Source organism: Bufo gargarizans, chromosome 5 (assembly GCF_014858855.1).
Source record: "Bufo gargarizans isolate SCDJY-AF-19 chromosome 5, ASM1485885v1, whole genome shotgun sequence".
NCBI classification, from domain to species: Eukaryota; Metazoa; Chordata; class Amphibia; order Anura; family Bufonidae; genus Bufo; species Bufo gargarizans.
In genome coordinates, this window is record NC_058084.1 from 244,019,080 (window position 1) to 244,307,437 (window position 288,358).

Genomic DNA, 288,358 nt, shown 5'->3' on the forward strand with positions numbered 1-288,358 from the left:
AGGGTGTTGATGTCATTAGACCACACCCCTTCTCATTACAGAGATGCACATCACCTAATATGCTTAATTGGTAGTAGGCTTTCGAGCCTATACAGCTTGGAGTAAGACAACATGCATAAAGAGGATGATGTGGTCAAAATACTCATTTGCCTAATAATTCTGCACTCCCTGTATGTGGTCAACGGACAGGGACAATGTTCTTGTACTGTGGATCTCTTAGCACATGTCACTTTATGCACATGCACTTTGTTTATTTTTTGTATATGTACCAGATGTATTCAATTTAGGCTACTTTCACACTTGCGTTCAGAGCGGATCCGTCCTGAGACGGATCCGCTCATATAATGCAGACGGTGGATCCGTACAGAACTTATCCGTCTGCATTATATTGTAAAAAAAATTCTAAGTGTCAAAGTAGCCTCAGACGGATCCGTCCAGACTTTACATTGAAAGTCAATGGGGGACGGATCCGTTTGAAAATTGAGCCATAGTGTGTCATATACAAACGGATCCGTCCCCATTGACTTACATTGTAAGTCTGGACGGATCCGTTTGCCTCCGCACGGCCAGGCGGACACCCGAACGCTGCAAGCAGCGTTCAGGTGTCTGCCTGCTGAGCGGAGCGGAGGCTGAACGCTGCCATACTGATGCATTCTGAGCGGATCCGCGTCCACTCAGAATGCATTAGGGCTGGACGGAATCGTTTGGGGCCGCTTGTGAGAGCCTTTGAACGGAACTCACAAGCGGAGCCCCGAACGCTAGTGTGAAAGTAGCTTTAATCATGATTGTAATCACACTGTGATTGGTTAGTCACTTGAGATATGCGATATGCCTTTATATGTCCTCATTCTCACAGTTTCTATGCTGGAAGAAGGCTCTTGTGAGCCGAAACGTCGCAAGGTTGCCATATTATGGGTGAATAAAAGCTCACAATTTTCACTTTTATTCTGGAGTGCAGTCCTATTTTCTTTAAACTGTACTATTGGGGTATTGCCGCTACCCTTGTGGACATTGCACCCGTTCCTTGGTTGGTGCTCCCGCTGGACTTTTTTACTATATATATATATATATATATATATATATCTACACACACAGTACAGATCAAAAGATTGGACACACCTTCTCATTCAAAGAGTTTTCTTTATTTTCATGACTATGAAAATTGTAGATTCACACTGAAGGCATCAAAACTATGAATTAACACATGTGGAATTATATACATAACAAAAAAGTGTGAAACAACTGAAAATATGTCATATTCTAGGTTCTTCAAAGTAGCCACCTTTTGATTTGATTACTGCTTTGCACACTCTTGGCATTCTCTTGATGAGCTTTAAAGGGTTTCTACCACTTGCAGATCACATATTTGGTGATCAGACACTAGCGATCCGCTAGTGTCTGATGTAGCTTACAAGCTAATTATTACCTTAATCCGTTCGGCCCATACCTCAAAAAAAGCACTTATATATTTATGCAAATGAGCCTCTAGGTGCTATGCAGGCGTTTTTCCAGCACCTAGAGGCTCCGTCTACCTTGCAGTTTGCCGCCCAGCGCCTCGCTCCAGCACGCCCATCTTCAACTCTATTCGATCCTCCCCCTGCTTCTGCCTTCCGAAATCTTGCGCCTGCGCCGTTCGTCGCGGCATTCGGCGCAGGCGCAGTCAATGTCTGACCGCTCCGTGCTCAGACATTTCCACTGCGCCTGCGCCGATGACATCGGCGCAGGCGCAGTGGAAATGTCTGAGCACGGAGCGGTCAGACATTGACTGCGCCTGCGCCGAATGCCTCCGAATGCCGCGACGAACGGCGCAGGCGCGGGATTTCTGAAGGCTGAAGCAGGGGGAGGATCGAATACGGTAAGAGATGGGCGTGCTGGAGCGAGGCGATGGGCGGCAAACTGCAAGGTAGACGGAGCCTCTAGGTGCTGGAAAAACGCCTGCATAGCACCTAGAGGCTCATTTGCATAAAGATATAAGTGCTTTTTTTGAGGTATGGGCCGAACGGATTAAGGTAATAATTAGCTTGTAAGCTACATCAGACACTAGCGGATCGCTAGTGTCTGATCACCAAATATGTGATATGCAAGTGGTTGAAACCCTTTAAGAGGTAGTCACCTGAAATGGTTTTCACTTCACAGGTGTGCCCTGTCAGGTTTAATAAGTGGGATTTCTTGCCTTATAAATGGGGTTGGGACCATCAGTTGAGTTGTGGAGAAGTCAGGTGGATACACAGCTGATAGTCCTACTGAATAGACTGTTAGAATTTGTATTATGGCAAGAAAAAAGCAGCTAAGTAAAGAAAAACGAGTGGCCATCATTACTTTAATAAATGAAGGTCAGTCAGTCCGAAAAATTGGGAAAACTTTGAAAGTGTCCCCAAGTGCAGTCACAAAAACCATCAAGCGCTACAAAGAAACTGGCTCACAAGCGGACCGCCCCAGGAATGGAAGACCAAGAGTCACCTCTGCTGTGGAGGATAAGTTCATCCGAGTCACCAGCCTCAGAAATCGCAGGTTAACAGCAGCTCAGATTAGAGACCAGGTCAATGCCCCACAGAGTTCTAGCAGCAGACACATCTCTAGAACAACTGTTAAGAGGAGACTGTGTGAATCAGGCCTTCATGGTAGAATATCTGCTAGGAAACCACTGCTAAGGACAGGCAAAAGCAGAAGAGACTTGTTTGGGCTAAAGAACACAAGGAATGGACATTAGACCAGTGGAAATCTGTGCTTTGGTCTGATGAGTCCAAATTTGAGATCTTTGGTTCCAACCACTGTGTCTTTGTGCGACGCAGAAAAGGTGAACATGCCTGGTTCCCACCGTGAAGCATGGAGGAGGAGGTGTGATGGTGTGGGGGTGCTTTGCTGGTCACACTGTTGGGGATTTATTCAAAATTGAAGGCATACTGAACCAGCATGGCTACCACAGCATCTTGCAGTGGCATGCTATTCCATCCGGTTAGCGTTTAGTTGGACCATCATTTATTTTTCAACAGGACAATGACACCTCCAAGCTGTGTAAGGGCTATTTGACCATGAAGGAGAGTGATGGGGTGCTGCGCCAGATGACCTGGCCTCCACAGTCACCGGACCTGAACCCAATTGAGATGGTTTGGGGTGAACTGGGCCGCAGAGTGAAGGCAAAAGGGCCAACAAGTGCTAAGCATCTCTGGGAACTCCTTCAAGACTGTTGGAAGACCATTTCAGGTGACTACCTCTTGAAGCTTATCAAGCGAATGCCAATAGTGTGCAAAGCAGTAATCAAAGCAAAAGGTGGCTACTTTAAAGAAACTAGAATATGACATATTTTCAGTTGTTTCACACTTTTTTGTTATGTATATAATTCCACATGTGTTAATTCATAGTTTTGATGCCTTCAGTGTGAATCTACAATTTTTCATAGTCATAAAAATAAAGAAAACTCTTTGAATGAGAAGGTGTGTCCAAACTTTTGGTCTGTACTGTATATATATATATATATATATATATATATATATATATATATAGAAGAAAAAATCCTGAGGGAGCACCACCCTCAATGTGGTTGCAAAATCCACAAGGGCAGCAGCAAAGCCCCAATATTATAGTTGAAGAAAGATTGGACTGCACTCCGGATAAAAGTGAAAATATGTGAAGCTTTATTCACCCATGGTATGGCAACTCTGCGACGTTTCGGCTCACAAGAGCCTTCTTCCAGAGGCTGGAAGAAGGCTCTTGTGAGCCGAAACGTCGCAGAGTTGCCATACCATGGGTGAATAAAGCTTCACATATTTTCACTTTTATCCGGAGTGCAGTCCAATCTTTCTTCAACTATATATATATATATATATATATATATATCTTCCAAAGAAGAGGCAGCACTCCCAGAGAAAAAGGTGAAAAACGACCCGCTTTATTCCCTATGCAACGTTTCAACTGCTCATTGCAGTCTTTCTCAAGCATAACAAGTGGTGTCAAGGTATCTACATTTATACCCACAATCCCTTGTGGGTCAATTAATTAAATAGGTGACAATTACATAATCAATTATGTGAAAAGCAAAAAGTACATAAAAAATACATAATTCAATATGAATTCATTTTAAACAGCATATGTCAAATCATCAGTGCACATACATAGTGAAATTAGATCAATGAAATTCCAAAGATCGCAAACATAAACAGTCATGTTCATAAAATGCCTTGTGCCTTAATTGGAGTGATCACCTGTAAGTGATAAGTGGCCGCATATATTATAAAAATTAAACTTACACAGCGGAGCAAGTGATGACGTATGTCTCGGCGTCCCTGGTCCTCTACTGCGCATGCTCTGTAGCCAGGCAACCCGTGCACACAATCCATGACACTCCCCCGGATGTGACGTCTGTCAAGTTGCGCGCACTATTTATCAGAAAAGTGGTGCGGCAATGTGGTTGTGCCACGTGAGTGACCATTCCCACATACCATTTATGACTCTAGGGTACAGTGTGTTGTCAAACACCCTATATCCCTTTAGTCAACATCACCCTTTATTTCATCTGTAACGTCTTCCATTCATGGCTCATCCACTGTCTCCTTCACAGTAAAAAATCATAATACCAACCCCATTCACCTAAGCGGGACCAAACCGCCATAAACAATAGCCATCATATTCAACCACTGTGATGGTAGACTTGAAAGATGAAGAAGGTTCCTTTCAGATCCTCAAGTTCTGAAAGTAAAAAAAGGCTGAGTTGTTATAAATCTTAGACACCATAGGTGTTCACTATACCAAATTGGCACAAGAAGAGAACCATAAGGTTGTATAGAGGATCCCTACACAGAACTATATAATATTTCATTTAAAGTCCACATTTAGGCCCTGTGGTTTAAGTGACTGTAAACGGTGTATCCACCGCAGTTCCCTTTGTTTAAGGGTCACTGTACGGTCACCGCCCCGTCTACCTCTTTGGACTTGATCTATAATCATACATTTCAGATCTCTCTCAGTATGACCATAATCAACAAAATGCTATGGAACCGGCAGATCTAGTCTTTTGCGCCTTATGGAAAAATGGTGATTATTCAATCGTGTTTTCATGTCACATGTGGTCTCCCCCACATAGAGGAGACCACATGGGCATTTAAGTACATAGATGACAAATGTACTGTCACATGTCAGGTGATAACTAGGGATGAGCGAACTCGAACTGTATAGTTCGGGTTCGTACCGAATTTTGGGGTGTCCGTGACACGGACCCGAACCCGGACATTTTCGTAAAAGTCCGGGTTCGGGTTCGGTGTTCGTCGCTTTCTTGGCGCTTTTGTGACGCTTTCTTGGCGCTTTTTGAAAGGCTGCAAAGCAGCCAATCAACAAGCGTCATACTACTTGCCCCAAGAGGCCATCACAGCCATGCCTACTATTGGCATGGCTGTGATTGGCCAGAGCACCATGTGACCCAGCCTCTATTTAAGCTGGAGTCACATAGCGCCGCCCGTCACTCTGCTCTGATTAGCGTAGGGAGAGGTTGCGGCTGCGACAGTAGGGCGAGATTAGGCAGATTAACTCCTCCAAAGGACTTGATTAACTGATCGATCTGCAGCTGTGGATCATTGAGCTGCTGATCCTCAATTGCTCACTGTTTTTAGGCTGCACAGACCGTTTGTCAGTCTCATTTTTCTGGGGTGATCGGCGGCCATTTTGTGTCTTGTGGTGCGCCAGCACAAGCTGCGACCAAGTGCATTTAACCCTCAATGGTGTGGTTGTTTTTTGGCTAAAGCCTACATCAGGGTGAAGCTGTCACACCAAGTGCATTTAACCAGCAATAGTCTGTTCATTTTTTGGCCATATACAAAATCAGGGGCAAGCTGCGCCTGTCACCAAGTGCATTTAACCCTCAATGGTGTGGTTGTTTTTTGGCTAAAGCCTACATCAGGGTGAAGCTGTGACACCAAGTGCATTTAACCAGCAATAGTCTGTTCATTTTTTGGCCATATACAAAATCAGGGGCAAGCTGCGCCTGTCACCAAGTGCATTTAACCCTCAATGGTGTGGTTGTTTTTTGGCTAAAGCCTACATCAGGGTGAAGCTGTCACACCAAGTGCATTTAACCAGCAATAGTCTGTTCATTTTTTGGCCATATACAAAATCAGGGGCAAGCTGCGCCTGTCACCAAGTGCATTTAACCCTCAATGGTGTGGTTGTTTTTTGGCTAAAGCCTACATCAGGGTGAAGCTGTCACACCAAGTGCATTTAACCAGCAATAGTCTGTTTATTTTTTGGCCATATCCCAGTCTAATTCTGTCACTAAATCCATACCGGTCACCCAGCGCCTAAATACTAGGCCTCAAATTTATATCCAGCTAAATCTGTCCCTAGTGCTGTAGCTGGGCGAGTTATTTAGTGTCCGTTCAAGCACATTTCTTGTTCTGGGTTGAAATACAATTCCCAATTTAGCAATTTCATAATTTAGTGGTTCCTGCTATATCAGAGCTATTTGAAATCTATCCCAAAAAGGGTATATAATATTGAAGGTGCACATTGGGTCATTCAGAATAACTTCACACACACCCGCTACTGTGTATTTCCAAGTCTAATTCTGTCACTAAACCCATACCTGTCACCCAGCGCCTAAATACTAGGCCTCAAATTTAAATCCCTCTAAATCTCTCGTTACCGCTGTACTGTTGTTGCTGGGCAAGATATTTAGTGTCCGTCAAAGCACATTTTTTGTTCTGGGTTGAAGTACAATTCCCAATTTAGCAATTTCATAATTTAGTGGTTCCTGCTATATCAGAGCTATTTGGAATCTATCCCTAAAAGGGTATATAATATTGAAGGTGCACATTGGGTCATTCAGAATAACTTCACACACACCCGCTACTGTGTATTTCCAAGTCTAATTCTGTCACTAAACCCATACCTGTCACCCAGCGCCTAAATACTAGGCCTCAAATTTAAATCCCTCTAAATCTCTCGTTACCGCTGTACTGTTGTTGCTGGGCAAGATATTTAGTGTCCGTCAAAGCACATTTTTTGTTCTGGGTTGAAGTACAATTCCCAATTTAGCAATTTCATAATTTAGTGGTTCCTGCTATATCAGAGCTATTTGGAATCTATCCCTAAAAGGGTATATAATATTGAAGGTGCACATTGGGTCATTCAGAATAACTTCACACACACCCGCTACTGTGTATTTCCAAGTCTAATTCTGTCACTAAACCCATACCTGTCACCCAGCGCCTAAATACTAGGCCTCAAATTTAAATCCCTCTAAATCTCTCGTTACCGCTGTACTGTTGTTGCTGGGCAAGATATTTAGTGTCCGTCAAAGCACATTTTTTGTTCTGGGTTGAAGTACAATTCCCAATTTAGCAATTTCATAATTTAGTGGTTTCTGCTATATCAGAGCTATTTGAAATCTATCCCTAAAAGGGTATATAATATTGAAGGTGCACATAGGGTCATTCAGAATAACTTCACACACACGCTTCTGTGCATTTCCAAGTCTAATTCTGTCACTAAATCCATACCGGTGACCCAGCGCCTAAATACTAGGCCTCAAATTTAAATCCCTCTAAATCTCTCGTTACCCACCGCTGTACTGTTGTTGCTGGGCAAGATATTTAGTGTCCGTCAAAGCACATTTTTTGTTCTGGGTTGAAGTACAATTCCCAATTTAGCAATTTCATAATTTAGTGGTTTCTGCTATATCAGAGCTATTTGAAATCTATCCCTAAAAGGGTATATAATATTGAAGGTGCACATAGGGTCATTCAGAATAACTTCACACACACGCTTCTGTGCATTTCCAAGTCTAATTCTGTCACTAAATCCATACCGGTGACCCAGCGCCTAAATACTAGGCCTCAAATTTAAATCCCTCTAAATCTCTCGTTACCCACCGCTGTACTGTTGTTGCTGGGCAAGATATTTAGTGTCCGTCAAAGCACATTTTTTGTTCTGGGTTGAAGTACAATTCCCAATTTAGCAATTTCATAATTTAGTGGTTTCTGCTATATCAGAGCTATTTGAAATCTATCCCTAAAAGGGTATATAATATTGAAGGTGCACATAGGGTCATTCAGAATAACTTCACACACACGCTTCTGTGCATTTCCAAGTCTAATTCTGTCACTAAATCCATACCGGTGACCCAGCGCCTAAATACTAGGCCTCAAATTTAAATCCCTCTAAATCTCTCGTTACCCACCGCTGTACTGTTGTTGCTGGGCAAGATATTTAGTGTCCGTCAAAGCACATTTTTTGTTCTGGGTTGAAGTACAATTCCCAATTTAGCAATTTCATAATTTAGTGGTTTCTGCTATATCAGAGCTATTTGAAATCTATCCCTAAAAGGGTATATAATATTGAAGGTGCACATAGGGTCATTCAGAATAACTTCACACACACGCTTCTGTGCATTTCCAAGTCTAATTCTGTCACTAAATCCATACCGGTGACCCAGCGCCTAAATACTAGGCCTCAAATTTAAATCCCTCTAAATCTCTCGTTACCCACCGCTGTACTGTTGTTGCTGGGCAAGATATTTAGTGTCCGTCAAAGCACATTTTTTGTTCTGGGTTGAAGTACAATTCCCAATTTAGCAATTTCATAATTTAGTGGTTTCTGCTATATCAGAGCTATTTGAAATCTATCCCTAAAAGGGTATATAATATTGAAGGTGCACATAGGGTCATTCAGAATAACTTCACACACACGCTTCTGTGCATTTCCAAGTCTAATTCTGTCACTAAATCCATACCGGTGACCCAGCGCCTAAATACTAGGCCTCAAATTTAAATCCCTCTAAATCTCTCGTTACCCACCGCTGTACTGTTGTTGCTGGGCAAGATATTTAGTGTCCGTCAAAGCACATTTTTTGTTCTGGGTTGAAGTACAATTCCCAATTTAGCAATTTCATAATTTAGTGGTTTCTGCTATATCAGAGCTATTTGAAATCTATCCCTAAAAGGGTATATAATATTGAAGGTGCACATAGGGTCATTCAGAATAACTTCACACACACGCTTCTGTGCATTTCCAAGTCTAATTCTGTCACTAAATCCATACCGGTGACCCAGCGCCTAAATACTAGGCCTCAAATTTATATCCCGCTAAATCTCTCGTTACCGCTGTACTGTTGTTGCTGGGCAAGATATTTAGTGTCCGTCAAAGCACATTTTTTGTTCTGGGTTGAAGTACAATTCCCAATTTAGCAATTTCATAATTTAGTGGTTCCTGCTATATCAGAGCTATTTGAAATCTATCCCAAAAAGGGTATATAATATTGAAGGTGCACATTGGGTCATTCAGAATAACTTCACACACACCCGCTACTGTGTATTTCCAAGTCTAATTCTGTCACTAAACCCATACCTGTCACCCAGCGCCTAAATACTAGGCCTCAAATTTAAATCCCTCTAAATCTCTCGTTACCGCTGTCCTGTTGTAGCTGGGAAAGTTATTTAGTGCCCGTCAAAGCACATTTTTTGTTCTGGGTTGAAGTACAATTCCCAATTTAGCAATTTCATAATTTAGTGGTTCCTGCTATATCAGAGCTATTTGAAATCTATCCCAAAAAGGGTATATAATATTCAAGGTGCACATTGGGTCATTCAGAATAACTTCACACACACGCTTCTGTGCATTTCCAAGTCTAATTCTGTCACTAAATCCATACCGGTCACCCAGCGCCTAAATACTAGGCCTCAAATTTATATCCCGCTGAATTTGAATACAATACATTGGGCCAAATAATATATTTGTTGTTGTGGTGAACCATAACAATGAGAAAAACATCTAGTAAGGGACGCGGACGTGGACATGGTCGTGGTGGTGTTAGTGGACCCTCTGGTGCTGGGAGAGGACGTGGCCGTTCTGCCACATCCACACGTCCTAGTGTACCAACTACCTCAGGTCCCAGTAGCCGCCAGAATTTACAGCGATATATGGTGGGGCCCAATGCCGTTCTAAGGATGGTAAGGCCTGAGCAGGTACAGGCATTAGTCAATTGGGTGGCCGACAGTGGATCCAGCACGTTCACATTATCTCCCACCCAGTCTTCTGCAGAAAGCGCACAGATGGCGCCTGAAAACCAACCCCATCAGTCTGTCACATCACCCCCATGCATACCAGGGAAACTGTCTCAGCCTCAAGTTATGCAGCAGTCTCTTATGCTGTTTGAAGACTCCGCTGGCAGGGTTTCCCAAGGGCATCCACCTAGCCCTTCCCCAGCGGTGAAAGACATAGAATGCACTGACGCACAACCACTTATGTTTCCTGATGATGAGGACATGGGAATACCACCTCAGCATGTCTCTGATGATGACGAAACACAGGTGCCAACTGCTGCGTCTTTCTGCAGTGTGCAGACTGAACAGGAGGTCAGGGATCAAGACTGGGTGGAAGACGATGCAGGGGACGATGAGGTCCTAGACCCCACATGGAATGAAGGTCGTGCCACTGACTTTCACAGTTCGGAGGAAGAGGCAGTGGTGAGACCGAGCCAACAGCGTAGCAAAAGAGGGAGCAGTGGGCAAAAGCAGAACACCCGCCGCCAAGAGACTCCGCCTGCTACTGACCGCCGCCATCTGGGACCGAGCACCCCAAAGGCAGCTTCAAGGAGTTCCCTGGCATGGCACTTCTTCAAACAATGTGCTGACGACAAGACCCGAGTGGTTTGCACGCTGTGCCATCAGAGCCTGAAGCGAGGCATTAACGTTCTGAACCTGAGCACAACCTGCATGACCAGGCACCTGCATGCAAAGCATGAACTGCAGTGGAGTAAACACCTTAAAACCAAGGAAGTCACTCAGGCTCCCCCTGCTACCTCTTCTGCTGCTGCCGCCTCGGCCTATTCTGCTGCTGCCGCCTCGGCCTCTTCCTCCGCCTCTGGAGGAACGTTGGCACCTGCCGCCCAGCAAACAGGGGATGTACCACCAACACCACCACCACCACCTCCGTCACCAAGCGTCTCAACCATGTCACACGCCAGCGTTCAGCTCTCCATCTCACAAACATTTGATAGAAAGCGTAAATTCCCACCTAGCCACCCTCGATCCCTGGCCCTGAATGCCAGCATTTCTAAACTACTGGCCTATGAAATGCTGTCATTTAGGCTGGTGGACACAGACAGCTTCAAACAGCTCATGTCGCTTGCTGTCCCACAGTATGTTGTTCCCAGCCGGCACTACTTCTCCAAGAGAGCCGTGCCTTCCCTGCACAACCAAGTATCCGATAAAATCAAGTGTGCACTGCGCAACGCCATCTGTAGCAAGGTCCACCTAACCACAGATACGTGGACCAGTAAGCACGGCCAGGGACGCTATATCTCCCTAACTGCACACTGGGTAAATGTAGTGGCAGCTGGGCCCCAGGCGGAGAGCTGTTTGGCGCACGTCCTGCCGCCGCCAAGGATCGCAGGGCAACATTCTTTGCCTCCTGTTGCCACCTCCTCCTTCTCGGCTTCCTCCTCCTCTTCTTCCACCTGCTCATCCAGTCAGCCACACACCTTCACCACCAACTTCAGCACAGCCCGGGGTAAACGTCAGCAGGCCATTCTGAAACTCATATGTTTGGGGGACAGGCCCCACACCGCACAGGAGTTGTGGCGGGGTATTGAACAACAGACCGACGAGTGGTTGCTGCCGGTGAGCCTCAAGCCCGGCCTGGTGGTGTGTGATAATGGGCGAAATCTCGTTGCAGCTCTGGGACTAGCCAATTTGACGCACATCCCTTGCTTGGCGCATGTGCTGAATTTGGTGGTGCAGAAGTTCATTCACAACTACCCCGACATGTCAGAGCTGCTGCATAAAGTGCGGGCCGTCTGTTCGCGCTTCCGGCGTTCACATCCTGCCGCTGCTCGCCTGTCTGCGCTACAGCGTAACTTCGGCCTTCCCGCTCACCGCCTCATATGCGACGTGCCCACCAGGTGGAACTCCACCTTGCACATGCTGGACAGACTGTGCGAGCAGCAGCAGGCCATAGTGGAGTTTCAGCTGCAGCACGCACGGGTCAGTCGCACTACAGAACAGCACCACTTCACCACCAATGACTGGGCCTCCATGCGAGACCTGTGTGCCCTGTTGCGCTGTTTCGAGTACTCCACCAACATGGCCAGTGGCGATGACACCGTTATCAGCGTTACAATACCACTTCTATGTCTCCTTGAGAAAACACTTAGGGCGATGATGGAACAGGAGGTGGCCCAGGAGGAGGAGGAGGAGGATGAGGAAGAGGGGTCATTTTTAGCACTTTCAGGCCAGTCTCTTCGAAGTGACTCAGAGGGAGGTTTTTTGCAACAGCAGAGGCCAGGTACAAATGTGGCCAGCCAGGGCCCACTACTGGAGGACGAGGAGGACGAGGATGAGGAGGAGGTGGAGGAGGATGAGGATGAAGCATGGTCACAGCGGGGTGGCACCCAACGCAGCTCGGGTCCATCACTGGTGCGTGGCTGGGGGGAAAGGCAGGACGATGACGATACGCCTCCCACAGAGGACAGCTTGTCCTTACCCCTGGGCAGCCTGGCACACATGAGCGACTACATGCTGCAGTGCCTGCGCAACGACAGCAGAGTTGCCCACATTTTAACCTGTGCGGACTACTGGGTTGCCACCCTGCTGGATCCACGCTACAAAGACAATGTGCCCACCTTACTTCCTGCACTGGAGCGTGATAGGAAGATGCGCGAGTACAAGCGCACGTTGGTAGACGCGCTACTGAGAGCATTCCCAAATGTCACAGGGGAACAAGTGGAAGCCCAAGGCCAAGGCAGAGGAGGAGCAAGAGGTCGCCAAGGCAGCTGTGTCACGGCCAGCTCCTCTGAGGGCAGGGTTAGCATGGCAGAGATGTGGAAAACTTTTGTCAACACGCCACAGCTAACTGCACCACCACCTGATACGCAACGTGTTAGCAGGAGGCAACATTTCACTAACATGGTGGAACAGTACGTGTGCACACCCCTCCACGTACTGACTGATGGTTCGGCCCCATTCAACTTCTGGGTCTCTAAATTGTCCACGTGGCCAGAGCTAGCCTTTTATGCCTTGGAGGTGCTGGCCTGCCCGGCAGCCAGCGTTTTGTCTGAACGTGTATTCAGCACGGCAGGGGGCGTCATTACAGACAAACGCAGCCGCCTGTCTACAGCCAATGTGGACAAGCTGACGTTCATAAAAATGAACCAGGCATGGATCCCACAGGACCTGTCCGTCCCTTGTCCAGATTAGACATTAACTACCTCCCCATAACCATATATTATTGGACTCCAGGGCACTTCCTCATTCAATCCTATTTTTATTTTCATTTTACCATTATATTGCGATGCTACCCAAAGTTGAATGAACCTCTCCTCTGCCTGTGTGCTAGGCCTAAATATATGCCAATGGACTGTTGCAGTGGTGGCTGACATGAAGCCTGATTCTCTGCTATGACATGCAGACTAATTCTCTGCTGACATGAAGCCAGATTGTCTGTTACGGGACCTCTCTCCTCTGCCTGGGTGCTGGGCCTAAATTTATGACAATGGACTGTTGCAGTGGTGGCTGACGTGAAGCCTGATTCTCTGCTATGACATGCAGACTGATTCTCTGCTGACATGAAGCCAGATCCTCTGTTACGGGACCTCTCTCCTCTGCCTGGGTGCTGGGCCTAAATTTATGACAATGGACTGTTGCAGTGGTGGCTGACGTGAAGCCTGATTCTCTGCTATGACATGCAGACTGATTCTCTGCTGACATGAAGCCAGATCCTCTTTTACGGGACCTCTCTCCTCTGCCTGGGTGCTGGGCCTAAATTTATGACAATGGACTGTTGCAGTGGTGGCTGACGTGAAGCCTGATTCTCTGCTATGACATGCAGACTGATTCTCTGCTGTCATGAAGCCAGATTGTCTGTTACGGGACCTTTCTCCTCTACCTGGGTTCTGGGCCTAAATTTATGAAAATTGACTCTTACAGTGGTGGGTGACGTGAAGCCTGATTCTCTGCTATGATATGAAGACTGATTCTCTGCTGACATGAAGCCAGATTGTCTGTTACGGGACCTTTCTCCTCTGCCTGGGTTCTGGGCCTAAATTTATGAAAATTGACTCTTACAGTGGTGGGTGACGTGAAGCCTGATTCTCTGCTATGATATGAAGACTGATTCTCTGCTGACATGAAGCCAGATTGTCTGTTACGGGACCTTTCTCCTCTGCCTGGGTTCTGGGCCTAAATTTATGAAAATTGACTTTTACAGTGGTGGGTGACGTGAAGCCTGATTCTCTGCTATGATATGAAGACTGATTCTCTGCTGACATGAAGCCAGATTGTCTGTTACGGGACCTTTCTCCTCTGCCTGGGTTCTGGGCCTAAATTTATGAAAATTGACTCTTACAGTGGTGGGTGACGTGAAGCCTGATTCTCTGCTATGATATGAAGACTGATTCTCTGCTGACATGAAGCCAGATTGTCTGTTACGGGACCTTTCTCCTCTGCCTGGGTTCTGGGCCTAAATTTATGAAAATTGACTCTTACAGTGGTGGGTGACGTGAAGCCTGATTCTCTGCTATGATATGAAGACTGATTCTCTGCTGACATGAAGCCAGATTGTCTGTTACGGGACCTTTCTCCTCTGCCTGGGTTCTGGGCCTAAATTTATGAAAATTGACTTTTACAGTGGTGGGTGACGTGAAGCCTGATTCTCTGCTATGATATGAAGACTGATTCTCTGCTGACATGAAGCCAGATTGTCTGTTACGGGACCTTTCTCCTCTGCCTGGGTTCTGGGCCTAAATTTATGAAAATTGACTCTTACAGTGGTGGGTGACGTGAAGCCTGATTCTCTGCTATGATATGAAGACTGATTCTCTGCTGACATGAAGCCAGATTCTCTGTTACGGGACCTCTCTCCTCTGCCTGGGTGCTGGGCCTAAATTTATGACAATGGACTGTTGCAGTGGTGGCTGACGTGAAGCCTGATTCTCTGCTATGACATGCAGACTGATTCTCTGCTGACATGAAGCCAGATTCTCTGTTACGGGACCTCTCTCCTCTGCCTGTGTGTGTGCTGGGCCTAAATATATGCCAATGGACTGTTGCAGTGGTGGCTGACGTGAAGCCTCATTCTCTGCTATGACATGCAGACTAATTCTCTGCTGACATGAAGACAGATTCTCTGTTACGGGACCTCTCTCCTCTGCCTGGGTGCCGGGGCCTAAATATCTGAGAATGGACTGTTCCAGTGGTGGGTGACGGGAAGCCAGATTCTCTGCTATGGAACCTCTCTCCAATTGATTTTGGTTAATTTTTATTTATTTAATTTTTATTTTAATTCATTTCCCTATCCACATTTGTTTGCAGGGGATTTACCTACATGTTGCTGCCTTTTGCAGCCCTCTAGCTCTTTCCTGGGCTGTTTTACAGCCTTTTTAGTGCCGAAAAGTTCGGGTCCCCATTGACTTCAATGGGGTTCGGGTTCGGGACGAAGTTCGGATCGGGTTCGGATCCCGAACCCGAACATTTCCGGGATGTTTGGCCGAACTTCTCGAACCCGAACATCCAGGTGTTCGCTCAACTCTAGTGATAACGGATATCATCCAGTTCCCGGGTGTGTGAACACACTACCCTTCATCATATACGGGCAGTTCACGCATGTAAGGCTCGGGAAACATCCTGTCTCTTTTATGCCAAGAAATGTTTGAACCTTCTTTTTAATAGTGACATCCGCCCTAACCAATCTTTCACGCAGGTTGGTGGGTCGCCTATATGACAAAAGTGGAGGCGATGCAAGGGACTCAATTTTAGGAAAATTGATCTTTAAGATGGGCCAGTGTTTTCTCAAAATACCCGCCACATCCCTACTCTGTTCTGAGTATGTAGTCACAAATGGAATCTGTCTGGGTTTTGGCTTCTTTTCTCTCTCATCCTCATCCTGCGATTGCTGTATTCTCCTCAGATGTTTTTCTAAATTCCTCCGTGGATACCCTCTGTTTAAATTTGTTAACCATTTGTTCATATCTGATGGGTAAATTTTCTGGATCCTGTCCAACTGGGGATAAACTTTGGACTGACAAAGCTCAGGGTTACCCTTTGAACTTTGGCGGGAGATCAGTTTGTGTGTTTGCAGTGTGGGCTGGTGAAGGGTTTGGTAGTTAGTATTTAAGTTAAGTTTCTGTATATTTCATTTGTGTGTTTTATCTTTTATTTTTTGCAAATATTTTGTATATATGGTTTTAATGTAGGCATGTAAATATGTAAATATTGTGGTAAGTATGAACAAGTTAATGTGTGAATGTTGATGGGGGTTTAGGGTGGGAGACTGGTCAGGATGGGGTTCTAGTAAGTTGAAAAGTTCTTTGTAAATAATTTTGTGATTTATTTGTTTTATTAACCACTTGCCATCTGGGCCATTTGCCCCCTTCCTGACCAGGCCTAATTTTGCAAAACTGACATATCTCACTTTATGTGGTAATAACTTTGGAACGCCTTTACTTAGTCATTCAGAAATTGTTTTCTCGTGACACATTGTACTTCATGATCGTCATAAATTTGAGTCAATATATTTCACCTTTATTTATGAAAAAATCCCAATTTTACCAAAAATTTTGAAAAATTCACAATTTTCTAAATTTCAATTTCTCTGCTTTTAAAACAGAAAGTGATACCTCATAAAATATTTATTACTTAACATACCCCATATGTCTACTTTATGTTGGCATCATTTTGGAAATGTCATTTTATTTTTTTAGGACGTTAGAAGGCTTAGAAGTTTAGAAGCAATTCTTAAAAGTTTTAAGAAAATTGCCAAAACCCACTTTTTAAGGTCTGAAGTCACTTTGTGGGGCTTACATAGTAGTTACCCCCATAAATGACCCCATTGTAGAAACTACACCCCTCAAGTTACTTAAAACCGATTTTACAAACTTTGTTAACCCTTTAGGCGTTCCATAAGAATTAAAGGAAAATGGAGATCAAATTTTTTAATTTCACTTTTTGGGCAGATTTTCCATTTTAATCCAATTTTTTCTTTAACACATTGATGGTTAACAGCCAAACAAAACTCAATATTTATTACCCAGATTCTGCGGTTTACAGAAACACCCCACATGTGGTCATAAACTGCTGTATGGGCACACGGCAGGGCGCAGAAGAAAAGGAACTCCACGTGGTTTTTAGATGCCATGTCCCATTTGAAGCCCCCTGATGCACCCTTACAGTAGAAACTCCCAAGAAGTGATCCCATTTTGGAAACTAGGTGATAAGGTGCCAGTTTAATTGCTACTATTTTTGGGTACATATGATTTTTTGATTATTCATTATAACACTTTATGGGGCAAGGTGACCAAAAAATGGGTTGTTTTAGCACAGTTTCCATTTATTTATTTTTACAGCGTTCACCTGAGGGGTTCAGTCAAGTGACATTTTTATAGAGCAGATTGTTACGGACGTGGCAATACCTAATATGTATACTTTTTCTGATTTATTAAAGTTTTACACAATAATAGCATTTTTTAAACCAAAAAAATTATGTTTTAATGTGTCCATGTTCCGAGAGCTATATATTTTTAATTTTTTTAGAGATTTTCTTATGTAGGGGCTCATTTTTTGCGGGATGAGGTGATGGTTTTATTGGTACCATTTAGTGGGACATACGCATTTTTGATCACTTGGTGATGCACTTTTTGTGATGTAAAGTGACAAAAATTGCTTGTTTTGACACAGTTTTTTTTTTTTTTACGGTGTTCACCCGAGGGTTTAGGTCATGTGATATTTTTATAGAGCTGGTTTTTACGGACACGGCAATACCAGATATGTCTATTTTATTTTATTTGTTTCACTTTAACACAATAATAGCATTTTTAAAGCCATAAAAATGATATTTTAGTGTCTCCATGTTCTAAGAGCTATATTTTTTTTTATTTTTTGAGAGATTTTCTTATGTAGGGGCTCATTTTTTGCGGGATGAGGTGACGGTTTTAATGGTACCATTTAGTGGGACATACGCATTTTTGATCACTTGGTGTTACACTTTTTGTGATGTAAGGTGACAAAAATTGCTTGTTTTGACACAGCGGCAATACCAAATATGTCTATTTTATTTTATTTTTTCTATTTTTAACATTTTTTCCTTACTTGGGGAATGTGAAACCTTTTTTTTATTGTATTTTTTCAACACTTAATTTTTTTATTTTACACTTTTCGTCCCCCATAAGGTCATACAAGACCTCTGGGGGACATTTACTTAACTTTTTCTTTTTTTTTTTACTGTCGATTTCTCCTGTAACTGGGGCTGACATAGTAGCCCCAGTTACAGGAGAAATGCACCCCCCCCCCCCCCGAGAGGCTGTACAGCGTAATACAACGCTGTACAGCCTCAGTGCAGGGCTGATCGAGGTCTCTGAAAGACCTCACACAGCTCCTGCACTCTTCCTGTTCCGGCACTGCACTCTGTGTATGCAGCGATCTAGAAGGCAGGGACACCTGGGAACTGTCCCTGCCTTCTCTCTGGGTTGCCCTGCTGTCACTGACAGCGGGTAACCCGATCAGCAGCTGCACGATTAGCGTGCAGCTGCAGTTTCTGAACGGACGTTCAGAAACGTCCGTTCAGAAATAGAGATCCGCCCATAGGACGTTTATATCCTATGGGCGGACTGGAGGAGGTTAAAAAGTCCAATCCTTAAGCCTGTCAGTGTCTGCCAAAGGCAGCGCTGACGTGTGGAGCTGTAACTATGGTTAGAGACAATACATGTCCTTTATGACCCATTGGTCAATGTGTTTCCTGCTGAGCCACTCCAGCAACTTGGCCTTGTGACGCCTCGACATTGCCATACAGTTGGTACAGTGACAATGTCCACCTCTGCCTCCTCATCCTCCATTGTATCCTCAGCCTCCACTGTAGGGACAATTCACAGTGCTTCTCTAGCATACCACATGTGCAGGGCAAAAGTTCTGCACCTTGTTTGCCTGGGCGAATGGAGTCACAAAGGGGAGGAACTGCTCCATGGCTGCAGCCCCTGAAGAAGCGAACAGCAAAACCCGGGTCAGGCTTTTTTATGTGCAAGTTTGTAACTTATCAATTGTAAGTACAATAAATTCCCTACCTTTGAAGATACCGAGGGTATTGCACCATCTGTCTTATTCCTTTTGAAGGTTCGGTGTTTGGATTCAGAGGTTGGATACTCAGCAATCGAGACCTGTGGACCAGCAGGAGGTGTTTGTGATTCCTCTTTCGCATAACTAACACGTTCCAGCGGTATTCACCTCTTCTATTTGGGTTCGGAACTTAGTCATAGTTATGTGAGACTCAGTATACTACCTATGGACCAGTAGCAGGAGAACTGTGCTATTTACACATGAACATTCTGGTTCAGTGAATTCCATCTTTGATAACTGGACGAGTTTCCCAATTTTCTGTATTTGCAGGAGTTAGTTACTGACACTTATTGTTTATTTAGAGCGCCGTTCCCGCACCTTTTAATTTCAGATATTTAGGAGATCGAACCTACTCCCTTAAGGGCGCCGCTGCTGTTGTCCATTATTTCCATACCAGATAACATTATATATTTAGCTTTCTTCACCCGTCTAGTGAAGAAACTATATACCAGCAACTAGACGTATAGCAGAACCTGAACCAGCAGGTGGTGGCATACTTGGAGTGCACCCTGCCAACCGTCATTGATCCACTGGACTACTGAGCAACCAAACTGGATTTGTAGTCGCAACTGGCCAACTTTGCCATGGAGAAGCTGTCCTGCCCGGCCAGTAGTGTGGCATCAGAGCGGGTGTTTAGTGTGGAGGGGGTTATAGTCACCCCAAGAAGAACGCAACTGTCCACTCCTCTAAAATATGGAGAGACTGACCTTTGTCAGGATGAATCAGGTGTGGATCAGCCATAATTTCCACCCACCAATTCCTGATGCATCAGACTAGATAATCCATGGTGCCACACCAACACTTTGCCAAAAGAGAACAGTTTCTTCTGGCTACCTGCCTCAGCTACTATTCTGATGCTGCCACCTCCCTGATACCACACATCATATGCCAAGTGTTCCTTTTTTCACCCACCATCTTCAGCGGGTACTGGTATTGCCACCCACCTCCACACTATGTCACATTGTCACTCTGTGGCCTCCTGATGCTGCTGCCACCTCCACACTATGTCACCTTGCCATTCCGTGGTCTTCTCATGCTGCTGCCACCTCCACATTATGTCACCTTGTCATTCTGTGGCCTCCTGATGCTCCCGCCACCTTCACACTATGCCACCTTGCCACTCTGTGCTGATGCTGCCGCCACCTCCACACTATGTCACCTTGCCACTCTGTGGCCTTCTCCTGATGCTGCTTCCACCTCCAGACTCTGTCATTGGGCCACTCTGTGGTCTCCTCATGCTGCTTCCACCTCACCACTATGTCACCTTGCTGGGGTCTCTTGATGGCTGCCGCCACCTCCACACTCTGTCATTGTGCCACTCTGTGGCCTCCTGATGCTGTGGCCGCCTACAGACTCTGTCATTGGGCCTCTCTGTGGTCTCTTTATGCCGCTTTCACCTCACCACTATGTCACCTTGCCACTCTGTGGTCTTCTAATGCCGCCACCTCCACAATCTGTCATTGTGCCACTCTGTGGCTGTCTGATGCTGCTGCCACCTATAAACTCTGTCATTGAGCCAATGTGGTCTCCTCATGCCGCTTTCCACTATGTCATAGGGCCACTCAGTGGACTTCTCATGCTGTTTCCACCCTCCCCACTTCATGACTGGGCCACTATTTAGCCTTTTTGGCTTGGCTAACATCATCATTTATTTGACCCTTTCTTTGATCTGTCAGAAGGAAGGTAAAATGGGATGCACAATGGATCCCCTCTTGTAGCAGCTGTAAGGCCTGTATGGTCCCATCAGAATTGGCTTATGGTTTGGAAGCCAAAAGCAGGAGTGGGTACAAAACACAGAAGAATTGCAAACATTCAGTTCACGTGTCATCTCTGTTTTGGTTCCACTCCTGTTTTTTTTTTTTTTTTGCATTAACAATACTGATAGATTACTGACCAAATGCTGACGAGTAAAGGCAGATGCTCCACATACAGAATCCGTTTTTTGGTGGTTATTGTTCTGACGGATCAGAGTAAGGGCAAAATAATCAGTGACATTAACACAAACTTACTGCTGACTCTCTCTCCACTCTGTTGGGGGGGGGGGGGGGCTCTACTTGTATAAGCAAATAAGCAAATAGTAGAACAGGTCCTGTTAAAATCTATGTAATATCAGCTGATCAAGGTGTATAAGAAGTGTGCTTTTTTATTGGCGCTAACATTGACCTGTTAGTTCATATGGTACTTGAGTTATTTGGTCAGTTTTCTCCCTGTGACTGCCCAAATAAGTGAAGTGTGCAGTGATTCTAAGTATGACGCCTGTCATCTGCATGTTATACGGACTTACAGTATTATTTCACTACCAAAGCAGACTTCCTATGTGTGTTACTGCAAGGCACAGTGTTCTACACCACTCTAAAGGCTCTCTGCAGCCAGGAAATAGCCGCTTTTAACATAATTAGACGCAAGTGTATTCAGATCAAACCAAATTTTTCCCCAAAAGTTTTGTCGAACCAGAGAATCGTATTTTTGAAACATTCGCTCCTCTCTAATGGTCACAATATCATGTGATGTCAAAAGGTTCTTTCTGATAAGTGATTTTAACCCCTTTAGGACACAGCCTTATTTCACCTTAAGGACCAGGGCATTTTTTGCAAATCTGACCAGTGTCACTTTAAGTGGTGATAACTTTAAAACGCTTTGACTTATCCAGGACATTCTGAGATTGTTTTTTCGTCACATATTGTACTTAGTGACACTGGTAAAATGAAGTAAAAAAAAAAAACATTTTTATTTATAATAAAATACAAAATTCAGCAATTTTTTTTTTTAATTACACATTTTCAAGTTTCAATTTCTCTACTTTTCTCTATAATACATAGTAATACCTCCAAAAATATTTATTAATAGTTATTAATTTACATTCCCCATATGTCTACTTCATGTTTGGATCATTTTGGGAATGATATTTTATTTTTTGGGGATGTTACAAGGCTTAGAAGTTTAGAAGCAAATCTTTAAATTGAAACCACCCAAAAATGACCCTATTCTAGAAACTACACCCCTAGAGGTATTATAAACTTATTTTACACACTTTGCAAACCCTTTAAGTGTTCCACAAGAATTAATGGAAAATGGAGATACAATTTCAAAATTTCACTTTTTTGGCAGATTTTTCATTTTAATATTTTTTTTTTCTAGTTACAAAGCAAGGTATAACAGTCAAACCAAACTCAATATTTATGGCTCTGATTCTGTAGTTTACAGAAACACCCCATATGTGGTTGTAAACCGCTGTACGGGCACATGGCAGGGCGCAGAAGGAAAGGAATGCCATATGTTTTTTTTTTTACTGTTTTTTTTTACACCATGTCCCATTTGAAGCCCCCTGATGCACCCCTAGAGTAGAAACTCCAAAAAATTGATCCCATTTTAGAAACTACGGGGTAGGGTGGAGGTTTTGTTGGTATAAGTTAGGGTACATATGATTTTTGGTTGCTCTATATTACACTCTTTGTGAGGCAAGGTAACAAGAAATGTATTTATATATACGGACGCGGCGATACCTAATATGTATACTTTTTTTTATTTATGTAAGTTTTACACAATAATATCATTTTTGAAACAAAAAAAAAATAATCATCTGTGTCTCCATATTTTTTCAGTTTTCGGGCGATTATCTTAGGTAGAGTCTCATTTTTTGTGGGATGAGATGACGGTTTGATTGGCACAATTTTGGGGTGCATATGACTTTTTTATCGCTTGCTATTACACTTTTTGTGATGTAAGGTGACAAAAAATGGTTTATTTAGCACAGTTTTTATTTTTTACGGTGTTTTTAGGGGTTAGGTCATACGGACGCGGCGATACCTAATATGTATTTTTATTTATTTATGTGAGTGTTACACAATAACCGCTTTTTTAAAACAAAAAAAATTATGTTTTAGTGTCTCCATATTCTAAGCCTTATTTTTTTATTTTTTTGGCGATTGTCTCAGGTAGGGGCTTATTTTTTGCGGGATGAGGTGACAGTTAGATTGGTACAATTTTGGTGGGCAAACGCTTTTTTGATTGCTTGGTTGTACTTTTTGTGATGTAAGGTGACAAAAAAATAGTTTATTTAGCACAGTTTTAATTTTTTATTTTTTACAGTGTTCATCAGAGGGGTTAGGTAATGTGATATTTTTATAGAGCCGGTCGATACGGACGTGGCGATACCTAATATGTATACTTTTTCCCACTATATTTTACCAATTTTCTTTAACTTTATTTGGGGAAAATTATGTTTTTGTTTATTTGTACTTGAAACTTAAAATTTTTTGGGGGAAAACTTTATTTTTTCAACTATTTTTTTTGTCCCACTTTGGGACATTAACTTTTGGGGGTCTAATCCTTTAAGAATGCATTTTAATACTTCTGTATTGGAATGCATTGGCTGTATGAGTAATACAGTGGGTATTACTCATACAGCTTCCAGCCTGTGAGAGCCAGGGGGCTGGATCTCACAGGCACGTCACGGGAAGGCAGCGCAATGCCTCAGGAAGGCATCGCACTGCCTTCCATGCCATCGGGTCCCCCCCCTAAAGCCCCATGGAGACCCGATGGCACCGCCGCCAGCCGTCGCAACCGCAGTTAACCACTTTAACCCCGCTAGCTGAAACCCCCTTAATGACCAGGCCACTTTTTACACTTCTGCACTACACTACTTTCACCGTTTATTGCTCGGTCATGCAACTTACCACCCAAATGAATTTTACCTCCTTTTCTTCTCACTAATAGAGCTTTCATTTGGTGGTATTTCATTGCTGCTGACATTTTTACTTTTTTTGTTATTAATCGAAATGTAACGATTTTTTTGCCAAAAAATGACATTTTTAACTTTCAGCTGTAAAATTTTGCAAAAAATAAAAATATTTCAGCCCAAAAAAATGGTTTGGGTAAAAGTTATAGCGTTTACAAACTATGGTACAAAAATGTGAATTTTCCTTTTTGAAGCAGCTCTGACTTGCACCTGTCATGTTTCCTGAGGTTCTACAATGCCCAGAAAGTACAAACACCCCACAAATTACCCCATTTCGGAAAGTAGACACCCTAAGGTATTCACTGATGGGCATAGTGAGTTCATAGAACTTTTTTTTTTTTGTCACAAGTTAGCGGAAAATGATGATTTTTTTTTTTTTCTTACAAAGTCTCATATTCCACTAACTTGTGACAAAAAATAAAAACTTCCATGAACTCACTATGCCCATCACAAAATACATTGGGGTGTCTTCTTTCCAAAATGGGGTCACTTGTGGGGTAGTTATACTGCCCTGGCATTCTAGGGGCCCTAATGTGTGGTAAGTAGTTTGCAATCAAAATGTGTAAAAAAATTACCTGCGAAATCCTAAGGCCTCGTTCACACTTCAGTGTTTGGTCAGTGATTTCCATCAGTGATTTGTGAGCCAAAAACAGAAGTGGAGCCTCCACAGACATGAGGTAGAAGGGAAAGATCTGCTCCTGTTCTGTGTTTAGAGTTGCACCTGGTTTTGGCTCACAAATCACTGATGGAAATCACTGACTAAACACTGAAGTGTGAACGAGGCCTAAAGGTGCTCTTTGGAATGTGTGCCCCTTTGCCCACCTAGGCGGCAAAAAAGTGTCACACATCTGGTATCGCCGTACTCAGGAGAAGTTGGGGAATGTGTTTTGGGGTATCATTTTACATATACCCATGCTGGAAATATCTTGGCAAAAGACAACTTTTCCCATTTTTTTATACAAAGTTGGCATTTGACCAAGATATTATCTCACCCAGCATGGGTATATGTAAAATGACACCCCAAAACACATTCCCCAACTTCTCCTGAGTACGGCGATATCAGATGTGTGACACTTTTTTGCAGCCTAGATGCGCAAAGCGGCCCAAATTCCTTTTAGGAGGGCATTTTTAGAGATTTGGATCCCAGACTTCTTCTCACGCTTTCGGGCCCCTAAAAAGCCAGGGCAGTATAAATACCCCACATGTGATCCAATTTTGGAAAGAAGACACCCCAAGGTATTCAATGAGGGGCATGGCGAGTTCCTTGAATTTTTTTTTTTGGCACAAGTTAGCGGAAATTGATTTTTTTTTGTATTTTCTCACAAAGTCTCCCTTTCCGCTAACTTGGGACAAAAATTTCAACCTTTCATGGACTCAATATGCCCCTCACGGAATACCTTGGGGTGTCTTCCTTCCGAAATACGGTCACATGTGGGGTATTTATACTGCCCTGGCATTTTAGGGGCCCTAAAGCGTGAGAAGAAGTCTGGAATATAAATGTCTAAAAAAATTTACGCATTTGGATTCCGTGAGGGGTATGGTGAGTTCATGTGAGATATTTTTTTTTTTACACAAGTTAGTGGAATATGAGACTTTGAAAGAAAAAAAAAAAAAAAAAGAAACAATTTCCGCTAACTTGGGCCAAAAAAATGTCTGAATGGAGCCTTACAGGGGGTGATCAATGACAGGGGGGTGATCAGGGAGTCTATATGGGGTGATCACCCCCTGTCATTGATCACCCTCCTGTAAGGCTCCATTCAGACGTCTGTATGATTTTTACGGATCCACGGATACATGGATTGGATCCGCAAAACGCATACGGACGTCTGAATGGAGCCTTACAGGGGGGTGATCAATGACGGGGGGTGATCAATGACAGGGGGTGATTAGGGAGTGTATATGAGGTGATCACATGTGTTTTGCGGATCCGATCCATGTATCCGTGGATCTGTAAAAATCATACGGACATCTGAATGGAGCCTTACAGGGGGGTGATCAATGACAGGGGGGTGATCAGGGAGTCTATATGGCGTTATCAGGGGTTCATAAGGGGTTAATAAGTGACGGGGGGTGTAGTGTAGTGTTTTGTGGTACTTTACACAGCTACCTGTGTCCTCTGGTGGTCGATCCAAACAAAAGGGACCACCAGAGGACCAGGGAGCAGGTATATTAGACGCTGTTATCAAAACAGCATCTAATATACCTGTTAGGGGTTAAAAAAAAAAATCGCATCTCCAGCCTGCCAGTGAACGCTCGCCGCTGGCAGGCTGGAGATCCTGTCTCTTACCTTCAGTTCCTGTGAACGCGCGCGCCTGCGTTCACAGGAAGTCTCGGCTCTCGCGAGATGACGCGTATATGCGTCACTCTGCGCAGAGCTGCCGCCTCCGGACCGCAGATCTGCGTTAGGCGGTCCGGAGGCGGTTAAAAGCCGCAGACAGAAGGTCTGAATTGACCTGTGGTTTGCGGCGATTGCTGACACGGGGGGTCACAGGACCCCCCCTCCCGCGCATTTAGCCAAGGTGCCTGCTCAATGATTTGAGCAAGCACCGTGTTCCGATCACCGCCCGCCGGACGGTGGTCATCGGAAATACACATGACGTACCGATACATCATGTGTCCTAAAGTACCAGGACAACATGCTGTACCGGTACGTCATGTGTCCTGGAGAGGTTAAGAATTCTATGCTGGAGTAGAGAAGGAGGAGGTGGGGGCTCTAGTGGGAGGAAAGAAGAGCTGCTGAGGGGTGGAGATACAGCAGATTATGATCTTCCTTTACTCTCTGCTTGTAGTTTTAGGCTAGGTCTACACAACGACATTTCGCACGACAGATAGGGCACAACTACACGGCAACATTTGTAGTGCAACATTTGCAGTGCGACACCATAGACCAATGAAATCGGCCTTAAATCTTGTGGTCGGGGCTACCCCTGTACCGGGACCCTAACTGGTAGGTAACTAAACGGTTTGATTTGTGCCGTAACCGCAACGTTGTAGGGATGACTGAAGGAGGCCAAAAGAGCAAGCCACCAGAAACTTTATTTACGAACCGCATTTATAGTACAAGATTCTGACAGGTGTGAGACATTTCAATGTTCGGGTGAGGTATGTATCTGGAATAACAGGAGGAATGCCAGCGCCCTAATTTCCCGATGACGTGAGCAGGAACGCTGTTCTTGGAAACGGCAGAAGCGGCGCCAATCCGGAAGGAGCGGCCGGAGACAGATTCCGGGTCTAAGCCTAGGTTATCCATCAGGGAGCGAACATGTGAAACAAATTGGGAGCTCGTGAGGTGTGCGGCATTTAAAGGCAATAGTGGCCTCTGAGGTGACGAACTGTCAATACTACTTAAAAACTGATGAAATACTTGAACGGGGCACCAGCGGTGAGTGGTTGGGTAGTGCGTGACCTGGGTAGGAGGGCCTGTCTGTGAAGTTTTGGTGCATATGAGCGAGAGAATGAAATTATCTGTGTCAGTCTTCATTTGTCCGACAGTCAGATACCTGCAGCTGCTACGGGCTGAGGTAAACTCTCCTGGTCTCAGGAAGCCGTAGAAAGCCAGGTATATGGCTGCTTTTATCACTAGACTTTGCTGGGCTCCGAAAGGGCTATGGTCTAACATGTCGGACAACTGACAAAATATTTGCCCGGTGATGGCCTGGCGGCCTGGCCGCGTGTTAGGATTACATTTCTCAAGTCCCCTGAGTGTAGCCTTGACTAAGTAAATGGAGAACAGTGAGGGAGCTTGCGGTTGACTAGAGGCTCGGAAATGCTGTACACCGGCTAAGTAAGACTTGACTGTGGAGTGCGACAAATTCAACTCAGAGTGACAAAAAACCAATGAATGCCAGGATGTAGTTGGTAAAATCTAGGACGCCTTGGGGAAATTTGTCTTGAAATTTAAGAAATGCCCTCCATCCTGTTTGATAAGCCCTGGCAGTGTTGGGTGACAGGGACTTGGCCAGTAGAGAACGAGCTGTAGCTAAGTGAGAGTTTATGTCCAAACCAGAGAAGGAAACGGAGGGACTGTGGCTCCGCTGGAGTCTGCGTCGGGAAATACCTGCGAGAAAAGGCCAAAATTAGCTCTAGACAGCGCATCAGCTGCGACATTCTTCTGTCCTGATATATGTGAGCATGTGTAGCGAAACTGGTATTGTAATGAAAGAAGCACTAGCCATCTGAGGAATGGCAACACCTGCAGGGATTTAGATGACCCTTTATTTAGGATATCCATAACTGCTGCATTGTCGGAAATGAACAACACTGTGTGACCGGTCCACTCGCGACCCCACACATGAGCGGCTGCGACTAAGGGGTAAATCTCACAGGAAGCTGAAGACTGAAGAAACCCTGGCAGTATTTTGACTTCGTCAGGCCATACGTCCGCTAGCCAATGTGTGCCAAAAATGGCTGCGAATCCAGAACTGGGAGCTGCATCAGAAAAGACTATAGGGGAACTATTGGACACCACCGGGATGAGGATAGAAATACCATTCCAGTTATTAAGAAAATAATCCCACATGGCTAAGTCGGCAACTATTTGGTCGTCAAGGCATACGAGGCTGTCTTGGGAGGGAGCTGAAGGAAGGAGAGCTAGCAGTCGTGACACGAACGGCCTACCTTGGGGCATGACTCGCATGGCAAAATTTAACATGCCTAAAAGAGACTGTAATTCAATTTTTCAACGGTTCTGGTCTGCGTGAAATTGTGGAGGGTGAACCTAATCTGTCCAGTTTGTTTTCCGGTAATTTAGCGACCATGTTTACTGTGTCCAGAATGATACCTAAGAAAGTAATAACTGGGGACGGACCTTCCACCTTTTTAGGGGAAACGGGAATGTCAAGTTGGTGAAAACAGTTCAGCAGCGACTGCAGTGCTATTGGATTGGACTCGGGGCGTTCCAACAACAGAAAGTCGTCTAGGTAATGAATAACAAAACTACAATGGAACTCGTTGACCAGTATCCAGTGGAGAGCCTGGGCCAGATTGTCAAACAACCACGGACTGCTTTTTGAACCGAAAGTGAGCTTAGAGGCAAAATAATAAAGATCTCTCCACTTTATACCATTCCACTGCCACAGGGACGGACTGATGGGGAGTAGCTTAACGGCGTCAGATATGTCAGCTTTTGACAGGATAGAGTTACGGCCTAACTGCAGTATGATGGCGATGGCCTGATCTATATCGGCGTATTTAATGCTGACTTCTTCGGAGGGTATGAGAGAGTTAATACTGGGGGTAGGGTGACCATGTGGGGCTGACAAGTCAATGATCAACCTTTGTTTGTTACTAAATTTGCCTGTGACTACGCCTATAGGGCTAACTCTCCACCGTGCAAAAGGAGGAGAAGAAAAGGGGCCTATAAGGAACCCATTAGTCAATTCAATAGAAATCCGTTCATCCGCTGCCTGAGGGTGGAGCTCTGCTGACAATAAATTCCTGCACTCATAAGACAATTCAGGCAAGGCAACTAGGCCAGTGTGGAAACCTGATCTAAACCCTGACATGAGGAACTGAACGAAGCTAGGGTCATGGTGGTTGCGTAGGAAGTGCAGCAGACAATCAACGTTAGGGACACTGAGGTACGACTTATCCGCTTTTAATGTAGACTAACTTGGGATGGGCTCTAAAACAATTCACACACACATGTAACAGCCTACACTGGCTATAATTGTAGGAGGAAAAGTTGAAATTATTGCAGATCTGTGATCTGCCGAGATATTGAATGGGCCTTCCCAACTTGTAGACTATACCAGGGGCATGCAGGGGATAAGGGTGCCTAGACGGCTGTGCGGGAGAGCTAATATCGGCACTAGAGGCGGCTTTGTGACACCATTCTGCTGTGTGGTAGATGGATTGACACAGAGAACAAGCAGGAGCCCTAAGACCAGCAAAGTATCTGCAAAATATCTCAGTGTCGATATTAGCCCAGTTTGTGAGAAACTGAAATTGACTGAGGGCCGCCGCGGCTTTAGCTGAAAAGGAGCAGTGATAATCGTAAAATGAACTACCACCATATTTGTACCCCAATTCGGTCACCCTAAACAAATAAAGATATAGCTCTTCCCTGCGATCAGGCTGTACGGAACAAATTACGTCTCTATACAGGCTGAAAGCTAAAAGGAACTCCGGGATGGTAAGCTTCCTGTTTAGCCTGAGATCTCGGCCCCTGAGTACTACTGAGACATCGCCGCACGAGATGACTTTGCTGTCAGAGAAATTCCGAGTAGCAATCAATAGGGAAGCCAGGTTGACGTCCCTGCCTTCCAGAATATCTTTCCTGATGTTGGCCGGTATGAAATGAGCGGGGGTGATATTAGGAACAGAGACTGTCGTACCGGTACACCCCGCAGCTGATGTGGACGGGATGGCCAGCTCTGTACCCGGAGGAGTGAGAACGGCACCCCGGGACTCGACTGTGTCCAGTCTGGATTGGATATCCGTGACAGATGACGTAAGATTATTTAGCATGAGGTGAATCTGAGCGAGCGAGGTCTGGACTGTGGCCATCGAGACTTCCTCCTGACGTTGAGGACTCGCAGAAGACATGAGTAGGCGGTATAATTCCACTTTTCTGGCCGATGCTGTAAACGGGATACCCCTCTTGGACAGCTCTACCATCAACCTTGGTACGGTCCAACTCCGTAGTGACGGGATGCTACCTGCTTCGGACAACCTGGCGGTATTTTCGTTGAACGATGCCTCCATGATGTCAGAGGCATGAGACATGATCCTGTAGATACAGTACATGAGAATGAGGCACAAGCACGGGACCCGGGACTGGACACCAGTGACAACCCTACCACCGAACGATGTGGTGTGCATGCGCATGCCATCGTGGTTAACGTCACCTCGTGATCAATGATTACTGCCACCTGAGCTGACTTACCCACAGCACAGAAGAAGCAAATAGCGGGAATGAGGAGAATATCTAAATAAAACCGTGAGATTTTTTTAGACGACAAAATGAGAAGGTGAAACTAGTACTGAAAAGTTCCCTATACTACCTGTTGTATATGATACTGGGTCACTGAGAAACAATGGTAGACCTGAAAAGAAGTAACGTTCCTGGTGAGAAATGGAGAAAAAACATAAACAGACAAGGAACGGCTATAGACGACTGGAGATGTGGACGAGATTGACGAACAAATACGCGTATGATGCGTAAACTACGGAGGTTTGAAAATGAACTGACGTATTGAATGCGTACTTGAGGCAACTGAACATGACCTAAAAAATGTGCAGGGCATTTCTTTCCCTTTTTTTTTTTTTTTTGTGACACACGCATATATATTATATATATGTATATATATGTATATATATATATATATATATATATATATATATACACACACACACACATACCCCATCGTGTTAATACAACCTTCTTTCCCCCCCTTTTTTTTTTTTGTGTGCCTAAGTAAAACAATGGCATAGGTGTGTTTTTTATTTTTTATTTTTTTTTCTTAACTGCAGTAGCAGGAGTGCTCATTCTGAAAACCTGCTACACACTGTATAGTGAGCTCCCCGTCCTGCATTCTCAGATGTGGCCACCGGGGGCGAATGGAACCAGACAGGAAGGAGCCTGGGACACCGAGTGAAGTGAAGCAAGAGGCCGCCAGCAGCAGGAGAGGACACCAGACGGAGAGGACACAGAGGTAAGTACAGCAAATACAGGTCCTTCTCAAAAAATTAGCATATTGTGATAAAGTTCATTATTTTCTGTAATGTACTGATAAACATTAGACTTTCATATATTTTAGATTCATTACACACAACTGAAGTAGTTCAAGCCTTTTATTGTTTTAATATTGATGATTTTGGCATACAGCTCATGAAAACCCAAAATTCCTATCTCAAAAAATTAGCATATCATGAAAAGGTTCTCTAAACGAGCTATTAACCTAATCATCTGAATCAACTAATTAACTCTAAACACCTGCAAAAGATTCCTGAGGCTTTTAAAAACTCCCAGCCTGGTTCATTACTCAAAACTGCAATCATGGGTAAGACTGCCGACCTGACTGCTGTCCAGAAGGCCATCATTGACACCCTCAAGCAAGAGGGTAAGACACAGAAAGAAATTTCTGAACGAATAGGCTGTTCCCAGAGTGCTGTATCAAGGCACCTCAGTGGGAAGTCTGTGGGAAGGAAAACGTGTGGCAGAAAACGCTGCACAACGAGAAGAGGTGACCAGACCCTGAGGAAGATTGTGGAGAAGGACCGATTCCAGACCTTGGGGACTGAGTCTGGAGTAGAAACATCCAGAGCCACCGTGTACAGGCGTGTGCAGGAAATGGGCTACAGGTGCCGCATTCCCCAGGTCAAGCCACTTTTGAACCAGAAACAGCGGCAGAAGCGCCTGACCTTGGCTACAGAGAAGCAGCACTGGACTGTTGCATGTCATTCGGAGATCAAGGTGCCAGAATCTGGAGGAAGACTGGGGAAATGCCAAACTGCCTGAAGTCCAGTGTCAAGTACCCACAGTCAGTGATGGTCTGGGGTGCCATGTCAGCTGCTGGTGTTGGTCCACTGTGTTTTATCAAGGGCAGGGACAATGCAGCTGGCTATCAGGAGATTTTGGAGCACTTCATGCTTCAATCTGCTGAAAAGCTTTATGGAGATGAAGATTTCATTTTTCAGCATGACCTGGCACCTGCTCACAGTGCCAAAACCACTGGTAAATGGTTTACTGACCATGGTATTACTGTGCTCAATTGGCCTGCCAACTCTCCTGACCTGAACCCCATAGAGAATCTGTGGGATATTGGGAAGAGAAAGTTGAGAGATGCAAGACCCAACACTCTGGATGAGCTTAAGGCCGCTATCGAAGCATCCTGGGCCTCCATAACACCTCAGCAGTGCCACAGGCTGCTTGCCTCCATGCCACGCCGCATTGAAGCAGTGATTTCTGCAAAAGGATTCCCGACCATGTATTGAGTGCATAACTGAACATAATTATTTGAAGGTTGACTTTTTTTGTATTAAAAACACTTTTCTTTTATTGGTCGGATGAAATATGCTAATTTTCTGAGATAGGAAATTTGGGTTTTCATGAGCTGTATGCCAAAATCATCAATATTAAAACAATAGAAGGCTTGAACTACTTCAGTTGGTGTGTAATGAATCTAAAATATATGAAAGTCTAATGTTTATCAGTACGTTACAGAAAATAATGAACTTTATCACAATATGCTAATTTTTTGAGAAGGACCTGTATAACCAAATAAACCTGCCTCACTAATGGCACGACGGCCCATGCCAGACATTTGCGAACGATTTCAGGACCACGCTGACCCCTGCACCCTGCCTATACTGCCGCGTGGGAGCCGATGCATCCAGGCAGTTTGCTCCGGTGCAGCGTGACTCCCCCTTACCTGGGGAGCCAGCGCTGCCAACCAGACTATAAGCAACGCCGCTGACTGAGGCGGCAACTTACCTGGGAAGGCAGGCGAATGAGTTTGGACGTGGAAACGGTGGGCACAGCGCACAGTGCGAATAAGGAGCAGTAAAGCAACTGACCAGACGCACACGGATATGGCCACAATCTGTGTTGAGCAGACGTAGGATGTAGGGGAGGGGGAATGGAACCTAAATAGCGTGGCAGAGCCCCTCCCACAAATACAGGACAATGAATCGGCCTTAAAACACTGCTATTGATGCACTAAAATACACCTATTTGTGCACTTATAAACAGTATTTAATTTGCAAAAAAAATTGGGGAAACAAAATGCATGCCAAATTGTGCATAGTTTGGCCAGTCTGAGTGCAACTAAGCTATACTCTATGAAGCTGCCTGCACACTATGCGGATTACGTGCATTTTTCCGCACAGATTTTTGTGTGGAAAAAACATAGGGGGTAATTTATTAAAAGCAATGTTTTAGGCATATTTCACTATAATAAATGACCCCCATAGTGTAATACAGTACCAGCAAAGTGTATGAGATTAGACAATTATCATGTACACTTAGCTTTTTGTTAAGTGGAGTAATTAACCTCCCATGCGGATATTTGAAATCTGCAGCATGTCAATTGTTATTGTGTTTTTCTTATGCAGATTTCACCCATTTCAATGAAAGGGTGAGATCTGTATCAATTCTGCACCAAAAACCACATAAAAAACACACAAAAAATGCAATAAATAGTGCACATTTATGCAAGTTTTTTTGTTCGATTTTGGTGCGCATTTCATGTACAGTGTGGAGCCGCCCTTAGGCCTCATGCACACGACCGTTGTTTCGTCCCGTGTCCGTTGTTCAGTTTTTCGTGATTTTCAGCGGACCCATTGACTTTCAATGGTTCCGTTGAAAAATCGGCTAAGGCACCATTTGGCATCCGCGTCCATGATCCGTGGTTCCAGTCCGTCAAAAAAATATGTCCTATTTTTTTCGCGGACAACGGTTCGCGGACCCATTCAAATCAATGGGTCCGTGAAAATCGCGGATGCACAACCGTTTTATTAATCTTTTTCATGGCAAAACTGTCTGCCAGATTTGAGCCCAATAAAAAAATAATAATAATTTCAATACAGGAAGGAAGCTTCAGGTCATAGGTTATCACATTGCAGTTTACTACTGACCTGTGGTGATTGTGGTTCTGTGTAGTTTGCTGTTGATTTGCTTGAAAAATTGTGACCATGCCAAAGTGGAACGTAGAGAAGCTCATAACTTTGGTACAGGAGAGGCCTGAGTTATGGGACAGCAGGCTCAACGTCTATCAAGACAGAGTCCGCAAAGAGGTTTCGTGGGAGAAAGTGGCCTGTTCCATGAGGCGAGTGGAATTGCAAAAAGCCGATGCCAGAGGCCCGGGCAGATTTAGGTAAGTGCCAGCAATGTCATTGCACTGTCCTGGTCCCTGTCTTGTCACTATTGAACTTGCTATTAATTACATGATGTTTAAATAACTGCATACGAGCGTGGAACACAGAGGTGAGCGTGGAACACGGAGGTGAGCGTTCCGCGGTATCCCAGCCTGGCATCCTCTTTTGTTGCTATGATGCGGTGTGCTTTTTGTCGACCCTGAAGTACAGTCAGACACTGGTATAGTTCATACGAGTTTATTACGGTACTGCAGTGGCGGCACTAGGTGCACGGCGTCCTAGGAAACCAATAATAACATGAACTCCTGTTCTCACCAGGATGCTAGGCCGTGATACTGCGGAACGCTTAGCTCCATGTTCCTAAACTGTTTTTTTTTATTCACCTCCCTTATATTATATATGCCTATATATGGATTTTACATTTTAATTCTATAAAATATACCCTACTCCTACTATTGGGTGTTTTTAAAATGCCTGGCCCTAGCTATGATACAGTAAACTGTAGTAATGGATACTATGCATGTGCACCTGCTAGTTGGTGGCACTTGTTCTAATTTAAATTGCGTATGCAATAGTTGATATTTAACGCATATTGTGCATTAATTTACATACCAATGCCTAGCACGATTATTCCTTGGCTTCATGAACGTTTTTAATTAGTATATCCAAACTGGCAGTACTGTAGCATGTGTTGTATTTTTATTCATTTTGGATGAATTATCCTCAGGTTGTGGCTTTTTTTTTTGATAATTTTTTTTAAAGAAATTTAAAAAGGTCAATTTTAAACATGACAAATTCTAAACTTGAAATTTTTTATTTTCAAAATAGTGAAGCAAACCAAGACCCGGTGGAACAGCTGCCCGGATCAGTTTCGCCAGGAACTTAATGAACGGGGACGAAGTGGCGATAGGGGTGCCCGAAAAAGGCCATACATCTACACCGTGCAATTAGAGTTTCTCAAACCGGTGATGGATTTGAGGCCGTAAAAATATTTTTTTATATGTTATTTGACTATTGATCACCTCTCACCTCGGTGTAGGTGCATTTTTTGGAACCAAAATAAAAATAAAAAAACAACCACACTCTTCAGCAGTATGACGAGACAAAACAAGCACATCGCACATGCCCTGCCCTCTGCCGTCTCTCTTCATCCTGTGTGCCACTTTATGTTTAATATATAGTCACAGTTATGTGATGGGATAGAGTGCTATCAGTGCTGGAAATTAGAAGGGAGGTGACACTTGTGCATTGCATGTTTTTTCTCATCATACAGCTGATTGACATATATTTTGCCCGTTGTTTGTCGATCGTCAATATGAGAATGTGTACCTTTACATTGGATATGTTCGAAATATGATAACGATTGGCCCAGGCCTTACCAGTCATAGGTGCGTGAATAGTGTTCCCATTTTTGGTTTATTCTCTGTATTCCTTTGTTTTTGATTAAAAATGTTTTTTTTTTTACCTTTAATCTTTTAAACAGGACCTGGTCTATATGAAAATTTCCTTTTACCTTATTCTCTAGTTGTATTTCAATTTAAAAAAATGTTCGGCATGAGTTATTATTAAAAATGCTCAATACTTTGTACTATTATACATTGACACTAATGATGCACCAACTGCGTTCCTGGTGCAGATTTTTATGATAAACTTCCACCCTGACCTTATGAAGCATTCAAAATGTTCAGGAAGTGGTATTTTGGAAGCTTTAATAAACCAAAACGAGTGTGACACTGTACAAACTCGCCCACAATGCAGATGTTCTGAATTTCAGCACTTGATTAGCTCCTAGAATGTGTTCACCAATTTTTGCACAGGACATACTATCTATCCCCAAACTACTATCATTGTTCAGATTTTTTTTTTGTAAAAAAAGAGTACTTGTTCACAATAGGATTCATCAGTGATTTAGTGTTTATATGGATATATTTATTTTAGTTCGGACTTGCACAAACGACTATACAACTTTACATTTTTTTTTAATAAAAACCTAATGAAAAACCAGAATGTTGTACTACATAAATTTAATATATGATTATCTATAATGTTTCCATACAGTACTGTCGACAGCTTGGAAGAAGATCGGGAGGATTCGGATGCTGGTGGGAGTGAAACTCCGGCAGTTTTCTCACCGGAAAGTAGCCCCACACATCCCCAGGCTGAGGAGACCCGACAACCACCTCTTGAGCCGCCAACCCTTTCACAGGGGTCCCTGGATATGACCCAGCAGCCTCAGCCAAGGCGTCGACGCAATGTCCCTCAGGCTTCCTCAGCTCCAGATACTAGGGAACAAATAGACTCTAGAGTAATTGAATTCCTGGCCAAGAGGAGGAGTGAGGGACCGGAAGAAGCAGTGGTGAGGGGGCTGGGTCCTTTACTCAGGGGCATCCCTGCCCACCAATTGAGCCCTTGCGTGGCGGGTATTGCCATGGTTATAGAGTTGTTCTCCTCCCCCTACGAGGAAGCTATTGTGGCGGAGATCTTCAACATGAGACGTAGGATACTTTCTGCACGCTCTCAACAGGTTTCCGGCCAAAGCCAACCCCAACCCCATGGCCCACCTGTACCTGGCCCATCTTACCAGGTGGCCCCGGGAAACCAGCCGGCCAGCTTCCCAATATTATCAACAGGCTGCCACCTATGCCACTGCCACAGCAACAGCAGAGGCCTGGCAGTTCTTTCTAGCCTGGTCCCTTTACCAGGGATTTGTTCAACCTTTAATTTGGTATTCAAGTGCATTTTTTTGTTATTTATTGAATATTTTCTTTGGCTAATTTGTGCCAGCATACTTTTTGTTAAATGTTTTTTGAGACCTTTGGTTTCGTTCATTTAAAAAATAGTCCAAAACAATGTGTCTTGAATTTATTTTTAAAGCCTAACAAAATGTGACGGTAACCAAAACCTACATAACTATGGGATGTAGATTTACAAACCACTCAACCATTTTTGGATGAAGAAGTAGCAATACAAATTAGATAGGGCAGTGATGGCTAACCTTTGCACTCCAGCTGTGAACGAATTTCAACTCCCAGCATGCTCCATTTATTTCTATCGTGTTTGTAAATCATCGAAGCAAGGGGGGCATCTTGGGAGTTGTAGTTTTAACCCAGCTGGAGTGCCAAGGTTAGCCATCACTGATCTAGACCTTTTTACTAGGTGTTGGTACCAACATCTGTTTGTACGGGGAGCAATGGAAAAAAATAATAGATGAGAGTAGAATGCACAAATGGCCAAACATACCTTTTCTAAAAATTTTGGTTGGTGAGAAATATAAGATTATCCTAATGTTTGAACTGAAAACCTATTGGCTATGTGCATTTTCAACCAACAACACTTACTATTGTTTCTTTGGGTTGCAAAAAAGCATATCATGTTTGAGGAATACATGTAGAATGTGATGGTGTAAATTGCTAAATTTCAGCTATAACATAAAATATATAACATTCAAATTTCAAAAGACACTTCCAAAAGACACAAACAATACTTGTAGTAGTAAACCAAGTTTATTTTACATGGTGACGGCCACTTATTAAAAAACATTTTTAGAGTTATTAGAAGGTTTTTAGAAACATATAGCAAATCCATTAATGATGTTTCTAAAATTTAAAAACAAAACATCTTGTTTTGGTAAAAAAAAAGATTGATTAGCTTTTAGTTCCAAAAAACCTCAGCCCGCAAGCCCACGTCAAGGGTCCTCATTGTCTTGCGAGTCCCTACACTCAACTATGTCTGAAATTACATAAGCTATCTGGAAAACAAAAAACAAACTAACAAGCACAGAAGAAAGCAAACACTGCCACGAATTCCGTCCCTCTGCCATGGCAAGGACCCCTCTGGGCTTAAAAAGTAGTCTGCATACAGTTCTCGAACTGCGATGCCTGCAGTCCCAGGTCGTCTATGCAGGGTCCGATCCAAGCCCAAACCTGCTGACGCGGGCAAATCTTCCATGTCAACAGAAGAGGAAGCCTTGTGAATCCTGGTGAAGTTGTGTAGAACAACACAAGCTTGAATCACCAGGGTAGCATTCTCCGGATCCATCTGTATGGATGACAAAAACACCCTCCATTTGCTAGAGAGTATTCCGAAAGCGCACTCAACATACCGACGGGCACGAGTCAACCGGTAGTTGAAAATACGCCTCCTGACATCCAAACCACGCTTTGGAAAGGGCCGCAAAACATGGTGAGTTAATGCAAACCCTTCATCCTCCACGATGACAAATGGAGCCGGCGGACCAGCAGATCCGGGCAGTCTTCTGGACTCGGGCAGGGCAAGCTGGTTGGCACGAAGCTGATCACCCATTCTAGAAGAACTAAAGATGCGCGCATCAGCAGTGCTTCCATAGGCCCCGATATCAACCATTATAAACCGGTAGTTACTGTCAGCAACAGCCATCAGCACTACCGAAAAATATTGTTTAAAAATTGAAGAATCGGGACCCTGAGTGTGGCGGCTTCTTCACACGGATGTGCTTGTTATCCATTGCCCCGATGCAGTTTGGAAACTGCACAGAATTTTGGAAGCCCTCAGCGATACGAAGCCAATCGTCCACCTTGGGCTGCCGCATCACCGTCTCTTGGAGTTGCTGCCAGATGACCTGGCAAGTGTGACGGACAATCCGAGAGATCGTCGAGGTTCCTAAAAGAAATTTAAAATGCAGGGATGCAAATGAGTTCCCCGTTGCAAGGAATCTGTTGAAAAATGGAAAGAAAAAAAATCTGACAGCAGCAAATCAAAGGGAACATCAGATACATGAATGACATATAATGTTGCACACCAGATAAGATTTTAAAGACCCTATGTCCATTGTGGACAAAACAAAAAAGTTAAGCAAAACATTAGGGGGCTACGAGCAAAACACTACCAGCTATTGGGGTGTGGGCAGTACGACCAGAACTAAGTTACAACTACTGTCTTTAGCCCCTTTGAAATGTTGTAAGTTATTGGCAACTTAAAACTTATGTGAACATTATGCATGATGAGGACGAAAGATGAAAATCACAGGGTTTTGCCACAACCTCAAACACACAAAATAGGGTACAGACTGGCATATAGGCTTCAAGCAGGGTGCTGCACGCAGCTAGGGATCCTGACTGAGGGTCCAAAAGCTTAAAGACACTACAATAATCTGATGCAGTCCCCAATATAGTTTGTTAAAAAATGGTGATTTAGTCACTCACACACCCAGGATACAGGCTGCTGTAACCTTGCTGCCTGACTGAGCCAAAAATCCATTTTGTCACAAACTATACAGGCGAGTGCTGAGGATTATTGTAGTGTCTTGAGGACGTTAGCGGAACCAAAGTTTGAAACTTGCACATACGAATAGACAACCCTCAATATTTGGGTGTTATGTGTCAGGGATTAACGGTTATTACAACCAAAAACTAAACAATAAAATACCACAAAACATTATGGCAAAAGAAAGGTTACTTCAGCAAACAGAAGCACATGTCTAACAGCAGCCATTTTAAAACACATGTTCCTCCTGACAGAAGCACGGCACATTACTGTTGAAGCTTGATAAATTATACATTGCTTACCTCAACGTGACAATGAGCCTTTCCTCAGGAGAAATGCTGCGCCTCATATTGGTGTCCATGAAGGTAAGGACAGTACGTAGAGATGACAGCAAGCGATCAAATGTATTGACTGACATCCTGCAGAAGGAGAAAAACTTCTCTGGATTCAGTCGCAGATCTTTGTAGAGGGAATGAAAGTGTCCTTTCCGGTAACGTTGTGAAACAATCGGATGGACCCAAAATCGACTCCTTTAACCTCAGGCAACAAAGGAGTGTGCGGTCCCCATCGCCGAGAAACAAGCCAATGCATTAAGACCTCATCCTCAGATGCATCATCCATAGTGAAATTGCAAAGAAAAGCAACCAAAATCACCTCTGTACTCTGTGAAGACTACAGAAAATGGCCACAAAACCAAACTCAGGACACTTCATTTATACCAGTATCCTGGGTGGAGTTATTAAAATTTCATTTTTTTAACCATTCCTTCTTTAATGACGGTCCGCAAAAAAAACCTGAAACACGGACACACGGAAACACGACGGAAGAAAAAACGGACACGGATCACGGAACAACGGAACCCCGTTTTGCGGACCGAGAAAAAATACTGTCGTGTGCATGAGGCCTTATTGACACACTAAAATGCGCTCTTTTGCACATTTATAAATACACTGTACTTGCCACCGTCAAAGAGATATATAATAGTTATTCAGCCGGTTCATTTTTGGAAAGAAAAAGGTGCAATTTTATAGCACATGCAGCAAATATGACAATTCACCGTTTTATGTAAAAAAAATATGTATATATACAGTGGGATGCAAAAGTTTGGGCAAACTTGTTAATCGTCATGATTTTCCTGTATAAATCGTTTGTTGTTACGATAAAAAATGTCAGTTAAATATATCATATAGGAGACACCAACAGTGATATTTGAGAAGTGAAATGAAGTTTATTGAATTTAGAGAAAGTGTGCTATAATTGTTTAAACAAAATTAGGCAGGTGCATAAATTTGGGCACCACAAAAAAGAAATTAAATCAATATTTAGTAGATCCTCCTTTTGCAGAAATTACAGCCTCTAAACGCTTCCTGTAGGTTCCAATGAGAGTCTGGATTCTGGTTGAAGGTATTTTGGACCATTCCTCCTTACAAAAAATCTTTAGTTCATTCAGGTTTGATGGCTTCCAAGCATGGACAGCTCTCTTTAGGTCAAACCACAGATTTTCAATTATATTCAGGTCTGGGGACTGAGATGGCCATTCCAGAACGTTGTACTTGATCCTCTGCATAAATGCCTTAGTGGATTTTGAGCAGTGTTTAGGGTCGTTGTCTTGTTGAAAGATCCAGCCCTGGCGCAGCTTCAGCTTTGTCACTGATTCCTGGACATTGGTCTCCAGAATCTGCTGATACTGAGTGAAATCAATGCGTCCCTCAACTTTCACAAGATTCCCAGTCCCTGCACTGGCCACACAGCCCCACAGCATGATGGAACCACCACCATATTTTACTGTAGGTAGCAGGTGTTTTTCTTGGAATGCTGTGTTCTTTTTCCTCCATGCATAACTCCCCTTGTTATGGCCAAATAACGAAATTTTAGTTTCATCAGTCCACAGCACCTTATTCCAAAATGAAGCTGGCTTTTCCAAATGTGCTTTAGCCCACCTCAAGCGGCACTTTTTCTGCTGTGGGTGGAGAAAAGGCTTCCTCTGCATCACTCTCGCATACAGCATCTCCTTGTGTAAAGTGCGCCGAATGGTTGAACGATGCACAGTGACTCCATCTGCAGCAAGATGATGTTGTAGCTCTTTGGTGCTGGTCTGTGGGTTGACTCTGACTGTTCTCACCATTTGTCGCTTCTGTCTATCCAAGATTTTTCTTGGTCTGCCACTTCGAGCCTTAACTTGAACTGAGCCTGTGGTCTTCCATTTCCTCAATATGTTCCTAACTGTGCAAACAGACAGCTGAAATCTCTGAGACAGCTTTCTGTATTCTTCCCCTAAACCATGATGGTGAACAATCTTTGTCTTCAGGTCATTTGAGAGTTGTTTTGAGACCCCCGTGTTGCTACTCTTCAGAGAAAATGAAAAGAGGAGGGAAACTTACAATTGACCCCCTTAAATACTCTTTCTCATAATTGGATTCACCTGTGTATGTAGGTCAGGTGTCACTGAGCTTACCAAGCCAATTTGAGTTCCAATAATTAGTTCTAAAGGTTTTGGAATCAATAAAATGACAACAGTGCCCAAATTTATGCACCTGCCCAATTTTGTTTAAACAATTATACCACACGTTCTGTAAATCCAATAAACTTAATTTCACTTCTCAAATATCCCTGTGTGTGTCTCCTATATGATATATTTAACTGACTTTTTTTATTATAACAACCAACGATTTATACAGGAAAATCATGACGATTAACAAGGTTGCCCAAGCTTTCGCATTCCACTGTATGTCTCAATCAATCACTTAAAAAAAAAAAAAAAAAAATAATTACCTATATCATAATGGAGATATTTTTCTAGGGTGCTCTGGAGGAAAGGCAGAAATGTCAGAGTAATTTCTTTTAATCAGTGTTTCACTTTGTTTATTAATACAATGCATGACCATTTTACAAAGACTTCACATTTATGAAATTATATAATTGCTTCAATCAGTGGTTATCTATTCTCTTCACAAAGGGTTGTAAAGGTTAAATTAAACATGTTTTATTAATCATTTTCTCTTTATAATTGAATTTACATCCTGCACTACCATACTTGGAGTTAATGACATAAAGTGAATAGTAAGGTGATGAAATATGCATTGTGCCAAAACAGCATTTAGCCAGTTTGACAAAAAGGCACCTACCATCAGCATCCTTCTAAAATTGTACTGATATGGCAGTACTGTACTTAATTTGTCAGTGGTGAGTTTATGTTGGCATTAACTTTAATAGGATGTCAATGAGATATGCCTTAAAGGGGTTGTGCAACAAGGTTGGGGATGGGGTTTGGCAAATCCTCCCACCTGACTTGTAAAAGAAAGATTACTTACCTACTTCCCAATACTGGCTCCCCATTCCTTCTCCTCCAGACCTGCTATGCTCTGCTGGGCTCCCTTGCTATCAACATCTGGTTTGACATTGCCGCAAGTGGAGACCAGATCCCCTTACATCATGTGACCATTTATCATGATATAAGGGGAGACAGTCATCTCTATGGCCAATGATTTGCTGCTGCAATGTGAAACTGGATGTTGAAAACGAGGGAGCCAAGTGGAGCATCACACGACAGAAGGATTAACCAGCGCCAGGAAGCATGAAGTTCGCAAAAAAAAGCCATTCTTGTAGAACCCTTTTAAGTGTCATCAGTGGAGTTCTAGGACTGCCAGTGAAGTGAGGTGTTTACAACAGGGAATCAGAAAAGGAAGTCCGGAGAAGACTGGAGATTAAAGAAGGGAAGGTATCAGGATATTAGGCAAAGATATATGGTTGTGACAGGTGGTGGACAGTCTTGCAATTTTGAAATACATTCTCATCATAGATGGCCAGTGAAGAGATTGTTTAAGGGGAAATGTAGTGGAGAAACAAAGGGAAATGTTAAGTCGTAGCCAAAAGTTTTGAGAATTACATAAATATTGTAAATTGGAAAAGTTGCTGCTTAAGTTTTTATAATATCAATTTGCATATACTCCAGAATGTTATGAAGAGTGATCAGATGAATTGCATAGTCCTTCTTTGCCATGAAAATTAACTTAATCCCCAAAAAACTTTCAACTGCATTTCATTGCTGTCATTAAAGGACCTGCTGAGATCATTTCAGTAATCGTCTTGTTAACTCAGGTAAGAATATTGACCAACACAAGGCTGGAGATCATTATGTCAGGCTGATTGGGTTAAAATGGCAGACTTGACCTGTTAAAAGGAGGGTGATGCTGGAAAACATTATTCTTCCATCGTTAACCATGGTGACCTGCAAAGAAACGCATGCAGCCATAATTGCGTTGCATAAAAACGGCTTCACAGGCAAGGATATTGTGGCTACTAAGATTGCACCTCAATCAACAATTTATAGGATCATCAAGAACTTCAAGGAAAGAGGTTCAATTCTTGTTAAGAAGGCTTCAGGGCGTCCAAGAAAATCCAGCAAGCGCCAGGATCGTCTGTAGGATCGGAGTGCCACCAGTGCAGAGCTTGCTTAGGAATGGCAGCAGGCAGGTGTGAGTGCATCTGCACGCACAGTGAGGCGAAGACTTTTGGAAGATGGCCTGGTGTTAAGAAGGGCAGCAAAGAAGCCACATCTCTCCAAAAAAAACATCAGAGACAGATTGATCTTCTGCAGAAAATATGGTGAATGGACTGCTGAGGACTGGGGCAAAGTCATATTCTCCAATGAAGCCTCTTTCCGATTGTTTGGGGCATCAGGAAAAAGGCTTGTCCGGAGAAGAAAAGGTGAGCGCTACCATAAGTCTTGTGTCATGCCAACAGTAAAGCATCCTGAGACTATTCATGTGTGGGGTTGCTTCTCATCCAAGGGAGTGGGTTCACTCACAATTTTGCCCAAAAACACTGCCATGAATAAAGAATGGTACCAAAACACCCTCCAACAGCAACTTCTTCCAACAATCCAACAACAGTTTGGTGAAGAACAATGCATTTTCCAGCACGATGGAACACCGTGCCATAAGGCAAAAGTGATAACTAAGTGGCTCTGGGACCAAAAAGTTGACATTTTGGGTCCATGGCCTGGAAACTCCCCAGATCTTGATCCCATTGAGAACTTGTGGTCAATCCTCAAGAGGCGGGTGGACAAACAAAATCCCACTAATTCTGACAAACTCCAAGAAGTGATTATGAAAGAATGGGTTGCTATCAGTCAGGAATTGGCCCAGAAGTTGATTGAGAGCATGCCTAGTCGAATTGCAGAGGTCCTGAAAAAGAAGAGCCAACACTGCAAATACTGACTCTTTGCATAAATGTCATGTAATTGTCGATAAAAGCCTTTGAAATGTATGAAGTGCGTGTAATTATATTTCACTACATCACAGAAACAACTGAAACAAAGATCTAAAAGCAGTTTAGCAGCAAACTTTGTGAAAACTAATATTTGTGTCATTCTCAAAACTTATGGCCACAACTGTAGATTTACTGGGGAATAGAGTTTGGGTGGCTTGAAGGGATGTGAGAGGAGACAGTGGCAGTGGACTAGGAAAAGTATGGCGTCATTACCAATTATTGATTATTTTGGTAAAACAGTTGAGTCAGATAGAGTAAACTGAATCCCTAAAGCTGGTCATACACTTGAGATAATGTATGAAAGATCCCACTAACTAAACTGGCCGACCAGGGAGTCAGGGGGCAAATAATCAGCTGAATTTAGAAAGCAGGAGAAAAAGATGATGGATATAGCTTGTAGACACACTGTATACCGGAATGTCTTCTGGGACATTGAAGAACAAACAGTTTTAGGTTGATTAGGTTAAAGAGTGTCTATCATATCAGTATCTATTTCACCTAGAAAAGTACTACCAAAGCTTTGTATGGGAATTAAATAGCATTTGAAGTATACCTATTATTTCATGGATGAAGATTTGTTTACATACTGTAGATAAAAGCAGTTTGCTGTGATATGCAACTGACTAGTTTTATGGCCAGTGCTCAGGCACTCCTTGTACTATTTAGCCCGACTCTTCCACTGACTCATGATTTACATTTTTATCAGTCCTATATGTTTGTCACCACCAGACATCTGAGAACCTCCTTGAGGTTCCTTTTGCTTTGCTTTCATTTTCTCATCTCGTTAGCCTCTCTCAGCTGTCATGTAGTTGCACTGATTGCATCTCTTTAAATCCCTTCCCATACTGCATCACTTTGCGGTTTATACAACTTCCTGGAGTGTATGCATGCTGGATGCTACTACTGAGTCTTCTACAGATACGTTTTGTTCATTAATTTGTATTTTCCTGTTTGCTGGATCCCAGGTGACCCTGACTCCCTCCGTATCAAGTGTAGGGAGCCGGTGGTCGTGTCCCCTCACTATTATAGGGTGTTTAGGTGTAATACAGTCGAGGTACGAGGATATGCGATCATCTACCATTGAGATTTTTGCATAGGCTGAGCAGTTAGGGAGAGAACCAGGTCTGTTGCAGGGCTCTCCCTTTAGTTCATTAGTTTTGGATCCAGTCAGTCGGATCTTCATTTTGTGTCTTCTAGTTTTCTATACACCTTCCGTGACATTATAAACCGCCAAAACCGTCTCAAGCATGGATCCGGTTTCACTTTTGACTGAACACATGCAGGGTCTTTCATTGGAGGTAGCAGATCTCCGTAAGACTGTTTCTCAGTTTCAGGTGACTGGTTCAGCTTGCGTTCATGGAGTTTGTTCTGAGCCTAAGATCTCGCTCCCGGATACGTTCTCCGGGGGTAGTGAGAATTTTGTTCGTTTTAGAGAGGCTTGCAAACTCCATTTTCGCCTACTTCCCCATTCCTCTGGTGATGAGGAGCAGAGGGCGGGGATCATCATCTCGCTGCTCAGGGATAACGCTCAGTCCTGGGCATTTTCACTGCCGGTGGGGGCACGGCCCCTCTGTCCAGTGGATTAATTTTTTTTAGCCCTGGGTCAGATATATGATGATCAGAATCGTTTTGCTCTGGCTGAGTCTAGACTACGTCTTTTATGCCAGGGTAAACAGTCCGCAGAGATATACTGTTCAAAATTTTGGAGATGGGCAGCTGATACTGGTTGGAATGATGCTGCACTCCGAAGTCAATTTTGCCATGGTCTTTCAGAGGGATTGAAAGATGCATTTGCCTTTCATGAGAGACCTACCTCCTTGGACTCTGCCATGTCTCGGTCCGTTCGTATTGACAGGCGTCTTAGAGAGAGAGGAGAGATCACTCCTTCCTGTCATACTCAGTCCAAGGACAGTGCGGCGGTCTCATTCAGTGCACAGGGGTCTCAGTCGCTCTCAATCCCTTCTGAGCAGGAGCCCATGCAGCTGGGTTTGCTTGCCTCTGGCAATAGAAGATTCAGCTCTCATAGGAAGGTTTGTTTCTGTTGTGGAGGTATAAATCATTTGGCAAATGTTTGTCCCTCTAGGAGATTCAGGCAGTTTTTTTTATAGTAATAAAGAAACAAAAAGAAAAAAAATCCTCTAAAGATGTTCCATCTGTTACTATTGGCAAGGTTGATGCGGAAATTCAAGGTTTTCCGTTTGCTTGTAGTTCCCATTTTGTCCTACCTGCCAGGGTGGCGCTAGAGAGCAAGAACATTTTTTGTGAGATTTTTGTAGATAGTGGAGCAGCTGTCAATCTCATTGATAATCAATTTGCTATAACTCATAGTTTCCAGGTATGCACTGTTTTTGCTATTGATTCCGTTCCACTTTCTCAGAAATCGTTAAAGGGCATAGTTCACAATATGCGTTTGATTGTGAGTGATATTCATGTTGAGGATGTGTCTTGTTTCGTTCTAAGCGGGTTGCCTACTCCTCTAGTGTTGGGGCTACCCTGGCTCACTAAACATAACCCCACCATTGATTGGCAAGCGAGGCAAATAAATGGTTGGAGTGACTTTTGCAGAGAGAATTGCCTCATGACATTTGTTTCAGAGGTTTCTACTAAGACTGTACCATCTTTTCTCTCAGAATTTTCAGATGTGTTTTCTGAGAGTGGTGTTCAGGAATTGCCCCCTCACAGGGAGTACGATTGCCCTATTAATCTCACCCCAGGCACCAAGCTGCCTAAATCTCGTTTATACAATCTCTCCCAACCTGAAAGGGTCGCTATGCGTGCTTTTATCTCAGAGAGTCTGAGAAAGGGACACATACGACCCTCGAAGTCACCTGTTGCCGCTGTTTTTTTCTTTGTTAAGAAAAAAAGATGGTTCTTTAAAACCATGTCTGGATTTCAAGGAGCTGAACAGTATCACAATTCGTGACCCCTATCCGCTTCCTCTGATCCCGGACCTGTTTAACCAGATTGTTGGGGCTAAAGTTTTTTCCAAGTTGGATCTAAGAGAGGCATACAACCTAGTCAGGGTCAGAGAAGGAGACAAATGGAAGACGGCCTTCAATACCCCTGAGGGCCATTTTGAGAATTTGGTTATGCCTTTTGGTTTGATGAATGCTCCAGCCGTCTTTCAGCATTTTGTGAACAGCATTCTTTATCATTTAATGGGGAAATTTGTATTAGTGTATCTAGATGACATTTAGATTTTTTCTCCTGATTTCAAAACTCATAAGGAACACTTACGTCAGGTCTTGCTCATCCTGCGGGAGAATAAATTGTACGCTAAACTGGAAAAATGTGTGTTTGCGGTTCCAGAAATTCTATTTCTGGGGTTTCTTTTCTCCGCTTCTGGTTTTTGCATGGACCCCAAGAAGGTCCGCGCTGTGCTTGAGTGGGGGCTTCCTGAGAATCAGAAGGCGCTAATGTGTTTTTTGGGTTTTGCCAATTATTACAGGAAGTTTATTTTGAATTATTCCTCTGTTGTTAAACCACTCACTGATATGATTAGAAAGGGGGTAGATTTTTCCTCCTGGTCGGTAGAGGCGCGTAAGGCCTTTTCTAATATCAAGGAGGGTTTTGCTTCCGCTCCCATCTTGGTATAACCTGATATTTCTCTACCCTTCATAGTTGAGGTTGATGCTTCTGAGGTGGGTGTGGGTGCGGTCTTGTCTCAGGGTCCCTCTCCTGCCAAATGGCGACCGTGTGCCTTTTTCTCGCAGAAACTCTCCTCCGCAGAGAGAAATTACGATGTGGGCGATAGGGAGTTGTTGGCCATCAAGTTAGCTTTTGAGGAATGGCGCCATTGGCTAGAGGGAGCGAGACACCCTATTACAGTGTTTACTGACCATATGAATTTGGCCTACTTGGAATCAGCCAAGCGTCTGAACCTGATACAGGCCAGATGGTCTTTGTTCTTTTCAAGGTTTAATTTTGTTGTCACGTTCCGCTCTGGGGTTAAGAATGTGAAGACGGATGCCCTGTCACGTTGTTTTCCGGGAGGTGGGAATTTTGAAGACCCGGGTCCCATTTTGGCTGAAGGTGTGGTGGTCTCTGCTCTTTATCCTGAATTGGAGGCAGAGGTTCAGGTAGCCCAGTCAGAGGCTCCTGATCTTTGTCCTCCTGGGAGGTTGTTTGTGCCTCTCGCTTTAAGACACAAGATTTTTAAGGAGCACTGTCCTTGCTGGGCACCCGGGGGCAAGAGCCACAGTGGATCTCATCGCTCGGAGATTCTGGTGGCCGGCGCTTCGTAAGTCGGTTGAGGGTTTTGTGGCAGCCTGCGAGACCTGCGCTCGTGCCAAAGTCCCTCATTCACGGCCATCAGGTCCTCTCCTTCCGTTACCCATTCCTTCCCGTCCTTGGACACATCTGTCCATGGACTTAATTACGGACCTGCCTCGTTCCTCGGGGAAGACTGTGATTCTGGTGGTGGTGGACCGTTTTAGCAAAATGGTGCATTTCATTACTTTTCCTGGCTTGCCCAATGCTAAGACGCTGGCGCAGGCATTTATTGATCACATTGTCAAATTGCATGGTATTCCTTCAGACATAGTCTCTGATAGGGGCACACAGTTTGTTTCCAGATTCTGGAAGGCTTTCTGTTCTCGCTTGGGGGTTCGGTTGTCATTCTCTTCTGCTTTCCACCCGCAGTCGAATGGTCAGACAGAGCGCGTCAATCAGAATCTGGAGACATATCTGCGCTGTTTTGTGGCGGAGAATCAGGAGGATTGGTGTTCTTTTTTGTCCCTTGCTGAGTTTGCTTTAAATAACCGTCGTCAGGAGTCCTCTGATAAGTCACCATTTTTTGGTGCATATGGGTTTCATCCGCAGTTTGGGACATTCTCTGGAGAGGGGTCTTCTGGTTTACCTGATGAGGACAGATTCTCCTCGTCTTTGTCATCTATTTGGCAAAAGATTCAGGATAATCTAAAGAGCATGAGTGAGAGATATAAGCGTGTGTCGGATAAGAGACGTGTGCCTGGTCCGGACCTGAATTTTGGTGATCTGGTGTGGTTGTCTACTAAGAATATTAAATTGAAAGTTTCCTCCTGGAAGTTGGGTCCTAAGTTCATTGGGCCTTACAAAATCTTGTCCGCCATCAATCCTGTTGCCAACCGTCTTGATCTTCCTCAGACTTGGAAGATCCATAATGTTTTTCATAAGTCCTTATTAAAACCTTATGTCCAACCCATTGTACCCTCGTCTTTGCCTCCTCCTCCAATTGTGGTTGATGGTAATCTTGAATTTCAGGTCTCTAGGATTGTGGATTCTCGTGTTGTCCGCGGTTCTCTCCAGTACCTCGTTCATTGGGAGGGTTATGGTCCTGAGGAGAGGATGTGGGTCCCAGTGACGGACATTAAGGCCACTCGTCTCATCAGGGCTTTCCATAGGTCCCATCCTGAGAAGGTGGGCTCTGAGTGTCCGGAGTCCACTCGTAGAAGGAGGGGTACTGTCACCACCAGACATCTGAGAAGCTCTGACAGACGTCCTTCAGAACCTCCTCCTTGAGGTTTCTTTTGTTTTGCTTTCATTTTCTCATCTCGTTAGCCTCTCTCAGCTGTCATGTAGTTGCACTGATTGCATCCCTTTAAATCCCTTCCCATACTGCATCACTTTGCGGTTTATACAACTTCCTGGAGTGTATGCATGCTGGATGCTACTACTGAGTCTTCTACAGATAAGTTTTGTTCATTCATTTGTATTTTCCTGTTTTGCTGGATCCCAGGTGACCCTGGCTCCCTCCGTATCAAGCGTAGGGAGCCGGTGGTCGTGTCCCCTCACTATTATAGGGTGTTCAGGTGTTATATAGTCGAGGTACGAGGATATGCGATCATCTACCATTGAGATTTTTGCATAGGCTGAGCACTTAGGGAGAGAGCCAGGTCTGTTGCAGGGCTCTCCCTTTTGTTCCTTAGTTTTGGATCCAGTCAGTCAGATCTTCATTTTGTGTCTTCTAGTTTTCTATACACCTTCCGTGACAATGTTGCACAAAGAGCGCCATTGGGCTCCATTGATGGTTAAATTAAAAATTTATGGGCATCAAAATATGGTGACAAAAAAAGTTTTAATTATGAAAAAGTAGCAAAACCAAACAAATGTATAAATTCACTATTGTTAAAGAATTACACTGACCCACCTATTACTTATGCTAAAGTTAATGACACAACATTTTAAAATGAAAAAAAAAAAAAAAACAGTGGAATCACTATTTTGTATTTTCCCTCAGAAAGGGTTAATCAAAATTAAAGTCAATTTGTTACCATAAAAATGCAGTGCAGTCACTCGGGAACATGTTATAGAGCAGGAGGAGGAGCATAGTAACATAGTTTTTAAGGCAAAAAAACTAACAAAAAAACATACATACCATCCAGTTCAGTTTATTATCCAATGCAATGTTGACCCAAAGGAAGACAGAAAAACTCATGAGGTATAAGTCAACTTTCCTCATGTTAGGGCAGTGATGGCTAACCTTGGCTCTCCAGCTGTGGTAAAACTACAACTCCCAAGATGCCCCCCTTGCTTGGTTGCTCTCAGAACTCTATAGAAATAAATGGAGCATGCTGGGAGCCGTAGTTTCACCACAGCTGGAGTACCAAGGTTATCCATCACTGTGTTAGGGGGTTAGAAGTGGTGGGGGGGGGGGGGGATTTTTTACTGTCACCAATCTAGCAATAAGAATAAATTCCCAGATCAACAACTCCTGTCCAGACATCTAACATCAATAACCTGTAATATTACAATGAGGAAAAACATCCAAATAGTTCCATAGTCTCACTGCTCTTACCGTAAAGAATCTTCTTCTATGTTTGTGTACAAACCTTCTTTCCTCCAGACGCAGAGGTGGACCCTCGTCACCAGGGGTGCACCACCAATGAGGCCAGGTGATGCGATCGCAGCACCAGGTAGGGGCAAGAGAGAGGCAGCCAAAGGGGCTGAAGGGAAGGGGTTAAGAAACTGGTATTGGGGAGGGAAGGGTGCAATTTCAGTTTTTGTCTCAGACAGCAGAAAGGCTAGATGCACCCCTGTTCATCACAGTCACATTCCTGGGAATAAATAGATCATGGAAGAGATCTCTGTACTGACCCCTGATATATTTATACGGTTATTAGATCTCCCCTCAGTCGTCTTTTTTCTAAATTTTCTGAATAACCCTAATTTTGATAATCTTTCTGGGTATCTTAGTCCACCCATTCCAGTTATTACTTTAGTTGCCCTTCTCTGAACACTCTCCAGCTCTGCTATGCTTGTCTTTACACAGAAGCCCAGGAATGTACACAATACTCCATGTGTGGTCTGACTAGTGATTTGTAAAGTGGTAGAATTATGACTCTTTTGATTCACTCCATAAATCTTATTAAGGGTCCATTCACACGTCCGCAAATGGTCCGCATCCGTTCCGCAATATCGGGAACGGGTGCGGACCCATTCATTCTCAATGGGGCAGGAATGTGGTGTCCCAATAGCGACAAATTTTTGGAAGGCCTCAGACTCCACCAGCTGGTATGGTAAAAGCTGGCGGGCTAAGAGTTCCGTCAAGCCAGCTGTCAGACGCCGGGCAAGGGGGTGACTCTGTGACATTGGCTTCTTACGCTCAAACATTTCCTTTACAGACACCTGACTGTGGGCAGATGAGATAGAACTGCTCAAGGTGAGAGGCGGAGTGGCAGGTGGTTGAGAGATGGCAAGGAGGACAGCAGTGTTTAACGTGACTGAAGATGCTGGACCAGGAGGAGGATGGTGGCTTTGAGCTTGTGTGCTGCTTCTACTTGTAATCATGTGTTGATCCCATAGGCGTTTGTGATGTGCGATCATGTGCCTTTGCAAAGCAGTTGTACCTAGGTGGGTGTTGGATTTCCCACGACTTTTTTTTGGCACAGGTTGCAAATGGCATCGCTGTTGTCAGAGGCAGACACACACAAAAAATGCCACACTGCTGAGCTTTGCAATGACAGCATTCTGGTGGTGGCAACAGCATGCGTTGATTGGCGTGCTGTCTAGCTGACCCCGGGTGCCGTTACATGCTGTCTGACTGTGCCACTAGCTCCTTGCGGCGACCTCCCCCTGCTTCCAACTCGTCTCCTCCTTCTCTCTGTCTCCCCTTCTGAACTCTCCCCCTCTTCTTCTTCTCTTCGAGCAGGCACCCACGTGGCATCCATGGACACATCGTCATCATCAACCACTTCACTTGTATCGGACACCTCAGCAAAGGAAGCAGCAGCGGGTACAACATCATCATCATAATCATCACACTGTACGTCCATGTGTGTAATGCTGCCTGACTGAGACATATCCCTGTTATCTACATTCCCTGGCAATATTGGTTGCGCATCACTAATTTCATCCAACTGCTGTGTAAATAACTCCTCTGAGGGATCAAGTGAAGAGGCTGTGGTGGCTGTGGTAGTAGTGGTGGTGGGGGTGGTGGCGGGCGGGAGAGTGGTAACTTGAGAGCAGGTGACCAAAGCTGAGCTGGAGGAGGATGGTGCATCAAGGTTCCTAGCAGCTGTTGAAGATTGTGTGTCCTGTGTAAGCCAGTCAACTATTTTCTCCAAATTTTTGGGGTTCAGGGTACGTGGCCTTTGAACACTGGGCATTATTCCAGGGCCAGTGGAAATCACAGCACCACGAACATGACGGCCCCTGCGGCGTGGCCTGCCTCTGCCTGTCATTTTTTATTAGATAATTCTTACTATGCGTGCAAGGTACTGTGCCACCCTATATAAGTGGTGGGCAGTGGGCACAGTACAGTCTGTGTGGGCCTGACACACACGGGCTTGCAAATGTGATTAGATCACAGAAAAATGTTGAATAATTTTTTTTTTCCTGCAAGGTATTTGGGTGAATGACACCCTGTAACGGTATGAGTGCAGGCCTAGCCACTAGCCAGTGGGCACAATACAGAATGTGTGGGCCTGACGCACATGGGCTTGCAAATGTGATTCGATCACAGAAAAATTTTAAATAAATTTTTTTTCCTGCAAGGTATTTGGGTGAATGACACCCTGTAACGGTATGAGTGGAGGCCTAGTCACTAGCCAGTAGGCACAATACAGAATGTGTGGGCCTGACACACACGGGCTTGCAAATGTGATTAGAACACAGAACAATTTTAAAGCAATTTTTTTTTCTGCAAGGTATTTGGGTTAATGACACCCTGTAACGGTATGAGTGCAGGCCTAGCCACTAGCCAGTGGGCACAATACAGTATGTGTTGGCCTGACACACATGGGCTTGCAAATGTAATTATATCACAGAAAAATTTTCAATAGAATTTTTTTTATCTGCAAGGTATTTGAGTGAATGACACCCTGTAACGGTATGAGTGTAGGCCTAGCCACTAGCCAGTGGGCACCATACAGTATGTGTGGGCCTGACACACACGGGCTTGCAAATGTGATTAGATCACAGAAAAATGTTAAATAGAATTTTTTTTCCTGCAAGGTATTTGGGTAAATTACACCCTGTAACGGTATGAGTGAAGTCCTAGCCACTAGCCAGTGGGAACAATACAGAATGTGTGGGCCTGACACACACGGGCTTGCAAATGTGATTAGATCACAGAAAAAATGTAAATCAATTTTTTTTTTCTGCAAGGTATTTGGGTGAATGACACCCTGTAACGGTATAAGTGCAGGACGAGACACTAGCCAGTGGGCACAATACAGTATATGTTGGCCTGACGCACACGGGCTTGCAAATGTGATTATATCATAGAAAAAGTTTCAATATAATTTTTTTTATCTGCAAGGTATTTGAGTGAATGACACCCTGTAACGGTATGAGTGCAGGCCTAGGCACTAGCCAGTGGGCGCAATACAGTATGTGTGGGCCTGACGCAAAGGAAGCAGCAGCGGGTACAACATCATCATCATCATCACATTGTACATCCATGTGTTTAATGCTGTCTGACTGAGACATATCCCTGTTATCTACATCCCCTGGCAATATTGGTTGCGAATCACTAATTTCATCCAACTGATGTGTAAATAACTCCTCTGAGGGATCAAGTGAAGCGGCTGTGGTGACTGTGGTGGTAGTGGTGGCGGCGGGCGGGAGAGTGGTAACTTGAGAGCAGGTGACCAAAGCTGAGCTGGAGGAGGATGGTGCGTCAAGGTTCTTAGCGGAAGCTGTTGAAGATTGGGTGTCCTGTGTAAGCCAGTCAACTATTTTCTCAGAATTTTTTGGGTTCAGGGTACGTGGCCTCTGAACACTGGGCATTATTCCAGGGCCAGTGGAAATCACAGCACCACGAACATGACAGCCCCTGCGGCGTGGCCTGCATCTGCCTGTCATTTTTTATTAGATAAGTGTTACTATGCGTGCAAGGTACTGTGCCACCCTATATAAGTGGTGGGCAGTGGGCACAGTACAGTCTGTGTGGGCCTGACACACACAGGCTTGCAAATGAAATTATATCACAGAAATTTTTTAACAAATGGTGTTAAGTGAGCATGCTCAGCCGTACTGCTGTTCGTCTCGAGCATTGCTATGCTCAGCACATGGCGGAACTCAGCCGAGTACCGCATGTGCTCGAGCAATATGCTCAAGTCTCCATCCCGCGCGTTTCATGGCTGCAATGCAGCCAAGAAACGTGCAGCTAAGTACTGCTATTACTATAATGCCGTTGCCTTGTTGGTTACTGGCATTACAGTGATTGGCTGGCCGGAACATGTGATCGGGTGCTATATGTTCGGCTCATTATTAGTCAGGGAGAGCTGCGCTTAAGAAGGGACAGATAGTGTAGTGAATGTTGTCGTGGAATTTTTTATTAGCATAGGTTGACTAAAGTGGACTTTCTCTTTAGGTTAGGAATGTTATGTAGGTTTATTTTGTTTATGCCTCCCTGTGTAAGGTCTGACCAGATTACGGTTATAAAGAAGCATGATCGGGTCATGACGTTACACGGGAAATTCTATAGATCAGCACTCGGGTTCCTGTCCCCCCATGTGAAAGCCGCCACCGCTGGTTTGAGGGGATCTAATGGCTGCTAGCGCTAAGAGAAATGTTCTTAGTGAAAGCTGCCAGAGGATCCTCATCAGCAACGGTGGGGTATAGCACACTGATGCCGGTCTCATTGAACCATGGGGGCCCCAACATGACAAAATATTGGTTGGTGGGACTGGTGGCCATATGAATGCTATATCACCTTTCTTGGTCGACCCTGTTTTAAAAGACCTTCCTCAGGGACTGATCCCCCCTTTAGAACAATGTCTAACAGAGGTTCACTTTGGGTCTGTAGGATATCTGCACCAAATTGAACAGATATTGTCCGATTCATTTAGAAGCATTTGCATGTGTCCTGGGTGTGGTAGTGGATGGTCACCCACCGGCACTCTCAGGAAGTGTGCAAATGTGTACCTTTCAGTTCTGAAATGTTTGGTTAAGGCATGAGGTGGATTGTACCTGCCCATCTGTAATATTACTGGGAGGCCATGTGCCATGGAGGGCGGGGTTAGCCCAGTAAAAAGGTCTAACAAATGTTAACAGACACAGAATTTCTTGGACACGAAGCAGACTGTACACAAGTTTTATTTCATCGGTGCTGGTTGCTTACACTTGTAAGTCTCCATATATCTAAAAGAGCTAATAGTACTTCACAAGGATCAGGATCCGACGGTATCAGGTTTCAAAACTACCACTACAATGTGATCGCAATCTATTCAGTTGAAAAAGATTTCAAAGACCTAAAAGCCATTACTTGATTTGGCCCTTTCGCCAAGCACGCTTGAAGAGGGACATGAGATCTTGTGTCCTGATTCCCAACCTCTTGAGCATCCACAGTCACAAGAACATGACGGTGGGGAACGGCATTTAGTGTTTAATGAGGTGGATGATGATGAGACACAGTTGCCAATGAGTCAACCGCAATTACTGTCTCAAGAGGTTGATGAAGAGGATGAGACACAGTTGTCAATCACTGATGTTGTGGTTAGGTCAACAAATCAAGAGGATGATCAGAGTGAGGCAGTGGAAGAGGAGATGGTGGACGATGAGGTCACTGATGCAACCTGGGAAGGTGGAAAGCCGAGCGAGGAAAGAAGTACAGAGAGGGAAGGATCTGCAGAACCGCAACAGGCTGGAAGAGACAGTGGGGTGGCAAAAAGGAGAAGGCGGGCCACACCAAACAGGCCCGCAACTGTTCCATGGAGCACTCCCTTGCGTAAATCTCCCTTGCCATTGGGTAGGTGTTCCACAGTATGGCGCTTTTTTGTGGAAAGTGCGGACGACATAAGAATAGTAGTTTGTAACCTGTGCCACACCAAAATGAGTTAGGGTGTAAACACTAGCAACCTCACCACCACCAGCATGATCGGCCACATGGCATTCAAGCACTGTAATAAGTGAGAAGAATGCCTGGGTCCACAATCTGTGTCTGCGAGACACAACAATACCTCCTCTTCCACTATGGTATGTGCTGGCCAATAGCCTGTCGAAGGTGCAGGCAAGGATGCCTCCTGTCCTGCATATACCTTTGAAAGCACCATCAGCGACCATATCCATTTCTCTGTCCCAGTGCAGCATCCAAATATCATTACCCCAGGCATTTGAACGCAAGCACAAATACCCAGCCACCCACCCACAGGCCATAGCACTAAATGCGCATCTTTCAAAATTTTGCCATTTAGGCTTGTGGACACTTCTGCAGCCTGATGTCGGCAGCCATCCTACAGTACTCTGTCCCCAGCCACCACTATTTTTCAAGGTGTGCCATGCCCGCCTTACACCAACATGTGTCCCAAAATGTCACACGCACCCTGACCAGCTCAGTTACTGGGAAGGTACACTTAACCACGGACACATGGACAAGTGCATTTGGCCAGGGACGCTACATTTCCCTGATGGCACACTTGGTGAACGTTGTGGAGGCCGGAATCAAGTCGTTCCCTGGGATGGCACATGTGACACCAATGCCGAGTATTGCGGGCCTTACATCTATCAGGGTTTTCCGCCAGCACCTACGTTAGTGGCTCCAACCCCCACTTCTCCTCCTTCGCCTCCTCCTCCACTTCCATCTCCGAAGTATCCACGTGCAGAACCAATCAGCCATCAGCCGGTAGCTGGAAGCAGTGTACCACTACAGTGAGGAAGTTTCAACAGGCCGTGCTGAAGCTGATATGCTTAGGGGACAAACAGCACTCGGCCGCAGAGCTGTTGCAGGGTATAAGAGACCAGACTGAGCTGTGGCTCTTGCTACTCAACTTACAACTAGGCATGGTTGTGTGTGATAATGGCGGTGGAGGCTTTGGAGCTCTGCAAGCTCACACACATCCACTGCCTAGCCCACTTCTTAAACCTAGTGGTTCAGCAGTTTCTCAAAACCTACACCAATTTTCGTGAGCTACTGGTGAAGGTGTGCCGCCTGTGTGCACATTTCCGCAAGTGATCGACAGCTTCAACTGGTCTGTCAACGCTACAGCAGTGCTATAATTTTCCAGCTTACTGGCTGTTGTGCAACGTGCGCACGCATTGGAACTCCACGTTTCACATGCTGGCCAGGCTTTGTGAGCAGCAGAGGGCAGTAGTGGAATACCAGCTGCAACATGGTTGTTGCCTTTACAATCAGTTTCCACTATTCACAAGCGAGGAGTGGGCATTTATGTCTGACCTCTGTGAGGTTTTAAGAAACTTTGAGGAGTCAACACAGATGGTGAGTGGCGATAACACTATTATCAGCATAACCATCCCACTTCTGTGTCTACTCAAACGCTCGCTGCTCACAATTAAGGAAGACGCTTTGCATGTGGAAGAGGTGGAAATTGGGAAAGAAGACATGATAGCCGGACCACCCTTCGTCTGTCTTTTCAGCAAGAATTGGACAATGAAGAGGAGGAGAAGGAGTAGGAGACAATTGCCTCGGCTACAGAGAGTAGTACCCATGGAAGTTTAATTCCATCTGTTCAGCGTGGGTGGGCAGAAGAGGAGGAAGAAGAGATTGAGAGTGATCCTCCTGATGACGACAGCGAAGTCTCGCCTGTTGGAACTCTGGCACACATGGCTGACTTCATGTTAGGCTGCCTTTCCTGTGACCCGCGCGTTATATACGCATTTTAGACAACACGGAATACTGGGTGTTCACCTTTCTTGACTCACGCTACAAAGAGAACGTATAATCTCTCATTCCTCAGGTGGAGAGGATGAGCAAAACGGTGGAATACCAGAAGGTCTGTGTTGAAAAAATTGCTCCAAAACGTTCCATCTGACAATGCTGGTGGCAGAGTCCGTACTTCTTTGGCCAACTGAGGAGGGGAGACAAGTGGAACACACAGCAGTTCCAACAGAGGCAGGGCAACATGCTCCAAGGCCTGGGATAGTTTCATGACACCCCGCCAGCACCCTCACCCTGATGGCCTAGTGTCACAAGGAGGGAAACATTTTTGGAAGATGGTGAATGAGTACGTAGCAGACCGTGCCAGCGTCCTCAGTGATCCCTCAGTGCCTATTATAGTGCTGATCACGAATATTCAAATTAAAAAATGTTATTGCGAATATAGGTACTTCGAAAATTCACGAATATTCCGAATATAGTTATATATATTCGTAATTTCGAATATTCAAATTTATTTTTTATTTTTAATCAGTACACATGATCCCTCCCTGCTTCTAGCTTGTGGGCCAAAAAGAAGGCTGCAATATACTTGACTTTAGGAGTAGTAGTGTTTGCGAATTTTACTCTATCTTAGTTTTTTCGAATATTCGCTATATTGCTATATATTCTTGTTTTAGAATATTACGAATATTAGAAAAAACAAAGTTATAGCAATATAGCGAATATTCAAAAAAAAAGAATATAGAGAAATTTAGCTAAAATAGTGCTATAATCTTTTTTTTTTATAGTTGTAATTTTTTTCCAATCTGAACTTCAGATGAGAAAAAAAATTACAACTATTAGACAAAGAAGATTATAGCACTATATTAGCTAAATTGCTCTCTATTGTTTTTTTTTCGAATATTCGCTATATTGCTATATATTCTTGTTTTCGAAAATTAAGAATGTTCGAAAAAACAAAGTATAGCAATATAGCAAATATTCGAAAAAAAAACTAATATAGAGCAATTGAGCTAATATAGTGCTATAATCTTTTGTCTAATAGTTGTAAGTTGAAAAGTTCGCAATAAAAATTCGAATCCGAAAATTCGAATTACGAAAAATCGCATATTACACAATCATTACCTTGCTGATTTTTCAAGTAAAAAAAATCGTGAATTTTAGAATTTTCGACGAATATTCAAAAAAATATTCGCGAAATATTGCAAATTCGAATATGACCCCTGCCGCTCATCACTAGTGCCTAACAACTACTGGGTGTCCAAGCTGGACACATGGCACGAACTGACGCTCTACGCCTTGGAGGTGCTGGCCTGCCTTGCCGTCAGCGTTTTGTCTGAGTGGGTATTTAGTGCTGCTGGTGGCATAATAACAGATAAAAGTACCCGCCTGTCAACTAAAAAATGCTGACAGGTTGACTCTTACAAAAATGAACACGGCCTGGATTGCCCAAGACATCTCGACTCCACCAGAGGAAAGCAGGTGAACAAAGGCACTTTAAATTTGTTGTTTAATGTACTCAATAAACTGTATTTCCATGCAGCCCTTCCACCACAATAAAGGGTATATGTTCAAATCTTCCTTTTCTCATTCTCCTTCTCCTCTTCCATCATATCAACATGCTTATTTGTTGCATATAATGCCCTCACATATCGTTTTTTACAGGGTCAGCTCACCTGCAGGCCCTCGTATATAATGTTTTACAGGGTCAGCTCAACTGCAGGCCCTCGCATTTAATGTTTTACAGGGTCACCTAAACTGCAGGCCCTCGCATATAATGTTTTATAGGGTCAGCTCACCTGCAGGCCCTCGCATATAATTTTTTACAGGGTCAGCTCACCTACAGCAACTAACATTGTCACGAGGGTGTCAAGAGCCACGTCTGACTCCGTTATACCCGGGGTCAGGAAGTCGCAGCGGGTGGCTGCGCGCTCTATGTCTAAAGATCATGCTGTTTCTTAATGATAGCTTTCTGTGTTTGCCTTGCAATCCTTTTTGTCTCACTCAGGGATCTGTAGCTTCTTCTCCTCAGCTGTTTCTTGTCTGTCACTCCCAACCTCCTTATAGTCTCCTCTCCCACTTCTCTGGTTGCCAGATATAGAGCTTTCTGCCTGGACTTCTATACTGACCCACTGGAGCTGTGTAGCTGTGATTCCTGGTTGTTGTTCCAGAGCCTTACCCTCTGTATCCCTGTTGGGCTTTTGTTGTCCACTGTTGTCGCCTAGAGGTGGGAGTGGGGGCTTTACTGTCTCAGGGTCCGTCTCCTGGCAAATGGCGTCCATGCACTTTCTTTTCTAAAAACTATCAGCAGCGGAGAAGAACTATGGATATTGACAATAGGGAACTATTAGCTATTAAACTAGCGTTTGAAGAATGGCGTCACTTCTTAGAGGGGGCAATCCACCCCGTCACGGTGATTACGGACCACAAAAACTTTCTGAACCTCGAATCGGCTAAGAGTCTCACCCCTAGACAAGCTAGGTGGTCGCAATTTTTTACGAGGTTTAACTTTTTCATCACCTATCGTCCTGGGGAAAAAAATACCAAGGCAGACGCATTATCTCGTAGTTTCCCTGGAGGGGGTAATGTTGGTGATCCGGTACCCATTTTACAAAGAGGAGTGGTTGTCTCTGCTGTACACTCTGTTCTGGAGGGAAAGGTGTTAGAGGCCCAGGGGGAGCCCCGGTCTCTTGCCCCTCAGAGAAATAGTTTGTACCGTTAAACCTGCGTCTCGAATTATTAAAGGAACATCATAATTCTGCACTTGCTGGGCACCCGGTTAGTAAAGCAACCTTGGAGCTATTGTAATGGATTTTATGTCTACTTGTTCTACTTGTGCACGCGCGAAAGTCTCTCATACACGTCCAGCAGGGTCTTTATTGCCACTTGTCATTCCCAATAGGCCATGGACACATCTATCAATGGATTTCAACACTGACTTACCTTTGTCTGCGGATAAAACAGTTATCTCGGTAGTAGTAGACAGGTTTAGCAAAATTGTACACTTTATTGCGTTACCCACACTACCTAATGCTAAGACTCTTGCTCAGGTGTTCATCAGTGAAATCGTGAAGCTTCACGGGGTCCCTTCCGATGTTGTTTCGGATCGGGAAACCCAGTTTATTTCAAAGTTTTGGAAAGCTTTTTGTTCCCGTTTGGGGGTACACTTGTCCTTTTCCTCAGCTTTCCATCCTCAGTCAAATGAACAGACTTAGCGTACTAACCAAAACCTTGAGACATACCTAAGGTGTTTTGTGTCTGAAAACCAAGAGGGGTGGTCATCATATTTACCGTTAGCTGAGTTTGCTATAAATAATCCCCATCAGGAATCCACTGGCAAGTCACCATTTCTCGGTGCATATGGTTTTCATCCCCAATTCTGTACTTTTAAAGAAGGGGGGTCATCAGGGGTTCCCGAAGAGGAACGGTTTTCGTCATCTCTTTCATCTGTATGGCAGAAGGTGCAAGCTAACTTGAGAAATATGGGAGGTAAATATAAATGCATGGATGATAAGAAACGGTCGCCAGGTCCGGACCTAGGAGTGAATGACTATGTGTGGTTATCTACTAGGAATATTTAGTTAAAGGTTCCCTCTTGGAAACTGGGTCCTAGGTTCATTACTCCTTACAAAATAGTAGCCATCATTAACCCTGTGTCCTTCGCCTGGAGCTACCTCAGACTTTTAAAATCCATAACGTCTTCCATAAGTCGTTACTCAAAAAGTATGTTCCACCTCTAGAACCGTCACCGCTGCCACCCCCTCCTGTTATTGTTGATGGTAATCTGGAGTTTCAAATATCAAAAATTGTTGATTCTAGTCAGGTCCGCCGCTCTCTTCAATATCTGGTGCATTGGAAGGGTTATGGTCCCGAGGAAAGAATGTGGGTTCCAGCATCAGAGGTAAACGCCAACAGGTTAGTTCAGGCTTTCCATGCCTCTCATCCTGAGAGACCTGGTCCTGAGTGTCCGGAGGCCCCTTGTGGAAAGGGGGGTACTGTCACGAGGGTGTCAAGAGCCACGTCTGACTCTATTATACCCGTGGTCAGGAAGTCACAGCGGGTGGCTGCGCGCTCTATGTCTAAAGATCATGCTGCTTCTTAATCATAGCTTTCTGTGTTTGCCTTGCAATCCTTTTTGTCTCACTCAGGGATCCGTAGCTTCTTCACCTCAGCTGTTTCTTGTCTGTCAATCCCAACCTCCTTATATTCTCCTCTTCCACTTCTCTGGTTGCCAGATATAGAGCTTCCTGCCTGGACTTCTATACTGACCCACTGGAGCTGTTTAGCTGTGATTCCTGGTTGTTGTTCCAGAGTGTTACCCTCCGGATCCCTGTTGGGCTTTTGTTGTCTACTATTGTCGCCCAACTGGGATTATATGTATTGTCTGTCCTCTCCTTGGTGTTTTCCTTTAGTGTTAGTGGTGCGGACTAGTGTTCCCACCGCCCTATTCATTACCTAGGGCTCATCTTAGGGAAAGCCAGGGTTTAGGCACGTGATCGGCGTACGGGTGAGGAACCCGTCTAGGGACATCAGGGCAGTCAGGTGCCAGCCTCAAGGTGAGTTAGGGGTCACCACCTTTCCCTCTCCCTTGGACAGGGCCATCCCTTTTTTCCTCCCTTTGCGTCACGTATGTGATCGGTACGCTGGTCGTGATAAACATATAATGTTTTACAGGGTCAGCTCACCTGCAGGCCCACCCATATAATGTTTTACAGGGTCAGCTCACCTGTAGGCCTTCACCTACAATCTTTTACAGTATCAGCTCACCTTCTGATGACTACAGCAAAATCTTGCCTGTTGGTACTCTGGCACACATGTCTGACTTCATGCTAGGCTGCCTTTCCCGCGCGTTATATGCATTTTAGACAACACACATTACTGGTTGTTCACCCTTCTCAACCACCGCTACAAAGAGAACTTCTCATCTCTCATTCCTCTAGTGGAGAGGACAAAACTGTGCTATAAGGTCCTTGCTAAAAAATGGCTCCAAAGTTGATAGGGCAGACATACAAATGGATTGTCGCCGTCACGTACACGTGCGATCGCCTAGAAGATATTTAGAGTCAGCAAAGCGGCAGCAGGCCCTCACCTACAAGTCCAGTCTCAGTAGCAAAGAGTCTGGTCAACACAATCCTCACCATGATGGCACACTGGGTGAACATTGTGGAGGCCGGGAGCAAGTTGACTGCTGGCACCGGACTTGCCCTCCAATAGATCCTCGTTAACGGAAAGTGTACTCATTCCAATAACAGGGCCTCTTAAGAGTGCTGTATTGTTATTTAATGTCACTACCTCCCCAAGTCGGGAGTAGGTAATTGCTGCACGCCTGCTGCCTTCCTTGGACGCTTTTGCTTTAATAACTTGTCCCACCCTCTCTGTGTGGTTCACAATTAGGAAAATAAAGGGGCAAGGCAACAACAGCCAATCAGATTTCTGCCATTGACCTCCCTTGGATGTGGTAGCCCTTTCTCAGGCTCCCTCTCCGGCATTGAACCCTGGTCACCTGTGAATCACAGTAGTAGGTGCAGAAAAGAACATCAAAAGGGCAAACATCCAAATGGATCATTGCAGTCATAGGGACGTGCAATCACCCAGAGGTTATCTAAAGTCACCAATGCGGCAGCAGGCCCTCGCCCCTAATGTTTTAGATGGTCAGATCAGCAGGCCCTTGCTCCAAATGTTTTTGAGGGTCACTAGCAGGCCATCAATCATGATTTTTCAAGGGTGTGTATGAGGCCCTCCTTTATGTTTAACAAAGGGTGTATTGGAGTGCCGGTTCCTTGTAATTTTTGGCAGCCCTTTCACTTAGTGCATAGGCTTTATGAGTATAGGAGTATCACTACCTGAACAATTGTACCACAATGTGAATGAGGCCCTCCATTATGTGATATACAGGTTTCATCTGAGTTCCTCTTCCTTGTAATGTTTGGCAGCATTTTTCCTCAAATATTTTTTTTTTTTTTGGGTTTTGTGAGTATTATTGTCAGTCTGTAAAAGTAGCGTTCTACTCAGACAACATGGTTTCCAGCAGCGACCTTGGAGTCAAAGATGCATTAAGACATCCTCCCTGTGCTGTTTCCAAACCATTTTGGTGGTGTTTCCATTAATTTCTGACCTTTTACTATGGACCAGGCACCCTCCCCTCTTCAGAGCAGGGGGTGCCTGGTTTAATGCTTGGGTTCTCCCATTGACTTCCATTATACTCAGGTGCTCGGTAGAGCACCCAAGCATCCCAATGTGTTCTGCCCGAGCATCCGATTACTTTGGTGCTCGATCAACACTATTGGGAAATAGTAATAATAATAATTTTGAGCCTGGAGGCGGAGGTCCCAGTGGAGGAGCAGGCAGACGTGGTGGTGCAGGCTGAAGAGGCAGACATGATGGTGCAGACGGAGGAGATGGACATACCAAATGGTGATGCTGTATATTGTGGCATGCAGACAAAGCTTTCCACATTTTGGCCATGCTAATCCTCTCTTCTGAGGTGCTAACTGTGCCCCTGCTGCTTTTGCGACTTCCTCCTTCTCCGTCTCCGCATCGTGCTTACACTGAGCCCCTGCTGTCAGATGGGAACACCATCAGTAGAGCCTCTAACAACGTTTGCTTGTACATGCGTATCTTCCGTTTACGCTCCAGTGACAGAAGTAAGGACGGCACATTGTCCTTGTAGCGGGGATACAGCAGGATGGCCACCCAGTAATCAGCACCAGTTAGAATGTGGGCAACTCAGTGGTCATTGCGCAAGCACTGCAGCATGTAGTCGCTTATGTGTGCCATGCTGCCCAGGGGAAATGACCCACTGTCTTGAGGTGTATCATATGTGTTCTCTGTATACCCCCATCCACGCTCCAGTGATGCCCGTGAGTTGATTTGTGTGCCACCCTGCTGTGAACACGAAAACCTTCTCATCCTCCAAAACTGTTCCCTGGCAGGACAGTTTTGTACCTAGCTGCTGTTTTGTGCAGGAATCTACCCTCTGAGACACCTGTGGACAAATGGCCTGATAACTGTGGGAATCATCCCTGTTCATCCTCCTCTTCTTCCTGTGCCACATCCTCATGCATCAGCGCCTGAAGCATTTTTTCAAGGAGACATAGAAGTGGGATAGTAAGGCTGATGACGGCGTCATCACCTCTGGCCAAGTTGGTGGAGTACTAGAAGCAGCGCAACATGGTACACAAGTCCCGCATACAGGCCCACTTGGTGGTGAATTGGTGCTGTTCCGCAGAATGACTCACCAGTGCATGCTGCACCTCAAACTCCACTATGGCTTGCTGCTGTTCGCACAGTCAGTCCAGTATGTAAATTCACACCAACCTATACTGGCTCCAATGGGTAACCACTGTGCACATTACTATAGAATCTACACACCAAATTTACCAGTGCAGAGTGTGAGGGATACCACCCCTTGTGCCTGCTTGACGGCAACTGCGTCCAGCTCACGAGCCGCGTTATGGTCACTGGTTACCAAGATGTTACCAAGATAACGTTACGCTCTCTCAAAGGAGCATGTAAGGTCAGCTTGGTACAGTTTACACCGACGACTCCTATCCACACGGGCATAGAGCGGAAACAAGCTGAGGAAGCCTGGTCACTGCCCCAGTGAAACAGCACTTCTTCAGCCCGGGAAATCTGCCACCAGCTTCTCGTTTGATATATGACCGGTCCGCTAATTGAATTATATAGGGTGAGAAACCAACCCGCGGTAACTTATAACTAGGCCGAAACACGGACGTGGGGATTCGTCATAGAGATGCAAGACAGCACAAGATTAAATTATATATTTAATCGCCTTAAGGGCACATTAGATAACACACTATACACAAAGTATATACAGTATATAGTAGTCTGAGGTTACTTACAAATACAGGTAAGGCTACTTTCACACTCGCGTTTGGTGTGGATCCGTCTTTTATCTGCACAGACATCTCCGCACCGATAATGCAAACGCTTGTATCCGTTCATAACAGATCCATTTGCATTATTCATAGAAAAAAAGTCTAAGTCTAAACGGATCCATCTTGACTTACATTGAAAGTCAATGAGGGATGGATCCGTTTTCAATTGCACCATATTGTGTCAGTGAAAAACATATCCGTCCCCATTGACTTACATTGTAAGTCAGGATGGATCCGTTGGGCTCCGCATCGTCAGACGGTCACCAAAACGCTGCAAGCTGCGTTTTAGTGATCGTCTAAAAAATGCAACGGCGACCAAACGCAGCCAAATTGATGCATTCTTAACGGATCCTTAACCATTCAGAATGCTTTGGGGCTGAACTAATCCGTTTTGGGCCACTTATGAGAGGCCTGAAACGTATCTCACAAGCGGACCCAGAAAGCCAGTGTGAAAGCAGCCTAATATGGTACAAACAGGATTACACAGAGTACAAGTCAGTTACCGGGTAGATGAATGTTCCTTTGGGATGGTGTAATAGTCCTTGGCTGCGGTCACGTGGAACAGCAGTGATTTCAGCAGTTTCCAGGTCTCTCCAAACACATGGTAGGATGTGACCCCCTTTCGGAGTAAGACCCGCCCGCTTGCTGTCACAAGCCTTTCAACCTGTAGCCAGTCCATCCCCTCCTGAGCTCTGAGAGGGGTCCACCCCACCTCTGCTGGACTGGCAACAAATGACCCACAAAACCCTTCAGGGTTTATAGCTCCAGACCAGAAGGTCACAGGGAAATGGTTCTGGGACCAACTGATCCGCCTGGGTTCCGGCTACCAGTATAGTCCAAGCATGGTACCGTTATTTGGTTTCTGTGGGGAGATATGTATATCTCCCTTCCCTGGCATCCAACCATAATTCATATTTCTCACACACAGCATACAATTAATCAAAATATATATTCTTTATTAATTTCATATCAAACACACTACAAAATCCGCAGCAGTGGCATATACAAAGAAAAGAGTCACACTATATACTGTATGTCACATGTCCATAAGCAAATGCCATTGATGAATTGTATATATAATAGTTCCCAGCCTTAAAGGGTATTAAAGAGTCACATTCATTCCAGCATAGTGCAAATCCATCTATGTATCAGTTGATAAAGAAAAGGGGGGAGGGAGCAAAGTTGATGTTCAAGATGAATGGTATCAAGGTGCCTAGTGCAGTAAATAACATGTAAAAATCATCAGGGAATACATGAAAATATTATTATACAGACCAATGTGGCTCAGACGCTTGTCCAACATGTGCAAAGTTGGAGTTCTACCTTGTGGGTATGTCGCATATAAGGCAGTGAGTGGGAAGGCTGAAGTTATGCTGCACCACCAAGTGCAAAATATGCGCCAGGCCAATAGCTGCTACGAGATTTTGCTCATTGTTGCACTCCACCAGTCCGGTCTTGAGGCATCAGTCTTTTGTTCCATGCCAGCCCACAGCTCCTGCGCAATGTGGGGTCTTTACCACAAACATATGAGTTTCAGAATAGTCTGCTGTTGTTTCCCCTGGCTGTGCTTAATTTGGTGGCACAGGTGTTGTGCTGAAGTGATTAGTGATGTCCCAAACTATTCGCCGGCAAACAGTTCCTGGCGAACATAGCTTGTTCGCCGCGGCGGGCGAACATATGCGATGTTCGGTCTGCCCCTATACATCATCATTGAGCAAACTTTGACCCTGTACCTCACAGTCAGCAGACACATTCCAGCCAATCAGCAGCAGACCCTCCCTCCCAGACCCTCCCACCTCCTGGACAGCATCCATTTTAGCTTCATTCGGAAGCTGCATTCATAGTAAAAGGAGGGACAGTGCTGCTGATCTAATAGGGAAAGCGTTAGCTAGGCCAGTGTTCTGTGTCCACAGACTCATCTGCTGTAAGGACAGCATCCTGACAGCACCCTTTTTATGGCTGGTACATCAGTCTGCTTTTTTTAAAATATATATATATATATATATATATATATTGCAGTTGCCTGCCCATGTGTGAGAGGCTGCAGGCTCAGTCACAGACAGTACTGTGTGCACACCATTCATACAGGGTGTCAAAGACAATAGCTTGCAGATAAAAAAAAGTCAATTTATATAATTTATCTGTGATTAGGGATGAGCGAACTCGAACTGTATAGTTCGGGTTCGTACCGAATTTTGGGGTGTCCGTGACACGGACCCGAACCCGGACATTTTCGTAAAAGTCCGGGTTCGGTGTTCGTCGCTTTCTTGGCGCTTTCGTGACGCTTTCTTGGCGCTTTTTGAAAGGCTGCAAAGCAGCCAATCAACAAGCGTCATACTACTTGCCCCAAGACGCCGTCACAGCCATGCCTACTATTGGCATGGCTGTGATTGGCCAGAGAACCATGTGACCCAGCCTCTATTTAAGCTGGAGTCACATAGCGCCGCCCGTCACTCTGCTCTGATTAGCATAGGGAGAGGTTGCGACGGCGACAGTAGGGCGAGATTAGGCAGATTAACTCCTCCAAAGGACTTGATTAATCGATCGATCTGCAGCTGTGGGTCATTGAGCTGCTGAAATTCAATTGCTCACTGTTTTTAGGCTGCCCAGACCGTTTGTCAGTCACTTTTTTCTGGGGTGATCGGCGGCCATTTTGTGTCTTGTGCGGTGCTGCGACCAAGTGCATCCAAGCTGCGACCAAGTGCATTTAACCCTCAATGGTGTGGCTGTTTTTTGGCTAAAGCCTACATCAGGGTGAAGCTGTCACACCAAGTGCATTTAACCAGCAATAGTCTGTTTATTTTTTGGCCATATACTACATCAGGGGCAAGCTGCGCCTGTCACCAAGTGCATTTAACCCTCAATGGTGTGGTTGTTTTTTGGCTAAAGTCTCCATCAGGGTGAAGCTGTCACACCAAGTGCATTTAACCAGCAATAGTCTGTTAATTTTTTGGCCATATACTAAATCAGGGGCAAGCTGCGCCCGTCACCAAGTGCATTTAACCCTCAGTAGTGTGGTTGGTCAAGCTGTCACACCAAGTGCATTTAACCAGCAATAGTCTGTTCATTTTTTGGCCATATACTACATCAGGGGCAAGCTGCGCCTGTCACCAAGTGCATTTAACCCTCAATGGTGTGGTTGTTTTTTGGCTAAAGCCTACATCAGGGTGAAGCTGTCACACCAAGTGCATTTAACCAGCAATAGTCTGTTCATTTTTTGGCCATATACTACATCAGGGGCAAGCTGCGCCCGTCACCAAGTGCATTTAACCCTCAGTAGTGTGGTTGGTCAAGCTGTCACACCAAGTGCATTTAACCAGCAATAGTGTGGTTATTTTTTGGCCATATCCCAGTCTAATTCTGTCACTAAATCCATACCAGTCACCCAGCGCCAAAATACTAGGCCTCAAATTTATATCCCGCTAAATCTGTCGTTACCGCTGTACTGTTGTGGCTGGGCAAGTTATTTAGTGTCCGTCAAAGCACATTTTTTGTTCTGGGTTGAAATACAATTCCCAATTTAGCAATTTCATAATTTAGTGGTTTCTGCTATATCAGAGCTATTTGAAATCTATCCCTAAAAGGGTATATAATATTTAAGGTGCACATAGGGTCATTCAGAATAACTTCACACACACGCTACTGTGCATTTCCAAGTCTAATTCTGTCAATAAATCCATACCGGTCACCCAGCGCCTAAATACTAGGCCTCAAATTTATATTCAGCTGAATTTGAATACAATACATTGGGACAAATAATATTTTTGTTGTTGTGGTGAACCATAACAATGAGGAAAACATCTAGTAAGGGACGCGGACATGGTCGTGGTGGTGTTAGTGGACCCTCTGGTGCTGGGAGAGGACGTGCCCGTTCTGCCACATCCACACGTCCTAGTGTACCAACTACCTCAGGTCCCAGTAGCCGCCAGAATTTACAGCGATATATGGTGGGGCCCAATGCCGTTCTAAGGATGGTGAGGCCTGAGCAGGTACAGGCATTAGTCAATTGGGTGGCCGACAGTGGATCCAGCACGTTCACATTATCTCCCACCCAGTCTTCTGCAGAAAGCGCACAGATGGCGCCTGAAAACCAACCCCATCAGTCTGTCACATCACCCCCATGCATACCAGGGAAACTGTCTCAGCCTCAAGTTATGCAGCAGTCTCTTATGCTGTTTGAAGACTCTGCTGGCAGGGTTTCCCAAGGGCATCCACCTAGCCCTTCCCCAGCGGTGAAAGACATAGAATGCACTGACGCACAACCACTTATGTTTCCTGATGATGAGGACATGGGAATACCACCTCAGCATGTCTCTGATGATGACGAAACACAGGTGCCAACTGCTGCGTCTTTCTGCAGTGTGCAGACTGAACAGGAGGTCAGGGATCAAGACTGGGTGGAAGACGATGCAGGGGATGATGAGGTCCTAGACCCCACATGGAATGAAGGTCGTGCCACTGACTTTCACAGTTCGGAGGAAGAGGCAGTGGTGAGACCGAGCCAACAGCGTAGCAAAAGAGGGAGCAGTGGGCAAAAGCAGAACACCAGCCGCCAAGAGACTCCGCCTGCTACTGACCGCCGCCATCTGGGACCGAGCACCCCAAAGGCAGCTTCAAGGAGTTCCCTGGCATGGCACTTCTTCAAACAATGTGCTGACGACAAGACCCGAGTGGTTTGCACGCTGTGCCATCAGAGCCTGAAGCGAGGCATTAACGTTCTGAACCTTAGCACAACCTGCATGACCAGGCACCTGCATGCAAAGCATGAACTGCAGTGGAGTAAACACCTTAAAACCAAGGAAGTCACTCAGGCTCCCCCTGCTACTTCTTCTGCTGCTGCCGCCTCGGCCTCTTCTGCTGCTGCCGCCTCGGCCTCTTCCTCCGCCTCTGGAGGAACGTTGGCACCTGCCGCCCAGCAAACAGGGGATGTACCACCAACACCACCACCACCTCCGTCACCAAGCGTCTCAACCATGTCACACGCCAGCGTTCAGCTCTCCATCTCACAAACATTTGAGAGAAAGCGTAAATTCCCACCTAGCCACCCTGGCCCTGAATGCCAGCATTTCTAAACTACTGGCCTATGAAATGCTGTCATTTAGGCTGGTGGACACAGACAGCTTCAAACAGCTCATGTCGCTTGCTGTCCCACAGTATGTTGTTCCCAGCCGCCACTACTTCTCCAAGAGAGCCGTGCCTTCCCTGCACAACCAAGTATCCGATAAAATCAAGTGTGCACTGCGCAACGCCATCTGTAGCAAGGTCCACCTAACCACAGATACGTGGACCAGTAAGCACGGCCAGGGACGCTATATCTCCCTAACTGCACACTGGGTAAATGAAGTGGCAGCTGGGCCCCAGGCGGAGAGCTGTTTGGCGCACGTCCTTCCGCCGCCAAGGATCGCAGGGCAACATTCTTTGCCTCCTGTTGCCACCTCCTCCTTCTCGGCTTCCTCCTCCTCTTCTTCCACCTGCTCATCCAGTCAGCCACACACCTTCACCACCAACTTCAGCACAGCCCGGGGTAAACGTCAGCAGGCCATTCTGAAACTCATATGTTTGGGGGACAGGCCCCACACCGCACAGGAGTTGTGGCGGGGTATAGAACAACAGACCGACGAGTGGTTGCTGCCGGTGAGCCTCAAGCCCGGCCTGGTGGTGTGTGATAATGGGCGAAATCTCGTTGCAGCTCTGGGACTAGCCAATTTGACGCACATCCCTTGCTTGGCGCATGTGCTGAATTTGGTGGTGCAGAAGTTCATTCACAACTACCCCGATATGTCAGAGCTGCTGCATAAAGTGCGGGCCGTCTGTTCGCGCTTCCGGCGTTCACATCCTGCTGCTGCTCGCCTGTCAGCGCTACAGCGTAACTTCGGCCTTCCCGCTCACCGCCTCATATGCGACGTGCCCACCAGGTGGAACTCCACCTTGCACATGCTGGACAGACTGTGCGAGCAGCAGCAGGCCATAGTGGAGTTTCAGCTGCAGCACGCACGGGTCAGTCGCACTACAGAATAGCACCACTTCACCACCAATGACTGGGCCTCCATGCGAGACCTGTGCGCCCTGTTGCGCTGTTTCGAGTACTCCACCAACATGGCCAGTGGCGATGACGCCGTTATCAGCGTTACAATACCACTTCTATGTCTCCTTGAGAAAACACTTAGGGCGATGATGGAAGAGGAGGTGGCCCAGGAGGAGGAGGAGGAGGAGGAGGAAGAGGGGTCATTTTTAGCACTTTCAGGCCAGTCTCTTCGAAGTGACTCAGAGGGAGGTTTTTGGCAACAGCAGAGGCCAGGTACAAATGTGGCCAGCCAGGGCCCACTACTGGAGGACGAGGAGGACGAGGATGAGGAGGAGGTGGAGGAGGATGAGGATGAAGCATGGTCACAGCGGAGTGGCACCCAACGCAGCTCGGGTCCATCACTGGTGCGTGGCTGGGGGGAAAGGCAGGACGATGACGATACGCCTCCCACAGAGGACAGCTTGTCCTTACCCCTGGGCAGCCTGGCACACATGAGCGACTACATGCTGCAGTGCCTGCGCAACGACAGCAGAGTTGCCCACATTTTAACCTGTGCGGACTACTGGGTTGCCACCCTGCTGGATCCACGCTACAAAGACAATGTGCCCACCTTACTTCCTGCACTGGAGCGTGATAGGAAGATGCGCGAGTACAAGCGCACGTTGGTAGACGCGCTACTGAGAGCATTCCCAAATGTCACAGGGGAACAATGGAAGCCCAAGGCCAAGGCAGAGGAGGAGCAAGAGGTCGCCAAGGCAGCTGTGTCACGGCCAGCTCCTCTGAGGGCAGGGTTAGCATGGCAGAGATGTGGAAAACTTTTGTCAACACGCCACAGCTAACTGCACCACCACCTGATACGCAACGTGTTAGCAGGAGGCAACATTTCACTAACATGGTGGAACAGTACGTGTGCACACCCCTCCACGTACTGACTGATGGTTCGGCCCCATTCAACTTCTGGGTCTCTAAATTGTCCACGTGGCCAGAGCTAGCCTTTTATGCCTTGGAGGTGCTGGCCTGCCCGGCGGCCAGCGTTTTGTCTGAACGTGTATTCAGCACGGCAGGGGGCGTCATTACAGACAAACACAGCCGCCTGTCTACAGCCAATGTGGACAAGCTGACGTTCATAAAAATGAACCAGGCATGGATCCCACAGGACCTGTCCATCCCTTGTCCAGATTAGACATTAACTACCTCCCCTTAACCATATATTATTGGACTCCAGGGCACTTCCTTATTCAATCCTATTTTTATTTTCATTTTACCATTACGGGACCTCTCTCCTCTGCCTGGGTGCTGGGCCTAAATATCTGACAATGGACTGTTGCATTGGTGGCTGACGTGAAGCCTGATTCTCTGCTATGACATGCAGACTAATTCTCTGCTGACATGAAGCCAGATTGTCTGTTACGGGACCTCTCTCCTCTGCCTGGGTGCTGGGCCTAAATTTATGAAAATGGACTCTTACAGTGGTGGGTGATGTGAAGCCTGATTCTCTGCTATGACATGAAGACTGATTCTCTGCTGACATGAAGCCAGATTGTCTGTTACGGGACCTCTCTCCTCTGCCTGGGTGCTGGGCCTAAATTTATGAAAATGGACGGTTGCAGTGGTGGGTGACGTGAAGCCTGATTCTCTGCTATGATATGAAGACTGATTCTCTGCTGACATGAAGCCAGATTCTCTGTTACGGGACCTCTCTCCTCTGCCTGGGTGCCGGGGCCTAAATATCTGAGAATGGACTGTTCCAGTGGTGGGTGACGGGAAGCCAGATTCTCTGCTATGGGACCTCTCTCCAATTGATTTTGGTTAATTTTTATTTATTTAATTTTTATTTTAATTCATTTCCCTATCCACATTTGTTTGCAGGGGATTTACCTACATGTTGCTGCCTTTTGCAGCCCTCTAGCCCTTTCCTGGGCCGTTTTACAGCCTTTTTAGTGCCGAAAAGTTCGGGTCCCCATTGACTTCAATGGGGTTCGGGTTCGGGACGAAGTTCGGATCGGGTTCGGATCCTGAACCCGAACATTTTCGGGAAGTTCGGCCGAACTTCTCGAACCCGAACATCCAGGTGTTCGCTCAACTCTATCTGTGATATAATCACAGTTGCAAGCCAGTGGCCCAGAGACAGTACTGCGTGCACACAATTCATACAGGGTGTCACAATACCTTGCAGATAAAAAAAGATTCAATTTATTAATTTTCCTGTGATATAATCCTAGTTGAAAGCCAGTGTGTGTCTGGCCCACAGACTGTACTGTGGCCACTTGCTAGGCCACCACTCATACCGTTACAGGGTGTCACTCAGAAAAACCTTGCAGATAAAAAAAAAAAAACAATTTATTATTTTTCTGTGATATAATCCCAGTTGCAAGCCAGTGTGCGTCTGGCCCACAGACTGTACTCTGGCCACTGGCTAGGCCACCACTCATACCGTTACAGGGTGTCACTCACAAATACCTGGCAGATAAAAAAATTAAATATATTATTTTTCTGTGATATAATCCAAGTTGCAAGCCAGTGTGTGTCTGGCCCACAGACTGTACTCTGGCCACTGGCTAGGCCACCACTCATACCGTTACAGGGTGTCACTCACAAATACCTTGCAGATAAAAAAAAATCCATTTATTATTTTTCTGTGATATAATCCCAGTTGCAAGCCAGTGTCTGTCTGGCCCACAGACAGTACTGTGCCCACTGCCCACCACTTATATAGGGTGGCACAGTACCTTGCACACATAGTACTACTTATCTAAAAAAAAAAATGACAGGCAGAGGCAGGCCACCCCTCAGGGGCGGTCATGGTCGTGGTGCTGTGATTTCAACTGGCCCTGGAATAATGCCCAGTGTTCAGAGGTCACGTACCCTGAACCCCAAAAAATTTGGAGAAAATAGTTGACTGGTTTACACAGGACGCCCAATCTTCAACAGCTTCCGCTAAGAACCTTGGCGCACCATCCTCCTCCAGCTCAGCTTTGGTCACCTGCTCTCAAGTTATCACTCTCCCGCCCGCCGCCACCACCAACACTACCACCACAGCCACCACAGCCGCTTCACTCGATCCCTCAGAGGAGTTATTTACACAATCAGTTGGATGAAATTAGTGATGCGCAACCATTATTGCCAGAGGATGTAGATAACAGTGATATGTCTCAGTCAGGCAGCATTACACACATGGACGTACAGTGTGATGATGATGTTGTACCCGCTGCTGCTTCCTTTGCTGAGGTGTCAGATACAAGTGAAGTGGTTGATGATGACGATGTGTCCGTGGATGCCATGTGGGTGCCTGCTCGAAGAGAAGAAGAAGAGGGGAAAAGTTCAGAAGGAGAGACAGGAGGAGACGAGTTGGAAGCAGGGGGAGGTCGTCGCAAGGAGCTAGTGGCAGTCAGACAGCATGTATCGGCACCTGGGGTCAGCACACCAATCAACGCATACTGTTGCCACCACCAGAATGCCGTCATTGCAAAGCTCAGCAGTGTGGCATTTTTTTTGTGTGTCTGCCTCTGATAACAGCAATGCCATTTGCAACGTGTGCCAAAAGAAACTGAGTTGTGGGAAGTCCAACACCCACCTCGGTACAACTGCTTTGCGAAGGCACATCATCTCACATCACAAACACCAATGGGATTAACACATGAGTACAAGCAGCACACAAACTCAAAGCCACCATCCTCCTCCTGGTCCAGCATCTTCAGCCACGTCAACCACTGCTGTCCTCTTTGCCCCCTCTTAACCACCCGCCACTCCGCCTCTCTCCGTCAGCAGTTCCATCTCATATGCCCACAGTCAGGTGTCTGTAAAGTAAATGTTTGAGCGTAAGAAGCCAATGTCAGAGTCACCCCCTTGCCCGGCGTCTGACAGCTGGCTTGACGGAACTCTTAGCCTGCAAGCTTTTATCATACCAGCTGGTGGAGTCTGAGGCCTTCAAAAAATTTGTCACTATTGGGACAACACAGTGGAAGGTACCCGAATATATATATTTTTTTTTTAAAAAGGCAATCCCAAACCTCTACTCAGTGATTGAAAAGGAAGTCATGGCATCTCTGGCATACAGTGTTGGGGCAAGGGTCCATCTGACCACTGATACCTGGTCTGCAAAGCACGGTCAGGGCAGGTATATCACGTACACTGCGCATTGGGTCAACCTGCTGACGGCTGGCAAGCATGGAATGCGTGGCTCTGCAGCGGAGTTGGTGACACCGCCAGGACTTGCAGGCAGGCCTACTGCCACCTCCTCTACTCCTCCTACTCTATCCTCTTCGATAACCTCCTCGGCTGAGTCCTCTTCTGCTGCGGCTTCTGGCTGCACATCAACAGAATACCCCCAGTTCCCCAGGGGCTATTTCACATCCCAGTGTCACACTGTCTTGGGGTTAACTTGCCTGGAAGCAGAGAGCCACACCGAACCAGCACTCCTGTCCACCCTGAACGCACAGGTGGATCAGTGGCTGACCCCGCACCTACTGGAGATCGGCAAAGTGGTGTGTGACAATGAAAGCAGTTTGTTGGCGGCATTGAATTTGGGCAAATTGTCACATGTGCCTTGAATGGCACATGTGTTGAATCTCATCGTACCACGCTTTGTGTCTAAGTACCCAGGCTTACAGGACGTCCTCAAGCAGGCCAGGAAGGTGTGTGGCCATTTCAGGCATTCCTACACGGCCATGGCACACTTTTCAGACATTCAGCGCCGAAACAACATGCCAGTGAGGCGCTTGATTTGCGACAGCCCGACATGTTGGAATTCAACACTCCTAATGTGCGATCGCCTGCTTCAACAAGAAAAAGCCGTCAACGAGTATGTGTATGACCGGGGTGCTAGGACAGCCTCTGCGGAGCTGGGAATTTTTTTGCCATGTTACTGGACGCTTATGCGCAATGCTTGTAGGCTCATGCATCCTTTTGAGGAGGTGACAAACCTAGTCAGTCGCACCGAAGGCACCATCAGTGACCTCATCCCATTTGTTTTCTTCCTGGAGCGTGCCTTGCGAAGAGTGCTGGATCAGACTGTAGATGAGAGTGAAGAGGAAGAGGAAGAGTTGTGGTCACCATCACCACCAGAAACAGCCTTGTCATCATCGCTTGCCGGACCTGCGCAACGCTGCAAGAGGAGTATGAGGAAGAGGAGTCAGAGGAGGAATGTGGCTTTGAGGAGGAGGAAGACCAACCACAGCAGGCATCCCAGGGTGCTCGTTGTTGTCACCTATCTGGGACCCGTGGTGTTGTACGTAGCTGGGGGGAAGACAGACCGTCAATGACATCAGTGAGGACGAGGAACTGGAAATGAGTAGCTCGGCATCCAACCTTGTGCAAATGGGGTCTTTTATGCTGTCATGTCTGATGAGGGACCCTCGTATAAAAAGGATGAAGGAGAACGACCTGTACTGGGTGGCCACGCTACTAGACCCCCGGTATAAGCAGAAAGTGGTGGAAATGTTATCAAATTACCGAAAGTCCAAAAGCATGCAGCAGTTCAAAACCAATTAAAAAAATATGCTTTACACAGCTTATAAGGGGGATCTCACAGCACAACAGGAATATAACTGGGAAAGAGGTGAAAGTAATCCTCCACCTACCACGACCACGGCGGCAAGGACAGGATGCTTTACAGATGTGTTGTTGATGGAGGACATGCAGAGCTTTTTCAGTCCTACACATCGCCACAGCCCTTCGGGATCCAGCCTTAGAGAATGACTCGACCGACAGGTAGCAGACTACCTCGTCTTAACTGCAAATATCGACACTCTGAGGAGCGATGAACCCCTTGACTACTGGGTGTTCAGGATTGACCTGTGGCCTGAGCTATCCCAGTTTGCGATAGAACTTCTGGCCTGCCCCACTTCAACTGTCCTGTCAGAAAGGACCTTCAGTGCAGTAGGAGGCATTTTCACTGACAAAATTAGTCGCCTCGGTCAAAAAAGTGTTGATTACCTCACCTTCATTAAGATGAATGAGGCATGGATCCCGAAAGGGACTGATAGTGGGGGATACGTTTGACTAACAAAAGGCCTGATGACATGCCTTGGCCTCAAAATGGTCCCCACGCTGCTGTATTTAATGTCTGCATACCGGATGACTTTAGTTAATTCTCCGCCACCAACTAGGGTTCAAGCCGCAATGTTTTAGTCACCTTTCTGCCTGGAAAACATCAATTTTTCCGTCCGCTGCTACAACAGCGGCTGCAACAATAACATTATTTTTCAGGCATGTGTACATGCCTAATTTTTCTGGCCTCTGGTGCTGCACTGTAGCTGCAAAATCACCTCTATGAGTGTGTTGGCAATGTTGCCACACCCCAGATGATAAGGCCATTGCTTCATTATGATCAGACCAAAAGCGGTCGGCTTGATCATTTTTCATAGAAAAAACATAAAAAAAATTTTTTGTATTGGTTTTTAATACATAAAATAAAAAAATAATAATAAAGTCTCTTAATAGTTTATTAGAAATAATGCAGACAATTTAAAAAATCCCCATCAATTCCAATACAAAGCAAGTACAAACCACTAAGAACTAAATTATTGCAGGATGTCGTAATGGTTCGTTAATTCGACAATGGTTAATCAATTTGACCCACGTCCCCGGATAGGGGACATAACAGGAATTAAACTGATAGGAATAGTACTAGTTAAGACACCATTCATATAGGGTGTCACAGCACATTGCTCAGTGCACGCGAAGTGCCCCTACTTGGGAGTAAGAGGACCAACCAAGCTGCTTTTTCCATCTCCCGGTTCCTAAAATCTATTCAGTTTGGTGTATCAGAGTTTGGTCTGTCACTGTGCAGGCAGTAGAATGTACCCGGCCTAAATTTTTTCACTAAAGGCAATCCCTGATATGGGACGTAACAGGGATTAAACTGATGAGAATAGTACTACAGATAATACCAATTATATTGGGCGCAGACGCAGTGACCGTGCATTCAAACAAAGGGGAGGGAGACAGCGTTTTTTTAATCATCTCCCCGTTCAAAAAATCAATTCAATTCACCTTTCGGAGACCCTTGGTGTTGTACGTGGCTGGGTGGAGGAAGAAACCTTCAATGACATCAACTAGACATGGCTAGCTTGGTATCCAACCTTGTGCAAATGGGAAGTTTGTGGTTGGGCAAATAGACTGTTTGCGGTTGTTTGCGGTGCATTAAAAGGGGAGTTTGGTCTGTCAATATCTGTGAAGCAGGCGTAACCCTTACACTACCTGATCGATACAACATCATACCTGATCGTATACACACAATGGATGTTTTAAACCACGTTGTTCAAAATATTTTAGGATTGTTATGTGATTTATGTCCTTTATGGATTAAAATCCAACTCTGCGTCAACTATGTAATTTTCAAAGGGAGTTTTGCCATGGATCCCCCTCCGGCATGCCACAGTCCAGGTGTTAGTCCCTTGAAACAACTTTTCCATCAATACTATGGCTAGAAAGAGTCCCTGTGGGTTTTAAAATTGAAGTAAATGGCGGTTCGCCCGTTCGCGAACATTTGCAGAAATCCGCGTTCGCCGTTCGTGAACGGAAAATTTTATGTTTGCGACATGTCTACTCCTGTTTTTTGCTACCAAATCACAAGGCAATGTTTTTTTTTTTTTTATATTAACGGGGGAGAAAAAAAAATGTTTATTTAACAAACAGGACATTAATTTAACACACATAAAATACAAAACAGAATGGGCAAAACCAGAAGCTTTAAAAGAGAAACTGGAAAAAAAAAAGTGCTTTATCAACAAGAATGGAACAATGACCAGTGTCGGGGTGACCACGATGGTAACGCATATTGATCATGAAATGTATGGGGTTATGGCTGATAACTGGAGGACAGTCCAGCAAGCACGCCGACCCCAGCTAATTTCTACAGTGCAGGGTATACAATCACAGATGGAAAGTAACTGGTCGGTACAGGGAACACCAGAACATTTTCATAAATAAGCCTTAGTATGTGCAGGTCTCACAGCTGCTGTAACAGAATGGTAAGAAGCAGCATAACATGTATTAAGCACTGAATGGATCATGTCTAAGACATGTAAGATGTACGGAAGGTCCTGAACATTGTCGACAAGGTCAGAGGTCCGTGGATTCTAAAGTGTCTGAAGAACTGCGAGTAAATATATTGGAATAAATTGTCCACTTCCTAAAATGTGACCTCGTCCTTTGATTTATGAATATAATGGAGACCCGAACTTTTCGGCACTAAAAAGGCTGTAAAACAGCCCAGGAAGATGGAGGGCTGCAAAAGGCATCAACATGTAGATAAATCCCCTGCAAACAAATGTGGATAGGGAAATGAATTAAAATAAAAATAAAATAAATAAAAATTAAGCAATATCAATTGGAGAGAGGTCCCATAGCAGAGAATCTGGCTTCACGTCACCCACCACTGGAACAGTCCATTCTCAGATATTTAGGCCCCGGCACCCAGGAAGAGGAGAGAGGTCCCGTAACAGAGAATCTGTCTTCATGTTAGCAGAGAATCAGTCTGCATGTCATAGCAGAGAATCAGGCTTCATGTCAGCCACCACTGCAACAGTCCATTGTCATATATTTAGGCCCAGCACCCAGGCAGAGGAGAGAGGTCCCGTAACAGAGAATCTGGCTTCATGTCAGCAGAGAATCAGTCTGCATGTCATAGCAGAGAATCAGGCTTCACATCACCCAACATTGGAACAGTCCATTGGCATATATTTAGGCCCAGGCAACCAGGCAGAGGAGAGAGGTCCCGTAACAGAGAATCTGTCTTCATGTCAGCAGAGAATCAGTCTGCATGTCATAGCAGAGAATCAGGCTTCACGTCAGCCACCACTGCAACAGTCCATTGTCATATATTTAGGCCCAGCACCCAGGCAAAGGAGAGAGGTCCTGTAACAGAGAATCTGTCTTCATGTCAGCAGAGAATCAGTCTGCATGTCATAGCAGAGAATCAGGCTTCACGTCAGCCACCACTGCAACAGTCCATTGTCATATATTTAGGCCCAGCACCCAGGCAGAGGAGAGAGGTCCCGTAACAGAGAATCTGGCTTCATGTCAGCAGAGAATCAGTCTGCATGTCATAGCAGAGAATCAAGCTTCACGTCACCCAACATTGGAACAGTCCATTGGCATATATTTAGGCCCAGGCACCCAGACAGAGGAGAGAGGTCCCGTAACAGAGAATCTGTCTTCATGTCAGCAGAGAATCAGTCTGCATGTCATAGCAGAGAATCAGGCTTCACGTCAGCCACCACAGCAACAGTCCATTGTCATATATTTAGGCCCAGCACCCAGGCAGAGGAGAGAGGTCCCGTAACAGAGAATCTGTCTTCATGTCAGCAGAGAATCAGTCTGCATGTCATAGCAGAGAATCAGGCTTCACGTCAGCCACCACTGCAACAGTCCATTGTCATATATTTAGGCCCAGCACCCAGGCAGAGGAGAGAGGTCCCGTAACAGACAATCTGGCTTCATGTCAGCAGAGAATCAGTCTGCATGTCATAGCAGAGAATCAGGCTTCACGTCACCCAACATTGGAACAGTCCATTGGCATATATTTAGGCCCCAGCACCCAGACAGAGGAGATGTTCATTCAACTTTGGGTTGCCCCGCAATATAATGGTAAAATGAAAATAAATAGAGGATTGAATGAGGAAGTGCCCTGGAGTACAATAATATATGGTTAAGGGGAGGTAGTTAATATCTAATCTGCACAAGGGATGGACAGGTCCTGTGGGATCCATGCCTGGTTCATTTTTATGAATGTCAGCTTGTCCACATTGGCTGTAGACAGGCGGCTGCGTTTGTCTGTAATGACGCCTCCTGCCGTGCTGAATACACGTTCAGACAAAACGCCGGCCGCCGGGCAGGCCAGCACCTCCAAGGCATAAAAGGCTAGCTCTGGCCACGTGGACAATTTAGAGACCCAGAAGTTGAATGGGGCCGTACCATCAGTCAGTACGTGGAGGGGTGTGCACACGTACTGTTCCACCATGTTAGTGAAATGTTGCCTCCTGCTAACACGTTGCGTATCAGGTGGTGGTGCAGTTAGCTGTGGCGTGTTGACAAAACTTTTCCACATCTCTGCCATGCTAACCCTGCCCTCAGAGGAGCTGGCCGTGACACAGCTGCCTTGGCGACCTCTTGCTCCTCCTCTGCCTTGGCCTTGGGCTTTCACTTGTTCCCCTGTGACATTTGGGAATGCTCTCAGTAGCGCGTCTACCAACGTGCGCTTGTACTCGCGCATCTTCCTATCACGCTCCAGTGAAGGAAGTAAGGTGGGCACATTGTCTTTGTAGCGTGGATCCAGCAGGGTGGCAACCCAGTAGTCCGCACACGTTAAAATGTGGGCAACTCTGCTGTCGTTGCGCAGGCACTGCAGCATGTAGTCGCTCATGTGTGCCAGGCTGCCCAGAGGTAAGGACAAGCTGTCCTCTGTGGGAGGCGTATCGCCATCATCCTGCCTTTCCCCCCAGCCATGCACCAATGATGGGCCCGAGCTGCGTTGTGTGCCACCCCGCTGTGACCATGCTTCATCCTCCTCCACCTCCTCCTCATCCTCGTCCTGCTCATCCTCCAGTAGTGGGCCCTGGCTGCAAAAAACCTCCCTCTGAGTCACTTCGAAGAGACTGGCCTGAAAGTGCTAAAAATGACCCCTCTTCGTCCTTCTCCTCCTCCTGGGCCACCTCCTCTTCCATCACCGCCCTAAGTGTTTTCTCAAGGAGACATAGAAGTGGTATTGTAACGCTGATAACGGCGTCATCGCCACTGGCCATGTTGGTGGAGTACTCGAGACAGCGCAACAGGGCACACAGGTCTCGCATGGAGGCCCAGTCATTGGTGGTGAAGTGGTGCTGTTCCGTAGTGCGACTGACCCGTGCATGCTGCAGCTTAAACGCCACTATGGCCTGCTGCTGCTCGCACAGTCTGTCCAGCATGTGCAAGGTGGAGTTCCACCTGGTGGGCACGTCGCATATGAGGCGGTGAGCGGGAAGGCCGAAGTTACGCTGTAGCGCAGACAGGCGAGCAGCGGCAGGATGTGAATGCCGGAAGCGCGAACAGACAGCCCGCACTTTATGCAGCAGCTCTGACATGTCGGGGTAGTTGTGAATGAACTTCTGCACCACCAAATTCAGCACATGCGCCAAGCAAGGGATGTGCGTCAAACCGGCTAGTCCCAGAGCTGCAACGAGATTTCGCCCATTATCGCACACCACCAGGCCGCGCTTGAGGCTCACCGGCAGCAACCACTCGTCGGTCTGTTGTTCTATACCACGCCACAACTCCTGTGCGGTGTGGGGCCTGTCCTCCAAACATATGAGTTTCAGAATGGCCTGCTGACGTTTACCCCGGGCTGTGCTGAAGTTGGTGGTGAAGGTGTGTGGCTGACTGGATGAGCAGGTGGAAGAAGAGGAGGTGGAAGCCGAGAAGGAGGAGGTGTGAACAGGAGGGAAAGAATGTTGCCCTGCGATCCTTGGCGGCGGAAGGACGTGCGGCAAACAGCTCTCCGTCTGGGGCCCAGCTGCCACTACATTTACCCAGTGTGCAGTTAGGGAGATATAGCATCCTTGGCCGTGCTTACTGGTCCACGTATCTGTGGTTAGGTGGACCTTGCCACAGATGGCGTTGCGCAGTGCACACTTGATTTTATCGGATACTTGGTTGTGCAGGGAAGGCACGGCTCTCTTGGAGAAGTAGTGGCGGCTGGGAACAACATACTGTGGGACAGCAAGCGACATGAGCTGTTTGAAGCTGTCTGTGTCCACCAGCCTAAATGACAGCATTTCATAGGCCAGTAGTTTAGAAATGCTGGCATTCAGGGCCAGGGATCGAGGGTGGCTAGGTGGGAATTTACGCTTTCTCTCAAATGTTTGTGAGATGGAGAGCTGAACGCTGCCGTTTGACATGGTTGAGATGCTTGGTGACGGAGGTGGTGGTGGTGTTGGTGGTACATCCCCTGTTTGCTGGGCGGCAGGTGCCAACGTTCCTCCAGAGGCGGAGGAAGAGGCCGAGGCGGCAGCAGCAGAAGAGGCCGAGGCGGCAGCAGCAGAAGAGGTAGCAGGGGGAGCCTGAGTGACTTCCTTGTTTTTAAGGTGTTTACTCCACTGCAGTTCATGCTTTGCATGCAGGTGCCTGGTCATGCAGGTTGTGCTAAGGTTCAGAACGTTAATGCCTCGCTTCAAGCTCTGATGGCACAGCGTGCAAACCACTCGGGTCTTGTTGTCAGCACATTGTTTGAAGAAGTGCCATGCCAGGGAACTCCTTGAAGCTGCCTTTGGGGTGCTCGGTCCCAGATGGCGGCGGTCAGTAGCAGGCGGAGTCTCTTGGCGGCGGGTGTTCTGCTTTTGCCCACTGCTCCCTCTTTTGCTACGCTGTTGGCTCGGTCTCACCACTGCCTCTTCCTCCGAACTGTGAAAGTCAGTGGCACGACCTTCATTCCATGTGGGGTCTAGGACCTCATCGTCCCCTGTATCGTCTTCCACCCAGTCTTGATCCCTGACCTCCTGTACAGTCTGCACACTGCAGAAAGACGCAGCAGTTGGCACCTGTGTTTCGTCATCATCAGAGACATGCTGAGGTGGTTTTTCCATTTCCTCATCATCAGGAAATATTAGTGGTTGTGCGTCAGTGCATTCTATGTCTTCCACCGCTGGGGAAGGGCTGGGTGGATGCCCTTGGGAAACCCTGCCAGCGGAGTCTTCAAACAGCATAAGAGACTGCTGCATAACTTGAGGCTCAGACAGTTTCCCTGGTATGCATGGGGGTGATGTGACAGACTGATGGGCTTGGTTTTCAGGCGCCATCTGTGCGCTTTCTGCAGAAGACTGGGTGGGAGATAATGTGAACGCGCTTGATCCAATGTCGGCCACCCAATTGACTAATGCCTGTACCTGCTCAGGCCTTACCATCCTTAGAACGGCGTTGGGCCCCACCAAATATCGCTGCAAATTCTGGCGGCTACTGGGACCTGAGGTAGTTGGTACACTAGGACGTGTGGCTGTGGCAGAACGGCCACGTCCTCTCCCAGCACCAGAGGGTCCACTAACACCACCACGACCATGTCCGCGTCCCTTACTAGATGTTTTCCTCAATGTTACCGTTCACCACAATAACAAAAATATTATTTGGCCCAATGCATTGAATTCAAATTCAGGCCTTTTTTTACAGACACCTAACACTATCTGGCTATCTATTTAGGTACCGTATTACACTAATACAGGCACAGCAGTAACAACAGATTTAGCTGAATATAAATTGTAGGACTATTATTTAGGCACTGGATGACAGGTTTACGTTTATGGACAGTATTAGACTTGGAAATGCACGGTAGCGTGTAAAGTTATTGTGGATGACCCTATCAGCACCTTGAATCTAATATACCCTTTTATGGATAGATTTAAAGTAGGCCTGATACGGCAGAAACCACTAATTTAGGGAATTGCTAAGTTAGGAATTGTATTTCAACCCAGAACAAAAACTGTGCTTTGGCGGACACAAAATAACTTGTCCAGCTACAGCAATAACCACAGATTTAGCTGAATATAAATTTGAGGCCTATTATTTAGGCGCTGGGTGACAGGTATACGATTACGGACAGAATTAGACTTGGAAATGCATGGTATTGTGTGAAGTTATTGTGGATGACCCTATCAGCATCTTGAATCTAATATACCCTTTTATGGATAGATTTAAAGTAGGCCTGATACAGCAGAAACCACTAATTTAGAGAATTGCTAAGTTGGGAATTGTATTTCAACCCAGAACAAAAATATATCCTTTGCCAGACAGCAGACAGTATTACAATTGGCTGGCCACAGCTGAAACACCAGATTTAGGGTACTGCTATTTTGGCAATTGTATTTTATCCCTCAATAAAATAGCAAGCACAGCCAAATCCCTGATGTAGGATATAGCAAAAAAATAACCACACTGTTGATGGTTAAATGGACTTGTTGGCAGCTTGCCCCTGATGTAGGATATAGCAAAATAATAACCACACTATTGATGGTTAAATGGACTTGGTGGCAGCTTGCCCCTGATGTAGGATATAGCAAAATAATAACCACACTATTGATGGTTAAATGCACTTGGTGGCAGCTTGCCACTGATGTAGGATATAGCAAAAAAATAACCACACTATTGATGGTTAAATGGACTTGGTGGCAGTTTGTGCTGGCGCACCACAAGACACAAGATGGCCACCGATCACCCCAGAAAAAAGTGACTGAAAAACGCTCTGGGCAGCCTAAAAACAGTGAGCAATTGAATAGCAGCAGTTCAATGATCCACAGCTGTAGATCTATCACTGACTTAAGTGTTTTTGAGGAGTTAATCACTGCCTAATCTCGCCCTAACATTCGCAGCTGCAACCTCTCCCTACACTGATCAGAGCAGAGTGACGTGCGGCGCTACGTGACTCCAGCTTAAATAGAGGCTGGGTCACATGCTGCACTGGCCAATCACAGCCATGCCAATAGTAGGCATGGCTGTGACGGCCTCTTGGGGAAAGTAGTATGACGCTTGTTGATTGGCTGCTTTGCAGCCTTTCAAAAAGCGCCAAGAAAGCGACGAACACCGAACCCTAACTCAGACTTTTATGAAAATGTTTGGTTCCCGAACTATACAGTTCGGGTTCGCTCATCCCTAATACTGACGCAACGCAGTGACAGGGAGTTCCCGCATGCGCCCGGACTTCCATTTTTTCTTTGCTCGCGATCAACTTCTCGCGAGATTTTTTGTAAGATTTGCGCCTGCGTGTGAACTTAGATCTTCATTTCTTAACGTAGATGTTCTCGCAATACTTTCCAAGGCCCCGCGCATACGCTTATACTTAGTGTATCTCCGATGCCTAATGCTCCTGCTCTCTGGAGCAAAGGCTGCGCAGGCGCGAGAACTTAAGGATTTTCTCTATCTTCTTCTCATCTAGACCTCTATGGTATTTCGTTCTCATTTATCCCTAGGCCCGCTTGCATTATCTATTTTTCCTGCACCATCTCTTTAAAGGCAATTTTTCTTATATATTTATACGTATATTTTTAAATTATTAATACTATATTGGTGCGTCTTTTTTGGGGGCACTTTCCGATTTCTTTTTTAGTACTTCCTCTCATTGTATTGACACCTAGTTGGCTCTCCCTATGGTAGATTTTCCACCTATTATAGGTATAGATATATATGAGGGCTATCTTGTTAATTTTCTCATCCATATTTGTACCATCTATCCTAGGGGCTATTTTTTACATTATTTTCTATTATATCTGTTATTGCAATACATTTTATTTAAGTTCTTATTATAAGAAATGCATTCTTTATGCTTTCTCTGGAAATCTAAATCCAGTATTTGTCAACAACTTTTTATTTTTTATCTTTTTTTATCAGATGGCATTCTCCCACCTGATTGGCTCACCCCATGGTAGACTCCCCTCCTTTCAGTACAGACGCCTCTTCTACACCATTGGTGAGTATCCATATCTTTTTATTTTACAATAATGTCATTTTTATGTATATTTTCTTTTTTTTAAATTTTTAGGGATGATCTCTCCCCACTTCACTTGTCTATTGTCTACTATTATTTATTCTCTTATCATCATTCTTTTTTATCCTTGTTTCTTTTATTTCTTTTACTTTTTATCTCTCTCCTGTCACATTGTTCTATCGAAATGGTGAGAAGGTGAACCCCTCATTAATTCCAATAGGTGACAGTGTTTTTAATCAATATATCCACCTGGCTACCTCCTGTTGTAGTTTGTTGTCTATATTTCCCTGCCTTGGGTCTACTTTAATCTTCTGTATTCCCCATATTTGAAGATGTCTTGGATCCCATTATGGTATTTATTGATGTGGGGGTATCATCATTGGTATTAGGAGTACTTAGATGCTTTGAAATTCTCCTGTATAGTTTTACCTACATAAATCTTGGGGCATTTATATTGTATTGCATACACAACTCCAGTGGTCTTGCAATTTATATATTCTCTGATGGTGTATTTTTTTTCCATCGTAAGAGTTTATAAATTCTTTTTTTGGAACCATATATTTGCAAAATGCACAACCACCACATGGGTAAGACCCTTGTGTGGATAGCCAATTCTTTTTTGTGCTTATCTTTTTTTGAAAATGGCTGTGTACCATTAGGTCTTTTAAGTTTTTGCCCCTTCTGTAGGTTACTGAGGGACTACTTGGCAATACTTCTCTTAGATCTTTGTCTGATCTTAAAATGTGCCAGTATCTTTTCAGAATCCCATATATCTTTTGATGTTGATAGTCAAATGTGCCTATGCAACATATTGTTTTATCGTTTTTTATTTCCTTCCTTTTGAACAGACTCTCCCTTTCCATCTTCTTAACTCTGTTGTAAGCTTTATACAATACCTTTCTGGGGTCTCCCCTGTTGTGCATTTTCATACGTATACAATATTATCTAATGACATTATAATCAAAATGTATGCTCATCTCATTGCCTTTAAGAATAAAATCAGCCTGAATCAAAGTTCTATTATGTGGCTGAGGAAGCCAAGACGAGTTCATGGCAAGTTCAGTTTATATAAAAATAATTGTCAACATAAACGGACATTGCATTTAAAAGTTATTACTAAAGATATGGGACTATCTAGAGGAGTAAACCAACTTCTTAAGACATGTCTGTCTAGAGGGAACAAGGTTATTTCATAGACTGCAATGACTTCATAAGGACTCATATCCTTGAGGCACACCTGCTGTATGAGGATTCAATTTATATATTCATAATTATATTATATATATATCTCTGCATGGCATATTTAGTTTATAACATATGTTAATCAATAATTCATATAATGTGTTATCTATGTGTAGCAATGTATCAATATATATATATATATATATATATATATATATATGTTATACCATGTATTTATCATTTAGAAGGTATTGTAGAAGGTACAGAAACATTGAAGTAAGTTTATGTTAATTGGATTTCTGAGGAGAGTAAATGTTATTTCAAAACAATAGTCGTTCATGGATTTAGATAAGTGAAATGTACAAGTTCCGATGCCAAGCATCAAAGATATAAAGTCAACCTATTTTCATCAAGTCAACCTATATTTCAAAAAGATAGGAGAAGACAGGCAACTCCAACAAGTCCAGGATATAGGTAATTAAAAGTGTCAGGAAAAGACCTTCCTAAATGATGTATGTTCAAAGGTCAAGGAGGTCATGAGAACATATTATTAGATATTTAATTTTAATGCTTAAAAGTTGGGATGTAGATCCATAGATCCATTCATTCATTCAATCAAAAAGAAAAACTTCACCAGAAGAAACTTGGATTACTTTTTTTTTTTTATTACCAGGAAAGTTCTTCAGAACTGGTCCCATCTAAACTCTGTCTACCTTTGACCCGGTAACGTATATTTTGTTTACTACTCGTGATATTAATAAGATATTTATCTCGGTAAATAGCCAATAGTTCCCATATTGTGGGAATATACAGTGTTAGGTGCCTCCATAATGCTGATTATTCTCTTAGCAAAGATGCATATTGTTAATGGCAGATCTGACATTATTTGAAGGGTCAAGGGATAACAGTTATTTTCCTGTATATCCGTGTTTTATTGCTATAGCCTGTTTGATAAACAGAAGATCCTAAGTTTCTCTTGGTATATGAGTCTGTTTGTTAAAAGTATGACACTGGTCGTCATAAATCACTAAATCATACCGTGCTGATCAGATAGGGGTGTGTTAACATCACCGTGTGGTACATTTTGGGCATTATTTTGTAACTTCATCATTTGTTTTGCAATTGTATTGTTTTTATATTCTTTGTTTTTATAATAAACAATTACATATTTTTGCATATACAATTGTCCCTTTGTTTCACTGCTTGCACAAATCAAATTAAGATACTTGATAAAAAAGAACTTAGAGGCGTGTTTATGTCCGCCTGAAGGATAATATAATTTTTTTTTTTTTTTTTTTTTTTTTTAATCCTCTCTTTTATATGAAGATTTTTTTAATATAGAAGATATATGACACCCCTATCTACAAACCTCTGATATAATACTTTACATTCTTTTTCAAATGCTATCTCACTGGTACTATTTCTTTTTTTTTTTTTTTTTTTTTTTTATCAGATGGCATTCTCCCACCTGATTGGCTCACCCCATGGTAGACTCCCCTCCTTTCAGTATGGACGCCTCTTCTACACCATCAGTGAGTATCCTTATCTTTTTCTTTTACAGTAATGAAATTTTTATGTATATTTTCTTCTTTTAAATTTTTTTGCGATGGTCTCTCCCCACTTCACTTATCTATTGTGATACAGCGAAACATGTCAGGATGCAGAGTGTAGGAGTGTATAAGTTTTAGGCAGTGATACAGCGGTAGTATGCTCAAATATACGGGCATATAGACAGACTAAGATAGCAGGCAGTAGAAATAGAATAATATAGGATAAGACAACAGTTGAGAGGGAGAGGCATATGATGAGTAGTAGCTGAGTAGGAGGAGGTGTACTAGGAGCAGCAGAGGCTGCGATAACAAAATACAAAGTAAAAAACGGAAATAAAGCTAATTCACTACGCACTTGATCGATAAGGTTTAAGACAACACTCCAAAAAGTATAGGAGTGTTCAGTATCTATATTATATAGTTGCATTATCTCCACCTAATCTCTTCACACCCCACAAACCCCCAGTACCCCTTCCCTCACTTCCATATATTTCCTCCCCTGTCCGTCCCCTTGGCTGTTCTGTCCATATACTTAAAAGCCAGCTATAACGGTGGAACATATAATATACAGATAGATTGCAACAAATTGAGCAAGTCTGCATCACTGATAGTTTTAATGTCTATGGTTTAATAAATATTGTTATAAGTGATAATACATCATACGTATATTATAAGTAAAAATACAAGTTTTAATTTATTAAACAGTACATGATCCAAAAACGTAAATAGGTCCGTAGTGACCACCCGTTAGTAATCTTAACTGCAGACTGTCAGCTTTAATTTGAGGGTATTTACATCCAAATTGAAAAAGGTGATTTAATACTTGGTTGCAAATCCTATAATAATGGAACCAAAAGTAATGGGACAGAATAATAATCATAAATCAAACTTTCACTTTTTAATACTTGGTTGCAAATCCTTTGCAGTCAATTAGAGCCCGACGTCTGGAACGCATAGACATCACCAGACGCTGGGTTTCATCCCTGGTGATGCTCTGCCAGGCCTCTACTGCAACTGTCTTCAGTTCCTGCTTGTTCTTGGGGCATTTTCACTTCAGTTTTGTCTTCAGCAAGTGAAATGCATGCTCAATCAGATTCAGGTCAGGTGATTGACTTGGCCATTGCATAACATTCCACTTCTTTCCCTTAAAAAACTCTTTGGTTGCTTTTGCAATATGCTTTGGGTCATTGTCCATCTGCACTGTGAAGCACCGTCCAATGAGTTCTGAAGCATTTGACTGAATATGAGCAGAAAATATTACCCTAAACACTTCAGAATTCATCCTGCTGCTTTTGTCAGCAGTCACATCATCAATGAATACAAGAGAACCAGTTCCATCGGCAGCTATACATGCCCATGCCATGACACTACCACCACCATGCTTCACTGATGAGGTGGTATGCTTAGGATCATGATCAGTTCCTTTCCTTCTCCATACTCTTCGCTTCCCATCACTCTGGTACAAGTTGATCTTGGTCTCATCTGTCCATAGGATGTTGTTCCAGAACTGTGAAGGCTTTTTTAGATGTCGTTTAGCAAACTCTAATCTGGCCTTTCTGTTTTTGAGGCTCACCAATGGTTTATATCTTGTGGTGTACCCTCTGTATTCACTCTGGTGAAGTCTTCTCTTGATTGTTGACTTCGACACACATACACCTACTTTCTGGAGAGTGTTCTTGATCTGGCCAACTGCTGTGAAGGGTGTTTTCTTCACCAGGGAAAGAATTCTTCGGTCATCCACCACAGTCGTTTTCCATGTTCTTCCAGGTCTTTTTGTGTTGCTGAGCTCACCGGTGCATTCCTTCTTTTTAAGAATGTTTCAAACAGTTGTTTTGGCCACGCCTAATATTTTTGCTATCTCTCTGATGTTGTGTTTTTTGTTTTTGTTTTGTTTTTAGCCTAATGATGGCTTGCTTCACTAATAGTGATAGCTCTTTGGATCTCATCTTGAGAGTTGACAGCAACAGATTCCAAATGCAAATAGCACACTTGAAATGAACTCTGGACCTTTTATCTGCTCATTGTAATTAGTATAATGAGGGAATAACACACACCTGGCCATGGAACAGCTAAGAAGCCATTTGTCCCATTACTTTTGGTCCCTTAACAAGTGGGAGGCACATATGCAAACTGTTGTAATTCCTACACTGTTCACCTGATTTGGATGTAAACACCCTTAAATTAAAGCTGGCAGTCTGCAGTTAAAGCACATATTGTTCATTTTATTTCAAATCCATTGTGGTGGTGTATAGAGCCAAAAATTGTACTCTTGTGTCAATGTCCCAATATTTATGGACCTGACTCTGTGTGTGTGTGTGTATGTATGTATATATATATATATATATATATATATATATAAAATATGCCTGTCTGTATAGAAGTCTGTCTGGAAGTTCTTTATGCGCGACTAAACAACTGGACCAATCTTCACCAAATTTGGCACACAGGTACATCATGTGTCTGGAAAGGTTTTAGACCAGGTCTAAGCTCTCTAGGGTATCCTGAGATATTCCCAAAAAATAACCCGCATTAGCCAATACAAGCCTACAAGTCTTTCTCTTCAAATCCCAACTGCCATAAAAACTGTTTTACTCCAGGTTTCCATAACAACCCAGACATTTTTCTTTACTGATTAAAAGGGTGGGCACAGTGGAGGTCACTGTTATTAAAGGGGCGGGCACTGTGGAAGTCTCTGTAAAAAGGGGCAGTCATTGTTAAAGTCACTGTTAAAGGGGCGGGCACTATGAAAGTCGCTGTTAAACGTGCGTTCACTGTAAAAGTCACTGTCAGGGTGCATTCACACGACCAAATAATTTTATCTGCATCCATTCCGCATTTTGTGGAATAGATGCGGATTCATTCATTTCAATGGGTGAATAAAATGTGCGGACAACGATCGTTCGCATCCGTGTTTCCGCATTTCTAGTCCGCATAATTGAGGCTTGTCCTACTCTTGTCCACACAGATCGGTCCGCAGCCCCATTCAAGTCAATAGATCCGCAAATTGCGGATGACTCACAGGGATTAGGGATCTGGAACTGCTGCTGCTGCAAAAAAAATCACTGCAGCAGATGTTCCAGATGCTTTTCTTTTCACGGATAGCTGTGGTGGTGCACCACAAGTCCCAGCAAGCAGATACAGCACAGAGGGGTACCGGTCCACTCTTCATGCAGTCACCAGCTAGAATGGCTGCATACAGAGGGATTCTTCCTGTTTCCTATGCTGCTGTAGCACTGCCATTGAAGGGAACAGGAAGAAGGAGGAACACTGGAGTCCCCTGCCTGACCGGAGTCGATTCGCTCATTCCTAATCCTGTTCATTTGCACTGTATTTGCAAGGTTTTTGTGAAAAGGGTTAATGCATACTGAGACATTTTTGGGACTTTGAATAAGAAGCTAGTACTTTTCCACAGCTGTTAAAGGGTTTAACCCCTTTCCGACTAGTGACTAGTATATTATACCTCATACCTCACATATCAGAACAGTGCTGTATATACTATATACCTGCACATATTGCATCTATAATACTGTGTAATATATGCAGTGTGTTATATATAGTCCAGAAAATGAACGGCACTCCAGTAGATCAAGAACAAATAACTCCTTTATTCACCCGTGCAGTACAACGTTTCGGCTCAATACTAGAGCCTTTTTCAAGCCGCTCATTTTCTGGACTATTCATTGGGGTAAGAAGCCTATTCCCTCAAGAACGTGCACCCAAATTTTCACTTTTTGCCAGTGCCGCCATTTTTTCCGATATATATATATACCACAGAGCAGTGTATTAATGTGAGACATACAAGGTATAATACTGTAGATGCAGTGTTTCCAGAAATATGTGGTCAGTTATATACAAACCAAATTCCCAAAAAGTTGGGACACTATACAAATCGTGAATAAAAACTGAATGCAATGATGTGGAGAGGGCAAATGTCAATATTTTATTTGTACGCAGATGACAGATCAAACGTTTAATCCGAGTAAATGTATCTTTTTAAAGGAAAAATACGTTGATTCAAAATTTCACGGTGTCAACAAATCCCCCAAACGTTGGGACAAGTAGCAATAAGAGGCTGGAAAAAGTAAATTTGAGCATAACGAAGAGCTGAAAGACCAATTAACACTAATTAGGTCAATTGGCAACATGATGTATAAAAAGAGCTTCTCAGAGTGGCAGTGTCTCTCAGAAGCCAAGATGGGTAGAGGATCACCAATTCCCACAATGTTGCGCAGAAAGATAGTGGAGCAATATCAGATAGGTGTTACCCAGCGAAAAATTGCAAAAACTTTGCATCTATCATCATCAACTGTGCATAACATATTCCAAAGATTCAGAGAATCTGGAACAATCTCTGTGCGTAAGGGTCAAGGCCGTAAAACCATACTGGATGCCCGTGAACTCCGGGCCCTTAAACGACACTGCACGACAAACAGGAATGCTACTGTAAAGGAAATCACAGAATGGGCTCAGGAATACTTCCAGAAACCATTGTCAGTGAACACAATCCACCGTGCCATCCGCCGTTGCCAGCTGAAACTCTACAGTGCAAAGAAGAAGCCATTTCTAAGCAAGGTCCACAAGCTCAGGCGTTTTCACTGGGCCAGGGATCATTTAAAATGGAGTGTGGCAAAATGGAAGACTGTTCTGTGGTCAGACAAGTCACGATTCGAGGATCTTTTTGGAAATCTGGGACGCCATGTCATCCGGACCAAAGAGGACAAGGACATCCCAAGTTGTTATCAACGCTCAGTTCAGAAGCCTGCATCTCTGATGGTATGGGGTTGCATGAGTGCGTGAGGAATGGGCAGCTTGCATGTCTGGAAAGGCACCATCAATGCAGAAAAATATATTCAGGTTCTAGAACAACATATGCTCCCATCCAGATGCCATCTCTTTCAGGGAAGACCCTGCATTTTTAAACAAGATAATGCCAGCCCACATATGCCAGCCCACATTCTTCATCAATCACAACATCATGGCTGCGTACGAGAAGGGTCCGGGTACTGAAATGGCCAGTCTGCAGTCCAGATCTTTCACCTATAGAGAACATTTGGTGCATCATAAAGAGGAAGGTGCAACAAAGAAGGCCCAAGACGATTGAACAGTTAGAGGCCTGTATTAGACAAGAAGGGGAGATACCACACATTGATGAAAATGGCCTTGTCCCAACTTTTTGGGGATTTGTTGACACCATGAAATTCTGATTCAACATAATTTCCCCTTAAAATGGTACATTTTCTCAGTTTAAACTTTTGTTCCGTGATTTATTTTCTATTCTGAATAAAATATTAGAAGTTGGCACCTCCACATCATTGCATTCAGTATTTATTCACAATTTGTATAGTGGAATCCGGTTAGTATTATGGTCACTATGTGTGTGAGGTACATGAGGTAGTGGTCACTGTAACTGAAGTATTATACATGAGTAAGCAATGAGTAAAAACAGGGCGTGGGGGGGGGTAAATGACGAGAAGTGGAGGACCTCCTCCTACCACTCCATCCCAGTCCAGTCTGTATGGATCAATGCAGAGCTGATTGTAAACTTCTAATATTTGCTGTTAGGGGTTGAAGAACCTATGATGATGTCATCACAGGTCCTGGCAGATGTACCTTTCAAACCTAGAAACTACACCATTTTTGGTGTAGTTCGTTTGCTAGATTCTACAGGACCTGTGATGTTGAGGATGATGTCATCACAGGTCCTGGCAGATGCACTGTTCTAACCTGGGAACTACACTTTATCAAAGGTCCTTTAGCTTTAGGAACATAGACAGAAGCAACTCCACTTCGGGCCCCATAGCAGCTGCGTGGTCTGCCTATATGATAGGTACTACAGTTGAGCGGACACCTGGATGTTCGGGTTCGAGAAGTTCGGCCGAACTTCCCGGTAATGTTCGGGTTCGGGATCCGAACCCGATCAGAACTTTGTCCCGAACCCGAACCCCATTGAAGTCAATGGGGACCCGAACTTTTCGGCATTAAAAAGGCTGTAAAACAGCCCAGGAAAGGGCTAGAGGGCTGCAAAAGGCAGCAACGTGTAGGTAAATCCCCTGCAAACAAATGTGGATAGGGAAATGAATAAAAATAAAATAAATAAAAATTAACCAATATCAATTGGAGAGAGGTCCCATAGCAGAGAATCTGGCTTTACGTCACCCACCACTGGAACAGTCCATTCTCAGATATTTAGGCCTCAGCAAATAGGCAGAGGAGAGAGGTCCTGTAACAGAGAATCTGGCTTCATGTCAGCAGAGAATCAGTCTGCATGTCATAGTAGAGAATCTGGCTTTACGTCACCCACCACTGGAACAGTCCATTCTCAGATATTTAGGCCTCGGCAAATAGGCAGAGGAGAGAGGTCCTGTAACAGAGAATCTGGCTTCATGTCAGCAGAGAATTAGTCTGCATGTCATAGCAGAGAATCAGGCTTCACGTCAGCCACCACTGCAACAGTCCATTGTCAGATATTTAGGCCCAGCACCCAGGCAGAGGAGAGAGGTCCCGTAACAGAGAATCTGGCTTCATGTCAGCAGAGAATTAGTCTGCATGTCATAGCAGAGAATCAGGCTTCACGTCAGCCACCACTGCAACAGTCCATTGTCAGATATTTAGTCCCAGCACCCAGGCAGAGGAGAGAGGTCCCGTAACAGAAAATCTGGCTTCATATCAGCAGAGAATCAGTCTGCATGTCATAGCAGAGAATCAGGCTTCACGTCAGCCAACATTGGAACAGTCCATTGGCATATATTTAGGCCCAGGCACCCAGGCAGAGGAGAGAGGTCCCGTAACAGAGAATCTGTCTTCATGTCAGCAGAGAATTAGACTGCATGTCATAGCAGAGAATCAGGCTTCACGTCAGCCAACATTGGAACAGTCCATTGGCATATATTTAGGCCCCGGCACCCAGACAGAGGAGAGGTTCATTCAACTTTGGGTAGCCTCGCAATATAATGGTAAAATAAAAATAAAAATAGGATTGAATGAGGAAGTGCCCTGGAGTACAATAATATATGGTTACGAGAAGGTAGTTAATGTCTAATCTGCACAAGGGATGGGCAGGTCCTGTGGGATCCATGCCTGGTTTATTTTTATGAACGTCAGCTTGTCCACATTGGCTGTAGACAGGCGGCTGCGTTTGTCTGTAATGACGCCCCCTGCCGTGCTGAATACACGTTCAGACAAAACGCTAGCCGCCGGGCAGGCCAGCACCTTCAAGGCATAAAAGGCTAGTTCTGGCCACGTGGACAATTTAGAGACCCAGAAGTTGAATGGGGCCGAACCATCGGTCAGTACGTGGAGGGGTGTGCACACGTACTGTTCCACCATGTTAGTGAAATGTTGCCTCCTGCTAACACATTGCGTATCAGGTGGTGGTGCAGTTAGCTGTGGCGTGTTGACAAAACTTTTCCACATCTCTGCCATGCTAACCCTGCCCTCAGAGGAGCTGGCCGTGACACAGCTGCCTTGGCGACCTCTTGCTCCTCCTCTGCCTTGGCCTTGGGCTTCCACTTGTTCCCTTGTGACATTTGGGAATGCTCTCAGTAGCGCGTCTACCAACATGCGCTTGTACTTGCGCATCTTCCTATCATGCTCCAGTGCAGATAGTAAGGTGGGCACATTGTCTTTGTACCGTGGATCCAGCAGGGTGGCAACCCAGTAGTCCGCACACGTTAAAATGTGGGCAACTCTTCTGTCGTTGTGCAGGCACTGCAGCATGTAGTCGCTCATGTGTGCCAGGCTGCCCAGGGGTAAGGACAAGCTGTCCTCTGTGGGAGGCGTATCGTCATCGTCCTGCCTTTCCCCCCAGCCATGCACCAGTGATGGGCCCGAGCTGCATTGGGTGCCACCCCGCTGTGACCATGCTTCATCCTCATCCTCCTCCACCTCCTCCTCATCCTCGTCCTCCTCGTCCTCCAGTAGTGGGCCCTGGCTGGCCACATTTGTACCTGGCCTCTGCTGTTGCAAAAAACCTCCCTCTGAGTCACTTCGAAGAGACTGGCCTGAAAGTGCTAAAAATGACCCCTCTTCCTCCTCCTCCTCCTCCTCCTCCTGGGCCACCTCCTCTTCTATCATCGCCCTAAGTGTTTTCTCAAGGAGACATAGAAGTGGTATTGTAACACTTATAACGGCGTCATCGCCACTGGCCATGTTGGTGGAGTACTCGAAACAGTGCAACAGGGCACACAGGTCTCGCATGGAGGCCCAGTCATTGGTGGTGAAGTGGTGCTGTTCCGCAGTGCGACTGACCCGTGCGTGCTGCAGCTGAAACTCCACTATGGCCTGCTGCTGCTCGCACAGTCTGTCCAGCATGTGCAAGGTGGAGTTCTACCTGGTGGGCACGTCGCATATGAGGCGGTGAGCGGGAAGGCCGAAGTTACGCTGTAGCGCAGACAGGCGAGCAGCGGCAGGATGTGAACGCCGGAAGCGCGAACAGACGGCCCGCACTTTATGCAGCAGCTCTGACATGTCGGGGTAGTTGTGACTAAACTTCTGCACCACCAAATTCAGCACATGCGCCAGGCAAGGGATGTGCGTCAAACCGGCTAGTCCCAGAGCTGCAACGAGATTTCGCCCATTATCGCACACCACCAGGCCGGGCTTGAGGCTCACCGGCAGCAACCACTCGTCGGTCTGTTGTTCTATACCACGCCACAACTCCTGTGCGGTGTGGGGCCTGTCCCCCAAACATATGAGTTTCAGAATGGCCTGCTGATGTTTACCCCGGGCTGTGCTGAAGTTGGTGGTGAAGGTGTGTGGCTGACTAGATAAGCAGGTGGAAGAAGAGGAGGAGGAAGCCGAGAAGGAGGAGGTGGCAACAGGAGGCAAAGAATGTTGCCCTGCGATCCTTGGCGGCGGAAGGACGTGCGCCAAACAGCTCTCCGCCTGGGGCCCAGCTGCCACTACATTTACCCAGTGTGCAGTTAGGGAGATATAGCGTCCCTGTCCGTGGTTACTGGTCCACGTATCTGTGGTAAGGTGGACCTTGCTACAGATGGCGTTGCGCAGTGCACACTTGATTTTATCGGATACTTGGTTGTGCAGGGAAGGCACGGCTCTCTTGGAGAAGTAGTGGCGGCTGGGAACAACATACTGTGGGACAGCAAGCGACATGAGCTGTTTGAAGCTGTCTGTGTCCACCAGCCTAAATGACAGCATTTCATAGGCCAGTAGTTTAGAAATGCTGGCATTCAGAGCCAGGGATCGTGGTGGGGATTCACGCTTTCTCTCAAATGTTTGTGAGATGGAGAGCTGAACGCTGCCGTGTGACATGGTTGAGATGCTTGGTGACGGAGGTGGCGGTATTGGTGGTACATCCCCTGTTTGCTGGGGAAGAGGCGGAGGAAGAGGCCGAGGCGGCAGCAGCAGAAGAGGCCGAGGCAGCAGCAGCAGAAGAGGCCGAGGCGGCAGCAGCAGAAGAGGTAGCAGGGGGAGCCTGAGTCACTTCCTTGGTTTTAAGGTGTTTACTCCACTGCAGTTCATGCTTTGCATGCAGGTGCCTGGTCATGCAGGTTGTGCTAAGGTTCAGAACGTTAATGCCTCGCTTCAGGCTCTGATGGCACAGCGTGCAAACCACTCGGGTCTTGTCGTCAGCACATTGTTTGAAGAAGTGCCATGCCAGGGAACTCCTTGAAGCTGCCTTTGATGTGCTCGGTCCCAGATGGCGGCGGTCAGTAGCAGGAGGAGTCTCTTGGCGGCGGGTGTTCTGCTTTTGCCCACTGCTCCCTCTTTTGCTACGCTGTTGGCTCGGTCTCACCACTGCCTCTTCCTCCGAACTGTGAAAGTCAGTGGCACGACCTTCATTCCATGTGGGGTCTAGGACCTCATCGTCCCCTGCATCGTCTTCCACCCAGTCTTCCTCCCTGACCTCCTGTTCAGTCTGCACACTGCAGAAAGACGCAGCAGTTGGCACCTGTGTTTCGTCATCATCAGAGACGTGCTGAGGTGGTATTCCCATGTCCTCATCATCAGGAAACATAAGTGGTTGTGCGTCAGTGCATTCTATGTCTTCCACCGCTGGGGAAGGGCTAGGTGGATGCCCTTGGGAAACCCTGCTAGCGGAGTATTCAAACAGCATAAGAGACTGCTGCATAACTTGAGGCTCAGACAGTTTCCCTGGTATGCATGGGGGTGATGTGACAGACTGATTGGCTTGGTTTTCAGGCGCCATCTGTGCGCTTTCTGCAGAAGACTGGGTGGGAGATAATGTGAACGTGCTGGATCCACTGTCGGCCACCCAATTGACTAATGCCTGTACCTGCTCAGGCCTTACCATCCTTAGAACGGCATTGGGCCCCACCATACATCGCTGTAAATTCTGGCGGCTACTGGGACCTGAGGTAGTTGGTACACTAGGACGTGTGGATGTGGCAGAACGGCCACGTCCTCTCCCAGCACCAGAGGGTCCACTAACACCACCACGACCATGTCCACGTCCGCGTCCCTTACTAGATGTTTTCCTCATTGTTATCTTCACCACAACAACAAAAATATTATTTGGCCCAATGTATTGAATTCAAATTCAGGCCTTTTTTTACAGACACCTAACACTATCTGGCTATTTAGGTACCGTATTACACTAATACAGGCACAGCAGTAACCACAGATTTAGCTGAATATAAATTTGAGGCCTAGTAATTAGGCGCTGGGTGACAGGTATAGGTTTACTGACAGAATTAGACTTGGAAATGCACAGTAGCGTGTGTGTGAAGTTATTCAGAATGACCCTATATGCACCTTGAATCTTATATACCCTTTTAGTGATAGATTTAAAATAGCTCTGATATAGCAGAAACCACTAAATTAGGAAATTGCTAAATTGGGAATTGTATTTCAACCCAGAACAAAAACTGTGCTTTGACGGACACTAAATAACTTGACCAGCCACAACAGTACAGCAGTAACGACAGATTTAGCTGGATATAAATTTGAGGCCTAGTATTTAGGCGCTGGGTGACAGGTATAGGTTTACTGACAGAATTGGACTTGGAAATGCACAGTAGCGTGTGTGTGAAGTTATTCTGAATGACCCTATGTGCACCTTGAATCTGATATAGCCTTTTAGGGATAGATTTAAAATGGCTCTGATACAGCAGAAACCACTAAATTAGGAAATTGCTAAATTGGGAATTGTATTTCAACCCAGAACAAAAACTGTGCTTTGACGGACACTAAATAAATTGACCAGCCACAACAGTACAGCAGTAACGACAGATTTAGCTGACTATAAATTTGAGGCCTAGTATTTAGGCGCTGGGTGACAGGTATAGGTTTACTGACAGAATTAGACTTGGAAATGCACAGTAGCGTGTGTGTGAAGTTATTCAGAATGACCCTATGTGCACCTTGAATCTGATATACCCTTTTAGGGATAAATTTAAAGTAGGCCTGATACAGCAGAAACCACTAAATTAGGAAATTGCTAAATTGGGAATTGTATTTCAACCCAGAACAAAAAATGTGCTTTGACGGACACTAAATAACTTGACCAGCCACACCAGTAACGACAGATTTAGCTGACTATAAATTTGAGGCTTAGTATTTAGGCGCTGGGTGACAGGTATAGGTTTACTGACAGAATTAGACTTGGAAATGCACAGTAGCGTGTGTGTGAAGTTATTCTGAATGACCCTATGTGCACCTTGAATCTGATATACCCTTTTAGGGATAGATTTAAAATAGCTCTGATACAGCAGAAACCACTAAATTAGGAAATTGCTAAATTGGGAATTGTATTTCAACCCAGAACAAAAACTGTGCTTTGACGGACACTAAATAAATTGACCAGCCACAACAGTACAGCAGTAACGACAGATTTAGCTGGATATAAATTTGAGGCCTAGTATTTAGGCGCTGGGTGACAGGTATAGGTTTACTGACAGAATAAGACTTGGAAATGCACAGTAGCGTGTGTGTGAAGTTATTCAGAATTACCCTATGTGCACCTTGAATCTGATATACCCTTTTAGGGATAGATTTAAAATAGCTCTGATACAGCAGAAACCACTAAATTAGGAAATTGCTAAATTGGGAATTGTATTTCAACCCAGAACAAAAACTGTGCTCTGACGAACACTAAATAACTTGACCAGCCACACCAGTAACGACAGATTTAGTTGGATATAAACTTGAGGCGTAGTATTTAGGCGCTGGGTGACAGGTATACGTTTACTGACAGAATTAGACTGGGATATGGCCAAAAAATAACCACACTATTTATGGTTAAGTGCACTTGGTGTGACAGCTTGACTAACCACACTACTGAGGGTTAAATGCACTTGGTGACAGGCGCAGCTTGCCCCTGATGTAGTATATGGCCAAAAAATAAACAGACTATTGCTGGTTAAATGCACTTGGTGTGACAGCTTGACCAACCACACTACTGAGGGTTAAATGCACTTGGTGACAGGCGCAGCTTGCCCCTGATGTAGTATATGGCCAAAAAATAAACAGACTATTGCTGGTTAAATGCACTTGGTGTGACAGCTTCACCCTGATGTAGGATTTAGCCAAAAAACATCCACACCATTGAAGGTTAAATGCACTTGGTGACAGCTTGCCCCTGATGTAGTATATGGCCAACAAATTACCAGACTATTGCTGGTTAAATGCACTTGGTGTGACAGCTTCACCCTGATGTAGGATTTAGCCAAAAAACAACCACACCATTGAGGGTTAAATGGACTTGGTGGAATCTTGTTCTGGCACACCACAAGACACAAAATGGCCGCCGATCACCCCAGAAAAAAGTGACTGAAAAACGCTCTGGGCAGTCTAAAAACAGTGAGCAATTCAATAGCAGCAGTTCAATCATCCACAGCTGCAGATCGATCTCTGAATGAAGTCCTTTGGAGGAGTTAATCACTGCCTAATCTCGCCCTAACGTCGCGGCTGCAACCTCTCCCTATGCTGATCAGAGCAGAGTGACGTGCGTCGCTACGTGACTCCAGCTTAAATAGAGGCTGGGTCACATGGTGCTCTGGCCAATCACAGCCATGCCAATAGTAGGCATGGCTGTGACGGCCTCTTGTGGCAAGTAGTATGACGCTTGTTGATTGGCTGCTTTGCAGCCTTTCAAAAAGCGCCAAGAAAGCGACGAACACCGAACCCGAACCCAGACTTTTACGAAAATGTCCGGGTTCGGGTCTGTGTCATGGACACCCCAAAATTCGGTACGAACCCGAACTATACAGTTCGGGTTCGCTCATCCCTAATAGGTACGCCACTGCCTATCAAGTGAAATAAAGTAAGAAGTTTATAACTTTGCATAGGGGAAAAGGGGGAAATGTCCACACTTCAAAATACCCCTTGCTCCACAGCACTACACATCTATTGCTCCTCATGCTCCTCCTTCTCCTCGTCATTAGTGATGAGCGGGAGGTGCCATATTCGATTTCGCGATATTTCGCGAATATTCGAATGAATATTCATGTTATATTCGTCGAAATCGAATATTCGTAATTATTCTAATTATCGCGAATAATGTACGAATATATTTTTTTCGCGTATTGAGATTATTTATCTTCATAGTATAAGGCAACGTTCCTATGCTAATTGACTATGGCTAGGCTAATATGTGTATTTTACGAAATTTCGTGATTTGCTCTAACTTCGTCTCTTAGAATATTACGAATATTCTAAAAGACGAAGTTAGAGCAATATTACGAAATTTCGTAAAATACACATATAGATTGTAATTTAGCTAATAGTGCTATAATCCCTTTTTTTGCCTCTAATTTTTTTTTGCCTCTTCTGAACTTAAGTTTTGTAAAATATGTACACTATTAAAAAATATTACTATAGCAGTATAATAGCTTAAATACAATCTATGTGTATTTTACGAAATTTCGTAATATTGCTCTAACTTCGTCTTTTAGAATATTCGTAATATTCTAAAAGACGAAGTTAGAGCAATATTAAGAACATTTGCAAAAGCCGAAATTGCGATGCGAGTAATATAATACGAAATAATCGCATGAAGATTTCAACTTAGCACTGCTATATTCCATATTCTAGCCTAATATGAAATATAGCTGTGCTAAGTTAGCACTGCTATATTCCATACTAGGCTAGAATATGGAATATAGCAGTGCTAAGTTGAAATCTTCATGCGATTATTTCGTATTATATTACTCGCATCGCAATTTCGGCTTTTGCAAATGTTCTTAATATTGCTCTAACTTCGTCTTTTAGAATATTACGAATATTCTAAAAGACGAAGTTAGAGCAATAGTATGAAATTTCTAAAAGACGAAGTTAGAGCAATATTACGAAATTTCGTAAAATACACATAGATTGTATTTAAGCTAATATACTGCTATAGTAATATTTTTTAATAGTGTACATATTTTACAAAACTTAAGTTCAGAAGAGGCAAAAAAATTAGAGGAAAAAAAAGGGATTATAGCACTATATTAGCTAAATTACAATCTATATGTGTATTTTACGAAATTTCGTAATATTGCTCTAACTTCGTCTTTTAGAATATTCGTAATATTCTAAAAGACGAAGTTAGAGCAATATTAAGAACATTTGCAAAAGTCGAAATTGCGATGCGAGTAATATAACACGAAATAATCGCATGAAGATTTCAACTTAGCACTGCTATATTCCATATTCTAGCCTAGTATGGAATATAGCAGTGCTAAATTGAAATCTTCATGCGATTATTTCGTGTTATATTACTCGCATCGCAATTTGCGAAATTTCGTAAAATACACATATAGATTAGATTGTAATTTAGCTAATATGGAATATAGCAGTAAGTTGAAAACGCCACTGACTGGAGCAGCCAGGAAGCCAGGAATCCAAAGGACAGGTAAGAACAACTTTAGAGAAGTGGGAAAGAAAAAAATATAATAATAAAAAATAAAAAAAAAGAATATTCGAATTCGCGAATATATAGAACGATATTCTAAATATTCGCGAAATCTCGAAATTGCGATATTCGAGAAAAAAATTCGCAATTCGAATATTCGCGCTCAACACTACTCGTCATTTGTTTTGACAGAAATCAATCACAGAAGCAATTGCAAAAAGGCAACAGTGTTCATGCACTCATCCAATGGCGCAGAAGATGAATGCACACCTGGCAATGTTACTTGTACTACAGTCTTTCCCTTTCCATGTAGTTGACTATCAAAGTAATATGTAGCAGAATATGAAAATATTCCTTTTTTTATTCCCCCGTTAGGTAGGCCAGGTCTTAATGCTGACCATCCACATATTTTTCTGGCTTTTTTTCTTCCAAATCATCCTTCAAAGTCTCCATGTCCTAGAAAATTCAGCATGATGCAGAGAGAGGAGGAGCTGGATTTTCCTGATGACATATCATTAGTATTAGATGATGTGGAAAAAAACGAAAAGCAGATGGCAGAGCAGTTGGGGTCCATGAAGTGAGTTTGCAACTAGGGCGGTGAGTAGGGTGGGGTTTTTTCTTGTTTCACTCTAGGAATGCCCCATGATGATTTTTCTCTCCTCTTTGATCAGTTTGTTGGATCCAATTGCTGGTCACCTGCTCAGCCATTAAGCTACTGTTTATATGTAGTTTCAGGATGCAAGAGTTAAAGGTTAGTATAACTTTAAAGAGGACCTTTCGCTAGAATAAAACATCTAAACTAACTATACAGACATGGAGAGCGGCACCCAGGGGTCTCCCTGCACTTACTGTTATACCTGGGCGCCGCTCCGTTCTCCAGGTATAGCCTCCGGTATCTTCATAGTTAGGCTCCACCCAGGGGAACCTGCCGGTGTCTCATTCTCCCATGCTGTAGCGCTGGCCAATCGCAGCGCTCAGCTCATAGCCTGAGAGAAAAAAAGCCTCTCAGACTGTGAGCTGAGCGCTGTGATTAGCCAGCGCTACAGCATGGGAGAATGAGACGCCGGCAGGTTCCCCTGGGTGGAGCCTAACTATGAAGATACCTGAGGCTATACCGGGAGAACGGAGCGGCGCCCAGGTATAACAGTAAGTGCAGGGAGATCCCTGGGCGCCGCTCTCCATGTCTGTATAGTTAGTTTAGATGTTTTATTCTAGTGAAAGGTCCTCTTCAATTATTAGGTAAAATGTATATGGTGGTCAACTATTGGCCCCTTTATGTAATTTTCATAAGAAAGGGGCATTTTTAGGAGATTTCAGTTCTTGTGCATCAGGTCCCCCTGCTGCTGTGGTGGGGACCCGATGTGTGACAAGGCAGCCCGATGCCGAGCAGAGGCTGCCCAATGCCCTACACAACATGGGGACCTGCCTTCTACAGGTGACCAGGATATCCAGCCTCAGGCTCAGCTTCTAGGAAACCTATTAATGTATTACTCTGTGTAATCCACTAGCAGGCAATGCATTATAATTCAGATGTATTGTAATGCATTGCAGAGGGGATTAGACCCCCAAAAGTTGAAGTCCCAGAGTGGGACAGAAATAAAGTTAAAAAAGAAAGCAAAAAAAGTGTTTAATAAAAAAATTAAGTTTCAAGTTAAAAAAATAAAAAAAATGCCCCTTTGCCCTGATTTAAAAAAAAAAAAAAAAAAATCATATTAGGTATAGCCGCGTCCGTAATGACCGGCTCTAAAAACATATATCACATGATCCACACCATCCGATAGACACTATAAAATTAAATAAATAAAAACTGTCAAAAAAGCCAGTTTTGTCACCTTACATCACTAAAAGGGCAACACAAAGCGATCAAAAAGTCATATGCACCCTAAAATTGTACCAATCAAGCCGTCATCTAATCCCACAAAAATGATTGTCTTAGGTAGGCTATCGCCCCAAAAAATAAAATACTATGGCTCTCAGACTATGAAGACACTAAAACATGATATTTTTTTTGTTTCAAAAATGATATTGGTCTATAAATCTTAAATAAAAAAGTATACATATTAGGTATTGCCGCATCTGTAAAACCTGCTTTTTAAAAAATATCACACGATTTAACCCCTCAGGTGGACATCACAAAACAAATTTAAAGAAAATGGTGTAAAAAAAGCCATTTTGTCACCTTACATCACAAAACGTATAATAGCAAGCGATCACAACAAGATAGTTCCAATCAAATAGTCACCTCATCTCGCTAAAATGATACCCTACTTAAGACAATCGCTCAAATTTTTTTTTTTTAAACTATGGCTCTTAGAGACTATGGAGAAACTAAAACATGATTTTTTTTTGTTTGTTTCAAGATATTATTGTGTAAAACTTAAATAAATAAATAAAGTATACATATTAGGTATTGCCACATCAATAACGACCTTCTCTATAAAAATACCACATGACCTAACCCCTCAGAGGAACACCATAAATAAAAACTGTGTCAAAAAAGCCAGTTTTGTCACCTTACATCACTAAAAGGGCAACACAAAGCGATCAAAAAGTCATATGCACCCTAAAATTGTACCAATCAAGCCGTCATCTAATCCCACAAAAATGATTGTCTTAGGTAGGCTATCGCCCCAAAAAATAAAATACTATGGCTCTCAGACTATGAAGACACTAAAACATGATATTTTTTTTGTTTCAAAAATGATATTGGTCTATAAATCTTAAATAAAAAAGTATACATATTAGGTATTGCCGCATCTGTAAAACCTGCTTTTTAAAAAATATCACACGATTTAACCCCTCAGGTGGACATCACAAAACAAATTTTAAAAAAATGGTGTAAAAAAAGCCATTTTGTCACCTTACATCACAAAACGTATAATAGCAAGCGATCACAACAAGATAGTTCCAATCAAATAGTCACCTCATCTCGCTAAAATGATACCCTACTTAAGACAATCGCTCAAATTTTTTTTTTTTAAACTATGGCTCTTAGAGACTATGGAGAAACTAAAACATGATTTTTTTTTGTTTGTTTCAAGATATTATTGTGTAAAACTTAAATAAATAAATAAAGTATACATATTAGGTATTGCCACATCAATAACGACCTTCTCTATAAAAATACCACATGACCTAACCCCTCAGAGGAACACCATAAATAAAAACTGTGTCAAAAAAGCCAGTTTTGTCACCTTACATCACTAAAAGGGCAACACAAAGCGATCAAAAAGTCATATGCACCCTAAAATTGTACCAATCAAGCCGTCATCTAATCCCACAAAAATGATTGTCTTAGGTAGGCTATCGCCCCAAAAAATAAAATACTATGGCTCTCAGACTATGAAGACACTAAAACATGATATTTTTTTTGTTTCAAAAATGATATTGGTCTATAAATCTTAAATAAAAAAGTATACATATTAGGTATTGCCGCATCTGTAAAACCTGCTTTTTAAAAAATATCACACGATTTAACCCCTCAGGTGGACATCACAAAACAAATTTAAAAAAAATGGTGTAAAAAAAGCCATTTTGTCACCTTACATCACAAAACGTATAATAGCAAGCGATCACAACAAGATAGTTCCAATCAAATAGTCACCTCATCTCGCTAAAATGATACCCTACTTAAGACAATCGCTCAAATTTTTTTTTTTTAAACTATGGCTCTTAGAGACTATGGAGAAACTAAAACATGATTTTTTTTTGTTTGTTTCAAGATATTATTGTGTAAAACTTAAATAAATAAATAAAGTATACATATTAGGTATTGCCACATCAATAACGACCTTCTCTATAAAAATACCACATGACCTAACCCCTCAGAGGAACACCATAAAAAAATTCAAAAATTAAACGGTGTAAAAAAATCTATTTTTCCCTTACTCCCATGAAGCACCCTTGAGAGACTGCGTCCATCCAGGACAGGAAACAGAAACCTTTGTGAAGATCACTTAAGGAGGGATACATCCCCTATACCACCAATTTTCTGTTTCCTGTCCTATGGATAGAATGTTATGTGGAGAGCTGGATGCGGCTGCAGGAGCCCTGTAGGCACTTTATTATGCAGGTTACCTGGTGTGGCATTAGTCTCCTCTAGGAGTCGCCTACTAATTCATCCTTCTGGGTCCTGGATAGTTTATCTGGCTGGTGTTCCTGGGCAGTCTCATCATAACCGAGAGGGGATGCTGACATGCCAGTTCCTCCTGGCGGTGTTCAGGAGGTCCAGGGCCTTTACTTTGCCTTCCTCCCTGTCTCGAAGCTTTAATGACTTTAATCATTTTCTGAAATGCAAAAAATTAAAAATGGAATCTGTACAGTCCACAATAAAGCATCTCTACAAAGACTGCATCATGGCCACCATAGACATAAAAGACGCTTACTATCACATTCCAATTCATATAGATTTCCAGAAATATCTCAGAGTAGCAGTATCCATGGAAGGTCAAATTCATCACTTTTAATACAAAGCAATTCCATTTGGAATATCTCAGGCCCCCAGACTCTTTACAAAAGTAATGGCTGAGGGTTATGGCCCACATAAGAGAAAGAGACTTTCTGGTTATCCCTTATTTAGACAACCTCCTGGTGGTGGCGGAATCCGGAGATCTGCTAACTTCTCATCTTCTGGAAGTAATAGATATCCTGACAAAACTAGGATGGCAAATAAACTGGGGGAAGTCAAATCTGATACTGGGTCTAATCCTGGATTCAGTGAACCAGTGTTGTTTTCTTCCTCAACACAAAGTATCCCAAATAAGAGAATCTAACCATTCAAATCAAAGTATCTAACCATTCTAAAGAATCAAACCATCAGACACAGGATGACAGTATTGGTCAGAATGACCTCCACAATACCTGAGGTCAATTGGGCCCATTTTCACTCCAGGTCTCTTCAGAGGCAGATTCTAAAAGAGTGGCGGGGATCTCTATCCGCATTAGATGCTCCACTTTCCCTGACCCCTCAGGTGATTAAATCTCTAACCTGGTAGCTAGAACCTGCAAATCTGTCTCTATTGGGATCCCCAGGAGCAGATATCCATCACTACGGATGCAAGTCCCCCTGGGTGGGGTGCTTATTGTCAGGGGGAAGTCCATCAGGGGGGTATAAAGCTCAATAGAGAGTCAGGATTTCCAGAATATGGGGGAACTCAGAGCAGTCCTATTAGCACTAAGAGAATTCCTACCCAAAATACAAGGAAAAGGAATACAAATATTTTCAGACAATGCACCGTTATTTATAATTTAAACCTCAAGGAGGAACCAAATCAAAAAACCTTATGTCCTTAACAGCAGACCTTTTCTCCCTGGTCATTCCTTACGTTCCCTTCATCAAAGCTGTACATTTAAAGGGAGAAGAGAACAAGGTGGCAGACTTTCTAAGCAGAAACCAGTTAGATCAAGGAGAATGGTGCTTTAACCAACAAATCTTCAGTCAGATAATGCAACTTTGGGGTCCTCCTCATATAGACCTCTTTTCGACCAGACAGAACAAAAAATGCAACCAATTAATTTCCCTAAATCCAGAAGATTCCCGGACAGGGATAGATGCATTCTCCTTCCGTGGCCGAATCAGCTTCTGTACACCTTTCCTCCTATAAGACTCATTCTGAGAGTATTACAGAAGTTGAGGAAGGAACGGACGAGGCTTATTCTAATTGCCCCCTTTTGGCCAAGGAGGACTTGGTTCACTTGGTTGAGGAAACTTTCCCTGACAGATCCCTGGATTCTTCCTGACAGGCAGGATCTGTTGTTTTAAGGTCCTGTCTTCTATCAAGAAGTGAGAAGCCTTCATCTAACAGCATGGTATTTGAGGGGGAAATCTTAGAACGTAGGGGCCTGTCTAAGGAAGTTATATCTATTCTTTTATCACACAGGAAAGAAGTAACCTCTACCATTTATCTCAGAATATGGAAGACTTTAGTAAACTTCTGTAAAATCCCAGTAGATCCCTTAAGTTCTCTTCCCATGCCAAAAATTATAGATTTTTGGCAAAGGGTCTGGATCAAAACCTAAGACCAAGTACTCTTAAGGTACAGGTCCCTGCCCTTAGTGTCTACTTTGATTCTCCTATTGCCAATCATCCACGGCTAAGGAGATTCTTTAAAGCATTTAGTAGGATTAAGCCTGTGATCAGATCCTCAGACCTTAATCTAGTTTTATCTAGATTGATGGAGCCTCCTTTCGAGCCTTTGCAGGATCTACCTATTAAAATGTTGTCTTTCAAAACAACTTTTTTGGTGGCAATTACCTCTGCCAGGTGTGTTGGTGATATTTCGGCCTTCTCAGACGCTCCCCCTTATACTAACATCCTGGAAGAAAAAGTGCTCATTATGCCAGATCCCTCCTTTTTAGCTAATGTAGTCTCCATGTTTCATAGATATTATTCTTCCATCATTGTGTCAGGACCCAAAGAATGAGAAAGGGGAGGTTCCACTGTCTAGATGTCAAAAGTTGCCTATCTGAATATTTCAGAGTCACTAATCAAAGGAGAAAATCCTCTAGGCTTTTTATACAGTTTAGTGGTAAAAATAGAGGCAATAAAGTTTCTTCCAGAACACTATCTAAATGGATAGTGGGGGCCATCACCTTAGTTTATTCTTGACCGGGGGAATCACCCCTTTCGGATTTGGTGCTCACTCTGCCAGATCCATTTCTACTACTTGGGTAGAAAGGGCTGAAGCATTTCTAGAGGAAATTTGTAGGGCCGCTACCTGGAAATCTCTGTGTACTTTCTTTCGCCACTCCAGATTAGACTTAGACTCTAAGGACCGGCTAGCTTTTGGCAGGAAAGTTCTGCTAGCAGTTGTTCCACCCTGAGCTAGGTACTATTCTAGTCATCTCTCAAGAGTGCTGTCATGGGATCATGGGAAATTGATTATCAGTAAGCAGTCTTAGATTTTTGTCACCTTACATCACAAAAAGTGTAATGCTAAGCTATCAAAAAGTCATATACACCCTAAAAATAGTACCAATCAAACCGTCATCTCATACCAAAAAATTAGCCCCTACATAACAGTCGCCCAAAAAAATAAAATAAAACTGTGGCTTTCAGAATATGGATACACAATAAAATATTTTTTTCAAAAATGCTTTATTATGTAAAACTGAAACAAACAACCCAAAAATAGTAAAATTTGGTATTTTCGCATCCGTAACAACATACTATACTATATGTAAAAATATCTCATGATCTAACCTGTCAGATGAACATTGTAAATAGCAAAAAACAGTGCCAAAACAGCAATTTTTTTTGTTACCTTGCCTCACAAAAAGTGTAATATAGAGCAACCAAAATTCATCTGTACCCTAAAATAGTACAAAACTGCCACTTTATCCCATAGTTTCCAAAATGGGGTTACTTTTTTGGAGTTTCTCGTCTAGGGGTGTGTAACGGAACGCCTAGCACCCCGACCGGGTACCTCCGTCGATAGATGCTCCTAGTGCTTTCCGAGGACTCCAAATACTCCACCTGACACCGTACGCACTGCAGACCCCACGAATCGCTGCAGCTTGGTTGGGGTCTCACCGTCCTCCACCCACGCTGGACCCAAGACCGGGCTTCAGCTTCCAGTGGTGAACCTCTCCTACATCCAGAGAGCAGGAACCATGAACAAGCTCTTACAAGAGCTTATACTCAGGGGAGTATTGTGATATAGCAATCCCCAAGAGTGTAGTTATCGCATTACCCAAACATGAGACAAAACTTCATGAAGGTATAAAAACAGCAACTCTTTATTTTAACACACAAGCATTTTATACACATCTTCCAACAAGGTTAGCACCCACAGGGTTTTGTAAAAATAGCCAATAACCACGTACAATACACTCAGACACTCCCACACAAAATCCTCCCCTCTGCCTGTGATATAATTACCTCACACTGGGTTGATGCAATCATCACAGACAGGCGAATACACAATATCCTCTGTCCTGGAGACAACCGAGAAGTAATTCAATTATCTCTCAGGACAAAGGACATCGCCAATACACACAGAGAGACAATGGAACAGATCTCCCTACTCAACGTATACAATGTCCCACCCTTTTCAATACACATAGACATTTAACATCCCACAATGGCATGAATTAGACCAGGGGTTCAAGTTAGTCCAAGTCCTTTGTGAACAAATGAGGCCTGGCTGATGAGAGGGCCCATAATTCTGGGGCAAGAGGCTGGTAAACAGGCCCCTCCAAAACCCAGTGGCGAGGTTGGTTTCGCCACAGGGTGCATCAGGGGGTCTTCAAATGTGACATGGCAAGTTCAAATTATCCCAATGAAATCTGCCCCCAAAAACCATATGGCGTTTCTTTCCTTCTGCACCCTGCTGTTTGCCCGTACAGCAGTTCACAACCACATATGGGGTGTTTCTGTAAACTACAGAATCAGGGCAATAAATATTGTTTAGTTTGACTGGAAAAAAATGGATTCAAATGGAAAATCTGCCCAAAAAGTGAAATTCTGAAATTTAATCTCCATATTCCATTAATTCTTGGGGAACACCTAAAGGGTTAACAACACTTGTAAAATCAGTTTTTAATACCTTGAGGGTTTTAGTTTCTAAAATGGGGTCATTTTTGGGACTTCAGACCTGAACTGGTCCTTAAAAATAACTATTATATGAGGTATCACTATCTGTTTTAAAAGCAGAGAAATTGAAATTTGGAAAGTTGTGAATGTTTCCAATTTTTTTTCTTTATAAATAAAAATTTTATATTTTGATTAAAATTTACCACTGTCATGAAGTACAATATGTGATGATAAAACAATCTCAGAATGACTTGGATGAGTAAAAGCGTTTTAAAGTTATCACCACATAAAGGGACACATGTCAGATTAGCAAAAATCAGTCTGGTCCTTAACCCCTTAAGGACTCAGCCCTATTTCACCTTAAAGGGGTTCTGCACTTTCATTTAACTGATGATCTATCCTCTGGATAGATCATCAGCTTCTGATCGGCGAGGGTCCGACACCCGGGACCCTCGCCGATCAGCTGTTTGAGAAGGCAGCAGCAGCCGGCCCATTGACGTCACGACTAGTATCAACTAGCGTGGGCGAGGCTAAGCTCTGCTCACTTGAATGGAGTTTAGCCCCGCCCATGCTAGTTGATACTAGTGGTGATGTCAATGGGCCGGCAGTAAACAGTGAGAAGGCTGCGGTGCTGCAGGAGCGCCGCTGCCTTCTCAAACAACTGATCGGCGGGGGGTCCCGGGTGTCGTGGCCACGCCAACCAGAAGCTGATGATCTATCCAGAGGATAGATCATCAGTTACATAAAAGTGCAGAACCCCTTTAAGGACTTGGCCATTTTTTGCAAATCTGACCAGTGTCAATTTAACTGCTGATAACTTTAAAACGCTTTGACTTATCCAGGCCATTCTGAGACTGTTTTTTCATCACATATTGTACTTCATGACACTGGTAAAACAAAGTAAAAAAAATGTATTTGTATTTATAAAAAAAATACCAAATTTACAAAAAATGTGTAAAAGATTGCAAATTTCCCATTTTCAATTTCTCTACTTCTATCATCCATAGTAATACCTCCAAAAATAGTTATTACTTTGCATTCCCCATATGTCTACTTCATGTTTGTATCATTTTGGGAATGATATTTTATTTTTTGGGGTTATAAGCAAATCTTCAAAAACCCAATTTTTAGGGACTAGTTCAGGTCTGAAGTCACTTTGCGAGGCTTACATAATAGAAACCACCCATCTATAAACTACACCCTCAAGATATTCAAAACTGATTTTACAAACTTTGTTAACCCTTTAGGTGTTTCACAAGAATTACTGGAAAATAGAGATACAATTTCAAAATTTCAAATTTTTGGCAGATTTTCGATTTTTATATATTTTTTTCCAGTTACAAAGCAAGGGTTAACACCAAACCAAACTCAATGTTTGTGGACCTGATTCTGTAGTTTACAGAAACACCCCATATGTGGTCGGCACACGGCAGGGCGCAGAAGGAAAGGAATGCCATACGGTTTTTGGAAGGCAGTTTTTGCTGGACTGTTTTTTTTTACACCATGTCCCATTTGAAGCCCCCTGATGCACCCCTAGAGTAGAAACTCCCAAAAATTGACCGCATTTTAGAAACTACAGGATAGGGTGGCAGTTTTGCTGGTACTAGTTTATGGTACATATGATTTTTGGTTGCTCTATATTACACTATTTGTGAGGCAAGGTAACAAGAAATAGCTGTTTTGGCACCGTTTTTATTTTGTTATTTACACGGATGCTGCGATACCTAATATACTTTTTTTTTTAAGTACTTTTTACACAATGATTTCATCATGTTTTAGTGTTTCCATAGTCTGAAAGCCATAAATTTTTTTAGTTTTTGTGCGATTACCTTGGGTAGGGTATAATTTTTGCAGGATGAGATGACGGCTTTATTGGCAAAATTTTGGAGTGCGTGTGACTTTTTGATCACTTGCTATTACACTTTTTGTGATGTAAGTTGACAAAAAATAGTTTATTTAGCACAGTTTTTATTTTTTATTTTTTACGGTGTTCCTCTTAGGGGTTAGGTCATGTGATATTTTTATAGAGCCGGTCGATACGGACGCGGCAAATCCTAATATGTATACTTTTTTTCCCCCCTATTTTTTACCATTTTTTTTTTTACTTTATTTGGGGAAAAGAACGTTTTTGTTTATTTTTACTTGAAACTTTTTTAATTTTTGGGGGGGAAACCTTTAGTTTTTAAACTTTTATTAACCTTATTTTTTTTCCCACTTAGGGACTTGAACTTTTGGGGGTCTAATCCCCTTTACAATGCATTCCAATACTTCTGTATTGGAATGCATTGGCTTCCGGCCTGTGAGATCCAGGGGGCTCCCTTCACTGCCTTCCATGCTATCGGGTCCCCCCTACAGCCGCATGGGTACCCGATGGCACCGCCGCCCGCCGGATAAGGTAAAACCGTAAACCGCAGGTCTGAATTGACCTGCGTTTTGCGGCGATCGCCGAAGCGGGGGGAGTCCAATAATCCCCCCCCTTGGCGTTGTGACAGAATGCCCGCTGAATGATTTCAGCGGACATCCTGTTGCAATTAACCCCCGCCGCGCCACAATGCCGTTTTAAAGTTCGGACGTACCGGTACGTCCTGGGTCCTTAAGGACTCGGCAAACATGGCGTACCGGTAGGTCCTAAGTCCCTAAGGGGTTAAGGTGAAAAATGGCCCGGTCCTTAAATGGTTAAAGCCTGGTGTGCATCACTTCCTGCGCTTTATGGGTTTGATCATGTGACCTCACTAACAAATCCTAGCCCTCCTGCACATATATAAGTGTCTCAGAACTCTTCCCAGATGCCTGAGCATAAAGGTCCTAGTGTTCTGCAAAGGTTGCTGATATCTCTGTTTGTGTTCCTGTTTAACTGACCAAGTACTTGTTTGACTTTGACTCTGCCTCATCCTTCGGTCTTGCACTGTTGCTCCTGTTTACAACTCGCCTTGCTGACTACATCTGTACCTATCGTACCTTGCTCAGGTACCTCCTGGTCCATCTGGACCAGCTTCCTTGTGTGTGCCAATCCTCCTCAAGAGGGAACGACTTAGTGTTCCCCTTGGGAAAGTCTATTCCCACCATTGAGGGTACTGTGAAGAATGAGGGGTTCACTTAGACAACGCCCTTAGAGGAAGTAGGACACGTGGCACAGTGGGCTCACACCTGCTGGTTCATGACAATAGGAATAATCCAGCGGCCATGTTTGATCCATCCACCATGTTCAGCCCATCTTGTATTAACTGAAATACATGTTTAAAGCAAAATACCATCTGGTTCATTGTATATACAGTATTTGTATAGTTTTTCGAATTTACACTTGAAAAACGACTCTAAAAACACATGGCACAGATTTATCTCATGCAATCTGTGACAAACTTAAAATACCTTGAAAGAGTTAGTAACTAGAGTTGAGCGGACACTTGGATGTTCGGGTTCGAAACCTGAACCCCATTGAAGTCAATGGGAACCCGAACTTTTAAGCACTAAAATGGCTGTAAAAATTTCATGGAAAGGGCTAGAGGGCTGCAAATGGTATCACAATGTGGTTAAGAGCATGACAAGTGGATAGGGAAATGACTTTAAATAACATAAAATATGTAAAAAAATAATAATAATCTAGATCTAGGGGGACGCTGTCCATATGGAGTAGGAGGTTGTGGAGGCGGTGGAAGTGGCAGTGTAGGTGGAAGCGGCAGTGGAGGAGGAGGTAGCCTACACTACTTTTTTGTTGTAATTTTTTTTTAATTTTATAAAATTAGGGTACACCCCAAAACATTGGGAAGTATAACCTATGATAACCCCCTCCAGTCATGCTAAACACATGTTCAGACAATACACTAGCTGCAGGGCAGGCCAGCACCTCCAAGTTGTAAAGGGCAAGATCAGGCCATGTGCCCAATTTAGAGACCCATCATTTAGTTCGTGTAGGCGTGTGCACACATACTGCCCCACCATGTCGCACGTCACAGTGACGTCCACAATCCATTTGGATATCTTCTCTATCAACTTTTGATGTTCTTTTATGAGCCTACCATGTTGATCACGTATATTGGCGAGTCAGGGTTCCACGCCAGAGAGGGAGCGTGAGAAAGAGATACTACATCCAAGGGAGATCAATGGAGGAAATTTAATTGTGATCAAGCGGAAATATGGGAAAGGTTATAAAAGCAGAATAATCGAAGGAATGGAGTGGGTGCGTGGCAATTACCCACTCCCGACTTGGGAAGGTAGTGACGATAAATAACAATAAAGGACTCTTAAGATGCCCTGTTATTGGAATGATTAATAAAAAATTATAGGGAATGTCACTGGGGTATTCATGATTTGGAAACGTTAGACAGTAGAGGACCTGCTGCCGCTTTGTTGACTCTAGATAACTTCTGCCTGATCGCACGTCACGTCCACGATCCATTTGGATATCTTCTCTATCAACTTTCGATGTTCTTTTCTGAGCCTACCATGTTGATCAAGGTTATCGGCGAATCAGGATTCCATGCCGGAGATGGAGCGTGAGAAAGAGAACACATCCAAGGGAGGTCAATTTTTTTAAATTAAATGTGATCAAGCGGAAAAGTGGGACAAGTTATTAAAGTTTGAGCATTGAATGAAAGGAGGGGATGCGCATCAATTAAAGAAGAATTTTAGGAATTTTATTCCCTGTCACCTATGCAGAGCAGGGCTTTTGTATACGGCAAAATTGGTAAAATATCACCTTGTAACAGAGCAGGGGTTTAATCACGGCAAAAAATGGTCAAATTTCACCCAAGAATGTAACAGACAAATTAGTGACATTTTGTTACCTGTCTACCATGTATAGCAGTGGTTTATCACACCCAAAAATTGGTGAATTTCACCCGAAAATAAAATTGATTTATGAGTAGAGTTGAGCGAACACCTGGATGTTCGGGTTCGAGAAGTTCGGCCGAACATCCCGGAAATGTTCGGGTTCGGGATCCGAACCCGATCCGAACTTCGTCCCGAACCCGAACCCCATTGAAGTCAATGGGGACCCGAACTTTTCGGCACTAAAAAGGCTGTAAAACAGCCCAGGAAAGAGCTAGAGGGCTGCAAAAGGCAGCAACATGTAGGTAAATCCCCTGCAAACAAATGTGGATAGGGAAATGAATTAAAATAAAAATTAAATAAATAAAAATTAACCAAAATCAATTGGAGAGAGGTCCCATAGCAGAGAATCTGGCTTCACGTCACCCACCACTGGAACAGTCCATTCTCAGATATTTAGGCCCCGGCACCCAGGCAGAGGAGAGAGGTCCCGTAACAGAGAATCTGTCTTCATGTCAGCAAAGAATTAGTCTGCATGTCATAGCAGAGAATGAGGCTTCACGTCAGCCACCACTGCAACAGTCCATTGGCATATATTTAGGCCCAGCACACAGGCAGAGGAGAGAGGTCCCATAACAGACAATCTGGCTTCATGTCAGCAGAGAATCATTCTGCATGTCATAGCAGAGAATCAGGCTTCACGTCACCCAACATTGGAACAGTCCATTGGCATATATTTAGGCCCCGGCACCCAGACAGAGGAGAGGTTCATTCAACTTTATGTAGCCTCGCAATATAATGGTAAAATGAAAATAAAAATAGGATTGAATGAGGAAGTGCCCTGGAGTACAATAATATATGGTTAAGGGGAGGTAGGTAATGTCTAATCTGGACAAGGGACGGACAGATCCTGTGGGATCCATGCCTGGTTCATTTTTATGAACGTCAGCTTGTCCACATTGGCTGTAGACAGGCGGCTGCGTTTGTCTGTAATGACGCCCCCTGCCGTGCTGAATACAAGTTCAGACAAAACGCTGGCCGCCGGGCAGGCCAGCACCTCCAAGGCATAAAAGGCTAGCTCTGGCCACGTGGACAATTTAGAGACCCAGAAGTTGAATGGGGCCGAACCATCAGTCAGTACGTGGAGGGGTGTGCACATGTACTGTTCCACCATGTTAGTGAAATGTTGCCTCCTGCTAACACGTTGCGTATCAGGTGGTGGTGCAGTTAGCTGTGGCGTGTTGACAAAACTTTTCCACATCTCTGCCATGCTAACCCTGCCCTCAAAGGAGCTGGCATTGACACAGCTGCCTTGGCGACCTCTTGCTCCTCCTCTGCCTTGGCCTTGGGCTTCCACTTGTTCCCCTGTGACATTTGGGATGGCTCTCAGTAGCGCGTCTACCAACGTGCGCTTGTACTCGCGCATCTTCCTATCACGCTCCAGTGCAGGAAGTAAGGTGGGCACATTGTCTTTGTAGCGTGAATCCAGCAGGGTGGCAACCCAGTAGTCCGCACACGTTAAAATGTGGGCAACTCTGCTGTCGTTGCGCAGGCACTGCAGCATGTAGTCGCTCATGTGTGCCAGGCTGCCCAGGGGTAAGGACAAGCTGTCCTCTGTGGGAGGCGTATCGTCATCGTCCTGCCTTTCCCCCCAGCCACGCACCAGTGATGGACCCGAGCTGCGTTGGGTGCCACCACGCTGTGACCATGCTTCATCCTCATCCTCCTCCACCTCCTCCTCATCCTCGTCCTCCAGTAGTGGGCCCTGGCTGGCCACATTTGTACCTGGCCTCTGCTGTTGCCAAAAACCTCCCTCTGAGTCACTTCGAAGAGACTGGCCTGAAAGTGCTAAAAATGACCCCTCTTCCTCCTCCTCCTCCTCCTCCTCCTCCTCCTCCTCCTCCTCCTCCTCCTCCTGGGCCACCTCCTCTTGCATCATCGCCCTAAGTGTTTTCTCAAGGAGACATAGAAGTGGTATTGTAACGCTGATAACGGCGTCATCGCCACTGGCCATGTTGGTGGAGTACTCGAAACAGCGCAACAGGGCACACAGGTCTCGCATGGAGGCCCAGTCATTGGTGGTGAAGTGGTGCTGTTCTGTAGTGCGACTGACCCGTGCGTGCTGCAGCTGAAACTCCACTATGGCCTGCTGCTGCTCGCACAGTCTGTCCAGCATGTGCAAGGTGGAGTTCTACCTGGTGGGCACGTCGCATATGAGGCGGTGAGCGGGAAGGCCGAAGTTACGCTGTAGCGCAGACAGGCGAGCAGCGGCAGGATGTGAATGCCGGAAGCGCGAACAGACAGCCCGCACTTTATGCAGCAGCTCTGACATGTCGGGGTAGTTGTGAATGAACTTCTGCACCACCAAATTCAGCACATGCGCCAGGCAAGGAATGTGCGTCAAACCGGCTAGTCCCACAGCTGCAACGAGATTTCGCCCATTATCGCACACCACCAGGCCGGGCTTGAGGCTCACCGGCAGCAACCACTCATCGGTCTGTTGCTCTATACCACGCCACAACTCCTGTGCGGTGTGGGGCCTGTCCCCCAAACATATGAGTTTCAGAATGGCCTGCAGACGTTTACCCCGGGCTGTGTTGAAGTTGCTGGTGAAGGTGTGTGGCTGACTGGATGAGCAGGTGGAAGAAGAGGAGGAGGAAGCCGAGAAGGAGGAGGTGGCAACAGGAGGCAAAGAATGTTGCCCTGCGATCCTTGGCGGCGGAAGGACGTGCGCCAAACAGCTCTCCGCCTGGGGCCCAGCTGCCACTACATTTACCCAGTGTGCAGTTAGGGAGATATAGCGTCCCTGGCCGTGCTTACTGGTCCACGTATCTGTGGTTAGGTGGACCTTGCTACAGATGGCGTTGCGCAGTGCACACTTGATTTTATCGGATACTTGGTTGTGCAGGGAAGGCACGGCTCTCTTGGAGAAGTAGTGGCGGCTGGGAACAACATACTGTGGGACAGCAAGCGACATAAGCTGTTTGAAGCTGTCTGTTTCCACCAGCCTAAATGACAGCATTTCATAGGCCAGTAGTTTAGAAATGCTGGCATTCAGGGCCAGGGATCGAGGGTGGCTAGGTGGGAATTTACGCTTTCTATCAAATGTTTGTGAGATGGAGAGCTGAACGCTGGCGTGTGACATGGTTGAGACGCTTGGTGACGGAGGTGGTGGTGGTGGTGTTGGTGGTACATCCCCTGTTTGCTGGGCGGCAGGTGCCAACGTTCCTCCAGAGGCGGAGGAAGAGGCCGAGGCGGCAGCAGCAGAAGAGGTAGCAGGGGGAGCCTGAGTGACTTCCTTGGTTTTAAGGTGTTTACTCCACTGCAGTTCATGCTTTGCATGCAGGTGCCTGGTCATGCAGGTTGTGCTCAGGTTCAGAACGTTAATGCCTCGCTTCAGGCTCTGATGGCACAGCGTGCAAACCACTCGGGTCTTGTCGTCAGCACATTGTTTGAAGAAGTGCCATGCCAGGGAACTCCTTGAAGCTGCCTTTGGGGTGCTCGGTCCCAGATGGCGGCGGTCAGTAGCAGGCGGAGTCTCTTGGCGGCGGGTGTTCTGCTTTTGCCCACTGCTCCCTCTTTTGCTACGCTGTTGGCTCGGTCTCACCACTGCCTCTTCCTCCGAACTGTGAAAGTCAGTGGCACGACCTTCATTCCATGTGGGGTCTAGGACCTCATCGTCCCCTGCATCGTCTTCCACCCAGTCTTGATCCCTGACCTCCTGTTCGGTCTGCACACTGCAGAAAGACGCAGCAGTTGGCACCTGTGTTTCGTCATCATCAGAGACATGCTGAGGTGGTATTCCCATGTCCTCATCATCAGGAAACATAAGTGGTTGTGCGTCAGTGCATTCTATGTCTTTCACCGCTGGGGAAGGGCTAGGTGGATGCCCTTGGGAAACCCTGCCAGCGGAGTCTTCAAACAGCATAAGAGACTGCTGCATAACTTGAGGCTGAGACAGTTTCCCTGGTATGCATGGGGGTGATGTGACAGACTGATGGGGTTGGTTTTCAGGCGCCATCTGTGCGCTTTCTGCAGAAGACTGGGTGGGAGATAATGTGAACGTGCTGGATCCACTGTCGGCCACCCAATTGACTAATGCCTGTACCTGCTCAGGCCTTACCATCCTTAGAACGGCATTGGGCCCCACCATATATCGCTGTAAATTCTGGCGGCTACTGGGACCTGAGGTAGTTGGTACACTAGGACGTGTGGATGTGGCAGAACGGCCACGTCCTCTCCCAGCACCAGAGGGTCCACTAACACCACCACGACCATGTCCGCGTCCCTTACTAGATGTTTTCCTCATTGTTATCGTTCACCACAACAACAAAAATATTATTTGGCCCAATGTATTGTATTCAATTTCAGCTGGATATAAATTTGAGGCCTAGTATTTAGGCGCTGGGTGACAGGTATGGGTTTAGTGACAGAATTAGACTTGGAAATGCACAGTAGCGGGTGTGTGAAGTTATTCTGAATGACCCTATGTGCACCTTCAATATGATCTACCCTTTTAGGGATAGATTTCAAATAGCTCTGATACAGCAGAAACCACTAAATTTTTAAATTGCTAAATTGGGAATTGTATTTCAACCCAGAACAAAAAATGTGCTTTGACGGACACTAAATAACTTTCCCAGCCACAACAGGACAGCGGTAACGAGAGATTTAGCGGGATATAAATTTGAGGCCTAGTATTTAGGCGCTGGGTGACAGGTATGGGTTTAGTGACAGAATTAGACTTGGAAATGCACAGTAGCGGGTGTGTGTGAAGTTATTCTGAATGACCCTATGTGCACCTTGAATATGATCTACCCTTTTAGGGATAGATTTCAAATAGCTCTGATATAGCAGAAACCACTAAATTATGAAATTGCTAAATTGGGAATTGTATTTCAACCCAGAACAAAAAATGTGCTTTGACGGACACTAAATAACTTGCCCAGCAACAACAGTACAGCGGTAACGAGAGATTTAGCGGGATATAAATTTGAGGCCTAGTATTTAGGCGCTGGGTGACCGGTATGGATTTAGTGACAGAATTAGACTGGGATATGCACAGTAGCGTGTGTGTGTGAAGTTATTCTGAATGACCCTATGTGCACCTTGAATATTATATACCCTTTTAGGGATAGATTTCAAATAGCTCTGATATAGCAGAAACCACTAAATTTTTAAATTGCTAAATTGGGAATTGTATTTCAACCCAGAACAAAAAATGTGCTTTGACGGACACTAAACAACTTTCCCAGCCACAACAGGACAGCGGTAACGAGAGATTTAGCGGGATATAAATTTGAGGCCTAGTATTTAGGCGCTGGGTGACAGGTATGGGTTTAGTGACAGAATTAGACTTGGAAATGCACAGTAGCGGGTGTGTGTGAAGTTATTCTGAATGACCCTATGTGCACCTTGAATATGATCTACCCTTTTAGGGATAGATTTCAAATAGCTCTGATATAGCAGAAACCGCTAAATTATGAAATTGCTAAATTGGGAATTGTATTTCAACCCAGAACAAAAAATGTGCTTTGACGGACACTAAATAACTTGCCCAGCAACAACAGTACAGCGATAACGAGAGATTTAGCGGGATATAAATTTGAGGCCTAGTATTTAGGCGCTGGGTGACCGGTATGGATTTAGTGACAAAATTAGACTGGGATATGCACAGTAGCGTGTGTGTGTGAAGTTATTCTGAATGACCCTATGTGCACCTTGAATATGATCTACCCTTTTAGGGATAGATTTCAAATAGCTCTGATATAGCAGAAACCACTAAATTTTTAAATTGCTAAATTGGGAATTGTATTTCAACCCAGAACAAAAAATGTGCTTTGACGGACACTAAATAACTTTCCCAGCCACAACAGGACAGCGGTAACGAGAGATTTAGCGGGATATAAATTTGAGGCCTAGTATTTAGGCGCTGGGTGACCGGTATGGATTTAGTGACAAAATTAGACTGGGATATGCACAGTAGCGTGTGTGTGTGAAGTTTTTCTGAATGACCCTATGTGCACCTTGAATATGATCTACCCTTTTAGGGATAGATTTCAAATAGCTCTGATATAGCAGAAACCACTAAATTTTTAAATTGCTAAATTGGGAATTGTATTTCAACCCAGAACAAAAAATGTGCTTTGACGGACACTAAATAACTTTCCCAGCCACAACAGGACAGCGGTAACGAGAGATTTAGCGGGATATAAATTTGAGGCCTAGTATTTAGGCGCTGGGTGACAGGTATGGGTTTAGTGACAGAATTAGACTTGGAAATGCACAGTAGCGGGTGTGTGAAGTTATTCTGAATGACCCTATGTGCACCTTCAATATGATCTACCCTTTTAGGGATAGATTTCAAATAGCTCTGATACAGCAGAAACCACTAAATTTTTAAATTGCTAAATTGGGAATTGTATTTCAACCCAGAACAAAAAATGTGCTTTGACGGACACTAAATAACTTTCCCAGCCACAACAGGACAGCGGTAACGAGAGATTTAGCGGGATATAAATTTGAGGCCTTGTATTTAGGCGCTGGGTGACAGGTATGGGTTTAGTGACAGAATTAGACTTGGAAATGCACAGTAGCGGGTGTGTGTGAAGTTATTCTGAATGACCCTATGTGCACCTTGAATATGATCTACCCTTTTAGGGATAGATTTCAAATAGCTCTGATATAGCAGAAACCACTAAATTATGAAATTGCTAAATTGGGAATTGTATTTCAACCCAGAACAAAAAATGTGCTTTGACGGACACTAAATAACTTGCCCAGCAACAACAGTACAGCGGTAACGAGAGATTTAGCGGGATATAAATTTGAGGCCTAGTATTTAGGCGCTGGGTGACCGGTATGGATTTAGTGACAGAATTAGACTGGGATATGGCCAAAAAATAACCACACTATTGCTGGTTAAATGCACTTGGTGACGGGCGCAGCTTGCCCCTGATGTAGTATATGGCCAAAAAATGAACAGACTATTGCTGGTTAAATGCACTTGGTGTCACAGCTTGACCAACCACACTACTGAGGGTTAAATGCACTTGGTGACGGGCGCAGCTTGCCCCTGATGTAGTATATGGCCAAAAAATGAACAGACTATTGCTGGTTAAATGCACTTGGTGTGATAGCTTGACCAACCACACTACTGAGGGTTAAATGCACTTGGTGACGGGCACAGCTTGCCCCTTATGTAGTATATGGCCAAAAAATGAACAGACTATTGCTGGTTAAATGCACTTGGTGTCACAGCTTGACCAACCACACTACTGAGGGTTAAATGCACTTGGTGACGGGCGCAGCTTGCCCCTGATGTAATATATGGCCAAAAAATGAACAGACTATTGCTGGTTAAATGCACTTGGTGACGGGCGCAGCTTGCCCCTGATTTAGTATATGGCCAAAAAATGAACAGACTATTGCTGGTTAAATGCACTTGGTGTGATAGCTTGACCAACCACACTACCATAGGTGTGCGCAGCCTATTGCATTAGGGTGTGCACCCTAAAGCACAAACACACGCCGCGCGCGCGTGTGTATGTATATATATATATATACACACACACACAAATACACTAAGGGGTATCAGGGTAGATTATTATACAGGGGTAATATAACTAAGGGCTATCAGAGTAAATTATACAGGAGTAATATAACTGAGGAGGGCTATCAGGGACATTATACAGGGATAATATAACTTATATTATATAAGTTATATTACCCCTTAATCATGTCGCCTGAGATAGCCCTCCTCAGTTATATTACCCCTGTATAATAATGTACCCCTAATACCCCTTAGTTTTACCCCGTGTATAATTTACCCTGATCCTTCAGTTATATTCCCCCCCTTTAATTTACCCTGATACCCCTCAGTTATACGGTATCATATAACTGAGGGGTATCAGGGTACATTATACAGAGGTGTAATTGAGGAGGGGTAGCAAGCAGCAGGGAACATACAGGGCAGAGTTCCAGTGGCGTAGCGTGGGTTGCCAGCACCCGGGGCAAGCCAAGTATTGCCCCCCCGCCAACCTGTGAACACGTCCCTTTTTACTAATAATGCAGTACATGTCACCTACAGTCCTATGAAACACCACAGATAACAAAGTGATAACTGAGTACAGATAATGTAGCAGATGTCACCTGCAGTCCTATGTAATACCACAGATAACACAGTGGTAACTCTGCGAGTACAGATAATGTACTAGATGGGTGTGAGGCCCCAGAATTCAGAACACGTACAGTGTGACCTGAAGTCTGGGGGCAGGCTTCAGCAGTGTGGGCCAAATCCTATAGCCAACCCCCCTTAAACAGATATGTGGATGGGCATTACATATAATGGTACACACTATACAGTAGAGTATAGCAGCACATACCTGTTACCTCCAGTGACATCTCCTGTGATGTAGACCTTCCTCAACGTCTTCATTCGGACATAAGGCCGCCATGATACCTTCTTTCAGCCGCGACTCTGCAGAGTTTCACAGAAAAATGTTTAGATTTCTCACTTTACTATCATCCTCAGATAACAGACCTCCCCTCCACCCGTAGTGCCCAGAAGTATAATGCCCTCTGTGTAATTATAATATATACTGGCCCCTCTGTGTTATTATTATTCTTAAAGGGAACCTGTCACCAGGATTTTGTGCATAGAGCTGGGGACATGGGCTGCTAGATGGCCACTAGCACATCTGCAATACCCAGTCCCCAGAGCTCTCTGCGCTTTTATTGTGTTAAAGAACAGTTTTGATCCATATGCAAATGACCTGATATGAGTCCTGTATCCGGAGATGAGTCAAGCGGAAAGGAGCCCAGCACCGCCCCGCGTCCTCCGAATCTCCTCCTTGCTGGCTGACGTCACAGAGCTGGAGCGCCGAAATCGCGTGATGCGTGAGCTAGCGCATGCGCAGTGTCGGCATCATGTTCATTTCCTGTACTGGCATCAGCACAGGGAATGAACTACGCATGCGCTAGCTCGTGCTTGGCGAGATTTCGGCGCTCCAGCTCTTTGACGTCAGCCAGCAAGGAGGAGATTCGGAGGACGCGGGGCGGTGCTGGGCTCCTTTCCGCTTGACTCATCTCCGGATACAGGACTCATATCACGTCATTTGCATATGGATCAAAACAGTTTTTTAACACAATAAAAGCGCAGAGAGCTATGGGGACTGGGTATTGCGGATGTGCTAGTGGCCATCTAGCAGCCCATGTCCCCAGCTCTATGCACAAAATCCTGGTGACAGGTTCCCTTTAATATTATAATGGCCCCCTCTGTATTAGGCTCCATTCACACGTCCGCAAAATGTGTATGCATCCATTCCGCAATTGTGTGGAATGGGTGCGGGCCCATGCATTCTCTATGGGGACGGAATGGATGCGGAAAGCACACAGTGTGCTCTTCGCATCCGCATTTCCGGAGCGGCCTGCCGAACTTCCGGTCCGTGGCTCTGGAAAAAATAGAACATGTGCTATTCTTGTCCGCAGCTGTGGACAAAAATAGGCTGTTCTATGGGGGTGCCGGCCGGGTGTATTGCGGATCCGCAAAACACTACGGACGTGTGAATGGACCAGAATAGTAATAATTATGGCGCTCTTCAGCCCCTCCAGCATACAGTCCCATGTAAAATACATCACTCCTTGCCTTCAGCCCCTCCAACATACAGTCCCATGTAAATAATATCACCCTTCCTCTCTTCGCTGCCTGCCTTGAGCTCCTTCAGCATACAGTCCCATGTAAAATACATCACGCCCCGCCTTCAGCCCCTCCAAAATACAGTCCCATGTAAAATACAAACCTCCCCCGGCCTTCAGCCCTTCCAGCATACAGTCCCCATGTAAAATAATATCACCCCTCCTGCCTTCAGCCCCTCCAGCATACAGTCCCATGTAAAATACATCACTCTCTCTGCCTTTAGCCTCTCCAGCATACAGTCCCCTTGTAAATAATATCACTTCACCCCCCTCTCTTCAGACCCCTCTAACAGTCTCCAGTGTACAATGATTATTCCTCCTCCCTTCAGCCCCTGCAAAAAGCCCCCCAAGTCCATATAACAGTCACTCTTCTCCTCCACAGACTTACCTATGTTGAATTTCCGGCATATCTTGAGGCCCCGCCCCCTGTATGACGAGACTCCGCCTCTTTCCCGACATCATACCTCCCTAGAGCAAATCCATTCTAGCGCTCTACTGTCTCATAGGCTTCAGACCACTAGTGAAGGATCGCATCAGGAGTTGGCAGATGGCAGTGCAGCACGGAGGTGATGATTAGGGTGTGCCCAGGCACCCCCGGCACACCCCGTGCGCACGCCTATGCACACTACTGAGGGTTAAATGCACTTGGTGACGGGCGCAGCTTGCCCCTGATGTAGTATATGGCCAAAAAATAAACAGACTATTGCTGGTTAAATGCACTTGGTGTGACAGCTTCACCCTGATGTAGGCTTTAGCCAAAAAACAAACGCACCATTGAGGGTTAAATGCACTTGGTGACAGGCGCAGCTTGCCCCTGATGTAGTATATGGCCAAAAAATAAACAGACTATTGGTGGTTAAATGCACTTGGTGTGACAGCTTCACCCTGATGTAGGCTTTAGCCAAAAAACAACCACACCATTGAGGGTTAAATGCACTTGGTCGCAGCTTGTGCTGGCGCACCACAAGACACAAAATGGCCGCCGATCACCCCAGAAAAATGTGACTGACAAACGGTCTGGGCAGCCTAAAAACAGTGAGCAATTGAGGATCAGCAGCTCAATGATCCACAGCTGCAGATCGATCAGTTAATCAAGTCCTTTGGAGGAGTTAATCTGCCTAATCTCGCCCTACTGTCGCAGCCGCAACCTCTCCCTACGCTAATCAGAGCAGAGTGACGGGCGGCGCTATGTGACTCCAGCTTAAATAGAGGCTGGGTCACATGGTGCTCTGGCCAATCACAGCCATGCCAATAGTAGGCATGGCTGTGATGCCCTATTGGGGCAAGTAGTATGACGCTTGTTGATTGGCTGCTTTGCAGCCTTTCAAAAAGCGCCAAGAAAGCGTCACAAAAGCGCCAAGAAAGCGACGAACACCGAACCCGAACCCGGACTTTTACGAAAATGTCCGGGTTCGGGTCCGTGTCACGGACACCCCAAAATTCGGTACGAACCCGAACTATACAGTTCGAGTTCGCTCATCCCTATTTATGAGGTAAAGGTCCGTAGCGGACGTAGTGGACGTAGTGGTGTAGGTGGAGAAGGATGAGGTAGCCAACATTTTTATTTTTATTAGGGTATACTCTAAAGGATTGTGAAATATCCAAAATACAAGAATGAGCAATTGCGCTGTAGTATAACAATGGCTGGTTAAGGCCGGTATACATGTCTATGCTGCACAAGGTACAGACAAGTCCTGTGGGACCCATGCCTGGTTCATTTTAATGAACGTGAGCTTGTCCACATTGGCTACCTTGAGATAGTACACTGCAGCACGCCAGACCTGCAGGGTATTGCAAAGTGAGGTCACGGTTATGGGCAATCGAGGGTTACTCACTATTTGGAAGAGTACCCTGGGCAGGCATGCGGCAGTGAATGAGAGGCTGACACAAGTTCCTCTGGGGCACACTCTGTATGTAGGGACCAGGCCTGATGGTGGATGAGGTGCCCTGGATGTTGCAGGTGTTTTGAGTGCCTGGGGCAAGGTTCCTTTAAGCATTGTGACGCCAGTGCCTGTAACGGTGGTACACCGATTTATAGCAGTAGTAATTGAGGTACACAGATGGTATGGTGAACCAAACGTTGCTTTACTTGGAAACAGTCCAAACTTTGTACATACAGTTGATAATGATGCAGTCCCTTTATAACAATACTCCACAAGCAGGCTTATCTCAATACTGGCAGGTAATAATCTTGCAAGATACTTGGAGGGTAAACAGTTAATGCTTCACAGACCAGGCTGCACTATCTCCACAGCTATTCTGGCTGGCTGTATCCCAAGGCCCGGATGCCTAAATGCTGCCTTTAATCCTTGGTACTTAATCTTCCTCCCGTATTGACCCTTGCTCCTTTTTTGTAGTACCTCTGCCCATCAGCTTACTTATCTGAGCTGGTTGTACTGGCACTGCTGGGTTTGAAGGTGGCTGCAGGTTTCTCCCAGGAGGCACATTCCTACTACTGGGGTTACTTCATCTGTGCTAGCTGGATTTGGGTTTTAAAGGCAGGCTGTATTCCTCCACTAACCTCCTGGTGGCAACTAGAAACCAGGACTGTCTAGCTGCATGTCAGGAGGAGGCCCTCAGCATATCTCTGGCTGGTGCCTTCTCACTTCCGTCTCCACAGACTCCTGACTATGACCTAACCCCTCCCTGTCTGGGCCTCGACATTTATACTAGGGGCTCTCTATCTCCCTCTAGTGCCTAGGATGTCTAACTACACACAAATAGGCCTGCTGAGCATGTGACTGGGGAAAACCACATATGTAAAAACACATAGAAAAATACATTAAATGCATAGATAAATATAATATCACTGTCCCTTGTGAGCAGGAGTAACACGTAACCCAATTGACCCTTGTGTAGTGCCCACTCCTACCTAGAGGGACACTACAACACTGGCTGCAGAAGGCAGGCCAGCACCTCCAAGGCGTAAAGGGCAAGCTCAGGCCATGTGCCCAATTTGGAGACCCAGAAGTTGAAGGGGCAGACCCATCATTCAGTACGTGTAGGCGTGTGGCAGTGTAAACACATACTGCTCCACCATTTTGGTGAAATGCTGCCTCCTGCTAAGATGTTCCATATCAGCTGGTGGTGCTGGTAGTTGTGGCATGCTGACAAAGCTTTTCCACATTTCGGCCAAGCTAACCCTGCCTTCTGAGGTGCTGGTGAAGCCCCAACTGCATTTGCGACCTCTTCCTCCTCCTCTGTTTTCGCCATGTGCTTCCACTGTCCCCCGGTGTCAGGTGGGAATGCCACCAGCAGATCATCTACCAGCGTGCGATTGTACTTGCGCATCTGATCACGATACAGTGAGGGAATTAAGGACAGTATGTTGTCCTTGCAAAGGGGATCCAGCAGCGTGGCCACCCAGTAATCAGCACAAGTTAGAATGTGGACAACTCAGCGGTCGTTGTGGAGACACTTCAGCATGCAATTGCTCATGTGTGCCAGGCTGCCCAGAGGCGACAAAAAGCTGTACTCTGTGGGAGGTGTATCGGCTGTGTCCTCTGTATCCCCCCATCCACGCACCAGTGATTGCCATTAGCTGGTTTGGGTGCCACCCTGCTGTGAACTCTGTTCCTCCTCCTCCATCTCCTCATCCTCTAGAACTGTGCCTTGGCTGGACAATTGTGTACCTGGCGTTTGTGGGTGCAGGAACCCACCCTCGGAGCCACTTGTGAATGACTGGTCAAAAACCCTAAAATGATCCCTTTTCCTCCTCCTCCTGTGCACATCTGTAACATCCCAGAGTATGTCACTAAAACTCTGTTCCCCTGCTACATGATGTTAAGTGTATATGTGTTATCATCTTGTGTAATCTGACATTACATTTTCCATTATCTGGATTTCCTATGACTGTTTTATGTAAATTGCTGTAATTCTCCATGTACACCAGTAGGTGGCGGCAATGTGCAGACAGTCTATAGAATAGTTTAGTATATCTAGACTGGAAAAGTCCATTCCAGTCTAGGCTCCCCTGTATGAGCAGAAGTGGGACGTTCCCATATCCTGTATCATGAGGAGGAGAAGGAAGTCTAGTGAGTGTACCAGCCACCCCTGTTGGGGTAGATTGTGTTGATAGGAGCTCCCAGAATCAGGGATCCCAACCCTGGATCCAACCTCGGCTGAGGCCCGGATCCATCTTCCTCAGCTGGTCGACCAGAGAAGCAGCCATCTCGAGCCTCCAGGAAGAAGCATACCCTGTGAGCCAAGCTGTGAGTACCTTTCCCAAGTCCAGGAGAAGCCAAATTCCTCCTCAGCTAGTCAGGCCCACTACCAAGCAGAATACAGACAGAGCAGAAGACTAATACCTGCCAGACTCTTTAGGCATATGATCAGAAGCAGAATAGATATAAATTCCTGCAACATATTGTCAATACCTGCTGGGACCTAAAGACTGAAGCTGTAACTTGTACGGATTTAAAGCTGCCATTAAGTAAAGACGAGTTGGACGATATCTCCTGTCTGGATCTCGATTATTCCATCCAAACTTCTATTAACAACACTCAATTTATTGCATGTGAGCCAGGATACAGGAGTCCAGCCGTACCAAGGTAGGATACACCGTTGACACTACACAGAGACATTATCCCCCTCTGTCATTCCTCACCTGGTATGAGCTGTAACATCTTAAAGGGCCCTGCTATAGTACCTGCGCAAGCTGCAATTGGCGTCACAAACTTTTACAAATATAAACTCACCCACTGCATAGCAACCCCACTGACCCAGTGTCCCGCTCATTGCACATCCTCTTCCATCATTGCCAGCAGTGTTTTTGCAAGGAGGCATAGAAGTGGGATAGTAATGCTGAGAACTGCGTTATCGGCACTGGCCATGTGGTGGAGTACTCGAAACAGCGCAACTAGGAACACAGGTATCGCATGGAGGCCCAGTAATTGATGGTGAAGTGGTGCTGTTCCGCAGAGCGACACACCCGTGCGTGCTGCAGCTGAAACTCCACTATCGCCTGCTGCTCGCATAGTCTGGCCATGTGCGAGGTGGAGTTTCACCTTATGGGCACGTTGCATATGAGGTGGTGAGCAGGAAGGCCGAAGTTACACTGCAGCACAGAACGCCGAAAGCACGCACAGACGGCCTGCACTTTCTGCAGCAGCTCGGATATATTGGGGTAATTTTTAAGGAACCTCTACACCACCAAATTCAGCACATGAGCCAGGCAAGGGATGTGCGTCAAACCGGCTAGTCCCAGAGCTGCAACAAGATTTCGCCCATTATCGCACACCACCAGGCCGGGCTTAAGGCTCAGTGGCACCAGCCACTCATCAGTCTGTTGTTCAAGGCCCGTCCACAGCTCCTGCGCGGTGTGGGGTTTGTCCCCCAAACAGATGATACGTTTTAAACCTGGCTGTGCTGAATTTGGTGGTGAAGGTGTTACGTTGACCGGATGAGGAGTCGGTAGAGGATGAGGAAGTGGAGTAGGAGGAGGAAGCAACAGGAGGCAAACTGAAGCGCCCTGTAATCTTCGGTGGTGGAAGGACATACGCCAAACTGCTATCCCCCTAAGGCCCAGCCGCCACTGCATTTACCCAGTGTGCTGTTATGGAGATATAACGTCCCTGACCGTGTTTACTAGTCCACGAATCCATAGTTAGGTGGACCTTGCCACAGATGGCGTTGCGCAGTGCACACCTGATTTTGTCCCCCAGTCAGTTGTGCAGGGAAGGGATGGCACGCTTGGAAAAGTAGTGGCGGCTGTGCACGACGTACTGTGGGACAGCCACCGCCATAAAGCTTTTAAAACTCTCCATCTCCACCAGACGAAATTACATAATTTCAAAGGACAGTAATTTTGAAATGCTGGCATTCAGGGCCAGGGATCGCAGGTGGGTAGGGGGGTACTTTCTCTTCCGCCCCAGTGTTTGGGGGATGGAGACCTGAACGCTTCTGTGAGACATTGTGGAGATGCTTGGTGACCCAGGTGGTGGTGTTGCTGGCAGGTGGCACTGTCACTCCAGAGGTGGATGAAAAGGGCGAGACTACAGATGAAGAGGCCAAGACTACAGCAGAAGAGGAAGCAGGAGGAGCCAGAGACCTTTCTTGGTTTTTGAGCTGTTCTCCACTGCAGCTCGTGCTTTGCACTTAGATGCTTGGTCATGCAGGTTGTGCTCAGGTTGAGAATAGAGTTGAGCGAACACCTGGATGTTCGGGTTCGAGAAGTTCGGCCGAACATCCCGGAAATGTTCGGGTTCGGGATCCGAACCCGATCCGAACTTCGTCCCGAACCCGAACCCCATTGAAGTCAATGGGGACCCGAACTTTTCGGCACTAAAAAGGCTGTAAAACAGCCCAGGAAAGAGCTAGAGGGCTGCAAAAGGCAGCAACATGTAGGTAAATCCCCTGCAAACAAATGTGGATAGGGAAATGAATTAAAATAAAAATTAAATAAATAAAAATTAACCAAAATCAATTGGAGAGAGGTTCCATAGCAGAGAATCTGGCTTCCCGTCACCCACCACTGGAACAGTCCATTCTCAGATATTTAGGCCCCGGCACCCAGGCAGAGGAGAGAGGTCCCGTAACAGAGAATCTGTCTTCATGTCAGCAGAGAATTAGTCTGCATGTCATAGCAGAGAATGAGGCTTCACGTCAGCCACCACTGCAACAGTCCATTGGCATATATTTAGGCCCAGCACACACACAGGCAGAGGAGAGAGGTCCCGTAACAGACAATCTGGCTTCATGTCAGCAGAGAATCAGTCTGCATGTCATAGCAGAGAATCAGGCTTCACGTCAGCCACCACTGCAACAGTCCATTGGCATATATTTAGGCCCAGCACACACACAGGCAGAGGAGAGAGGTCCCGTAACAGAGAATCTGGCTTCATGTCAGCAGAGAATCAGTCTGCATGTCATAGCAGAGAATGAGGCTTCACGTCACCCACCACTGCAACAGTCCATTGGCATATATTTAGGCCTAGCACACAGGCAGAGCAGAGAGGTCCCGTAACAGACAATCTGGCTTCATGTCAGCAGAGAATCAGTCTGCATGTCATAGCAGAGAATGAGGCTTCACGTCAGCCACCACTGCAACAGTCCATTGGCATATATTTAGGCCTAGCACACAGGCAGAGCAGAGAGGTCCCGTAACAGACAATCTGGCTTCATGTCAGCAGAGAATCAGTCTGCATGTCATAGCAGAGAATCAGGCTTCACGTAAGCCACCACTGCAACAGTCCATTGTCATAAATTTAGGCCCAGCACCCAGGCAGAGGAGAGAGGTCCCGTAACAGACAATCTGGCTTCATGTCAGCAGAGAATTAGTCTGCATGTCATAGCAGAGAATCAGGCTTCATGTCAGCCACCACTGCAACAGTCCATTGGCATATATTTAGGCCCAGCACCCAGGCAGAGGAGGGAGGTCCCGTAACAGAGAATCTGTCTTCATGTCAGCAGAGAATCAGTCTGCATGTCATAGCAGAGAATGAGGCTTCACGTCACCCACCACTGCAACAGTCCATTGGCATATATTTAGGCCTAGCACACAGGCAGAGCAGAGAGGTCCCGTAACAGACAATCTGGCTTCATGTCAGCAGAGAATCAGTCTGCATGTCATAGCAGAGAATCAGGCTTCACGTCAGCCACCACTGCAACAGTCCATTGGCATATATTTAGGCCTAGCACACAGGCAGAGCAGAGAGGTCCCGTAACAGACAATCTGGCTTCATGTCAGCAGAGAATCAGTCTGCATGTCATAGCAGAGAATGAGGCTTCACGTCAGCCACCACTGCAACAGTCCATTGGCATATATTTAGGCCTAGCACACAGGCAGAGCAGAGAGGTCCCGTAACAGACAATCTGGCTTCATGTCAGCAGAGAATCAGTCTGCATGTCATAGCAGAGAATCAGGCTTCACGTCAGCCACCACTGCAACAGTCCATTGTCATAAATTTAGGCCCAGCACCCAGGCAGAGGAGAGAGGTCCCGTAACAGACAATCTGGCTTCATGTCAGCAGAGAATTAGTCTGCATGTCATAGCAGAGAATCAGGCTTCATGTCAGCCACCACTGCAACAGTCCATTGGCATATATTTAGGCCCAGCACCGAGGCAGAGGAGGGAGGTCCCGTAACAGAGAATCTGTCTTCATGTCAGCAGAGAATCAGTCTGCATGTCATAGCAGAGAATGAGGCTTCACGTCAGCCACCACTGCAACAGTCCATTGGCATATATTTAGGCCTAGCACACAGGCAGAGGAGAGGTTCATTCAACTTTGGGTAGCCTCGCAATATAATGGTAAAATGAAAATAAAAATAGGATTGAATGAGGAAGTGCCCTGGAGTCCAATAATATATGGTTATGGGGAGGTAGTTAATGTCTAATCTGGACAAGGGACGGACAGGTCCTGTGGGATCCATGCCTGGTTCATTTTTATGAACGTCAGCTTGTCCACATTGGCTGTAGACAGGCGGCTGCGTTTGTCTGTAATGACGCCCCCTGCCGTGCTGAATACACGTTCAGACAAAACGCTGGCTGCCGGGCAGGCCAGCACCTCCAAGGCATAAAAGGCTAGCTCTGGCCACGCGGACAATTTAGAGACCCAGAAGTTGAATGGGGCCGAACCATCAGTCAGTACGTGGAGGGGTGTGCACACGTACTGTTCCACCATGTTAGTGAAATGTTGCCTCCTGCTAACACGTTGCGTATCAGGTGGTGGTGCAGTTAGCTGTGGCGTGTTGACAAAAGTTTTCCACATCTCTGCCATGCTAACCCTGCCCTCAGAGGAGCTGGCCGTGACACAGCTGCCTTGGCGACCTCTTGCTCCTCCTCTGCCTTGGCCTTGGGCTTCCACTTGTTCCCCTGTGACATTTGGGAATGCTCTCAGTAGCGCGTCTACCAACGTGCGCTTGTACTCGCGCATCTTCCTATCACGCTCCAGTGCAGGAAGTAAGGTGGGCACATTGTCTTTGTAGCGTGGATCCAGCAGGGTGGCAACCCAGTAGTCCGCACAGGTTAAAATGTGGGCAACTCTGCTGTCGTTGCGCAGGCACTGCAGCATGTAGTCGCTCATGTGTGCCAGGCTGCCCAGGGGTAAGGACAAGCTGTCCTCTGTGGGAGGCGTATCGTCATCGTCCTGCCTTTCCCCCCAGCCACGCACCAGTGATGGACCCGAGCTGCGTTGGGTGCCACCCCGCTGTGACCATGCTTCATCCTCATCCTCCTCCACCTCCTCCTCATCCTCGTCCTCCTCGTCCTCCAGTAGTGGGCCCTGGCTGGCCTCTGCTGTTGCCAAAAACCTCCCTCTGAGTCACTTCGAAGAGACTGGCCTGAAAGTGCTAAAAATGACCCCTCTTCCTCCTCCTCCTCCTCCTCCTGGGCCACCTCCTCTTCCATCATCGCCCTAAGTGTTTTCTCAAGGAGACATAGAAGTGGTATTGTAACGCTGATAACGGTGTCATCGCCACTGGCCATGTTGGTGGAGTACTCGAAACAGCGCAACAGGGCACACAGGTCTCGCATGGAGGCCCAGTCATTGGTGGTGAAGTGGTGCTGTTCTGTAGTGCGACTGACCCGTGCGTGCTGCAGCTGAAACTCCACTATGGCCTGCTGCTGCTCGCACAGTCTGTCCAGCATGTGCAAGGTGGAGTTCCACCTGGTGGGCACGTCGCATATGAGGCGGTGAGCGGGAAGGCCGAAGTTACGCTGTAGCGCAGACAGGCGAGCAGCAGCAGGATGTGAACGCCGGAAGCGCGAACAGACGGCCCGCACTTTATGCAGCAGCTCTGACATGTCGGGGTAGTTGTGAATGAACTTCTGCACCACCAAATTCAGCACATGCGCCAAGCAAGGGATGTGTGTCAAATTGGCTAGTCCCAGAGCTGCAACGAGATTTCGCCCATTATCACACACCACCAGGCCGGGCTTGAGGCTCACCGGCAGCAACCACTCGTCGGTCTGTTATTCTATACCCCGCCACAACTCCTGTGCGGTGTGGGGCCTGTCCCCCAAACATATGAGTTTCAGAATGGCCTGCTGACGTTTACCCCGGGCTGTGCTGAAGTTGGTGGTGAAGGTGTGTGGCTGACTGGATGAGCAGGTGGAAGAAGAGGAGGAGGAAGCCGAGAAGGAGGATGTGGCAACAGGAGGCAAAGAATGTTGCCCTGCGATCCTTGGCGGCGGAAGGACGTGCGCCAAACAGCTCTACGCCTGGGGCCCAGCTGCCACTACATTTACCCAGTGTGCAGTTAGGGAGATATAGCGTCCCTGGCCGTGCTTACTGGTCCACGTATCTGTGGTTAGGTGGACCTTGCCACAGATGGCGTTGCGCAGTGCACACTTGATTTTATCGGATACTTGGTTGTGCAGGGAAGGCACGGCTCTCTTGGAGAAGTAGTGCCGGCTGGGAACAACATACTGTGGGACAGCAAGCGACATGAGCTGTTTGAAGCTGTCTGTGTCCACCAGCCTAAATGACAGCATTTCATAGGCCAGTAGTTTAGAAATGCTGGCATTCAGGGCCAGGGATCGAGGGTGGCTAGGTGGGAATTTACGCTTTCTATCAAATGTTTGTGAGATGGAGAGCTGAACGCTGGCGTGTGACATGGTTGAGACGCTTGGTGACGGAGGTGGTGGTGGTGGTGTTGGTGGTACATCCCCTGTTTGCTGGGCGGCAGGTGCCAACGTTCCTCCAGAGGCGGAGGAAGAGGCCGAGGCGGCAGCAGCAGAATAGGCCGAGGCGGCAGCAGCAGAAGAGGTAGCAGGGGGAGCCTGAGTGACTTCCTTGGTTTTAAGGTGTTTACTCCACTACAGTTCATGCTTTGCATGCAGGTGCCTGGTCATGCAGGTTGTGCTCAGGTTCAGAACGTTAATGCCTCGCTTCAGGCTCTGATGGCACAGCGTGCAAACCACTCGGGTCTTGTCGTCAGCACATTGTTTGAAGAAGTGCCATGCCAGGGAACTCCTTGAAGCTGCCTTTGGGGTGCTCGGTCCCAGATGGCGGCGGTCAGTAGCAGGCGGAGTCTCTTGGCGGCGGGTGTTCTGCTTTTGCCCACTGCTCCCTCTTTTGCTACGCTGTTGGCTCGGTCTCACCACTGCCTCTTCCTCCGAACTGTGAAAGTCAGTGGCACGACCTTCATTCCATGTGGGGTCTAGGACCTCATCGTCCCCTGCATCGTCTTCCACCCAGTCTTGATCCCTGACCTCCTGTTCAGTCTGCACACTGCAGAAAGACGCAGCAGTTGGCACCTGTGTTTCGTCATCATCAGAGACATGCTGAGGTGGTATTCCCATGTCCTCATCATCAGGAAACATAAGTGGTTGTGCGTCAGTGCATTCTATGTCTTTCACCGCTGGGGAAGGGCTAGGTGGATGCCCTTGGGAAACCCTGCCAGCGGAGTCTTCAAACAGCATAAGAGACTGCTGCATAACTTGAGGCTGAGACAGTTTCCCTGGTATGCATGGGGGTGATGTGACAGACTGATGGGGTTGGTTTTCAGGCGCCATCTGTGCGCTTTCTGCAGAAGACTGGGTGGGAGATAATGTGAACGTGCTGGATCCACTGTCGGCCACCCAATTGACTAATGCCTGTACCTGCTCAGGCCTTACCATCCTTAGAACGGCATTGGGCCCCACCATATATCGCTGTAAATTCTGGCGGCTACTGGGACCTGAGGTAGTTGGTACACTAGGACGTGTGGATGTGGCAGAACGGCCACGTCCTCTCCCAGCACCAGAGGGTCCACTAACACCACCACGACCATGTCCACGTCCGCGTCCCTTACTAGATGTTTTTCTCATTGTTATGGTTCACCACAACAACAAATATATTATTTGGCCCAATGTATTGTATTCAAATTCAGCGGGATATAAATTTGAGGCCTAGTATTTAGGCGCTGGGTGACCGGTATGGATTTAGTGACAGAATTAGACTTGGAAATGCACAGAAGCGTGTGTGTGAAGTTATTCTGAATGACCCTATGTGCACCTTCAATATGATCTACCCTTTTAGGGATAGATTTCAAATAGCTCTGATATAGCAGAAACGACTAAATTATGAAATTGCTAAATTGGGAATTGTATTTCAACCCAGAACAAAAAATGTGCTTTGACGGACACTAAATAACTTTCCCAGCCACAACAGGACAGCGGTAACGAGAGATTTAGCGGGATATAAATTTGAGGCCTAGTATTTAGGCGCTGGGTGACAGGTATGGGTTTAGTGACAGAATTAGATTTGGAAATGCACAGTAGCGGGTGTGTGAAGTTATTCTGAATGACCCTATGTGCACCTTGAATATTATATACCCTTTTAGGGATAGATTTCAAATAGCTCTGATATAGCAGAAACCACTAAATTATGAAATTGCTAAATTGGGAATTGTATTTCAACCCAGAACAAGAAATGTGCTTGAACGGACACTAAATAACTCGCCCAGCTACAGCACTAGGGACAGATTTAGCGGGATATAAATTTGAGGCCTAGTATTTAGGCGCTGGGTGACAGGTATGGGTTTAGTGCCAGAATTAGACTTGGAAATACACAGTAGCGGGTGTGTGTGAAGTTATTCTGAATGACCCAATGTGCACCTTGAATATTATATACCCTTTTAGGGATAGATTTCAAATAGCTCTGATATAGCAGAAACCACTAAATTATGAAATTGCTAAATTGGGAATTGTATTTCAACCCAGAACAAGAAATGTGCTTGAACGGACACTAAATAACTCGCCCAGCTACAGCACTAGGGACAGATTTAGCTGGATATAAATTTGAGGCCTAGTATTTAGGCGCTGGGTGACAGGTATGGGTTTAGTGCCAGAATTAGACTTGGAAATACACAGTAGCGGGTGTGTGTGAAGTTATTCTGAATGACCCAATGTGCACCTTGAATATTATATACCCTTTTAGGGATAGATTTCAAATAGCTCTGATATAGCAGAAACCACTAAATTATGAAATTGCTAAATTGGGAATTGTATTTCAACCCAGAACAAGAAATGTGCTTGAACGGACACTAAATAACTCGCCCAGCTACAGCACTAGGGACAGATTTAGCTGGATATAAATTTGAGGCCTAGTATTTAGGCGCTGGGTGACAGGTATGGGTTTAGTGCCAGAATTAGACTTGGAAATACACAGTAGCGGGTGTGTGTGAAGTTATTCTGAATGACCCAATGTGCACCTTGAATATTATATACCCTTTTAGGGATAGATTTCAAATAGCTCTGATATAGCAGAAACCACTAAATTATGAAATTGCTAAATTGGGAATTGTATTTCAACCCAGAACAAGAAATGTGCTTGAACGGACACTAAATAACTCGCCCAGCTACAGCACTAGGGACAGATTTAGCGGGATATAAATTTGAGGCCTAGTATTTAGGCGCTGGGTGACAGGTATGGGTTTAGTGACAGAATTAGACTTGGAAATACACAGTAGCGGGTGTGTGTGAAGTTATTCTGAATGACCCAATGTGCACCTTGAATATTATATACCCTTTTAGGGATAGATTTCAAATAGCTCTGATATAGCAGAAACCACTAAATTATGAAATTGCTAAATTGGGAATTGTATTTCAACCCAGAACAAGAAATGTGCTTGAACGGACACTAAATAACTCGCCCAGCTACAGCACTAGGGACAGATTTAGCTGGATATAAATTTGAGGCCTAGTATTTAGGCGCTGGGTGACAGGTATGGGTTTAGTGCCAGAATTAGACTTGGAAATACACAGTAGCGGGTGTGTGTGAAGTTATTCTGAATGACCCAATGTGCACCTTGAATATTATATACCCTTTTAGGGATAGATTTCAAATAGCTCTGATATAGCAGAAACCACTAAATTATGAAATTGCTAAATTGGGAATTGTATTTCAACCCAGAACAAGAAATGTGCTTGAACGGACACTAAATAACTCGCCCAGCTACAGCACTAGGGACAGATTTAGCGGGATATAAATTTGAGGCCTAGTATTTAGGCGCTGGGTGACAGGTATGGGTTTAGTGACAGAATTAGACTTGGAAATACACAGTAGCGGGTGTGTGTGAAGTTATTCTGAATGACCCAATGTGCACCTTGAATATTATATACCCTTTTAGGGATAGATTTCAAATAGCTCTGATATAGCAGAAACCACTAAATTATGAAATTGCTAAATTGGGAATTGTATTTCAACCCAGAACAAGAAATGTGCTTGAACGGACACTAAATAACTCGCCCAGCTACAGCACTAAGGACAGATTTAGCGGGATATAAATTTGAGGCCTAGTATTTAGGCGCTGGGTGACAGGTATGGGTTTAGTGCCAGAATTAGACTTGGAAATACACAGTAGCGGGTGTGTGTGAAGTTATTCTGAATGACCCAATGTGCACCTTGAATATTATATACCCTTTTAGGGATAGATTTCAAATAGCTCTGATATAGCAGAAACCACTAAATTATGAAATTGCTAAATTGGGAATTGTATTTCAACCCAGAACAAGAAATGTGCTTGAACGGACACTAAATAACTCGCCCAGCTACAGCACTAGGGACAGATTTAGCGGGATATAAATTTGAGGCCTAGTATTTAGGCGCTGGGTGACAGGTATGGGTTTAGTGCCAGAATTAGACTTGGAAATACACAGTAGCGGGTGTGTGTGAAGTTATTCTGAATGACCCAATGTGCACCTTGAATATTATATACCCTTTTAGGGATAGATTTCAAATAGCTCTGATATAGCAGAAACCACTAAATTATGAAATTGCTAAATTGGGAATTGTATTTCAACCCAGAACAAGAAATGTGCTTGAACGGACACTAAATAACTCGCCCAGCTACAGCACTAGGGACAGATTTAGCTGGATATAAATTTGAGGCCTAGTATTTAGGCGCTGGGTGACAGGTATGGGTTTAGTGCCAGAATTAGACTTGGAAATACACAGTAGCGGGTGTGTGTGAAGTTATTCTGAATGACCCAATGTGCACCTTGAATATTATATACCCTTTTAGGGATAGATTTCAAATAGCTCTGATATAGCAGAAACCACTAAATTATGAAATTGCTAAATTGGGAATTGTATTTCAACCCAGAACAAGAAATGTGCTTGAACGGACACTAAATAACTCGCCCAGCTACAGCACTAGGGACAGATTTAGCGGGATATAAATTTGAGGCCTAGTATTTAGGCGCTGGGTGACAGGTATGGGTTTAGTGACAGAATTAGACTTGGAAATACACAGTAGCGGGTGTGTGTGAAGTTATTCTGAATGACCCAATGTGCACCTTGAATATTATATACCCTTTTAGGGATAGATTTCAAATAGCTCTGATATAGCAGAAACCACTAAATTATGAAATTGCTAAATTGGGAATTGTATTTCAACCCAGAACAAGAAATGTGCTTGAACGGACACTAAATAACTCGCCCAGCTACAGCACTAGGGACAGATTTAGCTGGATATAAATTTGAGGCCTAGTATTTAGGCGCTGGGTGACAGGTATGGGTTTAGTGCCAGAATTAGACTTGGAAATACACAGTAGCGGGTGTGTGTGAAGTTATTCTGAATGACCCAATGTGCACCTTGAATATTATATACCCTTTTAGGGATAGATTTCAAATAGCTCTGATATAGCAGAAACCACTAAATTATGAAATTGCTAAATTGGGAATTGTATTTCAACCCAGAACAAGAAATGTGCTTGAACGGACACTAAATAACTCGCCCAGCTACAGCACTAGGGACAGATTTAGCGGGATATAAATTTGAGGCCTAGTATTTAGGCGCTGGGTGACAGGTATGGGTTTAGTGACAGAATTAGACTTGGAAATACACAGTAGCGGGTGTGTGTGAAGTTATTCTGAATGACCCAATGTGCACCTTGAATATTATATACCCTTTTAGGGATAGATTTCAAATAGCTCTGATATAGCAGAAACCACTAAATTATGAAATTGCTAAATTGGGAATTGTATTTCAACCCAGAACAAGAAATGTGCTTGAACGGACACTAAATAACTCGCCCAGCTACAGCACTAAGGACAGATTTAGCGGGATATAAATTTGAGGCCTAGTATTTAGGCGCTGGGTGACAGGTATGGGTTTAGTGCCAGAATTAGACTTGGAAATACACAGTAGCGGGTGTGTGTGAAGTTATTCTGAATGACCCAATGTGCACCTTGAATATTATATACCCTTTTAGGGATAGATTTCAAATAGCTCTGATATAGCAGAAACCACTAAATTATGAAATTGCTAAATTGGGAATTGTATTTCAACCCAGAACAAGAAATGTGCTTGAACGGACACTAAATAACTCGCCCAGCTACAGCACTAAGGACAGATTTAGCGGGATATAAATTTGAGGCCTAGTATTTAGGCGCTGGGTGACCGGTATGGATTTAGTGACAGAATTAGACTGGGATATGGCCAAAAAATAAACAGACTATTGCTGGTTAAATGCACTTGGTGTGACAGCTTCACCCTGATGTAGGCTTTAGCCAAAAAACAACCACACCATTGAGGGTTAAATGCACTTGGTGACAGGCGCAGCTTGCCCCTGATTTAGTGTATGGCCAAAAAATGAACAGACTATTGCTGGTTAAATGCACTTGGTGTGACAGCTTCACCCTGATGTAGGCTTTAGCCAAAAAACAACCACACCATTGAGGGTTAAATGCACTTGGTGACAGGCGCAGCTTGCCCCTGATGTAGTATATGGCCAAAAAATAAACAGACTATTGCTGGTTAAATGCACTTGGTGTGACAGCTTCACCCTGATGTAGGCTTTAGCCAAAAAACAACCCTACCATTGAGGGTTAAATGCACTTGGTCGCAGCTTGTGCTGGCGCACCACAAGACACAAAATGGCCGCCGATCACCCCAGAAAAATGTGACTGACAAACGGTCTGGGCAGCCTAAAAACAGTGAGCAATTGAGGATCAGCAGCTCAATGATCCACAGCTGCAGATCGATCAGTTAATCAAGTCCTTTGGAGGAGTTAATCTGCCTAATCTCGCCCTACTGTCGCAGCCGCAACCTCTCCCTACGCTAATCAGAGCAGAGTGACGGGCGGCGCTATGTGACTCCAGCTTAAATAGAGGCTGGGTCACATGGTGCTCTGGCCAATCACAGCCATGCCAATAGTAGGCATGGCTGTGATGGCCTCTTGGGGCAAGTAGTATGACGCTTGTTGATTGGCTGCTTTGCAGCCTTTCAAAAAGCGCCAAGAAAGCGTCACAAAAGCGCGAAGAAAGCGACGAACACCGAACCCGAACCCGGACTTTTACGAAAATGTCCGGGTTCGGGTCCGTGTCACGGACACCCCAAAATTCGGTACGAACCCGAACTATACAGTTCGAGTTCGCTCATCCCTAGTTGAGAATGTTTATGCCTTGCTTCACGCTCTGATTGTACAGCGTGCAAACCACTTGTGTCTTGTTGTAAGCACATTGTCTGAAAAACTGCCACGCCAGGGAACTCCTTGGAGCTGGCTTTGGTGTGCTCCGTCCCTTGCTGCGGTGGGCAGTAGAAGGCGTACTGTTTAGGGGACTGACTCTTCGCTTTTGCACCCTGCTCCCTCTTCGGCTGTGCTGGTGGCTCTGTGCGAACACCGCCTCTTCCTCCGAACTACACAGGTCACTCGCATGACCTTGATGCCGTGTGGGGTCCTCCACATCATCTTCCACCCAGTTTTCGTCCCTGCCCTCCTTGCCAGTCTGCACACTTTTGAAAGCCACAGCAGTTGGCACCTGTGTTTCGTCATCATTCAAGACATGCTGCGGTGGTCCTCCCATGTACTCATCTTGAAACATAAGTGGTTGGGCATCGGTGCACTCAATCTCTTCCACTTCTGGGGCAGGGCTAGGTGGATGGCCCTGGAAAAGCCTGCTAGCAGAGTTATTAAAAAGAAGAAGAGACTGCTGCATAACTTAGGGCTCAGACTGCTTGGCTGATATGCAAGGGGGTAAGGTGAAAGACTGATGGACACCGGCTGCAGGTGCCAACTCTGATCTTTCAGCAGGAGACTGGGTTGGAGAAAATGTAAAGAAACTGGAGGCACTGTCAGCAACCCAATCTACTATCGCCTATTCGGCATTAGGCCCGACCAAATACCCCTGAAGGTTCTGTCGCCTACTCGCACCTGAAGAAGGTGTTTCACTTGTGCATATAGCTGGCACCGATTGACCATGTCCTCTCCCTGCAACAGGAGCTCCACCAGCAGCATCATGATCGGGGCCACGTCCCTTATTTGAGGTTTTCCTAATAGTTCTCAAATTTGGTATCCTGACAAAAATTGGTGTTTTTTTAATAACAGAATAGAACAACAGTATCTAACATGTGTATCTCACAATGACAAATGCAGACAAGGCCGCAAATTTAGTTTTTTGCCAAAAATGGGTGTTTTTTTAAATAACAGAATAGAACACCAGTATCTAACGCGTGTATCTCACAATGACAAATGCAGCAAGGGCGGAAATATTAAGTACTTTGGCCAAAATGTATATATTTTTTTTTTAAACCCAGAATATTATTGCTGTATTTCAAAATTGTATCTCACACTGACAGATGCAGACAAGGCCACAAATTAAGTATTTTGCCGAAAATGGGTGTTTTTTTTTTAAATGACAGAATAGCACAGCAGTGTCGAAAGTGCATATCTCACAATGACAGATGCTGCAAGGGCTGTAAAATTTATTATTTTGCCCAAAAAGGGCGTTTTAATAACAGAATATGACAGCAGTATATAACGCTTAAATTTCACACTGACAGCTGCAGCAAGGGCTGTAAAATTAAGTATTTTGCCCAAAAAGGGTGTTTTTTAAAACCCAGAATATTATTGCTGTATTTCTAGCTTAAATTGCACACTGACTAATGCGGCAGAGGCCCAAGATGGACGGCATTGCCAAAAATGTTTTTTTTTTCTCCAAAACCCAGAATATAGTTGCAGTGCTGTAGTTCAAGCTTCTATTTGACTGTCACAAATGCACATATGCAGTGCTGTTGCACAGAACTTGCATAAAATGACTGCTGCCGCCCACCTAATTAACAGACGGATAAAAGTAATTTTTATGGGTCACTGGGCTCAGGGCAGGGTAAAAATATTGTGCACTGCACCCACAAAACAGAATCTAGGTAGATCGCCGAGTTAACAAGCTCTTCTGATTAAAGATCTGTCCTATTCTCTCCCTGACAGCAACAGCATCCTATCCCTACACTAATCAGAGCAGAGTGACGTGCAGCGCTACATGATAATAGCTTATATTGAGGCTGGGTCACATGCTGCACTGGCCTATCACAGCCATGCCATTAGTAGGCATGGCTGTGATGGCTTCTAAGGGCACTCAAGTTAAACACTCTGCAGCCTTTCAAAAAGCACAATTAACTTACCGAACACCGGACCTGAACTTTTACTTAAATATTCAGGTTCGGGTCCGGGGTCCAAAAATCCTAAAGTTCGGTACGAACCCAAACTTTACAGTTCGGGTTCGCTCAAGCCTACCCAGAACCATAAGAACAGGCAAATCCTTCAGAACAAAACAAGAAATGGATTCAACATGAGAATCACCCACCCTCAAATGAATATCCTGCACAATATGAGTTAGACATTTTTGCGAGAGAGGAGCGGAATCAATAGCAAACACTGATATCTCTTTGTTAATGTGCTGGTTATAAAACCATGACTCTGAACAAATTGATAATCAATACGTTTAACCCCTGCACCACTGTCAACAAATACTTCTAACTCAATATTTACAGAGTCTAGCACCACCAAGGCAGGCAGGAGAAAAAGGGTACTGCAGGTAGAATGCAAATATACCTGTTCTCATTTTTCCTTTGAAAGAACCCCCCCATTTTTTTTATTACCACTTTGAGGCTTAATAAAAAGGACACACAATAATACATTAATGAAGTGTCCTTCTTTACCACAGAAATAAGTATTTTCTGCCCTCTAGAGTTCCTATAACCAGGGTAGGAAGAGACCTGACCTAACTGCGTAGGCTCATCTCCAGTCCCTGGTTCCAGTGTCACTGTACACCGAGGGACAGGAGGGACAGATTCCCCATACGACAGTGCCTCCTGCCTGAGGGGAACCTTGCTCCTCTCCCTCAGACGTCTATCAACCCTTACAGCTAGGGATATGGCCGTTTCCAATGAATCAGAGTTTTCATGAAACGCAAGGGCGTATTTTAGTCTCTCAGACAGTCCATGACAGAACTGACTACGGAGTGCAGGATCATTCCACTCCGAGTCAGTCGCCCATCTTCTGAATTCAGCACAATATGACTCAGCAGAACGTCTCCCTGACACAAGCTACGCAGCTTAGATTCAGCTAAAGAGACCTGGTCTGGGTCATCATAAGGGCTCTGAAAAATTCATCCACCGATCGGAGGGACTGCGAACCGATCGGCAGAGAAAAAGTCCAGGACTATGCATCACCTTTTAGCAGAGAAATGATAATCCCCGCTCTTTGATTTCCGTCTCCAGATGAAATTGGGCAGAATATATCATTTACAGGACTCCCTGAACCGAACAAAGTTATCAGTTCCCCCGGAAAACCTATCTGCGACAGCGACCTTTGGTTCAAGGCTGACCTGGTTAACACCAGCGGCACCAGACACCAGATATCTCTGACACAGTGCAACTGAATTACGGAGGTTTGCTACCTCCCAAGATAATTCCTGCATGCAATCTACCAGAGTATCAACAGCTTACATTTTGCACAAAGCAAACGGTATGGGCGGTTTATAATGTCACGGAAGGTGAGGGAAGGAAAGCAAACCAACGACTTGTGCATCCTGGGAGCACTAGATGTGACCGCTCATGGTGGATGGCTCATTCCAGATACATTAGCAGTCTGCTTTTTGCCTCCTGTGCACTTTAAGTTCTGCTTGCTTCTCCTCCTTATCTGTTGCTCTGTCTCTCCCTCTGAACTCCCCTTCTCTTTCTCTCTTGTGGGCACCCACGTGACGTCCATCAACACGTCATCATCGGATTTGTCCCCTTCACCACCACTGACATTAGAGATCTCGGAGTAGGAAGCAACAGCGGGGACCACCCTCCTTGGGCTGATCTGGGTACTGTTGTCAGACTGCTGGGTGGTGACCATTGATACCTCCTGTTCCAGATCCGATGCCAATAATAGCTGTGCATTGGTAAGGTCTTGTTATAGATGGGAAAATAATTCCACTGACTCGACCAGAGGGGATATGGTGGTGGAGGTGTCTCTGGGGGTGCACACAGCAGAGAGTGAAGAGGGTGCAGATAGAGAGGGTGAGGAGGGTGCAGAAGCTGAAAGCTGAGTGAGCCACTCAACCAAGTCTGGCGCGTCCTTTGACATAATCGCACGCACCTTCTGTAACTTCCCAATTAGGCTGCGGCCTGGTGTACCTGCCCGACCCCTACCACCCTTGCGGAATGGCCTGCCTCTTCCTTTGCCTGTCATTTTCAAAATGAGCCTGTGACAAAAGTCCCTATAGAAGAGCAATATTTGTGGAAGAAAGTACAGTTGCAAGAAAAAGTATGTGAACCTTTTGGAATTATATAGATTTCTGCACAAATTGGTCATAAAATGTGATCTGATCTTCATCTAAGTCACAGCAATAGACAATCACAGTCTGCTTAAACTAATAACACACAAATAATTAAATGTTAACATATTTTTATTGAACACACCATTTAAACATTCACAGTGCAGGTGTAAAAAGTATGTGAACCATTGGATTTAATAACTGGTTGAACCTCCTTTGGCAGCAATAACTTCAACCAAATGTTTCCTGTAGTTGCAGATCAGACGTGCACAACGGTCAGGAGTAATTCTTGACCATTCCTCTTTACAGAACTGTTTCAGTTCAGCAATATTCTTGGGATGTCTGGTGTGAATCGCTTTCTTGAGGTCATGCCACAGCATCTCAATCGGGTTGAGGTCAGGAATCTGACTGGGCCACTTCAGACGGCGTATTTTCTTCTGTTTAAGCCATTCTGTTGTTGATTTGCTTCTATGCTTTGGGTCGTTGTCCTGTTGCAACACCTATCTTCTGTTGAGCTTCAGCTGGTGGACAGATTAGCTGCAAAATGTCTTGATAAACTTGGGAATTCATTTTTCCTTTAAAGATAGCAATCCGTCCAGGCCCTGACTCAGCAAAGCAGCCCCAAACCATGATGCCCCCACCACCATACTTCACAGTTGGGATGAGGTTTTGATGTTGGTGTGCTGTGCCTCTTTTTCTCCACACATAGTGTTGTGTGTTTCTTCCAAACAACTCAACTTTGGTTTCATCGGTCCACAGAATCTGTTTCCAGTACTGCTGTGGAACATCCAGGTGCTCTTCTGCAAACTGTAAACATGCAGCAATGTTTTTTTTTCGGACAGCTGTGGCTTCCTCTGTGGTATCCTCCCATGAAATCCATTCTTGTTTAGTGTTTTACGTATCGTAGACTAGCTAACAGGAATGTTAGCATATGCCAGAGACTTTTGTAAGTTTTTAGCTGACACTCTAGGCTACTTCTTCACCTCATTGAGCAGTCTGAGCTGTGCTCTTGCAGTCATATTTACAGGACGGCCACTCCTAGGGAGAGTAGTAGCAATGCTGAACTTTCTCCATTTATAGACAATTTATCTTACCGTGGACTGATGAACAGCAAGGCTTTTGGAGATACTTTTATAACCCTTTCCAGCGTTATGCAAGTCAACAATTCTTAATCGTAGCTCTTCTGAGAGCTCTTTTGTGCGAGGCATCATTCACATCAGGCAATGCTTCAAGTTAAAAACAAACCCAGAACTGGTGTGTTTTTTTTTATAGGGCAGGGCATCTGTAACCAACACCTCCAATCTCATCTTATTGATTGGACTCCAGTTGGCTGATACCTCACTCTAATTAGCTCTTGGAGATGGGAATGTTTACATGGTGTGTTCAATAAAAACATGGTAACATTTAATTATTTGTGTTTTATTAGTTTAAGCAGACTGTGATTGTCTATTGTTGTGACTCAGATGAAGATCAGATCACATTTTGGGACCAATTTGTGCAGAAATCCATATCATTCCACAGGGTTCACATACTTTTTCCATGCAACTGTATATTACACCCCTGCCTAAATTAGTTTTTTTTTGGGGGGGCAACTGGTTAATCACACCAGTAGAAATTATTTCTTCAAATAGTGTTTTTCACTCTGTGTAGATGCGTTAAATGCACTATATAGTAATATATTATTGGTAGATAGCACCCCTGCTTCAATCATTTTTTTTTTTGGGGGGGGGGGGCAACTGGTAAATCACACCAGTAGAAATTATTTGTTCCAATAGCGTTTGGCAATCTGTGTGTCTGTAGTTTCACAGCAGAACCGCACACAACTGCTGCACAATACACTATAATATACTTTCTATGTTAGAAAGTATATTATAAGTATATTACACCCCTCAGTATGTCACACCTATCGATAGCACACCTATACCAGTCCTTAAAAGGACTTTTGTGCCCCTATTAGCTAGCTTTTTGTGTCCCTAAGGCCTCTTTCAGACGGGCGTTGCGGGAAAAGGTGCAGGTGCGTTGCAGGAACACGCGCAATTTTTCCATGCGAGTGCAAAACATTGTAATGCGTTTTGAACGCGCGTGAGAAAAATCGCACATGTTTGGTACCCAAACCCGAACTTCTTCATAGAAGTTCGGGCTTGGGATCGGTGTTCTGTAGATTGTATTATTTTCCCTTATAACATGGTTATAAGTGAAAATAATAGCATTCTGAATACAGAATGCATAGTAAAATAGCGCTGGAGGGGTTAAAAAAACAAACAAAAAAAATTAAGTCACCTTAATCCACTTGATCGCGCAGCCCGGCATCTCTTCTGTCTGTCTTCTGTGCTGTGTGCAGTAACAGGTCCTTTGGTGACGTCACTCCGGTCATCACATGGTCCATCACATGATCTTTTACCATGGTGATGGATCATGTGATGACTGGAGTAACGTCACCACAGGTCCTGTTCCTCCACACAGCACAGAAGACAGACAGAAGAGATGCCGGGCTGTGCGATCAAGTGGATTAAGGTGAGTTAAATTTTTTGTTTTTTTTTAATCCCTCCAGCACTATTTTACTATGCATTCTGTATTCAGAATGCTATTATTTTCCCTTATAACCATGTTATAAGGGAAAATAATAATGATCGGGTCTCCATCCCATACGTCTCCTAGCAACCGTACGTGAAAATCGCACCACATCCTCACTTGCTTGCGGATGCTTGAGATTTTCACGCAACCCCATTCATTTCTATGGGGCCTGCGTTACGAGAAAAATGCACAAAATAGAGCATGCTGCAATTTTCACGCAACGCATAACTGATGTGTGAAAATCACCGCTCATGTGTACAGCCCCATAGAAATGAACGGGTCGGGATTCAGTGCAGGTGCAATGCGTTCAACTCGCGCATGGCACCTGCGCGTAATAGTCGCCCGTGTGAAAGGGGCCTTATAGTCTGTCCCTGCTCCACACAGCAACATCTCCCTACACTGGAAAAAGACCGAATGTAAAATGGTGCTCATTCAGTTTTATTTATAAGGTAGGGGGTATGTCCATGTGCTGAAACGTCTCAATTGGCTGTCCTGTACCACCTGATGGATGTGTCATGGGTCAAAGTTCTTCACAGCGTAAAAAATATATGGCGGGCACAAATATCGCCATATGTTCGCCTTTTCGGCGAACAGTGAACGAGCAAAGTTCGCCACAAAATGACCGCTGGGCGAACCGCAAGGCCATCTCTAGTTGCAGGTAACACCCGTTGCATATGAGAAACACACCCAGTACACTCCAGGATAAATCTCTGCTTACTCATCCCATGGAAATAAAAATCTGGAAACAACTTCCAGATAAGTGATGTCATGCAGTTAATTCTGGAAATAACCTCCAGCTCTATAACATACATTTAACTCTGGACACACTTCCAGCACCTCATATGATATATGATACTCTGAAAACCACTTCCAGCTATATAATTAGGGATGAGCGAACTCGAACTGTATAGTTCGGGTTCGTACCGAATTTTGGGGTGTCCGTGACACGGACCCGAACCCGGACATTTTCGTAAAAGTCTGGGTTCGGGTTCGGTGTTCGTCGCTTTCTTGGCGCTTTTTTGAAAGGCTGCACAGCAGCCAATCAACAAGCGTCATACTACTTGCCCACAGAGGCCGTCACAGCCATGCCTACTATTGGCATGGCTGTAATTGGCCAGAGCACCATGTGACCCAGCCTCTATTTAAGCTGGAGTCACATAGCGCCGCCCGTCACTCTGCTCTGATTAGCGTAGGGAGAGGTTGCAGCTGCGACAGTAGGGCGAGATTAGGCTGATTAACTCCTCCAAAAGACTCCATCCATTGATCGATCTGCAGCTGTGGATGATTGAACTGATGCTATTGAATTGCTCACTGTTTTTAGGCTGCCCAGAGCGTTTTTCAGTCACTTTTTTCTGGGGTGATCGGTGGCCATTTTGTGTCTTGTGTTGCGCCAGCACAAGCTGCCACCAAGTGCATTTAACCCTCAATGGTGTGGTTGTTTTTTGGCTAAAGCCTACATCAGGGTGAAGCTGTCACACCAAGTGCATTTAACCAGCAATAGTCTGTTTATTTTTTGGCCATATACTACATCAGGGGCAAGCTGCGCCTGTCACCAAGTGCATTTAACCCTCAATGGTGTGGTTGTTTTTTGGCTAAAGCCTACATCAGGGTGAAGCTGTCACACCAAGTGCATTTAACCAGCAATAGTCTGTTTATTTTTTGGCCATATACTACATCAGGGGCAAGCTGCGCCTGTCACCAAGTGCATTTAACCCTCAATGGTGTGGTTGTTTTTTGGCTAAATCCTACATCAGGGTGAAGCTGTCACACCAAGTGCATTTAAACAGCAATAGTCTGTTTATTTTTTGGCCATATACTACATCAGGGGCAAGCTGCGCCTGTCACCAAGTGCATTTAACCCTCAGTAGTGTGGTTGGTCAAGCTGTCACACCAAGTGCATTTAACAGCGTATATCTGTCACCCAGCGCCTAAATACTAGGCCTCAAGTTTATATCCAGCTAAATCTGTTGTTACTGCTGTACTGTTGTGGCTGGGCAAGTTATTTAGTGTCCGTCAAAGCACATTTTTTGTTCTGGGTTGAAATACAATTCCCAATTTAGCAATTTCCTAATTTAGTGGTTTCTGCTGTATCAGGCCTACTTTAAATACATCCCTAAAAGGGTATATCAGATTCAAGGTGCACATAGGGTCATTCTGAATAACTTCACAGACACGCTACAGTGCATTTCCAAGTCTAATTCTGTCAGTAAACCTATACCTGTCACCCAGCGCCTAAATACTAGGCCTCAAATTGATATCCAGCTAAATCTGTCATTACTGCTGTACTGTTGTGGCTGGTCAAGTTATTTAGTGTCCGTCAAATCACATTTTTTGTTCTGGGTTGAAATACAATTCCCAATTTAGCAATTTCCTAATTTAGTAGTTTCTGCTGTATCAGGCCTACTTTAAATACATCCCTAAAAGGGTATATCAGAATTAAGGTGCTGATAGGGTCATTCTCAATAACTTCACACACACGCTACTGTGCATTTCCAAGTCTAATTCTGTCAGTAAACCTATACCTGTCACCCAGCGCCTAAATACTAGGCCTCAAGTTTATATCAAGCTAAATCTGTCGTTACTGGTGTGGCTGGTCAAGTTATTTAGTGTCCGTCAAAGCACATTTTTTGTTCTGGGTTGAAATACATTTCCCAATTTAGCAATTTCCTAATTTAGTGGTTTCTGCTGTATCAGGCCTACTTTAAATACATCCCTAAAAGGGTATATCAGAATCAAGGTGTTGATAGGGTCATTCTCAATAACTTCACACACACCCGCTACTGTGCATTTCCAAGTCTAATTCTGTCAGTAAACCTATACCTGTCACCCAGCGTCTAAATACTAGGCCTCAAGTTTATATCCAGCTAAATCTGTCGATACTGGTGTGGCTGGACAAGTTATTTAGTGTCCGTCAAAGCACATTTTTTGTTCTGGGTTGAAATACAATTCCCAATTTAGCAATTTCCTAATTTAGTGGTTTCTGCTGTATCAGGCCTACTTTAAATTTATCCCAAAAAAGGTATATAATATTCAAGGTGCACATAGGGTCATTCTGAATAACTTCACACACACGCTACTGTGCATTTCCAAGTCTAATTCTGTCAGTAAACCTATACCTGTCACCCAGCGCCTAAATACTAGGCCTCAAATTTATATCCTGCTAAATCTGTCGTTACTGCTGTACTGTTGTGGCTGGGCAAGTTATTTAGTGTCCGTCAAAGCACATTTTTTGTTCTGGGTTGAAATACAATTCCCAATTTAGCAATTTCCTAATTTAGTGGTTTCTGCTGTATCAGGCCTACTTTAAATACATCCCTAAAGGGGTATATCAGAATCAAGGTGTTGATAGGGTCATTCTCAATAACTTCACACACACGCTACTGTGCATTTCCAAGTCTAATTCTGTCAGTAAACCTATACCTGTCACCCAGCGCCTAAATACTAGGCCTCAAATTTATAGTCAGCTAAATCTGTCGTTACTGCTGTACTGCTGTGGCTGGGCAAGTTATTTAGTGTCCGTCAAAGCACATCTTTTGTTCTGGGTTGAAATACTATTCCCAATTTAGCAATTTCCTAATTTAGTGGTTTCTGCTGTATCAGGCCTACTTTAAATTTATCCCTAAAAGGGTATATAATATTCAAGGTGCACATAGGGTCATTCTGAATAACTTCACACATACGCTACTGTGCATTTCCAAGTCTAATTCTGTCAGTAAACCTATACCTGTCACCCAGCGCCTAAATACTAGGCCTCAAGTTTATATCCAGCTAAATCTGTCGTTACTGTTGTGGCTGGGCAAGTTATTTAGTGTCCGTCAAAGTGCATTTTTTGTTCTGGGTTGAAATACAATTCCCAATTTAGCAATTTCCTAATTTAGTGGTTTCTGCTGTATCAGGCCTACTTTAAATACATCCCTATAAGGGTATATCAGAATCAAGGTGTTGATAGGGTCATTCTCAATAACTTCACACACACGCTACTGTGCATTTCCAAGTCTAATTCTGTCAGTAAACCTATAGCTGTCACCCAGCGCCTAAATACTAGGCCTCAAGTTTATATCCAGCTAAATCTGTCGTTATTGCTGTACTGCTGTGGCTGGGCTGGTTATTTAGTGTCCGTCAAAGCACATTTTTTATTCTATGTTGAAATACAATTCCCAATTTAGCAATTTCCTAATTTAGTGGTTTCTGCTGTATCAGGCCTACTTTAAATTTATCCCTAAAAGGGTATATAATATTCAAGGTGCACATAGGGTCATTCAGAATAACTTCACACACACGCTACTGTGCATTTTCAAGTCTAATTCTGTCAGTAAACCTATACCTGTCACCCAGCGAATAAATACTAGGCCTCAAATTTATATCCTGCTAAATCTGTCGTTACTGCTGTACTGTTGTGGCTGGGCAAGTTATTTAGTGTCCGTCAAAGCACATTTTTTGTTCTGGGTTGAAATATAATTCCCAATTTAGCAATTTCCTAATTTAGTGGTTTCTGCTGTATCAGGCCTACTTTAAATACATCCCTAAAAGGGTATATCAGAATCAAGGTGCTGATAGGGTCATTCTCAATAACTTCACACACACGCTACTGTGCATATCCTAGTTTAATTCTGTCCATAAAAAGTATACCTGTCACCCAGCGCCTAAATACTAGGCCTCAAATTCATAGTCAGCTAAATCTGTGGTTACTGCTGTGCCTGTATTAGTGTAATACGGTACCTAAATAGATAGCCAGATAATGTTAGGTGTCTGTAAAAAAAGGCCTGAATTTGAATTCAATACATTGGGCCAAATAATATTTTTGTTGTTGTGGTGAATGATAACAATGAGGAAAACATCTAGTAAGGGACGCGGACGTGGACATGGTCATGGTGGTGTTAGTGGACCCTCTGGTGCTGGGAGAGTACGTGGCCGTTCTGCCACATCCACACGTCCTAGTGTACCAACTACGTCAGGTCCCAGTAGCCGCCAGAATTTACAGCAATATATGGTGGGGCCCAATGCCGTTCTAAGGATGGTAAGGCCTGAGCAGGTACAGGCATTAGTCAATTGGGTGGCCGACAGTGGATCCAGCACGTTCACATTATCTCCCACCCAGTCTTCTGCAGAAAGCGCACAGATGGCGCCTGAAAACCAACCCCATCAGTCTGTCACATCACCCCCATGCATATCAGGGAAACTGTCTGAGCCTCAAGTTAAGCAGCAGTCTCTTATGCTGTTTGAAGACTCTGCTGGCAGGGTTTCCCAAGGGCATCCACCTAGCCCTTCCCCAGCGGTGGAAGACATAGACTGCACTGACGCACAACCACTTATGTTTCCTGATGATGAGGACATGGGAATACCACCTCAGCAAGTCTCTGATGATGACGATACACAGGTGCCAACTGCTGCGTATTTCTGCAGTGTGCAGACTGAACAGAAGGTCAGGGATCAAGTCTTAGTGAAAGACGATGCAGGGGACGATGAGGTCCTAGACCCCACATGGAATGAAGGTCGTGCCACTGACTTTCACAGTTCGGAGGAAGAGGCAGTGGTGAGACCGAGCCAACAGCGTAGCAAAAGAGGGAGCAGTGGGCAAAAGCAGAACACCCGCCGCCAAGAGACTCCGCCTGCTACTGACCGCCGCCATCTGGGACCGAACACCCCAAAGGCAGCTTCAAGGAGTTCCCTGGCATGGCACTTCTTCAAACAATGTGCTGACGACAAGACCTGAGTGGTTTGCACGCTGTGCCATCAGAGCCTGAAGCGAGGCATTAACGTTCTGAACCTTAGCACAACCTGCATGACCAGGTACCTGCATGCAAAGCATGAACTGCAGTGGAGTAAACACCTTAAAAACAAAGAAGTCACTCAGGCTCCCCCTGCTACCTCTTCTGCTGCTGCCGCCTCGGCCTCTTCTGCTGCTGCCGCCTCGGCCTCTTCTGCTGCTGCCGCCTCGGCCTCTTCTGCTGCTGCAGCCTCGGCCTCTACCTCCGCCTCTGGAGGAACGTTGGCACCTGCCACCCAGCAAACAGGGGATGTACCATCACCACCTCCGTCACCAAGCATCTCAACCATGTCACACGGCAGCGTTCAACTCTCCATCTCACAAACATTTGAGAGAAAGCGTAAATTCCCACCTAGCCACCCTCGATCCCTGGCCCTGAATGCCAGCATTTCTAAACTACTGGCCTATGAAATGCTGTCATTTAGGCTGGTTGACACAGACAGCTTCAAACAGCTCATGTCGCTTGGTGTCCCACAGTATGTTGTTCCCAGCCGCCACTACTTCTCCAAGAGAGCCGTGCCTTCCCTGCACAACCAAGTATCCGATAAAATCAAGTGTGCACTGCGCAACGCCATCTGTAGCAAGGTCCACCTAACCACAGATACGTGGACCAGTAAGCACGGCCAGGGACGCTATATCTCCCTAACTGCACACTGGGTAAATGTAGTGGCAGCTGGGCCCCAGGCGGAGAGCTGTTTGGCGCACGTCCTTCCGCCGCCAAGGATCGCAGGGCAACATTCTTTGCCTCCTGTTGCCACCTCCTCCGTCTCGGCTTCCTCCTCCTCTTCTTCCACCTGCTCATCCAGTCAGCCACACACCTTCACCACCAACTTCAGCACAGCCCGGGGTAAACGTCAGCAGGCCATTCTGAAACTCATATGTTTGGGGGACAGGCCCCACACCGCACAGGAGTTGTGGCGGGGTATAGAACAACAGACCGACGAGTGGTTGCTGCCGGTGAGCCTCAAGCCCGGCCTGGTGGTGTGCGATAATGGGCGAAATCTCATTGCAGCTCTGGGACTAGCCGGTTTGACGCACATCCCTTGCCTGGCGCATGTGCTGAATTTGGTGGTGCAGAAGTTCATTCACAACTACCCCGACATGTCAGAGCTGCTGCATAAAGTGCGGGCCGTCTGTTCGCGCTTCCGGCGTTCACATCCTGCCGCTGCTCGCCTGTCTGCGCTACAGCGTAACTTCGGCCTTCCCGCTCACCGCCTCATATGTGACGTGCCCACCAGGTGGAACTCCACCTTGCGCATGCTGGACAGACTGTGCGAGCAGCAGCAGGCCATAGTGGAGTTTCAGCTGCAGCACGCACGGGTCAGTCGCACTGCGGAACAGCACCACTTCACCACCAATGACTTTGCCTCCATGCGAGACCTGTGTGCCCTGTTGCGCTGTTTCGAGTACTCCACCAACATGGCCAGTGGCGATGACGCCGTTATCAGCGTTACAATACCACTTCTATGTCTCCTTGAGAAAACACTTAGGGCGATGATGGAAGAGGAGGTGGCCCAGGAGGAGGAGGAGGAGGAAGAGGGGTCATTTTTAGCACTTTCAGGCCAGTCTCTTCGAAGTGACTCAGAAGGAGGTTTTTTGCAACAGCAGAGGCCAGGTACAAATGTGGCCAGCCAGGGCCCACTACTGGAGGACGAGGAGGACGAGGATGAGGAGGAGGTGGAGGAGGATGAGGATGAAGCATGGTCACAGCGGGGTGGCACCCAGCGCAGCTCGGGCCCATCACTGGTGCGTGGCTGGGGGGAAAGGCAGGACGATGACGATACGCCTCCCACAGAGGACAGCTTGTCCTTACCCCTGGGCAGCCTGGCACACATGAGCGACTACATGCTGCAGTGCCTGCACAACGACAGCAGTGTTGACCACATTTTAACGTGTGCAGACTACTGGGTTGCCACCCTGCTGGATCCACGGAACAAAGACAATGTGCCCACCTTACTTCCTGCACTGGAGCGTGATAGGAAGATGCGCGAGTACAACCGCACGTTGGTAGACGCGCTACTGAGAGCATTCCCAAATGTCACAGGGGAACAAGTGGAAGGCAGAGGAGGAGCAAGAGGTCGCCAAGGCAGCTGTGTCACGCCCAGCTCCTCTGAGGGCAGGGTTAGCATGGCAGAGATGTGGAAAAGTTTTGTCAATACGCCACAGCTAACTGCACCACCACCTGATACGCAACGTGTTAGCAGGAGGCAACATTTCACTAACATGGTGGAACAGTACGTCTGCACACCTCTCCACGTACTGACTGATGGTTCGGCCCCATTCAACTTCTGGGTCTCTAAATTGTCCACGTGGCCAGAGCTAGCCTTTTATGCCTTGGAGGTGCTGGCCTGCCCGGCGGCCAGCGTTTTGTCTGAACGTGTATTCAGCACGGCAGGGGGCGTCATTACAGACAAACGCAGCCGCCTGTCTACAGCCAGTGTGGACAAGCTGACGTTCATAAAAATGAACCAGGCATGGATCCCACAGGACCTGTCCGTCCCTTGTCCAGATTAGACATTAACTACCTCCCCTTAACCATATATTATTGTACTCCAGGGCACTTCCTCATTCAATCCTATTTTTATTTTCATTTTACCATTATATTGCGAGGCTACCCAAAGTTGAATGAACCTCTCCTCTGTCTGGGTGCTGGGGCCTAAATATATGCCAATGGACTGTTCCAATGTTGGGTGACGTGAAGCCTGATTCTCTGCTATGAAATGCAGACTGATTCTCTGCTGACATGAAGACAGATCCTCTGTTACGGGACCCCTCTCCTCTGCCTGGGTGCTGGGCCTAAATATATGACAATGGACTGTTGCACTGGTGGCTGACGTGAAGCCTGATTCTCTGCTATGACATGCAGACTGATTCTCTGCTGACATGAAGACAGATTCTCTGTTACGGGACCTCTCTCCTCTGCCTGGGTGCTGGGTCTAAATATATGCCAATGGACTGTTGCAGTGGTGGCTGACGTGAAGCCTGATTCTCTGCTATGACATGCAGACTGATTCTCTGCTGACATGAAGACAGATCCTCTGTTACGGGACCTCTCTCCTCTGCCTGGGTGCTGGGCCTACATTTATGACAATGGACTGTTGCACTGGTGGCTGATGTGAAGCCTGATTCTCTGCTATGACATGCAGACTGATTCTCTGCTGACATGAAGCCAGATTCTCTGTTACAGGACCTCTCTCCTCTGCCTGGGTGCCGGGGCCTAAATATCTGAGAATGGACTGTTCCAGTGGTGGGTGACGTGAAGCCAGATTCTCTGCTATGGGACCTCTCTCCAATTGATATTGGTTAATTTTTATTTATTTTATTTTTATTTTTATTCATTTCCCTATCCACATTTGTTTGCATGGGATTTACCTACATGTTGCTGCCTTTTGCAGCCCTCTAGCCCTTTCCTGGGCTGTTTTACAGCCTTTTTAGTGCCGAAAAGTTCGGGTCCCCATTGACTTCAATGGGGTTCGGGTTCGGGACGAAGTTCGGATCGGGTTCGGATCCCGAACCCATACATTTCCGGGAAGTTCGGCCGAACTTCTCGAACCCGAACATCCGGGTGTCCTCTCAACTCTATATATAATATCAAGTTTAGCAACCATAGCAGCCTTCACTGCAGTAGGAGCTTCTGTATGTGTGAGCTTCATTGTCCTAGAATAGGTGTGCACTCCTTTATAGAGGGGTTAATTAGTCTGATTTACTAATGATTTATCTTCGGTCCTAGACGGGAGGAGCAATATATACAGTTGCAAGAAAAAGTATGTGAACCCTTTGGAATGATATGGATTTCTGCACAAATTGGTTATAAACTGTGATCTGATTTTCATCTAAGTCACAACAATAGACAATCACAGTCTGCTTAAACTAATAACACACAAATAATTAAATGTTACCATGTTTTTATTAAACACACTATGCAATCATTCACAGTGCAGGTGGAAAAAGTCTAATCAATGAGATGAGATTGGAGGTGTTGGTTACAGCTGCCCTGCCCTATAAAAAACACACACCAGTTCTGGGTTTGATTTTCACAAGAAGCATTGCCTGATGTAAATGATGCCTCGCACAAAAGATCTCTCAGAAGACCTACGATTAAGAATTGTTGACTTGCATAAATCTGGAAACGATTATAAAAGTATCTCCAAAAGCCTTGCTGTTTGTCAGTCCAAGATAAGACAAATTGTCTATAAATGGAGAAAGTTCAGCACTGCTGCTACTCTCCCTAGGAGTGGCCGTCCTGTAAAGATAACTGCAAGAGCACAGCGCAGACTGCTCAATGAGGTGAAGAAGAATCCTAGAGTGCAAATAAATAAAGTAATTGGAGGGCACTCAAATATCTGACTACATTTAAGGCAGGATTTCAATAATCCTAATTTATTCACATAAAACTAATACGTTGGCATAAAACTCATAAAATCGACATACATATAATATAAAACATAAATGTGTACATATGTCCAGGTAATAATATTCAGTCAGCCCTGTGACAATGTATCATCGCCAAGTCGGCGTCAATCGTAAATGTCCACGCTGAATATATTCGCCTGGTGGCGCTTGAGTCACTTATGATTGTCCGCACTAGATCACCCATTCAGGTGTCTGCATGCAATAGGAATCACTAGTATAATATTTTCAAATAAGCCCCATAGGGCAGAGTACTTTACCCCTCTTCTGTTCCTGTGGGCTCATCAAGCAGCAGCTGCTTAAACTCAGCGGTTAGAAGGTCTCAAACGTGGCGTCCCACGTGACCCAGCTATGTCTCACGTATTACACACTGCTCTGTGAAAGGCTGGTGATGCGTTGGGTCCTGCGCTGGAGTCCGGACCGTATGTTGATCTTTATATCAGATGTCGTTTCACAGGGGGTCTGAGGGGTAGGATGCCCGATGCTGTTGGCACCTCAATATTCCATAGTGGAGTCCTGTGCTGTCATGAACCGTAGGTGTTTCGGGGATCAAGCCCCTTCTTTGCCGCTGAGGAAGGGGCTTGATCCCCGAAACACGTACGGTTCATGACAGCACAGGACTCCACTATGGAATATTGAGGTGCCAACAGCATCGGGCATCCTACCCCTCAGACCCCCTGTGAATCGACATCTGATATAAAGATCAACATACGGTCTGGACTCCAGCGCAGGACCCAGCGCATCACCAGCCTTTCACAGAGCAGTGTGTAATACGTGAGACATAGCTGGGTCACGTGGGACGCCACGTTTGAGACCTGCTAACAGCTGAGTTTAAGCAGCTGCTGCTGGATGAGCCCACAGGAACAGAAGAGGGGTAAAGTACTCTGCCCTATGGGGCTTATTTGAAAATATTATACTAGTGATTCCTATTGCATGCAGACACCTGAACGGGTGATCTAGTGCGGACAATCATAAGTGACTCAAGCGCCACCAGGCAATTATATTCAGCGTGGACATTTACGATTGACGCCGACCTGGTGATGATACATGGCCACAGGGCTGACTGAATATTATTACCTGGACATATGTACACATTTATGTTTTATATTATATGTATGTAGATTTTATGAGTTTTATGCCAACATATTAGTTTTATGTGAATAAATTAGGATTATTGATATCCTGCCTTGAATGTAGTCAGATATTTGAGTGCCCTCTAATAGGGATGAGCGAACTCGAACTGTATAGTTCGGGTTCGTACCGAATTTTGGGGTGTCCGTGACACGGACCCGAACCCGGACATTTTCGTAAAAGTCCGGGTTCGGGTTCGGTGTTCGTCGCTTTCTTGGCGCTTTTGTGACGCTTTCTTGGCGCTTTTTGAAAGGCTGCAAAGCAGCCAATCAACAAGCGTCATACTAGTCGCCCCAAGAGGCCATCACAGCCATGCCTACTATTGGCATGGCTGTGATTGGCCAGAGCACCATGTGACCCAGCCTCTATTTAAGCTGGAGTCACATAGCGCCGCCCGTCACTCTGCTCTGATTAGCGTAGGGAGAGGTTGCGGCTGCGACAGTAGGGCGAGATTAGGCAGATTAACTCCTCCAAAGTACTTGATTATTGATCGATCTGCAGCTGTGGATCATTGAGCTGCTGATACTCAATTGCTCACTGTTTTTAGGCTGCCCAGACCGTTTGTCAGTCACATTTTTCTGGGGTGATCGGCGGCCATTTTGTGTCTTGTGGTGCGCCAGCACAAGCTGCGACCAAGTGCATTTAACCCTCAATGGTGTGGTTGTTTTTTGGCTAAAGCCTACATCAGGGTGAAGCTGTCACACCAAGCGCATTTAACCAGGAATAGTCTGTTTATTTTTTGGCCATATACTACATCAGGGGCAAGCTGCGCCTGTCACCAAGTGCATTTAACCCTCAATGGTGTGGTTGTTTTTTGGCTAAAGCCTACATCAGGGTGAAGCTGTCACACCAAGTGCATTTAACCAGCAATAGTCTGTTTATTTTTTGGCCATATACTACATCAGGGGCAAGCTGCGCCCGTCACCAAGTGCATTTAACCCTCAGTAGTGTGGTTGGTCAAGCTGTGACACCAAGTGCATTTAACCAGCAATAGTCTGTTCATTTTTTGGCCATATACTACATCAGGGGCAACCTGCGCCCGTCACCAAGTGCATTTAACCCTCAGTAGTGTGGTTGGTCAAGCTGTCACACCAAGTGCATTTAACCAGCAATAGTCTGTTCATTTTTTGGCCATATACTACATCAGTGGCAAGCTGCGCCCGTCACCAAGTGCATTTAACCCTCAGTAGTGTGGTTGGTCAAGCTATCACACCAAGTGCATTTAACCAGCAATAGTCTGTTCATTTTTTGGCCATATACTAAATCAGGGGCAAGCTGCGCCCGTCACCAAGTGCATTTAACCAGCAATAGTCTGTTCATTTTTTGGTCATATACTACATCAGGGGCAAGCTGCGCCCGTCACCAAGTGCATTTAACCCTCAGTAGTGTGGTTGGTCAAGCTGTGACACCAAGTGCATTTAACCCTCAGTAGTGTGGTTGGTCAAGCTATCACACCAAGTGCATTTAACCAGCAATAGTCTGTTCATTTTTTGGCCATATACTAAATCAGGGGCAAGCTGCGCCCGTCACCAAGTGCATTTAACCAGCAATAGTCTGTTCATTTTTTGGCCATATACTACATCAGGGGCAAGCTGCGCCCATCACCAAGTGCATTTAACCCTCAGTAGTGTGGTTGGTCAAGCTGTGACACCAAGTGCATTTAACCAGCAATAGTCTGTTCATTTTTTGGCCATATACTACATCAGGGGCAAGCTGCGCCCGTCACCAAGTGCATTTAACCAGCAATAGTGTGGTTATTTTTTGGCCATATCCCAGTCTAATTCTGTCACTAAATCCATACCGGTCACCCAGCGCCTAAATACTAGGCCTCAAATTTATATCCCGCTAAATCTCTCGTTACCGCTGTCCTGTTGTGGCTGGGAAAGTTATTTAGTGTCCGTCAAAGCACATTTTTTGTTCTGGGTTGAAATACAATTCCCAATTTAGCAATTTCATAATTTAGTGGTTTCTGCTATATCAGAGCTATTTGAAATCTATCCCTAAAAGGGTATATAATATTCAAGGTGCACATAGGGTCATTCAGAATAACTTCACACACACGCTACTGTGCATTTCCAAGTCCAATTCTGTTAGTAAATCCATACCGGTCACCCAGCGCCTAAATACTAGGCCTCAAATTTATATCCCGCTGAATTTGAATACAATACATTGGGCCAAATAATATTTTTGTTGTTGTGGTGAACCATAACAATGAGGAAAACATCTAGTAAGGGACGCGGACGTGGACATGGTCGTGGTGGTGTTAGTGGACCCTCTGGTGCTGGGAGAGGACGTGGCCGTTCTGCCACATCCACACGTCCTAGTGTACCAACTACCTCAGGTCCCAGTAGCCGCCAGAATTTACAGCGATATATGGTGGGGCCCAATGCCGTTCTAAGGATGGTAAGGCCTGAGCAGGTACAGGCATTAGTCAATTGGGTGGCCGACAGTGGATCCAGCACGTTCACATTATCTCCCACCCAGTCTTCTGCAGAAAGCGCACAGATGGCGCCTGAAAACCAACCCCATCAGTCTGTCACATCACCCCCATGCATACCAGGGAAACTGTCTCAGCCTCAAGTTATGCAGCAGTCTCTTATGCTGTTTGAAGACTCCATTGGCAGGGTTTCCCAAGGGCATCCACCTAGCCCTTCCCCAGCGGTGAAAGACATAGAATGCACTGACGCACAACCACTTATGTTTCCTGATGATGAGGACATGGGAATACCACCTCAGCATGTCTCTGATGATGACGAAACACAGATGCCAACTGCTGCGTCTTTCTGCAGTGTGCAGACTGAACAGGAGGTCAGGGATCAAGACTGGGTGGAAGACGATGCAGGGGACGATGAGGTCCTAGACCCCACATGGAATGAAGGTCGTGCCACTGACTTTCACAGTTCGGAGGAAGAGGCAGTGGTGAGACCGAGCCAACAGCGTAGCAAAAGAGGGAGCAGTGGGCAAAAGCAGAACACCCGCCGCCAAGAGACTCCGCCTGCTACTGACCGCCGCCATCTGGGACCGAGCACCCCAAAGGCAGCTTCAAGGAGTTCCCTGGCATGGCACTTCTTCAAACAATGTGCTGACGACAAGACCCGAGTGGTTTGCACGCTGTGCCATCAGAGCCTGAAGCGAGGCATTAACGTTTTGAACCTGAGCACAACCTGCATGACCAGGCACCTGCATGCAAAGCATGAACTGCAGTAAAGTAAACACCTTAAAACCAAGGAAGTCACTCAGGCTCCCCCTGCTACCTCTTCTGCTGCTGCCGCCTCGGCCTCTTCTGCTGCTGCCGCCTCGGTCTCTTCCTCCGCCTCTGGAGGAACGTTGGCACCTGCCGCCCAGCAAACAGGGGATGTACCACCAACACCACCACCACCACCTCCGTCACCAAGCGTCTCAACCATGTCACACGGCAGCGTTCAGCTCTCCATCTCACAAACATTTGAGAGAAAGTGTAAATTCCCACCTAGCCACCCTCGATCCCTGGCCCTGAATGCCAGCATTTCTAAACTACTGGCCTATGAAATGCTGTCATTTAGGCTGGTGGACACAGACAGCTTCAAACAGCTCATGTCACTTGCTGTCCCACAGTATGTTGTTCCCAGCCGCCACTACTTCTCCAAGAGAGCCGTGCCTTCCCTGCACAACCAAGTATCCGATAAAATCAAGTGTGCACTGCGCAACGCCATCTGTAGCAAGGTCCACCTAACCACAGATACGTGGACCAGTAAGCACGGCCAGGGACGCTATATCTCCCTAACTGCACACTGGGTAAATGTAGTGGCAGCTGGGCCCCAGGCGGAGAGCTGTTTGGCGCACGTCCTTCCGCCGCCAAGGATCGCAGGGCAACATTCTTTGCCTCCTGTTGCCACCTCCTCCTTCTCGGCTTCCTCCTCCTCTTCTTCCACCTGCTCATCCAGTCAGCCACACACCTTCACCACCAACTTCAGCACAGCCCGGGGTAAACGTCAGCAGGCCATTCTGAAACTCATATGTTTGGGGGACAGGCCCCACACCGCACAGGAGTTGTGGCGGGGTATAGAACAACAGACCGACGAGTGGTTGCTGCCGGTGAGCCTCAAGCCCGGCCTGGTGGTGTGTGATAATGGGCGAAATCTCGTTGCAGCTCTGGGACTAGCCAATTTGACGCACATCCCTTGCTTGGCGCATGTGCTGAATTTGTTGGTGCAGAAGTTCATACACAACTACCCCGACATGTCAGAGCTGCTGCATAAAGTGCGGGTAGTCTGTTCGCGCTTCCGGCGTTCACATCCTGCTGCTGCTCGCCTGTCTGCGCTACAGCGTAACTTCGGCCTTCCCGCTCACCGCCTCATATGCGACGTGCCCACCAGGTGGAACTCCACCTTGCACATGCTGGACAGACTGTGCGAGCAGCAGCAGGCCATAGTGGAGTTTCAGCTGCAGCACGCACGGGTCAGTCGCACTACAGAACAGCACCACTTCACCACCAATGACTGGGCCTCCATGCGAGACCTGTGTGCCCTGTTGCGCTGTTTCGAGTACTCCACCAACATTGCCAGTGGCGATGACGCCATTATCAGCGTTACAATACCACTTCTATGTCTCCTTGAGAAAACACTTAGGGCGATGATGGAAGAGGAGGTGGCCCAGGAGGAGGAGGAGGAGGAGGAGGAGGAAGAGGGGTCATTTTTAGCACTTTCAGGCCAGTCTCTTCGAAGTGACTCAGAGGGAGGTTTTTGGCAACAGCAGAGGCCAGGTACAAATGTGGCCAGCCAGGGCCCACTACTGGAGGACGAGGAGGACGAGGATGAGGAGGAGGTGGAGGAGGATGAGGATGAAGCATGGTCACAGCGGGGTGGCACCCAACGCAGCTCGGGTCCATCACTGGTGCGTGGCTGGGGGGAAAGGCAGGACGATGACGATACGCCTCCCACAGAGGACAGCTTGTCCTTACCCCTGGGCAGCCTGGCACACATGAGCGACTACATGCTGCAGTGCCTGCGCAACGACAGCAGAGTTGCCCACATTTTAACCTGTGCGGACTACTGGGTTGCCACCCTGCTGGATCCACGCTACAAAGACAATGTGCCCACCTTACTTCCTGCACTGGAGCATGATAGGAAGATGCGCGAGTACAAGCGCACGTTGGTAGACGCGCTACTGAGAGCATTCCCAAATGTCACAGGGGAACAAGTGGAAGCCCAAGGCCAAGGCAGAGGAGGAGCAAGAGGTCGCCAAGGCAGCTGTGTCAATGCCAGCTCCTCTGAGGGCAGGGTTAGCATGGCAGAGATGTGGAAAACTTTTGTCAACACGCCACAGCTAACTGCACCACCACCTGATACGCAACGTGTTAGCAGGAGGCAACATTTCACTAACATGGTGGAACAGTACATGTGCACACCCCTCCACGTACTGACTGATGGTTCGGCCCCATTCAACTTCTGGGTCTCTAAATTGTCTACGTGGCCAGAGCTAGCCTTTTATGCCTTGGAGGTGCTGGCCTGCCCGGCGGCCAGCGTTTTGTCTGAACGTGTATTCAGCACGGCAGGGGGCGTCATTACAGACAAACGCAGCCGCCTGTCTACAGCCAATGTGGACAAGCTGACGTTCATAAAAATGAACCAGGCATGGATCCCACAGGATCTGTCCGTCCCTTGTCCAGATTAGACATTAACTACCTCCCCTTAACCATATATTATTGGACTCCAGGGCACTTCCTCATTCAATCCTATTTTTATTTTCATTTTACCATTATATTGCGAGGCTACCCAAAGTTGAATGAACCTCTCCTCTGTCTGGGTGACGGGGCCTAAATATATGCCAATGGACTGTTCCAATGTTGGGTGACGTGAAGCCTGATTCTCTGCTATGACATGCAGACTGATTCTCTGCTGACATGAAGACAGATCCTCTGTTACGGGACCTCTCTCCTCTGCCTGGGTGCTGGGCCTAAATTTATGAAAATAGACTCTTACAGTGGTGGTTGACGTGAAGCCTGATTCTCTGCTATGACATGAAGACTGATTCTCTGCTGACATGAAGCCAGATTGTCTGTTACGGGACCTCGCTCCTCTGCCTGGGTGCTGGGCCTAAATATATGCCAATGGACTGTTGCAGTGGTGGCTGACGTGAAGCCTCATTCTCTGCTATGACATGCAGACTAATTCTCTGCTGACATGAAGCCAGATTGTCTGTTACGAGACCTCTCTCCTCTGCCTGGGTGCTGGGCCTAAATATATGCCAATGGACTGTTGCAGTGGTGGGTGACGTGAAGCCTGATTCTCTGCTATGACATGCAAAATGATTCTCTACTGACATGAAGCCAGATTGTCTGTTACGGGACCTCTCTCCTCTGCCTGGGTGCTTGGCCTAAACTTATGAAAATGGACTGTTGCAGTGGTGGGTGACGTGAAGCCTGATTCTCTGCTATGACATGCAGACTGATTCTCTACTGACATGAAGCCAGATTGTCTGTTACGGGACCTCTCTCCTCTGCCTGTGTGCTGGGCCTAAATATATGCCAATGGACTGTTGCAGTGGTGGCTGACGTGAAGCCTCATTCTCTGCTATGACATGCAGACTAATTCTCTGCTGACATGAAGCCAGATTGTCTGTTACGGGACCTCTCTCCTCTGCCTGGGTGCTTGGCCTAAACTTATGAAAATGGACTGTTGCAGTGGTGGGTGACGTGAAGCCTGATTCTCTGCTATGACATGCAGACTGATTCTCTACTGACATGAAGCCAGATTGTCTGTTACGGGACCTCTCTTTTCTGCCTGTGTGCTGGGCCTAAATATATGCCAATGGACTGTTGCAGTGGTGGCTGACGTGAAGCCTCATTCTCTGCTATGACATGCAGACTAATTCTCTGCTGACATGAAGCCAGATTGTCTGTTACGGGACCTCTCTCCTCTGCCTGGGTGCTTGGCCTAAACTTATGAAAATAGACTGTTGCAGTGGTGGGTGACGTGAAGCCTGATTCTCTGCTATGACATGCAGACTGATTCTCTACTGACATGAAGCCAGATTGTCTGTTACGGGACCTCTCTCCTCTGCCTGGGTGCTTGGCCTAAACTTATGAAAATGGACTGTTGCAGTGGTGGGTGACGTGAAGCCTGATTCTCTGCTATGACATGCAGACTGATTCTCTACTGACATGAAGCCAGATTGTCTGTTACGGGACCTCTCTCCTCTGCCTGTGTGCTGGGCCTAAATATATGCTAATGGACTGTTGCAGTGGTGGCTGACGTGAAGCCTCATTCTCTGCTATGACATGCAGACTAATTCTCTGCTGACATGAAGCCAGATTGTCTGTTACGGGACCTCTCTCCTCTGCCTGTGTGCTGGGCCTAAATATATGCCAATGGACTGTTGCAGTGGTGGCTGACGTGAAGCCTCATTCTCTGCTATGACATGCAGACTAATTCTCTGCTGACATGAAGCCAGATCCTCTGTTACGGGACCTCTCTCCTCTGCCTGGGTGCTGGGCCTAAATTTATGAAAATGGACTCTTACAGTGGTGGGTGACGTGAAGCCTGATTCTCTGCTATGACATGAAGACTGATTCTCTGCTGACATGAAGCCAGATTGTCTGTTACGGGACCTCTCTCCTCTGCCTGGGTGCTGGGCCTAAATTTTTGAAAATGGACTCTTACAGTGGTGGGTGACGTGAAGCCTGATTCTCTGCTATGACATGCAGACTGATTCTCTACTGACATGAAGCCAGATTGTCTGTTACGGGACCTCTCTCCTCTGCCTGGGTGCTTGGCCTAAACTTATGAAAATGGACTGTTGCAGTGGTGGGTGACGTGAAGCCTGATTCTCTGCTATGACATGCAGACTGATTCTCTACTGACATGAAGCCAGATTGTCTGTTACGGGACCTCTCTCCTCTGCCTGTGTGCTGGGCCTAAATATATGACAATGGACTGTTGCAGTGGTGGCTGACGTGAAGCCTCATTCTCTGCTATGACATGCAGACTAATTCTCTGCTGACATGAAGCCAGATTGTCTGTTACGGGACCTCTCTCCTCTGCCTGGGTGCTTGGCCTAAACTTATGAAAATGGACTGTTGCAGTGGTGGGTGACGTGAAGCCTGATTCTCTGCTATGACATGCAGACTGATTCTCTACTGACATGAAGCCAGATTGTCTGTTACGGGACCTCTCTTTTCTGCCTGTGTGCTGGGCCTAAATATATGCCAATGGACTGTTGCAGTGGTGGCTGACGTGAAGCCTCATTCTCTGCAATGACATGCAGACTAATTCTCTGCTGACATGAAGCCAGATTGTCTGTTACGGGACCTCTCTCCTCTGCCTGGGTGCTTGGCCTAAACTTATGAAAATAGACTGTTGCAGTGGTGGGTGACATGAAGCCTGATTCTCTGCTATGACATGCAGACTGATTCTCTACTGACATGAAGCCAGATTGTCTGTTACGGGACCTCTCTCCTCTGCCTGGGTGCTTGGCCTAAACTTATGAAAATGGACTGTTGCAGTGGTGGGTGACGTGAAGCCTGATTCTCTGCTATGACATGCAGACTGATTCTCTACTGACATGAAGCCAGATTGTCTGTTACGGGACCTCTCTCCTCTGCCTGTGTGCTGGGCCTAAATATATGCTAATGGACTGTTGCAGTGGTGGCTGACGTGAAGCCTCATTCTCTGCTATGACATGCAGACTAATTCTCTGCTGACATGAAGCCAGATTGTCTGTTACGGGACCTCTCTCCTCTGCCTGTGTGCTGGGCCTAAATATATGCCAATGGACTGTTGCAGTGGTGGCTGACGTGAAGCCTCATTCTCTGCTATGACATGCAGACTAATTCTCTGCTGACATGAAGCCAGATCCTCTGTTACGGGACCTCTCTCCTCTGCCTGGGTGCTGGGCCTAAATTTATGAAAATGGACTCTTACAGTGGTGGGTGACGTGAAGCCTGATTCTCTGCTATGACATGAAGACTGATTCTCTGCTGACATGAAGCCAGATTGTCTGTTACGGGACCTCTCTCCTCTGCCTGGGTGCTGGGCCTAAATTTTTGAAAATGGACTCTTACAGTGGTGGGTGACGTGAAGCCTGATTCTCTGCTATGATATGAAGACTGATTCTCTGCTGACATGAAGCCAGATTGTCTGTTACGGGACCTCTCTCCTCTGCCTGGGTGCTTGGCCTAAATTTATGACAATGGACTGTTGCAGTGGTGGCTGACGTGAAGCCTGATTCTCTGCTATGACATGCAGACTGATTCTCTGCTGACATGAAGCCAGATTCTCTGTTACGGGACCTTTCTCCTCTGCCTGGGTTCCGGGGCCTAAATATCTGAGAATGGACTGTTCCAGTGGTGGGTGACGGGAAGCCAGATTCTCTGCTATGGGACCTCTCTCCAATTGATTTTGGTTAATTTTTATTTATTTAATTTTTATTTTAATTCATTTCCCTATCCACATTTGTTTGCAGGGGATTTACCTACATGTTGCTGCCTTTTGCAGCCCTCTAGCCCTTTCCTGGGCTGTTTTACAGCCTTTTTAGTGCCGAAAAGTTTGGGTCCCCATTGACTTCAATGGGGTTCGGGACGAAGTTCGGATCGGGTTCGGATCCCGAACCCGAACATTTTCGGGAAGTTCGGCCGAACTTCTCGAACCCGAACATCCAGGTGTTCGCTCAACTCTACCCTCTAATTACTTTATTTATTTGCATTTTTCTTAACGGATTTGGGTGAATCCGCGGAGTGAGCACAGGGTCCTTGAAAGAGGTGGGGTGAGCCGCTGTACACAGGTATATAAGAATCCTAGAGTGTCAGCTAAAGACTTACAAAAGTCTCTGGCATATGCTAATATCCCTTTTAGCGAATCTACGATACTTAAAACACTAAACAAGAATGGATTTCATGGGAGGATACTACAGAAGAAGCCACTGCTGTCCCAAAAAAAATTGCTGCACGTTTACAGTTTGCACACGAGCACCTGGATGTTCCACAGCAGTACTGGAAAAATATTCTGTGGACAGTTGAAATCAAAGTTGAGTTGTTTGGAAGAAACACACAACTCTATGTGTGGAGAAAAAGAGGCATAGCACACCAACATCAAAACCTCATCCCAACTGTGAAGAATGGTGGTGGGTGCATCATGGTTTGGAGCTGCTTTGCTGCGTCAGGGCCTGGACGGATTGCTATCATCGAAGGAAAAATGAATTCCCAAGTTTATCAAGACATTTTTCAGGAGAACTTAGCTCATCTGTCCACCAGCTGAAGCTCAACAGAAGATTGGTGTTGCAACAGGACAACGACCCAAAGCATAGAAGCAAATCAACAACAGAATGGCATAAACAGAAGAAAATACGCCTTCTGGAGTGGCCCAGTCATAGTCCTGACCTCAACCCTATTGAGATGCTGTGGCATGACTTCAAGAAAGCGATTGACACCAGACATCCCAAGAATATTGCTGAACTGAAACAGTTCTGTAAACAGGAATGGTCAAGAATTACTCCTGACCGTTGTGCACATCTGATCTGCAACTCCAGGAAGCGTTTGGTTGAAGTTAATGCTGCCAAAGGAGGTTCAACCAGTTATTAAATCCAAGGGTTCACATACTTTTTCCACCTGCACTGGGAATGTTTACATGGTGTGTTCAATAAAAACATGGTAACATTTAATTCTTTTTGTGTTATTAGTTTAAGCAGACTGTGATTGTCTATTGTTGTGACTTAGAGGAAGATCAAATCACATTTTATGACCAATTTGTGCAGAAATCCATATCCTTCCAAAGGGTTCACATACTTTTTATTGCAACTGTAAACTCTTTGTGTGTGGCTGCCTGAAGGACAATAAGGAAAGAATAGATTTATTTTGGTTGAGTTCAAACCCTGACATAGATCCAAAATAATCAAGTCTTCATAGTTCTGGGGAAGGATTGATTGAGGTCTTTGAAAAACAAAAGAATATTGTCCGCATATAAACTAATCTTATTCATGTTTACCCAAAAGCCTCTAATTCCATGATTATGTATATATACAGTATATATATATATATATATATATATATATATATATAGATATATATAGATATATATATCTATCTATATATATATAGATATATATAGATATATATATATTTTTTTTATCTACTACTTTAACCACTTTCCGTCCGCCCATAGGATATAAACGTCCTATGGGTGGATCTCTATTTCTGAATGGACGTTTTAAAACGTCCGTTCAGAAACTGCAGCTGCACGCTAATTGTGCAGCTGCTGATCGGGTTGCCCGCTGTCAGTGACAGCAGGGCAACCCAGAAAGAAGGCAGGGACAGTGCCCAGGTGTCCCTTCCTTCTAGATCGCTGCATACACAGCGCTCACCGAGCGCTGTGTATGCAGAGCAGGAAGCACTATGCGCTTCCTGTTCTGGGCTGGCGGTCTTTCACAGACCTCGATCAGCCCTGCACTGAGGCTGTACAGCGCTGTATTGCGCTGTACAGCCTCTCTGGGGGGGTGTATTTTTCCTGTAACTGTAAATAAAATAAAATAGAGATATTTGGTATTGCCACGTCCGTAAAAACCAGCTCTATAAAAATATCACATGAGCTAACCCCTCAGGTGAACACCGTAAAAAAAAAAAAAAAAAAAAACTGTGTCAAAACAAGCAATTTTTGTCGCCTTACATCACAAAAGGTGCAACACCAAGTGATCAAAAACGCGTATGTCCCACAAAATGGTACCAATAAAACCGTCACCTCATCCCGCAAAAAATTAGCCCCTACATAAGAAAATCTCTCAAAAAATAAAAAACTATAGCTCTCAGAACATGGACACATTAAAACATATTTTTTTTGTTTCAAAAATGCTATTATTGCGTAAAACTTTAATAAATGAGAAAAAGTATACATATTAGGTAACAATCTGCTCTATACAAATGTCACTTGACAAAACCCCTCAGGTGAACGCTGTAAAAATAAATAAATAGAAAATGTGCTAAAACAACCAATTTTTTTGGTCACCTTGCCCCATAAAGTGTTATAATGAATGATCAAAAAATCATATGTACCCAAAAATAGTACTAATAAAACTGGCACCTTATCCCCTAGTTTCCAAAATGGGGTCACTTCTTGGGATTTTCTACTGTAAGGGTGCATCAGGGGGCTTCAAATGGGACATGGCATCTAAAAACCATGTGGAGTTCCTTTTCTTCTGCTCCCTGCCGTGTGCCCATACAGCAGTTTATGACCACATGTGGGGTGTTTCTGTAAACCGCAGAATCTGGGTAATAAATATTGAGTTTTGTTTGGCTGTTAACCATCGATGTGTTAAAGAAAAAATCTGATTAAAATGGAAAATCTGCCAAAAAAGTGAAATTTAAAAATTTGATCTCTATTTTCCTTTAATTCTTGTGGAACGCCTAAAGGGTTAACAAAGTTTGTAAAATCGGTTTTGAATACCTTGAGGGGTGTAGTTTCTACAATGGGGTCATTTATGGGGGTATCCACTATGTAAGCCCCACAAAGTGACTTCAGACCTGAACTGGTCCTTAATAAGTGGGTTTTGGCAATTTTCTGAAAAATTTGAAGAATTGCTTCTAAACTTCTAAGCCTTCTAACGTCCTAAAAAAGAAAATTTCCAAAGTGATGCCAACATAAAGTAGACATATGGGGAATGTTAAGTAATAAATATTTATGAGGTATCACTTTCTATTTTAAAAGCAGAGAAATTGAAAATTGTGAATTTTTAAAATTTTGGGGTAAATTTGGGATTTTTTCATAAATAAAGGTGAAATATTTTGACTCAAATTTATAACTATCATGAAGTACAATGTGTCACGAGAAAACAATCTCTGAATGACTTGGATAAATAAAGGCGTTCCAAAGTTATTACCACATAAAGTGAGATATGTCAGTTTTGCAAAATTAGGCCTGGTCAGGAAGGGGGCAAATGGCCCAGATGGGAAGTGGTTAAAAAGAAAAAAATCCAAATTTTATATGCATCACCATTACATTTTATTTTGATCCAGTTATATATGCGAATAAACAAAGTGACACATGATAGAGGCAATTTGAAGTAAGTCTCACTATATTTGCTGAAACTGTGGAAAGACCTCTGTGGAGGCAATACATTTTACAGTAGGATGGAGCCGATAGTCTGAACATAATTTTAAAGAGAATTGGCTTTGGATATGACAATCCAAACTAGATTCTCTCAACCCTAGCTTTAATCTCAGAAAATCCTAAATATTTTTCATGCACCAACTAGTGTTGAGCGAGCATTCTCGGCCAAATACCTGTTTGGCTCGAGCATTGCTATGCTCGGCACATGGCTGTACTCAGGCGAGTACCGCATGTGCTCGAGTGACATGCTCGAGTCTCCTTCCCGTATATTTCACGGCTGCTAAGCAGCGAATAAATGTGCAGGTAAATACTGCCATCACTGTAATGCCAGTAGCCGTGTTGCTACTGGCATCACAGTGATTGGCTGGCCGGAACACATTATCGGGTGCTATATAGCACCCAATGACGTGGGTTCAGCTCATTGCGAGTCAGGGAGAGCTGCGCTTAGGAAGGGCAGATAGTGTAGGGAGTTTGTGATCACAATTTATTCAATTTTAAAACGTTTCAAAGACCCCAAAGTCCTTTTAAGGACTATTGTGTCTGGTGGCAGCAATTTAATCTTGCAAAGTAGACTTAGATTTTTTTTCCCATTCTTTTTCAATAGAGGGTGTCTGCACTGACTCGTGACATTTGTTCAGCAATAACCTCTGTGTGTCAGGGGCAGAGAAAGGAAGAATATTATTGAAAACAATAATATGTTTTCAATAATTTATCCACATTTTTCCTATAAACGGTCCCTGCAGTGAATTTTTTACATCTGTGCTGCAGTAGCGTCTGTGTGTTAGGCCCAGATATTGGGAAAAATATTAGTGAAAACAATCCAATTTTTTCCATAATGTATCCACATTTTTCCTATAAACGGTCCCTGCAGTGAATTGCCTGAGCTGCAATAGCGTGTGTGTGTGTGTCAGGGCCAGATATTGGGAAAAATCTTAGTGACAACTAGGGTTGAGCGAACCCGAACTGTAAAGTTCGGGTTCTTACCGAACTTTAGGATTTTTGGACCCCGAACCCGAACTTTTCAGTAAAGTTCAGGTTTGTTGTTCAGAGAGTTAATGGCGCTTTTTGAAAGGCTGCAGAGCAGCCAATCAACAAGCGTTTACTTTTTTGCCCTTAGAAACCATCATAGCCATGCCTACTAATGGCATGGCTGTGATTGGCCAGTGCAGCATGTGACCGAGCCTCTAAATAATTTGGAGTCACGTAGCACTGCCGTCACTCTGCTCTGATTAGTGTAGGGATAGGATGCTGCTGCTGTGAGAGAGAGAATAGGACAGAATCTTTAATCTGAAGTGCTTGATAACTCAGCGTTCTACCTAGATTTTGTTTTGTGGGTGCAGTGCACAATCTTTTTACCCTGCCCTGACCCCAAATACTGCATTAATATTCTGGGTTTAAAAAAAACACAAATTTTTGGCAATATTCTACATCTGGGGCCTATGCTGCATTTGTTAGTGTGACATACAAGCTAGAAATACTGCAATAATATTCTGGGGTTAAAAAAACACCCATTTTGGGCAATCTGCATCTGTCACTGTGAAATACACGCATTCTATTCTGTTATTTAAAAAACATCCATTTTGGGCAAGATCCAAAATTTGAGGCGAATGAGGAGAGCGTCGAATAAGGGATGTGGCCCCGATTGTGGTGCTGCTGGTGGAGCTCCTGTTGCAGGGAGAGGACATGGTCGATCTGTGCCAGCTACACGCACAAGTGAAACACCTTCCTCAGGTGCGAGTAGGCGACAGAACCTACAGCTTTATTTGGGCCTAATGAGGCTCTACGAATGGTGAGGCCTGAACAAGTACAGGCGATAGTAGATCGGGTTGCTGACAGTGCCTCCAGTTCCTTCACATTGTCTCCCACCCAGTCTCCTGCAGAAAGATCTGAGTTAGCACCTGCAGCTGATGTCCATCAGTCTTTCACCTCACCCCCTTGCAAATCAGCCAAGCAGTCTGAGCCTCAAGTCATGCAGCAGTCTCTTCTGCTTTTTATGACTCTGATAGCAGGGTTTCCCAGGGCCATCCACATCCAGAAGTGGAAGAGATAGAGTGCACCGATGCCCAACCACTTATGTGTCAAGATGAGTACATGGGAGGACAATTGCAGCACGTCTCAGATGATGACAAAACACAGGTGCCAACTGCTGTGGCTTTCAAAAGTGTGCAGACCGACAAGGAAGGCAGGGGTGAAGACTGGGTGGAAGATGATGTGGAGGATGATGAGGTTCTTGCCCCCACATGGAATCAAGGTCATGCGAGTAACCTGTGTAGTTCAGAGGAAGAGGGGGTGGTTGCACAGAGCCACCAGCACAGCAGCAGAGGGAGCAGGGTGCAAAAGCGGAGCGGCCGTTCTCTAGACAGTACGCCTGCTACTGCCCACCGCCGCAAGGGACCGAGCACAACAAAGCCAGCCCCAAGGAGTTTCCTGGTGTGGCAGTTCTTCAGACAATGTGCTGACGACAAGTCACGAGTGGTTTGCACGCTGTGCAATCAGAGCCTGAAGCGAGGCATAAACATTCTCAACCTGAGCACAACCTGCATGACCAGGCAATTAAGTGCAAAGCACGAGCTGCAGTGGAGTAGACACCTCAAAAACCAAGAAAGGTCTCTGGCTCCTCCTGCTTTCCCTCCTCTGCAGTCTCGGCCTCTTCATCCACCTCTGGAGTGACAGTGTCACCTGCCACCCCGCAAACAGAGGACCTGCCAGCAACAGCACCACCTGGGTCACCAAGCATCTCCCAAACACTGGAGCAGAAGAGGAAGTACTCCCCTACCCACAGCGATCCCTGGCCCTGAATGCCAGCATTACAAAATGACTGGCCTTTCAAATGCTGTCATTCAGTCTAGTGGAGACAAAGAATTTTAAAATCGTTATGGCGGTGGCTGTCCCACAGTACGTCATGTCCAGCAGCCACTACTTTTTCAGGCAAGCCATTCCTTCCCTGCACAAACAAGTGGGGGACAAAAACAGGTGTCCAACGACATCTGTGGCAAGGTCTACCTCACTATGGATACGTGGACCAGTAAGCATGGTCAGGGATGTTATATCTCCCTAACAGCACACTGGGTAAATGTAGTGGCAGCTGGGCCTGAGGCAGATAGCAGTTTGGTGTATAGAAACATAGAAACATAGAAACATAGAATGTGTCGGCAGATAAGAACCATTTGGCCCATCTAGTCTGCCCAATATATCTGAATCCCATGACTAGTCCCTGGCCCTATCTTATATGAAGGATAGCCTTATGCCTATCCCATGCATGCTTAAACTCCTTCACTGTATTTGCAGCTACCACTTCTGCAGGAAGGCTATTCCATGCATCCACTACTCTCTCAGTAAAGTAATACTTCCTTATATTACTTTTAAACCTTTGCCCCTCTAATTTAAGACAGCAGGGTAAGTCCTTCCACTACCGAGGATTGCAGGGCGCTTCAGTTTGCCTCCTGTTGCTACCTCCTCTTACTCTGCTTCCTCATCCTCTACCGCCTCCTCATCCGGTCAGTGCAACACCTTCACCACCAACTTCATCACAGCCAGGGGTAAACGACAGCAGGCAGTTTTAAAACTTATCATCTGTTTGGGGGACAAACCCCACACCGCGCAGGAGCTGTGGAAGGGCATGGAACAACAGACCGATGACTGGTTGGTGCCGGTGAGCCTCAAGCCCAGCCTGGTGTGCAATAATGGGCGAAATCTCGTAGCAGCTCTGGGACTAGCCGGTTTGATGCACATCCCTTGCCTGGCACATGTGCTGAATTTGGTGGTGCAGAGGTTCCTTAAAATTACCCCAATATGTCAGAGCTGCTGCAGAAAGTGCGGGCCATCTCTGTGTGCTTTCGGCGTTCTTACCCTGCTGCTCGCCTGTCAGCACTGTAGCGTAACTTCGGCGTTTCGGCTGACCGCTTCATATGCGAAGTGCCCACAAGGTGGAACTCTACCTTGAACATGCTGGCCAGACTGTGCGAGCAGAAGCAGGAGATAGTGGAGTTTCAGCTGCAGCACACACAGGTGAGTCACTGAGCTGAACAGCACCACTTCACCACCAATGACTGGGCCTCCATGCAAGACCTGTGTTCATTGTTACGCTGTTTCGAGTACTCCACCAACATGGTCAGTGCCGGTAACGCAGTTCTCAGCATAACTATACCGCTTCTATGCCTCCTTGAAAAAACTCTTCTGGCGATGATGGAAAAGGATATTCCACAGGAGGAGGAGGAGGAGGATGAAGAGGGATCATTTCATAGGGTTTCCGGCCAGTCATTCACAAGTGGCTCATAGGGTGAAGGATGACCAGGTGGAGGATGAGGAGATGGAGAAGGAGGAACCGAGTTCACAGCAGGGTGGCACCCAAACCAGCTCATGGCCATCACTGGTGCATGGCCGGGGGGATACAGAGGACACAGATGATACACCTTCCACAAAGGACAGCTTTTTGTTGCTTCTGAGAAGCCTGGCACACATGAATGATTACATGCTGCAGTATCTCCGCAATGACCGCCGAGTCGGCCACATTTTCACTTGTGCTGATTACTGGGTGGCCACGCTGCTGAATCCCTGTTACAAGGACAACGTACCATTCTTATTTCCGTCACTGGAGCATGATTGCAAGATGCGCGAATACAAACGCATGCTGGTAGATGCACTGCAGGTGGCATTCCCACCTGACAGCGGGTGCACAGACATTTTAATGCTCAAAAGTTCGGGTCCCAATTGACTTCAATGGGGTTTGGGTTTGGGGTCAAGTTTGGGTCCCGAACTCGTACTTTTTTGTGAAGTTCGGCCAAACCCATCGAACCCGAACATCCAGATGTCCACTCAACTCTAGTGATAACAAATATATTTTTTACATATTTTCCATAATTTAATCCATAATTTTCCTATAAATGATCCCTGCAGTGAATTGTCACATCTGCTCTGAAATAGCATCTGTGTGTCAGGGCCAGATATTGGGAAAATAATTAGTGACAACAAATATATTTTTCCCATAATTTTCATATAAACGGTCTCTGCAGTAAATTATTACATTTGTGCTGCAATAGCATCTGTGTGTTAGGCTCAGATATTGGGAAAAATATTAGCAAAAATATTTTTTTTTCCATTATTTATCATCATTTTTCCTATAAACGGTCCTTGCAGTGAATTGTCACATCTATGCTGCGATAGTGTCTGTGTGTCAGGGCCAGATATTGTGAAAAATATTAGTGACAACAAATACTGTATATTTTTTCCATAATTTTCCAAAAAATGGTCCCTGCAGTGAATTGTCACATCTGCGCTGCAATAGCATCTGTGTGTAAGGGCCAGATATTGGGAAAAATATTAGTGATAACAAACATATTTTTTCCATAATTTATCCACATTTTTCCTCTAAATGGTCCATGCAGTGAATTGTCACATCTGTGCTGCAATAGCGTGTGTGTGTCAGGCCCAGATTTGGGGAAAAATATTAGCGAAAACAATTATATTTTTTCCATAATTTATCCACATTTTTTCTATAAACGGTCCCTGCAGTGAATTGTCACATCTGTGCTGCAATATCTTCTGTGTGTCAGGGCCAGATATTGTGAAAAATATTAGCAACAACAAATATATATTTTCCATAATTTAACCATAATTTTCCTATAAATGGTCCCTGCAGTCAATTGTCACATCTGGGTTGCAATAGCGTCTGTGTGTCAGGTACAGATATTGAAAAAAATATTACTGATAACAAATGTATTTTTTCCATAATGTATCCACATTTTTCCTATAAACGGTCCCTGCAGTGAATTTCCACATCTGTGCTGCAATAGCGTCTGTGTGTCAGGGCCACCTATTCGGACAAATATTAGTGACAACAAATATATTTTTTCAATAATTTATCCATAATTTTCCTATAAAAGTCCTCTGCAGTGAATTGTCACATTCGTGCTGCAATATAGTGTGGTTGTGTCAGGTCCGGATATTTGGAAAAATATTAGTGACAGCAAATATATATTTTTTTCATAATTTTCCTATAAATGTTCCCTGCAGTGAATTGTCACATCTGCGCTGCAATAGCGTCTTTGTGTCAGTTCCAGATATTGAGAAACGTATTAGTGATAACAAACGTATTTTTTCCATAATTTATCCACATTTTTCCTATAAACAGTCCCTGCAGTGAATTTTCACATCTGTGCTGCAATAGCATCTGTGTGTCAGGTCCAGATATTGAAAAAAATATTAGTGATAACAAACATATTTTTTCCATAATTTATCCACATTTTTCCTATAAATGGTCCATGCAGTGAATTGTCACATCTGTGCTGCAATAGCGTGTGTGTGTCAGGCCCAGATTTTGGGAAAAATATTAGTGACGACAATTAAATTTCTTCCATAAATTATCCATATTTTTTCTATAAATGGTCCCTGCAATGAATTTTTACATCTGTGCTGCAATAGCATGTGTGTGTCAGGCCCAGATATTGGCAAAAATATTAGCGAAAAGAATTATATTTTTTCCATAAATTTTCCAAATTTTTCCTATAAATGGTCCCTGCAGTGAATTGTCAATTCTGTGCTGCAATAGCATCTGTGTGTCATGGCCAGATATTGGAAAAAATATTAGTGACAGCAAACATATTTTTTCAATAATTTAACCATAATTTTCCTATACATGGTCCCTGCAGTGAATTGTCACATCTGCGCTGCAATAGTGTCTGTGTGTCAGGTCCAGATATTTAGAAAAATATCAGTTATAACAAATGTATTTTTTCATAATTTATCCACATTTTTCCTATAAACGGTCCCTACAGTGAATTGTCTCATCTATGCTGCAATAGTGTCTGTGTATCAGTGCCAGATATTGGGAAAAATATTAGTGACAATGAATATATTTTTTCCATAATTTATCTATAATTTTCCTATAAACGGTCCCTGCAGTGAATTGTCACATCTGCGCTGCAATAGCGTCTCTGTGTCAGGGCCAGATATTCGGACAAATATTAGTGACAACACATATATTTTTTCCATAATTTATCCATAATTTTCCTATAAAAGTCCTCTGCAGTGAATTGTCATATCTGTTTTGCAATAGCGTGTGTGTGTCATGCCCAGATATTGGGGAAAATATTAGCGAAAACAATTATATTTTTTCCATAATTTATCCACATTTTTTCTATAAACGGTCCCTGCAGTGAATTGTCACATCTGTGCTGCAATATCTTCTGTGTGTCAGGGCCAGATATTGTGAAAAATATTAGCAACAACAAATATATATTTTCCATAATTTAACCATAATGTTCCTATAAATGGTCCCTGCAGTGAATTGTCACATCTGGGTTGCAATAGCGTCTGTGTGTCAGGTACAGATATTGAAAAAAATATTACTGATAACAAATGTATTTTTTCCATAATGTATCCACATTTTTCCTATAAACGGTCCCTGCAGTGAATTTCCACATCTGTGCTGCAATAGCGTCTATGTGTCAGGGCCAGCTATTCGGACAAATATTAGTGACAACAAATATATTTGTTCAATAATTTATCCATAATTTTCCTATAAAAGTCCTCTGCAGTGAATTGTCACATCCGTGCTGCAATATAGTGTGGTTGTGTCAGGTCCGGATATTTGGAAAAATATTAGTGACAGCAAATATATTTTTTTTTTCATAATTTTCCTATAAATGTTCCCTGCAGTGAATTGTCACATCTGTGCTGCAATAACGTATTTGTGTCAGTTCCAGATATTGAGAAACGTATTAGTGATAACAAATGTATTTTTTCCATAATTTATCCACATTTTTCCTATAAACAGTCCCTGCAGTGAATTTTCACATGTGTGCTGCAATAGCATCTGTGTGTCAGATCCAGATATTGAAAAAAATATTAGTGATAACAAATATATTTTTTCCATAATTTATCCATATTTTTCCTATAAATGGTCCCTGCAGTAAATTGTCACATCTGCGCTGCAATAGCGTCTGTGTGTCAGGGCCAGCTATTCGGACAAATATTAGTGACAACAAATACATTTTCTCCATAATTTATCCATAATTTTCCTATAAAAGTCCTCTGCAGTGAATTGTCACATCTGTGCTGCAATATAGTGTGGTTGTGTCAGGTCCGGATATTTGGAAAAATATTAGTGACAGCAAACATATTTTTTCCATAATTTTCCTATAAATGTTCCCTGCAGTGAATTGTCACATCTGCGCTGCAATGGCATCTTTGTGTCAGTTCCAGATATTGGGAAAAATATTAGTGACAACATATATATTTTTTCCTTAATTTATCCACACTTTGCTTATAAATGGTGTCTTCTGTGAATTGTCACATCTGTGCTGCAATAGAGTGTGTGTGTCAGGACAAGAGATAGTAAAAATATAAGTGTAATCTATTTTCCTTTTTCCATACTTTTACTTACTTTTTCCATATACGGTGCTTGCGGTGAACTGTGACATCCGTGCCAAATCTTGTGTGTCAAGCTTGCATATAATATTTACTAAGAAGAAGGCGAGCATTTAGGGACGGGGAAGTGGCCGTGGTGCTGATGGCGCATGCAGAGGCCGTGGCCCTGGGCGCGTTGAAACTGTGCCTGCTGCCAGAATACAAGAAAAACAATCATCCAAGAGACCTAGCTTAATGTCCCACTTTGCAGGGCAGCGCAGAATACCACTCTTGAAGTCAGAGCAGTGCGAGCAGGTGGTCGGTTGGATTGCAGCAGATAGTGCTTGCAGTCGGTTAAGTACCATCCTGACTTCCACCAAGTCTAGTCTCAGTAGCCATGAGTCTGGTCCACACAATCCTTACCCTGAACCTCCTTCCTCCCACCATTTACAGTCTGGCCAAAGAAGTGATCCCACACTAGGATATTCCGAGGACCTCTTTTCATCGCCATTGTTGATTTGGCCCTCTCGCCAAGCACACTTAAAGAGGCATCAGAGATCTCTTGCCCTGATTCCCAACCTCTTGAGCAACCAGAGTCACAAGAACATGATGCTGGGGAATCGAAATTAGTGTTTAATGAGGTGGATGATGATAAGACACAGTTGCCAATGACTCAACCGCAATTACTGTCTCAAGAGGTTGAGGAAGAGGATGACACACAGTTGTCAATCACTGAGGTTGTGGTTAGGTCAACAAAGCAGGAGGATGATCAGAGTTAGGAAGTGGAAGAGGAGGTGCTAGACGATGAGGTCACTGACCCAACCTGGAAAGGTAGCAACAAGCCGAACGAGGAGACAAGTACAGAGGGGGATGGATCTGCAGGACTGCAACAGGCTGGAAGAGGCAGTGGGGTGGCAAAAGGTAGTAGGCAGGCACCACCGAACAGGCCCGAAACTGTTCCACGGAGCACCCCCTTGCATAAATCTCCCTTGCCAAGGGGTAGGTGTTCGGCAGTATGGCGCTTTTTTGAGGAGAGTGCGTACAACAAAAGAATAGTAGTTTGCAACCTGTGCCACACCAAAATGAGCGGGGTTGTGAACAGTTGCAACCTTTACCACCACCAGCATGATCCGCCAGATGGCATCAAGGCACCCTAATAGATGGGCCAAACGCCTGGGTCCACAATCTGTTTCTACGGGTCACACCACTGCCTCCTCTTTCCCTGTGTTATGTGCTGGCCAATACCCTGTCCAAGACGCAGGTCCATATGCCTCCCACCCTGCACCCGGACCTTCGCAAGCACCATCAGTGACTACATCCACTCCCCTGTCCCAGCGCAGCATCCAAATGTCATTACCCCAGGCATTTAAACGCAAACGCAAATACCCAGCCACCCACCCACAGGCCATAGCACTAAATGCGCAGCTTTCCAATTTACTAGCCCTGGAAATGTTGCCAATTAGGCTTGTAGACACTGAGGCCTTCCGCAGCCTGATGTTGGCGACCAGCCCTCGTTACGCACTCCCAAGCCGCCACTATTTTTCAAGGTGTGCCATAGCAGCCTTACACCAACATGTGTCCCTTAACATCACACGTGCCCTGAGCAACGCAGTTACTGGGAAGGTCCACTTAACCATGGACACATGGACAAGTGCTTTCGGCCAAGGACATTTCCCTGTTGGCACACTGGGTGAATGTTGTGGAGGCCAGGAGCGACTCGTACCCTGGGATGGCACAGGTGCTACTGACGCCAAGGATTGTGGTCCCCAATTCCATCAGGGTTTCCGCCACCACCTATGTTAGTGGCTCCAACCCCCACTTATCCTCCTCCACTTCCACCTCCGAATTATCCGCGTGCAGCACCAGTCAGTTATCAGTCGGTAGCTGGAAGCACTGTAGCACTGCAGTGGGGAAGCGGCAACAGGCCATGCTAAAGCTGATCTGCCTAGGTGACAAAACGCACACCACCGCAGAGCTATGGCAGGGGATAAGAGACCAGACTGAGCTGTGGTTCTCGCCACTCAACCTAGAACCAGGCATGGTTGTGTCTGATAATGGCCTTAACTTGGTGGTGGCTTTGGAGCTGGGCAACCTTAGACACATCCCATGACTTGCCCACATACTCAACCTTGTGGTTCAGCGGTTTCTAAAAACATACCACAATTTGCCTGAGTTACTGGTGAAGGTGCGTCGCGTGTGTACACATTTCGGCAAGTCACAAACAGCTTCAGCTGGTCTGTCAATGCTGCAGCAGCGCTTGAAATTGCCAGCTCACTGGCTGTTGTTCGACGTGAGCACCCTCTGGAACTCCAAGTTCCACATGTTGGCCAGTCTTTGTGAGTAGCAGAGGGCAGTTGTGGAATACCAGCTGCAACATGGTCGTCGCCTTTCCAGTCAGCTTCTGCTATTCACAAGTTAGGAGTGGGTATGGCTGTCTGACCTCTGTGAGGTTTTACGCAACTTTGAGGAACAACACAGATGGTGAGCGGCAATAACGCTATTATCAGCGTCGTCATCCCACTTCTGCTTTTTCTCAAACGCTTGCTGCTCACAATTAAGGACAACACTTTGCATGTGGAAGAGGTGGAAATGGGGGAAGACATTACACAGGTTGATGATAGCCAGACCACCCTCAGTTTGTCTTCTCAGCGCAAATTTGAGGCTGAAGAGGAGGAGGAGGAGCAGGAGACGGTTGCCTCAGCTACAGAGGGTAGTACCCATGGAAGTTTAATTTCATCTGTTCTGCGTGGGTGGGCAGAAGAGGAGGAAGAGCATGAGGAGATTTGGAGTGATCCTTCTGATTACGACAGAAAAGTCTCGTCTGGTACTCTGGCACACATGGCTGACTTCATGATAGGCTGCCTTTCCCGTGACCAGCGCGTTATACGCATTTTAAACAACATGGATTACTGGTTGTTCACCCTTCTCGACCCCCGCTACAAAGAGAACTTCTCATCTCTCATTCCTCTGGTGGAGAGTACGTGCAAAATGGTGCAATACCAGAAGATCCTTGTTTCAAAATTGCTCCAACATTTTCCATCTGACAACGCTGGCGGCAGAGTCTATACTTCCTTGGCCAACCAATGAGGGGAGAAAAGGGGAACACACAGCACTTCCAACAGAGGCAGGGCAACACTCTCTAAAGCCTGGGACAGTTTCTTGACACCCCACCAGCACCCTCAACCTGATGTGCGGCCTAGTGCCACAAGGAGAGAAATTTTTTGGAAGATTGGTGGAGTACATAGCAGACCGTGTCAGCATCCTCAATGATCCCTCAGGGTCTTACAACTACTGGGTATCCAAGCTGGACACGTGGCACAAACTCTATGCTTTGGAGGTGCTGGCCTGCCCTGCCGCCAGCGTTTTGTCTGAGCGTGTATTTAGTGCTGCTGGTGGCATTATAACAGATAAGCGTATCCGCCTGTCAACTTAAAATGCTGACAGGTTGACTCATATAAAAATTAACATGGCCTGGATTGACCATGACTTCTCAACTCCACCAGAGGAATGCTGATGAACATAAAGGCACTTTAAATGTGTTGTTTTTAATGTAGTTAATAGACTGTATTCCCATGCACCCCTTCCACCACAAACAAGGGTATATGGTTGAATCTTCCTGTTCTCATCCTCCTCCTCCTCTTCCGTCATATCAACATGCATTGCATATTCGTCACATATAATGCCCTTGTACTTTATATACAAGTAAATGTTCAGGAAATAATGTTTTCTATCATGTTTTCATCTAAAATTGATTTTTTTCCCCCATGGTTTTGTGTGTATTATTGTTATTATGTAAAAGTGGCGTACTATTCGTACAACATAGTTCCAAGCAGCAACCAGCGAGTCCAAGATACATCCATACATCCTCCCCATGCTGTTACAGAACCATTTAGGTGGTGTTACCAACAATTCTGACATTTTCTTATGAACCAGGCACCCTCCCGTCTTCAGAGCAGGGGGTACCTGGTTTAATGCTCAGGTTCTCCCATTGACTTCCATTATACACACGTCACAATGTGTTCATCCCGAGCACCCGAGCAACACTAGCACCAACATAAGAAAGAGTTGATCAAGGAAGAATGTGATAAAATGGATAAAATATTTTGTATTCCTAGTTCATGTAAGATGTAATATCCCTTTGATGAAGAGAAGGTGCCTATTTGTGATACAGCTCCTAGAAATTATGCTATATATATATATATATATATATATATATATATATATATAAACATTGAGCATAATATGGGCAAGTTTCTGCACCTGTATTATGGCCATAAATATCATCTGAGTTTGTGTCTGAAATAACCCTAACACTAGTGTTGAGCGATTACCAAAGTGCTTGTGTGCTCGGGCGCTGCTCGGAAGAGAAGAGGGTGTCTGGTTCATAAAAAAGGTTAGAAATTGATGGAAACCCATCAAAATGGTTTGGCAACAGCATTAAGAGGATATCTGGATGTGTCTTAGACTCCTATTATGTACGACATACAATAGACAACCACACAAAGGCTATATGCCAAAAGCCAGGTGCCCAATCTATCCATGAGACAGATAACAGCAAGCATACCTTACAATGGCAGCCTTGTGCACTATGAGATATTCCAAACCAGCTCTCATCTGACTGAGAACCAGTAAACCTCAAGTTATTTTGCTTGGGTGGACCTGCACACCTAGATCAATATCATTAGGGCGACAAAAAGTTTTCTGATTGTCCTAACATAATATTCAATAACCTTTCTATACAGTTTTGTCATGGAAAAACTTATTTATAAACATGGGCATATGGGAAAGACATGCAAATGAGCAGAATCTATCTTGTTTTTCAGCTGTCTGAAGACTATGAAAACCAATAGATGGCGCTATTGAGTTATGAACAGCGCCCTCTATTGATTTCACAGTCCTATGACAAGACTAATAATCTTGTCAGAAGACTATGAAACCAATAGAGGGCGCTGTTTATAACGCAATAGAGCCATCTATTGGTTTCATAGTCTTCTGACAAGAATATTAGATTGAGTCTTATGACAAGCTTATTAGTGTAGACTTTTGCATGGAAAATTCGCAATAATAATTTACGATTAGAATATGACTATAGAGCAACACAGTGAATATGATCTCAGCGAATAGTCTTGTCATAACACTATGCAACTAATAGAGGGCGCTGTTCATGAGAGATTCTGCTAATTTGCATCTCTTACCCATATGCCCATGTTTATGGAAATTAGTTTCTATATGACAAAACTGTATATAAAGGTTATTGAATATTATGTTAGGCCCATCAGAAAACTTTTTGTTGCCCTAATGAAATTGATCTAGGTGTGCAGGTCCATGCAAGCCATCCAACAGATGCAAAATAGCTTTGAGGTTTACTGGTTCTCAGTCAGATGAGACCTGGTTTGGAATATATCATAGTGCATAAGGCTGCCATTGTAAGGTATGGTGGCTGGTTTCTGTCTCATGGATAGTGTTGAGCGGCATGTCCCATACTCGAATTCGCAAAATTTTGCGAATATTCGAAAGAATATTCATAAAATATTAGCGAATATTAAAATTTGTTATTATTTCGCATATGCGATAATTCAAATTTTCGCATTGCATAATACATATTATGCGATACATTTAACACTCTAACCCGACAAGCGTCACTTCACTGTGTTGTTAAAATATACCATCGGATCTTAGTTTTCCGTACGTTTGTGAAAACTCAGTTCCGATGGTATATTTTAACTAACTAGGGTTAATAGCATTTTTCAAAAATTCGCCTATTAGCTGGCTGTTAGATAATTCGCCTATTCGCTATATTCGTTTATTTGCTACATAACCACCTAAAATATGAAGTGTGATGACACTGTTCGCGCGCACGTGCACGCGCATTATAGGCGTGGTTTATCGCGAGTACGTCAGGGTCAATCAATAGCATTTTTCAAATATTCGCCCAACCGCTGCCTGTTAGATAATTTGCCTATTCGATATATTCGCTTATTCTCTCTATTCGTTTATTCGCTACATACACCACCTAAGTCAGTGTGTTGAGATTGTGCGCGCGCATTATAGGCGTGGTTTATCGCGAGTACGTCAACTCCATTTTAAGAGTGAATCTTCAACTCCTGACAAGAGAAAATGGTGGGCACAAGATTCCATGACGAAGAGGATGAACTCCTGCTAACCGTAAGTACAACACTTCATGTCATAACATTTTGACTGCATGTTCGCACCATATCTGTATAGTATAGTAATTATTAAGCAATAGTATGTTTATATATTCGCACATGCGCAGTTATGCGCATATATCTGCGCACTAAATATAACTTTATTTTTAATCATGTCTGATTAGATAATCATCATTGTTGTAATAAGTATTGTTTTGACATCACAGCACTTTGTAAGAAGTATGTATGTATGTATGTATGGACAGCAAAGAAATATCATGCACATTGCATATACATTTTCCTGCCACACACTGCATACCACACACTGCATACCACACACAAACACATATTGCCAGATTTATCATTACTCCGACAGCTCACTCCACTTTCACAAATTTCTAAAGTCAGTTTTAAGCAATTCAGATTTATGATCATCCCTTTTTACGGTAGCAGTTTATCCGTCAGTAAGCAGCTTTACAAAAGTCGCACGTCCTTACGAAAAAGTTGCATGTTCTATTAAAAACTCTCATAAGATAAGCATGGTCCTCACTGGAGTGAACTAGCGCATTTTTTTTTTTGCAATTTTTTAAATAGTCCCAATAGTAAATGTGTCTAGAGATTCATCTACATAAGAAAACACGCCCACTTTCATAAAACTGGCGAGCATAGTGCAGAGCAGGAGAAACTCGCAAATTTGTGCGCAGTTTTAGCGTTTGCTCATTTTCTTGCGACTTTTTCACTCCATTATTCTGACTTGAGCTAATGATAAATCTGGCCCCATGTCTTATTGGTCTGGAGAAAAATTAAAAATTTCTTCCTGCCATTATTTGCTGGTTCATTTAGCGTTACCCAGGGTGCACCCCATATCGTACCGTCGCTTCACTAGACAGGTACATATCAGCTCAGCTGGCCAATATCCGATTGCTCAGACCCCACCCACATACAATCGCAATACAATCCGATCTTATAACGTGAACATTAAATATAATATTTCCACCTTCTAACAAATACTTTTTGCTGTGTTTTGGATGATATTTATTAATAATCCTTGTAGTTCCTAAATTTTGTAATACATGTTTGCATCTTTATCCTGCAGCGCATGTTGAAGAAGGGTTATGACCGGACCCAGAAGCAGGCCGAGAAGAGGGCGATTGTCGTGGGGGTCGTCAAGGCCTTACAAAAAAAATTTGGACGGACCCACGGCGAAATGCAAATTGTTAAAAAATGGTCTGACCTGAAAAGGAGGCACCCGGACTGGGTCAAAGAGCTCAGTCTGAGAGTCTGCCCTGGTACTTTTTTTTTTTTTTATCACCCGTTACAAATTATTACTTATTTTTACCTGTTGTGAAACATAGCAAATCATCCCTTTACCTCATATATCTCTATCTCGCTGTGAGTGTATATATATATATATATATATATATATATATTTATCCACACAGTGCGGTAGTGATGTATGATGTAACCGGCTGATTTTGTACTTTGCACACACACACATAATAATAAATATATGTGTGTGTGTGTGTGTGTATATCTAGATAAACAGCAATCATCAATCTGTATTAGGGCTGTTTCACACGAGCAGATGCCGTGCGTGACATCCGCTACGTGAATGACAGCCAAGACCCGATTCACAAGTGCTCAATTTCATAATTTATTTTTCTGAACTGACTTGAGGACCCATTCATCTCTAAGGGGGCCGCACGATGTGCGTCCCGTCTCCAGAAAAGCGGACCCGCACTTCTGGGTCCACATTTCAGTTCTTAAAAAAAAAAAGAACGAATATATTTTTGCACTAAATATAACTTCGTCTTTTATGATGTCTGATTAGATATTCATCATTGTTGTAATAAGTACCCTACACAGGTACATATCAGCTCAGCTGGCCAATGTCCGATTGATCAGACCCCACACACAATCGCAATACAATCCGATCTTATAACGTGAACATTAAATATAATATTTACACCTTCTAACAAATACTTTTTGCTGTATTTCTGATGATATTTATTAATAATCCTTGTATTATTGTCCTCAATTGAGGCCAAGAATAGTCGTATTATATTATTGACATTGACGTGCGGTCTTCAAAATGCGTCACGCACATTGCCGGTGTCCTTTTTTTTTTTGTGTGGGTGGATATGAAAAAGACATTACGGACGTTTAAACTGAGCCTAAATCCAAATGTTGTGTGATTTCAGGGCTTCCAGCGCCAACGGTCCGCCGCCGTATAACCACGGCGGATTTGGATGTAGTGGAGGTCTCCACAGAGGAGGATGAGCAGGCGGGCCCCTCCCACAGTCCTCGAGGTGCCCCCAACCCACCTGATGTGGGGATTGTTGTGGAGGTGTCTGACGAGCCCGGACCCTCTCAAGGGCCAAAAAAATCTGGCCCAGCTCCTGCTGAGGAGGAGATCGCCACCCCAGCTCCTGAAGAAGAGGATGAGGAGTTGGTTACCACCCCGCACCAGGAGGGTAAATATGTGCACACATCATTGTAATTATGTATACATCACATATTTAGAAACATTAACCCTCAGTACCCCATGTCCATTTCTACTTTAACGCTAATTAAAAAAATTTCTTAAATATTAAACGGTATCTATGTTTGTGCTAATAACTTTAAAACGAGTTTACTGTTCATGGGCATAGTTCTATCTTATCGTTACACATTGTACTTCATGACAGTGGTAAAATTTAGTCAAAATTTTAATGGCATCTTTGTTAAAAAAGTAACTAATCTAAAAAAATATTAGAAATAAAATTATATAATCAAAATAAAAATTTCAATTGATGCTACAATATAGATTAATAGAGATTAAATAAATGTATAAGTTTACAATCGCCATATGCATATATCATGTTTATATAATTTATTAACAGAAATATAATTCAATAACAGTTTGGTTATGCAGTCACTTTTTGAGGCCTACATAGTGTCAGCGACAAATAAATAACCCCATTTCAGAAACCACACACCCTCTATTTAATCCAAATTTATCCTATAAAGTCTGTTAACGATTTAATTGTCCAACGGTAATCTATTAAAATGTTAAAAAAATTAAAATAATTTGAACAAATTATAAATTACGAACTATTTTATTTGAAAACATTGTAGTGTTTAAATCATAAAAAAATCTTAAACGTATTACAAACAATATGTATATTTACAAACAGTTGTGCACAAAACCCTTAACTTTGGTCGCACAGCAGGCTTCAGACTGCAAGGAGCACAATATGGCTTTAGGCTAAAGGATTTAAATTAATGGTAATTGGGAGCTATGTCGCATGTTAAGAGAATACACCCTTATGTGACCCTAGAGTTGAAAACAAAACAAAGTGATTCAATTAGGCAAACTACACCCCTCAATAAATATGCTAAGCAATTAGATCAATCCGCAAATTTACATAATGAGCCAACGATTGTCTTCTAGAAAAAAACGTTCAAATTGACAAAAAAAAAAATGAATTTACACACATTTTTTTTATTAAATAAGTGGTTACAGGACTAAATGCACCCCACATTTAGTTCCACTTTTAGCATATAATTCACCTGAACACCACCACATATGTTAATTTATTTAATTGGCTGTAGAGTTGTAACAGCCAATATCAGCGCTTGCAGGGGAACAAAACACTGGTGTCCCCTGCTTCACCTCTAAGGCAACAGGTGCTGTCGTACAGTCTTTTTTAGCATTTGTCACCTGCACATGACACCTACTTACCCCCCCCCCCCCTTCAGCTACGTAGCAGCAATGCTTATGTCTTTGAAATACATCCAATAGGAGAGATCTAGACAGCAGGTGTTTGACAAATACATGAAAAGGCCTTATTTTATATAATTGGCTAGCTGCTCTGGACTAGTAGATCAGCTATTAGACCACGGTTAATGAGCTATTTTGTCCCCAGGGAAAATATTTTATATTTGGCACAAAAATAGTACGGAGCAATTTTGAAAGTCATGAAACACTGCACCCTACAATTATATAGCAGGTGATGAAGATCATAAAAGTAACAATAATAATGGGACAACAAAAACCACAGTAATATCAAACAACAGACATGCACAATAACTCTTTAATCTACATAAACTAATATTATATAACACAACAAATTTAATTTAAAACTACTAAAATGTCACTAAATAATCTAATATATAACTACATTTATTATGGTATACTTTAAAAATGACACTCAAATTATCTGCACTTAACTACATACTACACAAAATTCAATAAATGACTTATTGTTAATTGATATATTTATCTCTTGTGTTTTCATAACAGTAATCAAAAAAATTTCTGCTAAAATTGCTCTAATGCAAAAGAGGCATGGGAAAATCAGGCAATTAAGAGCCCTCATTCAAAAATCCCAAAGAATGCTGCAGGAATTTGAATGCCAATATGGGGAGGACCTGAAGGAGCTCGCAAGCCTGCAGGAAGAACTGCAAAAGTTCCCTTAATTTTATTCTAATAATTTTGTTATTAAAAAAGTTTTCTTAAGTTATATTGATTCCATACTTTTTTTTCTATAAGGTTATGTTTTTGTATAATTTTAACTGCAGACTTATCAGTAAAGGAGCCTTTAGTCCACGTTGAAAGTCAGCAGGGTTCGGACAGACAACAGCAGTAGGTACATCTTAATAGTGTAGTATAAGGCCTACACATAAATAAGTTTTTTCATGACAGCAGCAGCAGGTAGTGTTGTATTATGAGGCATATACATAACAAATCAACTTGATCAAGACAGCAGCAGCAGCAGCAGGTAGAGCTATAGTATTCTGAGGGCTACAAGTCACCTTTAAATGTACAGCAGCAGGAGAAGCAGGTATTTATAGTGTTTTATTATGAGGTATATACATAACAAATCAACTTGATCAGGACAGCAGCAGCAGTTATAGCTAACGTTATATTCTGAGGCATACAAGTCAGCTTCATCTGGACAGCAGCCGTTGGTAAAGTTAACATTGTAGGTTGATTAGTAAATTGAAAAATCAACTTTATCAGCACAGCTCATGGTGTTGTATAAGGACTTCACATAGCTACAAAGGACAAACAACTGTATGATCATGACAGACAGCATCTGCAGCTGGTAGATATTAACGGTCAAGTATAATCTCATCCTAACTCAGCAGGACAGGCTGCAGCGGGTAATGTGTATTCTCAAAAGGCTGAATGCTAACTCGCCATGATCAGAACAGACAGCAGCAGAATCCACAGTAGCTAGATATTAACAGTGGATTATACGGCCTACACATAACTCTCAATGATCAGGACAATAGAAGAAGTCAATGCTAACGGTGGAGTATAATGACTACACAGAATTCTGAAGTATCAGGCCAAGATCAGCATGCAGTAGGTAAGTTAAAGTAGTATTCTAATTACTACACAAAGTTTGGCATAACTAAGCAGTACTAGAGAGTGTCAAGTTATTATATTTCAGCAGACAACATTTTTTAACCGATGGGGATGTGGAAGACCGATTATAAAAGTATAAAAAAACAGATTGAACCCCCAAGTACAGCATGTGTATTCATCGCTTACATATACAATGTTGTCCTAATAAAATAAACTATCTAGATCAAAAAATTATAACAGTTCATTATTATTATATTTTATTGAAAAGGCCAATATAACATTGTACAATAAATCATTTATCAAAAAAAAAAAAGACAGTTGCCCATCTTGGCTCGTATGATGAAAAGTGGGGTTGCAGCAAGTTGTCAGAACTATTGGGTATGAATAAAGTCCATAATTATAAGGCCTATATAAGAGCATGGACATGAGCCTAAGGGACAACCATTTTTGTCTTATTTTAAAAGGCAGAGTGATTTTTTTTTTACTCTGAAATTGCTAACCTAAGGTTTATGATATGTACCAAAGTGTTTACCTAAGTCTGTTTTTGTGAGAAGGAGATGTCCTAAGTAGGGATGAGCGAACTCGAACTGTATAGTTCGGGTTCGTACCGAATTTTGGGGTGTCCGTGACACGGACCCGAACCCGGACATTTTCGTAAAAGTCCGGGTTCGGGTTCGGTGTTCGTCGCTTTCTTGGCGCTTTTGTGACGCTTTCTTGGCGCTTTTTGAAAGGCTGCAAAGCAGCCAATCAACAAGCGTCATACTACTTGCCCCAAGAGGCCATCACAGCCATGCCTACTATTGGCATGGCTGTGATTGGCCAGAGCACCATGTGACCCAGCCTCTATTTAAGCTGGAGTCACATAGCGCCGCCCGTCACTCTGCTCTGATTAGCGTAGGGAGAGGTTGCGGCTGCGACAGTAGGGCGAGATTAGGCAGATTAACTCCTCCAAAGGACTTGATTAACTGATCGATCTGCAGCTGTGGATCATTGAGCTGCTGATCCTCAATTGCTCACTGTTTTTAGGCTGCACAGACCGTTTGTCAGTCTCATTTTTCTGGGGTGATCGGCGGCCATTTTGTGTCTTGTGGTGCGCCAGCACAAGCTGCGACCAAGTGCATTTAACCCTCAATGGTGTGGTTGTTTTTTGGCTAAAGCCTACATCAGGGTGAAGCTGTCACACCAAGTGCATTTAACCAGCAATAGTCTGTTCATTTTTTGGCCATATACAAAATCAGGGGCAAGCTGCGCCTGTCACCAAGTGCATTTAACCCTCAATGGTGTGGTTGTTTTTTGGCTAAAGCCTACATCAGGGTGAAGCTGTGACACCAAGTGCATCTAACCAGCAAAAGTCTGTTCATTTTTTGGCCATATACAAAATCAGGGGCAAGCTGCGCCTGTCACCAAGTGCATTTAACCCTCAATGGTGTGGTTGTTTTTTGGCTAAAGCCTACATCAGGGTGAAGCTGTCACACCAAGTGCATTTAACCAGCAATAGTCTGTTCATTTTTTGGCCATATACAAAATCAGGGGCAAGCTGCGCCTGTCACCAAGTGCATTTAACCCTCAATGGTGTGGTTGTTTTTTGGCTAAAGCCTACATCAGGGTGAAGCTGTCACACCAAGTGCATTTAACCAGCAATAGTCTGTTTATTTTTTGGCCATATCCCAGTCTAATTCTGTCACTAAATCCATACCGGTCACCCAGCGCCTAAATACTAGGCCTCAAATTTATATCCAGCTAAATCTGTCCCTAGTGCTGTAGCTGGGCGAGTTATTTAGTGTTCGTTCAAGCACATTTCTTGTTCTGGGTTGAAATACAATTCCCAATTTAGCAATTTCATAATTTAGTGGTTCCTGCTATATCAGAGCTATTTGAAATCTATCCCAAAAAGGGTATATAATATTGAAGGTGCACATTGGGTCATTCAGAATAACTTCACACACACCCGCTACTGTGTATTTCCAAGTCTAATTCTGTCACTAAACCCATACCTGTCACCCAGCGCCTAAATACTAGGCCTCAAATTTAAATCCCTCTAAATCTCTCGTTACCGCTGTACTGTTGTTGCTGGGCAAGATATTTAGTGTCCGTCAAAGCACATTTTTTGTTCTGGGTTGAAGTACAATTCCCAATTTAGCAATTTCATAATTTAGTGGTTCCTGCTATATCAGAGCTATTTGGAATCTATCCCTAAAAGGGTATATAATATTGAAGGTGCACATTGGGTCATTCAGAATAACTTCACACACACCCGCTACTGTGTATTTCCAAGTCTAATTCTGTCACTAAACCCATACCTGTCACCCAGCGCCTAAATACTAGGCCTCAAATTTAAATCCCTCTAAATCTCTCGTTACCGCTGTACTGTTGTTGCTGGGCAAGATATTTAGTGTCCGTCAAAGCACATTTTTTGTTCTGGGTTGAAGTACAATTCCCAATTTAGCAATTTCATAATTTAGTGGTTTCTGCTATATCAGAGCTATTTGAAATCTATCCCTAAAAGGGTATATAATATTGAAGGTGCACATTGGGTCATTCAGAATAACTTCACACACACGCTTCTGTGCATTTCCAAGTCTAATTCTGTCACTAAATCCATACCGGTGACCCAGCGCCTAAATACTAGGCCTCAAATTTAAATCCCTCTAAATCTCTCGTTACCCACCGCTGTACTGTTGTTGCTGGGCAAGATATTTAGTGTCCGTCAAAGCACATTTTTTGTTCTGGGTTGAAGTACAATTCCCAATTTAGCAATTTCATAATTTAGTGGTTTCTGCTATATCAGAGCTATTTGAAATCTATCCCTAAAAGGGTATATAATATTGAAGGTGCACATAGGGTCATTCAGAATAACTTCACACACACGCTTCTGTGCATTTCCAAGTCTAATTCTGTCACTAAATCCATACCGGTGACCCAGCGCCTAAATACTAGGCCTCAAATTTAAATCCCTCTAAATCTCTCGTTACCCACCGCTGTACTGTTGTTGCTGGGCAAGATATTTAGTGTCCGTCAAAGCACATTTTTTGTTCTGGGTTGAAGTACAATTCCCAATTTAGCAATTTCATAATTTAGTGGTTTCTGCTATATCAGAGCTATTTGAAATCTATCCCTAAAAGGGTATATAATATTGAAGGTGCACATAGGGTCATTCAGAATAACTTCACACACACGCTTCTGTGCATTTCCAAGTCTAATTCTGTCACTAAATCCATACCGGTGACCCAGCGCCTAAATACTAGGCCTCAAATTTATATCCCGCTAAATCTCTCGTTACCGCTGTACTGTTGTTGCTGGGCAAGATATTTAGTGTCCGTCAAAGCACATTTTTTGTTCTGGGTTGAAGTACAATTCCCAATTTAGCAATTTCATAATTTAGTGGTTCCTGCTATATCAGAGCTATTTGAAATCTATCCCAAAAAGGGTATATAATATTGAAGGTGCACATTGGGTCATTCAGAATAACTTCACACACACCCGCTACTGTGTATTTCCAAGTCTAATTCTGTCACTAAACCCATACCTGTCACCCAGCGCCTAAATACTAGGCCTCAAATTTAAATCCCTCTAAATCTCTCGTTACCGCTGTACTGTTGTTGCTGGGCAAGATATTTAGTGTCCGTCAAAGCACATTTTTTGTTCTGGGTTGAAGTACAATTCCCAATTTAGCAATTTCATAATTTAGTGGTTTCTGCTATATCAGAGCTATTTGAAATCTATCCCTAAAAGGGTATATAATATTGAAGGTGCACATTGGGTCATTCAGAATAACTTCACACACACGCTTCTGTGCATTTCCAAGTCTAATTCTGTCACTAAATCCATACCGGTGACCCAGCGCCTAAATACTAGGCCTCAAATTTAAATCCCTCTAAATCTCTCGTTACCCACCGCTGTACTGTTGTTGCTGGGCAAGATATTTAGTGTCCGTCAAAGCACATTTTTTGTTCTGGGTTGAAGTACAATTCCCAATTTAGCAATTTCATAATTTAGTGGTTTCTGCTATATCAGAGCTATTTGAAATCTATCCCTAAAAGGGTATATAATATTGAAGGTGCACATAGGGTCATTCAGAATAACTTCACACACACGCTTCTGTGCATTTCCAAGTCTAATTCTGTCACTAAATCCATACCGGTGACCCAGCGCCTAAATACTAGGCCTCAAATTTAAATCCCTCTAAATCTCTCGTTACCGCTGTCCTGTTGTAGCTGGGAAAGTTATTTAGTGCCCGTCAAAGCACATTTTTTGTTCTGGGTTGAAGTACAATTCCCAATTTAGCAATTTCATAATTTAGTGGTTTCTGCTATATCAGAGCTATTTGAAATCTATCCCTAAAAGGGTATATAATATTGAAGGTGCACATAGGGTCATTCAGAATAACTTCACACACACGCTTCTGTGCATTTCCAAGTCTAATTCTGTCACTAAATCCATACCGGTGACCCAGCGCCTAAATACTAGGCCTCAAATTTAAATCCCTCTAAATCTCTCGTTACCGCTGTCCTGTTGTAGCTGGGAAAGTTATTTAGTGCCCGTCAAAGCACATTTTTTGTTCTGGGTTGAAGTACAATTCCCAATTTAGCAATTTCATAATTTAGTGGTTCCTGCTATATCAGAGCTATTTGAAATCTATCCCAAAAAGGGTATATAATATTCAAGGTGCACATTGGGTCATTCAGAATAACTTCACACACACGCTTCTGTGCATTTCCAAGTCTAATTCTGTCACTAAATCCATACCGGTCACCCAGCGCCTAAATACTAGGCCTCAAATTTATATCCCGCTGAATTTGAATACAATACATTGGGCCAAATAATATATTTGTTGTTGTGGTGAACCATAACAATGAGAAAAACATCTAGTAAGGGACGCGGACGTGGACATGGTCGTGGTGGTGTTAGTGGACCCTCTGGTGCTGGGAGAGGACGTGGCCGTTCTGCCACATCCACACGTCCTAGTGTACCAACTACCTCAGGTCCCAGTAGCCGCCAGAATTTACAGCGATATATGGTGGGGCCCAATGCCGTTCTAAGGATGGTAAGGCCTGAGCAGGTACAGGCATTAGTCAATTGGGTGGCCGACAGTGGATCCAGCACGTTCACATTATCTCCCACCCAGTCTTCTGCAGAAAGCGCACAGATGGCGCCTGAAAACCAACCCCATCAGTCTGTCACATCACCCCCATGCATACCAGGGAAACTGTCTCAGCCTCAAGTTATGCAGCAGTCTCTTATGCTGTTTGAAGACTCCGCTGGCAGGGTTTCCCAAGGGCATCCACCTAGCCCTTCCCCAGCGGTGAAAGACATAGAATGCACTGACGCACAACCACTTATGTTTCCTGATGATGAGGACATGGGAATACCACCTCAGCATGTCTCTGATGATGACGAAACACAGGTGCCAACTGCTGCGTCTTTCTGCAGTGTGCAGACTGAACAGGAGGTCAGGGATCAAGACTGGGTGGAAGACGATGCAGGGGACGATGAGGTCCTAGACCCCACATGGAATGAAGGTCGTGCCACTGACTTTCACAGTTCGGAGGAAGAGGCAGTGGTGAGACCGAGCCAACAGCGTAGCAAAAGAGGGAGCAGTGGGCAAAAGCAGAACACCCGCCGCCAAGAGACTCCGCCTGCTACTGACCGCCGCCATCTGGGACCGAGCACCCCAAAGGCAGCTTCAAGGAGTTCCCTGGCATGGCACTTCTTCAAACAATGTGCTGACGACAAGACCCGAGTGGTTTGCACGCTGTGCCATCAGAGCCTGAAGCGAGGCATTAACGTTCTGAACCTGAGCACAACCTGCATGACCAGGCACCTGCATGCAAAGCATGAACTGCAGTGGAGTAAACACCTTAAAACCAAGGAAGTCACTCAGGCTCCCCCTGCTACCTCTTCTGCTGCTGCCGCCTCGGCCTATTCTGCTGCTGCCGCCTCGGCCTCTTCCTCCGCCTCTGGAGGAACGTTGGCACCTGCCGCCCAGCAAACAGGGGATGTACCACCAACACCACCACCACCACCTCCGTCACCAAGCGTCTCAACCATGTCACACGCCAGCGTTCAGCTCTCCATCTCACAAACATTTGATAGAAAGCGTAAATTCCCACCTAGCCACCCTCGATCCCTGGCCCTGAATGCCAGCATTTCTAAACTACTGGCCTATGAAATGCTGTCATTTAGGCTGGTGGACACAGACAGCTTCAAACAGCTCATGTCGCTTGCTGTCCCACAGTATGTTGTTCCCAGCCGGCACTACTTCTCCAAGAGAGCCGTGCCTTCCCTGCACAACCAAGTATCCGATAAAATCAAGTGTGCACTGCGCAACGCCATCTGTAGCAAGGTCCACCTAACCACAGATACGTGGACCAGTAAGCACGGCCAGGGACGCTATATCTCCCTAACTGCACACTGGGTAAATGTAGTGGCAGCTGGGCCCCAGGCGGAGAGCTGTTTGGCGCACGTCCTGCCGCCGCCAAGGATCGCAGGGCAACATTCTTTGCCTCCTGTTGCCACCTCCTCCTTCTCGGCTTCCTCCTCCTCTTCTTCCACCTGCTCATCCAGTCAGCCACACACCTTCACCACCAACTTCAGCACAGCCCGGGGTAAACGTCAGCAGGCCATTCTGAAACTCATATGTTTGGGGGACAGGCCCCACACCGCACAGGAGTTGTGGCGGGGTATTGAACAACAGACCGACGAGTGGTTGCTGCCGGTGAGCCTCAAGCCCGGCCTGGTGGTGTGTGATAATGGGCGAAATCTCGTTGCAGCTCTGGGACTAGCCAATTTGACGCACATCCCTTGCTTGGCGCATGTGCTGAATTTGGTGGTGCAGAAGTTCATTCACAACTACCCCGACATGTCAGAGCTGCTGCATAAAGTGCGGGCCGTCTGTTCGCGCTTCCGGCGTTCACATCCTGCCGCTGCTCGCCTGTCTGCGCTACAGCGTAACTTCGGCCTTCCCGCTCACCGCCTCATATGCGACGTGCCCACCAGGTGGAACTCCACCTTGCACATGCTGGACAGACTGTGCGAGCAGCAGCAGGCCATAGTGGAGTTTCAGCTGCAGCACGCACGGGTCAGTCGCACTACAGAACAGCACCACTTCACCACCAATGACTGGGCCTCCATGCGAGACCTGTGTGCCCTGTTGCGCTGTTTCGAGTACTCCACCAACATGGCCAGTGGCGATGACACCGTTATCAGCGTTACAATACCACTTCTATGTCTCCTTGAGAAAACACTTAGGGCGATGATGGAACAGGAGGTGGCCCAGGAGGAGGAGGAGGAGGATGAGGAAGAGGGGTCATTTTTAGCACTTTCAGGCCAGTCTCTTCGAAGTGACTCAGAGGGAGGTTTTTTGCAACAGCAGAGGCCAGGTACAAATGTGGCCAGCCAGGGCCCACTACTGGAGGACGAGGAGGACGAGGATGAGGAGGAGGTGGAGGAGGATGAGGATGAAGCATGGTCACAGCGGGGTGGCACCCAACGCAGCTCGGGTCCATCACTGGTGCGTGGCTGGGGGGAAAGGCAGGACGATGACGATACGCCTCCCACAGAGGACAGCTTGTCCTTACCCCTGGGCAGCCTGGCACACATGAGCGACTACATGCTGCAGTGCCTGCGCAACGACAGCAGAGTTGCCCACATTTTAACCTGTGCGGACTACTGGGTTGCCACCCTGCTGGATCCACGCTACAAAGACAATGTGCCCACCTTACTTCCTGCACTGGAGCGTGATAGGAAGATGCGCGAGTACAAGCGCACGTTGGTAGACGCGCTACTGAGAGCATTCCCAAATGTCACAGGGGAACAAGTGGAAGCCCAAGGCCAAGGCAGAGGAGGAGCAAGAGGTCGCCAAGGCAGCTGTGTCACGGCCAGCTCCTCTGAGGGCAGGGTTAGCATGGCAGAGATGTGGAAAACTTTTGTCAACACGCCACAGCTAACTGCACCACCACCTGATACGCAACGTGTTAGCAGGAGGCAACATTTCACTAACATGGTGGAACAGTACGTGTGCACACCCCTCCACGTACTGACTGATGGTTCGGCCCCATTCAACTTCTGGGTCTCTAAATTGTCCACGTGGCCAGAGCTAGCCTTTTATGCCTTGGAGGTGCTGGCCTGCCCGGCAGCCAGCGTTTTGTCTGAACGTGTATTCAGCACGGCAGGGGGCGTCATTACAGACAAACGCAGCCGCCTGTCTACAGCCAATGTGGACAAGCTGACGTTCATAAAAATGAACCAGGCATGGATCCCACAGGACCTGTCCGTCCCTTGTCCAGATTAGACATTAACTACCTCCCCATAACCATATATTATTGGACTCCAGGGCACTTCCTCATTCAATCCTATTTTTATTTTCATTTTACCATTATATTGCGATGCTACCCAAAGTTGAATGAACCTCTCCTCTGCCTGTGTGCTAGGCCTAAATATATGCCAATGGACTGTTGCAGTGGTGGCTGACATGAAGCCTGATTCTCTGCTATGACATGCAGACTAATTCTCTGCTGACATGAAGCCAGATTGTCTGTTACGGGACCTCTCTCCTCTGCCTGGGTGCTGGGCCTAAATTTATGACAATGGACTGTTGCAGTGGTGGCTGACGTGAAGCCTGATTCTCTGCTATGACATGCAGACTGATTCTCTGCTGACATGAAGCCAGATTCTCTGTTACGGGACCTCTCTCCTCTGCCTGTGTGTGTGCTGGGCCTAAATATATGCCAATGGACTGTTGCAGTGGTGGCTGACGTGAAGCCTCATTCTCTGCTATGACATGCAGACTAATTCTCTGCTGACATGAAGACAGATTCTCTGTTACGGGACCTCTCTCCTCTGCCTGGGTGCCGGGGCCTAAATATCTGAGAATGGACTGTTCCAGTGGTGGGTGACGGGAAGCCAGATTCTCTGCTATGGAACCTCTCTCCAATTGATTTTGGTTAATTTTTATTTATTTAATTTTTATTTTAATTCATTTCCCTATCCACATTTGTTTGCAGGGGATTTACCTACATGTTGCTGCCTTTTGCAGCCCTCTAGCTCTTTCCTGGGCTGTTTTACAGCCTTTTTAGTGCCGAAAAGTTCGGGTCCCCATTGACTTCAATGGGGTTCGGGTTCGGGACGAAGTTCGGATCGGGTTCGGATCCCGAACCCGAACATTTCCGGGATGTTCGGCCGAACTTCTCGAACCCGAACATCCAGGTGTTCGCTCAACTCTAGTCCTAAGGTCTAATGAAATGTAATTGCCTAGATAAGACAATGTATTTGAGTTCTGATGATTTTTAGTGAATAGAAAGACTCTAATCTTTCTTTGTGGTTTTATATGAATCAATGTATGAGTAGATTGATTTTATATTATCAATTTTAATAGGTGTGCTGAATATATAGTATATATATGAGTATGGTCCTTATAGCTATATTCAGTATTAAGAGTAGAAACGAGGTACATATTCCTCTGTCATTTTTAGAATCTCTCTCAGTGTAACACACAAATTAATTATTTCTTTCCTTGAGGTTTTCTTGAATGGAGAAATGTGGACACAGGTGATCATGAACAAACCCTGTCGCTTCCAAGAACAATGAATTGAGATAGCCCTGTTTATCTTGATTTAATTAGGTCTGGTCAAAAGATTTAAGGATAAACCAGGTGGTTGACGAAGTATAAAAGCCATTGTCTATTCAAGATCCTCTTAAGGTTTTGTCTGAAACCTTAGATAACATTTATTGCTAGTATATTAGATAAGAGAAAGAAGTGAGTGGTTCGATTTTTGTATGGAATACTAGTGCCATCTAGTGTTAGGGTAAAATACTAGAGGGAGGTTATATTGATTATAAAGTGAGGTCACTAGTTAATGATAAAACTTGGCCAAGCCCTTTCTAAGATAGGATAAAAAGATGGTATGGGCTGACAGAAAGGATCGATCTCTAGAGCTATCTAGCTCTCTCTCTGAACATCATCAAAAGACCAGATCCAGCCCTGACCACCTTTTCAGTCATTGGAGGCAGCCATCTTAGAACCATTGAAACTGATTTCTGCTAGCTGACATTTTGGTATAGTATAACCTTACCTATATTTTATAGGATAATTAATTAATATAATACATATCTATATATATATTCAATTAACCATACTTTGTGTATAGTATCTGTTTTGGAATAAGATTGGGGTGTACCTGCAGCATCATCCTGAAAATTAATCCAATACAGGGAGATTGAAAATATACTAGTGAAAGCACGGTATTATCTCCAAGGAACTGAATTCAGTTATAGACCAGTATGGTTGATAATATATATATATTTATATAGATAAAAGATAAACCAGATTTGGGTTTAATCGGACATTTGTCGGCTGAGAGAAATCAAGTACTAAATTGATTTTAAATATAATTGAGGGGTATTATTATAAGAAGGCATAGACTGTCAATCGGAGACAGCATAAATATTCCGACAGAGTCAGTTTAAAGATTTTCAGGAACCAGAAGCCATAATTGTTGCTCCTACCAGAGAGCTGATCAATCAGATTTACCTAGATGCTTGGAAATTTGCATACGGAACTGTCGTTTGTCCAGTTGTAATCTATGGAGGAACACAAACGTCTAATTCACTGCGCCAGATATTTCAAGGCTGCAACATCCTTTGTGTGACACCTGGGAGGTTACTGGACGTTATTAACAAGAAGATTGGGTTGAGCCAAGTGAAATACCTTGTTCTGTATGAAGCTGATCGTATGCTGGACATGGGTTTTATGGAAGATGTAAGAAAATTGTTGTCAAGTCAAGGAATGCCAAAAAGAGAAGAAAGGCAAACTTTAATGTTCAGTGCCACGTTCCCTACGCCCATACAAAAACTTGCTAGAGAGATTTTGAAGCCAGATTATCTGTTCGTGGTTGTCGGACCAGTTGGTGGCGCGTGCAGTGATGTCGAACAGCAGATAATTGAAGTGGAAGAGTATGGAAAGAGGGCTATGTCACGGATGATCCGCGAGAATATTGAACCGTCCTCCCAATATTATCAATATTACTCTCCCTTATTGATCAGTAGGTCTATTAAAAATGAATTATTTCCCTAGGCCCCAGAACCTACAATTTGATTACTCAGAGCGTCTCCTTCTGTTTACCCAAAGAACAACATAGCCCATAGGTAAGATAGCTTGATTCAGACAGGCCGGCACCAAGGTTCCTAGATTGACACATGAATCTGAGATATGATTTTTACCTTTTTAAGTGAGACCATGCATCTTACGGACGTAAAAATTACATCATCGTGTCACTCAGAATTCACTGGACATTTACATATGGCAAATATAACTCTAGGAGATGCCCAGATAAAGTTATGGTGTTACCCCATCAGAGAACCAGTTATAATAGTCATATTTGGTATCCCTGGACTCCATATTTTGTGGGGAATGTGAATGTGTGCTTGTTACTTGTGTACAGCGGAGACATCCCGACATATGGCACATACCATATTTCAGGACTGGCATTCATCTCAGAGATGCAGCCTGCCCAGCAGGCGGACTCTCAATTCCCCGCCTTGATTCTTGGACCCTTTATAACAAAGACCTAGAATCTGTTACGGTTTCGTGACGTATTGTGGGCGCGGCGGTCGCAGTTCGTCACAGGCTAAACTGCTGGCACTTTTACAACTCATAGGCCATGAACGCACGATGGTTTTTGTGAAAACCAAAAAGATGGCGGATTTAATTGCAACATTTCTTTGTCAAGAAAAAATCCCCTGCACAAGCATTCACGGGGACAGAGAGCAAAGAGAGCGGGAGAAAGCTCTGGGCGACTTCCGCTCTGGACAGTGTCCTGTGATTGTTGCCACGTCTGTTGCTGCCAGAGGATTAAATATCGAGAACGTCCTTCATGTGATAAATTTTGACATCCCTGGCGATGTTGACGAATATGTTCACAGGATCAGCCGAACCGGACGCTGCGGCAACACTGGAAAAGCAATTTCTTTTTTTAATAAGATTGGTGATGACGAGCAAAAAATTGTCCGTGGACTAGTGAAAGTTTTAACTGATGCTCACCAGGAGGTACCTTGTGCCGGCATACATACATAATTCCTCTGGGTAGCCATCTTATATGCTTCTGGCATATGTAAAAAAACTGTGAACTCTCATCTTCCTGAAGCCTGAAGCCTGGGTCACCTATGATATAGATGGACACTTTTATTACCACTACTCTGTGATGCCGGCTATAAAAGGTCATAAAGGCTATACCAGGCCCAGCTCATCCTGTCCTTTAAGATATACCCCGGTCACGTGAGGTCTCTGTGTGTGCGCAGACTCCGTCACAGACCACTAGGTCACAGCTGTGGGATCCATAGTTCGTGACAGTACCTGCTTGGCTTGAAGAGATGGCGTTCAGTGCCCATGGCATGCCAACCTTTAGTTCACAGCCAAGCAAATTTGCTTCAGTGGATAGCAGGAAGAGAGGTGACTTCCAGGAGGACAACGGTTACAGCAATGCTGGCATTTCACAACCTGCAGCGTGGGCGGCAGCGGAGGAGGACGAAGATTGGTGCTAGTCGGACGTGGTTAAGCAGATGAGACATTCTTACAGATTCAGTTTTACATGAAACAATATGTTGTATGTTTGTAAAAATGAGAATTTTGTTTATCGCACTCCAGTATTTAAGGTAGTAATTTGCCATTAGGAAATTTACTTATTTTGGTTCATTGTAAATGGCTGCTCTGAAAACTTTAGAGCACAAAATTAAAGTTTTCTTTACTTTGAAAAAAAAAAGACCGTAATTTATAATAGAAAATTATTGTTTAACGCAATTACCTTTCAAATGTATTATTGAACAAAACTTTAGATTACAAAATACAAATCTACATTCAAAATGTATAATAAATATATATAGAGTATCAACCAAATTTTAACAAAAAATAAATTTATACTTTTGAAAAAGTATTTTTATATTAGAAAAAGTATCAAATTACCCATACTGTGATCCAAATTTCAACCTCAATAATACAATATTGCATAGTAAAATTGTCTTCAGTTATATTAGTTCGATTAGGGTACTTTCACACTTGCGTTGTTTGATTCCGGCAGGCAGTTCCGTTGCCTGAACTGACTGCCTGATCAGGCAAACTGTATGCAAACGGATGTCATTTTTTCCGACTGATCAGGCATTTTTCTGACTGATCAGGATCCTGATCAGTCAGAAAAATGCCTGATCAGTCAGAAAAATGCATTGCAATACCGGATCCGTTTTTCCGGTGTCATCAGGCAAAACGGATCCGTTTTTTTTTTTTTTTTCGTTTTTAAAGGTCTGCGCATGCGCAGACCGGAAGGACCAATCCGGCATTCCGGTATTTTGAATGCCGGATCCGGCACTAATACATTCCTATGGAAAAAAATGCCGGATCCGGCATTCAGGCAAGTCTTCAGTTTTTTTCGCCGGAGATAAAACCGTAGCATGCTACGGTTTTCTCTTTTGCCTGATCAGTCAAAACGACTGAACTGAAGACATCCTGATGCAAACTGAACGGATTACTCTCCATTCAGAATGCATGGGGATATGCCTGATCAGTTATTTTCCGGTATAGGGCCCCTGTGACGGAACTCTATGCCGGAAAAGAAAAACGCAAGTGTGAAAGTACCCTTATTTTAAAAAATTTGAAACATCAAATGTGTCTGAAAAAAAAACAAAAAACTATTGATGAGTCAGCAAAGAAATAACTAGCATGATTCTGATATAGTGTCCGTTTGTTAAACTGGACATGTTGGAGCATAGCTTCCTCAAAAAAGACATCAACATGTGATGCAATGAGTAGAATCACTCACAAAATGGTGACATGGCTTCAAGATTATTATTCTGTCAGCAGGTAATTTTGAAAGATTAAAGTCTATTATTATATTACACTAGCATGTGAAAAAAATCATTATATAATTGTCAAGAAGTAAGATTACATTTAAATGTATATATCTATATATACATGTGGCAATAACGCTACATTACCAAAACCGGATTACCACACGGATGAGTATAACGCCAGTAACACCCAACCATGTAGAGAGGTCAACACGGAAGCCAGGCATCCTTTCCAGGACAACCGACAACACCATGTTAGAACCTAAGTCCGTATTAAAATAATAAATAAAACAAAAAACTTTCATTAGGTTTATCAATCAGTCTTGTACAATGTTAAGTGCACAAAACCTTTTGAAAATGGAAGCCCACATGCGGTCCCCACCTTGCTAAAGTAAGAACCACAACATGGACGCCAACAACCCAATTAAAGCAAAATTAAAATTTTTAAAATAAAATAAAACAAAATAAATTATTTTGGTGAATGAAGCGTAAAACCGCATGAATGTATTAAACGAAAACATTTTTATTCTATCTATATTCCAATCAAATTCTTGACAATATACGATGAATAGTGCACATTCGCAAATATTAAACATGAACACCATTTTATGAAAATAATAATACTCAATACTTGTCATATTACAAGGGCTAATAAGTGGTCCATGCTGGTTCTCCTTTGCATGATCTTGAAAAAAAAAATTCCACAGTTAGATTTTAATAATGTAGTATATTTCAGACACATTACTTGGCAGCATTAGGCGAGACAGTAGCAGTAAAATAGTAACGCAACAGTAGAAGTTATACAAATCAAAGGGCCAAACAATTAAGGATAACTACTAAAACTACCATTAAAACAGAAAAATCTGTTATCTAAAGGCCACACATAGCTAAACTAAACTCTGCAGGAACAGGGCAGACAAAAGCAGGTAAATGTAAACACCATAGTAAAAGGTCTACACCAAGTTCGCCTAACCCTGCAGGATAGGCAGCATCATAATTTAATGTTAAAATTGGAGAATAAAGAGTAATTAGAAATACATGTTCAGGACAGACAGATGCAGCATGAACTAGATGGAATTTTGAAATGGTTGAGCATAAGGTCTACACATAACTTGCCACAACTCAGTAGGAAATGCACAATCAACATTTAAATATAATGATGTAGTGTAAGGACTAAACAAAAATCAGCCTGATCAGCAAATTCAATAGCAGCATCAACAGGATGGAAGATGGAAAATGTCTAGTAAAAGGCCTAAACATAGCTCCGAATAACATATCAGGACAGTCAGCAGCACGTTCAAAGTTGGCAGCAGCAATGTGTACTGCTGAATGGGAAACCAACAGGCCATGGTAAGCCCATAAATGAAATATGACATGTCAGTCAGCAGCACGTTCAAAGTTGGCAGCAGCAATGTGTAATGCCGAATGGCAAACCAACAGGCCATGGGAAGCCCATAAATGAAATATGACATGTCAGTCAGCAGCACGTTCAAAGTTGGCAGCAGCAATGTGTACTGCTGAATGGGAAACCAACAGGCCATGGTAAGCCCATAACTTAAAAAAAATGCAACTCTGACAGCAGCAGGTATTCAGTGTGCTGAGGAAATTTGATGACATGCATGATAATTAAAAAATTTGGCATTCTAGAATGATTATTTTGATTATATTAAGATTTTGCTTCATAAATAAAAATGTATAATATATAAATAAGTAAATATATAAATAAATATTTAAAAAAACAACGTAGTTTTGGAGGGAGAGACAAGGAGAGGGATGGACAAGGGACCCTTCAACGGCCTGAACCGACAGCGGGGGCCAAGAAGTCACTGCCGATCCAGGACTCGTTCATTTTAATGAATGTAAGTCTGTCCACTGAGTCTGTGGACAGACGGGTCCGCTTGTCCGTGATCACCCCACCTGCCGCGCTAAATGTTCGCTTAGACAGTACGCTGGAGGGGGGGCAAGATAGTAACTCCAGCGCATACTGAGCGAGCTCGCGGCAGGTGTCCAGCCTGGCAACCCAGTACTCCATGGGGTCGTCGGTGCTCATGCTGTCAGAAGCACCAACGGACCCCATTTAGTCTGCCACCATGCGGGCCAGCCGCTGGTGGTGACTGCTGCTGCTGCTGCTGCTACTAGGTCGAGCAGACTGGTAGAACGACCGCATCTCACCCATAAGGTCACCTGCTCGGCTGGTGCTGCTGGGGCCAGCCACCTGCTGGGTGAGATGGGCGGGGAGAACTAGAGCATGAGGCCGAGGGTTGGCCTGCTCCAGACGCTTGATCAGACAGGCCCGCAGTTGATCCATACGGGCCTGTCTACGGCTAGCTGGGATGAACTGCTCCAGTTTCCCCTTGCAGCGAGGGTCTAAAAGGGTGGCCAACCAATAATCTTCCCTCTCCTTGATTCTCTTGATCCGGGGGTCCCTCCGGAGGCATCACAGCATGTGGGCAGCCATAGGGAAGAGGACAGCCCGCTGTGACTGTTCATGGCTGCCCAGGACCATGACTTCTTGGTCCTCCTGCTGCTGTTGCTGCTGCTCCCGGTCGGAGCTGCCCCACCCCGGGACTAACGGTGCCCCCAACACCGTCTCTCCCTCCTGACCAGGCCCAGACTGCTGGACATCTACAAATTCTTCCTCCTCCTCCTCGTCTTGGGCCTGGTCTTGTTGGAGCATTGCTGCCTCCTCTTGCTCCAACAAGGCACTCTCCCCAGCCTCGAGCAGGCGATCTAGTGTCCTGTCCAGCAGGAACACTAAGGGGAGCACGTCGTTGAGGCCGACATGCTCCCCGCTGACCATCTTGGTCGCCTGCTCGAATGGGGCCAACACGTGGCAGACCTGCTGTATCTGCCCCCACTCCGCATTAGTGATGTATGGGAGTGGTTGTGCTGGCCCTGGAGTGCCTTGGTCCAGCAGGTATTCCCTCACCGCCCTTCGCTGCTCCCACAACCTCTCCAGCATGTGGAGGGTGGAGTTCCACCGCGTCACACTGTCCACAATCAGCCTGTGAGGTGGCAGGCTGTTGTCCTGCTGTAGTTTGGACAGGGACGCGGCAGCAGTTGGGGAGCGTCTAAAGTGTCTGGCAATCCTCCGTACCCTTGGCACAATGTCACTCAACCCTTCGTATGTTCGGAGGAATTTCTGCACAACTAGGTTGAGGACATGTGCCATGCAGGGCACGTGTGTCAGACTGCCAGCTTGGAGGGCGGCGAGGAGGTTGCTGCCGTTGTCACAGACAACCATACCTGCCTGGAGCCTTCGGGGTGTCAGCCACTTCTGGACCTGATCCTGTAGTGCGGCCAGAACGTCAGGTCCAGTGTGTCTCCGTTCCCCTAAGCTCACAAGCTGGAGCACGACTTGGCAGCGGACGTGCACCACACTCGCGTAGCTACGGGGACGCTTGCTGGGGGGCTCAGCAGCGGTGGAGACAGTGGCTTGTGGGGGGAGAGCAGCAGTTCTCCCCTGGACACCCCGGGGCGGCACCACAAACTCAGATGCCGCCGTTTCCTCCCCGGCGCCTCGGAGGGAAACCCAATGGGCATTAAAACTGATACATCGTCCCTGCCCATGCCTGCTGGTCCAAGCATCCATTGTCAGATGCACCCTGTCACTGACAGCATGATCCAGCGACAGGGATACCTTCTGCACAATGTGCTGGTGTAGGGCAGGGACGCCAGTCCTGGCAAGGAAATGGCGGCTGGGGACACGCCATCTGGGTTGTGCCTGCTCCAACATCTGCCGGAATGGATTGCTGTCCACAAGATTGAAGGGCAGCAGATGTTGGGCGATAACCCTTGCCAGGAGCCCATTGAGTGAACGCACTTGTCGGTCCCTGGGGGCATAGGGCGCGGTGCGTTCGAAAAGGTCAGCAACCGTGGGCTGGCGCCGGACGGCAGTGGAGGACATAGAAGAGGGTGCGGTGGAGGCAGAGGTCTGGCTGCCGGTACCAGTACCTCTAGGAGAGGGAGCGGGGGAGTGGGAACGCCTTGTTGGAAGTGGTTGGGGTGGCTGCAGAACAGTGGCAGGAGCTGCTGTCCCCTGCACACTGCTGGTGGCGCCACTGCTATGACCACCCCGCATCTGTTCCCACTCCTGCCAGTGGTTGACTCGTAAGTGCTGGGTGAGGGCAGTGGTACCCAGCCGAGCCGCAGACCTCCCTCTCCTCACCCTGGCATGGCACAGATTACAAATGCCAATTGTGGCATCATCTACTGCCAGGGTGAAGTAAGCCCAAACAGGCGACTTACGTACCACCCTCCTGTCAGATGGGGCGGTGCTGACAGGCGCCTGCTCGGGCTCGATGCGGACAGGTGGATCTGGCTGCTGCTGCCTCCTCCTACTGCCATTACCAGTGGAGCCCCTGACGCTGGGCTCACTGGCAACCTGTCGCACCATTTGCCTCTGGTGCCTACCTTCCTCCTCATCAGTGCTGCTGATTCCTGACAAGGGAGGTGGCACCCATTCTCTGTCACCCTCCTCTTCGTCCCCCGATATGTCAGACACAGGGCCAACCAGTGGTGGACTGAGGGGAACAGCAGAAGTGGGGCCCCTGACCTGGCTCCTCTGTCCCCTCGCTGACGCCTGGGTCTGACTAGGTGTGGGGTTTTCGCTGGCTGAAACCGCCCGCACCTGTTGGAAGGGATGTCACTGGGGTACATACAGGTGGTACCCCCTCCATCTCCTCCTCCATCCCTTCCATAAGGTCCTGACCCTCAGGACTGAAGTGCAAATCAGCCTCCTGCATTACCTCCCCCAAGGTGTCCCTCTCACTGTCGCTGTCAAACAGGAGCAGGGACGATTCTTGGGGGCTGGGGGTTGGTCCTACAGGAGACGAAGTGCAGCTGCTGCTCGGAGCCGGGGCAGAGGACTCTGTGGCACTGGCTTGTGCCACAAGAGACACAACTTCCTCGGCATCCTGAGAGGAAATTCTCCTGCTGCCAGTGGCAAAAAAATCACGAATAAGGCGGACGCCCCTGACACCTGTGTCCGCACCTCGTGGGTAGAGGAGCGGCCCCGTGCTGGCAGCTGTCCAGCACTGGGACCAACTACTCTCCTACCCCTGCTGCTCAATCGTGAAGACCTCATTATTTTTTTTTTTTTTTTATACAAAAATTAAATTATATGATTTGATTTAGGGAAAAGTTTATTGGGATGGGGACTGTCGCACAATAAAGAAAACCAAATTTATATATGGTAAATCAACGTAAATATATATTTTATTTTAAACTAACAAAGGACGTAGACATTGACAATACACCGAATAACCAGTAAAAGAAAAAAACTAAAACTAATAAACTTTTTTTTGCCTTTTTTTTTTTTTTAACTAACAAAGGACGTAGACACTGACGCGGACAAAAAACACGGAATAACCAGAAAAAGAAAAACACTAAAACTAATAAACTTTTTTTTGTCTTTTTATCTCACAAAGGACGTAGACACTGACGCGGACAAAAAACACGGAATAACCAGAAAAATAAAAACACTAAAACTAATCAACTTTTTTTTGTCTTTTTTTTTTATCTCACAAAGGACGTAGACACTGACGCGGACAAAAAACACGGAATAACCAGAAAAAGAAAAACACTAAAACTAATAAACTTTTTTTTGTCTTTTTTTTTTATCTAACAAAGGACGTAGACACTGACGCGGACAAAAAACATGGAATAACCAGTAAAAGAAAAACACTAAAACTAATAAACTTTTTTTTGTCTTTTTTTTTTTATCTAACAAAGGACGTAGACACTGACGCGGACAAAAAACACGGAATAACCAGTAAAAGAAAAACACTAAAACGAATGAACTTTTTTTTTGTCTTTTTTTTTTTTTAACTAACAAAGGACGTAGACACTGACACGACACAAACTAAACAGTAATAAACGAAAACTAATAAACTTTTTTTTTTTTTATTACAAACACTATACAAAACTAGAAAACAAAAAAAACAACTAAAGCCTACACTATAACTAACCTACACCCTTCACTAGAAACTATCAGCTAACTAATCTATTCACTAACCTAAATAAATGATTATTTTTCTCCTAACTCTGCACCCTAATCTTTATCCTATCAGCTACACTATTACCTAACCTAAACAAATGATTATTTTTCTGTAACTAGGCCCTACACTGCACCCTGCACTAGAAACTATTGGCTACACTAATCTATATAAATGATTATTTTTCTCCTGACTCTGTACCCTAATCTTTATCCTATCAGCTACACTAACCTACCCTATCTAAAACTATCAGATTAATTCGATTTACAATTTGCTTTTAAAAAAGCAAAGCACTGCACAGTTCCAAGATCCTCTCTCAATCACCACCACATGAAACTGCACAAAATGGCTGCTGTGACAAAATCTTATATAGTAATGGGGTGGGCAACTTTCTGATTGGTTGCTAGGGATGTTGCTAACCTGTTGGACTCCTTCTCATTGGCCCACAATCTAAAATGAGGGAGGGATTAGTGTCCTCACGAAGTGCCGCTATTCGCATGTGCGCTAATAAAATCGCCTTACGAAGATTCACAACTCAATTCAATCACTAATGTAAGAATGCAAAGCCCTTTGCCTCTGTTCTGGGACAAGTGCCAATATTCGCACGTGCGTTAATATAATCGTCTTACGAAGATTCGCGCCTCAATCACTTTCTAGGCAATGTGAGTAAGATCTGAGCTTTTGGACTTTTGGGAATCAATCGAGACACAGTGGGGGGTGATGACAGTAGTTGACAGAGTACAGATCAATGTAATCTGTAAGGTGTAAAGTAAAATAAAAAATACGAATATTCGTAAATCGAATTTTACGAAGTTCTAAGTATTCGCGAATATGGTGCTATACTATATGAATGCACAGGCCTTTGCCTTCTCTGTTCTGGGGACAAGTGTAGATATTCGCATGTGCGCTAATAAAATCGCCTTACGAAGATTCGCAACTCAATTCAATCACTAATGTATGAATGCAAAGCCCTTTGCCTCTGTTCTGGGACAAGTGCTGATATTCGCCTGTGCGCTAATATAATCGCCTTACGAAGATTCGCGCCTCAATCACTTTCTAGGCAATGTGAGTAAGATCTGAGCTTTTGGACCTTTGGGAAATAATCAATAATATGTGTACTGTAATTTTGTGAAAAAAAACCAAAAACGAATATTCGTTTTTACGAATATTTAGCACTATATTCGAAATATTCGCGAAATCGCGAAGTTGCGATATTCGGAAAAAAAATTCGCTTTTCGAATATTCGCGCTCAACACTACTCATGGATAGATTGGGCTTTTGGCATATAGCCTTTGTGTGGTTGTCTATTGTATGTCATACATAATAGGAGTCTAAGACGCATCCAGCTATCCTTATTAATGCTGTTGCCAAACCATTTTGATGGGGTTTCCATCAATTTCTAACCTTTTTTTATGAACCAGACAACCTCTTCTCTTCTATTATATTGTATTCGATCACCTGAATTATTCGGCCGAGGACTCGGATCTGTCGAGCATAGCGATGCTCTAGCCGATCAGTAGTTCGTCCGAGCATTCTCGCTCAACACTACCTAACACCATTATAGATCATTATGTTGCTGATAGTTCAGGTTGTCTGGTCATAATAGTCAAATAGTTAAGAAAAATGTTGGTTTTAAAAGAGGAGCTATTATTGTTTGTTTCTATTATGGAAAAAAATGTGTCACAGAGGAAGAAATGTTATATTCTTTTGTATACTTTGCTATGTTTGTACTGTGCACAGTTGTCTGTGCATATTTATGTTACTAAACATAACCTTGAAAATACATTCTATTTTGCATTCCACTTTTTAGATTCATGACATATGTCATGTTACATTTTCACAGTAGATACATCAATTATTTGAATAATTAGAATTAGTCATTTAAATTATTTTTTACAGCTGCTACAGAAAAGTAAACTATTAAAAGTCCTTCAACAAATTACTCCCTAAAATGATCAAATACTAGTTCCAGTGGGATTTAATTATTAAATGCTGTAATTAAAACTTCATTAGGCAACGGCATAATCAAGTGCCATCATATTTATTTATTTATTTATTTTTTCAGTACAACATGTAGCCCGTAGTGTGTGATTGTAAAGATAAACAGTGTGAGAATGCAAAAAGGACACCATACCCACAGTGAAGCATGGTGGTGGCAGCATCATGCTTTTGGGTTGTTTTTCTTCAGCTGGAACTGGGGCCTTAGTTAAGCTAGAGGGAATTATGAACAGTTCCAAATACCCGTCAATATTGTCACAAAACCTTCAGGATTCTGCTAGAAAGCTGAACTTGAAGAGGAACTTCATCTTTCAGCATGACAACGACCCAAAGCATACATCCAAATCAACAAAGGAATGGCTTCACCAGAAGAAGGTTAAAGTTTTGGAATGGCCCAGCCAGAGCCCAGACCTGAATCTGATTGAAAATCTGAGGTGTGATCTGAAGAGGGCTGTGCACAGGAAATGCCCTCGCAATCTGACAAATTTGGAGTGTTTTTGCAAAGAAGAGTAGGCAAATCTTGCCAAGTCAAAATGTGCCATGCTGACAGACTTATACCCCAAAAGTGATGTAATAAAAAAAAAATACATCACAGAAACCTAACATTTTAACAGGGGTGTGTAGACTTTTATATCCACTGTATATATGAATAACATGCACCAGAAGCTTGGTGTGAACTTGGGTATAAAAAACAAACAAACTGTGATTACAAATATTTTCAGTAATCAATGTGTGAGACTGTTCTCAAGCTTTACACTAAAACAAGATGTAGCTGAACATTCACATTAAAATCTAACCTTAAGGTAACAGAAGAAAAATAAAGAATGCTTACATTAGTGAAACTGGATAAAAAATTACCAAACTGCATCAATATAAAAAGAAAATAAAGTAGATAAAGTATATGTCTAATTAGATTTCAACTATTTAACATTTATTATCTATATACCGTATTTTTGCCCTATGACCCACCTGCTAATAAGAGGCACCTAGGTTTTTGAGGAGGAAAAAAAATATTTTGAACCAAAAGGTGTGCTTTTGGTGGATTTTGAACTAATGGTGGTCTGTGGATGACACTGTCATGAAGGGGATCTGTGGATGACACTGTTATGGGGGGAATCTGTGTATGGCACTGTTATGGGGTCATCTATGGATGACACTAGCATGTGGGGGATCTGTGGATGACACTGCTATATATGTGTCATCCACAGATCCCCACATAACAGTGTCCCCCAATACGCAGGCCCACTCATAGCAGTCTTCATATCTAAACTGTAATTATCCTTACCCTATTGGTAACGTTAGTTAAAGTAGTAGAGTGAGTCGTGTTATGCTGCTGGCCGGCCTGCATGCTACGGGAGTTTGATAGTGAGTACTAGTACATGGGATAGCACAACTTTTTTTATTTTTTTAATTGAAGTTCCAACAGTAACAATTAATTTTTTTATACAAATATATATATATATATATGTATATTTTGTGAGGCAATGACAGGCCTCACGGCTGCTAGGGGAGAGATATAGCAGGAGTTTCCATTTCTTCGCTGTCAATCAGCAGGTCAGAGGCCGCACCAGGTTGAACAATCAGTCTGGGATAAGAGCCCAGTCCAGACTGTTAGGAGGAAAAAGAGTCTGTGTGCAGCAGAGGCCTGGGAAGGCTCTGTACAAGTGGGCTCAGCCAAGCTGGCTGAGGGGCCACGGGGCTAGGTGTTAGCCTGAACTTTAGGGGACTTTGCAAGGTCTTGGAATCGACAGTCGCTAGCCCAGAGGCAGGAGGACTTCTGGGCCACAATCCCCCAAAAGGTATTGGACTTTTGGAAGTGCTGGATTATTAGGCTGGGAAAAGCTGCATGTTCTTCCCATGTGTGAACGGGGCTTTCAGTGAGGTAGGGAGCCCTCATGTTTAGTTAGAGCCCAGCCGTGCAGGTGTTTTATTTGTATGGTTTGTTTTGGTTTTGCTGAGGTGCCAAATAAAAGCAATGTTTGGCCCCTAACCCTGTGGTCGATGAAGATCATTGTCAGAATGACCCCCGAATAAGAGGCGATCCCTTACAATATATATATATTACCTTTGTTTTCAAAATCCATATAACCCAACCCAAACCCCTCCCCATCCCACCCCCTGATGTGTCCTCCTTCGGCATCAGCCCTCCATAACCCGACCAAGGAAAGATGTAGAAGGATAAAGAATAAAGAGCGGAGGAAGATCTATCTATTCCAATCTCTCCAGATTTGACTCCATTTTATCTCAGTATCTCTTTGTTTATATAAGATATGTTCATATCTCTTATTGGTTTCTACCAAATTTAACCATGTATTAATACTTGGAGCCTCTCGCGCAAACCAAGAGCGTGCTATTTGGAGTCTTGCCAGGAACTTTATCTTAAACTGAATTTTTTTTTAATATTGTGTGAGACAGTGACAGGTCTCACGCAGGTTGAAGGCAAGGAAGGGGTGATAGTGCGGTCCACGCCCCTATTCCACCAAAGGTGAGACCAGCTGGAGGTAATAAGGCTGGAATAAAGCACCTCTCAGGGGGTCAGAAGGGGGAAAGTGTGTTACCTGTAAACAGAGGCCTGGAGGCTCTGTCTGTGTGGTCTCAGCTGGGCAAGGCTGAGGGACCACGAGGCTGGGAGAGCCTGGAGTTGGGGGACGCAGCGACGCCAGGGAGGGTCGCACGGCCATAGTCAGGCAGACTATTGAGCCCCAATCCCCCACAATAGATATTGGTCTAGAGACAGTGGGCATACTGTACTCTGTACAGCCAGGAGGTTGTGGGACATTGGCTGACAAAGCTGCACAAGTTCACAGGGTGTGAACTTAGACCTAGGTGAGTCAGGAAACTCTGTGTTAGTTAGAGCCTAGCCGGGCAAGTGTTTATTATTTTATTTGGATGTCACATGTGTTGAAGGTGAAGCTGCGACTTCATGATGACCTGTATTGGTTGGAGTGCAAAATAAAAGCAATGTTTGGACCTGAAACCTGGTGTCCTAAAGTCGTATCTGTGATAATGACCCCCGGAGAAGAGCTAACCCCCCACAATTGATAACAAGACACCACGGCAAGATCCCCATTTCCTATTACCTGTGTCAAATACTAAATATTACCTTTTTGCCAGTATAAATCTGTATTTAATTCGGCTAGATTTTGAAGATGCTTATTATTAGAGTTGAGCAGACACCTGGATGTTCGGGTTTGACGAGTTCGGCTGAACTTGAAAAAAAAGTTTGGGTTCGGGACCCGAACTTGACCCAGAACCCGAACCCCATTGAAGTCAATGGGGACCCGAACTTTTGGGCACTAAAATGGCTCTAAAATAGTCCTGGACAGGGCTAGAGGGCTGCAAAAGGCATCAAAATGTGCTTAAGAGCATGGCAACTGTTCTGCAAACAAATGTGGATAGGGAAATGACTTAAAATAACCTAAAATACAGAAAAATTAAAAATAACAATCTGGATCTAGGAGTAGGAGGTTGAGGAGGCGGTGGATGTGGTGGTGTAGGTTGACGTGGTGGTGTAGGTGGAAGCAGCGGTGAAGTAGGAATAGTTAGCAAACACTGATTTGTGTTATTTTATATTTTTAAATTGGGCTATCACCCAAAATATTGGGACATATAACAAAATAAAACAAAGAATAAGTGTTAAGCAAAAGTATTTTGCTGTATTTGTGAGAGGAGAGGCTGATTACACGGCTACTTACTTGCACCTGTGAGGCCAGGCTGGTTGGGTACTAGGCTATTTATAGGCTCCTGTAGGCCTAGGCTGACGACGATTCAGCTGATTTCACTACCTGTGAGTCAGCTCTAGGATACAGCAGCATGGTGTGGAGGCTCCTTACGGCTGGGCGATGGCAGAATGTCTTAGCAGGACGCTGGTATTCACGGTAGGATCGGAGTGGTTTGCACGGGACCAACGCTGCGGTCCGCGACATGTAGCGCTCTGAGATGTAGCAGAGTCGGGCGCTAAACGGTTGAATGATGGTTGTTAGTTGGTTCAAGTCATGCACGCTGTGTTTTATATCAATGGTAAAAAAAAAATTAAAAAAAATGCTGTGGTATTGCATTTGATGGCATGGTGCCTACAGGGCGGCATGCGATGCGCAGTACTCTGGCTCAAAGCAGAGTGGGGTGCTAACGGTCTAGTGAATGCTCGGCTGTCTAGGGGCTCGTTGGGGGTCATTGCATATAGTTGTTGGCCTAGCAGGCGCCTGGTGTAGGTATGGTCGCAGGTTTCCTCTATTAGGGAAAAAATATAAAAAATAATGTGTGTTTAACATGCAGGGGCACATTCGTAGCTAACGCCAAACATGCAAGGAGTTGGGGTATGTATACCAGGGGTCTGCATGTGGGGATCCATGCAGATCAATCGAGGTGCCCGCATTTGAGTTCTGATGCTCCTGTAGGTTTATCTATAAACTGTATGTTATGGGCACGCATGTGTCAGCGGTTCTGTGCTGGGGTATAGGTGCATTATATGTTGCTTTATTGTCGTTGCTTCAAGGTTCATGTTCATACACGTTTATGTTTCTTGGGTGGTGCTGTGGTGACCATCCCTGAGAAAAGGAAAAAAAAAAAAAAAAAGCCTGCAGCATTATGTGGAGGCGTTACCTTCAAAGCTATGTCCATGTGTCTGCATTTACAATTTATACTCTGTTCACCACTAGAGCTGCGTTCATGCGTTGCTGTTGCATCACATTGATACCCTGTTATCTCAGATTGCATTCACAGCTGCGTTATACCGTGCTCTTCATGCTCACAGCTGGGCCCATACCATGTTTCAGGCACTACTCACATCCACAGCTGCGTTCACCCAGCTGTTCATACATCACTTCGGCTTCCACTTAAGGCCGCATTTTCCTTTTCATTGCTACATCATGGTTACTCAGGATTTTCTCTGGGGCAGTCAGTGCACCGCTCTGATACCATTCTTCTAATAAACATAGCTGCTTTCCTTCAGGTTTACGTTTCTTCCCTCGCTGGCGCCTGGCCCGCCATTAGGGTCTCTCGCGCCTGGCGGTTAATAAATCCTGTCACGACTACAGGCGATTACGAAATCCTGTCACGTCTACAGGTTAATAAGTCCTGTCACGACTACAGGCGATTACGAAATCCTGTCACGTCTACAGGTTAATAAGTCCTGTCACGTCTTCAGGCGATTACGAAATCCTGTCACGTCTACAGGTTAATAAGTCATGTCACGACTACAGGCGATTACGAAATCCTGTCACGTCTACAGGTTAATAAGTCCTGTCACGTCTTCAGGCGATTACGAAATCCTGTCACGTCTACAGGTTAATAAGTCCTGTCACGTCTTCAGGCGATTACGAAATCCTGTCACGTCTACAGGTTAATAAGTCCTGTCACGTCTTCAGGCGATTACGAAATCCTGTCACGTCTACAGGTTAATAAGTCCTGTCACGTCTTCAGGCGATTACGAAATCCTGTCACGACTACAGGTTAATAAGTCCTGTCACGACTACAGGCGATTACGTCCCGATCCATTATCAGAGTTAAGTGGCATATGCCATCTTCTAATTTTTGGGTCCTTTATTAATAATAAGAAATAATTTAAGCAGTGGCCTGGGGAATAAGTATAGGTGAAGTATTTGCTACCAGCAATAGTTGGTGTCCGAGCAGGGCCCTTAGCGAATGGTTGGACTTCATTAAGTCTTCCATCACATTCACCATTGTTATTTCAGTCTGCAGCTCCCGGGTTCAGACCTTCTGGTAATATGTTCATATGATCGTCAACATAGGGGTAAATCGTTTCTGACTACCGACCGCTCTTTCAAAACATCAACTTTAGCTACCTCCAAAAACAACGGCACGTGACAAAGAGGTAAGGTATATAGAAGTCGCTGATATGTACGGTATATTCCGCACCTTCATCGGGTAGAGTTTTCTGCGTTCAAAGCGGGTGTCGTAATGGTATGTATATATTTACTCTAAATAAGGTCTATGCTTTTTGGCCCCTTTAAGCTGCCCTACAGCAGCAGTTACGGCACAATTCTACTGCTTGTTGCAAGATAGGGTTAGATAGGTTAGGGACACCTTTCTGATAGCTGATCCGAACACAAGTGTTAAGCAAAAGTATTTTGCTGTATTTGTGAGAGGAGAGGCTGATTACACGGCTACTTACTTGCACCTGTGAGGCCAGGCTGGTTGGGTACTAGGCTATTTATAGGCTCCTGTAGGCCTAGGCTGACGACGATTCAGCTGATTTCACCCACCCACTCACGCCATCTTACAGTCACTTCATATAGGGGTGGCCCCCTTTAGGCTGCCCTACAGCAGCAGTTACGGCACAATTCTATTGCTTGTTGCAAGATAGGGTTAGATAGGTTAGGGACACCTTTCTGATAGCTGATCCGAACACAAGTGCACTTGAGTACAAGAATGAATGGTTGAGGCTGGTATAAATGTCTATTCTGCACAATCTATGGACAAGTCCTGTGGGATCCATGCCTGGTACATTTTAATAAACGTGAGCTTGTCCACATTAGCTGCGGCCTGTGATAATGCTCTCTGCCGTGCTAAACACACGTTCACACTATACACTGGCTGCAGGGCAGGTCAGCACCTCCAAGGCTGACAAAGCTTTTCCACATTTTGGCCATGCTAACCCTGCCTTCTCAGGTGCTGGCGGTGTCCTAGCTGCATTGGCGACCTCTTCCTCCTCCTCTGCCTTCGCCTTGTGCTTCCACTGTGCCCTCGCTGTCAGGTGGGAATGCCGTCATCAGCGTGTGCTTGTAGTCGCCCATCTTCCGATCAGTAACAGATGTTTTCACTAAATTTAGTTCCCTGCCAGCAATACAGAGCAGGTGTTCATTCACGGCAAAAGGGGGTTCATGTCACCCAGCAATAGAACAGAGGATTTTGAGAGATTTAGGCCCATGTCACCCAGGCACAGCAGGGGTTCATTCACGGCAAAAGGGGGTTCTTGTCACCCAGCAATAGAACAGAGGATTTTGAGAGATTTAGGCCCATGTCACCCAGGCACAGCAGGGGTTCATTCACGGCAAAAGGGGGTTCATGTCACCCAGCAATAGAACAGAGGATTTTGAGAGATTTAGGCCCATGTCACCCAGGCACAGCAGGGGTTCATTCACGGCAAAAGGGGGTTCATGTCACCCAGCAATAGAACAGAGGATTTTGAGAGATTTAGGCCCATGTCACCCAGGCACAGCAGGGGTTCATTCACGGCAAAAGTGAGTTCTTGTCACCCAGCAATAGAACAGGATTTTGAGAGATTTAGGCTCCTGTCACCCAGGCACAGCAGGGGTTCATTCACTGCAAAAGGGGGTTCTTGTCACCCAGCAATAGAACAGAGGATTTTGAGAGATTTAGGCCCCTGTCACCCAGGCACAGTAGGGGTTTATTCACGGCAAAACTAGCTTCATGTCACCCAGCAATAGAACAGAGGATTTTGAGAGATTTAGACCCATGTCACCCAGGCACAGCAGGGGTTTATTCACGGCAAAAGTGGGTTCTTGTCACCCAGCAATAGAACAGAGGATTTTGAGAGTTAGGCCCCTGTCACCCAGGCACAGCAGGGGTTCATTCACGGCAAAATGGGGTTCTTGTCACCCAGCAATAGAACAGAGGATTTTGAGAGATTTAGACCCATGTCACCCAGGCACAGCAGGGGTTTATTCACGGCAAAAGGGGGTTCATGTCACCCAGCAATAGAACAGAGGATTTTGAGAGATTTAGGACCCTGTCACCCAGGCACAGCATGGGTTCATTCACGGCAAAAGTGAGTTCTTGTCACCCAGCAATAGAACAGGATTTTGAGAGATTTAGGCTCCTGTCACCCAGGCACAGCAGGGGTTCATTCACTGCAAAAGGGGGTTCTTGTCACCCAGCAATAGAACAGAGGATTTTGAGAGATTTAGGCCCCTGTCACCCAGGCACAGTAGGGGTTTATTCACGGCAAAACTAGCTTCATGTCACCCAGCAATAGAACAGAGGATTTTGAGAGATTTAGACCCATGTCACCCAGGCACAGCAGGGGTTTATTCACGGCAAAAGTGGGTTCTTGTCACCCAGCAATAGAACAGAGGATTTTGAGAGTTAGGCCCCTGTCACCCAGGCACAGTAGGGGTTTATTCACGGCAAAACTAGCTTCATGTCACCCAGCAATAGAACAGAGGATTTTGAGAGATTTAGACCCATGTCACCCAGGCACAGCAGGGGTTTATTCACGGCAAAAGTGGGTTCTTGTCACCCAGCAATAGAACAGAGGATTTTGAGAGTTAGGCCCCTGTCACCCAGGCACAGCAGGGGTTCATTCACGGCAAAATGGGGTTCTTGTCACCCAGCAATAGAACAGAGGATTTTGAGAGATTTAGACCCATGTCACCCAGGTAACGCAGTGGTTTATTCACGGCAAAAGTGGGTTCTTGTCACCCAGCAATAGAACAGAGGATTTTGAGAGATTTAGGCTCCTGTCACCCAGGCACAGCAGGGGTTCATTCATGGCAAAAGGGGATTCATGTCACCCAGCAACAGAACAGACGATTTTGAGAGATTTAGGCCCATGTCACCCAGGCACAGCAGGGGTTTGTATACACCAAAAATGGTAAAATGGTACACAACAATTGAAAATAAGAATTTTTTCAATTTAGGACACTAAAATTGTCACTTTTTTGGCATTAAAATGGCTCTAAAATAGTCTTTGAAAAGGCTAGAGGGATGTAAAAGGCAGTAAAATGTGCGTAAGAGCATGGCAACTGTTCTGCAAACAAATGTGGATAGTGAAGTAACTTAAAATAAAATAACTAAAAATTGCAAATTATTAACCTGCAACTCATAGAAGGAGGTGGATATGGAGTCGGAGGTTGAGGAGGCGGTGAATGTGGTGTTATAGGTGGAGGCAGCAATGGAGGAGGAGGAGGTAGCCAACAATGTTTATTTTTATTTTTTATTGGGGTAGGTAGCCCACAAAATATTGGGACAGAAAAAAAAAAATGAATCATTGCACTTGACTTGAGTACAAGAATGTATATTTGATGGTGGTATAAATGTCTATTCTGCACAAGGTACAGACAAGTCTTGTGGGATCCAAGCCTGGTTCATTTTAATGAACGTGAACTTGTCCTCGTTGGCTGTGGACATGCGGCTGTGCTTGTCTGTGATGACGCCCCCTGCCATTCTAAACACATGTTCAGATAACACACCAGCTGCGTTGGCGACCTCTTCCTCATCCTCTGCCTTGTGCTTCCACTGTACCCCCTCTGTCAGGTGGGAATGCCACCACCAGCGCGTCTACCAGCGTGCGCTTGTACTCGCGCATCTTACGTTCACGCTCCTGTGATGGAATTAAGGACGGTACGTTGTCCTTGTAACGGGGATCCAGCAGCGTGGCCACCCAGTAATCAGCAGAAGTTAAAATGTGGGCAACTCGGCGGTCATTGCCGAGACACTGCAACCAGTAATCGCTTATGTGTGCCAGGCTGCCCAGAGGCAATGAAAAGCTGTCATCTGTGGGAGGTGTATCGTCTTTGTCCTCTGTTTCCCCCCATCCATGCACCAGTGATGGCCATGAGCTGGTCTGGGTGCCACCCTGCTGTGAACATGGTTCCTCCTCCTCCTCATCCTCCACCTCCTCCTGTGGGACAGCCACCACCATAAGGCTTTTAAAACTCTCCGTCTCCACAAACAAAATTACTGCATTTAGAAGGATAGTAATTTTGAAATGCTGGCATTCAGGGCCAGGGATCGCTGGTGGGCAGGGGGGTACTTCCTCTTCCGCTCCAGTTTTTGGAAATGGAGAGCTGAACGCTTCCATGGTACATTGTGGAGATGCTTGGTGACCCAGGTGATGGCGTTGCTGGCAGATCCTCTGTTTGCAGGGAGGCTGGTGCCACTGTCACTCCAGAGGTAGAGGAAGAGGCTGAGACTGCAGCAGAAGAGGAAGCAGGAGGAGCCAGAGACCTTTCTTTATTTTTGAGGTGTCTATTCCACTGCAGGTCGTGCTTTGAACTTAGTTGCCTGGTCATGCAAGTTGTGCTCAGGTTGAGAACGTTTATGCCTCGATCAGGCTCTGATTGCACAGCGTGCAAACCACTTGTGTGTTGTCATCAGCACATTGTCTGAAGAACTGACATGCCAGGGAACTCCTTGGAGCTGGCTTTGGTGTGCTCTGTCCCTTGCTGCTGTGTGCAGTAGCAGGCGTACTGTCTACGGTACAGCCGCTTCGCTTTTGCACCCTGCTCCCTCTTTTGCTGTTCTGGTGGTCTGTGTGAGCACTGCCTCTTCCTCTGAACTACACAGGTCACTCGCATGACCTTGATTTCATGTGGGGTCGAGGACCTCATCGTCCTCCACATCATCTTCCACCCAGTCTTCACCCTGCCCTACTTGTCGGTCTGCACACTGCAAAAATCCACAGCACCTGTGTTTTGTCATCATCCGAGACGTGCTGCGGTGGTCCTCCCATGTACTCATCCTGAAACATAAGTGGTAGGGCTTATAAGAGACTGCTCCATGACTTGAGTCTCAGACAGCTTGGCTGATTTGCAAGGGGGTGAGGGGAAGGACTGATGGACATGGGCTGCAGGTGCCAACTCAGATTTTTCAGCTGAGACTGGGTGGGAGACAATGTGAAGGAACTGGAGGCACTGTCAGCCACCCAATCTACTATCGCCTATACTTGTTCTGGCCCCACCATTCGTAGAGCCGCATTAGGCCCGACCAAATACTGCTGCAGGGTCTTTTGCCTACTTGCACCTGAGGAAGGGGTTTCACTTGTGCGTGTAGCTGGCACAGATCGACCACGTCCTCTCCCTGCAACAGGAGCTCCACCAGCAACTCCACGACCGGGGCCATGTCCCTTATTATCCTCAATCTTTGCGTTCACCAACTAAGGCTACTTTCACACTTGCGGCAGGACGGATCCAACCGGCTGTTCACCATGTCGGATCCGTCCTGCGGCTATTTCGCCGTGCCACCAGACCGCCGCTCTGTCCCCATTGACTATAAGTCATGGATACATGCTACAAGGCCGCCGGACTAAAATTACTGCATGTCAGGCTTTTTAGTCCGGCGGCTTTCGCATAGTCAATGGTAACGGAGCGGCGGTCCGGCGGCACGGTGAAATAGCCGCAGGACGGATCCAACATGGTGAACAGCCTGTCGGATCCGTCCTGCCGCAAGTGTGAAAGTAGCCTTAACTAACAGATGGTTTATGTCAGGCAAAGAATGTAACCACCAATAGTCAACAATTAAGTTTACTGAGAGTAAGACAGTGCCGGTGTCATAAAGAGGAAAAAGATCTTGAGGTCACACAAGAGTGTGACAGGCGAATTTTATACAATTACTTCACGGTCCCAAAAAAAATGTGAATTTGCATAAAATGGCCACCGACGCCCACCTAACTAACAGACGGATAAAAGTTATTTTTCTGTGTCACTGGGCACAGGGCAGGGTAAATAAATTGTGAACTGCACCCACAAAACAAAATCGCTGTAGATCGCTGAGTTAACAAGCACTTCTGATAAAATATTCTTTCCTATTCTCTCCCTCACAGCAGCAGCATCCTATCTTTAAACTACTAAGAGCAGTGTGACGTGCAGCGCTACATGACTCCAGCTTATATAGAGGCTGGGTCACATGCTGCACTGGCCAATACCAGTCATACCATTAGTAGGCATGGTTGTGATGGCTTCTAAGGGCATACGAGTTAAAGGCTTGTTGATTGGCTGCTCTGCAGCCATTCAAAAAGCGCCATTAACTCGCCGAACCCGAACCCAAACCCAAACTTTTACTGAAAAGTTTGGGTTCGGTTCCGGGTTCAACAATCCTAAAGTTTGGTAAGAACCCGAACTTTACAGTTCGGGTTCGCTCAACCCTAAATCAAACAAATTATTTACAAACACTGATTCATCCTGAAGCCGGACCCCTTCCTAAACAAGATCCTGCCGAATAAACCCCATCTCACATTTAGGAGGGCCCAGATTTTAAAGAATCTACTGGCACCCAGTAAACTTAGACAGCATTTAGGTCAAGTTTCCTATTTATGAACACCTAAACTGCGGCTCCACAAACATCATCTACCTGCTCGAGTGCCCATGCGGCCTCCAGTATATTGGACAGACGATCCAGACCCTCCGGAACAGATTAAATTACAGTAGCACAGATCCAACGTCAAAAAGAGATTTTTACAGCACAGTGTCTCTAGGCATGCCAAGGACCACCACCATGGCTCATTCCTTGGGTTTACCATCACCCCAATTGAGAGGATCAAATCCAATGGTTACAACACCATCAAATCTTTATGGAGGCGCGTAATGTTCTGGATCTACAAGCTGAACTGTTTGAACGCACGCAGCCTGAATAAGGCATTTGAGATCAATCTCTAGTCCCGAGTCCTGACCCTTTGAGTGTCCACCAATAACCCTGGGTCAGGGTGCCAGAATGAACCTATACCCACTAACGGGGCCAAACAAACCACTGGTAGTCTACCCTGAACACAGGTGTACTTGTGTATTGCACTTGTGAACATATAATGACAAGTAGCTTTAACTGATAATATATTATGAGGATTCTTTTATCCTGTCCAATATATTTTATGTTCCACAACATAATATACACATCCTTTGAGCCTAAGCGCATTAGTGTGCCCATATACACCAATAGTAACGCTGTTTGTGTAAACCTATACGAATACTCTATGTGTGTTTGCATAAAGTATTTTACATTATCTTTTTTACAAAGCCCTCCCTATCGTTTTATCATTTATGTACATACATTGTGATTGCATGTATGAGTCCTCCTGATTTTTTAAACAACACATTCACCTTCTATTGCATTTAATTATTTATTTATTTATTTATTTATATTTATTGATTCAGTTATACAAATTTCTTTACATGCTTTTTTTGTATTTCTGTGATAATTTCAGATTATTTTATTTTCAACTCCATTGACTGTTTTTATTCAATATTCCATTATTTATGAGAGTCATGTCTTATCATACTATTTCCCTTTTCAACCCTTTTCTGCCAACAGCTAGCACCTTTACCCTCAAGTGCCTTATCTTTTTATACTTGGCACTACAGTTGCCCCACTATCTCCTTGGTCCTCCTATAAGCTACTCTGCACCTTCACCCAGTCAGGGCCGGTCTTTGGGGTGTGTGAGCTGTGCGGCCGCATAGGGCGCCATGGCAACAGGGGCGCCCGACGGCCGACACAGCTCGCAGTCGGTCTCTTACAGCAGGCCGGCCCGAGATTGTGTGAGGCGAGCCTGGCGAGCTGAGCTGTTGCAGCTGCCAGGTCAGGTTCCGGAGTGTGGAGGAGGAGCTTAGGAGCGCAGACGCAGCGTCCAAGTGCTGCGCCTTCACAGAGAGCCGCGGAAGGATCCGCTCAATGTGTGAGGGCAGCGGCCGGTGCTCTGCAGACAGGGAGCGAGCAAAAGACGTCAAATAGTAAGTACCTGTTCTTATTGTTTTGTTTTTTGTTTTTTTAACCAAATATTTTTCATTAAATGGGGGCAAGGTATAATTAAGGGGGGCGGGGGACTGGATAAGGGTGACAGACACTGGGTATGATTAAGGGGGCAGGGGACTGGATAAGGGTGACACTGGGTATGATTAAGGGGCAGAGGACTGGCTTTGGTTGACACTGGGTATGATTAAGAAGGTCAGGGAACTGGGTATGGGTGACAGGGTATGATTAAGGGGTGCAAAGCGTTGATGAATGGGTGCAGCCTGGGGATTAATGAAGGGGTTGATCTATACCTACAGTACAGGGTTTTATGTATTATTCAGTTGATCGCTAGGTGGTATCTAGTGCAGCCCTATGTTATTTGGTATTTTGTTTATCTATGCTTTATTTGGTACAAATGTTGGCGTACTACATTTAGGAAATTCATATTATCTTTACACTGCTACTGCAAATCTTGCATTTATTTTGTATGTTTACTTAAAAGGGCCTCTCTTTTAAGTATATATATTTTTTATTGTATCATGTAGCAGCATTATGGGTCCCAATGGGGATGGGCGCCACAGGATTAGCTCGCTAAGGGCGCCTGAACATCTAAGGCAGGCATGTCCAAACTGCGGCCCTCCAGCTGTTGCAAAACTACAACTCCCAGCATGCCCTAATAGCTGTAAGCTATCCAGGGAGTTGTAGTTTTGCAACAGCTGGAGGGCCGCAGTTTGGACATGCCTGACCTAAGGCCACCCCTGCACCCAGTTCATTCCAGTATCCTATCATGCCTACACACAGCTTCTGAGATCGCTACATCTCCTGTCTGGCCGGCACGCTCCTGCCTTCTGTTTACCCATACATTTTAACTTGGCTCTGCTCTTATCGTCCTTTTGCTAGGACCCCGAGCATTCACGTGACGTCAATTCCGATCACACTGTATACAGCGACGCTTCCGGCATCTGTTTCCAGCAGGTCATCGCTGCATTAATTATATAATTTTTTGTAAGAACACAATTTATAGATACAACTAATTGTACCACCAAAGCTTATGTATCAGAAACATTTTATTTTATATTTTAAACCAATTTGTGTATTATTAAGCACTGCCAAGTGACATATGGGCAGGCTTTGGATGTCCCCTTCACTCCCGTTTGGCATACTTTTTATGTATTTAAGCAAGTGTCTTTTTAGCTATCAGCAGTCAGTACTAGATAACGGGGTTTGTTTAACTATGATCCTGTTGACATCCAAGGCTGGTTCTTTGCACTGTGTGATTATTTCCTTATCCTTTGGATAGTGTGGAGATCGCAGCAGCATGAGAAGACCACAGAGTGGCAAGGTGACATAGTGTAGAGATGGCATCAGCAGCAGCATGAGAGGCCACAGAGTGACAAGGTGACATAGTGTGGATATAGCAGCAGCAGCAGGATACTACAGAGTGGCAAGATGACATAGTGTAGAGATGGCAGCAGCATGAGGAGACCGAAGAGGGGCAAGGTGACATAGTTTGGAAGTAGTGGCAGCATCAGGAGGCCACTGAGTGGCAAGGTGACATAGTGTGGAGACAGCAGCAGCATGGGGAGACCACAGAGTGGCAAGGTGACATAGTTTGGAAATGACAGCAGCAGGATACTACAGAGTTTCAAGATGACAAAGTGTGGAGAAGGCAGCAGCATGAGTAGGCCACAGAGTAGCAATGTGACATAGTGTGGATATGGCAGCAGCGGCAGCAGGATACCACAGAGTGTCAAGGTGACATAGAGTGGAGATGGCAGCAGCATGAGTAGACCACAGAGTGGCAAGGTGACATTGTGTGGCTATGGCAGCAGCAGCAGGATACCACAGAGTGGCAAGTTGACATAATGTGGAGATGGCAGCAGCATGAGGAGACCACAAAGTGGCAAGGTGACATAGTTTGGAGATGGCAGCAGCATCAGAAGGCCACAGAGTGGCAAGGTAACATAGTTTGGAGGTAGCAGCAGCATCAGGAGGCCATAGAGTGGTAAAGTGACATAGTGTGGATATGGCAGTAGCAGGATACCACCGAGTGGCAAGGTGACATAGTGTGGTGTTGGCAGCAGCAGAATACTACAGAGTGGCAATGTGACATAGTTTGGAGGCGGCAGCATCAGGAGGCCACAGAGTGGCAAGGTGATATAGTGGGGATATGGCAGCAGCAGCAGGATACCACAGAGTGGCAAGGTGACATAGTGTGGAGATGTCAGAAGCATGAGGAGGCCACAGAGTGGCAAGGTGACATAGTTTGGAGGTAGTGAGAGCATCAGGAGGCCACAGAGTGGCAAGTTGACATAGTGTGGATATGGCAGCAGCAGGATACCACAGAGTGGCAAGGTGACATAGTGTGGAGATGGCAGCAGCATGAGGAGAACACAGAGTTTCAAGGTGACATAGTGTGTAGATGGCAGCAGTAGCAGCATGAGAGGCCACAGAGTGGCAATGTGACATAGTTTGGAGGTGGTGGCATCAGGCGGCCACAAAGCAATAAGGTGACAGTGTGGATATAGCAGAAGCATTAGGAGACCACAGAGTTTCAAGGTGACATAGTGTAAAGATGGCAGCAGCAGCGTGCAAGGCCATAGAGTAGCAAGATGACAAAGTTTTGAGGTGGTGGCAGCATCAAGAGGCCACAAAGTGACAAGGTGACATAGTGTGGATATGGCAGCAGCAGGATACAACAGAGTGGCAAGATGAGATAGTGTAGAGATGGCAGCAGCATAAGGTGGCCACAGAGTTGCATGGTGACATAGTTTGGAGGTGGCGGAAGCATCAGCAGGCCACAGGGTGTCAAGGTGACATTGTGTGGATATAGCAGCAGTAGCAGGATTCCGCAGAGTGGCAAGTTTACATAATGTGGAGATGGCAGCAGCATGAGGACACCACAAAGTGGCAAGGTAACATAGTTTGGAGGTAGCGGCAGCATCAGGAGGCCATAGAGTGGCAAGGTGACATAGTGTAGATATAGCAGCAGCAGGATACCACAGAGTGGCAAGGTGACATAGTGTGGAGATAGCAGCAGCATGAGGAGACCACAGAGTGGCAAGGTGACATTATTTGGAAATTGCAGCAGCAGCAGCATGAGACGCCACAGAGTGGCAAGGTGACATAGTTTGGAGCTTGTGGCAGAATTTGGAGGCTACAGAGTGAAAAGGTGACATAGTGTGGATATGGCAGTAGCAGGATACCACAGAGTGGCAAGGTGACATAGTGTGGAGATGGCAACAGCAGGATACTACAGAGTTGCAATGTGACATAGTTTAGACTCGGCAGCATCAGGAGGCCACAGAGTGGCAAGGTGACATATTGGGGATATGACAGCAGCAGCAGGATACCACAGAGTGGCAAGGAGACATAATGTGGCGATGGCAGCATCATGAGGAGACCACAGAGTGGCAAGGTGACAGTGTGGATATGGCAGCAGCATGAGGAGACCACAGAGTGTCAAAGTCACATAGTGTGGAGATGGCAGCAGCATGAGGAGGCCACAGAGTGACAAGGTGACATAGTGTGGCTATGGCAGCAGCAGGATACTACAGAGAGGAGAGACGACATAGTGTGGAAATGACAGCAGCATGAGGAGGCCACAGAGTGACAAGGTGACATAGTTTGGAGGTGGCGGCAGGATGAAGAGGCCACAGAGTGTCAAGGTGACATAGTGTGGATATGGCAGAAGTAGCAGGAAACCACAAAGTGGCAAGGTGACATAGTGTGGAGATAGCAGCAGCAGCATGAGAGGCCACAGAGTGGGAAGGTTACATATTGAGGATATAGCAGCACCAGTATACTACAGAGAGGGAAGATGACATAGTGTGGACTTGACAGCAGCATGAAGAGGGCACAGAGTGGCAAGGTGACATAGTGTGGAGATGACAGCAGCATGAGGAGGGCACAGAGTGGCAAGGTGACACAGTTTGGAGGTGGCGGCAGCATCAGAAGGCCACAGAGTGTCAAAGTGACTTAGTGTGGATATGGCAGCAGCAGCAGGATACCACAGAGTGGCAAGTTTACATAGTGTGGATATGGCAGCACAATAAGGAGGCCACAGACTGGCAAGGTGACATAGTGTGGATATGGCAGAAGTAGCAGGAAACCACAAAGTGGCAAGGTGACATAGTGTGGAGATAGCAGCAGCAGCATGAGAGGCCACAGAGTGGCAAGGTTACATATTGAGGATATAGCAGCAGCACCAGTATACTACAGAGAGGGAAGATGACATAGTGTGGACTTGACAGCAGCATGAAGAGGGCACAGAGTGGCAAGGTGACATAGTGTGGAGATGACAGCAGCATGAGGAGGGCACAGAGTGGCAAGGTGACACAGTTTGGAGGTGGCGGCAGCATCAGAAGGCCACAGAGTGTCAAAGTGACTTAGTGTGGATATGGCAGCAGCAGCAGGATACCACAGAGTGGCAAGTTTACATAGTGTGGATATGGCAGCACAATAAGGAGGCCACAGACTGGCAAGGTGACATAGTGTGGATATGGCAGCAGCAGGATACCACAGAGTTGCAAGGTGACATAGTGTGGAGATGGCAGCAGCATGAGGAGACCCCAAAGTGGCAAGGTGATATAGTGTGGAGATGGCAGCAGCATGAGGTGGCCACAAAGTGGCAAGGTGACATAGTGTGGAGATGGCAGCAGCATCAGAGGGCCACAGAGTGGCAAGGTAACATAGTTTGGAGGTAGCGGCAGCATCAGGAGGCCATAGAGTGGGAAAGTGACATAGTGTTGATATGGCAGTAGCAGGATACCACAGAGTGGCAATGTGACATAGTGTGGAGATGGCAGCAGCAGAAAACTACAGCGTGGCAATGTGACATAGTTTGGAGGCGGCAGCATCAGGAAGCCACTGAGTGGCAAGGTGACATAGTGTGGAGATGGCAGCAGCATGAGGTGGCCACAGAGTGGCAAGGTGACATAGTTTTGAGGTGGCGGAAGCATCAGCAGGCCATAGGGTGTCAAGGTGACATTGTGTGGATATAGCAGCAGTAGCAGGATACCACAGAGTGGCAGGTTTACATAATGTGATGATGGCAGCAGCATGAGGAGACCACAAAGTGGCAAGGTAACATAGTTTGGAGGTAGCGGCAGCATCAGGAGGCCATAGAGTGGCAAGGTGACATAGTGTGGATATAGCAGCAACAGGATACCACCGAGTGGCAAGGTGACATAGTGTGGAGATAGCAGCAGCATGAGGAGACCACAGAGTGGCAAGGTGACATTTGGAATTGGCAGCAGCAGCAGCATGAGACGCCTCAGAGTGGCAAGGTGACATAGTTTGGATTTGGTGGCAGAATTCGAGGCTACAGAGTGAAAAGGTGACATAGTGTGGATATGGCAGTAGCAGGATACCACAGAGTGGCAAGGTGACATAGTGTGGAGATGGCAGCAGCATGAGGTGGCCACAAAGTGGCAAGGTGATATAGTGTGGAGATGGCAGCAGCATGAGGTGGCCACAAAGTGGCAAGGTGACATAGTGTGGAGATGGCAGCAGCATCAGAAGGCCACAGAGTGGCAAGGTAACATAGTTTGGAGGTAGCGGCAGCATCAGGAGGCCATAGAGTGGGAAAGTGACATAGTGTGGATATGGCAGTAGCAGGATACCACAGAGTGGCAAGGTGACATAGTGTGGAGATGGCAGCAGAAGAATACTACAGAGTGGCAATGGGACATAGTTTGGAGGCGGCAGCATCAGGAAGCCAAAGAGTGGCAAGGTGACATAGTGGAGATATGGCAGCAGCAGAAGTATACCACAGAGTGGCAAGGTGACATAGTGCGGAGATGTCAGAAGCATGAGGAGTACACAGAGTGGCAAGGTGACATAGTTTGGAGGTAGTGAGAGCATCAGGAGGCCACAGAGTGGCTAGTTGACATAGTGTGGATATGGCAGCAGCAGCAGGATACCACAGAGTGGAAGGTGACGTAGTGTGGAGATGGCAGCAGCAGAATATTACAGAGTGGCAATGTGACATAGTTTGGAGGCGGCAGCATCAGGAAGCTACAGAGTGGCAAGGTGACATAGTGGGGATATGGCAGCAGCAGCAGCAGGATACCACAGAGTGGCAAGGTGACATAGTGTGGAGATGTCAGAAGCATGAGGAGGCCACAGAGTGGCAAGGTGACATAGTTTGGAGGTAGTGAGCAGTGGCGTCGCCAGGGGGGGCCCCCCCATGTGCCCCCCCAACTAAAATGCGCCCCCCCCCCCCCCCCCCGTCCCTGCTGCCAGCAGTATTCACTTGACTGATCCGAGTTCAGCTCAGCTCAGTCACAGTCTCTCTCTCACCTCACGCTGCTGGCAGCAGGGACGCAGGGAGCCGAAGCCTGAGGGAGGGACGGGGAGGAGTGTAATGTGATCTCAGAGTGGAAGCTGGCCCCACCCTTCCCCGCCCACCAACCAATCACCGACCAGAGCTGAGGGGGCAAGGCAAGCACAGCACACCAGCAGCTCTCTGAATCGAGTCGTCTGAGTCACACAAGTAAGTGCAGGGAGTCTAAGAATAGAAAGGAATCAAATGAGTCACAAGTTAAAAGAATCTAAAGATCCGACTTAGTTTGTGACTCATTCGATTCATTGAGTTAAAAGAGCAGTGAGTCAGAGGGTAGAACAGGTAAGCTACTTTCACACTTGCGCTTGATCGGATCCGTTCTGAACGGATCCGATCATATTAATGCAGACGGAGGCTCCGTTCAGTACGGATCCGTCTGCATTAATAACTTAGAAAAAATTCTGTGTGAAAGCAGCCTGAGCGGATCCGTTCAGACTTTCAATGTAAAGTCAATGGGGGACGGATCCGCTTGAAGATTGAGCCATATGGTGACCTCTTCAAGCGGATCCGTTCCCATTGACTTACATTGTAAGTCTGAACGGATCCGCTCGCCTCCGCACGGCCAGGCGGACAGCTGAATGCTGCAAGCAGCGTTCAGCTGTCCGCCTGTCCGTGCGGAGGCGAGCGGAGCGGAGGCTGAACGCTGCCAGACTGATGCAGTCTGAGCGGATCCGCTCCATTCAGACTGCATCAGGGCTGGACGGAGGCGTTTGGGTCCGCTCGTGAGCTCCTTCAAACGGAGCTCACGAGCGGACCGACGAACGCTAGTGTGAAAGTAGCCTTACACTGAGGCTGAGGCTGCTTTTGTTGCAGCAGTGATAAGATTAAGGGACAGGAGAAGTGACAGATGACACAAGAGTTTAGATTACAGGTTGAATTAAATTAACCCTTTAGAATCAAATTGGCTTCTCAGGAGATATATATGTTAAAGGCATCTCATTCAGTAGCTATATAACTAAGTGCTCACACTTGCGTTGTCCGGATCCGGCGTGTACTCCACTTGCCGGAGGTACACGCCGGATCCGGAAAAACGCAAGTGTACTGAAAGCATTTGAAGACGGATCCGTCTTCAAAATGCTTTCAGTGTTACTATGGCAGCCAGGACGCTATTAAAGTCCTGGTTGCCATAGTAGTAGTGAGGAGCGGGGGAGCGGCATACTTACAGTCCGTGCGGCTCCCGGGCGCTCCAGAATGACGTCAGAGCGCCCCATGCGCATGGATGATGTGTACATGCGATCACGTCATCCATGCGCCTGGGGCGCCCTGACGTCACTCTGGAGCGCCCCGGGAGCCGCACGGACGGTAAGTATGCCGCTCCCCGCTGCACTTTACCATGGCTGCCAGGACTTTAGCGTCCCGGCATCCATGGTAACCATTCAGAAAAAGCTAAACGTCGTATCCGGCAATGCGCCGAAACGACGTTTAGCTTAAGGCCGGATCCGGATCAATGCCTTTCAATGGGCATTAATTCCGGATCCGGCCTTGCGGCAAGTCTTCAGGATTTTTGGCCGGAGCAAAAAGTACTGCATGCTGCGGTATTTTCTCCAGCCAAAAAACGTTCCGTTCCGGAACGGAAGACATCCTGATGCATCCTGAACGGATTTCTCTCCATTCAGAATGCATTGGTATAATCCTGATCAGGATTCTTCCGGCATAGAGCCCCGACGACGGAACTCTATGCCGGATCCGGACAACGCAAGTGTGAAAGGGGCCTAAGGGTGGGTTCACATCACCTTTATGGATTGTACTGTCAGTGTCAGACTGTTGTCACTGTGGGTAACAATGCACAACAGACAACAATTCACATTGCACACCACAGTGACAGCTTCTGACTCCTGTCTGACTCCTGAGTACTCCTGTCCGGCGTCAGCCTCAGCTTCCCTTTACTATAATAAATCACTCAATACTAGTAATCAGAGTTCAGAGAGAGCTGAAGAAGACGAGCCGACTGCACTGAGTCAGCAGCGCAGCAAGTAGTGAGTGAATCGAATGTATCAAGCATCTGCGCATGCGCACCGGCACCTAGAGTCTTCGGTTCACTTGCGAGTCAGCTCAGCAGTCTGACTCACCAAGTGAACCGAATATCCGATTCATGAATTGGTTCATTTGAATGAGCTGATTCAAATGAACCGATTCACCTAAAAGATCCGAACTTCCCATCACTAAGCGGCGGTGCAGGGGAGGGAGAGGCGTGTCCCTTCCCCTTGCTCTGATAGGCTGCAGGCACTAGACCGGCAGCCTATCAGAGGCCGGCGCAGGCGCGCAATGACGTCATCGCGCCGCCTGAGCCATACAGCGTGGGACACAGGCCAGAAGAGGCCTGCATCGCATCGCTGACACTGAGGTAAGTATAATTTTTTTTTTTTTTTTTACAATAGTGATACTTTGGGGGGGGGGGGGGACTTACCTAATAATGGCACATGATGGGGGGGCTTACTTAATAATGGCACATTGGGGGGGACTTACTTAATGATGGCACATTGGGGGGGACTTACTTAATAATGGCACATGAAGGGGGGGGTACTTACTTAATAATGGCACATGATGGGGGGGCCTTAATACTGGCACATGATGGGGGGGCTTAATACTGGCACATGATGGGGGGGACCTAATACTGGCACATGATGGGGGGACCTAATACTGGCACATGATGGGGGGCTTATTACTGGCACATGATGGGGGGCTTATTACTGGCACGTAATGTGGGTCTTATTACTGGCACGTGGAGTCATCTACGGGGGCACTAAGAAGGGGTAATTTATACTTGCAAAATTATGGGGGACATTGAGGGCATCTACTGGGGCATTTTATACTGGTACATTATGGGGGCACTAGGAGGAAGGGGGAGAGGAGCACTATGGGGCATTTACTGGGGGCACTATATAGGGGTATTTTATACTGGCACATTATGGGGGATATTAGCTCAACTGGGGGCATAAGGGGGTATTTTTTGCATTGTCACATTATAAGGAGAATTATTACTACCGGGGGGCATTATGGTGGGCTTTATTACTCCCACATGGTATGACCCCTAGTAGCAGCACCAGCCTCTTCCTGCTCTGCTATTCCTCTGCCTCTTCTCCAAATCCTTATTATGAAATCTTTCTCATTAGGATAAAACACATCAGCTCCGCCGAGCCCCCGGCCAAAGTGTGGAAGTGGCGTCCGAGACCCCCAAGGGCCAAGCCAAGTAACTGTAAGTCTTCATGTCAAATATGTTTGTTATACACATATAGCCTACACGGTGCCCCACAATATACAGTATACCGCCACGCTGTGCCCCACAATATATAGTATACCGGTACACTGTGCAGTCTGTTCTATAAGCACCCTTGTTCTGTGGCGGTGGACAGAAAATAATCTGGAAGTGCCCCTCCCGAGACCAGGCTCTGGATCCGCCACTGGTCTGGACCGCTCACAGGAGTGTACATTTCTTCTAAACTGTAATCCGTATCCTCTGACCTGCAGAAATCAGCACTCGCTCGATAAGAACTAACAGGCAGTACCTGTAGGCTGTAGCCTGGCCCTGTTTCCGAAGCTAGCCGAGTGGTGTAAGGTTAAGGTACTAGTAGAGATGAGCGGCCGCTTAATCCTGATTTAAAGTTAAAGTTACTGCAGGATATGGATTACGGTTTAGAAATGTCAAATGTACACTCCTGTGAGTGGGGGGAAGGGGGATCTGTGGATGACACTGTTATAGGGAGGGGGATCTGTGGATGACACTGTTATGGAGGGGGAAATGGGGATGACACTGTCATGGGGTGGATCTGTGGATGACACATATAGCATAAGATGCTATACATTACACGGTATGTGGCATCCACAGATCCCCCCCATAGCAGTGTCATCCACAGACAGCTGGACTTTTCTTCCCTGTTGCGGTTTTAGGTATTGGGTAAAGTATCGCAGCATTTCTAAGTGTACTTGTGTAAATGTATCGTTGTTATAGCTGCCCCCCCTACTTTTGTCCTGGCCCCCAGTGTGCCCCCCCAAAATTTGAAAGCTAGAGACGCCACTGGTAGTGAGAGCATCAGGAGGCCACAGAGTGGCAAGTTGACATAGTGGGGAAATGGCAGCAGCAGGATACAACAGAGTGGCAAGGTGACATAGTGTGGAGATGGCAGAAGCATGAGGAGACCACATAGTTTCAAGGTGACATAGTGGGGAGATGGCAGCAGTAGCAGCATGAGAGGCCACAGACTGGCAATGTGACATAGTTTGGAGGTGGTGGCAGCATCAGGCGGCCACAAAGCGACAAGATAACAGTGTGGATATGGCAGAAGCATTAGGAGACCACAGAGTTTCAAGGTGACATAGTGTGAAGATGGCAGCAGCAGCGTGCAAGGCCACAGAGTAGCAAGATGACAAAGTTTTGAGGTGGTGGCAGCATCAGGAGGCCACAAAGTGACAAGGTGACATAGTGTGGATATGGCAGCAGCAGGATACAACAGAGTGGCAAGATGACATAGTGTGGAGATGGCAGCAGCATGAGGTGGCCACAGAGTGGCAAGGTGACATAGTTTGGAGGTGGTGGAAGCATCAGCAGGCCACAGGGTGTCAAGGTGACATTGTGTGGCTATAGCAGCAGTAGCAGGATACCACAGAGTGGCAAGTTTACATAATGTGATGATGGCAGCAGCATGAGGAGACCACAAAGTGGCAAGGTAACATAGTTTGGAGGTAGCAGCAGCATCAGGAGGCCATAGAGTGGCAAAGTGACATAGTGTGGATATAGCAGCAGCAGGATACCACAGAGTGGCAAGGTGACATAGTTTGCAGTTGGTGGCAGAAATCGGAGGCTACAGAGTGAAAAGGTGACATAGTGTGGATATGGCAGTAGCAGGATACCACAGAGTGGCAAGGTGACATAGTGTGGAGATGGCAACAGCAGGATACCACAGAGTTACAATGTGACACAGTTTAGACTCGGCAGCATCAGGAGGCAACAGAGTGGCAAGGTGACATATTGGGGATATGACAGCAGCAGCAGGATACCACAGAGTGGCAAGGAGACATAATGTGGAGATGGCAGCATCACGAGGAGACCACAGAGTGGCAAGGTGACAGTGTGGATATGGCAGCAGCATGAGGAGACCACAGAGTGTCAAAGTCACATAGTGTGGAGATGGCAGCAGCATGAGGCGGCCACAGAGTGACAAGGTGACATAGTGTGGATATGGCAGCAGCAGGATACCTCAGAGTGGCAAGGTGACATAGTGTAGAGATGACAGCAGCATGAGTAGACCACAGAGTGGCAAGATGACATAGTGGTGATATGGCAGCAGCAGGATACTACAGAGAGGAGAGACGACATAGTGTGGAGATGGCAGCAGCATGAGGAGGCCACAGAGTGCAAGGTGACATAGTTTGGAGGTGGCGGCAGGATGAAGAGGCCACAGAGTGTCAAGGTGACATAGTGTGGATATGGCAGCAGCAGCAGGAAACCACAGAGTGGCAAAGTGACATAATGTGGATATGGCAGAAGTAGCAGGAAACCACAGAGTGGCAAGGTGACATAGTGTGGAGATGGCAGCAGCATTAAGAGACCTCAGAGTTTCAAGGTGACATAGTGTGAAGATGGCAGTAGCAGCGTGCAAGGCCACAGAGTGGCAAGATGACAAAGTTTTGAGGTGTTGGAAGCATCAGTAGGCCACAAAGTAACAAGGTGACATAGTGTTTATATGGCAGCAGCAGGACACAACAGAGTGGCAAGATGACATAGTGCGGAGATGGCTGCAGCATGAGGTGGCCACAGAGTGGCAAGGTAACATAGTGTGGATATGGCAACAGCAGGATACCACAGAGTGGCAAGGTTGACATAGTGTGGATATGGCAGCAGCAGGATACCTCAGAGTGGCAAGGTGACATAGTTTGGAAATGGCGGCAGCAGCAGCATGAGAGTCCACAGAGTGGCAAGGTGACATAGTTTGGAGGTGGTGGCAGAATTAGGAGGCTACAGAGTGAAAAGTGACATAGTGTGGATATGGCAGCAGCAGGTTACCACAGAGTGGCAAGGTGACATAGTGTGAAGATCGCAGCAGAATACTACAGAGTGGCAAGATGACATAGTGTGGAGAAGGCAGCAGCATGAGTAGGCCACATAGTGGCAATGTGAGATAGTTTAGAGGCGTCGGCTGCATCAGGAGGCCACAGAGTGGCAAGGTGACATAGTGGGGATATGCCGGCAGCAGCAGCAGGATACCACAGAGTGGCAAGGTGACAAGGTGACAGTGTGGAGATGGCAGCAGCATAAGGAGACTACAAAGTGGCAAGGTGACATAGTGTGGAGATGGCAGCAGCATGAGGACACCACAGATTGGCAAGGTCACATAATGTGGAGATGGCAGTAGCATGAGGAGACCAGAAAGTGGCAAGGTGACATAGTGTGGAGATGGCAGCAGCATGAGGAGGCCACACAGTGGCAAGTTAACATTGTTTGGAGATAGCAACGAATCAGGAGTCCAAAGATTGTCAAGGTGACATAGTGTGGATATGGCAGCAGCAGGATACTACAGAGAGGCAAGGTGACATAGTGTGGAGATAGCTGCATCATGAGGCCACAGAGTGGCAAGGTGACATAGTTTGGAAATGGCAGCAGCATGAGAGGCCACAGAGTGGCAAGGTGTCATAGTTTGGATGTAGTGGCAGCATTAGGAGGCGACACAGTGAAAGGTGACATTGTGGTATCCTGCTGCTGCCATATCCACACTATGTCACCTTTCACTGTGTCGCCTCCTAATGCTGGCACTACATCCAAACTATGACACCTTGCCACTCTGTGGCCTCTCATGCTGCTGCCATTTCCAAACTATGTCACCTTGCCACTCTGTGGCCTAGTGATGCTTCCACCGCCTCCAAACTATGTCACATTGCTACTCTGTGGACTACTCATGCTGCTGCCTTCTCCACACTATGTCACCTTGTCACTCTGTAGTATCCTGCTGCTGCCATCTCTACACTATGTCACCTTGCCACTCTGTGGTATCCTGCTGCTGCCATATCCACACTGAGTGGCAAGGTGACATAGTGTAGAGATGGCAGCAGCAGGATACTACAGAGTGACAAGGTGACATAGTGTGGAGAAGGCAGCAGCATGAGTAGGCCACAGAGTAGCAATGTGACATAGTTTGGAGGCGGTGGAAGCATCACTAGGCCACAGAGTGGCAAGGTGACATATTAACGATATGGCAGCAGCAGGATACCACAGAGTGGCAAGGTGACACAGTGTGAAGATGGCAGCAGCATGAGGAGAACACAAAGTGGCAAGGTGACATAGTGTGGAGATTACAGCAGCATGAGGATACCACAGAGTGGCAAGGTGACATATTTTGGAGGGGCTTCAGCATCCGGAGGCCACAGAGTAGGAAGTTGACATAGTGTGGATATGGCAGCAGCATGAGGAGACCACAGAGTGGCAAGGTGACATAGTGTGGAGATGGCAGCAGCATGAGGAGATCACAGAGTGGCAAGGTGACATGGTATGTATATGGCAGCAGCAGCAGAATACCGCAGAGTGGCAAGGTGACATAGTGTAGAGATGACAGCAGCATGAGGAGACCACATAATGGCAAGGTGACATAGTGTGGAAATGGCAGCAGCAGCAGCATGAGACGCCACAGAGTGGCAAGGTGACATAGTTTGGATATGGTAGCAGCAGCTGCATCAGGAGACCACAAATTGACCCGGTAACAGAGGAGGGCCATGGGTGAGTGCAAGAAGGAGCACTTGGCATCAGGGGCGTTGCTATAGGAGGTGCAGAGGTAGCAGTCGCTACCAGGCCCAGGAGCCTGAGGGGGCCCAAAGACACTTGTGCCATATAGGAAGTTACACCTCTGGCTGGAGTGAAAAGGTTAGGTCAAGATTTGGCATGGGGGGGTGCCAATTCAACTTTACTCTAGTGCAGCATGAATTCTATGCGCTTCCCTGCCCCTGGTTGAAAAGCCCTGAGGGAATGGGGGCCCAAGCTGAACTCTTGCACCAGGGCCCATGAGCCTTTAGCTACGCCCCTGCTTGGCATCAGATGTGTGGCATCAGGCAGGTGGTAGCATCAGAGTAGTAGCTGAAGCAGGTAGTCAGAAGAAACCGGTCTCTTTTATCAAAGTGTTGGTGTGGCACCATGTATGATCTAGTCTGATGCATCAGGAATTGGTGGTTGGAAATCCTGGCTGATCCACACCTGATTCCACTTGACAAAGGTCATTCTCTCCACATTTTGGGTGGACAGACAAGTTCTCCTTGGGGTAACTATGGCCCCCGCCTCACTAAACACCTGCTCTGATTCCACACTACTGGCCAGGCAGGACAGCTTTTCCTGGGCAAACTCTGCTAGTTGAGGCCACAAATCCAGTTTTGCTACCCAGAAGTCTGGTGGACCTTCAGTGTGGGGTGGCAGGATACTGCTCCAGGTCTACCTGCTGCATAGTTTCTTCACTACTTATCAGCAACTGTAGACTCAGGCTGCTGCTGATAGAGCTGGTACTGCTCCTGCCACCCCACCCCTCCCTAGCAGACATGGCAGTGGAATGTGAGCACAGAGGGTCCCCCCAGTCAGACCTGCGAGAGGATGGACAATGGCGCAGATAGGCAGCAGCCAAGTGACTTGTACCACATATAACAGCAGCACTGAACACTGCATGACATTTGTTTTTCCACCAAAATAATTTGCAAAAGATTTTAATCGCATATAAGTGCAGCGCTTAACGTTGAATACAATGAGTTTTTCCACCAAAATAAGTCACAAAAGATTTTAATGCATATAAGTACAGTGCTGAACGCTGAATATATTTTTATTTCCATCAAAATACTTTAATAAAGATTTTACCACATATAATGGAGCCCAGAGGGGGAAAGTGTCTTCGGATTCCCCCCCGCACTATACGGACATCTCAGAAATGAACCGCTGCTTCCCAACAGCAGCTCCTGGGAAGGTCATGGAGCGCCCTGGTCATTCGTCATCTATTCACTCCGCTAAAGGATTATTTTAAAAGTGTGTAGAAGCCACAAGTGGCCCCCACATAGACATCATGGAGATTCAACCGCATATAACGGCAGCGCTGAATGCTTCAATAAAGATTTTACTACATATAACATCCGCTGCTACCGCTGCTACTTCCATGAACTCCTGCTACTTCCCAGGTAGGTAGGCTGCTGCGAAGCAGGTGGTCTACCCCGGGTACGTTTGGCTCCCGACCTTCCACTGCTGCCACCCTGCTGACTCCCAGCCATGCTTTCAACACATATAACCGCCGCCAACGTGAACTGAGAATGTATTTTGCTGTTTGTACTGAAATAGGCCACTAAATGCTTTCAACACATCTAACCACCGCCAAAGTGAACTGAGAATGCATTTTTCTTTTTGTACTGAAATACAAAATAACACATATAACCGCAGCACTGACTGACTGCTACAGCCGCTACTTCCGTGAACCCCTGCACCACTACTTTTCCGTCAGGTAGGCTGCTGCGAAGCAGGTGGTCTACCCCAGGCTCGTTTGGCTCCCGACCTCCCACTGCTGCCGCCCTTTTAACTCACAGCCATGCTTTCAACGCATATAACCGCCAACGTGAAATGAGAATATATTTTTCTTTTTGTACTGAAATAGGCCTGTAAAGGCTTTCAGCAGAAAAAAATGTACCAGTGAAGTGGGTATACATATATTTTTTCTGTACTGAAATAGGCCACTGAATGCTTTTGCCACAAATAAGTGCACCAGAGAAATGCATATATATATATATATATATATATATTTTTTTTTTTTTTTACTATAATACACCGCTATACGCTTTCAACAGAAATAACTGCAAAAGTGACCTGAGAATATTTATTTCTTGATGGAATGAAATAGACCACTATACGCTTTAACCAGAAAACAATTAAATAGCGCAGTGCGTATATATTTTTCTTATTTTACTGAAATACACCCCTATACGCTTTCATCAGAAATAACTGCAACAGTGCAGTGCGTATATATTTGTCTTTTTGTTATGAAATATGCCCCTATACGCTTTCAACAGAAATAACTGCAGAAGTGACCTGAGAATATATATTTCTTATTGGAATGAAATAGGCCACTATACGCTTTAACCAAGAGGCAATCAAATAGTGCAGTGCGTATATATTTTTCTTATCTTACTGAAATACGCCACTATACACTTTCACCAGGAATAACTGCAACAGTGATGTGTGTATATATTTGTCTTTTTTAATCAAATATGCCCCTGTACGCTTTTAACAGAAAAAACTACAACAGTGCAGTGCGTATATATTTTTTTTATTTTACTGAAATACGCCCCTATACACGTTCACCAGAATTCACTGCAGAAATGCAATGAGAATATATTTTTCTTTTTTTTTTTACTGTAATACACCCCTATACGCTTTCACCAGAAATAACTGCAACAGTGCAGTGTGTATATATTTTTCTTATGGTACTGAATAAGATACTAAGATATAATCCACTAAAGGCTTTTAAACATAACACTTGCAGCCCAATAACAAAAAGCTGGAATGACTGAGTTGTCTAATGACTATTTGGATCAGCAAATATTAGTTCCCTGCACTTGTAAATCACTTTCCTATCAATGTCCCTAGCACCTTCTGACATAGCTCCCTGCACTAAGATGCTGTGAAATGATTCCTCCCTATCCTTTCCCTGCACTTATAAATCCTTTTTTCATTATTATTATTTTTTTTAAAGAGGTTTTACCAATAGCTGTCCCTAGCACCTTCATGCATCTGACCCTGCACTCTGAATGCTGGAAAATGGCAGAATCTAAAGTGGCCGCTGTATTTATAGGGCTGTGACATCACATGAGTGGCTGGCTGCTGATTTGCTGCATGCAATCATGTCAATCTGGGTGATCCCGCCTTCCCCGAGTTCCATGCTCCATGTCCTCAGTCCTAACACATGTAGCCGCCATTTTATGAAAATTTTGATTAGTTACTATGAAGCGCAAGTAAATTCTCATTCGTTGTTAATAAAAATTTTCCTGAAATTCTAAACGAATCCCACTTTGTCAGCTTTGAAACACTCATTTCTAATTGACATGCATTTGCTCCAATTCCATCTGAAATCCGTTTTTATGCCGGATTTGAAAACACTTCTGTTAGGTAGATTGGCCTGGGTATACCTGATTAATGGCAATTTGTGACAAAATAAACTTTGGCAAAGCTGCCGATATGATTTTTTCAAAACTTTGCTCATCTCTAGTTGTTATCACAGCTGAAGTTACTAACTAGAGATGAGCGAATTGAAGCTGACTAAGTGGAATTCGTTCCAAATTTCAGGAAAAATTTGATTCACACCACAGGTGAATTTCCTTGCACTTCCTGGTAACAAATCACATTTTTTCCTAAAATGGCTGCTGCACGTGTGAGGACATGGAGAAAGGAACTCTTGGCAGGCGTGATCACCCATAATACCATGCATGCAGCCAATTAGCAGCCAGACAGCCCTGTGATGTCACAGACCTATAAATAGTGGCAGCCATCTTAGATTTTGCCATTTACCATTGTACTTAGTGCAGGGAGAGATGTCTGTAGGCATTAGGGACAGTGTTAGAAAAAACTTCATTGTGCTAAAAAAATGATTTATAAGTGCAAAGAAAGGATAGGGAGGATTCGTTCCACAGCATTTGTGTAGAACAGTGTTCAATAAAGAAAGTTGACTGGGTAATAGGAACAATCCTATTACACCTTGGTGCACTGACTGGCGATCCAAATTGCCAATATACAGCTCTGTCATTCCAGCCATTAGCAGGGTTTATTACAAGGAAATATTTCTGCAGTACGTCTTATTTGCCCTTCTGCGGTGCAGTTATATGTTAATCCCTTTTTTGCCGTGCATTAGTGTCAAAAGAAAAATATATTTGCCCTTGTGCGGTGCAGCCCTGTTTGCCGTCCAGCGTTGCACTTAGATGTTGAAAAGCCTTTTGTGTATTGTAAAAGTAGAAAGAAACTAGGGCTCAATTGCCGTTAGACTGTGCAGTGATATATTCTACAGTCCTGTTTTCCGTGTATTAGTGGCGAAATAAAAATATATTTGCCGTCCAGCGTTGCATTCATTAGTTGATAAGCCTTTTGTGTTGTATCAAAATAGAACAAAATTAGGGCCTAATTGCCATTCAGTGGTGTAGTGATATACTCTGAAAGCCTGTTTGCTATGTTTTAGGTGTAAAATAAAAATATAATTGCCGTCCAGCATTGCACTTATCTGTTGATAAGCCTTTTGTGTTGTGTAAAAGTAGAAAACAATTAGGGCCTAATTGCCGTTCAGCGGTGCAGTGATATACTCTAAAGGCCTGTTTGCAGTGTTTTAGTTGCAATAATAAAATATATTTGCTGTTCCGTGTTGCACTTTTCTGTTAAAAAGCCTTTTGTGTTGTGTCAAAGTAGAAAGTAATTAGGGCCTAATTGCCATTCAGCTGTGCAGTGATATATTCTATAGCCCTGTTTGCTATGTATTAGTGGCAAAATAAAAATATATTCGCCGTCCAGCGTTGCACTTATCTGTTGAAAAAACTTTTCTGTTGTGTCAAAGTAGAAAATAATTAGCCCCAAATTGCTGTTCAGCGGTGCATTGATATACTCCAAAGGCCTATTTTCTGTGCATTAGTGGCAACATTAAAATATATTAACCTTTTACCATTGCAATTATCTGTTGAAAAGCCTTTTGTGTCATGTCAAAGTAGAAAAAAAATTAGGGCCTAATAATTGCCGTTCAATTTGGCAGAGGTATACTCTAAATTCCTGTTTGCCGTGTATTAGTGGCAAAATAAAAATATATTTGATCTAACATTTGGTTATTTGATCTAACAGTATGTCAGACAGACAAGTGCCAGGTCCTGCACAGGGGAGTGGCAGATGCCTAAATGTTTCTGGCACAGGCAGAGGTCGCAGCAGAGTAAGGGGGCATGGCAGCAGGGCTCGCAGCTAGGGATGAGCAAACTCGAACTGTATAGTTCGGGTTCGTACCGAATTTTGGGGTGTTTGTGACACGGACCCTAACCCGAACATTTTCGTAAAAGTCTGGGTTCGGGTTCGGTGTTTGGTGCTTTCTTGGCGCCTTTAGAAAGGCCGCAAAGCAGCCAATCAACAAGCGTCATACTACTTGCCCCAAGAGGCCATCACAGCCATGCCTACTATTGGCATGGCTGTGATTGGCCAGTGCAGCATGTGACCCAGCCGCACGTCTCTCTGCTCTGATCAGTGTAGGGATAGGATGCAGGTGCTGCTGTTAGGGCGAGATTAGGCAGTGATTTAGTCTTCAAAAACAATTACTGAAGTGATCGATGTACAGCTGTGTATCATTCAACCTCTGCTATTTAATTGTTCACTGTTTTAAGGCTGCCCAGAGCGTTTTTCGGTCACTTTTTTCTGGGGTAATCGGCGGCCATCTTATGTCTTGTGGTGCGCCAGCACAAGCTGCCACCAAGTCCATTTAACCATCAATAGTGTGTTTCTTTTTTGCTATATCCTACATCAGGTGCTTGGCTGTGCTTGCTATTTTATTGAGGTGTGAAATACAATTGCCAAAATAGCAGTACCCTAAATCTGGTGTTTCAGCTGTGGCTAGCCAATTGTAATACTGTTTTCTGTCTGGCAAAGGATATATTTTTGTTCTGGGTTGAAATACAATTCCCAACTTAGCAATTCCCTAAATCAGTGGTTTCTGCTGTATCAGGCCAAGTTTAAATCTATCCATAAAAGGGTATACTAGATTGAAGGTGCGGATAGGGTCATCCTCAATAACTTCACACGCTACCGTGCATTTCCAAGTCTAATTCTGTCCGTAAAAGGGATACCTGCCATCCAGGGCATAAATTCTAGGCCTACAATTTATATTCAGCTAAATCTGTCATTACTGCTGTGCCTGTATTAGAGTAATACAGTACCTAAATAGATAGCCAGATAGTGTTAGGTGCCTGTAAAAAAAGGCCTGAATTTGAATTCAATACATTGGGCCAAATATTTTTTTTCTTATTGTTGTGAACAGTAACAATGAGGAAAACATCTAGTAAGGGACGCAGACATGGTCGTGGTGGTGTTAGTGGACCCTCTGGTTCTGGGAGAGGACGTGGCCGTTCTGCCACAGCCACACGTCCTAGTGTACCAACTACCTCAGGTCCCAGTAGACGCCAGAATTTACAGCGATATTTGGTGGGGCCCAATGCCGTTCTAAGGATGGTAAGGCCTGAGCAGGTACAGGCATTAGTCAATTGGGTGGCTGACAGTGGATCCAGCAAGTTCACATTATCTCCCACCCAGTCTTCTGCAGAAAGTGCACAGATGGCGCCTGAAAACCAAGCCCATCACTTTCAGAGTTCAGAGGAAGAGGCAGTGGTGAGACCGAGCCAACAGCGTAGCAAAAGAGGGAGCAGTGGGCAAAAGCAGAACACCCGCCGCCAAGAGAGTCCGTCTGCTACTGGCCACCGCCATCTGGGACTGAGCACCCCAAAGGCAGCTTCAAGGAGTTCCCTGGCGTGGCAGTTCTTCAAACAATGTGCTGACGACAAGACCCGAGTGGTTTGCACGCTGTGCCATCAGAGCCTGAAGCGAGGCATTAACGTTCTGAACCTTAGCACAACCTGCATGACCAGGCACTTGCATGCAAAGCATGAACTGCAGTGGAGTAAACACCTTAAAAACAAGGAACTCACTCAGACTCCCCCTGCTACCTCTTCTGCTGCTGCCGCCTCAGCCTCTTCCTCCACCTCTGGAGGAACGTTGGCACCTGCCGCCCAGCAAACAGAGGATGTACCACCAACACCACCACCTCCGTTACCAAACATCTCAACCATGTCACACAGCAGCGTTCAGCTCTCCATCTCACAAACATTTGAGAGAAAGCGTAAATTCCCACCTAGCCACTCTCCATCCCTGGCCCTGAATACCAGCATTTCTAAACTACTGGCCAATGAAATGCTGTCATTCAGGCTGGTGGACACAGACAGTTTCAAACAGCTCATGTCGCTTGCTGTCCCACAGTATGTTGTTCCCAGCCGCCACTACTTCTCCAAGAGAGCCGTGCCTTCCCTGCACAACCAAGTATCCGATAAAATCAAGTGTGCACTGCGCAACGCCATTTGTGGCAAGGTCCACCTAACCACAGATACGTGGACCAGTAAGCACAGCCAGGGACGCTATATCTCCCTAACTGCACACTGGTTAAATGTAGTGGCGGCTGGGCCCCAGGCGGAGAGCTTTTTGACGCATGTCTTTCCGCCGCCAAGGATCGCAGGGCAACATTCTTTGCCTCCTGTACCCTCCTCCTCCTACTCGGATTCCTCCTCCTCTTCTTCTACCTGCTTATCCAGTCAGCCACACACCTTCACCACCAACTTCAGCACAGCCGGGGGTAAACGTCAGCAGGCCATTCTGAAACTCATATGTTTGGGGAACAGGCCCCACACCGTGCAGGAGTTGTGGCGGGGTATTGAACAACAGACCGACGAGTGGTTGCTGCCGGTGAGCCTCAAGCCCGGCCTGGTGGTGTGCGATAATGGGCAAAATCTCGTTGCAGCTCTGGGACTAGCCGGTTTGACGCACATCCCTTGCCTGGCGCATGTACTGAATTTGGTGGTGCCGAAGTTCATTCACAACTACCCCGACATCTCAGAGCTGCTGCATAAAGTGCGGGCCGTCTGTGCGCGCTTCCGGCGTTCACATCCTGGCACTGCTCACCTGTCTGCACTACAGCATAACTTTGGCCTTCCCGCTCACCGCCTCATACAGTTGCAAGAAAAAGTATGTGAACCCTTTGGAATTATAAGGATTTATGCACAAATTGGTCATAAAATGTGATCTGATCTTCATCTAAGTCATAACAATAGACAATCACAGTCTGCTTAAACTAACAACACACAAAGAATTAAATGTTACCATGATTTTATTGAACACACCATGTAAACATTCACAGTGCAGGTGGAAAAAGAATGTGAACCCCTAGTCTAATGACATCTCCAAGAGCTAAATTGAGTGAGGTGTCAGCCAACTGGAGTCCAATCAATGAGATGAGATTGGAGATGTTGGTTACAGCTGCCCTGTCCTATAAAAAACACACACCAGTTCTGAGTTTGCTTTTCACAAGAAGCATTGTCTGATGTGAATGATGCCTCACACAAAAGAGCTTTCAGAAGACCTATGATTAAGAATTGTTGACTTGCATAAAGCTGGAAAGGGTTATAAAAGTATCTCCAAAAGCCTTGCTGTTCATCAGTCCACGGTAAGACAATTTGTCTATAAATGGAGAAAGTTCAGCATTGCTACTACTCTCCCTAGGAGTGGCCGTCCTGTAAATATGACTGCAAGAGCACAGCGCAGACTGCTCAATGAGGTGAAGAAGTATCCTAGAGTGTCAGCTAAAGACTTACAAAAGTCTATGGCATATGCTAACATCCCTGTTAGCGAATCTACGATACGTAAAAAACTGAACAAGAATAGATTTCATGGGAGGATACTACAGAGGAAGTCACTGCTGTCCAAAAAAAAACATTGCTGCACATTTACAGTTTGCACAAGAGCACCTGGATGTTCCACAGCAGTACTGGCAAAATATTCTGTGGACAGATGAAACCAAAGTTGAGTTGTTTGGAAGAAACACACAACACTATGTGTGGAGAAAAAGAGGCACAGCACACCAACATCAAAACCTCATCCCAACTGTGAAGTATGGTGGTGGGGGCATCATAGTTTGGGGCTGCTTTGCTGCGTCAGGGCCTGGACGGATTGCTATTATCGAATGAAAAATTAATTCCCAAGTTTATGAAAGACATTTTGCAGGAGAACTTAAGATCATCTGTCCACCAGCTGAAGCTCAACAGAAGATGGGTGTTGCAACAAGACAACGACCCAAAGCATAGAAGTAAATCAACAACAGAGTGGCTTAAACAGAAGAAAATACGCCTTCTGGAGTGGCCCAGTCAGAGTCCTGACCTCAACCTGATTGAGATGCTGTGGCATGACCTCAAGAAAGCGATTCACACCAGACATCCCAAGAATATTGCTGAACTGAAACAGTTCTGTAAAGAGGAATGGTCACGAATTACTCCTGACCGTTGTGCACCTCTGATCTGCAACTACAGGAAATGTTTGGTTGAAGTTATTGCTGCCAAAGGAGGTTCAACCAGTTATTAAATCCAAGGGTTCACATACTTTTTACACCTGCACTGTGAATGTTTACATGGTGTGTTCAATAAAACCATGGTAATATTTAATTTTTTGTGTGTTATTAGTTTAAGCAGACTGTGATTGTCTATTGTTGTGACTTAGATGAAGATCAGATCACATTTTATGACCAATTTGTGCAGAAATCCATATAATTCCAAAGGGTTCACATACTTTTTCTAGCAACTGTATACGACATGCCCACCAGGTGGAACTCCACCTTGCACATGCTGGACAGACTGTGCGAGCAGCAGCAGGCCATAGTGGAGTTTCCGCTGCAGCACACACGGGTCATTCGCACTGCGGAACAGCACCACTTCACCACCAATGACTGGGCCTCCATGCGAGACCTGTGTGCCCTGTTGCGCTGTTTTGAGTACTCCACCAACATGGCCAATGGCGATGACGCCGTTATCAGTGTTACAATACCTCTTCTATGTCTCCTTGAGAAAACACTTAGGGCGATGATGGAAGAGGAGGTGGCCCAGGAGGAGGAGGAGGAGGAGGAGAAGAGGGGTCATTTTTAGCACTTTCAGGCCAGTCTCTTCGAAGTGACTCAGAGGGAGGTTTTTTGCAACACGAGAGGCCAGGTACAAATGTGGCCAGCCAGGGCCCACTACTGGATGACGAGGAGGACGAGGATGAGGAGTAGGTGGAGGAGGATGAGGATGAAGCATGTTAACAGCTGGGTGGCACCCAACGCAGCTCGGGCCATCACTGGTGCGTGGCTGGGGGGAAACGCAGGACGATGGCGATACGCCTCCCACAGAGTACAGCTTGTCCTTACCTCTGGGCAGCCTGGCACACATGAGCGACTACATGCTGCAGTGCCTGCGCAACGACAGCAGAGTTGCCCACATTTTAACGTGTGCGGACTACTAGGTTTCCACCCTGCTGGATCCCCGGCACGAAGACAATGTGCCCACCTTACTTCCTGCACTGGAGCGTGATAGGAAGATGCGCGAGTACAAGCGCATGTTGGTAGACACGATACTGAGAGCATTCACAAATGTCACAGGGGAACAAGTGGAAGCCCAAAGCGAAGGCAGAGGAGGAGCAAGAGGTCACCAACGCAGCTGTGTTATGGCCAGATCCTCTGAGAGCAGGGTTAGCATGGCAGAGATGTGGAAAAGTTTTATCAACACGCCACAGCTAACTGCACCACCACCTGATACGGAACGTGTTAGCAGGAGGTAACATTTCACTAACATGGTGGAACAGTAAGTGTGCACACCCCTCCACGTACTGTCTGATGGTTCTGCCCCATTCAACTTCTGGGTCTCCAAATTGTCCATGTGGCCAGAGCTAGCCTTTTATGCCTTGGAGGTGCTGGCCTGCCCGGAGGCTAGCGTTTTGTCTGAACGTGTAGGGGGTGTCATTACAGACAAACGCAGCCGCCTGTCTACAGCCAATGTGGACAAGCTGATGTTCATAAATATGAACCAGGCATAAATCCCACAGGACCTGTCCATCCCTTGTGCAGACTAGACATTTATAACTACCTCCCCTTAACCATATATTATTGTACTCCAGGGCACTTCCTCATTCAATCCTCTTTTTATTTTCATTTTACCATTATATTGCGGGGCAACCCAAAGTTGAATGAACCTCTCCTCTGTCTGGGTGCCGGGGCCTAAACATATCTGACAGTGGCCTGTTCCAGTGTTGGGTGACATGAAGTATGATTTTCTGCTATGACATGAAGCCTGATTCTCTGCTATGGGACCTCTCTCCTCTGTCTGGGTGCCGGGGCCTAAAAATATCTGACAATGGCCTGTTCCAGTGGTGGGTGACATGAAGCCTGATTTTCTGCTATGACATGAAGCCTGATTCTCTGCTATGGGACCTCTCTCCTCTGTCTGTGTGCCGGGACCTAAAATTATCTGACAGTGGCCTGTTCCAGTGTTGGGTAACATGAAGCATGATTCTCTGCTATGACATGAAGCCTGATTCTCTGCAATGGGACCTCTCTCCTCTGTCTGGGTGCCGGGGCCTAAATATCTGACAGTGGCCTATTCCAGTGGTGGGTGACATGAAGCCTGATTCTCTGCAATGGGACCTCTCTCCTCTGTCTGGGTGCCGGGGCCTAAATATCTGACGATGGCCTGTTCCAGTGGTGGGTGATGTGAAGCCTGATTCTATGCTATGACATGAAGCCTGATTCTCTGCTATGACATGAAGCCTGATTCTCTGCAATGGGACCTTGCTCCTCTGTCTGGGTGCCGGGGCCTAAAAATATCTGACAGTGGCCTGTTCCAGTGTTGGGTGACATGAAGCATGACTCTCTGCTATGACATGAAGCCTGATTCTCTGCGATGGGACCTCTCGCCTCTGTCTGGGTGCCGGGGCCTAAATATCTGACAATGGCCTGTTCCAGTGGTGGGTGACGTGAAGCCTGATTCTCTGCTATGACATGAAGCCTGATTCTCTGCTATGACATGAAGCCTGATTCTCTGCAATGGGACCTCTCTCCTCTGTCTGGGTGCCGGGGGCCTAAATATCTGACAATGGCCTGTTCCAGTGGTGGGTGACGTGAAGCCTGATTCTCTGCTATGACATGAAGCCTGATTCTCTGCTATGAGACAAAAATTGGAAGGCACCCCGTCACAAAATAAGGGAATATATCCCCAAAGGAGGTGCTCAATGGAAAGGCTGTTATGCCACTATCAAATATCTATATGAATCCACGGCACTCTCAAATTTAGTAGATTTGAAAAATTAATATTTTATTATTGTGTCCAACACCATCACGGTTATTTGTATAACAGAAGCAGGGCCAACGTTTCGGTCCTAGACAAATCACTATGCGTCTCAATATACAAACAGACGCTTAACTATGATGCCCATGTCATGCGCCCTGCGCTTCACACGCCAACCAGGCGCTGACCGAATACGTCAGACGTCGATCCTTTTTGCGTTCCATATACTAACCGGACGCTGACAGATGACGTCAGACGCCGATAGTCACGAGGTCCGTTCACTATAAAGCGGCAGCGCAGCTATAGCCTCTCTTGTGCCACCCACGGTTACACCTCATCTCCATATCGCACAGGTAACAATATGATTAATTTCTGTACCATATTTTGACTTAGACTTTGGGCCTTCTCTTGGACATCAAAACTTGATTATTGTACTGTCATTATTATTTGACTTTCCATCAGGATTACTTGATCTTTTTGCTAGATAGCATCAGTTACCTTACAATTTACTATATCGATAGATTGTCATTTGCATAGAATCTATATACTGATGGATTGTCTGTCACTCTCAGCGTGGATGACCTGATTCAGACGGACGATTACTGGTCATACATGTCCTATAAACTAGGTCCCATATTATCTAACGATACATAGGTTTGCACGAATGCCCTCTTTTTCTATCAAAAATTGATATATGACATTGTTATGACCATGTGTCGCCTGTCCATCCAGGCTTCCCCCCTGATGGTGAGAATGTTATCCCTTCAGCTATTGTTTGCTATATACAACTTTACAAATGTGGACTTGTAATTCTAAGCTTTGTCTTCTAAATTTACACTTTATGGTGATTACTGTGATCCAACAATTGATTCATGTTAGGCATATATTTCTGTATTATCTACAGGCCGTGATCAAGGTCCGGTTAGGACCGAAACGTTGGCCCTGCTTCTGTTATACAAATAACCGTGATGGTGTTGGACACAATAATAAAATATTAATTTTTCAAATCTACTAAATTTGAGAGTGCCGTGGATTCATATAGATATTTGATTCTCTGCTATGACATGAAGCCTGATTCTCTGCAATGGGACCTTGCTCCTCTGTCTGGGTGCCAGGGCCTAAATATCTGACAATGGCCTGTTCCAGTGGTGGGTGACGTGAAGCCTGATTCTCTGCTATGACATGAAGCCTGATTCTCTGCTATGACATGAAGCCTGATTCTCTGCAATGGGAGCACTCTCCTCTGTCTGGGTGCCGGGACCTAAATATCTGACAATGGCCTGTTCCAGTGGTGGGTGACACCTAGCCTGATTCTCTGCTATGACATGAAGCCTGATTCTCTGCTATGGGACCTCTCTCCAATTGATATTGGTTGATTTTTATTTATTTTATTTTTATTCATTTCCCTATCCACATTTGTTTGCAGGGGATTTACCTACATTTTGCTGACTTTTGCAGACCTCTAGCCCTTTGCTGGGCTGTTTTGCAGCCTTTTTAGTGCTGAAAAGTTCAGGTCCCCATTGACTTCAATGGGGTTCGGGTTCGGGGCGAAGTTCGGGTCGAGTTCGGACCCCGAACCCGAACATTTACGGGAAGTTCGTCCGAACTTCTCGAACCCGAACATCCAGGTGTTCGCTCAACTCTAGTCACAGCGAGAGGCCTGAGCTTCTAGTGTCATCTAGCGGTCGTATCTTGACCAGCAACCCAGCGGTTCTTGAATGGTTGAATGGTTTACTCGGTCATCCACTTCATCCCAACTGACATCAGACACCCCCAGCCAAGAGTCAGTGAGTTCCTCTGACACAACTCTAAGTTGGCATGGCCCTGGATTAATCCATGTGCCCCCAAAACTGTCCTGAAACATACTCTCTCATTTTCAGTTCCCTCACCGCAAGAAGTATTATATGCCACAGTCACGGATCCACTTTTCAGTGAGGAAGAGCTACTAGAGGACAGTCAGCAGCTACTGCCCAGCCAAGATCTGGCGGAGACATCCACCGCTTTCTCCGCTAGGCAGGTAAGTAGTGATGAGGAGAGTGGAGTGGGAGCTGGTGCTGCGAGTGGCCAGAGACCGTGGAGGTGGACATAAGTGACGTGCAGACACTACTCGATGAAGATGATGTAGATGATCGCACTTGGGAGCTGGGTGATGAAGGTTCTACATCATCATCGGGAGAAGAGGGTGGCAGCTTGCCTGTGAGCCAGCAAGTCACTAGCGTGGCGGGGAGACAGCAGGGTGGCAGCAGTGGGAGGTCGAGAGCCAAACATGAACATGAAGTAGAGGTGCAGGGGTTCAAAGAGGCAGCAGCGGTAGCAGTCAGTCAGTGCGTAGTGTTGGGGTAAAATCACCTACTTGGTGGTGTGGCAAATATTTTTTAAGCCGCCGGAGGAGGTGAACATAGCCATATATAGAATCTGTGGGCAGGAGAGGAAGCGTGGCCAGGGTGCCAATGTTGGCACCACAGCCCTGCATCAACATATGCAGCGTGTTTATAAAGTGGCCTTGGAGAACCCTTGCTCCAATGTGGTGGTCCAGCCTGCTGCAGCAACCACTGCATCATCCACTGGCATGTACACGGTTTCAGACAGTCAAGGCTCCACCACCTCAGCCAAAGGGAGCTGTCGTCCTTCCCATCATCTGCTGGTCCTGATGCTCCTGCTCCTCTTCATCACGCATTCCATCAGCAATCAATCACTGAAGCGATTGCCAAGAGACAACAGTATGCGTGCACTCATCCAACGGCGCAGAACATGCTCCTGTCCAAGGTGCTGGTGCTTCAGTCCCTCCCTTTCCAAGTGGTGGACTCTGCACCTTTCAGAGAACCGATGGCTTGTGCCAAGCCGATGTGGAAAGTCCCAAGCCGTTATTTATTTGCAAAAAAGGCAGTACCAGTCCTGCACACACATGTAGAACAGAAGGTGTGCCAGTGCCTGTCGGTGTCCGCTAAAGTGCATGGCAGGGCCGACATGTGGAGCTGTAACTACGGTCAGGGACAATACATGTCCTTTACGGCCCACTTGGTGAATGTGGTTCCTGCACAGTCACACCAGCAACTTGAACAGGTGACGCCGCTTCTACCTCCAAATTGCCACGCCATTGGACAAGCGACAATATCTGCCTCTGCCACCTCATCCTCCACCTTCTCCTCAGTCTCCATTGCAGGGACAATTCACAGTGCTCCTCCAGCATACCACATGTGCAGGGCACGTGCAGGGCTGCTCTGCACCTCGTTTGCCTGGGCGAATTGAGTCAGACAGGGGAAGAACTGCTCCGTGTCCTTCATCAAGAAATCAAATCCAGGCTTTCTCCACGATAACTGAAAATCGGAACCATGGTGACTGACAACGGGAAGAACATGGTATTGGTGCTGCATCAAGTAAGGCTGAGCCATGTGCCCTGCATGCCACACATGTTCAATCTGTTTGTCAATTGATTCCTAAAGCCTTTAACCCATCTGCAAGACATCCTAAAAATGGGCAGGAAACTTTGCATGTGCTTCAGCCACTCGTACACCGCAAAGCACACCCTCCTTTAGGTGCAGCGGCAGAACTCCATCCCCCAACATAGGCTGATATGCAACGTTTCCACCCATTGGAATTCCACCCTCCATATGTTGGACCTACTGTATGAACAGAGAAAGTCCATAAACGATTTCCTGATGATCCAATCGGACAGTTCTCCCCTGTGTAAATTTGATGTCAGCCAGAGGCAGCTCATGCTCGACACCTGCCATTTGCTCAGGCCCTTTGAGGAGGCAGAACATATGTTGGTAAATCTGTCTGGTCAGGGGACTGGAGATGTGGCACCTAGATCTCACGGCCACATGAGCCCTGTGGGGGCTGAACTGGAGGAGGAGGAGGACATTTGAGCACAAGCAATGTCAAGCAAAATGGGTGGTTTTGCTACACAGGTGACAGGAGAGGAGTAGCAGGAACAGTCAGAAAAGCTACAGGGCAATGAGGAAGATGAGGCAGAGGACCCAGAGACACTGTGGCAGTATGCAATGGAGATGGAGGCAAGGAGTCCCTCCAAGTCACTTGCACAAATGACCCGCTACATGCTCACTTGCTTGGGTAGTGACAACTGAATTGTCACCATTCGGCAGAGGGATGATTTCTGGCTCTCCATCTTGTTGGACCCTCACTACCAGTCCAAAATGAGGGCCTTTTTTACACCCGCTGTAACAAACTGAACTACTATAGAGTCATCCTATTGTAGTCAGTTGGCCGCTGCTTACCTGCGCCATTGTCCAGCCTCTAGCAGGTCTGACAGGTGGGCCTCTGCACTCACGTTACACTGCTATGGCTGCTAGGGAGGGGTGGGGTGGCAGGAGCAGTACCAGCTTCATCATCAGCAGCCTGAGTCTACAGTCGTTAATGAGCAGCATTTTTCACCCACCTATTGAAGAAACTACTCACCAGCAGTTAGAAGTAGAGCAGAACCAGAACCAGCAGGTGGTGGCATACTTGGAGTGCACCCTGCCAGCCGTCATTGAAGATCTGCTGGACTATCGGCAGGCATGAGTCTTCTGCTCCATTCTTTGGAAAGGATGCTCACTGAAGAATTGCGGTCCACTATGTCCATAGAGACATGTGGTAAAGGATAATTTTGATCTAGAGAAAGTCTAGTGGAGGTTAGAGCTAAATTAGCCAATGGACTTCACAAGCACCAGTGACCAGAAAAAAACTAAAAGCACCTTGACACAACCGGATGATTGAACTATTTGGAGAAATGGGTATAGGACACCCATGTGGCCTGGGGAACTGCCACAGCAACCTCAACTTAAGTAGAGTTCCTTCCCCAACATAACAATATTGGCTCCCAGTAAAGTAGTCTCTCACAAGGAGGCTAAGTTGTTTTGGCCAGCCAGCCTACTCAAAAGTACGGGTCTGGAGAAGAAGGGATGTCAGTATCCAGGGAGCTCCCAGAATTCCACTCGTCGGATGACAAGTCCGGTACACATGCGGTTTTGTAAGGATGTTTTTGAGAAGTGGGCTCCATCCCAGAATGGGAAAGTCTTATGCTTTCTATATTCTGTCGCACAGCCTCACGATGCATTCTGGCCATCTCCTCATCCCATGCTTTAAACTCCAGCATAGGAGCCAGGTACGCCATCCAGGAGTGTGGACGGTATTCTGCCACAGATGTACGTTAGAGATTATCCCCTGATTGGTTGTGAGTGATAGCCCCTGTACAAGCAATGGTAGATAGCTGAACTCACTAATATCTCCAGATATAGGCACCAGTTGCATGTGATGATCCAGTGAGGAGAATACAATGGTGAAGCTTTGATCATTTATTGATTTGTCTTGAAAACAAATGCAGGGAAATGAGGGTATGCTAGAGGATATTAGAGGTCAAAAAGAATAGCTCTCACCATCTTGAAGGTCTGCGACAAAGAGGAAGTGCGAAGGACCTTACAGAGGATGTGATGTCACAAAAGAGGGAGGAGAGCATTGCAATGGAAATTTACATAACACACTATAAATGGTATTATAAGAATAACCACAGGGTGGCAGCGTTACACAACATAGTAAATGATAATATAATGCAAACACAACAATTGTAGAATACAAGAATAAAGGCTGGAACAGCACAGACGGAGTTGTGGAGATTGGTGGTCTGCGCATTAATCATCCGGTTGTGTCAAGGTACTTTTAGGTTTCTTCTGGTCACTGGTGCTTGTGAAGTCCATTGGCTAATTTAGCTCTAACCTCCACTAGACTTTCTCTATATCAGACGTAGACTCAGTGGTCTGTACTGTGCTGCTGTAATACTATTCTCTAAGCTCCCTTAGCTTGAACAGGGCCAAAGGGCTAAAATGGCAGCTACATTGTTGACTAAGCCTGTTCTCCTCATGCAGTAACTTCTCTTCTACTCTACACAACCAACTCTTAATTACTCAACTCACTTTATTAGCAAACCCCAAACTATATATAAGTGATGCCAGCACCACCTAGGGGATAATATATGTAATGACCTGTAACAGCCTGGTAATAGGAATTACAGCTACTGTACATACAGAAATACATTTGATAAGCTAATACTAAATTTTGAAGTGCCATTGACCATCACTGAGTGGGACACTGCATTCACCACTGCTTTGAGATAATCTGTCCTCTGTGTTTGTCTTGGAGGACGCTGTGGATATTTACGCCATCACCTGAAAAAAACTAAACATGCACCAGATACACATATACCTCTACCTAATTCCACTTTTGCATATTATTAAGTTATTTCAGTGTGTAAAATAGTTTGCAGGAAAATACACATTAGGGGGTAAAAAGGGGTAACATGGCGCACACAAAAACATTTCACAACTGGGATTTTGAAGTAAAGGAGTCCAGCAGATAGTCCTGAACTATTTGGAGAAATGGGTATAGGACTCCCATGTGGCCTCGGGAACTGCCACAGCAACCTCAACTTAAGTAGAGTTCCTTCCCCAACATAACAATATTGGCTCCCAGTAAAGTAGTCTCTCACAAGGAGGCTAAGTTGTTTTGGCCAGCCAGCCTACACAAGAGTACGGGTCTGGAGAAGAAGGGATGTCAGTATCCAGGGAGCTCCCAGAATTCCACTCGTCGGATGTCAAGAGCGGTACACATGCGGTTCTGTAAGGATGTTTTTGAGAAGTGGGCTCCATCCCAGAATGGGAAAGTCTTATGCTTTCTATCTTCTGTCGCACAGTCTCACGGTGCATTCTGGCCATCTCCTCATCCCATGCTTTAAACTCCAGCATAGGAGCAAGGTACTCCATCCAGGAGTGTGGACGGAGTTGTAGAGATTGGTGGTCTGGCACTCTTGTTGCAATGGCAGGTTGCTAAATGACCACCGGCCAGTAGAATTGGGTTGTTTTCTGAAATCCAACCCGTGTAGATGGCGCACTGCGGGCAGCGGCCCCCTCGACTTCAGGCCTCCTCTATTCTTCCCAATTTTCTTTTTCAGGCAGGGGTAGGACCACATCGGTGGTGTATGAGCCTCGCTGCCCCTCAGCAGGGGTGAATTCAGCCAGTTCTCCGACACGCAAATTATGTTGATACTCGGGCAAATAAGCTCACTTTAACGAACTGTCGGTTCACAAAGAAGTCCTGTCCAGACTCTTGATCCCGGATGAAGCCAAAACCTTGTTCTTTATTGAACTCTAGTACTACCCCCTGCTTTAGCTATAGCTCAGGTATGGAGTCCACTGGGTAATCGATATTTTTTTTTGTTAACTCTTTCAAGTATTTCATCTGGACTTGCACTTCTTTGTGATTCACTGTTCTGAGTTCTCTCATCAATTGCTGATGGCGTAAGTAAGTTGGCTCCACAGGTTCGGCAGTGGCCTCCTAGGGTGGCGGTTCAAAGCCTTGTCTACTCCAACGGGCGGCCCTTACTTCATATTCCGGGACTTGGTCCTCCTCAGTCTTTTGCTGGGGACCCGGGTGGCTTGCTCTTCCTGTTCACGTGGGGATATGGTCCGCCATGTTCGAGTTTTCTTCTATATCACAGCAGCAGAGTACTTTCGCTTCCTCTGAAGGGCTGGCATTCATCTCCTTTTCAGGTCCGCCCTCTAGGTATGTTTGCCTTAGGGGGGCGGCACCACCAGGAGGCATAACAAAAAGTCTATGGTGTTGCAGCAATAATTCTTTTCCCACTCTTTTAAAGGGGCGGCAACTCAATTTTCCCACTTCTGAGGGAGTGTCACTAGCTTTTTCCACAGTGATTGTGCAGTAAATCAACAAGAAAGTCTTCAGGTGGCAATTTTAGGTGCAACTTAACAGTCCATTCAATAACAGCAAGCAGTGGTAGTTACACAGAAATATGCGATTTTTCAACTTTTGACAATGCGATTTTGTAAAGGGGTTCTTGTATACTATTCCCATGCAATTTGTATTTCAGAGAAACACTTTTTCAGCTCAATAGAGGTGTTTAATTGTGCTTTAACTACTTACTTTCAGTGGTGTGACTTTAAAGTCTCTTTCAAAGTACATACAGTTTGGGGTCCTATTCACACTGGGCGCAGAGTATTTTGATCCTGTTCGTGACGGCAAAATTAAGATGCAGCGACTGGGTCCGCAGGGACATCACGTGAGGTCTGGTGGGCCGATGACGGTGGTAGTAGTTTTACTCACGGTTAGCAAAGCCTCTCTGGGCCGGCGTGCAATGATGGGGAAGACAGCACTAAATCCTCCGGGGCACTCTCTAGTACAGGGATCACCAGCCAGATGGTAGTCGAGGTGCCCTTGATGGTATAGGTGTTTAGGGTGCTTTGGAGGCTGGGACCCTGGTGTTCGGGACACCAGCACCGTTAGGTGCAAATGTTGGTGGTGGAAAAGATGAGGAGTCGGTTGTAGTTAAACAGTGGAACTTTTGCTTAAATCACTTGTCTCCAGGTAGTGTCACGCCGGGCGGGATATCAGACATACAGATAAACCAGCAAACCAGGCTCTAGGCGAGAACCAGGGGAAGGGTCACCTCCTAGCAAATCCCTGACTTCTCTCCCTGCTCAGCCCACATTCAAACCTTGATGGTAGAAATGATGTGTCCTCGTGCCTGGGCTAAAACACCCTAGATTCCCTGAGATGGTGAAAAGGGGAATAGGAGCAGCCTGCTCGCACAGAACCTGGATGGGAGAGATGACACCAACACAACCAAGATAGCAAACAACAAAAACTGAAACCACACTTATCTTTTCTGAGCTAGAACAGACAACCTCCCTTCCTTGATTCCAAGGCCAGAATGATTTCTATAACCCGCTCAGAGCACTGGGATGGAGTGCTATTTAAACTAATGACCCCACCCAGTGCACCTGATATGAGGCGGATCCAGCACGGCTCCAAAAGAAAACACTAAACACGTGCTGCTATTCTGGCCGACCTCCGCACATAGTCAGAGCAGGGCATGACAGGTAGTCAGTACAGTTCATTTATATGGTAGGAAGATATGACTCAGATATTGGTTTAGCTGTAATCCTTGTAACAGGCTTGGCAATTGTAACTTGAGGAGTTTTCCTTCTCTCTATATCTGGCTATACTTTGTCCACACTCTAGCACTCAGGTACTGAATATAAAAACTCTTACTGTTCAGTAGCAATCCACAGGGCAGCTCCCTAATGGCAGGCATGAGTCTTCTGCTCCATTCTTTGGAAAGGATGCTCACTGAAGAATTGTGGTCCACTACGCATGTCCATAGAGACATGTGGTACTGGTAAAGGATAATTTTGTGCATTAATTAAATTATCCGGCTGTGTCCAGGTACTTTTAGGTTCCTCCGGGTCACTCGTGCTTGTGAAGTTCATTGGCTAATTTAGCTCTAACCTCCACTAGACTTTCTCTATATCAGACATAGACTCACTGGTCTGTGCTGTGCTACTGTGCTACTGTTCTCTATGCTCCCAAGGGGCTAAAATGGCAGCTTTATTAGCAAACCACGGACTATATATATATATATATATATATATATATATATATATTCTGTGGTCTTCTCATGCTGTTCCCACTTTCCCCACTTCATGACTTGGCAACTATTTAGCCTTTTTGGCTTAGCTGAAATCATTTATTTGACCTTTCCTCTGATATGTCAGAAGGAAGGTAAAATGAGACGCACAACAGATCCTTTCTGTGTAGCAGCTGTAAGGCCTGTATGCTCCCATCAGAATTAGCTTGTGATTTGGTAGCCAAAAGCAGGAGTGTCATCTCTGTTTTGGATCCACGCCTCTTTTTTTTGGCATTAGCAATGCTCATGCATTACTGACCAAATGCTGACTGAGTGAAGGCGAATGCCCCACAGACAGGATCCGTTTTTTGTGGGTTATTGATCTGATGGATGAGAGGCAGGGCCGGACTGGCCTGCCGGGATACCGGGAAATTTCCTGTTAGGCCGGCAGGCCTGAGTGGCGCAAGGCCACGGCCCTGGTGACAAGTGGGGGCGGCCGGCTGCAGGGCACAGCAGGAGATGAGCGCTTCCATTGTGGAAGCGCTTATCTCCATAGTCATCTGTATCACCATCCTCAGGATGGCGATACAGATTTCTATGCTGCGGCAGGGGAGGGAGAGGGGTGTCCCCTACTGTTCCTCTGATAGGTTGCCAGCGCTAGGCTGGCAGCCTATCAGAGGCCGGTGCAGGTGGCGCAATTACTTCATTGCACCGCCTGAGCTGTATAACGAGGGACACAGGCCGGAAGAGGCCTGCATCGCATCACATCACTGGAGATAATTATAAGTATTATTATTTATTTTTTATATATATATATATATATATATATATATATATGTACAATACTGGATCATGATTGGGGGGGCTACTGGCACATAAGGACAACTACTGGCACATAAGGGGGGCTACTGGCACATGATAAGGGTGGCTTCTGGCATATAGGGGGGTTGCTGGCACATGGGGGGCTATTGGCACATGATAAGGGGGCTACTGGCACATAAGGGGGGCTACTGGCACATGATAAGGGGCGGCTACTGGCACATAAGGGGGGCTACAGGAACATGATAAGGGGGGCTACTGGCACATAAGGACGACTACTGGCACATAAGGGGTGCTACTGGCACTTGATTGGGGGCTATGATGGGGGGGCTACTGGCACATAAGGGGGGGCTACTGACCCATGATAAGGGTGCAGCCATCCAGTAGCGCAGGGGCAACACGTGAGGTGCACGGTGGGCCAATGAGGGGCCAAATTATAACACACAGTTCATCAGTTTACTCACGGTTAGCAACAGAGCGCACTCTGAGGGAGGAGTTGGAGGCGGTTCGGTGGCACAGCGGACCGCTAGGATGGGCTGGTTTGCGATCATGTGACCAGAGCCAGGCACATGAGTGCGATACTCCGCCTCCCTGGACATGCGCTCTGCAGGCAAGGGGACACGATACCGGCGTGCTGCATGGAAGTACGTGTTCCTTGTAATACACTCTATACATGGGAGGATTGTTGTATGTATATGAGGTGATTATATATTCACGCACCTGTTATAGGGCGATTATTCATTTGTGATTGAAGTATGCTATTGGCCATGCCCATGTGTGGAGGTGTGGCTTTCTCTTTTTAAGCAGGGGTAATTGGGGATCACTATATGCTTGACAAAGGCTATGTTATAGCCGAAAAGTAGCATTTTCCTGTAACCACTCTGTCACATGTAAGCAGTTCCCAATAAAGGGATTTTTTTCACCGGATATGCTGCCTCCGCTATTGTGCATTGGACTGTACACTCAGGAGCCTGTGTGGATCTATGGCTTCAGGTGGGCTGTTGCATGCTGATCGACCGCAAGATCTGGTGAGTGCGACTTCGGATTGATATATTGCAGTGTTGAGGTGGACAGCACGAATTCCTCCGGGGCACGCTCTGTGTAGGGAAGCATTGGCCAAGATGGTGGTTGAGGTGCCCTTGATGTTAGGGGTGCTTAGGGTGCTTGTTGCGGCTGAGTCCCTTGATGTTTTTTGGTCGTGACTCCAGTACAGTTAATGGTGGTACAACCAATAGTGGTAATAAGGAGGTAGACAGTGGTAAGATGCAACTCACAACTTTTACTGTTGATGACTTTGGTTGCAGCAGTACAAAAATGCAGTCTCTTGATGTTACAGAGTTGATTCTGCAAATCCACTGTTTCTAGGCTTTTCAGGTGTTAGTTTGGAGCAGTGGGTTAGGTGTACCTGGTTTCTATTATTGTGCTCAGTCCTATTCCTTGTCCTTTCCCTACAAGCTGAACATTTGGACAGGAAAACTCAACTGTCTCTCAGAAGTATGGTGTGGCTGCCAGAAGCTATAAATCCTCCACCATGCAAAAGTGTCTGTGGCCCTCAATAATGGCTCTTATCACCGATGATTCCTTAGGAAGCTTGTTTCTATTCCAGGGAGGCAAACTCTCTCCTACTGGTCAGGGATGGAAGTATATAGTCCGGCCACAGAAGGAAAACGCTCTTCTGCGCCTCACATCTTAGTATCACCTAATAGCCAAGTTGTCTCCACTCACTAATCTGTGTCATGGAGTCTTCACTCTACATTTTCTCCCACTAATTTAATCTGATCTACTCAGGTCTGCTCTAGTCTGCACTACATTTTCAACAACTCCTAAATCTCAACTAACTAACTTGGCCTGACCTAGGTATATATACAGGGTGAGCCATTTATATGGATACACCTTAATAAAATGTGAATGGTTGGTGATATTAACTTCCTGTTTGTGGCACATTAGTATATGTGAGGGGGGAAACTTTTAAAGATGGGTGGTGACCATGGTGGCCATTTTGAAGTCGGCCATTTTGTTTTTTCAATAGGAAGAGGGTCATGTGACACATCAAACTTATTGGGAATTTCACAAGAAAAACAATGGTGTGCTTGGTTTTAATGTAACTTTATTCCTTTATGAGTTATTTACAAGTTTCGGACCACTTATAAAATGTGTTCATTGTGCTGCCCATTGTGTTGGATTGTCAATGCAACCCTCTTTTCCCACTCTTCACACACTGATGATGTGTTTCCCTCTTTATGCACTGAAGCTGGCATGTTCCCTGAGTTTTTCCAGCAAGATGGTGCACCATCACATTATGGGTGTCAGGTCCGAGCATTCCTAGATGAACAGTTTCCTGGAAAGTGGATTGATCATCGTGGGCCAGTTGAATGGCCCCCAAGGACTCCCGATCTGACCCCCTTAGGCCTCTTTCACACGGGCGTCAGTTTTTTTGCCCGGACAAGAGGCGGGTGCGTTGCGGGAAAATGCGCAATTTTTCCGCGCGAGTGCAAAACATTGTCATGCGTTGCACTCGCGTGAGAAAAATTGCGCATGTTTGGTACCCAAACTCGAACTTCTTCACAGGCTTGGGATTGATGTTCTGAAGATTGTATTATTTTCCCTTATAACATGGTTATAAGGGGAAATAGTAGCATTCTGAATACAGAATGCATAGTAAAACAGCGCTAGAGGGGTTAAAAAAAAAAATAAAAAAAAATTAACTCACCTTAGTCCACTTGATCACGAAGCCGGCATCTCCTTGTGTCTCCTCTGCTGAACAGGACCTGGGGTGAGCTGCTGCATTAAATAGAGGTTAAGGACCTTTGATGACGTCACTCCGGTCATCACATGGTACGTCACATGATCTTTTACCATGGTGATTCACCATGGTAAAAGACCATGTGATGACCGGAGTGACGTCATCAAAGGTCCTTAACCTCTATTTAATGCAGCAGCTCACCCCAGGTCCTGTTCAGCAGAGGAGACACAAGGAGATGCCGGGCTTCGCGATCAAGTGGACTAAGGTGAGTTAAATTATTTTTATTTATTTTTTTAACCCCTCTAGCGCTGTTTTACTATGCGTTCTGTATACAGAATGCTATTATTTCCCCTTATAACCATGTTATAATGGAAAATAATAATGATCGGGTCTCTATCCCGATCGTCTCCTAGCAACCGTGCGTGAAAATCGCACCGCATCCGTACTTGCTTGCGGATGCTATGCGATTTTCACGCTTCCCATTCACTTCTATGGGGCCTGAAAATCAGACAATATAGAGCATGCTGCGATTTTCACTCAACGCACAAGTGATGCGTGAAAATCACCGCTCATGTGCACAGCCCCATAGAAATGAATGGGTCAGGATTCAGTCCGGGTGCAATACGTTCACCGCACGCATCGCACCCGTACGGAAAACTCACCCGTGTGAAAGGGGCCTTAGACTTTTATCTTTGGGGTCATCTGAAGGCAATTGTCTATGCTGCGAAGATACAAGATGTGCAGCACCTGAAACTACGGATACTGGAAGCCTGTGCTAGCATTTCTCTTGCGGTGTTGCTATATCAGTGTGTGAAGAGTGGGAGAAGAGGGTTGCATTGACAATCCAACACAATGGGCAGCACATTGAACACATTTTATAAGTGGTCAGAAACTTGTAAATAACTCCTGAAAGAATAAAGTTACGTTAAAACCAATCACACCATTGTTTTTCTTGTAAAATTACCAATAAGTTTGATGTGTCACATGACCCTCTTCCTATTGAAAAAACAAAAGTTGGATTCAAAATGGCTGACTTCAAAATGGCCGCCATGGTCACCACCCATCTTGAAAAGTTTCCCCCCTCACATATACTAATGTGCCACAAACAGGAAGTTAATATCACCAACCACTCGCATTTTATTAAGGTGTATCCATATAAATGGCCCACCCTGTGTATATATATATATATATATATATATATATAGTAGACGAAATAACGAGGCAGCACTTCCAGCTTCTAGTGTGCGGGTGAAGACCCCAAACTTTAATCCAAGCGACGTTTCGGCCTACTCAATGAGGCCTTTATCAAGCTACATAACAGTGCAAATAACTGGGTATATATACCCACACTACATAGACAAATAAGTGACATTCAGTGATTACACCTGTTAACTATCAAGTCACATGACCTGGGACTGCATAGTCACATGATGTCCAGATATAGTAAACATAATACTTTTACACATTTACATGCATCAAAAGTGTACATCTTGTTCATAAAAACATAAGTGATGTGTACAGCAGTTATAGTGCATATACAATACGTAATGTATAGAGGATCCAAGCCCCTTTTATACAGTGACCATTATACAGTGCAGTACACACAGAGTTAAAATCATATGCTGCAGTTGCAGCTGAACCATATTAAAAATTGGAGGGAGCTCACCATCTACGCACATTATGCTTGTCAACACCGCCATGCCTTCAGCGTTAGCGTCCCCTAGTCGGCAGTGCGCATGCGCCGGACCCGACAGCTCTGGCCGCGCCCCCGACGGCGCCACGCCCCCACGTCACGTTCCAATGGACCGCAGCGTCATCCACCGGAACGCACGCAGGAGCCGCAGCTGCTGGGGGAGGGAGGCCAGACCATGTGGTTCAGCGCACGTCACGTCGCAGGCGGGACCCCGCCGTCACCATGGCGACGCAAACAAGCCTAGACCAGCGGACGAGCCCAGCACGGCCAGGGCAACTACATGCGCACAAATCCAGAATAACAGTATAGTTGGAAATGGCCAGGGGGGAGGAAAATCAAGCCCAGCCATTAGCTCAGGCGATTATATCGTCTCCCTTTGCCATCACCAATAACTTCATGTAGTGTGGCTGTCATGGGACACACTCATCCCAACAGCATACACAGATTCAAGATAGCGTGTATGTCAAGTCACCGACCATCAAATATGTGGTCAGAGACGCGCATACATCAGCAGTCTATAAGTACAATATAAAACAGTGTTGGACAAATAGTGCAATCATGTACTGATCCCAGGCCGTCTGACGTCGTCCCATATGCGTCCACATGTAATTTCAAAATCAGATCCTTATCCAAGGACTAGGGTGGCTCCATCCAATACCAAGATAAAAGTTCATCAAGTTAATCAAAACATCCTGGAATAGAGAAAATACAGTGTCAGTATATCATATTAGTATGTTCAAAAAGGCGTGCACTGTTACGTTTCTCCTACACCAGACTGAACGAACAAGAAACCACGGAGTCAGTTTCTCCGTGTGCAACGCATAGTGAAAGATCCAGCATTGTGTAAGACTAGGTTGTTGCAGATGGCAGACAAATTCACCCAGAGAGGATATCCGAGGAGTTTGGTATGTAGACAGTTGGATGGGATCGGAATTAGGAGGACTAGTGAGGTTACCAAACAGAGTAGGGTGCCTTTCATTTCCACATATAATGGAGCGAACCATACTGATAATTTCAGTGTGGTGAGCCATGATGACATGGCACCTAACATTACAGTTAATATGTTGATTATATTATTTACTTACCTATGTGAAGAATGGGTTAACCCAGATGCTGTGGGTGCTTGCGCTGATATCTTCAAATTTGATTGGAGATCACTTTAACTGCCAGTTTGAGAACCTATAAAAGAACAGAAAATAACGATTTTGGCTCATTCACGTAAGTATTTTTCAAGAGACAGACCTGCGTTCATCTGTGTCATGGAAGATCTGTTGAAACAACTTATTTTCAGAGCAGAAAGCCAAGGGGGAGAAGAATGGCTGAGGAAGTGCTTACAGCAAGGACCGGACCAGCAAGAAGAGCTTCTTTTATCTTCTAATCCCGTCTGCTGCGCAGTACCTGGCGCGAGCGCCGAACTGATCGATCCTCCCTGCGATAATTTTGTGCGCATGCGCGAAAAACCTGAGACCCGCTCGCCGATTAAAAAACGTCAGCGGAGAGACAAGAGGGCATATTCCCCTTCACAATATGCGCCTCCTTCTAAGACCAAGAAAACCAACTTATCTTCAAGCCGAGCCAGCAGGAAAATTCAACGGCGTCATTTTCAACAGCATTCAACTGTCACTCAGGAGCCATCACCTGCTTCAACAGTTGATCATCCTCCTACATCATCTGCTTCTGGTGAGCTGAATTATAACTTTTTAAGTGACTGCAAACCGCAGGGCACTATTAATCAAGAGATTAATTCACTTGACATTGATTCTTCTAAATTGAAGATTCAGTTGTTTGATGAATTTTTACTTTACCTATCTAAAAAGGATGAATCACCAAAAAATGTTTGGTCTGGATTAGCAGATGTCAGTCAAGTTAATACCTTTAATAGTCTGACTGCTGCTAATTCAACCATTCAACCGTTCACTAATGTACCTAAAATGTCCAATATTAACCCTGAAATGGCAGTAATTCCTGAGCTTGAATTTAACTCAGGTATAAAAGAGACATCTGTTAAAGAAGTTCTGGTGTGTCAAATTTCTCCATTAGGGTTTCATTTACCCTTGAGCGTGAAAGAAAAAATTTGGAGAAAAGAATATGTTGAAATTTTTTCTCTTCTTCCTTCATCTAGTGAGAATTTAAAAAGTGAATTATTGAAAGACAAAAAATCAGATTCTGAAGAAAAGAGAAAATTACACCAGAAATCCTTTTTTAACTGGCTGCAAGCATTTAATATATACGCAGCAGTTTTGGGTGAAAAATTTCCTAGTCTTTGTACTGGTTTATTTTACCATGTAGATACTATTTTGGAGGCATATAGAAATTTTGGCGGAATGGGTTGGTGTCTGTATGACGAATCCTTTCGTCAGAAACTTGCAGTATATCCGAATCTAAATTGGGGTAGTAAAGATGTCGGGCTTTGGTTGAATTTAATGCTCCCTAACAAAAACAATCTTTTTCGTCAACCCAATTTCATTAACGTCAAAAAAGGTATCTGTTTCGCATTTAACGAGTCGCATTGCAGATGGCAACATAATTGCAAATACCGACACGAGTGTTCTTTCTGTGCCGGTTCTCATTCAGCCTCAAAATGTTTTAAAAAACAAGGTATTCACTTCCCAATTTCTAACAAGGAAATTCAATCGTTTAAACAAGGTGACTCCGCTGAATTTGCCAAGAATAATTCAGTGGCTAGGTCATTACCCAAACATTCAGATGGCTAATTTATTAATTGACAGTTTTACCAATGGGTTTTTCATACCTGAATTTGTGGGTCCAGGTTGCATTCTAGTTGAAAATGCGTTATCTGTAAAACAAAATATTGACATTGTTAAAGAAAAAATTGAATCTGAAATTTTGGCAGGTAGGATTGCTGGTCCCTTTGATTCTCCCCCCTTCTTGAATTTTCGTATATCTCCTTTAGCTTTAGTTCCTAAAAAAGAACCAAATTCTTTTCGTCTTATTCACAATTTATCTTATCCTAAATTCAGTTCCTTAAACGATGAGATGGAAAAAAATAAAGCCAGTGTGAAATATTCCTCATTTGATCAAGCTTTGTCTTTTTTACAAAAAGCAGGCCGCAATTCTCTTCTTGCCAAAGCTGACATTAAATCTGCTTTCAGACTACTACCTATAAACCCCATCGGTTATAATTCTTTGGGTTTTTATTTTCTCGATAAATTCTTTTATGATATGGCCCTTCCCATGGGATTCACCCTATCTTGCTTTTATTTTGAGGCGTTTTCAACTTTTCTACACTGGGTTATGGATATTCACTCAGGTAGTGGATTTTTACTACATTATCTCGATGACTTTTTATTTATAGGTCGTGAAGATTCGGATGATTGTATGAATCTTCTGAATAGATTCATTGGTATAGCTAAATATTTCTGCATTCCATTAGCTGTAGATAAAACTGTCTATCCTACTACGAATCTCAAGTTTTTGGGCATAGATATAAATACAGTAACAATGGAATTTAGCATACCAATGGAAAAAATCCAGAATACTGTTCAACAATTAACTCGCATATCCGGAAAAGAAAAAATTACGCTTAAACAACTTCAGTCTCTTTTAGGTTCTCTTAATTTTATTTCTCGTGTGATTCCCATGGGAAGGGTCTTTTCTAAAAGATTGTATGCTGCCACATCAGGTAAGTCCTCACCTCGATCCCATATTCGCATCACCAAACAACTAAAGGATGACATTTCAGTTTGGTTGCAATTTTTATGTGAATTTAACGGTCACACCATTTGGCAGGAAGAGTTTGTTGGCTCAGACACCTTGTCTCTTTATACAGATGCGTCTGGTGCTATTGGATATGGTGCTTATTTTGACAACTTTTGGTCTGCCGAACGTTGGCCTTTAAATTGGATTACTAATAACAAGTACTCAAAAAATTTGGTTTTTCTAGAATTATTTCCAGTTCTAGTTTCTCTAACAATTTGGTCCTCAGTGTTTCAGAATAAGAGAATTCTGCTAAGGTCGGACAATATGGGAGTAGTTTTTTCCATAAACTGTTTAACTTCAAAGTCTCCGTTAGTTTCTTCATTATTGCGTAAGATAGTTTTTCAATGTCTAAAATTTAACATTTGGATAAAAGCTAGATTTATTTCTGGGAAAACTAATTATATTGCTGATTATTTGTCCCGACAGCGCTTCAAGGAATTCTTCTTAATGACACCTCGAGCTTCCCGAATGGGAATTCCTTGTCCAACTCATCTTTGGGAGATATCAGAGGATTAACTAATGAACTTATTTTTGGTTCATTAGCCAAGAATACATGGGCAGCATATTCTGCCGCATGGTTGGATTGGAAGCTTTTCTGCATATCTCAAAAAATTTCTTACATTGATTTTAATTTAGGGAATTTTATCAAATTTATTATATATCTTTACAACAACGGTTTACAAGCCGATTCTATTTCTAAAAAATTATCGGGCATTTCTTTTTTCTTTAAATTAAAAGGCGAAAGCTCTATTCTGAATAATTTTATCATTAAACAAATGATTAAAGGTATCAAAAGAAAGTCAGTCCCCAATGTTAAGACCAGCCCTTTATCTATTGAATTGTTACAAAAGGTCATATGTAATTTAGTATTAGTTTGTTCTTCGGAATATGAAACCAATTTATTTTCTGCAGCATTTTCTATAGCTTTCTTTGCTGCTCTAAGATTAAGCGAGATTGCTGCAGACAATAAAATCTCAAATCCCCCATTATTGATGACAGACATAATTTTGAATAGTGATATTCTAAAGATTTATATCAAAAAATCCAAGACTGACCAATTTAGTAAAGGAGTTTGGTTGTGTTTGAGGAGTTATCCGATTAAATCTATTTGTCCAGTTGATAATATTACTAGATGGTTTCAGGTAAGGAAACCTGACTCCAATGCTTTATTTAACCACACTGATGGTTCCCATTTGTCTAAATTTCAATTCAATTTTGTATTTCATAAATGTCTCAATGATTTAGGTTACGTAAATTATAAACTTTCAGCACATTCATTTCGTATAGGTGCTGCAACCTTTGCAGAGCAATTGGGTTTAGATAGTTCTGTTATTAAACGTATTGGTAGATGGAGGTCCAATTGCTATAAATGTTATATTCGGCCTAACCTTGTTGTTTATTGATTTTAGGACCTTCAAAAGTTGTATGGATTTTTGGGGATGAACTGATTCAATTGGCTGAGAGAAGATCTGCTTTTAGACATTCTACTGTTAATTTAGGTTATTCAGCAGAATTTTCCATAAACTGGTTTTCCTTTGCTGACCTTAAAATTTCTGATATCTTCAAGAATGTCAGCCTTATATATTCAAAAATGTCGAAACCTGACCTGTTTATTTTACATATTGGCTCGTTTGATTTGGGAAAAATCAAAACGCATTTGTTAATTTATGAATTAAAAGAATTGTTATGTAAAATATGCTACTTACTTGATGGTGTTGTACTCGTATTTTCTGACATCATCCCAAAATTTTCTTGGTTCAATTCTGAGTTATCCTTTCTGGAAACAATTAGGAAAAGAATTAATAAAAAAATGGAGATTTATTTGAAGGAAATTGGTCATGGCAATTACAGACATGTTGAATTAGAAGGATTCGTTAGAGGACTTTACCAAGAAAAGGATGATCAGCTTTCTGATATTGGATGTGATATATTCATTTCAGATTTGCAGAACATAATTGATAATGGTTTTTATTAAAGGCTTGCAATGTTTATTGGGCCACTTGTTTTTATGTGGCGTTGTGGGGTTAAGTCACTCTCTGAGTGGACTGAGTGTTATATGGTTTATTGGTTTAAATATTTACTTATTTATATTTGAGAATAAATTGGATTAACCAGATTATAATTAATTGGTTAAGTAATAAGCATTGCGGCCTTTAATTACCCAACTAAATAAATAAAGATATTTGCTTAAATTCTATTTTGAGTGATGATTTATTCTATTTTGTGAATTGGAGCGTATGACATCATGGAGCGAACCATACTGATAATTTCAGTGTGGTGAGCCATGATGACATGGCACCTAACATTACAGTTAATATGTTGATTATATTATTTACTTACCTATGTGAAGAATGGGTTAACCCAGATGCTGTGGGTGCTTGCGCTGATATCTTCAAATTTGATTGGAGATCACTTTAACTGCCAGTTTGAGAACCTATAAAAGAACAGAAAATAACGATTTTGGCTCATTCACGTAAGTATTTTTCAAGTTCCCTCCCTCCCTTCCCTATTTATTTTGTCGCTTTGCTTATTGACGGGGGTTAAGTCACTCTCTGAGTGGACTGAGTGTTATATGGTTTATTGGTTTAAATATTTACTTATTTATATTTGAGAATAAATTGGATTAACCAGATTATAATTAATTGGTTAAGTAATAAGCATTGCGGCCTTTAATTACCCAACTAAATAAATAAAGATATTTGCTTAAATTCTATTTTGAGTGATGATTTATTCTATTTTGTGAATTGGAGCGTATGACATCATGAGGGCAGCTACCAGATAGCGGGAGCCATTAAGAAACATTGGCCGATATTGAACAATAGTTTCAAAAAGGTGAAGGAGTTTGCTGTGCCCCCCTTGATGTCGTACAGGAGAGCGGATAGTCTGAGGGACAAACTGGTGAGGGCTGATGTTACCGGGGGTAAGGCCCCAGTTCAAACCTACATAGGCCGCAAGAAAAATGGGTGCTACCCATGTTTAAATTGTGTTAACTGCAACTATATGTTGAAAGGGGATAAATTTGTACATCCGGTACTGAACACCCGGTTTGAAATCAGACATTTTCTGACCTGTGATAGTTCATTCGTGGTATACCTCCTGTCTTGTCCCTGCAATCTACTTTATGTGGGGGAGACAATTTGCGAGGTCAAGACCAGGATGAACTATCACAGGTATTCGATCCGACAGAAGAGGAGAGATCTTCCGGTGCCCAAACACTTTGTGGAAGCAGGACACAAAGAAAAGGACCTCAAATTCAGGGTCATAGATCACATCCCCCCACTTAAAAGGGGAGGCAATAGGGAGAAATTGTTGAAACAACGTGAGATCCTGTGGATACACAGACTACACACACTGAAGCCAGATGGCCTTAATGCGGAGTGTAGATGGGAACTATATGGATAAAGGAAATATGTGTATAGCTCATCAACGTGGGGGTTTCTTGTTCGTTCAGTCTGGTGTAGGAGAAACGTAACAGTGCACGCCTTTTTGAACATACTAATATGATATACTGACACTGTATTTTCTCTATTCCAGGATGTTTTGATTAACTTGATGAACTTTTATCTTGGTATTGGATGGAGCCACCCTAGTCCTTTGATAAGGATCTGATTTTGAAATTACATGTGGACGCATATGGGACGACGTCAGACGGCCTGGGATCAGTACATGATTGCACTATTTGTCCAACACTGTTTTATATTGTACTTATAGACTGCTGATGTATGCGCGTCTCTGACCACATATTTGATGGTCGGTGACTTGACATACACGCTATCTTGAATCTGTGTATGCTGTTGGGATGAGTGTGTCCCATGACAGCCACACTACATGAAGTTATTGGTGATGGCAAAGGGAGACGATATAATCGCCTGAGCTAATGGCTGGGCTTGATTTTCCTCCCCCCTGGCCATTTCCAACTATACTGTTATTCTGGATTTGTGCGCATGTAGTTGCCCTGGCCGTGCTGGGCTCGTCCGCTGGTCTAGGCTTGTTTGCGTCGCCATGGTGACGGCGGGGTCCCGCCTGCGACGTGACGTGCGCTGAACCACATGGTCTGGCCTCCCTCCCCCAGCAGCTGCGGCTCCTGCGTGCGTTCCGGTGGATGACGCTGCGGTCCATTGGAACGTGACGTGGGGGCGTGGCGCCGTCGGGGGCGCGGCCAGAGCTGTCGGGTCCGGCGCATGCGCACTGCCGACTAGGGGACGCTAACGCTGAAGGCATGGCGGTGTTGACAAGCATAATGTGCGTAGATGGTGAGCTCCCTCCAATTTTTAATATGGTTCAGCTGCAACTGCAGCATATGATTTTAACTCTGTGTGTACTGCACTGTATAATGGTCACTGTATAAAAGGGGCTTGGATCCTCTATACATTACGTATTGTATATGCACTATAACTGCTGTACACATCACTTATGTTTTTATGAACAAGATGTACACTTTTGATGCACGTAAATGTGTAAAAGTATTATGTTTACTATATCTGGACATCATGTGACTATGCAGTCCCAGGTCATGTGACTTGATAGTTAACAGGTGTAATCACTGAATGTCACTTATTTGTCTATGTAGTGTGGGTATATATACCCAGTTATTTGCACTGTTATGTAGCTTGATAAAGGCCTCATTGAGTAGGCCGAAACGTCGCTTGGATTAAAGTTTGGGGTCTTCACCCGCACACTAGAAGCTGGAAGTGCTGCCTCGTTATTTCGTCTACTATATACCGTGGAGGAACGGCCTGCCTCTGTGGGGATTTGCACCCAGTCCATTGGCTCTGACTGTGCTGCTGCACTATTTGTGTTTTGTATATATATATATATATATATATATATATATATATATAATATATATATGTATATATGACCTAAGCTTTATCCCCATCTAGTTGTGGGATGTATAAATTACACCTAATCTGCCTGGTAACAGGGATTTTGCAGATATAGTAGTACAAAGTCATACAATACAACATAATACAGTTTCAAATGTAAAAAGTACTTTTAAGCAGTGCCCACACACATGTAGTGGGATGCTGCAAGGGGGGGATACTGGCACATGATAAGGGGGCTACTGACACATAAGGGGGGCTGCTGGAACATGGGGGGCCTACTGGACATTATAAGGGGGCTACTGGCACATGGTAAGGGGTGGCTACTGGCACATAAGGGGGCTACTGGAACATGATAAGGGGGGACTACTGACACATAAGGACAACTACTGGTACATATGTGGGGCTACTGGCACATAAGGTGGGCTACTGGTACATGATGGGGGGCTACTGGCACATATGGACGACTACTACTGCCACATAAGGGGGGCTACTGGCACATGATGGGGGGCTGCTGGCACATGGGGTGCTATTGGCACATGATAAGGGGGCTACTTGCACATAAGGGGGCTATTGGCACATTATATGGGGGCTACTGGCACATGGGGGGCTATTGGCACATGATAAGGGGGCTACTGGCACATAAGGGAGCTACTGACACATAAGGGGGCTACTGGCACATAAGGGGGCTACTGGCACATGATAAGTGGCAGATACTGGCACATAAGGGGGGCTACTGGCACATGAGGGTGGCTACTGGCACATAATAAGGGGGCACTCTGGCTACTGGCACATGATATGGGGGGCTCTGGCTGCTGGCACATGATGGTGGGGGGTTCTTATTACTGGCACATGATTGGGGGGCATCTATGGGGGCACATCTTACTGGCACATGATTGGGGCATCTATTGGGGCACTTATTACTGGCAGATTATTGGGTGGCACTATAGGGGCATCTACTGAGGCTAAAAAGAAGAGATATTTTATATGGGGGCTCTGTATAGGGGCATATTATATTGGGACACATTATGGTGGGTACTATGGGGAAGGGGGGAGAGGAGCACTGTGGGGTCATCTACGGGGGCACTAAGAAGGGGTATTTTATGTTGGCAAATTATGGGAACATTAGCTTAACTGGCGGCATTACAAAGGGGTATGTTTTGCACATTATAAGGAGAATGATTACTACTGGGGGGGGGCATTATGGTGGGCTTTATTACTCCCCCCATGGTATTTACAGGAAAATGGGCCACAGCACTCTATTCATAAAATGGCAAGGGTGGGTGCACGTCCAGGTTGTGTTCTAAAGCTCCACCTCCAGAACTATAAATCTCACAAATATTTAGGACAGCACTCCTTAGGTAGTGAAAGATAATGATTTTATTTCATGTTATTTCAGCCGGAATAGGTGGTATGTCAGTTGCAACGTTTCAGGCTTAATAATCGCCCTTCATCAGGCTGACAAGACATAATGTACAGAAAGGAAAATTATAATATACAGAAAGAAAAATTCAAATTCATATGTAGGTCCTCATGATAATGTAAATAGGTGCACAAATACATAATTATACAGTTAACAAATGGTATAGCATATAATACGAGGGCTCTCTATAGGATACATATGATAATGTTACAGTCACATATGCTGAGTGCATCATTGCTAATGTGTGGTGTAAACTGTGGCCAGAGAAGATCATATGGCCCCAGGGTACACCAGCACATAGGGACATATATCAAAGCAATGATATAAAAACTACCTATAAGGCAGCAAGTAATATAGATATAAATACATATAAATATTGGCAGGCGGGGCACACCTGCGGCAGAGAGCTGTCACAAGTTAGTCCCAAGCACCACACCATCCAACATACATTGTGACGATAATACATATACTCTCTGCAAATACAGCAAGTACATATAAAGGCTCATATTGGCAGGCAGGGCGGTCAGGGCACACCTGCGGCAGAGAACCGCCACAAGTCAGCCCCAAGCGCCACACCATCCAACATGGTATGACCCCCTAGTAGCAGCACCAGCCTCTCCCCGCTCTGCTATCCCTCTGTCCCTTCTCCAAATCCTTATTATGAAATCTTTCTCATTAGGATAAAACACACCATCAGCTCCACCGAGCCCCGGCCAAAGTGGTGTCTGAGATCCCCAAGGGCCAAGTGAAGTAATTGTAAGTTTTGATATGAAATATAGTTTGTTTGTAGTTGATCTTTATTATCGATTTTACATTGCATATTTTTTTTTACAGCATTTTTTTTTTTGCAGTATATGGGTGAGATTTTATAAATATTTTTATTATTTGGTCTAAAGGTACATTGGGGGGGGGGGGGGGAGGGGGGATTGTAACAGGACTGCCGTAGAATATATAAAATAGCTGGTCAAGTAAAATGTTGCATGCAACAATCATTAAATAGGTGGCCAACAAAAAAGGGGGCGGGTCAAAGGGCGTGGTAAAACACTGTCTGAGCATGCTGAGAGTTGTAGTTTTGCAACAGTTGGAGGCATCCTTGTTGGGAAAACACTGTGATAATATGAACAATGGTGGTTCTACAAAAGAGCTATCGTGGGGCAAAGTTCATATTCATGTTAACACACGTGTTTTAAAATGAATGCTTTCTCCAATTATAAACAAGTAAATAATGACGCAATGCTGTGGGGCTGGTATGCAACTTTTTCCAGGGCTGTTTTTTTATCCCCAGTCTGGCCCTAATGAGAGGAAGGGCAAAATAATCTGTGACGTCAACACAGACTTACTGCTGACACCATCTCCACTCTGTCAGGGGCGCTACTTGTATAAGCATTTAATAGAACAGATTCTGTAGACATCTATGTGGAATCAGCTGACGACGTTGTAAAAGGAGTGCGCTTTTCCTTGGCGTTAACATCAACCTGTAAAGCTGAGTTCATACTTGAGTAATTCGATCAGTTTTGGCCCTGTGACTGCTCCAAAAAGCGAAGTGTGCAGTGATTCTAAGAGTGACGCCTGTCATCTGCATGTCACAGTATTATTTCACTACCAAAGCAGACTCCCTATGTGTGTTACTGCAAGGCACAGTGTTCTACACCACTAGAAAGGCTATCTGCAGCCAGGAAATAAAATAAAAATTAACGATCCGCAAATATCCGCAAATATATTCGGATTAAACCAAATTTTTCCCAAAAAATTTGACGCACCAGTGAATCAAATTTTTTTTTTCAAGTCACTCATCTCTATTACTAACAATGGTTTATTGGCCTGCTCTGAGTATGTCCTCATTAGGTTCTGTCTCTAAGATCTCATGCTGCCCTGTTATGGATCCATTTTGTAGAGAACCAAATTAGAGTTGCATAAGCCCTCTACTGTACCTCCATATGCTTCTGCTTTTATAAGAAGGCTTTATAAAAATACAGAAAAGCACAAAAAGTAGACAATAAATACACAATATGCGCTAACACATGTTACATGATTATCATTAATAACATCGAGAATCTATCATTATCTTTTTTCATTTCCCGTAGAAACGATACATAAAATAAACAGTATACCTCCCCCCCCCCCCCCCCCCCCTCGGTTGTCTTAATAGTTTCCATAAGAAAAATTGATTTCATATTCTCATATAGAGGATTTCAGTTGTCATTCCTTCATTTATTTAATAATTCTGCATTTTCTATTCTTCCTTCCTCGTCCCCCCCCCCCCCTTCCTCCTGTCCATATAAGGAGGCTTCTGAATATACAGAATAATTTTTCCCTAGCATTATTGCTGATAGTGACTGACTATTAATTAAGTGAAACTACTGTAGCTTGCAATTTTGCAGGAACGGTCATAGGGTAAATGAAAAGAGAAGACAGGTTCTTAAACATATTGAAGCTAAGTATAATGCTGGCTTTGCTACAGAACACTGTTAAAGTTAACTTTACAAGCTCTGTGGCATTTTAATTGTAATTTTTATTTTATATCTTTATTATTATTATTTTTATTAAAGAACAACATAATAAATGCTGATGTACTACATAATGGTTTAATGTAATTCAAAGATTTGTTTTGAATCACTTTTTTATTTGACAAATGGGCAATGCTTAGCAGAAGAAGTTGTGTGTTACAGTGGTGGCTCAAGGCTGCTGCTGCCCCATTTACTGTGCCTGTCCAATAGTGATGAGCGGCAGGGGTCATATTCGAATTTGTGATATTTTGCAAATATTTTGAAGAATATTGGTCATATATTTGCGAATTTGTATATTCGTTATATTCTACATTCTTTTTTTTACGTGAAAATCGGCAAGGTAATGATCACGTAATATGCGAATATTGCATGCTCAATACAGGAATGGGTCAAAAACTAATATATAGCACTGTAGAGTATAGTGCTACTGTATATATTAGTTTTTAGAATATTCATAATTTTTTCCATCTGAACACATGATTCCTCCCTGCTTCTTGCTTGTGGGCCAATGAGTTATTGGCCCACAAGCAACTTAACCACCTCACATCCGCCCATAGGATATAAACGTCCTATGGGTGGATGTTTAATTCTGAATGGACGTTACGGAACGTTCATTCAGAGGTCGCAGCTGTGCGCTAATCGTGCAGCTGCTGAGCGGGTTGCCCACTGTCACTGACAGCAGGAAGGCAGCGACAGTTCCCAGGTGTCCCTGCCTTCTAGATCGCTGTATGCACAGGGCTCACCGAGCCGGGAGAGTGCAGGAGCTATCGAGTCTTTCACAGACCTCGATCAGCCCTGCACTGAGGCTGTACAGCTACTATGTTGGCCCCAGTTACAGGAGAAATCAATAGAGAAAAAATAAAAGAATGAAGTCAAATGTCCCCTAGAGGTCTTGTAAAATAAAAAAATTAAGTGTTTTATTAAAAAAAGTTTCACATGTAAAAAAAATTCCCCAATTAAGTAATAAAAAAAAAATTTAAAATAGTAAAAAATAAATAAAATAGACATATTTGGTATTGCCGCGTCCGTGATGGCCTGCTCTATAAATATATCACATGATCCACCCTGCCCAATAAACACCATAAAAAATAAAAACCTTACATCACAAAAAGTGCAACACGACGTGATCGAAAGGGTGTATGTCCCACAAAATGGAGACATTTCTCAGAACATGGAGACATTAAAACATATTTTTTTGTTAAAAAAATGCTATTATTGTGTTAAAGTAAATAAAATTAAAAAAATAGACATATTAGGTATCACCACGTACTTAACAACCATCTCTATAAAAATATCACATGACCTAACCCCTCAGGGGAACCTTAAATCACAAAAAGTGTAATAGCAAGCGATCAAAAAGTCACATGCACCCCAAAATAGTGCCAATCAAACAGTCATCTCATCCTGCAAACAATCAGACCCTACCTAAGACAATCGCCCAGAAAATAAAAAAAAATATATGACTCTCAGAATATGGAGACACTAAAACATGATTTTTTTTTTGGTTTCGAAAATTATATTAATATGTAAAACTTAAATAAAATTAAGTATACATATTAGGTATTGCCACATCTGTAATGACCGGTTCTATAAAAATATCACATGATCTAACCTTTCAGATGAACACCGTCAAAAAAAAAAAAAGACTTTTTGTCACCTTTTATCACTAAAAGTGCAACATAGAGCAATCAAAATGGTGTATGCCACCCAAAATAGTACCAATCTAACCATCACCTCATCCCGCAAAAAATGAGCCCCTACATATAACAATCTCACAAAAAATTTAAAAAAACTATGGCTCTTAGAATATGGAGACACTAAAACATGATTTTTTGTTTTTAACAAAATGCTGTTAATGTGTAAAACTTAAGTAAATAAAAAAGTATACATTTTAGGGATTGCCGCGTCCGTAAGAACCTGCTCTATAAAAATATCACATGATCTAACCTCTTTGGTGAACACCGTAAAAAACTAAATTAATTTAAAAAAAGAGTCAAAAAAGCATTTTTTGTCACCTTACATCACAGAAAGTGAAATAGCAAGCGATCAAAGAGTCATATGCACCCAGAATAGTACCATTCAAAATGTCATCTCATCTCGTAAAAATTATACCCTACCAAAGACAATCACCCAGAAAAAAAATATATATATGGCCCTCAGACTATGAAGATACTAAAAAGATTTTTTGTTTTGTTTCATAAACTTAAATAAATAAAAAAGTATAAATATTAGGTTTTGTCGCATCTGTAAGAACCTGCTGTATAAAAATATCACATTACCTAACCCCTGAGGTGAGCACCGTAAACAAAAAAAATGGGTCAAAAAAGCTATTTTTTTGTCACCTTACATCACAAAAATTGTTATACCAAGCAATCAAAATGT

At 44.9% G+C, this 288,358-nt stretch overlaps 2 protein-coding genes and 1 long non-coding RNA gene across 4 annotated transcripts; 2 read left to right on the plus strand and 1 right to left on the minus strand.

The window, feature by feature from the left end:
* The first annotated feature begins 34,458 nt into the window (after nucleotides 1–34,458).
* LOC122939402 (probable ATP-dependent RNA helicase DDX4) lies at nucleotides 34,459–209,909 on the plus strand. The gene is made up of 5 exons (XM_044295470.1): nucleotides 34,459–34,640; nucleotides 36,700–36,997; nucleotides 207,826–208,335; nucleotides 208,996–209,415; nucleotides 209,709–209,909. Exons 1-5 carry the CDS (start codon nucleotides 34,459–34,461, stop codon nucleotides 209,907–209,909), a joined length of 1,611 nt encoding a protein of 536 aa, XP_044151405.1.
* Nucleotides 209,910–274,513: 64,604 nt separating this feature from the next.
* Nucleotides 274,514–279,622, minus strand: LOC122938677. The gene is made up of 4 exons (XR_006390048.1): nucleotides 279,564–279,622; nucleotides 278,930–279,000; nucleotides 276,256–276,300; nucleotides 274,514–274,682 (listed from the first exon to the last, which is right to left on the minus strand). It is a non-coding gene; the product is annotated as an uncharacterized LOC122938677 (long non-coding RNA).
* LOC122938676 lies at nucleotides 274,707–279,367 on the plus strand. Of its 2 annotated transcripts, none has more exons than XM_044294368.1 (2): nucleotides 274,707–275,183; nucleotides 278,633–279,367. In XM_044294368.1, exons 1-2 carry the CDS (start codon nucleotides 274,763–274,765, stop codon nucleotides 279,196–279,198), a joined length of 987 nt encoding a protein of 328 aa, XP_044150303.1. In that variant the 5' UTR covers nucleotides 274,707–274,762; the 3' UTR covers nucleotides 279,199–279,367. The 2 variants fall into 2 exon arrangements, with proteins under 2 accessions (XP_044150303.1, XP_044150302.1); XM_044294367.1 differs by lacking the exon at nucleotides 274,707–275,183 and adding an exon at nucleotides 276,547–277,146.
* Nucleotides 279,623–288,358: the final 8,736 nt, after the last annotated feature.

Excerpts from the sequence above, each read along its gene's own strand:
- LOC122939402 (XM_044295470.1), top strand. The coding sequence starts at position 34,459 with ATGCCAAAGTGGAACGTAGAGAAGCTCATAACTTTGGTACAGGAGAGG. Across the intron at positions 36,998-207,825 it reads AGGGACCGGAAGAAGCAGTG|AGTCAGTTTAAAGATTTTCA; the intron begins GTGAGGGGGCTG and ends ATATTCCGACAG. Across the intron at positions 209,416-209,708 it reads TAACTGATGCTCACCAGGAG|TTCGTGACAGTACCTGCTTG; the intron begins GTACCTTGTGCC and ends TGGGATCCATAG.
- LOC122938676 (XM_044294367.1), top strand. The coding sequence starts at position 276,687 with ATGGCCCTTCCCATGGGATTCACCCTATCTTGCTTTTATTTTGAGGCG. Across the intron at positions 277,147-278,632 it reads ATTGTATGCTGCCACATCAG|GACCTTCAAAAGTTGTATGG; the intron begins GTAAGTCCTCAC and ends TATTGATTTTAG.